At 36.9% G+C, this 267,303-nt stretch overlaps 4 protein-coding genes across 17 annotated transcripts; 3 read left to right on the plus strand and 1 right to left on the minus strand.

The window, feature by feature from the left end:
• Positions 1 to 15,844: 15,844 nt before the first annotated feature.
• Positions 15,845 to 18,755, minus strand: RNaseZ (ribonuclease Z). Its single transcript, XM_067778710.1, has 3 exons — positions 17,993 to 18,755; positions 17,136 to 17,928; positions 15,845 to 17,079 (listed from the first exon to the last, which is right to left on the minus strand). The coding sequence occupies exons 1-3, from the start codon at positions 18,584 to 18,586 to the stop codon at positions 15,947 to 15,949; spliced, it is 2,520 nt and encodes an 839-aa protein (XP_067634811.1). The 5' UTR covers positions 18,587 to 18,755; the 3' UTR covers positions 15,845 to 15,946.
• A 10,162-nt stretch (positions 18,756 to 28,917) lies between these two features.
• csw (corkscrew) lies at positions 28,918 to 212,697 on the plus strand. 14 transcript variants are annotated; one of them, XM_067780948.1, is made up of 12 exons: positions 28,918 to 29,075; positions 34,850 to 35,037; positions 35,116 to 35,242; positions 191,698 to 191,860; positions 197,821 to 198,000; positions 198,188 to 198,305; positions 198,384 to 198,935; positions 199,797 to 200,071; positions 200,148 to 200,238; positions 200,306 to 200,495; positions 209,982 to 210,397; positions 210,457 to 212,697. In XM_067780948.1, exons 1-12 carry the CDS (start codon positions 29,062 to 29,064, stop codon positions 210,552 to 210,554), a joined length of 2,412 nt encoding a protein of 803 aa, XP_067637049.1. In that variant the 5' UTR covers positions 28,918 to 29,061; the 3' UTR covers positions 210,555 to 212,697. The 14 variants fall into 14 exon arrangements, with proteins under 14 accessions (XP_067637049.1, XP_067637048.1, XP_067637038.1 ...); XM_067780947.1 differs by lacking the exon at positions 28,918 to 29,075 and adding an exon at positions 34,440 to 34,766; XM_067780937.1 differs by lacking the exons at positions 28,918 to 29,075; positions 34,850 to 35,037; positions 35,116 to 35,242 and adding exons at positions 154,194 to 155,503; positions 157,262 to 158,051.
• A 9,893-nt stretch (positions 212,698 to 222,590) lies between these two features.
• Positions 222,591 to 227,951, plus strand: Cyp311a1 (Cytochrome P450 311a1). Its single transcript, XM_067780949.1, has 6 exons — positions 222,591 to 223,465; positions 224,668 to 224,862; positions 225,038 to 225,220; positions 225,289 to 225,358; positions 225,425 to 225,749; positions 225,821 to 227,951. The coding sequence occupies exons 1-6, from the start codon at positions 223,312 to 223,314 to the stop codon at positions 226,376 to 226,378; spliced, it is 1,485 nt and encodes a 494-aa protein (XP_067637050.1). The 5' UTR covers positions 222,591 to 223,311; the 3' UTR covers positions 226,379 to 227,951.
• A 1,912-nt stretch (positions 227,952 to 229,863) lies between these two features.
• On the plus strand, positions 229,864 to 233,437 carry LOC137249453 (protein YIPF1). Its single transcript, XM_067780968.1, has 4 exons — positions 229,864 to 230,485; positions 230,548 to 230,748; positions 230,819 to 230,911; positions 232,781 to 233,437. Exons 1-4 carry the CDS (start codon positions 230,018 to 230,020, stop codon positions 233,093 to 233,095), a joined length of 1,077 nt encoding a protein of 358 aa, XP_067637069.1. The 5' UTR covers positions 229,864 to 230,017; the 3' UTR covers positions 233,096 to 233,437.
• The last annotated feature ends 33,866 nt before the right edge of the window (positions 233,438 to 267,303 follow it).

Here is a 267,303-nt window from a genome sequence, read left to right on the forward strand (position 1 = left end):
CTGTTTGTTCATTACTTCATTTCTCTCCTCTATTTGGAGTATTCCTTCTTCACTGTGCAGGTGATGTTCTGGCGACACAACAAGACATCACGTGTAGTTCTGGCCGCGGTGTTTTAACTGGCCTGCAGCCAGAAAGGGCCCGGACGTGCATCCATTGTCGTGAAGACATCTTCGTATAGAATATAGTAACGCCTTTGGGTATGGAAGGCAGCTTCGATATGTAAAATTAAAATTAAAAAAATTGGGGACAGGACAACATCCTGGGCTTATCCTGTTTAACTCTGCTTGATTTTGATGTTACGTTCCTGAACTGTACCGATGCCTGTCGACCACTTTAAAGCTTTACTTTTGATTCAAGATAGGAGAGTAGGCCCTTCAACGGCGAATACTGTGGTCTAGCCCACATTGACAAGAGTGTGACCATCCTCAATAAATTCGTTTCTGGCAAACGCAAAACCACTTTTCCGGACCGAGGTTAGGTTCAACACATAGTAAGATTATGGAACAGTCCTTTCGCTACGGTCTGTTCCGAGGATGACAATTTGTGGAAGGATACAACATGTTATATGGGGTTCCAATGAAATTACAGTCGTTGGTCGGGAAAACTCCCGAGAAGTTCCGGTACATAAAACATGGCTTCAGTAGCGGTACCACCCTCCCGATTTTACATTTTTTACCGATGAAAAAAGTGATCAGGGATAGATTGAAGACAGGCGGCAGGTAGCTAAACCCCTCGTTGCCAAGGTTTTCTAGGAAAGGCATGGCAATCCCGTCCGGGCCTACTTTTTTAGACGGTTTAGCAAGTTTGTTGGCTTCTTCAACATTTTCGGCGCTGATGGTAATGGGAGACGCACTTTGTTTATGTGCGCATCTGTTAGGCTTCCGTCTGGATTTGTCAACAGAGGAATACGTAACGTATTGACGGCAGGAAGCGATATTTTGTCATTGTGCTTTGATTTGAAACACATAGACTTTACGGTTGACCATAGCTTACCAACACCGGCAGAGAGGTCGCAGTTCCTCAGATGTTCCTTCCATTTAACCCACTTGCGTTTATCCACAAAGATGACTGATGAGCAAGTTCATGTCCCTAATTTGAGGGTCACCAGGGTCTTGCTGTCTCACAAGGTTGCGGCCTTCGTCGGAAAACTTGGACGTATTTCCGGAATTTTTGCAGCAGGAATAAAGCTAGCCAACGCGGACTCAACGATATTGCGAAAAATTTATAGTCGGTCCACTTTGCTTTTTTGATGTTGATGAAAGTGCGGCAATCACACGTGATGAATTCGACTGATCACTCCAACGTGAGGAGTATGGACAGGTGGTCGGATGCGAATGTTAGAATCGGCTACCAGTTGACAAGTCCCGCGTTAACGATTGTGATGTCTGCGATAATTTTCTACCACACTTGTGGGGACGTCGTCGTTTACCGTGCAGGACGTTGCGTCGTCTTTTCGATCCACAAACTTCTCATCTTTGTGGAATGCCACAAATCGCCTAAAATAATCCGATTTTCGCCATCTGGGAAGATCAGTTGAAGCGAGAGTAGTCCCCATTAGGCACAGAAACGAAATGCTAAACAAACAGTTCCTGTTGAATACCCAGAAACCTGGGCACGCCAACAGACATATGATTGCAGAGGCCATACCCCCTAGGGCTTAAGAAGTCATCTCCGCGAGCATTATGAAGTTTAATTTAATTTAATTTTAGTTAACTTTAATATATTTATTATTACGGCTGTTTAGGTCTAAAACTTAAATTACTAAGTACAATTCATTATTATAATATCTTATTTCTATTGAATATGCTGTTGGAATGCCATGTGATTCCGATCAGCATATTTACTAGCGTGACAAACGTACGAGTCTGGGAGCCACTCATTTTTGGGAGCCACGCGTTTCCAATCCTCCAGCTGTCTAAGCTGTCGGAATGTATTAGTCTCCGATCAACACTAGAGCAGAGCCGCAGGGATATGCTTGGTGTCTTATTTGTTGTTAAATTAATAAGAGGGTCAATAAATAGTCCATTTTTGCTTGGTGAAATTAAGTTTAACGTTCCTATTAGGCCATCTAGACATTTCCAATCAATTTTTGTAGCTACATGCAGGTCGAATTATGAAATGCACGAACCACTTCGCTGTTTATGTCGTGATTTTAATAAACACGGTAAAAATTTAGACGTCTGCGACTCGTTTCTTGGTATTAAAAAATACCTTTTAACTACATTAAATTTGTAATTCGAAATGAAGCAAAGAACGCTAAACCGTGATAATACTGTTCAACCATCTGTTTCAAATATGAAGTACCAGTTACTTGAAACTTGTTTTCAAAATTGCGTTGTGATCATTATTTTTATATGTATGTAATCAAATTTATTCTGTATAAATTCTAATCTGTATATATTTCATATACTATTAATTTGCTCTATTGTCAATTTCACAAATTATTATTTAATAGCTCCTTCATGAGTACATTTTAACACATTTACAACATTTTAACTTTTGCTTATTTCTAAGTTTTCAATTGAAATTGTCAAGCGTTTAATTAAATACTATTTAAATATTACTTTAGAATTGATGACTGCTTATGTTGTTTATATCGTGTATTACATCTGTGAATTAAGTTGTCGGTATATTTGGTCTGTATAGTTGTTATATTTGTAGACTGATAAATAAATAAATAAAATAAAATAAAACAAGTAAGGAAGGTTAAGTTCGGGTGTAACCGAACATTACATACTCAGCTGAGATCTTTGGAGACAAAATAAGGGAAAATCACTATGTAGGAAAATGAACCTAGGGTAACCCTGGAATGTGTTTGTATGACATGGGCCATAGTTCTAAAGGTGGACCAGGGGTGACTCTAGAATGTGTTTGTACGATATGTGTATCAAATTAAAGGTTTTAATGAGTATTTTAAACGCGAGTTATCCTTTGTTCTATAGGTGGACACCTTTTCGAGATATCGCCATAAATATGGACCAGGGGTGACTCTAAAATATATTTGTACGATATGGGTATCAAATGAAAGGTGTTAATGAGTATTTTAAAAGGGAGTGGGCCTTAGTTCTATAGGTGGACGCCTTTTCGAGATATCGCCATAAAGGTGGACCAGGGGTGACTCTAGAATGTGTTTGTACGATATGGGTATCAAATGAAAGGTGTTAGTGAGCATTTTAAAAGGGAGTGGACCTTAGGTCTATAGGTGGAAGCCTTTTCGAGATATCGCCATAAAGGTGGGCCAGGGGTGACGCTAGAATGTGTTTGTACGATATGGGTATGAAATGAATGGTGTTAATGAGTATTTTAAAAGGGAGTGGGTCTTAGTTCTATATGTGGACGCTTTTTCTAGATATCGCCATATAGGTGGACCAGGGGTGACTCTAGAATGCGTGTGTACGATATAGGTATCAAATGAAAGGTTTTAAAAGGGAGAAGGCCTTAGTTCTATAGGTGTATGCCTTTTCGAGATAACGCCATAAAGGTGGACCAGGGGTGACTCTATAATGTGTTTGTACGATATGGGTATGAAATGAATGGTGTTAATGAGTATTTTAAAAGGGAGTGGGCCTTAGTTCTATATGTGGACGCCTTTTCGAGATATCGCCATAAAGGTGACCCACGGGTGACTCTATAATGTGTTTGTACGTTTTGGTTATCAAATTAAAGGTATTAATGAGGGGTTTAAAAAGGAGTGGCCCTTAGTTGTATATGTGAAGGAGTTTTCGAGATATCGACCAAAATGTGGACCAGGGTGACCCAGAACATCATCTGTCGGGTACCCCATATTTATTTATATATGTAATACCACGAACAGTATTCCTGCCAAGATTCCAAGGGCTTTTGATTTCACCCTGCAGAACTTTTTCATATTCTTCTACTTAATATGGTAGGTGTCACACCCATTTTACAAAGTTTTTTCTAAAGTTATTTTTTGCGTCAATAAACCAATCTAATTACCATCTTTCATCCCTTTTTTCGTATTTGGAATAGAATTATGTCATTTTTCGTAATTTTCGATTTCGAAAAAGTGGGCGCAGTTATAGTCGGATTTCTGCCATTTCTTTTACCAAGATAGAGTGAGTTCAGATAAGTACGTGGACTAAGTTTAGTAAAGATATATCGGTTTTTGCTCAAGTTATCGTGTTAACGGCCGACCGGAAGGACAGACGGCCGACTGTGTATAAAAACTGGGCTTGGCTTCAACGGATTTCGCCCATTTTCACAGAAAACAGTTACCCGTTGTTCGACTTATGGTATTAAAAGTATTCTAAACAAACTAAATTAAAAGGGGCGGAGCCACGCCCATTTTGAAATTCTCTTTTATTTTTGTATTTTATTGCCCCATATCATTACTGGAGTTGAATGTTGGCATAATTTACTTATATACAGTAAAGATATTCAATCTTTTGTTAAAATTTGACTTAAAAAAATTTTTTTTTTAAAAGTGGGCGTGTTCTTCATCCGCTTTTCTAATTTTTATTTAGCACACATATAGTAATAGTGGTAACGTTTCTACCAAATTTCATCATGATATCTTCAATGACTGCCAAATTACAGCTTGCAAAACTTTTAAATTACCTTCTTTTAAAAGTGGGCGGTGCCACGCCCATTGTCCAAAATTTTACTAATTTTCTATTCTGCGTGATAAGGTCAACCCGCCTACCAAGCTTCATCGCTTTATCCGTCTTTGGCAATGAAATATCGCATTTTTTCGGTTTTTCGAAGTTTTCGATATCGAAAAAGTGGGCGTGGTTATAGTCCGATATCGTCCATTTTAATTAGCGATCTGAGATGAGTGCCCAGGAACCTACATACCAAATTTCATCACGATACCTTAAAATTTACTCAAGTTATCGTGTTAACGGACAGACGGACATGGCTCAATCAAATTTTTTTTCGATACTGATGATTTTGATATATGGAAGTCTATATCTATCTCAATTCCTTTATACCTGTATAACCAACCGTTATCCAATCAAAGTTAATATACTCTGTGAGCTCTGCTCAACTGAGTATAAAAACACAGCTAAACATGGCTTTGAATGTTGGAAATTGAAAATAACGTGTATCCAATCACCCCTCAACTTTGTTTAGTAAAGACGATGTCGGAATGCATGAAGATTCCGATCAGCACAGCTCAACATATAATGGGAGGTTGAAAAGGACATGTTTCCAATCCCCCCTGCTCCAACTTTTGTTTGGCCTTATTTTCATTATTTTCGTTACACATCATATAATTTTATTGTTATATTAATGCTGTCGGAATGCGAGTGATTCCGATGAGCAACAGTAAATATCGGCTGAAAATACCGAATTATTCCAGCGAAATTAGTTGTTGGAACTGTCTGGAGTTACAGGCGGCGACCGATTTTCTTTTCCTTAGGGCTGGATGCATTGTATTTTGCTGCTTCCGATATTACCATTCCCTTTTCGCGCTCCAGTATCGGATATATCATGTAAAACATAAAATGAGAAAAACTTTATTTTATTGGAAGGGTTTTACAATGCTCCAATAAACTTTTTTAAAAGTATTGAAGTTATTACTACTTTTAATGTGATTAGGAAGTTCATTGAAATATTTCAGGCCATTATAAAATATATTTTGCTTGTCCACTTCTGTTTTGAAAAGAGGTAATCTAAAAGTATTGTTTTCTCTGATTACGTACGAATGTGCATCATTTACATATATAAGCTTTTCGCTGAGGTATGTTGGTAATTTACCGTGCTTGATATTAAATACAAATTTCAAACTGTGGTAGAATATAAGCTGTTTTATACTCAACCAGTTTAGTGCTTCTATCATGTTATTAATGGGAGTATCATACCTCATGTTTAATATAAATCTCATTGCTTTATTTTGCATAACTTGTAGCTTATCTACCTGAGTTTCATTGGCAATAAAGAATATTGTGGGACAATATATGAAATGCGGCTCTATGATGGATTTATACACTTTCAGTTTGTATTTTCTACTGACAAATTTGCATGACCTCTTCCAAAAACCAATTTTCTTGCCTATTTTGGCAACTATATAATCAATATGATCATAAAATTTTAATTTGTTATCAATCTGAACCCCTAAGTACTTAAAAGTTTTAACTTCGTTAATACTTGAGTTCATTATTTTTAGCACGATATTACAAGATTCCTTGCTCATTTCCCTGGATATGACTATAAAATGGGTTTTATTAACATTAAGTTTAAGCTTATTGTTACAAAGCCACCTGTATAGGGAGTTCAAGTCTTCCTGCATTTTGCTCCTAGCTAACATGATATCCATTTCACTTACTTCGAGCAATGCGTCATCCGTAAACAGCCTTATTTTACTATGTTTTAGCGCCGAAGATATATCGTTTATATATATCTTAAATAGGACCGGTGCCAAAACCGATCCTTGTGGCAATCCAATTCGTGTCAATACCTCATCCGAGACAACCAACTCAATGGCTGTTTTTGTCTTCGGTTACCTAAAAAGCTCTGAAACCACTGCAGCTCGTTGCCCTTAATTCCGAATTTTTCCAATTTTTTAATCATTATATTTCTGTCTATAGTTTCAAATGCTCTCTGTAAGTCGATAAAAACCGCAAGTATACTTTTCTTTTGATTTAGTTCTTCTTTCCAACTCGATATTACCTAATTTAAAGCCGTTTCACAAGAGTGCCCTTCTCTGAAACCGGATTGTTCTTTAATTAGTAGTTAATTTATTTCCAAGTAAAGGATTTGAATTACACACTTTGAAAGCAAATGAAATGGTTTCGTGATCAGAAATTCTGTGATTTTCAAGATTAGTACAGGACAGTACATCAGCATTTGCATATAATAGATCTATTCTCGTTTGGGACCTCTCAGCAATCCTTGTATTGAAATTTACCACTTGCCTCATCGTGCTACGTGAAATTATCTCGTTGAGCTTAGAACTCGTTGCAGTATTAACATTCATGCTAAGGTTAAAATCCCCAATTAACAAGGAGTTTGTACCACTCTTCAGTTCCTCAGAAGGTGTAGCTTCTAAGTGATTTAAAAATTCGATATCACTAGAGCTTGGAGAATGGTACAATACACATATTTGCCATTTAATGTCGAACTTTTTTAATTTAGTTATAGCACACCAAACATTTAAATCAATATATCTATTATACCTGACTTTTTACTCGATACTTTTTTTTTAACTCTAAGACTACACCTCCTGTGTGTCTGCTATGATAATCGCAACGAACCATTGTATTATAAGGAATGTTTATTTCCGCAACACTAACATCCGATGTTATACATGCTTCTGAACATAGAACGATGTCCGGATCTAACTCTTCTATAATTCTTTCGAGTTCAGCTTTGTTGCCTAGAAAACTACAAATATCAGCTAGTTTTGGTGGCTAAAAGCCCATGCTTGTCTTTCCAGCTTACGTTTCCTTAAATAAACTGGACATTCATGACTCATGATGTTGTGCTCTGTATTAATATTTAAACCTAACCGATTATTGGTATCTATGCTATTACCACATTTATTTAGGAGTACACTCTCTGTACAGTCTTCGACTTTATGTTCCCCGCTGCATTTACTACACCTCTGTTTAAGTGTACAAGTAGCCGCTATATGGTTAAACGCTAAGCATTTATAACATCTTTTTACTGTTTGAGCGTCGTAAACTGGACAGCGGTCCCAACCAATATTGATTTTCTTGCATTTTAACACGTCTTCATAGTATTTGTGCTCAATCTCAATGACTGCATTGATATAAGAAGCTCTGTTTTCCTTCCTTCATTTAATAACTCCTCTTATACATTTAATTTTAGCATTTCGCAAAAACCATTTTGGTTGGTGATCTTACCAACAATTTCCTCTTCAGGATGCTCAGTACTAATGTTAGTCACCATGATTTTAGAAAAATATACTTTCGGTTCAGCTATGTTGTATTTACTTTCTTCTAGCCTTTCTGTTAGAGTGTCCTTAATTTTATCCTTATCACTAGCTGACTTCGCACTAATAATTATTGTACCATTGTTTCTATTCTGGACCCTACCTATATTCAAATTGGATGGATCTATTTTATTCAAGTCCGTTTTTGTTTTCTCTAATGCTTGTTTAACCTTGGGTTTAATTACTATTTGAGGAATATTGGCATATGAGTTGACTTCCTTAGTACTAACAGCTTTATTTTGGTTTGCAATCTTTTTAACCTCTCTTATAATTTCCTCCTTTTGCTTCATTTGGGATGTTGATCTTATTAAGCATTTCTTTATTTGCTTTGCAAAGACTCTACATTTTTAATCATTAATCAACTCTAATTTTTCCGAGTTCACCCTGTTTATATTATCCACAATTCTTTTCATTTCTCTTTCGCTGTGCGTTATGGTGCGAGAAGCAGCTTAGAACCAGGAGACGGATATAGGATACTTTTTATCCCGTCTGGATGGTTTTCAGGATCTGTCCGTGATCCCGTCGGGGTCATTTCGGGACTATTTCGAAATAATTTCTGGATGGTTTGCGAGATCCGTCCGGGATCACGTCGGGGTCATTTCGGGAATTTTTTGGGTCTATTTGGAAACCCTTCAGGGGGCATTTCTGGATGGTTTTTGGGATCCGTCCGAGATACCGTCGGGGTCATTTCGTGGCTTTTTCTGGATAATTTCGATTATTTAGGGATCCTATCAGGTTATCAGCTGATTTAGTTATTTTTTTTTATTCTATTACAAAAATGAAATATATTAGACAGACAATTTTTTTTAAACAATTAACTTGATAAGCAGGTTAACGTGAATAGCCCATATATTTTATTTTCTCCTTGCGGACGAGGCCGTGGGTAAAGGCTGGTATAATATATATATAGTAATGATAAACAGTGATGCATACCCCTTGAGGTAAACCCACTTCTTGGGAATGGCCCCTATCCTACGAATAAGAATTGATACAATAACACAAATAAGGGTTGAAAAGGCATAGGAATAGGGAGAGGAAGAGACCGAGGGGAAGGAGAATGACAGGGAGGGAGATAAAAACATAGAGAAGAGGAAGTCCCATAAGAGTGAGGCTAAAGAGATGGTAAATGCCCAAAAAGGAACCAATAATAAATTAGACGAACTAATTGCCAAAATTCTTTAAAAACTTGTTTATTATTTACTAGGAGGTCCACTGACATGGGCTACGGGCTTTCTGACTTCGGACACTCTAGCCTTCGACTTTATCCCTGACAGGACGGACTATTGTATGCCGATAACTGTTCCCTGTGCAACCTTCACTGCAGTCATTCCCCGCGATAGGAATGAGGAAGAGGAATCATCCCGGAAAAGGGAACGGTTTACTTGTTCACGGATGGGTCGAGTATGGACAGAAAGGTTGGTGGGGGTCTTTTGTGAAGAGCTAAATGTAAGCCGTAAATTTAAGTTGGCTGGTCACTGCAGCATTTGACATCCTTTGCTCTGAAAGCAATGGAGAAGATTAGATCAAAGGCTCTCGATGGAACACCACTACATCGAGATCAGCATGAATATAGGACAGGCAGGTCGACAGAAAAACTGCATTGTTTCAGCTGTCCACACAAATCCGAAGTGCGTTCGAATGCGGGGAGGTTGCTCTATGCGCATTTTTGGACATATCGGGGGCATTCGACAACACGGCCAAAGAGTGTGAATGGGACACTCGAGAGAAGAAAGATACAACGCCCAATTCATATGTGGATAAACGCACTACTGCGTACGCGGCTTAACGAAACCACGAGTGGGGACGATACAGTATAGATCAATACAATGAAGGGATGTCCACAAGGGGGCGTCCGGGTGACAGGATGGTGCTGTGGAGCCTGATAGTAGATGAACTTCTACGGAGGCTCACAGAAGACGGAATCCGATGTCAGGGTACGCGGATGATATTGTTATAATTGTAAAAGGCAGATTTGAGAGCACTCCTTGCGACAAAATGCAAAGGGCGTTCAGGTTAACGAAAGAATGCTGTACTGAGGTAGGGCTAAGCATCAACCCTAACCCTAACCCTGGCTGTCTTCCATTGTGCTCTTCACCAGGAGAAGAAAACTGGAAGGGATCAGGCACATCGCAATGGATGGAGTACAGTTGGAGCACACGACCGAGGTGAAATACTTGGGAGTCACGGTCGACTCTAAAATCTTATGGAGGAAGCACGTTGACACCATATCAAAGGCCACAAGAGCAATAATGGTGTGCAGACTTATTGCAGGAAGATCCTGGGGATGCAGCCCAAAGATGGATGTACACTACTATAGTTAGACCTATCCCTAGTGTATGGATCAGTTGCGTGTGCATCCAGGACAACCATGGTGACCGTACAAAAGTCACTCACGAAGCTTCAACGCGTCTGCATTATGGGAGCCATGCGAACATGCCCGACGGCGGCAATAGAGGTGCTGCTTAAGTTAACGCCTCTACACACAATAATTGAGCAGACAGCTGGGAGAACTTTAGTAAACATAGCTAAAGAGCAAAACACAGTCACGGAGCATGGAGAAGCTGGAGGAGCAGATTCCACTCATCCAACTTCCCATTGATGACACGAGGAAGCTAATTAAGTTTGAGAAGCGTTTAAAAATAGAGCTGAGGAAGAAGTGTATGTGGGATACCTCCAGAATTGAAGCGATTCACCAGGAACACACTATAATATGTACACCGATAGCTCGAAGACACCAAAGGACATAGGAGTGAGGACCTTCGTTCCCCGAACCAAATGTTCCTACCACTCGGAAAATATCCCAGCATCTTCCAAGCCGAAGTTTTCGCCATAAGTCGGTGTGTAGAGATACATTTACAGCGGGGATATACAAGCGAGAGAATCGCTATACTCAGCGACAGTCAGGCTGCGCTCAAGGCACTATCTTCAGATGAGTTTAAATTATCAAACGTACTTGAGTGCGTAGAGAGGTTAAACAGTCTAGGGGCCAATAACACCATCCGTTTAGCCTGGGTACCTGGACACAGAGGAGCGGATGGTAACGAGCTTGCCAGGTTGGCGGCGGCAGAAAAGCCAATAGGACCCGAGCCCATCATGCCGATAGGCTCACACACAATAAGAGAAGAGTTCCGGGAAAAAGAAGCGTGCTTCAGAGAACAACACTGGCGCGAAAGTCCAGGATAGGAGGGTGCAACTCAAAGCGATATAAAGCCATGATTAACTTCCCAAAAAGCAGCCTTAGAATTTTAACAGGCATACTCACAGGTCACTGCAGGCTAAAGAGCCACATGTATAAACTAGGTATATCGTCTAGTAGCCTCTGCCGATTCTGTGATCGGAAAGATGAGACTGCAGAACACATCCTGTGGAATGTGATGCAGTCGCGAGAGGAAGACTTAGGATTCTAGGATCACCAAAATTGAGATCGAGAACTATTCTGGATTTTCTCAATGAACATGGACGAGGTGTTGTGAAGAGAATGAGGGCGCTTCCCAAGGCAGTCGGTTCTATGTACCGGAGCGACTCGGGATTTTTCCCGACCAAGGACTGTCATTTCAGTGTGACCCCATTTAATTTGTTTCGTCCCTCCCACAAATTGTCATCCTCCCAGCAGCCCCTTGCAGCAGGACTGCTACATATTCTCTTACTCCGGGAAGGTATCGAACCCAATCCGGGTCCGTCTCCTGACCCCGGTCCTGAGAAATGGTTTTGCTGCATTTGCCAGAAAAGAATATTTTTTGGACGGTCATACTCTGTTCAGTGTGTCTCGTGCAAGGGATGGTTGCATCGGACAGGTTGTTCTGGGCTTGATCCCAAAACCCGACGTCCACGTAACTTTTATAAATCTTTTGTGGCTCCTTGCTGCTCACGCCCAAGGGCGTCCCATAGTCTACGCCTAAGCGCCCCCCCCCCCCCCCCCAACTACCTTCCAGCAGCCTCGCTGCTCAGCAAGCCACAACAAGTACCCGCTGCTGCTCGCGCCCCACGGCGCCAACAACTCTAACAGCTGATACCACTCATAACTACTACCTTCGTAGTAGAGCTGGTAGCAATGCTGGGCATCAGCCCCTGCCCCCGTCTTCTTCTCCCCCCTCTTTTCTGGCAGCAATCGTGCAGGTCAGGGAAACAGACTCTTAGTCCCTACCTCCGTTTGCACCGTCTGCCAGCACAGAATATATAGGTTAGCGACATCCGCTCAATGCAGTTCCTGCCTTGGGTGGTGCCACTTTCCTAGATGTTCTGGTCTCCGCGACGGCAACCCATCGACGGGTTTCATCGCGCCATGTTGCCAGGTCGCAAACCCAAATAATCCGGGTACCCCAATGCTTGCCCAAGGGCGCCCAGTCCCAAGGCCACAACAGCAATTGCGTCCTGGCCTTCCACAACCTAGGCGTAGTCACCCGTCACTTACCCCTAGAGTGGCGGCGTCACCCCTCATGCACTTCAGAATTCTGCAGTTAAACTGTAATGGACTAACTGGGAAGATTACGGAGATAGTCGATTTCATGAAGCGGCACAACATCCGCATTGCTGCGATTCAAGAGACTAAACTCACAGCAAGATCTGCATTGCAGACCTGCTCTGGATATAATGTCCACAGGAAAGACCGCGAGAGCGGAAATGGAGGCGGCCTCGCGTTTATTATACACCACTCTGTGCAACATTATATATTTGATCCTGGCATCGACCGCAGGGACAATGTCTTAGAACGTCAAGGCCTATCTGTCCGGTCAGGCGATGCAAATCTAGAAATCATCAACATCTACATCCCTCCTGTCACCTGTTGCCCCAGTGGATACCACCCTAATATCAGCGCCTTACTCACTGGCAATAATCGCATTATCTTAGGCGATTTCAATGCCCATCACGACCTATGGCATTCAAACTTGCGGGCGGACAGTAGGGGTGAGATGTTGGCGGATCAAATAGAAGAAACGACGTTCTGCACAATAAACGGAGACGCCCCACACGTATGGTAGGAAGCTGTCATAGCTCGCCAGACATCTCAATCGTGAGCGCAGAACTCGTAAACTGCGTCAACTGGCAGCCGATGGTAACATTGGCATCCGACCAGCTGCCCATACTTATTTCGTTCGAGCGTACCGCCGACTTCATCGTCACCGAAAAACGCACTTTCATAAACTTCAAAAAAGGAAAGTGGGAAGAGTATAAATCTGCAACAGACAGCAGCTTTGCTGCCCTCCCTATCCCGACTGATGCCCGCCAAGGGGAGTGTGCCTTCCGTAAGGTCATTGAATCCGCCTCGGCACATTTCATTCCCGCCGGGAGAATTCCCGAAATCTGGCCCCACTTCCCAGCGGAGGCCGCGAGCTTAGCGAGGGATAGCGACCTTATAAGACAGCTTGATCCAGGCGACCCCCAAATAAGGGATATAAACCAACGCATCAGATTGCTTGTGGACGAACACAAGCGGGCGAAATGGGAAGAGCACCTAAGAGGTTGTAACCTCTCTACCGGTGTAGGTAAACTTTGGTCCACCGTAAAGTCCCTATCGAATCCGACTAAGCACAAAGACAAAGTTTCCATCGCCTTTGGCGATAAGGTGCTGTCGGATGCGAAAAAATGCGCGAGCGCTTTCTGCCGACAATATATAATGCATCCTACGGTCGACAAAGATAGACGGAGAGCCAATAGACACGCACATAAACACAAATTCAGCGCGTCACCAATCACCATCACCGCTAGAGAGGTTGAGGACGCCATTTGTCGCGCTAAACATCCAAAGCAGTGGGCCCAGACGGCATAGCCATGCCGATGCTTAACAACCTAGGGAAAGAGTGTTTCAAATATTTAGCGCATGTCTTCAACCTGTCTCTTTCCACCTTTGTCATACCCGAGAAATGGAAAATGGCCAAGGTGGTCCCGCTACTAAAGCCTGGGAAACCAGCTAACGTAGGTGAGTCATATCGTCCGATATCTCTTCTATCGCCAGTGGCAAAGACGCTTGAAGCCATTTTGCTCCCTTATTTTCAAGCACATTTGCAGCTAGCCCCTCATCAGCATGGCTTCAGAAAACTCCATAGCACTACCTCCGCGCTAAATGTCATTGGCACCCAAATAAATTGCGGTTTGAATCAATACCCCCACCATAGAACAGTACTCGTAGCGCTAGACCTATCAAAAGCCTTTGATACGGTCAACCATGGCTCGTTACTGCAAGACCTGGAAGGGAATACCCTTCCCCCATGTCTTAAAAGGTGAACCGCAAATTATCTGGGTGGTCGGCAGGCATCGGTGCAATTCAGAAACGAAACATCAAAACCAAGGAGAATTAAACAAGGGGTGCCACAGGGTGGTGTCCTATCCCCACTTTTGTTTAATTTCTACATATCTAAGCTACATCCACCACCGGAAGGAGTCACAATCGTTTCCTACGCCGATGACTGCGCAATAATGACCACAGGCCCAGGCCCAGAGATCGATGAGCTATGCAATAAAATAAACAGCTATCTCCCTGATCTCTCCAGTTTTTTCGCCTCACGAAACCTGGCATTGTCACCGACTAAATCTTCCGCGACCTTATTTACAACATGGACGCCCCAAATGTCGACCATATTGAACATCCACGTCGATGGCACTACGCTACCGACTGTCCTACACCCCAAAATCTTGGGTGTGACGTTTGATCAGGATCTACATTTTGGTGCGCACGCAACCGCAATTGTTCCGAGAATTCAGAGCCGTAATAAAATCCTCAAATCCCTTGCTGGCAGTACCTGGGGAAAAGATAAAGAAAGGCTCATGACCACATACAAAGCAATTGGCCAGCCGATTACGTGCTACGCGTCACCCATATGGTCGCCAAGCCTAAAAACTACCCACTGGAAGAAACTACAGGCCTGCCAAAATACTGCTCTCAGAATCGCCACGGGCTGTCTTCTTATGTCCCCAGAACACCATCTGCATAATGAGGCGAGAATACTCCCCATCAGGGAGAGAAATGAGATGCTGACCAAACAGTTTCTGTTGAATACCCAGAAACCTGGGCATCCCAACAGACATCTGATTGACGAACCAGCACCGCCTAGGGGCCTAAGGAGTCATCTCCGTAAGCATTTTGAGGAAATACGGCACCTGAGAACACAGCCGTATGAAGCGAAAAAACACAAGCAGGTCCTTGGTGAACTCCATAGACAGGCGTCGGACCTTTATGTCGGGAATTGCCCGGTGAATCCAGTACTTGAAGAAAAATATCCAGAACTCGCGGAAGAGGAACGCATACTCCCCAGGGAAACGCGTGTCACTCTTGCTCAACTTCGTTCTGGATACTGTAACAGGTTAAACTCTTACCTATCCAGAATCAACCCCGACATACAAAATGTATGCCCCGCTTGCAATGTGTCCCCACATGACACCAACCATCTCTTTAATTGTAATGTGGAACCAACGCCTCTAACACCCCTTTCCTTATGGTCCACCCCTGTTGAAACGGCAAGTTTCCTTGGACTCGCGTTAGAGGATATTGATGACAATTTGTGATCGGTCGCGGCTATTAGGTGGGGCGAGCAACAACAACAACAACAAGAGAATGAGGGCACAATAAAAAGAAATCAAAAGGTGAATATTGGGCAATTTCTTCTTTTCTCATTGAAAAGTTGAGAATATTTACTACTTTATTCTGCTCCACTTCCGGAGAAATGACAATTAGGTTGCAGAACCTAAAAATTGTGCTACATAGCCCCTTGAATCTCATTATTATTCTCCCTAAGATAGCCGGTACGAGGTATATCGACATTTAAGATTTTAAGCCGAGCGTCGCAACTTTCATTGTTCCCTTAAAAACTGCGTTTGACGATTTCGATTTTTATTTAAGTATTTTTAGTTTTTGTACTTACTCGTATTTAAGCACATACGATTTTACAATTCTAAAATTAACGAAGAAATTTAAAAAAGCTTGATAAATATTAATTTAACCATATGCCAACCAATTCATAACAAGTACTTTATTAACTTCCATTTTTCCAAATTTTTTACATGAATTTACAACCACTTCCCCAAAATTCAGCTCAGTCTGCATTCAGCAATTTCCGCTTTCTCTCCAATTTGATCTCGCGTTTGAGTGCTTTTTGTTCCAACTCTTCCGCATGCTCAGCAAAGAGGGCATGCAACGCTGGATACATGTAATGAAAATGTTCCAAATCACCCAGCGTCATTTGCATGTTATCAAAAGCTATTGAAACATTACGCATCGTCTCGGTTTCGGGTGCCTTGCCACCCACTAGCTGTTGCATGCGTGGCAATTTGGCATAACGTTGTGAGAAATGTGTGAGTATTATATGTTGTGCTTGCATTTCACGACCCTGTGCTATTGCTTGTGATATGGTGCTATGCATTTTCAGTCTTGCCTCTTCAAGCAAATCATCCTCCATGGTAGCTTCATGTATGAGCACAGTTGAATTGCGCCCAAGAGCGACTAAATCCTCACATGGCATTGAGTCGCCACTGTAGGTGATTTTCACAGGCTCCGTATTACCTGCGCTTGCTGGCAACGTAAGGCTAACACCAAAGGAATGTGGACAATGACGTACCAAACATGTGGAAACAGCATCAATGCCAATATCCGCTCGTGTTGCTCCCAACAACATTGGTTCATGCAACATATCTGCATTACCTATAAAGGTATATGTATTTTCTATATTTTCAATGCGTTCATTATAAAAATTCAACCATGGTTTTATTTGATGTGGAGCAAAAAGTAAAACTTTGTTCTCAGCAGGCGCTGCATCCGTTTGTTGTAACAATGCTCGGCGCTCATTCAGCAAACCAATCAATCCTATATGATGATCTGCATGCAAGTGGGAAATGTAAATTGCTTTAAGATTGCGAATAACCAATGCAGCACGCGCTTTGCCATACAAACGTACAATTTGACCAAACGTACCCTCACCGCAATCGAGTAACATATAAGCATCTGCGGTGGACTGTACCATAATAGCGCTAACATTACGTGTTTTATTTGGTATGCAAGAGCCAGTGCCAAGGAAAGTAATTTTAGGATACTCTGCCGTGCAACTTGGCGGCGGTAGAGCTTCCAGATCGCTCTTTAATTTGCTAAGTAGCTGCGGAAAGTCTGCGAGCACCTGAGTTTCCTCAATATACTCGCTGGGATTCAGCTGCGCTTCTGTGCTTCGATCGAGTCCTGAAAGAAATGAGAAAATAAATTAAAATGAAATAGTGCTTATTAAATCAGCATACCTTTTCGTGGACGCAAATGAAAGCTCGTGAGTGAATTTAAGTTTATCAGCTCAGTCCCTGTGTCATCATCATTTGCGCTCTCTGCATGATTGGTACTGTTTTCAACATCAATTTCATCCGTTTTAGCTGGCTCGCCTAATTTAGTTTTCTTCAATTTGCTGCTAATATTTAAATTTGCATCAAGCGCTTCTGTGAGCAAAGGAAAGGTACGCGCATTTAGTTGATTGAGTTGATATTGGATGCGGTGTGCTGCTATATAACCAGAAAATTGATTACGGGGCGAGTTCAAATAGAGATGCTGTGTACGCGGTGTAAAATTTTTCATAAAAGCGCGATAGCAATTGTTACCCAACATGTGCGCTGGTGTAAAATGTACAACCAAAGCCACTTCGTTTTGGGTTTCTTGTTGCACCGCACGAAAGACTTCAGTTTGCTCTTGCAATGCAGGCAAATAATCTTCAGATGGTATATCCAAAAATACAAACGACAACGCGGTTTCGCTGGGTTCACTTACATCTTTTGAATAAACAATAGTGCCATCGTCTAGTTTTACATCAATACCATTTTTCAATTGACCCAAAAGTGGCCCAGGTGGTACACCACGTTCAACGCATTTCACTAAATTGAGCGCGCCTGGGCGTGGTTTGAGTTTACAAATGTAAGCGACAACCATTTGATTTTGTGCATCAATTTCAAATGGCGCCGAAGGCAACTGTTTATAGAGTGACACATATTTCACGGTCATAACTGAATCTTCGAAGCTCGCCAACTGCGTACAATCACGCGTGTTCACCTGTAGAGGGGAGAAAAATAGTATTTGAAGTTCTTACGGATTTATTTGATCTCATGTACAAAACCTGCATTGTTTTCAACACCACAAAACGTTTCATGCTATGCAATATATTATCTAAATGCGGTGGCCCATGTAATGACATCTCCCGCACGCCTGCATCTTGCACTGTTAGCGCTAAGCCAGGAAAACCTCCTATCGCTGGCCATGTATTTCGCGTAACAAAAATGTGTTCCAATCGCGCCAGCTTAGTTTTGTGTTCGTGCGCCAAGCGTTGCGTACCTTCGCCACAATTAAACAAATAGCGTGATTGATCGGTAAAAAGATATATGGCTGTTGGTGAACCATTTGCGCCTGCTCCCAAAACTTGCAAATTTACAATACCCGGTACATAGGGAGTTGATTTCTTTTTCGCTGCTTGTATCTGCCGCTCTCGTCGCAATTGTGGTGGTGGATCCGGCTTTTGTTTCTGTAGGGGCGTATCAATGGCGGCCTGTGAAAGCACTGATCCAAGTGTGTCTTCCTTTGTATCATTTTGTTCCTTAGTTAAGCTATGCGCACGGGAAGTAGGTGCTTCCATTCCAAGTAAAGTGTTCACGTTCGCGTATAGAATTGTTTTGACACGTGCTATGGAGCGCCTAAATGTTGTGGTGAACAACATTCGCTTTTATATGCAAGGGGTTATTTGTGTTTATTACCTTTTTTGATAAAATACCACTCCAACATTCGCGGTTATTTGGAAGGGGTTTTTTGTGTTTATTACCTCTTTTGATGAAATACCATTCAATGCAGCTGGTTATTTATGAGATGAATACATGAGCCGGCTACTACATAGCACTGCGATTAGAATATCACAGCTGATTTGCATTATTACAGAGTGGCTATGACAATTGCTTTTGAAATTTTCTCTAAAACAAGGTGACTTCATATGTGGGGTATTCTCCAGTACAAATATATAATCTATTTTGTGTTTGTGATGACATTCATCAATTGCGTGATCAAATTTAGTTGCAAGAGAAAAATCTTAATGTATAAAAATCACGTGTCACTATGTTTGGGGCCAATGGACTCCTAAACTACTGAACCGATTTTGAATTTGTTTTGCACCCCCTTTGTGTAGTTTGATCTAACTTGAAATATAGGATAGGTTATATCTCACTTTTCATAGGTGGTACGATATTTAAGCATGGCAACATAACCAAATATACGTGGCAGTCTCCCAACGGCCATACCCTCAACCAAATTGACCATCTATTGATTAGCAGATGATTTCACAACTCCCTCATCGATGCGCGCACACGCAGAGGTGCAGACGTATACAGCTACCACAATCTGGTTGTCGGCGACCTCCGTCTCCGCCCAGAAGGCATTAGAAAACAAGAAGCCCGTAAAAAATTCTTTAATATTGAGAAGCTAAAAAGCCCGGATATTGCTCAACAATAGCAGCAAGAGCTAAGCAACTCTCTCCCTGAAAATGAGACTTTGACTATGAAGCAAATCGCAACTGCATGCTGCCAAGCTGCAGAAAAGACTGTCGGCAAGAAGGAATGCAAGAGAAAGCCTTGGATGAGCGACAGTACCTGGCAGCTGATAGAAGAACGCAAACAACTGAAAGCTCAACTCAACATCTCATCGGTTCCTAAGCGCGATCGCATCCTGCAAACCTATAATGCGGCCCATCGACAAGTCAGAAATGCTTTAAGGAGAGATAAACGAAACTTTGACGAAAGCACAGCAAACAAAGCAGAAATAGCAGCAAACAGCAATAACCTACGCGGTGTGTACACTGCCATTAAGAAGCTAACAAACTCAAAGCCTAACGTACCCCCATCAAAGCAGAAAATGGCACCATTTTAACCTCAGATGAAGGCCAACTGAACCGATGGGAGGAGTTCTTTAAGGACAACTCCCCCGGCGAAGAAGTGGCGTCAAACTCACGAACAATGCAGAGAAGAAACCCAAACAGAAATATTCCAACAGAACCGCCGTCATACGAAGAGATTCTAGAGGCGATAACCAAATTGAAAAACAATAAATCCCCCGGTCCCGATGACCTTCCAGCAGAACATCTCAAGTATGAACATCTCAACATGAAACAACATGCAATTTTTAAGCCGAATTTCAAAAGAAACGAAAATCTGCATTTCGTTTTAATATTGTAGTGAAGTGTGAAAAATAAAAATCTATTTATATAAAAAGAAAGGCTAAAATGTGTGTTAGTTGGTCGCTATATCAACATTCAAGTTGATATTTAAAAAATCTTTTATTTTGATTTTGTTTTTAAAAATTTATATTTTGTTTATTTTTGAGTTTAGATATTTTCTAACTAATTAGATTTTTCTTTTTTTGAAGTTATTCAAAATTTTAAGTTAACACGAAAACTCAATTAAAATTATTTTAAAAATTAAAGTAAAGAGTACAAAGTAGTTAACACTATATTTACTCCCCCTCCAAGAAAATTTGAAACAAACAAATTATTAATTAATATTAAAAGTAACCTTTTTTTGTTTTTTGTTGTTTGATGTATTTGTATTTAAATTAGTGTTAATAAGTATGTTTGCTGGTTTAAGTAAATCAATTGAAATATTTTTAATAGTATTTTTGTATTGAATTGTAAATGTTTTATTTTTCTTAGAGATAACTTTAAAAGGTCCTTCATAAGGTGATTCTAAATTAGATTTACGAAGAACTTTAACAAAAACATACTCACAATTTTCTAATTGTTTAGGAACGAAAAAATTTTCTTTATTATGATGAAACACTTTAGAACGAACAAGCGAAAAATATTCTCTTATTTTATGAAGAGCGTCATTAGAAAAATCATGTTCTTTATTACTATTTGAAATAATTAATTCACCAGGTATTCTAAGTGTTTGGCCATAAACAAGTTCAGCAGATGCACATTTTAAATCTTCTTTAATAGAAGTTCGTAAACCAAGTAGAATGAATGGTAAAATGTCAGACCAATGAACCGAGTCGTTCGATGCTATAATTGCTGCTTTTAAAGTTGGATGAAATCTCTCTATCATGCCATTTGCTTGGGGATGGTAAGGAGATGTATGAATTTTATGAGAACCTAAAAGTTTAGTTAATTCTGTAAAAAATTTTGAGGTGAATTGTGAACCTTGATCTACTGTAATATTTAATGGTATACCAAATCGTGGTATATAATTTTGAATAAAAGTTTTTACTATAGTATTTGTTGAAATATCTTTAAGCGGATAAGCTTCAGGCCAACGTGAAAATCTGTCAATAATTGTTAAAATATAACAATTTCCATTTGAAACTGGAAGAGGTCCAACAATATCCATATGAATATGTTCAAAACGGCCTGATGGTATTTGAATTTTTTGGATAGGAGATTTAGTATGTCTTGAAATTTTGGATTTTTGACAATTGATGCAAGATGAAGTCAAATCGTTAATCTCTTTACGCATGTTAGGCCAATAATATTTATTTTGAATTAATTTTCTAGTTGTTCTTATACTTGGATGAGATAATGAGTGAATTTTGTCAAATATAATTCTTCTCATAGAATGTAGAACATAAGGTCGAAAAGGTTGTAGAGAAACATCACACCATATATTTAAATTAATAACTGGAATATGAATTTCTTTTAAATTATTTTTAGAATTTTGATCAGAAATGGTTTTTTGTAAAAATGTATCAGTTTGCTGTTCTTTATATAAAGTTTCTAAATTTATATCTTGAGTTGAAATTGTATTTATTTCTGGAATACGGGAAAGTGTGTCGGCAACTATGTTGTCTTTTCCACGTATATATTGAATATCATTTGTAAATTGAGCAATATATTCAAGATGACGTAGTTGACGAGGAGATCTATCTACTTTAGAATTTAGAACATGAATTAAAGGTTTATGATCAGTATAAATTGTAAAAGTTCTACCTTCAAGAAAATGTTTAAAATGTTTAATTGAATTATAAATTGCCAAAAGTTCACGATCAAATGTTGAATATTTAGTTTCTGTTGTAGTTAGTTTTCTTGAAAAATAAGCTAAGGGTTCTAGTATATTATTGCTAGTTTGTTGAAGAACTGCTCCAATAGCAACATTTTATGCATCTACTGCTAATGATAAAGTACCATTTTTGTCGAAATGTGTAAGTAAAGTATTTTTAGCAAAAAGTTTTTTAACATTTTCGAAAGCTGTTGTGGTTTCATTTGTCCAATTTAATTGTTTGAGTTTGTTTTTAATTGCATGTGTTAACATTTCATGCAGAGGACTAAGTTCTGTTGCTAACATTTTAATATATCTGTGATAGTAATTTATCATACCTAAACATTTTTGTAATTTATTTATAGAAATTGGTTTTTCAAACTTTGTTATGATTTCAATTCTATCTAAAGATGGTTTAATACCTTCGCCTGAAATTTCGTAACTTAAAAAATTTAATTTATTTACACCGAGAGTACATTTTGAAGGTTTGATATTTAAATTATATTCTTCAAGTCTTTTGAAAACTGATTTTAAATGATTTATATGTTGATCTTCATTATCACTGGCAATAAGAATGTCATCAATGTATGTAAATACAAAATCGAAATCAGAAAATACTTCATTAACAAAGCGTTGGAAAGTTTGAGCACTGTTTCGTAAACCGAAAGGCATTTTTACGAATTCAAACATTCCAAAAGGGGTAGTTATTGCAGTTTTATGAATGTCTTCTTCTGCCATTGGAATTTGGTGGTAAGCACGCACAAGATCAATTTTGGAAAAAAATTGTTTGTTTTTTAAATCAATTGTTAAATCGTGAATATGTGGTAAAGGATACCGATCTGGTGTAGTAATAAAATTAAGTCTTCGATAGTCTCCGCAAGGTCTCCAATCATTTGGTTCTTTTTTAGGAACGAGATGAAGTGGAGATGCAATAGGAGAATTTGAGGGTCTGCATATACCCGTTTTAACTAAAAATTCAAATTCAGCTTTAGCCATTTTAAGTTTGATTGGATCAAGACGTCTGGGTTTCGAAAATGGTAAAATACCTTTTGTTTCTATCCTGTGAATCGTATGGTGTTTAACTTTTTTAGTATAATCTGGTTCACAGGTAATAGATGGAAATTCATTAAGTAATTTTGAAAACTTATTTTCGACAATAGGAATTTTGAGTGAGAAAATATCAGAAAATCCAGAAGATCCAGTAACTTTAATTTTTGTAGTAGAATCCATTATTTCTTTATTTTTAATATTGACAATAATTCCGAATTTTTCTAAAAAGTTTGCTCCTAAAATTGGTGTATCAATATTCGCAATAATGAATGGAAATTCAAAATCTCTTCTTAAACCTAAATCAATTTTAAGTAGTTTTGTACCGAAAGTTTCAATTGAAGAACCGTTTGCTGCGGTCAAAGTAAGATCCGAATTTCTTTTATAAATTTTAAATTTAGAAAAAGGAATAACTGATACAACTGCACCTGTATCGATAAGAAAATTAAGTTTATTGAATTTATCAAATATGAATAGGCGAAGAGTAGGTTTAATAATAGTTCCATTATCCGTCACCGTCATAATGGATCGTTTCAGTTTAAATTTTGTTCGGAATTTGAATTGTGATTTTGATTAAAATTGCATGGGGGTATACATTTAAGAGCGTTATTCTTAAATTTTTTGTGATACCAACAAATATTTGTTTGTGAAGTAAAATTACGATTGTTTGAAAAATTTCTTGATTTTGAAAAATTTCGAGATTTAAATCTATTTCTATCTTTAGATCTTGAACGGATTTGTAATTGATTAATATTATTAGAAATTTTATTTAAATTTTGAAAAATAGCCGTGGTTAATTCAGTTAAATTTTTAACGCATTGTTCTAAAATATTATTATTTATACTTGAGACTACAGGAGATTTGGAAGAATGACGTTTGTTGATTAAATCAAAAAGTTTGTCAGCTAAAATAATTACTTCATCTTTATTTTGATTGTTACTAGAAGTTAAATGGATTTGTATTTCTTGTGGCAATTTACGAATCCATAAATTGAAAAGTAATTCTTGACTTACAATGGAGTCAGTACCTATAAGTGATTTCATAAATCTGAATAATTCAGATGGTGAACGATCACCAAGTTCAGTTTTTGAAAATAATTGTTCTAATCGTTTTTCTTCGCTAAGAGAAAATCTTTCACATATAATTTTTTTGATTGTATCATATTTATTAAAAAGAGGAGGAGGGTTAATAACATCTAAAATTTTAGATATAGTATCTCGTTGAAGAGTAATTAGAACATTTTGAAATTTTAAATTATCATCATTGATATTGTTAATTTCAAATTGTCCTTCAACAAGCAAAAACCAGGCATCAGGACAATCTTGCCAAAATTGTGGTAATTTAATAGATTTAGTAGAAGGAAAATTTGTAAAGTTATCTTGTGTTGAAGTATTTTGTGTTGTATTAGAGATGTTGTTTTGTGTTGTATTAATGTTAGAATTTTGAGTTGTATTGTGAGTCATGATGTTATTTGTATGGTTGATATTTTGATTTTCTGCATTTGTAAATTTACGAGTTCGTATTGGTGAACGTAGAACCATATGAAAAAAAAATAAAAATAAAATAAAATAAAATGAAAAATTTGAAAATTAGGAAATATTTAAGATTTTTTTTGGAAAGGGAGTTAACAATTTAAATAAAATATTTAATTTTATATAAAAAATAAGTAAATTTAAATAATTATTAAAATATAAAAATAATCTTAAAATAAATTTGAAAGTTAAAAGGTTTAAAATTTTAATTTAAATTATAATTTAAAAATTTTAAATTTAATATTAGAATAAAAATTATACTTACATAAAATTAAATTTAATAAAAAAATATTAAAATTAATAAGTAGTTGATTGATGATTGTTTAAAAAATATTTTGAAATTAATATCTGGATTGTTTGATATCGTAATGCTTTTAAAATATGCAATGGCTTTGTTGTTTTATTTGTAAATCTCTTAATTTTCATCGTGATGTCTTCATTTTAAATCTGTTCTTGTGTGTATTGCGTGCAAAATTGTTGTTGTGGTTTGGATAACCCAATCGCTGCTTTTAAGAGTATTAGGTTGTAAATGTTTTAATTTTGTTTACACACACGTTTTTAGAGTTTTTTATGTTTTTAATTTGATTTTCAACATTTATTCTTTGTTTTAATGTTTCGTATATATAATTTACAGCGACTGTTATATGAAATTTGCACAGAATGTTGTTGTATTGCTTCTTGTTCACAAATATATAGGGAACACAAATATAGTTAAATTATATGCACAAGAATTTCAATAGTGCTATTTATTAAATTTTTTATTTAGTTAATTCTTCAGCGCGTAGTATTCAGACACCCAATTCTTTCGGCAGATCGGAAAGTTGATTGCATGACAAATTCAGCAAAGTAAGGCGTGTAAATAGAGATACAAATGCTGGTACTTTAGTTAGTTGATTCTTGACAAACACCAAATCACCAGCACAGTCCTTGAGAAGTTGAAGCAATTCAGGCAATGTACATTATAATGGATTGTTGATAGATATTGTATTGTAATAGTAGAGAATTTAATTTTGTTTTATTTTTGTTCATTATTGTATTAAAAATTTAAAGATTCTTGTTCAATTAATTTAATGATATTGAAGCGAAAATTTTGCACATAAACTATTTTGTAAATAATAGTCTAAATTATTTTAGATGTTTTTACACTATACACATTTTTAGTTTATTTTAGAATATGTTTCTGTTAATCAAATTCCTATATAAAATAGTCTTTGAGTTTTAAACTAATCACTGCCTTAATGATCTGGCTTTTCTTTAATCACATTTCCGTATCATTGTGTAAGCACATGTATGTGATAATTATAGTCACATTAACATCTATAATTCACTAGTTCTACATTTAACAACGTTAATTTAAGTCCAAATTCGTTGTACAAGTATGCACGTTCAAATAATTTTAGGTCCGTTGGTAGGATCGCCAATATATCAACATTCAAGTTGATATTTAAAAAATCTTTTATTTTGATTTTGTTTTTAAAAATTTATATTTTGTTTATTTTTGAGTTTAGATATTTTCTAACTAATTAGAATTTTCTTTTTTTGAAGTTATTCAAAATTTTAAGTTAACACGAAAACTCAATTAAAATTATTTTAAAAATTAAGGTAAAGAGTACAAAGTGGTTAACACTATAGTCGCCAGTGTTTGAAGAGATGTTCGGTCGATTTTGTTCAAACTTTCACACAGGTTGCGTAAACATCACGCGGTGATTACTACATAGGTTTTGTTGCGGTCGACGTACAGGGTTCCGAGATCAGAGCTGTAAAAATATTGAATCAATTGAGTGTGCATTCTCTCAGCATTATTTTAAAAATTTGTGATTTTTTCGTTGCATATTATAAATCTCCATTCCTGAATGGCTTAAAATACTTTAACTCAAAGCTAAAGTGTGTGTGCTATTGAATGGTAAAATATAATTCAATATAGAGTGTGAATGCAGGAACCATTCCCATTCTTTATTGAATGTAAACTTGAAATGAATGCACACTTTTTTACCATTCAGTAGTAATTTTCTTATATCAGAGTTGATATTTTTATACTTCAGTAGCTATACAGGTATGTTAAAGGAATGATTTCTTTAAAAGTTTATAAATCTATGTGGTCGAATATGTAATTTTTTAATCGAAACGGCGTATGTTCCGTCTGGCGTTCCGTCATGTTCGTTTCCATGATGGAATTATAGAAGGTGGCGCATTGCGCATGTAAACATTAGTTCATCTGTTTTTTATGGGAAATTTTTACGTCATTTTCCTACAGCTCTTGTTTTTTTTTTCTCTCTTTCTTTCATTCGCTGAAGCAGTCAAGTGTGACGTAAATGCGCAGAGCGAAGCAATTTTGAACTCGTGAATGCACAATCTTATTTGTGTGATTTGTGGTTCAATTCCGTAACTGTGAAAAATGAAAAATGTACACTCATTGAAAACTCATTTGCACACACAATTTACACTTTAAATTTTCATGCGATTCTGTAAATTATTGTGTACATTGTTTTGCTGAATGAGCGCTGAATGTAAAAGTCTTATTTCAGTGAGAAAATATTCATCAAACGCCATGAAAAAAAAGGCATTCTGCAACAGTGCGTATGAGTTTTGAATGTCAGAATAGTGTACACTGGCTGCCAAGAAAACTCACGAAGCTATCAGTGAGTTTTTTTGTTCACAGTTTTGCTTTACAGAATCAGAATTTCAAAGTTTATACAATCTCTTGTGTACATTTTAAAACTCACAGTTAGCGAATAGGGCTCCAGATAATCAATTTTGTAAATGTTGATTGAGGTATCACAATGAAAACCATTTAATTATGATAAAAAAGAGAAAATCGCCCGACATTTAAAGACGTCATCAAATATTTCATGTGGTAATCAAATGTAATTGCAATTTGAGGTAAATGTAGGGGTATAGAACATTAAAGTTGTTATGACGCTTATAAAAAATTAACAAAGTTTAGAATATATCAACAGCAAAACCATATTAAAAAGAATTAACTTTTATTAAGAGAAACTTTTTCAAAATTTTCGTCAGAAAGGGATCCACGGCGCGGCGCATTCAATATAGTTGCTGCTGAAAACAATCTCTCTACTAATGCTGATGAGGGCAAAGGAGTATTAAATTTCATGTAGCACTTTTTCAGCTGTGGATAATTATAAGGGATTTCTTTACTAGTGCTGGGATCTGCAATATAATTGTAATATTCATTTTCGGCTTTATTGATTATCAAACTTTCGGATGCAACAACTTCATCTATGATTTTTGGAAAACTTTAAAATATGTGATGTGATATATGATTAAACTAAAATTTTAATTACTTCTGTTTCCAAAATCGAGAAATTGGGGTCTATTGTTTAAGGAACTAGTTGCGACAATTTCATTTCGGCACTCCATCGAAAGAATACTTCTGACCCTCTCGCTCAATTCTAAAACCTTTGCGTCTCTATATATAGGATCCAGTGCATGTACCCATTGTAGCTTTACGTCTGGGCATAAAGCTGATGCAGTTATGGCTTCATCAACGTCTTCTTGAAGTGAAATTTTATATTTTACAAGTTTTAAATACATAGAGAAAAATAGAATATTACTATTGCATTTGCAAACCCACAGACCAGTATAGAGATACAGTATTTGACCATATACCGCTAAGAAGAATACATGAAGGAACTTGACTTTTTATAATGAATTGCCTTTTCTTCAACTGTTTAATCACCAATTGAGGACGTTCAAATGTAGCTTAGTACTTTTACGTGCAATTACCTTTTATATGGCATATTGGCAACACTTATTTAGAACGATGACAATTTTCGGAACAGGAATTTTGTAACATTTGTCATTTGCTTTTTTTATTATTAAATTTTTAGAACAATTTTAATAAAAATGCTTTTTCAATTAACTTCTTTGTGCTTTATTACCATTTAAATAACGAAAAAACTGGCCATCACTGTCAATAACTAAATTTTTGTGTTGATATTTTGAAGTGGCTTTAATTAATAATAAATAATTTAAGCTCTCCTAGCACCTGAATGGCTTGTTACCGGAACGTACCGGTTTTATATCCGGAAGAGGTTTGACAAGTTAACTGAATAAGATGGGATCTATTTCTTGAACGCGTTGCTTCGATTTGGCGCTTTGATAGCTCCACAAGTTAACAATATCCCACCTTTTTTATCGCTGCACAATCCAAAAACTTTGTAAACTCATCTATCAGAAGAACCAATGCCACAATGCGTTATATATATGTCCGGTAGTAAGGCGGGCTTAAATAAACGTTTCGGTCGAAACGAAAGCGAAAAAAGCGGCAAAGTTGTTATCGTCAGGCGATAGAAACGCAGTAAAGCAATTATGCAAATCAGCCTTTATATAAATCCGCTCTTTATCCATGAAGTTCTTCGAAGCTGAAAAGAACAAACCTATTGGGTTGTTGTAGATGATGAATTACTAGCTAAAGCAAAGAGAAGAACATGTGTGAAAGCGCTTGGAAAAAGCACCAAGCAATAGAAAAAACTGAACTGAAAAGGGAATCGAAAAGACACAAAAGATAAAAGCTGGAACAAAAAGTAGTGTGTGTTGGGAGAAAAAATTTTCTTCGATATTGAACTAAAATTCAACAAAAAATGTCCTCACGAAGGTAATAAACATTGAAATTATATGAAGATAAAGTAAAGTTGAATATATTTCTGCAAACTTTTCGTAGGGGAAGAAAGAAAAAACGTGTTGAAAATGTGGCTAAAAAGTGAAATTACTAAATTGGCATTGTTCTCTTGTGACACTACGCTATACATATGCGAATACTTTTGTGTGTACAGCCGTGTGTGCGCGATACGGCTATGACCCAGAAGCTAAAAAGCTATATAGCAGTCGCTGCTGAATCGCTAGCTTTATGCCTAGGTTCGGTTGGTTTTTTCTACGCCTGACGTCTGCCTGATTGTCTAGCATATGTAAAGGGGTGGCGAGCTACGACAGTGCTTCATTGCTATGGTCTTTTGCCCTGTTTTTGTTGCTATTTGTGGTGGTGTTGATTGCCATTCGCTCTGACAAGCTGCTGGTGCAAACCCACTGTTGCCGAGTGCATGCTGACAAACTTTTTACCCGTACGCGCTTGTTCCATACATATGTATGTACGCTATGTCTGTGGCTATATATAATCAGCGGGCTTTGTGTATAAAGGTAAAATAACGTCCGCCAGTGCCGCGCGCGCACTTGTATGCTATGATAATCTATTTTAAATATTTGATAAAGATGCATAGCCTTAAACAGCTGTAGAGAGGTCGATCAGCAGAAAAAAGGAAAACAAAAATTGGGAAAGTTGGAAATCAAGGCGCGGAGCTGTGAGACATTGCTTTCCTCACGTCATTCTGTTTATTTTTCTTTGTATTGTTTATGGTGAATCTAGTGAAGGATAGCTTGTTTTAAATAAAGCCAATTGCATTCAGTTGGCAGCATAGTTAACGTGCTGGACACCAAACACCCAACCACCCGCTACTTTTAAGAGGGTACTAACAAAAGTTCAACAGGCGATAATTTCAAGACGTTTAAATACCATAAACATTTAGGCAATTCACAAGGTCTCCTGTTGTCGTTGTTGTTGTTGTAGCGATAAGAACACTTCCCGAAGGTTTTGGGGAGTGTTATCGAATTTGAAGGTATCTTCGCCGTATGTGGTAAGCCTTAATAAAATTCTATATTGGAAACCATGGAAAAACTCAAAATTTTAATGATTAAAACACAGAATTGCCAATTATAAATGGGCTGTAATAGTGGCCTAGACTTGTTTTATTTGCCGGAGAACAGGTCAGATGTTGTTGTAGCAATGTTTCGCCCACCTAATAGCTGCGACCGATCACAAATTGTCATCAATATCGTCTAACGGGAGTCCAAAGAAACTTGCTGTTTCGACAGGGGTGGACCATAATGAAAGGGGTGTTAGAGGCGTTGGTTCCACATTAGAGTTTAACCTATTACAGTATCCAGAACGAAGTTGAGCCAGTCACTCGCGTTTCCCTGGGGAGTATGCGTTCCTCTTCCGCAAGTTTTGGATACTGTTCCCCGAGTACTGGATTCACCGGGCAATTCCCGGCATAAAAGTCCGAAGCCTGTTTGTTGAGTTCACCAAGGACCTGTTTGTGTTTTTTTGCTTCATACGGCTGAGTTCTAAGGTGCCGTATTTCCTCAAAATGTTTACGGAGATGGCTCCTTAAGTCCCTAGGCGGTGCTGGCTCATCAATCAGATGTCTGTTGGGATGCCCAGGTTTCTGGGTATTCAACAGGAACTGTTTGGTTAGCATCTCATTTCTCTCCTTGATGGGGAGTATTCTCGCCTCATTATGTAGATGGTGTTCTGGGGACATAAGAAGACAGCCCGTGGCGGTTCTGAGCGCAGTATTTTGACAGGCCTGTAGCTTCTTCCAGTGGGTAGTTTTTAGGCTTGGCGACCATATAGGGGACGCGTAGCGCGCAAACGGCTGGCCAATTGCTTTGTATGTGGTAATGAGCGTTTCCTTGTCAATTGTTTCAATTGCGGCTGCGTGCTCACTAAAATATAGATCCTGATCAAACGTCACACCCAAGATTTTGGGGTGTAGGACAGTCGAGAATGGTCGAACAGTTACAGTATCCAGAACGAAGTTGAGCCAGAGTGACTCGCGTTTCCCTGGGGAGTATGCGTTCCTCTTCGGCAAGTTTTGGGTACTGTTCCCCGAGTACTGGATTCACCGGCAATTCCCGGCGTAAAGGTCCGACGCCTCTTTGTGGAGTTCACCAAGGACCTGCTTGTGTTTTTTGGCTTCATACGGCTGAGTTCTCAGGTGCCGTATTTCCTCAAAATGCTTACGGAGATGACTCCTTAAGTCCCTAGGCGGTGCTGGCTCATCAATCAGATGTCTGTTGGGATGCCCAGGGTATTCAACAGGGACTGTTTGGTTAGCAGCTCATTTCTCTCCCTGATGGGGAGTATTCTCGCCTCATTATGAAGATGGTGTTCTGGGGACATAAGAAAACAGCCCGTGTCGGTTCTGAGCGCAGTATTTTGGCAGGCCTGTAGCTTCTTCCAGTGGGTAGTTTTTAGGCTTGGGGACCATATAGGGGACGTGAGCGTTTCTTTGTCTTTTCCCCAAGTACTGCCAGCAAGGAATTTGAGGATTTTATTACGGCTCTGGATTTTCGGAACAATTGCGGCTGCGTGCTCACCAAAATGTAGATCCTGATCAAACGTCACACCCAAGATTTTGGGGTGTAGGACAGTCGGTAGCGTAGTGCCATCGACGTGGATGTTCAAAAAGGTCGACATTTGGGACATCCAAGTTGTAAATAGGGTCGCGGATGATTTAGTCAGTGATAATGCCAGGTTTCGCGTTGCGAAAAAACTGGAGAGATCAAGGAGGTAGCCGTTTATTCTGTTGCAAAGCTCATCGATCTTTGGGCCCGGGCCTATGGCCATTATTGTGCAGTCATCGGCGTAAGAAACGATAGTAACTCCTTCTGGTGGCGAAGGTAGTTTTGATATGTAAAAATTAAACAAAAGTGGGGATAGGACACCACCCTGAGGCACCCCTTGTTTAATTCTTCTTGGCTTTGATATTTCGTTCCTGAATTGCACCGATGCCTGCCGACCACCCAGATAATTTGCGGTCCACCTTTTAACACATGGGGGAAGGGTAGACCCTTCCAAGTCTTGCAGTAACGTGCCATGTTTGACCGTATGAAAAGCTTTTGATAGGTCTAGCGCTACGAGTACTGTTCTATGATGGGGCTTCTGATTTAAACCACAATTTATCTGGGTGCTAATGGCCTTTAGCGCGGTGGTGGTGCTATGGAGTTTTCTAAAGCCATGCTGATGACAGGCTAGCTGCAAATTTGCTTTGAAGTGGGGATCACAAAAATTGTCATCAGTGTCCACGTTGGCGTTGGTTCCACATTGCAATTAAAGAGATGGCTGGTGTCACATTGCAAGCAGGACATGCATTATGTAAGTCGGGGTTGATGGCGGTTAGGAAAGAGTTTAACCTGTTACAGTACCCAGATCAGAGTTGAGCTAGAGCGACGCGCGTCTCCATATGGAGGTGTTTTTCTTCTGCGAATTCTGGAATTTTTCTTCAAGAACTGGGTTCGCCGGTAATTACTGGCATAGAGCTCCGACGCCTATTTGTGGATATCACTTAGGTCCCCTTTGTGCTTTTTTTACTTCATACGGTTATTCAGGTGCCGGTTTTTCTCATAATGCTTGCGGAGATGACTTCTTAAGCCCCTGAGAGGTGTGGCATCTTCAATCATATGTCTGTTGGGATGTCCAGCAATGACCCAAATCTTTTATTGATGTCGCCCTTGGGGCTAGGAAAAAATCTATTGCAACAGCAGCAACAACCTACACAGAGAGGCAAGTGCCTGAAGGTTTAATGTGGCCACATAAATCGTTCCCGAGGTGGTCGCTAGCCCTTACCTAATCTTAATGGTGCTATGGCACCGGAGCGTACCGGGTCTATATCCGGCAAAGAACCATCACATCTATAACACTCCCCAAAGCCTTCGGGGAGCAACCTTATCGCTACAACAACAACAACAACAGAGCCAAGTGCAATTTTATATCAGATCTGCGGAAATAACATCTGTCATTATCAGTATACTGCTTTCCTTAATATAAGGAGCATTGAAAACTGCAAATATGTTTTAGTTAACAAATAAAAAAGCTGAGATGAAGCTAGTACCAGAAGTTTCATTCAGGTTCAAATACGCAAACGTTTGGCCATAAATTCACTCTAGGTAAGCTTAAAACGGTAGTTTAAGTAGAGCGTTTAATAGAACGTCGTCTTAAAGCTAAAGAGACCAGTCATGCACATGGAATGTGCGTCTCCTCTTCCACTGAAGGAAACTGCAGGCCTGTCAAAACACCGCGCTTATTACTGCTACGGGATGTCTTATGGTCCAGGACATCATCTACACAGGCCCCAGATCATCATATGCAAATGCTGAACGAACAGTTTCTGCTGAATATCCAGAAACCTCAGCATTCCAACAACCATCTCATTGAAGCGGCTCCGCCTCCCAGGAACTTAAGATGTAATTTTCTTGCATGCTACTCGTCCGGAATATGGTCATCGAGTCTAAAGTATCCAAACTGTAAGAAACTATAGGCCTGTCAAAACACCGCTCTCAGAATAAATGCCTATTGTCTTCTTATGTCCCCAGAACACCAGTAACAACATCAACAATACTAAATACTATAATCGAGAGCCATGAGTAAAAAAAAAACATAAACATAAACAACCATAAAAAAGCATGATATCAAATCCAGAATCCAACCAATTAAAAAAAAAAACAAAATTCTAACTGACCGCCGGGATTGTTTTTATAGCTTCAAAGCTTCAACATCCCATGTGTCAACCCATTCTACTCGAGGCGAATTCTTACAAACATGAATTTGTCATACACACATTTAGCTACTCTGATGACCCAAAGTTTCTGACGGCACTAGGGTCAAATCAAATCAAGATGATCGGGCTAGTAACTAAATATTGTTATTTACTGATATGAAAGGACTGCCAACATCATCGTTGAATACTAAAAAATACCACCCGACATACATGTAGTGTAGACTATGTTGTTCGACGACCAAACTGAAGAGCCCTATTCAAAGCTACGGTATATGTTATAAAATAGCTCCGTCCCCATGGCAAATACTAGAAAACATGTAACTAGAGGGAAAACAACAACCCCATCTCGAGGCGAAAGATGCAGCTTTCCTTCGGCCTCTATGATCAAAGAATGTGCACATACAAACTCGCAGCCCTAATATAATTCTGGATATTCGACTGAAGTAGATGTGTTATACTTTTGCATATCCAAACTAAACAGCAAAAGTAGCAAAAACAAGAGTTACAGAGCGGCAAGTTATCTTTTTAACTCCAAATTAGCTCGTAATGGGGGTTAAACTCATTCATTTATGAAAAAATTTTAAACTGCACTCTTGTATTTGTATTTTGTATTGATGGTCTGAAAGTGAACTTAATTGAACATTTTCTGATGACCCAGTCGAACGTTTGTTGATCCCCACGTATATCAGCAGCTACACACGACCGGCTTTGCCCTCGTATCCTGTGTGCGCACAGCTGACGAGACGAAAATCATTACAAATCAGTATCACAAGCGTACCTACAAAGAAATCAAGCATACAATCTCAGAAAAAAGGAAAATCAGCCTAAAAGCACATCTATAATTAAAGCTGCAAGATTTACGCACCAAAATCAAGCCTATTAAAAATGCAAAATAGTGATTCTCACAACTCTCAGCATACAGAAAACCGCCATGAGCCTTTGCGCCGTAAAAAGTCAATATCTTTTAAAGTTTATTACCATAAATAGCAATTTGATTAATTTTCATTTTTCTTTTCCACTACACACTCGCCTGCAGATGGTTCCACCCAACAATAAGTGGTTTAGAAGCTGAGAAACTACTACGCGAAAAAGGCTTCGACGGTTCATTTTTGGCACGACTCTCATCCTCAAATCCTGGGGCATTCACATTATCCGTGCGTCGTGGTCTGGAAGTCACACATATAAAAATACAAAATAATGGCGACTTTTTCGATTTGTATGGGGGTAAGCACCAAGTAGAGCTGTTTTAATGCCAAATGAAATAATTCATAATTTTTATTTTTGTTCACTTCTTTTTGGTAGGCGAAAAATTTGCTACACTTCCTGAGTTGGTACAATATTACATGGAAAATGGGGAGCTGAAAGAAAAAAATGGTCAAATAATTGAATTGAAGCAACCATTGATCTGTGCCGAGCCAACTACAGAAAGGTGAGTCAGTAGTTGTGATATTCAAAAAGAGCTAGGAGCAGTGAAATATAATTTGAAATGAGTCAAGCAAATAAGAATATGTAAAATATTACACAAAATGTACGAACTGCAAGTTACACACATGTATATACATATGTATACACAGTACATGCATAGATATGCAACTAAGTACAAAATGCATATGACATATATGCATGTACCTAAGTAACGACTAGACTTTTTTATTATAATTATAAACATATGTATTCCAATTAAATATTTGATTCCCTGCAAACGATATCATGTCATATACGCTCGTTCTTCTTTAAAGAAATGCAGCTTAGGTTTTCAAAATAATACTTTTTTGTAAATCGTTAAGTTGATTATGATTTAACCACAATCATACTTAGAATAAGACACTTTTTGCTTGATAAATATATTAGAACTCCGTGGGAGTATTTATAAGTTTAATAAGTATGAGAAAACCTATGGAGAAATGCGAGTCTGGAGTAGAAGAGCCTAGCAGAGTCTCGTACTCGAAATGCTAACCAAACATTTCCTGTTGAATACCCAGAAACCTGGACATCCCAACAGACATGTGATTGATGAGCCTATACCGCCAGGGGCTTAAGCAGTCATTGTAGTAATTGAAACTACGTTTTTATTTTATAACAAAAATTTAAATTATATTTTTTTAAAATGCCTAAATGTATGCGTCAATATTTTTTATTTTTTTACAATAATGAATATTTTTTGAAAATTGAAAATCAATATTGAAACTTAAAACATTGATAATACATTTAAAAATTAAAAAGTTCAAAGTAACTAAAATACAAAGTTAAATAAAGATAATAAGAACCCTACATTACTCCCCCTTCAAGAAAATTTATCATTAAACAAATTGAATGTAACTCTCTTTTTATGTAAATTCTTGGTATTGTTTGTGTCTGTTGTCTCAATTATTGCAGGTTTTAATCTATCAATAGGAATAGTTTTAATAATATTATCTATTTCAAGTTTAAAACATTTCTGGTCTTTTTCCACAATTTTGTAAGGTCCTTCATATGGTTGTTGTAATGAATGTTTATTAATGACTCGAACGAATGCAAATTTACAAGTTTGAAGATCTTTTGGAACATAAATTCCAGTATCAGCATCTTTATGATGACTTAAATTTGATCTAACATTTCGAAAATGTTCACGTAAATTACTTAAAACTTCAGTTGATGAGAAATTTTTAGCTGATGGCACAACAAGTTCCCCTGGCAAACGTAAATTCTGACCGAAAACCATTTCCGCTGGTGTAGCCGAAATATCTTCTTTGTAAATAGATCGCAAACCAAGTAATATGACAGGTAACTCGTCATACACATTATTTGTGTCCTCTCTAGCTATTATAGTAGTCTTTAATTGTCTATGAAACCTTTCAACCATACCATTTCCTTGAGGGTGATATGCGGATGTTGTAATTTGGTGACTACCAAGTAATTTAGTTAACTCTGAAAACAATTTCGATGTAAATTGGCTACCTTGATCAGTTGGTATCTTTAACGGAACTCCAAACCGAGAAATATATTCTCTAAAAAACTTATTTGCAATTGTAGTTGCTGAAATATCTTTTAATGCATATGCCTCAGGCCAGCGTGTAAATCTTTCAATAATCGTTAAAATATAGCGATGTCCTTTTGAAATAGGTAATGGTCCAACTATATCTAAATGGATGTGATCAAATCTATTCTTGGGAATTTGAATTTTGACAACAGAGGATTTTGTATGACGATAAACCTTAGACTTTTGACAATTAAGACACTCTTTTGACCAAATATTAATATCCTTATTCATATTAGGCCAATAATATTTTTTAACTATGAGCCGTCGTGTAGCTCTTGTACCCGGATGTGCTATTCCATGTAAAATATCAAATACTGTCTTTCGCAAATTACTCGGTACAAATGGCCTAGGAGTTTCTCCTGAAATTTCACACCAAATATTAAAATTTAAAATCGAAATATTAATTAACTTTAAATTTAGATATTGAGAATCAGATACAAGTTGATTTAAGTCATCATCTTTTTGTTGTTCAGTTTGTAAAATTTTAAAATTCAGTTCTGTATTATATATTGCATTAACCTCAAGCGTATCTGCTACAACATTGGATTCTCCTTTAATGTATTGTATGTCATCAGTAAATTGTGCTATAAATTCCAAGTGTCTCGTTTGTCTAGGACTTCGTTCTGTTTTTGAATTTAAAGCAGTAGTCAAAGGTTTATGGTCCGTATAAACTGTAAATTGTCGTCCTTCCAAAAGATATCTAAAATGTTTTATATTTAAATAAATCGCCAATAATTCCCTATCAAAAGCACTATACTTAATTTCAGTTGGAGAAAGTTTTTTAGAAAAGAATGCAATGGGCTCAATTTTTTTAATGTAATTTTGTTGTATAACGCCCCCAATCGCTGTGTTAGATGCATCTACTGTTAAAGATAATTTAACATCTTTGTTAAAATGATTTAACACTATCGTAGATGCAAATTTATCTTTAATGCATTCAAAAGCTTCATTCGAATTCTCGTCCCATACCAAAGTTTTGTCACGTTTCTTATTTACTTTGTTAATTAGATCATAAATTTTGTTTGTAAATTCTGCTAGTTTTGGAATGTATCTATGATAATAATTTACCATACCAATAAATTTCTGTGCCTGCTTAATTGATTTTGGACGTTCGAAATTGCGAATAGCTGATACCTTTTCATCAGAAGGTCGAATACCTGTTCCAGAAATGTTATGTCCTAAAAAATCTATATTTGTTACACCAAAAGTACATTTACTTGGTTTAATGTTTAAACCGTACTCTGTAAGGCGTTGAAAAAGGATACGTAAGTATTTTAAATGTTGTTCTTCGTCTTTACTTGCAATAAGTAAGTCGTCGATGTAAGCATATACAAAATCTAAGTCACCTACTACCTCATTTATGAATCGTTGAAAGGTTTGTGCAGAATTTCTAAGTCCGAAAGGCATTCTCATGAATTCAAACATACCGAAAGGAGTTGTGATAGCAGTTTTATAAATATCTTCTTCAGCCATAGGAATTTGGTGATATGCCCTAACTAAATCTAATTTTGAAAATATATTTTTATTATGAAGGTTCATATTAAAATCTTGAATGTGATGTAAGGGATAACGATCGGGAACAGTTACAATATTCAATCTTCTAAAATCACCGCATGGACGCCAATCATTCAACTCTTTTTTAGGTACAAGATGAAGTGGTGATGCTACTGAAGAATTTGAAGGCCGACAAATGCCTGTTTTAACTAAGAAATCAAACTCCGTTTTCGCGACTTTGTATTTTACGGGATCTAAGCGCCTGGGCTTAGAAAATGGAAGACTACCTTCTGTTACAAGTCGATGTACTGTTGTATGTTTAACAGGTTTAGTATAATCTGGTTCTGAAATAAGTGACGGAAACTCTTTTAATAATTTTGTAAATTTATTGTCAACCACAAATAATTTAGGTAATGGAATATCACAAAAGTAGGATACTGTATTAACTGTGAGATTGGTTAATGGATCTACTAAACGTTTATGTTTAATGTCTATAAGAAGACCATATTTACAAAGAAAATCAGCGCCAATTATTGGCTTGGCTATATCCGCAATCAAAAATGTAAAGGGAAATTCACGTCTTAAACCTAAATTTACGTTTAAAAGCTTTTTCCCGTAAGTGGCAATTGTTGAGCCATTAGCTGCAGTGAGAATTATGTCGGAACGTTTCGTATGAGGAAATTTAGACGCGGGTAATACCGAAATTTCTGCTCCACTATCAATTAAAAAGTTTTGTTTGTTTTCTCTATCAAAAATAAATAAGCGACGCGTCGAAAATTCTAAATTTCCGCTGTTCGTCGCTGCAAGAACGGAAGAATTTAGTTTGTTGAATCTTTGTTTTTTGTTATAAGAGCAAGGTTGTTCACAACTTCTAGCATTATTTCCAAATTTGTAGTGAAATTTACACAACCAATTTGGATTATTACGCGAGTTAGAACGACGCCTAAAAGAATTTCTAAAATTGTTCCTAGAATTGGAACGCGACCTAGATTGATTCCGATACATTTCTGTTTTAATTTCACCTAACTCCAAAGAAAGTTTCTGAAAATTTTCACTCACCAAAGAGGTGGTTTTAACCAAGTTTTCAACAACAGAATTTTGTGCTTTTGTATCCGAAAAATTATTAACCGAAAATACTTCATTTTTGTTTATCACTTCCCAAATATTATCTGCTAATTTTGTTAATTCGGTAATATTATTAGAACTCGAACTAGCCAAAATCATACTCAAATTTTTAGGAAGTTTACGCATCCAAATTTTCTTTAAAATATTTTCACTAAAATTTGATCCGGCTAATATAATTAATGAACGATAAAATTCTGATGGCTTACGATCACCCATCTCAGAATCGTTTAAAATTTTATCAAGTTTCGAATTTTCGCTAAGTGAGTGTCTTTCTATCAATACTTTTTTAAGTTCAGTAAATTTGTTATTAATGAGGGGATTTTGGATAAAATCCAAAATAGTTATTATCACTTCCTGCGGAAGTGCTGTAATGATGTGTTCGTATTTAGTGTTTTCTTGTGTAATGTTTTTAGTACTAAATTGTGTTTCGGCATGAATAAACCATGCTTCCGGACAATTAGTCCAAAATTGTAGTAGTTTTACTGAAACTGCCAAAATTTCATTTTGAGTAACATTTGTATATGGATTTGTAATTTGTTGTTGAGGAGTGTCATTTGGTGTATTTATAAATGAATCATTTAGTTTATTAGAAAGTGTAGATGTTTGTGTATTATGTTGTGGTGAACGAAACATTATTGAATTAAATGAAGAGAGTTCACTAGCAAAACAGTAAAATCACCTAGTAATTCTATGAAAAGAGAGCTTACAATAATAATAATAATATATCTATATTTTAGTATACATACATAAAAGATGATATTTTTATTCAAATACTTGCGAATATTTAGTTTGTTGCCGTAACTGATACTTATGCAATGGCTTTTGATGGTGTTGTGTTTGCAGTTGTTCCCGTTGCTACTGCTTCTCCTTTAAGTTATTCGAGGATAATAATTCCTTTGGTTGTTTTTTAAACGTTTGAAGGTTTTGCCTATGAATGATGATGATGTACGGTAGCAATTGTTTGAAATTGGTTTGATGATAATGTTTTGACGCCACTTGAGTACTTTTAAATTGTGTTGGCTGTTGATAATTTCACAGTGGAATTTGTTGATTTTACATTTAGCTTATTGGATCAAAGTAACTGTCAAATAAATCTTCCAACTCCTTATCTTCTGGCTTTAATTCCTCAATATCTTATCACTTCAGTCAAACAATCTCTTTATTTACTTCATATAGTATTCAAGATTTATAAATCATATTTTTGTTTTATATACTTTCAATTTAACCTCTTCTTCCCTTAAAGCTGCTATATTTTGTTCACGCGTCTCTGGATCTTCATCTTTATGTGTAGTTGAGTGTAACCGTAGCTACGAAGCCAAACGAAAGGCTAAGGGACAAAACTTACATCTGTGTATATTATCACCCAGATGTAGACGTAATTGCGGATTCAGTGCACTTTTTTGTAATATTTGCATTTATATTGTTTTTCACCGGTATGAGTACGCATATGCTGGTTTAAGTACGCAGCATATATAAATCGCTTATCACAAAGATCACATTTATTGGCATTTTCTCCGCTATTATATAGTTTATGTCTATTTAAAAACGACTTTGTTTTAAAATTTTTTTTCACAAATATCGCACTGGTATTGGTATTGTTCGTTCTTTTCACGTATTTTTTTGTATCTCATTATCTTGTTGTGATTTGTTAAAATGCAAAAATTTAACTGCACTGCAATGTTTTTGTTTCACAGACTGGCTGATCGCCAATGTAGTAATTGAAACTACGTTTTTATTTTATAACAAAAATTTAAAATATATTTTTTTAAAACGTCTAAATGTATGCGTCAATATTTTTTATTTTTTTACAATAATGAATATTTTTTGAAAATTGAAAATCAATATTGAAACTTAAAATATTGATAATACATTTAAAAATTAAAAAGTTCAAAGTAACTAAAATACAAAGTTAAATAAAGATAATAAGAACCCTACAGTCATATCCGTAAGCATTATGAGGAAATACGGCACCTGAGAACACAGCCGTATGAAGCTAAAAGCCAAAAGCGCGCTAAACCATCCAAAGCAGTGGGCCCAGACGGCATAGCCATGCCGATGCTTAAAAACCTAGGGAAAGAGGGTTTCAAATATTTAGCGCATGTCTTCAACCTGTCTCTTTCCACCTTTGTCATACCCGAGAAATGGAAAATGGCCAAGTTGGTCCCGCTACTAAAGCCTGGGAAACCAGCTAAGATAGGTGAGTCATATCGTCCGATATCTCTCCTATCGCCAGTGGCAAAGACGCTTGAAGCCATTTTGCTCCCTTATTTCCAAGCACATTTGCAGCTAGCCCCTCATCAGCATGGCTTCAGAAAACTCCATAGCACTACCTCCGCGCTAAATGTCATTGGCGCCACGGGCTGTCTTCTTATGTCACCAGAACACCATCTGCATAATGAGGCGAGAATACTCCCCATCAGGGAGAGAAATGAGATGCTGAACAAACAGTTTCTGTTGAATACCCAGAAACCTGGGCATCCCAACAGACATCTGATTGACGAACCAGCACCGCCTAGGGGCCTAAGGAGTCATCTCCGTAAGCATTTTGAGGAAATACGGCACCTGAGAACCCAGCCGTATGAAGCGAAAAAACACAAGCAGGTCCTTGGTGAACTCCATAGACAGGCGTCGGACTTTTATGTCGGGAATTGCCCGGTGAATCCAGTACTTGAAGAAAAATATCCAGAACTCGCGGAATGCATTCTCCCCAGGGAAACGCGTGTCACTCTTGCTCAACTTCGTTCTGGATACTGTAACAGGTTAAACTCTTACCTATCCAGAATCAACCCCGACATACAAAATGTATGCCCCGCTTGCAATGTGTCCCCACATGACACCAACCATCTCTTTAATTGTAATGTGGAACCAACGCCTCTAACACCCCTTTCCTTATGGTCCACCCCTGTTGAAACGGCAAGTTTCCTTGGACTCCCGTTAGAGGATATTGATGACAATTTGTGATCGGTCGCGGCTATTAGGTGGGGCGAGCATTGCTACAACAACAACAACAACAACAACAACAAGCTAAAAGCCACAAGCAGGTCCTCATTGGACTCCACAAACAGGCGTCGGACCTCTATGCCAGGAACTGCCCGGTGAATCCTGTACTCAAAGAATAATAGCCAAAACTAGCAGAAGAGGAACGCACTCTCCCTAGGGAAACGCGAATGACTCTAGCTCAACTTCGATCTGGATACTGTAACAGGTTAAACTCTTACCTATCCAGAATCAACCAGAATCAACTCAATCAAATAATATGTCCTGCTTGTAACGTGTCCCCACCTGACACCAACCATCTCTTCAACTGTAATGTGGAACCAACGCCTCTAACACCCCTCTCATTATGGTCCACCCCTGTTGAAACAGCAAGTTTCCTTGGACTCCCGTTAGAGGGCATTGATGACAATTTGTGATCGGTAGCACCTATTGGATGGGGCGAAGCACTGCTACAACAACAACAACAACATCAGTCGTTGACTGATAACTTCCGGAACGCACTGTTGAATATTTTTGATCCACTCAACGGTTGACATTTTAAGTAAAATTACTGAGCAGAAATTTATTTCGCTACATTCGCTTAACGTGTTTCTTCGGCTGTCTGGCACTTCTTTGACAATTTAAAGTGTTAATTTGAATAAAATTTTGCCTCTTCATATTATGGTGAAGTGTAACAAATAATTTGAGTAGTCCTTTTCCTTTAAATTTGAGGATGTTTATTTCAATTGGCGGTTCACTCAACTCACCGTTTATAAAAAAATTGTCATATCACTTAACTGACGAAAACATGTTTGCAACGTATAGGGTCATTATCATGTATCTACTTTAAATTTATAAAATTATTTTATCATGTACACTTTTGTTCTCTTTCGGGAACTATTTAAATATTTTTGATGGTAATAATTTTATTATACCCAGCTGTACTTGTACATAGGGTATTATAACTTTGATTGGATAACGGTTGGTTGTACAGGTATAAAGGAATCGAGATAGATATAGACTTCCATATATCAAAATCATCAGTATCGAAAAAATTTGATTGAGCCATGTCCGCCCGTCTGTCCGTTAACACGATAACTTGAGTAAATATTGAGATATCTTCACCAAATTTGGTACACGGGCTTATCTGGACCCAGAATAGATTGGTATTGAAAATGAGCGAAGTCGGATGACCACTCCCACTTTTTATATATATAACATTTTGGAAAACACATAAAACCAGATTATTTAGTAAATAATACACCTAGAATGTTGAAATTTGATGTGCGGACTGATATTGAGACACTCCCTTTTAAAAAACTCATTAACACCTTTCATTTGATACCCATATTGTACAAACGCATTCTAGAGTCAGCCGTGGTCCACCTTTATGGCGATATCCCTAAATGGCGTCCACCTATAGAACTAAGCCCACGCCCTTTTAAAATACTCATTAACACCTTTCATTTGATACCCATATCGTACAAACACATTCTAGAGTCACCCCTGGTCCAACCTTTATAACGATATCTCGAAAAGGCGTCCACCTATAGAACTAAGGCCCACTCCCTTTTAAAATACTCTTTAATACATTCCATTTGATACACATGTCATAAAAACACATTTCAGGGTTACCCTAGGTTCATTTTCGTACATGGTGATTTTCCCTTATTTTGTCTCCATAGCTATCAGCTGAGTATGTAATGTTCGGTTACACCCGAACTTAGCCTTCCTAACTTGTTTCCATTAGGCTTTTGAGGTCCTTTTCGACTTCGCCCACCTCTAGCGTGTTAGGATTTTTATCCACGGGACTTCTTTTCCTGAGTCGCATGTAAATTTTGCCAGTGCCAAAGGACATTTTGCCAAGCTGCGTGTACAAAATATTCTCCGCCTGCTTGTTTATTTGGAAGATGTAGAACTGACCTTCTTCGGTAGGCCGAGATACAGTAAGTACCTTCCAATCCTGTGTCGGTATGTTCGGATTCTGATTCTGCAGAAGTCGCAGTGTATCCTCCGACTTCATCAAGCATGGTATCCATACCTTAGCTTTTGGTACCGTGGCACAGTGTTTCGTGTAGAACAAGCTAGCTGGACAAAATTATTTTCTAATATTTTTAGTTTCATATGTAGTCATTTATTACAAGTATAATATTTTTTCAGCCATATGTGCCTTTTTTCTTATTTTTTTTTAAATTTTACTTAGTTTTCTTTTATAATTATGTTACCATTCATTATCGTCACTGTCATTCGATGAGTCACTTGTGGAATAGTCATGAGCATCATTACTGTGAAAGCTTGAAACGACTGGGTTATTTATTGACTCCTCAACATTATCGGAAGACAGTAAATGTAAGACTTCTGAAGTCAGGCTTTTAAATTTTTTCTTGGGTATCTCCCTTAAGCTGTTAACTAAGGGATCCGATGTTATAAGTAAGACACAAGATCTCTATTCGTGGCTACACGCGACTGCTTTTGTGTGTTATCATCCCTGAATCGTCTCAAATCTTTGTTACGGGCTTCTTGTGCTTCTTCTGAAAGTTGACCAATAGGCAAAATTGCTGATTTTATAATATCAGTACTATGCACTAAGATTTTATGAACTGTAGCAGGCATATAAAACCACGGATAGAGATCTATGTATAGTTTTTTAGTCTCACTCGCAGAGTTAGAGTAAATAAATTTAATTGGGCGACAATACATCGTAGAAGAAGGTCGAGGATTCTGCCAAACAATGTTACCCTTTCCGTCCTGTAACTGAAGAGGAACGAAAGAAAATATAAACAAAAACTCATCAGTGTCAGCACTGCATGTGAATTTTTGCTTATATGTACTATGACCAGAACTTCCATCGCAACCCCACTTGCGGATTAAAGTAAATGACACAGATGTAGGTAACAAACTAACAAGAACTTCTTGATTTGCTAAAATTAAACGTTCAACAGTTTTATCTAATACGGCTTGAACTTTAATTTCAGCACTTGTTTCACCCACATCAATCTCATTTGGGTAGCATTCTGCCTTAGCTTTTCTTAAACTATAAAATGATGGACAAACCTTATGGCCTGCCTTGATACTCCACTTCCGAGTCGTTTTGTACCCATGAGTCGTCGACTTGCTGTCTACATAATATGCCAAAGCTTCTACACTGCTCAAGCATCTTGCACCTTGCTCACATGCTACCTTGTTCGTCGTTTTTTGTGTGGTTTTTTGTGAACTTTTTATAATATTAGCAATATTCCTGTTGCCGGACATCCGTGTTGATACTTCTGCCGCATAAACTAATTCATCAGCACTTCTGGATTGCAGTAGGTCGTTCACTCGACGACGTTTGATCTTTTGACTCGAAAGCAGAGTCCTTCTGTGGTCTTCCGGGTCCTGGGTTACCTGAAGACGAAGCTGGTTGTTTTGATGGCAACCTTGAATCCATCGTAATTGTAAACTTGAAATCTGTTCCCGAAAGCCACTCCGAGTTATTATTAGAAAATCGCTCCCGATGTCTTCCAGAGCTGTTCCATTTCTCATCGATGTTGGACGAATATTTTGAAATTTGTTGACTTAAATTTCTTAACGAATGCTCAGCTACTTCTCTTAAATCAGCCTTAAGTAAAATACAACTCAATAACTCCTTATTTCTCGATTCTTTCGAATATTTCAACCAAATTTCAAAAAACTCCATTCTTGGTATGGTTAATACTAAATCTACAAAAAAAAAAAAAAAAAATAGATGTGCAAAGAATTCGCAATGGTTTTTTCTTTCGACTATTAGAAAATACTTGGGACTATAACATATTGTAACGAATTTACTCCAATTCCTCTTATTTCAAATCTTTTACTAAGGTTCGAATCACTAAACTGTTGAATAAATAACTCCACTCTTCAATAATGCAAAATGGCCTTTATTAAAGTACTTCACAATAACGCTTATACTTCGCTTACTGATAGCTTGCTTAACTCAAACTGATTTCTGCGCCTCTAATGTTGTCGCCTTTTATACTGTCTGGTTTCCTCGTTGCATACTTCTAGGCTTTTCCATTCCAGAACTTACTAGTTAGTTATCAGCTACAAAGTCACCAGCCACAACTACGTTTATAGCTTCTCATATGCGCGTGAGTAATACTTGCACAAATTATTGCCCTCTCTTGAGAGCACCTCAGATAAGATATATGCATGTGATGTATATTGGAACGAATTTCCGTCATCCCTTGTCAAATTTGGTTTTGAGACAAACCGGTTTCGGCGTTGTGCCATCATCAGTGTCGGGAGAACGAAAATCGACACTGATGATGGCACAACGCCGAAACCGGTTTGTCTCAAAACCAAATTTGACAAGGGATGACGGAAAATCGTTCCAATATACATCATTTATCCACCCTGTCGGAAAATCAACCAAACAAGATAAGTCATATATGCATGTGTTTGTGCGTTGCTTCTCCGCTGCGTGTACGTACATATGTGTAGACATAATGCTTGATTCGTTTATGTAGATACATAATGATTGATTTATGGATGTGTATACAAGTCACTCTTAGCATCGCTTAGAGATGACAGTACCCCTTAGTGTTGCTAATATTCGTAACACTGCCCTCCACCTAAGTCTGATCGTCCCGATCAGACAAATTTCCTGATCTAAACGCCGCTAGCATCTCAAAATGTACCACTCTTCTACTTCGTGGTTTCCCAATGGTTTGTATGCGGTAGATGGTGTCACTGATCTTCTTCACAACTTTGTACGGGCCTTCCCAACTGCACCGAAATTTGGATGGAACACCTTTCCGCCGGTGAGGGTTGTATAACAGTACCAAATCTCCCTCCAAGAAACCTTCCGAATTATTTTTCTCATCGTACCTGCGTTTCATCTTACTATTCATTATCCTTGATCGTTCCTTCGCACTCTGTTGTTTGGCCAATGAACTACTTTGTAGAGCAAATGTGTGAACTTTGAAATTCTGATTCTGTAAAGCAAAACTGTGAACAAAAAAATTCACTGATAAAAACTTCGTGAGTTTTCTTGGCAGCCAGTGTACACTATTGTGACATCCAAAACTCATACGCACTGTTACAGAATGACTTTTTTGTTTTCATGGCGTTTGATGAATATTTTCTCACTGACATAAGACTTTTACATTCAGCGCTAATTCAGCAAAACAATGTGCACAATAATTTACACAATCGCATGAAAATTTAAAGTGTAAATTATGTGTGCAAATGAGTTTTCAATGAGTGTACATTTTTAATTTTTTCACAGTTAGGGAATTGACCCCCTGGTTCTCATAACGCATCACCCTTCTCTGCATATCGATCTTGATGTCATGGTCAACCCAGAAGTACCCTCCCAATATGACTTCATCAACAATCTCCGCCACAATGAATTTGTGTAGAACCATGACCTTCCCAATTAATACCTCACATACCACTTCTCCTTGGACTTGATTATACTCGCCAGTGACCGTACGCAACCTTGCTCCAGGTAACGGTTTTACTCTCCTGTTGACCAAGTCAGATCGGATTAAGGAATGAGATGCGCCCGTATCTACAGTCAGTACACGCTCCTTGCCATCCAGCTTTCCTTCGACGGCAAGACTGCTCGATTTTCTTCCAATTTGCGACAAATATCACAGGATATTCAACTGGGGCAAGTTTTCGTTCTTTACATCTGACACGCTCTTGCTCATCTCCTCCAGCTTTGCGTTTACGGCCACCCACATTGTTGGAACTATTAGGACTAAGATCGCAATGACGTGCAATGTGACCGGGCTTCCCGCATTTGATAACTCTTCCACTCCGCTTTTGCGATCCTTTCAGCACCTCCAATATTGCGTCTACCCACTCTGGGCTTTCTACTTCCACACGGCGTGCTTTGAAAACTGGCTTACACAGAAGCGACGCTGTTTCCCGAATCAGAGCTTGTGACACCGTTTCTGCGAATGTTGGCTTTGGGTTTGCGTATGTAGCTCGCTTTGTTTCGACGTCCCGTATGCCATTTATAAAGCTCTGAATCTTTACCCTTTCTTTGTATTCCACGGGTGCGTCCGCATTCGCTAAATGTGCCAGCGTTTCAACATCCGACGCAAACTCTTGCAATGTTTCACTAGGCCTCTGGAAGCGGTTCAGTAACTCCATTTGGTATATCTGTCTCCTATGCTCAGTTCCGTATCGTCTCTCTAGAGCACCCATCAATGCTTCATAACAGTTCCGTTCACCCTCTGGAATGGTTTGTAAAATATCAGCTGCAGGCCCTTTCAATGCCATGAACAGTGCAGCAACTTTATCTTCAGAATTCCAGCTGTTCACTGTTGCGGTCTTCTCAAATTGTTGCTTAAAGACCTGGAAACGAACAGAACCGTCAAAGGATGGTGCTTTTACCTTTGGATTACTCGCTGAAACTGTTGGGCTATTGATTTGCAACTCCTGTAAACGACCTCTCAAAGCTTCTGTCTCGGCATCCATTTTGTCCTCGAGCTGTACAATTTTTGTATTCTGTGCTTCTAACTGCGAAGACATTTGTGCCACCTGCAGTGATAAGCGCTCCTCTTGTGCTTCCATCTTGGATGTAATCTGCGTCGACTTTTCTGAGGTACGCGTTTCTTGTGCTTCAATCTTCGATGTTATTTCTGACGACATTTCTGCAATACCTGTCTCCTGTGATTCCATCTTGGATGCCATATATGTCTTCTGTTCTGCCAGTTGAGATGACACTGTCGATGTTTGAGCAGATATTGCAGCTAAAATCATGTTTAAGTCTGTGCTCGTAACTGTCTGCGATGTTTAATTTTTCTCTGCAACTTTTGTTGTCTCGTCAACATCAAGATGAAAGACATACTCTTCCACGTTAATTCCTTCTGCTTCCATTGCCTCTCGTAGTCGTGCCTGAAGTTCGAGTTTAATGCCGGTTGTATTCAATCCACGGCTCTCCAACTCCTTCAGTAGCAGGATCTTCAATTCACTGAACTTTGCCATGTCCTTGTTGTCCTCTCGAATTTATTCAACAATTCCTCTTCTGACACCAATTGTAACGAATTTACTGCAATTCCTCTTATTTCAAATCTTCTACTAAGGTTCGAATCACTAAACTGTTGAATAAATAACTCCACTCTTCAATAATGCAAAATGGCTTTTATTAAAGTACTTCACAATAACGCTTATACTTCGCTTACTGATAGCTTGCTTAACTCTAACAGATTTCTGCGCCTCTACTGTTGTCGCCTTTTATACTGTCTGGTTTCCTCGTTGCATACTTCTAGTCTTTTCTGTTCTAGAATGTACTAGTTGGTTATCTGCTATAAGTTTCTCAACTACAGATGCACAATTGTTATAGCTTCTCTCACAGCTCATGCGCGTGTGTTTGTGAGCGACACTTCCACAATTATATTGCATATCTCAGATAATGCATGTGTTTGTGCGTTGCTTCTCCGCTACGTGTACGTACATATGTGTAGACATAATGCTTGATTCGTTTATGTAGATACATAATGATTGATTTATGGATGTGCATACAAGTAACTCTTAGCATCGCTTAGAGTTGACAGTACCCCTTAGTGTTGCTAATATTCGTAACAATATGTAACATTTGGCGCGGGTACACGCGGGTACATATAACTTTTCCCTTTCCAAAATTAAAAATGTAGGTAAAAGTACCTTTTCTTCCTAATAACGGAATCTTAAATATATTAAAAATATTCTAATTGCGAAAAGATTACTATTAAAAAATTCAACTTACCTTCCAGCTTAGAATCCATCACAAAAATTATGTAAAAGTGTTTGATTAAAAGTATTATGAAAAGTAATATTCAACACTATTTTTGTAAATTAATCAACGCAAATTACGGCCACTCCTGCTTACTTACTTCAATTACTCAAGATATAATAAGCGAAAAAAAAACAAATGTGTGCAAAAATCCCGTTTTTTTGTTGTTTTCTTTCATTTTCCATTACAATATTCTTGGAAAAAAACTTTGCTTTTGTCCAGCTAGCTTGTTCTACACGGAACACTGTGCATGGGGATTTGCGCTTTATCCACCACCTCAAACCGCGCGCTCGTGCCTTGCCTTTGGACGTTTGGAACCACTTCCTCCAGCCACCGCAAGCTCGCGATGTTGTCGCACGCTATCATCTTCACACCATTATACCATCCCCTCGAATCAAAGGTTGGGCTTACTTGCTTGTTCCCGCATCATCTTAAGCATTAAGCTAATATGCTCCCTTTCCACAGATCTCCACCTTTCAGTAGTCATTTGTCCGAAAAGACTGCTACGATCAACCAGCGCCACAGTCAGGGACTGCTTTGCTACATCACTCACCTTCTCGGGAAAAGCCGGAGTCTTAGTGTTATCTCCCTTTGGCACCTCCGAGAAAGCCGGAGTCTTAGCGTTAACTCCCTTTAACACCTCCGAGAAAGCCGGAGTCTTGGCGTTATCTCCCTTTGGCTTATATCCTACTTTCGTAGTTGGAAATTCCCTCTGACTCGCAGCTTTCGAGGTAGTTGCTACCTCGCTATTGGGACCCATCTGTCTTACAGCTTTGGGCCTACCTGTCTTGCCTATGCGACTGCCCTGCCTCGGGGCTCTAGGACTGGGTTCTTTCTGCCTCTTGAAAGCAGGCTTGTCGCCTTCCGCCGAACGTTGCCTCTTCATTCTGCCATTCGACGCTTCTTCCTCCTCGTATCGGTTGTATAACCGAGGGTTTCTCGCAGCAAACCTTTTGAACTGCCCCCTACTACCCTACTTCTACCGCTTCATGGACCCATCTCCACTTCTGTTGGGTCGACCACTGTTCCCAAGCGTTGTACAATTCTTAGTGCTGCACGGTACTGCGAGAGAGCTCTTTTACTTCCTCTGCTCCGTACCCTTCTCCACTCTTCTACTCCGTTTTCATTTGTATGCTTCTCCAACACGGAGTTCATTGAATCAGCACTACTCTCGCTCCCCGAGTCCGACGCATCGCTTAATGCGTATTTATCGTCCTTGGCTTGCGACTCAGTCCTCTTATCATCGTCCTTATTACAATCAGCTAATGAGTCGTTCATCTTGGTCGTGCGACCACCTGCCCGACAAGGCGGGCTCAGCGGTCCCTCACTGTGGTAACGCCATCAATACTTCCCGAGGTGGCCCGGTATCGGGAAGGCTCCGTTCGAAAACAGCCGAATTTATCCCCTGGCCGCAAATCGTCCAATAGGCACGGTCCGCATAACACCCTGGATTAGGGGGTTGGCAGTTCTTGGTACCCGACATCCCGCCGCCCTCCTATGAGGCGAAACGGCGTAGATGTCAGTCCTAAATAGCTCCGCCTCATAGTCGGGCGCTATAGAGTTAGGCTAAGCCCTCACACTAACGACAAGGTGCCTACCCTAGTGAGGGTAACTAACATACACACATACAAACCAGTATTTAACTGCTTGTCAAAATCGTGCTTAGTTGATTTAAAATTTAGTTCACTTAATAGAGCATATTTTTGTGTATTAGAATTTTAGTGATTCCAGTCACGTTTTTATAAACAACTTATGCGCTTACATACAGCTATATATGGGTATTCCATCCCATTTCGACCAATTTTGAACCCGACCCCTTTAGAATTGGCTGAAAGCTTTTCTTCTTTTTCTAGCTTACGAAAGACGTTTTTAAGAATTTTTTCAAATTTTTTCAAATTTATTCATCTAACTCAAAAAAAGTTATGAATTTTTAAAAAAACACCGTTTTTGTTTTCAAAATGCTATAACTTTTTCAAAAATTGACCGTTTGGGATCTTTTTTTTTAAATTTGTTTTTAATGTACTTTTCGGAAAAAATACAAAAAAAATTTTAAAGTTTTAATTTGTAATTTTTAAGTTTTTCGAAATTTTTTGAATTTCGCCATTTTTTTTATTTTTTTTCTCATAAAAAACTTCAATTAAAAAAAAAAACTTAAAACATTTTTTTGTATTTTTTCCGAAAAGTACATTTAAAAACAAATTAAAAAAAAAAGATCCCAAACGGTCAATTTTTGAAAAAGTTATAGCATTTTGAAAAAAACACCGTTTTTTTTTTAAAATCATAACTTATTTTGAGTTGGACACCGTTTTTGTTTTCAGAATGCTATAACTTTTTCAAAAATTGACCGTTTGGGATCTTTTTTTTTTTTAAATTTGTTTTTAAATGTACTTTTCGGAAAAAATACAAAAAAATTTTTAAAAAGTTTTTTTTTTTTCAATTAAATAAAAAAAAAAATCATCGGCCCACTCCGGGATTAGTGGGGATGATTGCAGAATTGATTGAAGTTTTTTATAAGAAAAAAAAATGGCGAAATTCGAAGAATCTCGAAAAACTGAAAAATTACAAAAAAAAACTTTAAACATTTTTTTATATTTTTTCCGAAAAGTACATTTAAAAACAAATTAAAAAAAAAAAGATCCCAAACGGTCAATTTTTGAAAAAGTTATAGCATTTTGAAAACAAAAACGGTGTTTTTTTAAAAATTCTTAACTTTTTTTGAGTTGGATGAAAAAATTTGAAAAAATTCTGAAAAACGTCTTTCGTAAGCTAGAAAACGAAGAAAAACTTTCAGCCAATTCTAAAGGGGTCGGGTTCAAAATTGGTCGAAATGGGATGGAATACCCCATATATATATATACAAATAGCGATGTTATGCATACATAGGGGTGTTTCCGTAAAAGTGTCAACCAAGAGCAAAAAAAGTTAAGTTTTGCCTAGAAAATGTTTCATTTGAAAGACGCATATGTTGTTCTCTAAGGGTACGCTTACACAGCCACCGATAAACCGAAAAATTGCAATCAGCTGATGAAATCGGCCGGGCTGGTGTTGAAATTGCAACCGATTATCGGCCGGCAGTTTTTTTTCTTACATTTTACTTTTTCGCAAAAATACGCTTGCGTTTATGCTTTTATTTGCTTATCCCATAAAGCGCGCCTGTTTTGTACACAATTAATCAATTTTTCAGTCCACCGCACAAGTAATTAATTTTTCATAGTAAATGCACGCAATTTATCGGTTGGTAAAATTGTAGTGAAAAACGACAACGGCCGACAACAATTCGGTGATCGGTTGAAATGTACACACGCTCATCTAAATACATGTGTTTATTTTTATCGGACGGATATTTACGACCGACATCGGGCGATCAAAATCGGTGGCTGTGTAAGCGTACTCTAAGAAACAAAATATAGGTCCAATTATTGGGCTTATATAGAAGATATTAAAGGGTAATCAAATATAAAGTTACTACATATGTATATTTATTTATTTATTTATTTATTTAATTATTTAAAGTCAACTAACAAGAGTGGTCGACTAACAAAATACAAAGGAAAGTAACATAAAAAAAAGATAGCGTAAAAATATATACAAGTATAGAATTAACAATGGAATAAATTAAAAATTTACAATTTCTTTTAACATTGAACAAGAACTAAAATTAAACTATCTTTACAAATTAAACAAATAAACTTTAAGATATCAGTTGAGACTGAAAAGTATACCATTGCGTAAGGCAACAAACGAACAACGATACTAATGCAATTATACAAGTCGTTATAGTACGAGCACCAAACACGTATAGGATCATTTTTGCCAAAATGTCTACGACACAGGGGTAAATGGAAGGGCACGTAGTGTCTGGACGTCCTAGCAGGAACTGCAAAGCTCAATCGACTTAGCAGCTCAGAGGAGTCAACCTCACCTAGAATTAGCTTATGCAGGAACATTACCCCGAGTAATATTCTACGATTTTCCAGAGTTGGCAAATTAAATTAATTTTTTAAAACTGTCTCGGAACAGTTTTTATTTCGAAATAGTCTTGAAATTATCCTCAAATTGTTCCGAAATTATACATGAAATAAACCGCAAACGATCCATAAATTGTTCGGAATTGGCTCCGATAACGTCTGGAAATGATTCTGAAGTGATACCGAAATGCTCACGAAACGGTGCTGTAGTAGTCCCAAAATGGTCTAAGAATATACGATACAATTTCATCCTCTTCAAAATTTTATCGTAGTCCTTCAATCATTTAAGCATTTACAAAGGTGGCACTTAGCTCCATATTAGTTGATATGAACGCGCATCCGCCATCTTATTTCGTTATAAATTTATTTGAAACCGATTTTTTCATATTTTGTGGTGAAGTTGAAAAACAAATTATGAGAAAACTTAAGAATTTAATTTCGTCATATTTTGCTAATTACATTAAATATGAACATGAAATTTGTTATTTGCATTTAAAATTCAGAGTTTACTACAAAAAAAAAAAAAAAAAGAGACTGCAACATCCGAACAGGTTGAAATCTATTTTTGACCAACAAAAAACATCGCTGCAACAAGCGTCTAATGAGAAAATCTTGTTTTGGTGACAAAATATTTCGATCGGCTATCAAACACTTTTCGTAATAGATTTTAGTCACTATTGGAGTTTAAAAAAAAGTTGAAGTTGAACATCAAAGAAATTTGACGGAGCTTACCATTGATAAGGCCATTCTTGAATTGTAAACTAAATTAAAGCATGGCACTAATTTGCTTTATATTAAGTACACTTGCCATTCCCTTAATTTATGTTCAAGTTATTTTGAGAAGCAATACGAGCATATCGACGTACCAAACAAAAAGTGTCCCTCAAAAATTTTACAAAGAAATCCTATTTAAAAATTTGGAAAGTTTGACCTTACTAAACGCTTTGTGTCAAATTATTTCCGATGGAGAGCAGTACCCCAGAAACTTTAATAATAAAATTCTTAGCTTATTTCTCGTACCTAGTTAGATGTGATCAAAATTCCATTACTACACAGTTGAAACTTTGAAGACTTATCAATGGTTAATCTGAGGACTGTGGCTAGCTTCAAAAAATGTGAGTTTTGAAATGTACACTTTTCTCCAAAACAAATTATATGGAAAAAAGTGTACGTTTCAAACCGCGCACTTACTGAATCTAGGCCATAGATGGGAAAATTGAAGCGTAAAAGTGTATTGGTAAACGAAGGACTAAAGAATTAAGTTTACGTATTATTAAAAAAAATTGGTCACCCAGCTATTGGAAACGATTTCTTTAACTTTTAGAAATGATTTTATGATTAAATTGATACAACCGAGCTATGGAGAAATTTTGTATAAAAATAACATTTTTATGTCAATAAAACGCAACACGTGCCGTTTTCCTCTAACGTTTTTCGTTAAAACATATATTTATATAAGACTTTGTTATATGAAAGTGTAGAAACGCCATACCTATTAGAGGTTTACGCCGATCACTTTATCGGCGGCGGCGGCGTAGGCTCTATTATATACCGGCGTACGCCGGTGTTCTTATTTTAAAAGCTTGATTTTTCTATTTAAAAAAATAATATTTAGGAAAGTTTTTGTTTATATGTATTTAAGGAAATCAACGTGTTGGCCATTTCGGAAAGATCCGGGGTTTTTGCATCAAAATCTCGCAAACCGTTCAAAAATTTTCAGGAGTAGCTCCTTGCGAAGGGATTGTCCCTCGTTCGCAAGCTCCAGAGAGGCTTCGAACCTAACCCCGGTCTTTGGAATTGGCACTGCTGCATCTGCTGAAAAGAAATAGAGATACATAAAATAGTCACACTTTTGCCTGTATATCTCGTGCAAAGCGTAGTTTCACCTAGGGTTAACTCCTAATAATCGTCGCGAACACAATTTCTTTTTATTCAATCGGAGGTTGCACTTAAAAGATGTCCACGCTCGTTACTGCCGAAATTTTACTACATTCATGATGGCCGCCTTTTTTCTTTTTTTGCCGACCTCCCCGTTTCCAACTTGTTTCAACACCTGTTTTCCATTCACAATAGACAACAGGGTTGCACCAAGTGGGAAACAGGGTGAGATCGTAAGCTGCTGTTACACCATCCCCCTTTTCGAAAAAAAGGTTGAAGTCGACAAGTTGATCAAGTTTGTCGGCTTCAAGTTTTTTGGGTGGTGTGGTTTTAAATTCATCCCAAATGGAAAATTGAACGAATGTTTGGCTTTTGTGGCAGATATACTTAAGATATCTTAGTTAATCTAATTAATTACATTTAAAATTAGACCCTTTGCGGCAGATATAGCTAGGTAATCTAGTTAATTTAATTAATTACATTTATTTGTACTTATATTTGTTATGCTTAGTTTTCCATTTATTGTAAGCCTACATATTTACATATATGAATATTAATAGTTTATGTAATATTCTCTTTTTGCTGTAAGTTAGCTTAGTTAATTTAATTAATTACATTTATCTGTGCTTTAAGCCTACATATTTACATATATGAATATTAATATGTTTTTATATCTTTTTTTTTTGTTTGTTTTCTTTGTACTTCAAAATTTCATTTACATCGGTTTTGTATAGTTATAGTAACTTATACATACATTTTCTATTTGTTTATTTTACTTACATTATGTATTGTTTTCACCGTTTGACATATTTTATTTAGATTTGCTTTTACTTAAATTAAGTATGTTTTTAAAGTATGATAAATTTGATTTAAATTTGCTTTATTAGCGTAATGAAATAATAAAAAAATTTTTTTTTGACTATCTCAAAATCAAATTGGGTACATCCGATTTTATTTATCTAGGTACTCCTCTTATGCGGGTTTTATGTACCGTTTTGTATTTTTTGTTTTCATTATCAAAAATGGTTACATTTACACCGTCTATATTTGTTACTAAATATGGGCCCTGATATATGTTTTTGTGTTTTTCACGTGGTTCTTTTTGAACTAAAACCATGTCGTTTATGTTTATTACTATGGGTTTTGCATTTTTGTCGTATACATCTTTATTTCTTATTTTGTGTTTTTCTACTAACTCTTTGGCCAAGGCGTGGCATTTTTGCATTCGGTACTTTACTTCTTTTGAATAATTTTCGATATTATAAATGGGTTCGATTGTTTCGTTCTTCAATTCGGATGGCACAATGGCCTTTTTACCAAAAACTAGTTCAAAAGGAGTGAGTTTATTATCGAATACCGTATTTGGCGTTGTGTTATGCCAAAACGTAAAATATCTGAAATATGTATACCAATCATCAAAGGAATCATTTAAGTACGCGCGTAGGTACTCATTGAAAACTCAATGGTTTCTTTCGACAGTTCCTACGGTTTCATGATGATATGATGTAGAAAAGTTGTGATCAATATTTAATAAACTGGTTAAATTTGCAAAAATTTCAGTTTTGAATTCAGTTCCTAAATCCGATTTAATGGATTTCATAGCACCATATATTAAAATCAGTGATCAGTGATTGTATCAATTGGATCCATTAAAATAATTTTTAAAAATTGTAAAAACTTATTTCCTCTTTCTTTAAAATTTGTAGTTGTAATGTATTTGAAAATTAAATCGTTTTTGGCCATTCTATTTCCTTAATATTAAGTTTTCCGGCTTCTTTTTCTAGCCTCGAAAGTAAAGTATCGAAATTCTTTATTTCGTTAGAAAATTCAAAATCAAGTAAAATCGTTCTTTTATGCTTTATATGCGCGCATATTCTTAGAAATTGTTTATTGTTTTTGTCATGAAATATTTCTGATCTAATACGAGGAATTTTTTTTTGAAAAGTTATGAGTGAATTTATCATAAACGTTTAATGTTTGTATTTTTTCACATAAGTCTATATTTTTTCTTACTCATTGCCCTAGTCTGAACTGCAAATATATTTTTGGTTGCTTCTTTTATTTCGCCAATGGTTATACGAGAAAGTGCATCAGCTCCTACATTTGATTTTCCCTTTATGTACTCTATTGTGAAATTGTATTCTGCCAACTCAAGTCTAATTCTAGAAAGTTTTGAAGATGGGTCTTTCATAGTGAATAAATAGACAATAAAGTGATTTCCATAAAAGGTTGGTCTGAATTGTTTAATAGCAAAATAAATGGCTAATAATTCCAACTCAATGATGGCTTTCATTTGTTCTGCCTCATTAAAAGATTTGGACGCATAGCATATGGGTAAATCGCTACCTTGATGTTCTTGGCTGAGTATTGCTCTATATCCCGTCTACTGTAATGGTAAACTGATTGGAAAAATCTGGGTATTGTAATATCTTTGGTGACATTAGGGATGCTCTTAGTGCATCAAAAGCTTTATCGCATGCTTCGTGGCAGTTAAATTCTACTCTTTTTCTATTCAGTCTATTCAGAGGTGCTGCCAGAGATGCAAAGTTTGGAATAAAGCGTCTGTAGTAGTTGGCAAAAGCTACAAACCTTCTTACAGCGTCCTTGTCTGTTTGCTTAGTATAGTTACGAATTGCGTCTATTTTAGATTCGTCTGGTGACAGACCTTCAGCTGAGCATTTGTGTCCTAGGAAGGTTACTTCTGGTCTTAGAAAATTACATTTATTTGGATTGAGTTTAAAGTTGAATGATCTACAAGTATTGAATACTTTAGACAAATTTTTAATGTGATGGGATTCGCTACAGCCGATGACTATAATGGCATCTACATACAGAAAAGCTACATTAGGTGGTATTCCTGAAAATCCGATGGTCATCATTCTTGAAAACGAGTTTAGTGCAATGTTCAAACCAAATGGCAATACCTTCCATCGATACGCTCCGCGATCAGTAGATAATGAGGTTATATCGCGTGAATCTATGTGTAATGGTATTTGGTGAAATCCAGAAAAAAGGTCTAAGGTTGAAAAAAATTTGGCTCTGCCAAGATTGTCTAAAATATCATCGATTCGTGCTAATGGGAATTTGTCGGCTATTAGTTTCTTGTTAACTACGCGAAAATCAACACACATTCGGTATGCTTTTTTGCCATTTATTTTCTTTTTAGGAACTAGGATAAGAGGACTGTTGTAGTTAGAATAGCTTTCTTCTATTAAATCATTTTCTAGTAATTTTGTAACTTGTCTGTTAATTTCTTCCCGCTGCGAATAGGGTAGACGATAGTTCTTTATATACACTGGTTCGTTGTCAGTTAACCGCAATTTCTGCTCATAAAAATTATTTAACGTCATTTTATCGTTGTCAAGCGCGAACATGTCAGCATATTGTATGCATAGATCTAAAAGTTCAGATGGTGCATCTTTTGGAATTTGATCTTTTAAAATCGAAGTTATTTCGTTAATTCGCTTCTCATCTGACTTAGTTTTGTCGATTACATAGACGTGATAATTTGATAAGTTTTCTGCTTTAATAGAATTTTTGTGTACGAATTGTATATCACTTGTGGTATTGATTAATTTTATGACTGGATTATTGGAATTTGTAATGCATCTTGCGGTAAATACGCCTTTTTGTATTTCTTGAGATTCAACGAAAAGTGGAGTTGTTGAGTGACCTAAGTCGAAAATTCGAAAAACTTCGCATCTTGGTGGTATAATACACACTCTTTCCGTTCCGTGTAGGATTGGCATAATGACTTTTTCTTTATTTGCCCAGAATGAGATGCTACTATTTGAATAATTTATTACACATTTGTTATAATGAAGAAAATCTTTACCCAATATACCGTCTGATGGGATATTGAAGTCATCTTTTACCACATGTAAGCTGTGTTCGACTAGATTATTAGAACAATTTAGGTCTATGCTTATTTTGCCTATGGTAGGAACAGAATTTGCTGTAACGCCAGTGATATTAACTATATCGTCAGAGATAATTGGAATTTGCTTATTTAAGCTTGAAATTTTAATCAAAGAAATATCAGCTTGTGTATCTAGTAAAAATGTACGTAATTTGGTAGATCCGGTTATATAAATTTCGATAAAATCTGAGTAATTTAGGTTTAGACAAAAAATATTTTTAATATTTATTCGCTTATTTCCTTATAGGTTTAAAGAGCGAACGTTTGCATTATTTCGCGTATTTGAACTTCCGGCGTTAGTATTGGTTCTGTTTTCTAGCCTATTTTGACTGTTGCTAGTGTTACGCGAGTTACTATTGTTTCGATTGTCGTTGTTTTGCCTATAGTTGTTGTTTTGCCTATTTTGATTGTTATTATTGTATCTACCGTTATTATTGTTGTTGTACCTATTGAAATTATTATTGTTATTGAACCTATTGAAATTACTATTGTTGTTGTTGTAGTAGTTATTACTTCTATTGTTATTGCGTTGGTTTGATTGTTAAACCTTGATCGAAAAGCTAATACCTGTCTTTCTGTAGCCTGATTGTTTTGTTCGACTATCATTTTTGCTACGACGTCTTTTGAGTCACTAAAAGAGGTTGATGCGAGAATTGCTTTGACTAAGTCTGATCGCGTATTTAGCCTACAAACGTTTACTGACTGTTCGACTGCCATCTCGTGCGCTTTGGCTTTTGATATGCCCTCGATAATTAGAGACCTCTCTAAAGCATCAGATAATTCCTCTACTCGTTTAGCAAACTCGGTTAAATTATTGTTTGTAACTTTTAGTGAAGCTATTTTCCCTGCAACGATTTTTGAATTGTCTGGCTTTATTAGACTTTTAAGCGCATCTTTAATAGATGTTATATTTGTCGGAATTGCTTCTCTTGCTTTCCCTCCGAGCTTCGATTTAACAAGTGAAATAAAAGTTGGCATAAGATCTAGATCTATACAGCCTTCTACTTGTTCAATTTTATCTATGAAGGAGTCTAGCGCTAGGGGGTCACCGTTATAGTTTTCCCTAAATAAGGGCGCCCACGACCCAATAAACTGTTTCTTTTGCTCTGGTGTAGCCATTATTGTTGGTTCTAGAAAATTGGTACGAGATTGGTTGGAATTTGAAAAATTTGTTAAAAGCCCTAAAGAATTGTTTGATGTAACGACTGGGTTATTGAAACCACAGAAGTTTTCTTGCAATGAAATATTTTCAGTATGAGGTAAACAACAACTTTGTTCGCCGATACTACTGTCGAGCGTTTCCGGCTTTGATGAGTCAGAGAGTTCTTCTTTTTATGCGTCGAAGGATTCTTTTTCTTCCCGATCAGTATCTGATATAAAAGTGTTATCTTGGACTAAGTCGCTGTAGTTGGTTGGTACTTTAACTGTGCAGTTGAGTTTTGTAAAACATTTAATTAATTCTTCCCTACAACGTGATAAACTTTTATTCACAGCAATTGGCCTATATATGCCTCAATTAAAGAATTTTAATATTCATCTAACTTCTCTTGCCTTGTCGGTAAGGAACGACCTGTATGCAAAACGCGTTTTTTAATTTTAAAGAAATTCTCCTCAATTCTTTGAATTTTGTTTCGAAATTTGACATTAGCAGAAGAAAGACTCTTACACTTGCAGCTTTGTATGCTTGGATATTAAGAAATTTGAATGAAAAAGAAGGTTGAAATGATTTTATAATCTAAATCGAATTGTGAAAAAGTTGGAGCTTTGAGGTATGAATATGAACGAATTTGAATGAAAACGAAATTTTGAATTTTGTATTGAATGTTGAAGTAAAATTAATGAATTAAATAAATTTGTTAGTTAATTGGAAGGTGGAATCACTTGAAAGAGAGTTGAGTTGTATTCCCTGTGAACAATCAGTTAAATTATGGCTTTTAAAAAAAATGTTGTTTATACCAGGTGTGCTACCATATACGGTATACAAGAGAGAATCCTGATCTAGTTTTCCAATTGCCGTAAGACGATATTGATGTTAACCGAAATATATTTATTGCAATTTAATATTTATTACAATTGTTTAACGTGACGACCGCACAAAAAAGTATTAAATTTTACGTGACGGCCGCACCGTTGCACTAAAAAAAGCATTCAGTTTTAGGGTTTTACGGACGCGCCGTTTTCGTCGAAAATATGTTTTATTTATTTAACGTGTCGGCCGCACCGTTTCACAACAAAATTTTTTTTTGTATATATTTTTGTTTGAGAAAATTTTTTTTTTTTTGTATTAAATTTAATTTTGTTTTATCATTTTTTTTTTGTTGATTTTTTTTTTATAATTTAAAGTATTTTCAAAGTATAGAATGTATTAAGAATTTAATAAAGTTTTTAATGTAGTAAATTTTTAAAGTGTTTTAAAAGTATTGAGTGTGTTCAAAAGTAATTAAATTTTCACAAAGTGTGTCAATGTATATGCATAGGTAATTTTAAAATGCAATATATTCTCTTTTAACCACAATTTATGTATTATATGCATATACATACACACTTTATAAAAATTTTTATGATTTCCAAATATAGATTTGCATTACTGCAAATGAAAATACGAGTTTCGGTTGTGTATCACCAATTAAATTTTTTTTTCCAGTTTGTTCAAAAAAATTTTTTTTTGTAAATTTTATTAATAGTTGTTTGACGCGAAAAAAAGTTCAAAATTAGATTCAAATTCAAATGGATACCTAATTGTTTTATATAATGTTTAATATGTTTTGCGGACGCACCGCGTTTAATCAAAAAAATTTTAAAGTGTACATATGTATGTATACGGAAAAATATTGAACACATAAATATATACTTATGGCTTTGCTGCTTCATCTGCTGCCTGCGTCGCTGCTGGTGTTCGCTGGTGGATGAAAAACGGCGAATACTCTGCCGTTATGTAGTGGCGTGATTTCCCTTATATCTTTGGTTTTAGTTGTTTCTATTATTTCATAGATTTTGTGTTATCTCTGTTTAAATTAATCGTCGTATTAGTTTCTTTTATTAAAAATTTTCTTTTCTCCAAGTATTTAGGTTAGGGTTATTTCCGATATATTTAGTTGTAGTTTTTATATATTTTCTATAATTTAAGCGATTATTGTATTATCTCTGTTGTAATTACATGTATTTTTAATTTAATTTATTAGAATTGTGAATTTTTCCTTTTCACGCACTGCCACTTTTCATATGTTCGCGAAAAAATATTCCACACCACCACCTATCTTGGTCACGGTCGCCATGTGAACTCCTCTGTGTTACCCCAAGCCGGCAAATTGATGGCAGCCAGATGTCGACGTGGAGGGCGCCGCCTCCATATATGTGCCTTCGTCTTAGCAATTCCTGTAATGTTTGTTTTACGGGTTTCTAATGTTTATTGACCCGAATTAAAGGAAATTAAAACACTTTACTTCTTTTGAATAAAAAGTACAATTTTCTTTTTATTCAATCGGAGGCTGCACTCAAAAGGATGTCAAGGAAATTATACTACATTCATGATGGCCGCCTTTTTTCTTTTTTTGCCGAACTCCCCGTTTCCAACTTGTTTCAACACCTGTTGTCCATTCACAATAGACAACAGGGTTGCACCAAGTGGGAAACAGGGTGAGATCGTAAAGCTGCTGTTACAAGTTCACGTATTATTAAAAAAAAAATTTGAATACCCAGCTATCGGAAACGATTCCTTTTTTTAACTTTTAGGACTGATTTTATTATGAAATTGATACAACCGAGCTCGGGAGAAATTTTGTATAAAAAGATAACATTTTTATGTCAATAAAACGCAACACGTGCCGTTTTCCTATAACGTTTTTCGTTGAAACATACTTATATTTATATAAGGCCTTTTGTTAAACGAAAGTGTGTGTGCTATTGTACTTTACCAAAGCAGTCTAATCCTAGTGAAAAAACGCAATACCTATTAATACACTTTATTTTTGTTTGTACAACCATTTGATATTTTTAACATATATACATATATTTAGACAATTCACAAAGTCTTCCAATCGCTTAATCAAAATTTTTTGTAGAAAACCATGGAAATAACCTGAAATTAAAGATTTTACAGAGAATTCGACCGTTGTGATACCACAGAAAGACACCATTAGCCCTCCTCTTCGAACCATTTCGAGGACCTGATAAAAGCTACCAAGCCCCTTATATCATGCTCCCAGACCTGGCGGAGATTGCTCAGGAAGGGAGCTCCCAGACAGCGTTGTCTGGGGCCACTTAACGCCGGGCAGTTGCAGATGAGGCGCATCACCGTTTCCTCTTCCTCGTCTTCTCTACAATTTCTGCAGCATCGTCGAAAGGGCGCTCCTAGCCTTTCCGCATGCCGTCCGATGAGGCAGTGCCCAGTCAGAACTCCTACAATTGAGGAGATTTTGTCCCTGCTTAGGGTGTATACGTGACGGGATCTCTTAGTATCCCATTTAGGCCAGGATTGCTTTGATGTTCTACACCCCGGGGTTAGTAGTGGCAAAAGGCATACCTAGGCGTTCTTTGCCAGGAAGAATCTGTCTGGTCGTACCCTGCCTAGCAAGTTCGTCTGCAGCCCAGTTTCCCTCTATGTCCCTGTGTCCTGGGACCCATGTGAGGTGTACACGGTTCTGTTGGGCCATCTCCTGAAGAGATCGGCGACAGTTTAGTGTCAATTCGGAGTTGAATGAATAGGAACCAAGGGATTTTATTGCCGCTTGGCTATCGCTGAAAATAAAGATTTCCTTGCCGGTATTTTGTGTACCTATTCGAGTCGCGACTTCTATGATAGCTGCTACTTCTGCTTGGAAGACGCTGCAATGATCAGGTAGTCTGAAAGAAAGTTGGAGATCTGGGTCCTTTGAAAAGACGCCTCCTCCAATCCTACCGTCCAGCTTAGAACCGTCAGTGAATATGGAAATGCTGCCTGTGGTATCCAGGAACCTGCCCGGCTCCACCCAATCTTCCCTGCTGGGAATTTTTACTATAAAGTTGCTCTCCGCAACTGTTGTGTTCGCACACCGGTCTGTACTTCGAGGAGGGAAGTCGTAATTACACAGTATGCTGCCGTGACCTGTAGGCTTAGTGCTCCAACTGGACGATTCTCTTAACCGCAGTGCTGATATTGCCGTTTAGTTCCGGTAGAGTTAACGGTGGTATTTTGTACCGTTCGGTGTATATAACTAGTTCCACCTTGTCTGAATTGACGCTGAGTCCGCATCTGGACCCTCCCGCATTGCTACTTGCATCAAGTCACACAAGGTTTTTGGGGAATTTGCCCCTATAAGCAAAAACTACGTCGTCCGCATATGCCACAACCTTGCCGCCACCCCAGCGTGTGTCTCGTAATAACGAGTTCACCGTTTGGTTCCATAAGAGCGGGGAAAGAACCCCGCCCTGAGGCGTGCCTCTTGTGACATAGCGTATTCTACCAGACTTCCCCATGGATGAAAGTATTTTCCTTCCCCTGAGTAGTTGATCGATTAGTCCCACGAGGGACCTGGTTACGCCTAGATCCGTCAAAGCGTTATTGACGGCGTCTGGGCTTATATAGTTAAAGGCTCCTTCAATATCAAGGAAGGCCACTAGACAGAAATACTTTTCGATCAAAGATGTTTCTATAGTAGAGACTAGGCTGTGCAGCGCAGTCTCAGTGGATTTGCCCTTGATGTAGGCATGTTGATAGCCAGATATGAGGTTGCTATCAATAGTGGTCGTCATGAAATCACTTATGATCCTCTCTAGGGCCTTTAGCACAAAGGACGAGAGACTAATCGGTCTGTAGTCCTTTGGCTCGTAATGAGAGGCCTTACCAGCCTTGGGAATGAAGATGACCGTAGCGTTTCTCCACGCATGCGGAATATAATTTAAAGCCAAACAGGCAGAATAGATATGACATAAATAAATAATAAATGTAAGGCGCGATAACCTCCGAAGAGATCTAAGGCCGAGCTTCTCTTCCAATTTGCGTCGTGCTCCTCTTGATTTTCCCTACAAATTGGCCGGACGGGACCTACATGTTTTATGCCGACTCCGAACGGCATCTGCAAAGCAGATGAGTTTTCACTGAGAGCTTTTCATGGCAGAAATACACCCGGAGTGCTTGCCAAACACTGCCGAGGGGCGACCCCGCTTAGAAAAATTTTCTACTAATTGAAAAATCTTATTTCTAAAATTTTGATGTTACTTTGCCCGGGAGTTGAACCCAGGGCATACGGTGTGATAGGCGGAGCACGCTACCATCACACCACGGTGGCCGCAATGACATAGCCATCTGGTAATGAGTTGTGCGGGAACGATCCCGTCCGGTCCGGCAGCCTTGAAAGGTTTAAAGCTTTTAACTGCCCACTTGACTCTCTCCTCCGTTATGGGTATATTTACGGCCAGATTTGTTACAGGTACTTCTGGTGGGTAGTTCTGGTTTCCAGGAAAATGTGTGCCCAGGAGCAGCTCTAGAGTCTCCCCTTCTGAGCTGGTCCAGGTACCGCCTCCGCAAAAAGCTCATTGCTGTTTGGGATTTGGAAAGCAAGCATCGCAGCCTTGCTGTATCGTTAACGCTTTCCACTCCTGTGCAGAAGTTTCTCCACGAAGTTCTCTTCGCCTGTCTTAGGGCTTTTTTGTATGCCCTTAAATTGTCTTTGTATAATAGCCATTGTGGCTCATTGTCTAGGCTTTTTGCCCTGTTATACTGTGTCCTGCAAGATTTGCGAAGTAAGTCCAGGTCATGGGACCACCAGTGGGGTTTGCGCTTTCCGCGTGGTTTTGGTTCTGGGTAAGCCTGTTCGAGGGCATTAGAAAGTGCCGTTGTAAAGGTCGCAGATCCTCAAGCTCCTCCATTGAAGAGGGGATTTGTGAGGGCAATTCCTGTTTGTCCCTAGCAGAAAATTGTGGGTTTCCCAGTTCGTATTGCGCAGGTTGCGTTTAACGGTTGTTCTACCAAAAAGTCTATCACAACTGCGATGTAGCGGTGGTCTGAGAAGGAGTGTTCCTCTAGAACACGCCATTTTTTTACACATCCATACATACTTTCACCACAAATGGTGAGGTCTATGACCTCTCTACGATTACAAATTAATAATACAAACCAATTGAATAATACAAGCAGTTGGTCCAATTCTGTGAGACTTGGTCCTTTTTTCGATGAATTTTGATCCCAAATGAAAACATGGTGTGGCAACCGTGTTTATAATAAAAGAAAATTTTCTTATCCAATGTCTACTATAGTTTTTATGCCCAACAAGTGTGTCAGGATAGAACGTCCGTAATGTATGAAAGTCCCATATATTTACATTACAGTGAATGGAGAAAAAGTGTTTAGAATTTCGAACTCACCACCTACAAATATGCGAATAGCGAAAAACCGAATACATACAAAGTCCTAAAAAAGAACAATTTTAAGTGTCCATATTCCTTTACCCTAGAAACATTTACTACCTTTCAAAACAATTTTAGAAATCGATCCACTCCTTAACAACAAGGCTACAGAACCACATAAATATTGTTGCGAACTTTTAAGTGATCTGGATTATTATTTTTCCTTCTTTTATCGTACGAATCGTTGAATTATCGAATAAATAAACTCAGATGTTCTGTATGTAAAATGCTCTTTATTTACAACACTACTACCGTAGTAGAACACCACAATTGAAATTATTGGCGTACTTCACTAACAAAGTTTTAAAATCAAACTGTTTGAATATTACTTTGATTGCGCTGCTTTTATACTCTCAGTTGGCTCGTCATTATTTTCTACCAGGGTCTAGAATTTTCATGAACAGCTTTTTCGAATAATTGCTTAATTATTTCTCGTTTCTGTATCTTATATTGGATTTGGCTATATTCATGTCTATCTGTTGTTTATGTAATGTCATATGCGTTCTTTATTGCTGTGTACATGCGTAGGAATTGTCGCCTGCGCTCTTTGTTCCTGCTTTTATGTGTGCGTAACTGCTTGTGGTCTCGTCTGCTTAGATCAGTGGTCGGCAAAAATTTAAATCTAAGTGTATTAGTGAGAGCGAGAGCATGAGCATCCCAGCAGGCAATTTTAGTTTAAATTACAACAAATTTAATTTTTGATTCAACAAGTAAGGAAGGTTAAGTTCGGGTGTAACCGAACATTACATACTCAGTTGAGAGCTATGGTGACAACATAAGGGAAAATAACCATGTAGGAAAATGAACCGAGGGAAACCCGGGAATGTGTTTGTATGACATGTGTATCAAATGAAAGGCATTGAAGAGTATTTTATGAGTGAGTGGGCTATAGTTCTATAGGTGGACGCCATTTAGGGATATAGCCATAAAGGTGGATCAGGGCTGACTCTAGAATGCGTTTGTACGATATGGGTATCAAATTAAAGGTGTTAATGAGTATTTTAAAAGGGAGTAATCCTTAGTTCGATAGGTGGACGCCGTTTCGAGATATCGCCACAAAGGTGGAACAGGGGTGACCCTAGAATTTGTTTGTACAATATGGGCATCAAACGAATGGTGTTAATGAGTATTTTAAAAGGGAGTGGGCCTTAGTTCTATAGGTGGATGCAGTTTCGAAATATCGCCATAAAGGTGGACCAGGGTTGACTCTAGAATGTGTTTGTACGATATGGGTATCAAATTAAAGGTATTAATGAGGGTTTTAAAAGGGAGTGGTGGTTGTTGTATAGGTGGTCGCTTTTTCGAGTTATCGCCATAAAGGTGGACCAGGGGTGACTCTAGAATGCGTTTGTATGATATGGGTATCAAATGAAAGGTGTTAATGAGTATTTTAAAAGGGAGTAATCCTTAGTTCCATAGGTGGACGCCGTTTCGAGATATCGCCATAAAGGTGGACCAGGGGTGACCCTAGAATTTGTTTGTACAATATGGGCATCAAAAGAAAGGTGTTAATAAGTATTTTAAAAGGAGTAATCCTTAGTCCCATAGGTGGACGCCGTTTCGAGATATCGCCATAAAGGTGGACCAGGGGTGACCCTAGAATTTGTTTGTACAATATGGGCATCAAACGAAAGGTGTTAATGAGTATTTTAAAAGGGAGTGGGCCTTAGATCTATAGGTGGACGCCGTTTCGAAATATCGCCATAAAGGTGGACCGGGGGTGACTCTAGAATGTGTTTGTACGATATGGGTATCAAATTAAAGGTATTAATGAGGGTTTTAAAAGGGAGTAATCCTTAGTTCCATAGGTGGACGCCGTTTCGAGATATCGCCATAAAGGTGGGCCAGGGGTGACTCTAGAATTCGTTTGTGCAATATGGGTATCAAACGAAAGGAGTTAATGAGTATTTTAAAAGGGAGTGGGCCTTAGTTCTATAGGTGGAAGCCTTTTCGAGGTATCGCAATAAAGGTGGACCAGGGGTGACTCTAGACTTTGTTAGTACGATATGGGTATCAAATGAAAGGTGTTAATGAGTATTTTTAAAAGGGAGTGGGCCTTCGTTCTATAGGTGTTCGCCTTTTCGAGATATCGCCATAAAGGTGGACCAGGGGTGGCTTTAGAATATGTTTGTACGATATGGGTATCAAATGAAAGGTGTTAATGAGTATTTTAAAAGGGAGTGGGCCTTAGTTCTATAGGTGGACGCCGTTTCGAAATATCGCCATAAAGGTGAACCAGGGGTGACTCTAGAATGTGTTTGTACGATATGGGTATCAAATTAAAGGTATTAATGAGGGTTTTAAAAGGGAGTGGTGGACGCCGATCGCCATAAAGGTGGGCCAGGGGTGACTCTAGAATTCGTTTGTGCAATATGGGTATCAATATGGGTGGCGGCCACCGTGGTGTGATGGTAGCGTGCTCCGCCTACCACACCGGATGCCCTGGGTTCAAACCCCGGGCAAAGTAACATCAAAAATTTTAGAAATAAAGTTTTTCAATTAGAAGAAAATTTTTCTAAGCGGGGTCGCCCCTCGGCAGTGTTTGGCAAGCGCTTCGGGTGTATTTCTGCCATGAACAGCTCTCAGTGAAAACTCATCTGCCTTGCAGATGCCGTTCGGAGTCGGCATAAAAAAATCATGTAGGTCCCGTCCGGCCAATTTGTAGGGAAAATCAAGAGGAGCACGACGCAAATTGGAAGAGAAGCTCGGCCTTAGATCTCTTCGGAGGTTATCGCGCCTTACATTTATTTTTTTATTTTATTTTAATATGGGTATCAAACGAAAGGAGTTAATGAGTATTTTAAAAGGGAGTGGGCCTTAGTTCTATAGGTGGAAACCGTTTCGAAATATCGCCATAAAAGTGGACCAGGGGTGACTCTATAATGTGTTTGTACGATATGGATATCAAATTAAAGGTATTAATGAGGGTTTTAAAAGCGAGCGGCCCGTAGATGTATATGTGAAGGCGTTCTCACGATATCGACCAAAATGTGGACCAGGTGATCCAGAAAATCATCTGTCGGGTACTGCTAATTTATTTATATATGCAATACCACTAACAGTATTCCTGCCAAGATTCCAAGGGCTGTTGATTTCGCCTTGTAGAACTTTTTCATTTTCTTCTACTTAATATGGTAGGTGTCACACCCGTTTTACAAAGTTTTTTTCTAAAGTTATATTTTGCGTCAATAAACCAATCCAATTACCATGTTTCATCCCTTTTTTCGTATTTGGTATAGAATTATGGCATTTTTTAAATTTTTCGTAATTTTCGATATCGAAAAAGTGGGCGTGGGCGTGGTCATAGTCGGATTTCGTTCATTTTTTATACCAAGATAAAGTGAGTTCAGATAAGTACCTACGTGAACTAAGTTCAGTAAAATTATGTCGATTTTTGCTCAATTTATCGTGTTAACGGCCATGCGGAAGGACAGACGGACGACTGTGTATAAAAACTGGGGTGGCATCAACCGATTTCGCCCATTTTCACAGAAAACAGTTAACGCCATAAAATCTATGCCCCTACCAAATTTCAAAAGGATTGGTTAATTTTTGTTCGACTTATGGCGTTAAAAGTATCCTAGACAAATTAAATGAAAAAGGGCGGAGCCACGCCCATTTTGAAATTTTCTTTTATTTTTGTATTTTGTTGCACTATATCATTACTGGAGTGAATGTTGACATAATTTACTTATATACTGTAAAGATATTAAATTTTTTGTTAAAATTTAACTTTAAAAAAATTTTTTTTTAAAAGTGTGTGTGGTCCTTCTCCGATTTTGCTGTTTTTATTAAGCGTACATATAGTAATAGTAACGTTCCTGCGAAATTTCATCATGATATCTTCAACGACTGCTAAATTACAGCTTGCAAAAGTTTTAAATTACCTTCTTTTAAAAGTGGGCGGTGCCACGCCCATTGTCCAAAATTTTACTAATTTTCTATTCTGCGTCATAAGTTCAATTCATCTACCAAGTTTCGTCGCTTTATCTGTCTTTTGTAATGAATTATCGCAATTTTTCGGTTTTTCGAAATTTTCGATATCGAAAAAGTGGGCGTGGTTATAGTCCGATATCGTTCATTTTAAATAGCGATCTGTGATGAGTGCTCAGGAGCCTACATACCAAATTTCATCAAGATACCTCAAAATTTACTCAAGTTATCGTGTTAACGGACGGACGGACATGGCCCAATCAAATTTTTTTTCGATCCTGATTATTTTGATATATGGAAGTCCATATCTATCTCGATTCCTTTATATATGTACAACCAACCGTTATCCAATCAAACTTAATATACTCTGTGAGCTCTGCTCAACTGAGTATAAAAAGAGTTTGAAATATTACCAAGTTCCCCAGTTAATTACATAAGTTTTATGCGCTTCGAAGTGTAACCGATATTTTTACATGCAAATGGGCATGAAATTGGGTTTGTCAAAACGGCTGGACACGGCAAATATTGCAAAAATAGTGGCGATCACTCGCTAAAAAATCATTTTTCCGAAACAAATGCATTTGCCACAAACAGGCAAATACAAAATGTTTAAAAAATATGTAGCTTACTTAAAAATAAAACATAAAGATACATTAATGTAATTTTTTTTCTATTTTGCTAAGTTGCTTTAATCATTCTATAGTAAGTTTTTGCAATGCAGATGCTAATTTTTTTTCGCTCAGAAAAAAAGGGAGTCCAGAATGAAATCGTGAAAACTTGTGTTGAAATAATTTAAAAGAAATCATATTGTATTGGAAAAGTAAAAACCCAGGCCTAAACATGTTTGGAAGATGAGCTACATATGGAAAGGATGTCTAACCAGTTTCTTTTCCCCATCGTTATTTTGTAAATTTGTGCGAAAGCCGTGCGCAATGTTTATTCGTTGCTGTCTCGCTAACGACTGACGATGGAGAGTAAGAATATATGTACAAATGTGAAGCAAGTCTGGCTCAATTGAGGTATGGCGCGTCGACCACTGGCTTAAATTGATGTTGTAGTTGTGTAGCGTTTATTTACTAGCGGCATATTGATGTCGCTAATATTCGCCCCATATATAATATAAATAATTCATTGTGTATACACAAAAAAATTCTCCAAATCAATATGAAGTCGATAGCGTTTTGAAACTTGGAACGTCGTTAAAGCTAAATTGAATGAGCTACAAAACAAAAACAAAACAATACAAAACAAAATAAAAAGCTAAACTTAATGCACATGATTGATATCTTGGCACCTCTTCTATTTCATAACTTTATTATTATTTGAAAATTTTTTTTAAGTTAAAATCACAACCTGTAGACGTAATTGATAACAAGTGAAAGGTAATTCTCCTACAATTATGAATTAGGGTGAACCAAAGAAATGCATGAATTCGCCCTTTCAATCAACACATTTTGCACATACAAATTTAAGGGCTATTCCAATATTTTTGGGTGGTGAGATCGATAATCGGAACACTTTGGAGAATAAGAGCCACCCTAATGTACGTATGTGTATAGCATACATATATGTACATTTGTAATTACTTAGGCCTTAAAGCCGCACAAAACAAGTAGAGCTTACTCGCAACTTGTAAAAAAAGGGTATTTACTTATTTCTATGTATGATTGGAAGAAAAAGGTGTGTTGATGCTGCTCATGCGCTAAAATTTGTAATAAACTTAATTATAAACTACAATTAAATTTATTTATTGTTTATAAGAACCAAAAAAACTGAATACGGAACGAGAATGTAAATTGGTTGATGTCGTGATAGCGATCACCTCATACTTTTCTCAGTAGGCAAAATGTTTACTTTGGCGTGATATTGAATTTCATTTGTTTTCGATTTCCTTCTATGAACGCGTACCCATTTTTGTTTGCTATGGGATGCCTATGGAACTTTGTTTTCACACAGAAACTTAATCGAATCACAATTCTGTTTAATGAAATAATTAAGTTTCCCTTTTCATACAGGGCCTTTTGCTTCATTAAGCGAACATCTGCCAGCAGTCCCAAAAATATATTTCGTTTTTACAAAAAAATAGTTAAAATGGAAAGTAGCCATAATTTTTTCGTGTTTTTCTATTTTTTGTAAATTGTTGAAAATAATTTATTTTTGAATGTCATTTGTTACATTGACAATGAAATTGGAAGCACCAAGCAAAACCGACTGGATTTTTCACTCGATTGGGCATTCAATAAAGCAATAATGAGATAATTAAGAACTTTTTGTATGGAGGATTGAGTTCAATTAGGGCTTTAATGTAGAAAACTTGACTAATTATTTCATTAAGCCTCTGTGTGAAATTGGCATAACATTAGCTCGTTGCTGTAAATGAAAAGCTAATTATACATTTTAGAGTCTAAATAACAAAGTGTGGGGCTCGCACACTTTGCTATAATTTGATAAAAATATTAAACATGTATATCTTTTATACCATTTAAATATTTGAGAAGCCTTTCATTCCTGGAAGTGGATTAAGGCCGACCTATTCTCAATATATGTATATATGGTGCGATTTGCTTGAAATTCAGCACAGGGGTACCATCTTGACAGGATCATTATTTAATATACATTTCTTTCCCGAAAGTAGAACAAGGACCGATCTACATATGTTTGCCAAAAAATCTAATGTATGCGACTTGCTTGAAATTCCGTCCAGGTGTACCATTTTTGACCAAGCTAACATTTGAGAGGAAGAGAGAGTGGTAGTGGGAGTGGCAGTGGGTGTGGGAGTAGGAATGGGAGTAGAAGTAGAAGCGGGAGAGCATGTGGGAGCGGTAGAAGGTAAAGTAGAAGAGAAAGGGATATAGAGTGAAGAGGGGAAGCGAGGCTCACTTTTTAACTGTAGGTTAATCAATTGTCGGGAAGAAGAAAATCTGCCTGATACTCTAAAAAAAATAAAGTTTTACACACTTTCTGCGCAAGGGTCAGTATGTCTAGCATATATCTCAACTGTTTTAGCAAATTACTTTAATCTTTGCAATAAATATGTACTTAAACACAACCAGTCTGGTTAACAAAATAAAAAACAGTAATTAAAATCAATTTAAGTGTCGAAATAAAATCATTTAATCATTGTGTTATGAACACATTTAAAATTAAATTTTCTTGTTTAATTGTTTGAAGTTGTAGTCATTGCATGAAAAAAATGGGATTTATCTTAAATTTATATGTGAATTTCATTCCCAAGAAGTGCTGAAAAAACTATTCTAAAAGTAGATTGAAAATTGTAATAATAATAATAAAAAAAATGTGGATGTTGTTTCGGCTGGGACCCAGGACGCTTGGTGTGAAAGGCGGATCACGCTACCACCACACGATTTCGGCTTGCTGTTCATTTTTGCCATTAATAAATAAAACGAGCAACAGCATTGACTCCTAAATTAGTTTTGATATCACTCCGAAAACTGGTAGCACTCTCACGTTTTGTTTTTTTTTTTTGTGTGTGAGAGAAGTAAGAGTCGAGTTGGCAAAAATAACTAACGTACACTGTCCCTTGTTCAAAGCCCACATATTCCTTCCGTGCTCCCTTTGATTCTACTAATCAGTTGTTAATGGGAAAACGTTTGTAAAATATAGCCAAGAGACCAAGCTCAAACAGGAAAAGCTATTTCGGCCCTGTATTAAGACTTCTTACCTCTTACCTCAGTAGTAGGTTCGTTATTAAGCCAACTTTTTATAATCCTTTTTTTCCTCGTCGCCGACAAAAACTCTTCCCAAATATACGTACTTTTGAAGCGCATCGGACTCCCCGGTAGAGAGTGACTTTATAGTGGCACTACTGCCAACGGATTAGCGCAATGTAGTTTCATCTTCTGAAATTTGGCCAGTAAACAAATTCAGTAATACCTAAATGCACTGCTCACGGTGATATTTTTGGTACATAAACAGAAAAACGTTCATTTCTAAAGGCCAAAAAAGAGGATACGCAACCAATGAAGGATTCGAAGAAAAAAGAATCCATTAATGGTTACTGAATCTTTATTTGCAGTTAACCGGAAGTGGTAAACCGTTTAAGTTAAGATCCTAATTTAAATTGCTCGATCACTCTATTGCTTTACAAATGGAAGTAACATCTAAACTTAGAATCGTTTTTCTGAGCGGTGTCGCCCCTCGTAAGGTGAATCTTTATTTGCAATTAACCGGAAGTGGTAAGCCGTTTAAGTTAAGCTCCTAATTTAAATTGTTCGATCACTCTATTGCTTTACAAATGGAAGTAACATATAAATTTAGAATAGTTTTTCCGAGCAGTGTCGCCCCTCGGAAGCGGTTTGGCAAACTCTCCTAGCGTATTTCTGGCATGAAAAGCTTCTCAGTGAAAGCTCATCTTCCTTGCAGCTGCTATTCGACGTTCCGCCAATTTGTAGGAAAAATTAAAAAGGAGCGCGACACAAATTCGAAGAGAAGCTCGGCCTAAATATCCTCAGATTATTTATTTATTATATAACCATCAATTCTTGTATAATGAAAAGTTCATCTCTGGTTTGGGATTGTGTTTGGTTGCTTAGCTTAGACACTTAACACAAATAGCTGACAATCTTTCATTTGTTCCGTGAGTTAGAGCTGGATTCGATTCGATTTTTAGAAAAATCGAGTTTTTGGAGTCGATTCTCAAAAAAATCGATTAAATCGATAAAAAAATTGATTGATGCTTAATTGTTTACACCAGGGATGGAAAATTATTTGTTTTTTCGGAGTCGACAAAGTCCTGGTCAAAAAATTGTCCTAGGTGAAAATGTTTAAGTTTCCAGGTATCCCTATAGCAATATCATTTCGAATCATGCATCCTTTTTATTTTTCGAACTTTTTCCATAAAAGTCCACATATAAAAGTAAAATCAGTATTTTTATTTTTTAAGGCCGAAATAAAAGTCCCGCTTGTAAACAAAGAAACGGCTTATCCGAATTAAAAAAAAAAATTTATTTCGGAAAAGCTGTTTCTTGGTTATCAAGCGGGACTTTTATTTCGGCCTTAAAAAATAAAAGTCTTGATTTAACTTTTATTTCGGGACTTTTATTTTTAAAAGTATGAGTTTAACTAGTTCTATCGGACTCAAAAAATAAAAATCCGAAAATAATTTTTATATTGATCCAAATATATTTAAAGTCCAAAATTAATAGTTTTGCAAGGAATTATATTATAAAAGGAATAACAGTTTCAGCCCCTGGTTTACACGATTTTGACCATTTAAAACAGCTCGCAAGTTTCCTCCTCGTTCCATTAATAGGCGCCAATTTTCAAATGAAGGGTACCACATGGCTCTTCACTTGGTCCTCCCATTTGGAGTGTGATTGGGAGTGTATTCGATACTGACATATATTTTTTTTGAGTTATTTAAAGTTTATTTATAGCAGTAGTAAAGAAATCGACCACGGGTACCAAGGAGCATGAACAATTTTTGTTAAAGATATTAAAATTTTGTGCGCAGAAATTCCTTCAGTAAGTTCTGCCTTCTCTGCAATGTTAGTCTAGAAATCAAACAGCGAGTAACTCTTGTCAATAACGCTCTTTAAATCTCTCATCATACCTCTTTTTATGTATGGGTCGAAATGGTGGACCGTGTCGAGAAATAGTGGAATCGCCCAGTGTACGAGAGAAAAGTCCTGCCGACGATTTATGGTCCTGGTGGTGGTGGATGCCAACACCTAGGTCATATTATGGGTATGCTCCAAGACGCTCAGGCACAGATAGTATTCTTATCTGCACCCGTATTTGGAAGCAGGCGAAGGGGGAAAGAAGAGAACTTGATCTCCCTTGGTGTCAGTTATGTTGAAACCTTATTGGCTGGCGTGATTTGTTATGCCACGACAAAATCCCTTAGGCAGTTAATCGCAAATCGATGGTTCTGATAAAATTTCTTCATCTTTCTCGTTTCACACGAAACTAGCATCACAATGGCTCATAGTCATATTGTATGGTTATTAGACTGGGTCGATTTATTAACCGATATCGCGCCATCGCTGATGATGACGCATACCCAAAAAAATTATTTTCGAGCCTGCGAAATTTCATTTTTTTGACTTTTTTCGACTTTGATTTTTAAGGATTTTTCATGACCTACTAAAAAAATGTTTGATTGTAAAATTTCATGTTTATTTTTTTCAAAAAACTGTTATCGACAACGTTTTTAGCGGACATTTTTGGGTCGGACAGGGTATACATATGGAAATTTTTTTAGTAGGTCATGAATCAAAATAAATTAAAAATGAAAGTCGAAAAAAGTTAAAAAATTAAATTTCGCAGGCTCGAAAATAATTTTTTTTGGGTATGCGTAGTGGAACTTTTCCTGAGCCCAAATCCTATTGAAAAATCGATGGCGCGATATCGGTTAAATTTCGTCCATACAAAACGACCCACCCTAATGGTTATAAATTAAGTCGAAATTTAATTAAAGATAACAATAAATATTAAATTGTACCTACTGAAACTGTAAGATTATAAAAACTTCTAACAAAGCTTAAAAAAAATCGATTTCTCATTCTATAAAAATATAGATTAAAAATAGAATCGAAGTCCAGCTCTACCCTGAGTTTATTACTTTATATTTTTCACTTCATACTTTTCCCCAAGAAGTCGCCTAAATTATTTTCTACAAGCTCGAAAAAACAATTTTTGTTAAACGTTTTCCCACGAACTGTATTCGAAAAATTTGCTAAAACCCCTCATCATTGTGATCACGTTTACAATTGCCTGCGTATACCCAGTTAAGGTATATAGTATTTCTTTTCGATGTCGTCGTAATTATAGTAATCTCATTGTGTTGTTTTCTTATTATCGTTTGAAGCAGTCAATTTGCGGTTGCGTATCGTGCTCTGATTCTTAAATTGCTTGAACGTTTTCTTCTTGTTTTGTATGTAATATTTTATGTCAGTACGCATGCGTAATATAATTGGAGATTTTTGTACAGTCTTGGTTCAACGCTCTTCTCCTCTTACTATCCCCCTCCTTTCTTTCAGGGTTTTTTAAACATATTTCACTAAATCACGGCTTCATTTCAATGCCTCTAATTAAGTTTTTTTTTTTTAATTTTTGGCCATCAAAACTTGAGGTTCGATTTTACTGCGTGTGTGCTGTCTTCATTTACTAGCAGCAACCAATCTTAAGTCTCTTATAAGGATCGACAACTTATGGGCTACTGTTTGGATGTTAAAGACTGTTAATTTTTGTTTTCCACTGCTGCCAATTATTGCGTGATGGGCTGTGCTTATTTTTAACATATGTGACCCGGCCTATGAAAAGGTGGCTTATGACTCAAAAAAGAAATTGCGAGAAACTGCTGTTAGAGATAAACAATGCATTTCTTCAGTTTCTTAGTAGTAGTAGTTTTTTTGAGTCATAAGCCACCTTTTCATAGGCCGGGTCACATATGGCGTATTTACGGATTTTATAAGTTGCATTTATGGTTTAAGTTATATTTCTTAAAAAGCGGACCAATGCCACCCAAAAGCGCTCGTAAGGCAGATTTGCATAAACGCTTTAGTTGCTTCAAAGCGAAGAAAGTGGCAAGGCATTTCAGTTTTATCTTATCGCGTCGTCATTTCCTCGACATTGAGGATGCCTTCAAACACGTTCAAACGGATGCCATCTGCAGGGCACTTATACGACATGAAACCCAATACTCTATAGTTGCATGGATCGATTCTATGCTCAGGCGCCTGGTGGTCAGCGCAACTTTAGGAGCTAGCTTAGTTTGTAAAATATCTACCAGAGGTATAGGCAGCGTGCTATCGCCTCTTCTATGGTTACTGGTAGTTGATAAAATTCTAGAAATTTTCAGGGACGGAAGGTTGTCACGTATGCGACTTAGTCATTCGCAATGAGCAGGGCAAAGCGGGCTGGCGGTAAACCCAAAAAAAACAAGTAAGAACGGGACTGTCTTCGGCTCTGCCGAAGACTTCATACCTTTCATGAATGGGGCTGAACAATAATCTTATCCCGCTCGTAATCTCCGAATAATCGGATGTATAAGATAAGAAATATATAGTGGAACAGATCTACATACCTTAACGATTTTTAAGATAAATATAAAATAAAAAAATAGGTAGGTACTTTGTGAGAGGATCCAAAGTTTCAGGTTTTTTGTGGTCTGCGTGTAAAAACTATGACTACGAATCACGTATTTCAACAATATATGACGTAAGCGTAACTATTTGATGAAATTTGATAAATTTTGAAGCTTCTAGCCGTAAAAAGGGGGCAAAAATTAGAGTTTATACGGGGTATATAATATATATACCACAGATCTCTATGATTTTTTCAGACAACAATATATGCTATATACGTAAGCATATGGTGAAATTTGAAGCGTCTAGCTGTTAAAAAGGGGCAGAAATTGCGCACAGTTTCTTATCTGAACAATCGGTTGTATGAGATATATACTATATATACCACCGATCTCAATGATTTTTTCAGACAACAATATATGCTATACACGTAAGCATTTGGTGAAATTTGAACATATCTAAACGATTTTTAAGATAAATATAAAATAAAAAATAGGTAGGTAATCTGTGTGAGGATGCAAAGCTTCACGTTTTTTGTGGTCTGCATGTAAAAACTATGAGTACGAATCACGTCTTTCAAAAATATATGACGTAAACGTAACTATTTGATGAAATTTGATGAATTTTGAAGCTTCTAGCCGTAAAAAAGGGGCAAAAATGACAGTTTATATGAAGTATATAATATATATACCACCGATCTCTATGATTTTTTCAGACAACAATATATGCTATATACGTAAGCATTTTGTGAAATTTGAAGCTTGCAGCTGTTAAAACGGGGCAGAAATTGTGCAAAGTTTCTTATCTGAACAATCGGTTGTATGAGATATATACTATATATACAACCGATCTCTATGATTTTTTCAGACAACAGTATATGCTATATACGTAAGCAATCGGTGAAATTTGAAGCTTATAGCTGTTAAAATGGGGTAGAAATTGCGTAAAGTTTCTTATCTGAACAATCGGTTGTATGAGATATATACTATATATACAACCGATCTATATGATTTTTTCAGACAACAATATATGCTATATACGTAAGCAATCGGTGAAATTTGAAGCTTATAGCTGTTAAAATGGGGTAGAAATTGCGAAAAGTTTCTTATCTGAACAATCGGTTGTATGAGATATATACTATATATACAACCGATCTCTATGATTTTTGCAGACAACAATACATGCTATATACGTAAGCAATCGGTGAAATTTGAAGCTTATAGCTGTTAAAATGGGGTAGAAATTGCGAAAAGTTTCTTATCTGAACAATCGGTTGTATGAGATATATACTATATATACAACCGATCTCTATGATTTTTTCAGACAACAATATATGCTATATTCGTAAGTATTCGGTGAAATTTGAAGCTTCTAGCTGTTAAAATGGGGCTAAAATTTGCGAAAAAATATATATATATATATACTATATATATATACTATATATACCACCATATATATACTATATATACCACCGATCTTTATGATTTTTTCAGACAACAATATATGCTATATACGTAAGCATTCGTTGAAATTTGAAGCCTCTAGCTCTTAAAATAGGGCAGTAATTACGAAAAGTTACTTATCTGAACAATCGGTTGTGGGGGATATATACTATATATACGACCGATCTCATCAATTTTTTCAGGCAACAATACGTGTAATATATGAAAGTATATGGTGAAGTTTGAAGCTTCAATCTGTTAAATTGGGTAAGATATTACAAAAATCCTCTTTTTCTGAAAAATCGGTTGTATGGAGGATATATGCTATAGTGGTCCGATCCGGTCGGTTCCGACAAATGTCTAATCGGACACCCAAATACACCCGCTCACCAAATTTTATCAAGATATCTCAAAAATTGAGGGACTAGTTTGCATACAAACAGACAGACGGACATGGCTAAATCAACTCAGCTCTTCAACCTGATTATTTCGGTATACTTAATGGTGGGTCTATCTATTTTCCTTTAAGGGCTTACAATTTTCGGTTTCGTGACGAAATTAATATACCATTTCATTTTCATGAAAGGTATAAATATATATACTATATATATATACTATATATACTATCATATATATATTATATATATCACCGATATCTATGATTTTTTGACACAACAATGCATACTACATATGTAAGCAATCGGTGAAATTTGAAGATTATAGCTGTTAAAATGGGGTACAAATTGCGAAAAGTTTCTTATCTGAACAATCGGTTGTATGAGATATATATACTATATATACAACGGATCTCTATGATTTTTTCAGACAACAATATATGCTATATACGTAAGCAATCGGTGAAATTTGAAGCTTATAGCTGTTAAAATGGGGTAGAAATTGCGAAAAGTTTCTTATCTGAACAATCGGTTGTGTGAGATATATACTATATATACAACCGATCTCTATGATTTTTTCAGACAACAATATATGCTATATACGTAAGCAATCGGTGAAATTTGAAGCTTATAGCTGTTAAAATGGGGTAGAAATTGCGAAAAGTTTCTTATCTGAACAATCGGTTGTATGAGATATATACTATATATACAACCGATCTCTATGATTTTTTCAGACAACAATATATGCTATATACGTAAGCATTCGGTGAAATTTGAAGCTCATAGCTGTTAAAATGGGGTAGAAATTGCGAAAAGTTTCTTATCTGAACAATCGGTTGTATGAGATATATACTATATATACAACCGATCTCTATGATTTTTTCAGACAACAATATATGCTATATACGTAAGTATTCGGTGAAATTTGAAGCTTCTTGCTGTTAAAATGGGGCTAAAATTTGCGAAAATATATATATATATGCTATATATATATACTATATATACCACCGATCTTTATGATCTTTTCAGACAACAATATATGCTATATACGTAAGCATTCGTTCAAATTTGAAGCCTCTCGCTCTTAAAATAGGGCAGTAATTACGAAAAGTTCCTTATCTGAACAATCGGTTGTGGGGGATATATACTATATATACGACCGATCTCATCAATTTTTTCAGGCAACAATATGTGCAATATACGAAAGTATATGGTGAAGTTTGAAGCTTCAATCTGTTAAATTGGGTAAGCTATTACAAAAATCCTCTTTTTCTGAAAAATCGGTTGTATGGAGGATATATGCTATAGTGGTCCGATCCGGTCGGTTCCGACAAATGTCTAATCGGACACCCAAATACACCCGCTCACCAAATTTTATCAAGATATCTCAAAAATTGAGGGACTAGTTTGCATACAAACAGACAGACGGACAGACGGACATGGCTAAATCAACTCAGCTCTTCAACCTGATTATTTCGGTATACTTAATGGTGGGTCTATCTATTTTCCTTTAAGGACTTACAATTTTCGGTTTCGTGACGAAATTAATATACCATTTCATTTTCATGAAAGGTATAAAAATAGGTAGGTTCTTTGTGTGAGGATGCAAAGCTTCACGTTTTTTGTGGTCTGCATGTAAAAACTATGACTACGAATCACGTATTTCAAAAATATATGACGTAAACGTAACTATTTGATGAAATTTGATGAATTTTGAAGCTTCTAGCCGTAAAAAGGGGCAAAAATGACAGTTTATATGAAGTATATAATATATATACCACCGATCTCTATGATTTTTTTCAGACAATAATATATGCTATATACGTAAGCATTTGGTGAAATTTGAAGCTTATAGCTGTTAAAATGGGGTAGAAATTGCGAAAAGTTTCTTATCTGAACAATCGGTTGTATGAGATATATACTATATATACAACCGATCTCTATGATTTTTTCAGACAACAATATATGCTATATACGTAAGTATTCGGTGAAATTTGAAGCTTCTTGCTGTTAAAATGGGGCTAAAATTTGCGAAAATATATATATATATGCTATATATATATACTATATATACCACCATATATATACTATATATACCACCGATCTTTATGATTTCTTCAGACAACAATATATGCTATATACGTAAGCATTCGTTGAAATTTGAAGCCTCTAGCTCTTAAAATAGGGCAGTAATTACGAAAAGTTCCTTATCTGAACAATCGGTTGTGGGGGATATATACTATATATACGACCGATCTCATCAATTTTTTCAGGCAACAATATGTGCAATATACGAAAGTATATGGTGAAGTTTGAAGCTTCAATCTGTTAAATTGGGTAAGATATTACAAAAATCCTCTTTTTCTGAAAAATCGGTTGTATGGAGGATATATGCTGTAGTGGTCCGATCCGGTCGGTTCCGACAAATGTCTAATCGGACACCCAAATACACCCGCTCACCAAATTTTATCAAGATATCTCAAAAATTGAGGGACTAGTTTGCATACAAACAGACAGACGGACAGACGGACATGGCTAAATCAACTCAGCTCTTCAACCTGATTATTTCGGTATACTTAATGGTGGGTCTATCTATTTTCCTTTAAGGACTTACAATTTTCGATTTCGTGACGAAATTAATATACCATTTCATTTTCATGAAAGGTATAAAAACGGAACTTGTCCTGCTCACAAGAACAACAAAAGTCCCCTCCTTTAAGTTACCAAGTCTTATATATCTTGGCATGATACTTGACTCCAAATAAAGCTAGAAAAGACATATTGAGGTGAGGTCAAAGAAAGCTCCGGAAGCATACTAGCCCTGCAAAAGGGCTTTCAGGAGGAAATGGGGACTGTCACCGCATATCATCCATGGCGTGTATAACAACTGTAATTCGACCGATACTAACGTATGAATCTCTTGTCTGGTGGAAGGCGCTAGACAAAAAGAGAAATCAACATAGCGCTGGGAAGGTGCAAGGCTAGCATGTCTGGGCATATCAGGCGGAGTGAGCAGCGCATCTCAGGTAGGGTTAGACGTAACTTTTCATACTCTACAAGTGGGCAGCTCTATGCCATAGAAAGAGCAGCCAGATTGTTCCAAGATAGTATGTTGCCAAACATATAAATATCAACGTAACGATATTTGTCGACAGCAAGGCCGCCTTAAGGAGGTGTCGAGCCTCGCTGGCGTCCATAAGGCACCTAAATGTCTCCCTTTGCTGAGTTCCCGGGCACAGCGATAATGAAGGAAATAAATTTTCAGATGGGAAGGCAAGGAAAGATTTCGAAATGGACATAAGCGAGGCGGATAGCTCCGTACGACCACTGCTGGGCTATCTTCTGAGGAAAATCGAGGAATAGGAGATTAGGGCAACGGATTTGCTGTGGAACAACCGAGAATTGCGAGATCTCAAGGTCCCTATGCGCATGTTTTACTATGAAATGAACAAGCTTACTTCTCGAGTTAAATAAATAATTGCGCTATTGCAAGCTGCGACGTTAACAATAAGCAGAAGCTCTCAAGATGAGGAAGACGAGAAGTCGATTTATCACTTTCTCTGCCGGTGTATAGCACTGCAAACAAAACGACGCAGATTTCTGGGCACATTATTCTTTGACAGTCCTCCCCCAAACTTTGTCAGGGAAGGTGGATCTTTCACTGCTACTTAAGTTCATCAGAGAAAGCAAGCAATTCGTTGAGGATCACTAGAAACTAATCTGGTTAGACGAATGTGCCGCCACACGGCACTCACTGAGTGCACTCACAATGGACAAAACTGACGCCAAGTGATGTGTAGGAAATTGCCACGCACGCCCTCTTAACCTATCCCAACCTAACCTAACCTATCGCGCTGTCAAAGCGAAGCAACGCAACCAAAGCGTTTATATATGTAAACCCGCCTTTACTCGCTGAAGTAATAAATGCTCTAATAAAATAAAAATTTGCTTCACACGAAATGCACCATTCAGCTCTCCGAGTTCGAAACTGATTATAATTATAAGTTAATGTATAAAGTTCTTGGTTTGCAAAAATAGATCTCACTACACTAACTTACTATGACTTTATAAGACGCTAATAATCTACGTCGTTCCTGTCGATTATTGTGGAATAAACCACATTCATTCTCTAGCTTTATTACATCTTAGCTCTTGTCTTTCTTTTTCTATTCATCTTTGCAGTCACGGTTCCCACTTGGGTCCATTTGCACCAATAATTGTCCTTTCCAACCCCATTTGGTCCGCTGGTCCCTTTTTTAAATTCTGGTCCTTTTTAGGCTGTGACCAAGATTTTGGTACTTCTGTTTCTTTTTCACTGAGTCAAAAAAATGTATAACACTGCCCACAAAATTTTCCACACCTTCATTAACCCTTTATAATTTTCCACTTACCTCAATGAATTTCTTACTAAAAAATTGCTGTCATTAAAATGTAACAGAACAATGGCATTTCACCTAGCAGATAATTTAGAAAAGTTTTGGATCTTGAAGCAAACCAATTTACGTTAATTGTTGTTGAAACAAGCGTCTAATCAGAAAATCTTATTTTGGTAGCAAAATATTTCGATCGGCTATCAAACACTTTTCGTAATAGATTTTAGTCACTATTGGAGTTTAAAAAAAAGTTGAAGTTGAACATCAAAGAAATTTGACGGAGCTTACGATTGATGAGGCCATTCTTGAATTGGAAACTAAATTAAAACATGAGATTAATTTGCTTTATATTAAGTGCACTTGCCACTCCCTTAATTTATGTTCACGTTATTTTGAGGAGCAATACGAGTATATCGACCAAAGAAAAAGTGACCCTCAAAAAATTTTACAAAGAAATCCTATTTAAAAATTTGGAAAGTTTGACTTTTCGTTTGGGATGTGGGTATTTAAATTTCTCTTACCAGTCCAAAGCAAATTACGGTTAGCCACGCAAGATTTGTACTAGTAATTTATTTTACTCGTTAGCTCACTCTGGAAACTATCTTCTAGCGTACACCTCACGCGATGAGGTTATATTTTCTATCCTTGTTCCAGGAAGTTGATGGCGTTTCTGCTATACAACTATCGAATCTAATATCAGTTACAGAGTAAAGAGTTCAATCAGAAAAAGTTTTTTTGCCGGTATTATGCCATCAATATGAAGCCCATTTTGAGTAATTTTACGTACAATGATTATATCAAAATATTGCATGTCTAAAAAGTTTCAGTAAGTAAGTATCTTGACCCAACTAATATTTTTATTGGAAATAAGTCTGAAATATTTCTTGAAAGCGTTAACTTTACATATGCTCAACGTAGAACTGATATAAACGCTTTGTGTCAAATTATTTCCGATGGAGAGCAGAACCCCAGAAACTTTAATAATAAAATTCTTAGCTTATTTCTCGTACCTAGTTAGATGTGATCAAAATTCCTTTACTACAGAGTTGAAACTTTAAAGACTTATCAATGGTTAATCTGAGGACTGTGGCTAGCTTCAATAAATGTGAGTTTTGAAATGTACACTTTTCTCTAAAACAAATTATATGGAAAAAAGTGTACGTTTCAAAACCCGCACTTACTAAATCTAGGCCATAGATGGGAAAATTGAAGCGTAAAATTGTATTGGTAAACAAAAGACTAAAGAATTAAGTTTACGTATTATTAAAAAAAATTGGTACACCCAGCTATTGGAAACGATTTCTTTAACTTTTAGAACTGATTTTATGATTAAATTGATACAACCGAGCTATGGAGAAATTTTGTATAAAAATAACATTTTTATGTCAATAAAACGCAACACGTGCCGTTTTCCTCTAGCGTTTTTCGTTAAAAAAACATATATTTATATAAGACTTTGTTATATGAAAGTGTAGAAACGCCATACCTATTAATACACTTTATTTTTGTTTGTGCAACTATTTGATATTTTTAACATATGTATATATATTTAGGCAATTCACAAAGTCTTCCGATCGTTTAATCAAATTTTTTTGTAGAAAACCATGAAAATAACCTGAAATTAAAGATTTTATAACGAATTCGACTAATTTTTGAATTTGAGACTTGGTCCTTTTTTCGTTTAGTTTTGGTCTCAAATGAAAACATGGTGTGGCAACCGTGTTTGCAATACCGCACCGATCCCACCCATGTACAAACTTGCTTTTTATTCTCTTTGGCGTATGTGACTTGCAGCACGCTGTCTTCGAATATTAATTTACGATTTTTTGTATGAGATATATACATTGGTTCTTAACTGCCACATATTACGTGTAAGTTTTAGATATTTGTGACAATTTGTTGTTGATGTCATAGCTAGTTATCTCCGATATTTGATTTGATGATTGACTGCTATATATTTTATTGCGCCTTTGACGTACGAGAGGTAAGTATATTTATAATATAAGCACTATTGGCCTGATTACATTCACGATGGCGGCTACAAAGCGTCATCTGTCAAATTATCGGTACACAAGTTGTTATGAGCAGCGGTGTTTGCAAAAAATGTGATTATTCCGATATACCCGAACGGGAACGACAGGACCAATCCACTTTCTAACCATATGGAAACGAATGAAGATTAATCCCTTCTCTCGAAAAAAAGTGCTAGTTTTCGTATGCCACGAGGTTATGTACATTTTAAACACAATATTAAAACTTGCAAAAGATTGTTAAGTACATACATCTAAGTGAAAAAAATTATTAATTCGCCAACTCATTTCAAGAGATATGGAACACATGGTCCAAGTCATTTACGTTCAATTTGGGCTCCGCATTTTTCTTAAATAATTCGAATCAATCACCTGTAATTTTTTTTTATTTCACTCATTTCGTTGCCGTTTTTTTTTTTTTGAATGTTTCTTAAATTGGGCTACATAGATTTTAAACTGACTAATCTCAACTGTACCCAAAAGGGACTTAAGGGGAGCAATTATGCCCCAATGTAGACAAAAGAATTCAACCGGAGACCACTCTCTTTAAGGACTGATCCCACAATTTGTTGCTGGGTATGAGCAGCGATGGGCACCACTACATATACACGGTTACCAAATTTAGAATAGTAACGTTCCATTGAATCATCGAGAGTTGGCAGCACTCAACGAATGTGTCGATGTGTATGGACGAAAGTTAACCTATATCGCGCCATCGATTTTTCGATAGGATTTGGGCTCAGGAAAAAAAGTTCCACTACGCATACCCAAGAAAATAATTTTCGAGCCTGCAAAAAAAATGCAATTTTTCGACCAAAACACTCCCCAAAACCCAAAAAATATTTTTTTTTTCATATTTTTTTTTGTTATCGCCAACGTTTTTATAACGGTTTTTTGAAAAAAAAAAACTATTTCTGTTCATCTAAGGACAGCTCCCGATCGTTTTTCGTTATATAGTGGCCACATGCTCTTGGAAACTCTACAGGTACGCAGCCGATTCCACCTATTGTTGGCCTCCCCCAACCATTGCTGGGAGATGCGACCCTTGATGAGTCCCATGGGTGCAAGGACCTCCTTCGCTCCTGAGACATCAAGAGCCGCTCCACGCCGTGCCAGCTCATCCGCCATCTCGTTACCCTGTATGTTTCGATGCCCCGACACCCATATCAGGGTAACGATCTGCCGGCTCGCCAGAATCATGGCGCTCTCCCTACACTCCCCAACCAGGTCTGATGATATCGTCTCTGACCCGAGTGCCCCAAGAGCCGCCTGGCTATCGGAGAAAATGGCTACCCTGTTACCGTTATCTTTGATATCTATTAACGCTTTGCACGCCTCTCGGATAGCGAAAATCTCAGCTTGAAACACACTTGCCGAGTCGGAAAGCCGCATACATAAGGACGTGGGCGGGACAGTCGCAAATACTCCCGCTCCCACTCCGTAAGCCATTTTGGATCCGTCTGTGAAAACCGAGATGTCGAATCTCTGAGTGATCCCCCCATCTTTCCAATCTTTCCTTGTGAGGAAGAGAATTGTGTAGTTTGTGGCGAAGACTTTCTTTGGACATATGTAGTCCGTTTTTGCCAAGATTCGGGAGTCGTTAATATTGAGCAGGATACGGCCGTGCCCGTATGTACGCTCCCTCCAAAGGCCCAACTCCCCAAGCCTTAGGGCCCCTTGAGATATAGATCCTTGATAAATAGATCTAACGGTGGAACATTGCAAATCACGTCTAAACCTCCCGAGGGACACGACCTAATTGCCCCCGTAATCGCTCCGCAGGCAGAACTTTCCCTAGCATGTTAGTTATGTATTTCACCTCTATCGCCTTCCACCATACGAGTGCCCCATATGTCAGAATTGGTCGAATAACTGCCTTATACATCCAGACCATGAGGTCTGGCCTCAGACCCCACTTTTTACCTAGCATTCCTTTGCAGGCATACATAGCAGAGCATAGGCTCGTTTGACTTTGTGCTCTGTGTTAAGCCTCCAGTTCAGCTTTGGTGTTAAAAAGACTCCTAGATATTTGGCCCTATCAGAAAGACTTAACTCCTGGCCATCAAGAGTGGGAAGGTTAAAACTTGGGATTGTCGTCTTAGTGGTGAAGAGCACTAGTTCCGTCTTTGAGGGGTTAACGCTTAGTCCGGCGGTCTCCTCCCAACTGCTCAGCTTCCTCAGTGATCCCTGCATGATCCCACTAGTCACATTGGGACACAGACCAGATACGTCATCCGCGTAGGCTACAACTTTAACCCCATCCTTGTTGAGTTGACGAAGTATGTTGTCTATAACGCAAAGCCAGAGCAGTGGTGACAAAACCCCGCCCTGAGGGGTCCCTTTCCACGGATATGCCGTGACCTCACTAACCCCCATTTTAGCGCAGAGCCGTCCCTATCCAGTTTACGATAGGGTCCTCTATTCCGAGTACATGAAGGGCGCGTTCTATTGCTTCCAGCCGGACATTATTGAAAGCTCCCTCTACGTCCAAGAATGCAGCCAGGGTAAATTGTTTGTTTTCGAAGGACGACTCTACCTTGTGGACCACTTCATGTAGAGCGGTGTCTATTGAGCGGCCCCTGAGATAGGCGTGCTGGGCTGTTGACAGCCCCGAAGTATCCAACCTACCGCGAATGTGGACGTCCAGTAGTCTTTCGAACGTTTTTAGAACAAACGACGAAAGACTGATGGGTCTGAAGTCCTTAGGCTTTTCATGTCCCCTCTTATTGACCTTTAGGATGAAGGCCACCCTGATCCCTCTCCAATTCAGGGGCACATGATTAAGTTGAATGCAGGCTTTAAAGATGCGTTCCATCCAGGGAATCACCAGACAGCTATTTTTTTGTAGCATCGCTGGGAAAATACCATCCGGTCCTGGGGATTTGTATGGTGAAAAACTGTTGATAGCCCATTCTATCTTTTTTTCCGTTATAAGTTCATTTATTAACCGGAGGGAGGGTATTACCCCTGTATACTCCCTCGGTTCCATTTGGCTGGAACTACAGCCTGGAAAGTGTGTTTTTACCAGCAGCTCCACTGTTTCAGCGGAGCTCCTTGTCCATGATCCATCTTCTTTCCTCAAGAAGGATGGGCAGGATTTTTCCTTCGAGAGAATCTTACCAATTCTCAAAGATTCTCTAGTTGACTCGATACAAGAGCAAAATTCTTTCCAGCATTCCGTCTTTGCCTTCTGAACAGCTTTTTTGTAGCACCTGAGACTATCCTTATATGGTTCCCAGTTTCCATTTAACCGGCTCAGTTTGAATAGTTTGCTAGTCTCTTTCCTGAGCGTAAAAAGGTTGGAATTCCACCAGCGGGGTATTCCTTTTTACTAAAACTAGTTGGACAAGCTATCCGGAGGGCAGACCCTAAGGCCTCCTCCAGCTTGCTACTGTTAGCATCAAGGTCCTCCACTGATGGAATTTCCTGTGCCGAATGCCTACTTATTTCCTACGACTTTGACGAACTTTCGCCAATTGGTCCTCTTTGGATTACGATAGGGAATAGGAATTTCTACATTAAGGCATATATTGAAAACGACTGACTATCTGATACCCTCCAGCTGTCTACCCGAATATTGCTGTTTCCTCCCACCCGTTGAATGTGCCCATGGTTGGAAATACAAAGGTGGGTGTGTTTCCCCGATTGCATACTACTAGGTCAGTATTAATGATAAAATCGAAAAGTGACTCACCCCGAGCGTTGATTTCCTTACTTGCCCATATGGAATGCCTGGAATTGGCATCACATCCCAGCACAATGTTTGCAGATCTCCAGTCCTGCATCAAGGCTCGGACCTCCTCCGGTGGAGCGTCCTTGTCATGCGGCATGTAGCAAGAAGCATTAGTATGCTGACTCCGTCAGCTGTCTCTAGCGAAATCGTTGTCAGATACGAAGAACTGTGAGAAGAAACAAGAAAAACATTGTAGTTAGATTTTACCAAAACGCATGTCCCAGGCTTACCGTCCTCGCGCTTGTAAAACGTAGAGTATCCCTTTATTGAGAGCCCTTTCACCTGGGTGTTCCACACCCACGGCTCCTGAACAAGGGCTATATCAACGTCTTCCTCCAGTAGAAAGACGGCAAGGTTGTCCGAGGCCAGCCTAGAGTGCTGGAGGTTAATTTGGAAAACCTTTAAACCCTCTGGAACTATTAGGGTCCAGGTTCTTGTTCGGCGAGCTGCAAGCCCTCCAGGCACTTGTTAGCATCGTCGACCTCATCCGGTTCTTCCTCCTCCTGAGGGGACCGGAGGATTTTCACCTTGGCGCGCCGCACGCCGAAACGGAGGGTGAAGTTCGCTTTTTCAAGCGGAATAATGCTGTCCTCTCATATGAGGAGCACGAAAGAGAGACTGTTCCGTGGCGATTCCTCTGCCTTGATGACTACCCAGTCCTCCATGGGCACATCACGGTTGTGAGCCCGCAAATACTTCAAACAGCATCCCGCTGTCTATTTTCATTCTCGGGATCCATACCCGAGCTCGGGGTCTTTTTGGTATATCGGCGGCCGGGATGAGCTTAATCCTTAAGCCCTCCCAGACCTCTCCTAGGGCCAGCACGCACTTCTCCAAGAAGTCCTTGGACTGCTGGTCCTCACATTTGACCACCCGGTACCCGCGAACAACCTCCGCCGAGTCGAAGGAGGGGAGATTACCCTCCGGGTTGGCCATGACAAAGTCAATGACCATCTGAGACAGCCTTGCCTCTAGCTCCCGCCACTTCTTCATGGCGGGCTTGCCGCTGTTGGTGGTCGCATCCACTAGCGCAACTTGAAGGTTACTCCGAACCATTTCTGAAAATAGTAGACGTACAAAGAGATATAAATAATAAGGTGAGATGGCAACCCTAATATCTCATGTAATTTTTTTTTAATTCCAAATAGGTGGCAACCTTGTGAAAACATCCTCAGTGACAACACCTAGATAGAAAGTCTAAGGATGTGGCACACTATCTATGTACGAAATTTCATTCAAATGGGTTAAGCCGTTTCCGAGATCGTTCCGGAAATACAAAAAATGTTTACTCGTTTAAAGTAATAAGATTATCACTTTGGAAACAGAAAGAAATTAATGAGAGAAGTCTGTGTACTTTTCTGTATTTAATCATTAATAAAATAATAAATAAATTTTTTTAAGTTAAACGGTTTTATTAAAAACAATACGGATAAAGCGATGAAACTTGTTAGGTGGGTTAACCTTATGACGCAGAATAGAAAATTAGTTAAATTTTGGACAATGGGCGGGGCACCGCCCACTTTTAAAAGAAGGTAATTTAAAAGTTTTGCAAGCTGTAATTTGGCAGCCGTTGAAGATATCATGATGAAATTTGGTAGGCACGTTACTCCTATTACTATATGTGTGCTAAATAAAAATTAGCGAAATCGGATGACGAACACGCCCACTTTTAAAAAAATTTTTTTTCAAAGTCAAATTTTAACAAAAAATTGAACATCTTTACAGTATATAAGTAAATTATGTCAACATTCAACTCCAGTAATGGTATGGTGCAACAAAAAACAAAAATAAAATAAAATTTCAAAATGGGCGTGGCTCCGCCCTTTTTCATTTAATTTGTCTAGAATACTTTCAATGCCATAAGTCGAACAAAAATTGACCAATCCTTGTGAAATTTGGTAAGGGCATAGCTTCTATGACGATAACTGTTTTCTGTGAAAATGGGCGAAATCGTTTGAAGCCACGCCCAGTTTTTATACACAGTCGACCGTCTGTCCTTCCGCTCGGCCGTTAACACGATAACTTGAGCAAAAATCGATATATCTTTACTAAACTTAGTTCGCGTACTTATCTGCACTCACTTTATCTTGGTATTAAAAATGGGCGAAATCCGTCTATGACCACGCCCACTTTTTCGATATCGAAAATTTCGAAAAATAAAAAAAATGCCATAATTCCATACGAAATACGAAAAAAGGGATGAAACATGGTGATTGGATTGGTTTTTTGAAAATGAAAAAGTTCTGCAGGGCGAAATCAAAAGCCCTTGGAATCATGGCAGGAATACTCTTCCTGATATTACATATATAAATAAATTAGCGGTACGCGACAGTTGATATCTCGAAAACGCCTTAACATATACAACTAAGGGCCACTCCCTTTTAAAACCCTCTTTAATACCTTCGATTTGATACCCATATCGTACAAACACATTCTAGAGTCACCCCTGGTTCACCTTTATGGCGATTTCTCGAAAAGGCGTCCACCTATAGAACTAAGACCCACTCCGTTTACAAATACTCATTAACACCTTTTATTTGATACCCATGTCATACAAACACATTCCAGGGTTACCCTAGTCTCGGAAACACAAATGATATCAACACTAGATTGTTCAAATATCGCTCTGACTACATCCATTATTTTTTCCGACTCTAATCTATTTTGTTCATTTTAAGTCCTGTCTTTAAAACAATCTCTATGAATACACAATTTATTTATAAAAGGTGTGAAGAGTTAAGGTTACAGTGCCACAGTTCGGCCATCCTGATTTGCAATCGCCCCGATTGCTTCCAAGTCTTTATTTACCAACTATGATTTCAGATTCGCCGCTTCCCACACACCCTCGTACGGTATCTGACTAACCTGGAACCCTTCAACATGAGTTACCAAATATCGGTCATTGGGCAAAACTTTGGATACTCGATACGGCCTTTTATATTTAGAAATAATTTGCTTACAGGCCAAATAACAACTTACTTGGTGTTGTATTAATACTACGATGATGTGTATTATTCAAGGCAAATTCTATATTCGGCAAAATTTTGTCTAAACTATTCACATTTTAGCAATCATTGTCGTCGTAGTTCGAATAATTCTTTCTACTTGTCCATTTGCTTGCGGAGACGCCGTAGCTTTTTTTTAAAGTGTTTGACATTACTTGAGTTTAAAAAGGTTTGAAATTCATTTGAAGTAAATGCACTACCACTATCAGAAATTAGAACTTTAGGACGACTGTTCTTAAAATATAACTTAAGGTAATTTATAATTTCACCTGATCCAGCAGATCTTGTCGAGCTTTACAAATTTTGTGAAACCGTCTACAACTATAAACACATCCTTTTTCTTAAAATTTTTTAGTGATATCGGCCCAAAAAGATCTATGTGAACAGTATCAAAAGGTACATTACCTTTTGGAATATCCTGCAAAAATCCCTCATGTCGTCCATGTTTTGGAGAAAACGCTATACATTTCAAGCAATTATCAATATGCAACTTTATTTTCTTTCTGACTTCTGGAAACCAATAAGGTTTCAGGCAATAGCCTGTATTTCATCATGATATAAACGTAAAACATTTTCTTCCATTTCTTTTGGCACATAAAATACAATTTCTTTTCCTATTTTCCGGTACACCAATCCATTTCTCATTTCAAATTATTTCGACTCTGTCTTTTCTAGTTCTTCTCGAATTCGTGAAATTTCTTTATCCCTGTTCTGACAAACTGATAGATTTTGCTCAAACGTATGCTTTCTAAAACCAGCAGATTTGAAATCCCACCATCACGATGTTCTAAACTGTAATCAAAATTTTCCAATTACAATGCCCACCTAGCAATTTTCGGATTGATCTCTCGCTTGTTTAATGTTAACGTTCGCAATGTAATTCGGTCTCACCCTTGGGGTTGTATATCGCTAGCATTGGTGCCGCTGTCAACTTAGCTTTTAGTTTTTCAAAACAATCCATCTCAACTTTATCAAATTTAAATTTATCATCTTTCTTAATTAAACGATATAATGGTTCGGCTTCCACAGAAAATCCGGTAATAAACCTACCAAAGTATGAGCAAAGTCCTAAAAAACTATGAACATCCTTAATACTTCGCGGAATTGGGAAATTCACAACAGCATTTACATTACTATTATTAGGTCTAATACCATCTTTCGTGATCCAATATCCTAAATACCTAATTTTCGACTTCATAAAATGACACTTGTCAATTCTTAATTCCAACTTATTTTCAACTATTCTATCAAAAATATCCTTCAATATTTCCAAATGCTCATCTTCGCTTTTAGTTGCAACCATTATATCATCTAAATAAATTGGAACTTTACCTGCTCGCACTAAATCATCCAAAACATAATTAACAAAACGCTGAAACGTAGATGTAGCACTCTTAAGTCCAAATGGCATTTTGAAAAACTCATATTGCCCTAAAGGAGTTACAAAAGATGTGTACTTAATAGAATCTTCATCCATTCCCACATGATAGAAAGCACTTTTTAAGTCCAAAAGCGAAGATATAGAGTTATTAACTAATCTGTCTAAAAGGTCATCGATTAATGGTATTGGATAATTCTCCTTCAAAGTGTTTTTATTTAATGTTCGATAATCTATACAAAAGCGTATATCTCCTGTCTTTTTCCGTACTAATATTATTGGAGAAGAGTATTCGGATCTACTTGGCCTGATTACATTCTTTTATAATAATTCATCTAAAATCTCCTTAACTTTTTCTCTCTCATTATATGCTATTCTAACACTTCTGAAGTTGTAGTAGCTTTTGGCATAATAAATAACGCAATATATTTATATCTTTCTACGCGAACTCTTTATTTTTTCCGACTCAATCTATTTTTTTTTTTTTTTCATTTTAAATCCTGTCTTAAAACAATCTCTATATACTTACTTACTTACTTAATTGGCGCTTAACCGTCTAAACGGTTATGGCCGTCCAACAAGGCGGGCCAGTCGCTCCTTCGCTCCGCCAACCGGCGCCAATTGGTCACACCAAGGGAGTTTAAATCGTTTTCCACCTGGTCCTTCCAACGGAGTGGGGGCCGCCCTCTACCTCTGCTTCAATAGGCGGGTTCCGATAGAAACACTTTCTTGGCCGGAGCATCATCTTTCATTCGCATAACATGGCCTAGCCAGCGCAGCCGCTGCGTTTTAATTCGCTGGACTATATTGATGTCTGCGTATAGCTCGTACAGCTCATCATTAAATCTTCTTCGGTACTCGCCATCGCCAACGCGTAGAGGTCCATAAATCTTTCGAAGAACTTTTCTCTCGAACACTCCCAAAGCCGCTTCATCTGCTGTTGTCATGGTCCATGCTTCTGCCCCATATAGCAGTCACGATAAGTGACTTGTAGAGTATGATTTTCGTTCGCCGAGAGAGGACTTTACTTTTCAATTGCCTACCTAGTCCAAAGTAGCATTTATTGGCAAGATTGATTCTTCGCTGGATTTCAGTGCTGATGTTGTTGCTAGTGTTGATGCTGGATCCCAAATAAACGAAGTCTTTTACTATTTCGAAATTATGGCTGCCAACTGTAGCGTCGTTGCCAAGGCGCGTATGCGCTGACTCTTTGCTGGATGACAGCAGGTACTTCGTTTTGTCCTCATTCACCATCAAACCCATCTTTACCGCTTCTTTTTCCAGTTTGGAGTAAGCAGAACTAACAGCGCGGGTGTTTAGGCCGATGATATCAATGTCATCAGCATATGCCAGTAATTGCACAATCTCTATATATACACAATTTATTTATAAAAGGTGTGAAGAGTTAAAGTTACCCTGCCACAGCTGTGTGGATGTATCAATTCCATGCCTAACATAGACGCAGCCTCGGAGCGTGAATGCAGCCTGCAGCTTTCCCTGTCGCCTTAGTTGGATAGCCGCTTGTAGCAAAAGCCTATTTTCCTTGGTGAGGCTCTCGTATAGGTGGAAGTTTCCCTGGATACCAAGGGATTCCAGGAAAATAGCGCTTTTCGTACGCCTACGGTACTCTCCAAACGCACGAAGAGTACGATTCGATCCAGCGGCGAATGGAACTTGATCACCATCGCACCGTTGATGCCTGCACGTGAGGTTCTCGTGCTTATATTAAGTAATAATACTAAAAGCTTGAAAATAATTTGGTAGGTCCTAGGTACTAGTCATCACACTCCTCATCAATCTAGGGCGTTGTTCAGACAGTTAAATAAAAGCGTTGTGCGCGTGCAATAAAATAAACAATAACAAGATACTTAATTTTTATTTTGAAAAAGAATAAGTAAATATTTTGGCAAACTTGCGGTAATTTTCTTTCGCTGGAACACACTTATTTATCTTGAATTTGTTAGTTTGGTAGAACAAAAGCTGTTTACAAAAGCTGAAATTTTAGCCGATACTTTAAAAAATTATCTAAAGCAATATTTCCTTAAATAAAGCCAACAAGAGTTTTCTTCCGTTAATTTATACCTAATATTCGGCAGTAAAAGACACAAGTTAGAATGAATTTGCGCAACTATTTCACGCTCCTTTTTGCCGTTCATGGCTGCATTTTGAGCTATGCGAACTCCCGGTTTCGCATTATTACGGGCTCAGTATCGGATATAAAGTGTAGTCCATATATTGTCGCAATATATTATGAAAAAAAATATGAATGCACTGGTTCACTAGTTAGTTTGGAAAAAGTTATTACATCTGCGAATTGCCTGAAAGGCAAAAGCGCAAAATCAATCGTGGTTGAAGCTGGTGTAACGAATAGAGTACTCGAAACTGCACAGAGTCGAAATGGAAAGAAGAAATGGATTGCACCTGGTTATAAAGCCACAACACATAATATGGATATAGGGGCTATTAAAGTGAGTGAACCCTTCATCAAGGGTCTTACAGTAAACATAATTCCAATTTGCAGTTCTGAATTAACAGAAGACACAGCAATGCATGTTAGTGGATGGGGTTCAAAAACTGTAGCGAGTAGCGATCATGAAGATGAACTCCGAACTACTATCGTGCACATATCAGGGATGCGATTTTGTGCGACTGCTTATATGACGCGAGGAATAACTTTAACAGAATCAATGCTTTGTGCTGGACTTAGTGGATGTGATGCATTTGATGGTGATTCTGGAGCACCAGGCGTTGTGGAAGGAGAACTTTGTGCCGTGGTGTCATTTTGGGAGCGTCCTGAAACCCCCCTATTTCCAGTTGTATATACAAATATAACTAATGAAAAAGTTCTGGAGTTTATAGAAGATGTGATGAAGGCGAATTGGTAATGTGCTGTTATAAATCGATTGCTAACTGGAATATCATCCCATCTTCACCATCTCACGTCAAAGCATATTGAATTTATGCTCAGGTAGGGCGTAATCGAAATGGCAACTGAGATAGGGTGATATTCCACTCAGCAATCGTAATGACAATATTCATTTTTGTATTATCTATTAATAAATGCTTATTTTTGCTTGCGATTTAATTTTGGTTATTTGTACAAATTTTTTAGGTTGTGGGACAAAACGTTAATCTTAAAGTATGGACTTGTTCTCACATGTATGAATAGGCGAGGCGAGCAGATACAATTTTTTTTTTTTGCAGAAGCTTTAATATGACAAATTCCTCTGTAAAATGCGAGGGTAGTAACATCGCAAGAAGGAAAATTATTGGACATTAAACGTCTACATACAAATTAATGTGATTTTAAAAATTGCGTTATTTTCTCTACGAAGTTTATACAAACAAAAATATTGAAATTGTTCGGTCAGGTGAAGCAGTCATTGGTATAGAGATTCCATATATAAGAAAATTTAGTTGTAAGAGAATGCAAGTGGGGGTTGTAGTCAGAGATCGGTAGTGATATTTACTTTATCGTTCATTCGCTATTACAAGTACTTGGGGTAAGTAATCAATTCCTTTCCTCCACAGCGTTTTTTCGCGGTCATTTCATCACTAGACCACTTACTGTTTCCTAATAATATATCAGGACGGTTTGGATGTGCTACTTAAAATATTTCTAATAGAATCAGGTAAATAAAATCGCGCGAGAAGTCATCTTATCCAAAACTTGGACTCGAATGGCTCAGAAAAATGTCTTTCAAGTTAAGTGACCGAAATAAAAAAAATTCAGTTAGAAAATTTTCGTTCATCCATCCGTCAACTTAGTCCGCTACCCCCATTTTGACTCTTAGTTTTACCAATCAGCTGATATCCTTTAATTCGCCATGCCCTGAACCGGATGAAGCTACTAGGCGTACAGGTAGGACTAAAAGGGCGTTAGTTCAAGAATTCGAATTTCTAAGTATAAGGGGTTTCCTCCACATCTACGTCTGCCTCGACGTACATTACAAGCAACATATTGGTATTAAATTTTTAGTGAAATCTGACGAATAACCTCAGAAGTAATCACTGGAGATGAGACTTGGATGTTTGGGTGTGGGTGAGTGTGACCCTGAGATGCGTAAACAAAGTCAACAGTGGAGGGAAAAGGGTGAGGCGCGGCCAACGAAAGCGGGGATGTCAAAGTCACATCTGAAGGCAAAGTTGATTGTTTTTTTCTATATCCACGGCATAATTCAGCGCGAGTACGTTCCTGCTGGACAGACAGTGACTGGAAAATTCTATGTAAGCGACCCGAATTCGCCAAGAATGGCTGGACCTTGTATCACGAAAAAGCACCGCCTCATCACTCTTTCGTTGTGTGAGAGTATTTGCAAAAAAAGGCATCCCAATATTATTGCTCTCTGCTACTTTTTCCTATTCTCCAAGATGAAGTCGCACCCCAAATGAACTCATCATGGCGACGTACAAGAGGTCCAAGAAGCTGTAACCGTGGTGTTAAACTGGCGAACTTCGGAGGACTACCGAGAGTGCTTCCCATCATTGGAAAAGATTTGGAATCGTTGTGTCGAGGGTTGATAGTAAAATTTTTCCTAAAACTTTATTTTCTTGTTTTTTATAAACAAAGCACGGTGACAGCTGATTTGTACTTTTTTAATTTGATTTGATACATCAACTTCAAGTCCATCGATTTACAAAAACAAAGTACATTATTTATGTTTGTAGGTATGTCACCATGCTGCCACCTTGTATGGTCCGCCATGGTATATGGATGCCGCAATACATCATCCGTAAAATACTAGTACTTTTACAAAATAACCGCCGTGAAAAGCGCAGATATGTGCGAACAAAAAACCAAATCAACAGAGCCATCCTGTTGATCCGAAACTGATCCAGATAGATATCGGGATCACAGCGTTGTTGTTTCATTTGCATGTTAAATTTCTATCCGTATTTGGATCTTGCTTCATTGGAACGCAACTAATGTGTTAGTATACGCGAACGTGTAGCGAGTACGAAAGCAAAATCAATTATTAGTCGTGGTGCTAAGCTCACGCCCACCCCTGTCTTATGAGGACCGCTATTTTCAGCGCGAGGGGGCAGCACGGCTATCAAGAATGCCGTTGTAGCCAGATTAAACCTAATTATCTTTTTGGGTAACGATAGTGAGTTGCATCCTTTTTATTTTGCCAATAAATACTAAATGGAAGTAAATAACAGATAGTAAAAGCAAACATAATTATAATTTTTTCTAAATTTTTCGCTACAATTTTCTATATTTTATATTACTGGCTGCCGTGTTCAAAGTAATCAACTGGCCAATGCTTGGCTACGGTTATCGTTAAGCTTTGCTTTATTGTGGTTCTGGTCTGTTGCCGCCGTGTTCAATGTAATCAGGCTTTATATATATCGAATATTATATAACGTACAAACTTTAGTTTCTTTTTTTGTTTCTATTGATTTTTATTTGTTATAAGTAGGTACATATGTACATATGCGCGCCGCAATTACCCTTCGGGAACTGTAAACGTTCGCCTGTGGTGCGTGCCTGGACTTCCTGATGCTTTGGGCAGTAAATAAATAAAATAAAAAGAAAAAAATGTTGCAAACATTCATCAGTACGCTGAATTCGAGTAGCGTCAGCAAATTGCTAAGACTGATCGAAGGTTTTGGATCAGAATTAGACGTTGGATCGTATAAGTCCTTTTTTATTTTATTTACAACTGTATCAAGTGTTTTACACTGCTTATTGTTCCATTCCAAATGATGTAATGTTTAAGCGATTTTTTTATAAATTATTTTAATGGGATTTTGCACTGTTCTGGAAGATTCAACTCAAAGTTTAGGTATTCAAGTCTAGTGCAGTGGAGTTGTTTGGGATAAAAAAAATTCAAATAATAAAATTTATGTTATTCTTTCGTCTCTCACGACATTCAGTATGTTTTACATTAAGATGATTAGATAATGATTATTTTTGTATTAGTGACATATTTAAGGTCACTTGATGATTTGTCAGCTTTTGTAAAGAAAGTCAAATTCAGACATAGCGGTTTCATAATAAATGGAAAGTTCAAAATGCCATATAAGTATGAAGTTACAATATTATTTAAAGTATACCTGGATCCAGCCATGCCTAACCAACGAACCGATATCATTTCGTTACGATAATTAACGTTAATAAACGAAACAAAGTAATTTCGTTTCGTTTATTAACGTTAAGAACGTCAAATTAACGAAATGATTTTGTTTCGTTTTCTGCCATATCAAAACGAAATCAAATCGTTTATGTGCTGATATTTATTGAGCTTTACGGACGATTTCAAATTATAAGGCAGAACGCTAAGTTATCCTTTTTCTCCTATGCATTTCGGTGCTATTTTGCACCTTCTTCAGGGAGCCTAGTTTATTTGACAAAACATAAAACAATTACAAAATATTCGACAATTTCACATTAAAATTTCACTTACATATATATAACATTAAATTATAACATCTAAACAAACATTGAAAACAATTCACAATTTATTAATAAGTACTTCCGACTATTTCCGTGCGCATACATGTTTACTCTCTGAAATCGCTGTTGAATAAGCGCAATTTATGTTGTCCACATCTTCTTTAAAATTGACAGCATCTTTTATTCGTTGTTGTATCCTCAGTCCTTCCAGTGTCAGTCGGGTTTTTGTTCTTCTTTCTACGTCTAGTATTCGTACATTTGTAAAGTCCGCTGAATGTTTGTTGTTTGTAAGGTGGTCAGCTAAAGCTGTATTTGTTTTGTTATTTCTCGCGTCTGCTTTGTGCTCATTGACTCGAATTCCCAATGCACGTTTTGTTGTGCCAATGTATATTTTGTTGCAGTTTTCACCAACTTTACCATTGCATTTTATTTCGTATATGACATTGTGTTGTCGTTCTTTGTCTATTTTGTCTTTTGTTTGTGTAAATATTTTATTTAGGGTACAGTGCGGTTTGTATGCAAAGCTTGTGTTGTTGTTGTTGTTGTTCATAATTTTGTTTAATGTTTTGTTGTCCGTTAAGCCAGGTATATATGTGACTCCTGTGTACACTTTATTTTCCCGTTCTTGGTTTTTTTCCATAGTTCTGTGTTCCTGTTCTAATCTATTAATTGTTGTTTGTATAAGCATTTCAATCACTGTATTTAGGGTATCCATTTTTGAATAGGATATTTTTTATTTTCCTCTCGTTGTCTATTCTGAACTCCTGGTCGCTTAGGGTGAACATTTTGCTAATGAGGTTTACGGCGGTATTTTTCTTCTGGGTCCATGGGTGGTTGGAATGGTAATTTATCATTCTGGAGGAAGCAATGGATTTACAGTACCAGTTCGTTTTGATTTTGTTGTTTTCTCTTATAATTTCGATGTCTAGGAAGGTTAATTTTTGGTTCTTTTCTTTTTCTGTCGTGAACTGGATTTTTTTATGTTGTGCGTTCAGTGTTTTGAGAATGTCTTCCACGTCTTGGATTTTTACAATAGCTAATATATCGTCTACATATTTGTCTATGTATTTGATATATATGTCACGGGATTTCAGTTCAGTAATGCTGTCGTCTATAATTTTATCTAACACGATATCTGTCACCGTGGGTGATAAGGGATTTCCCATTGGCATACCAAAAACTTGTTGATAAAGGGTTCCATCGTACATAAAGTAATTGTTGTCGCGTAGGCAAAAATCTAAAATTTTTTGAAACTGAGGTCTGGTTAGTGTTGTGTGTTCCTCTAATGTTTTCCATTGCGCCATAATGGTGTGGATTGCTAATTGTGTGGGTATATTGGTAAAGAGAGATATCACATCAAACGATACCAGGATTTCGTCATCTTCTATCTCTATATGTTTTAATTTTTCTTTCACTTGGAACGCGTTTTGGACGTTATACCTTTTTGATACGATTTCTTTCAGTGTGTGGCCTATGTATTTCGAAAGGTTGTAACAAGGTACATTGACGGACGACGATATCGGACGAAGGGGCGTATTTTCTTTACGTATCTTTGGGAGGCCATACAGTCTAGGTGCTACTGCCGCAGTGCACGCGAGTTGTGTCTTCTGTTTTAGGTTTATGTTCTTTTGGTTATAGATATCGTTCACGATGTTATTATTCTTCCTTTGTAAATGATGTGTTGGATCCATCCGTATGGTTTTGTAAGTTGTCTTATCGTTTAGTAGCTCTTTCATTTTTTGTTTGTAGTCTGTCTTGTACATCATTACTGTTTTGCTTCCTTTATCAGCATTGGTAACTACTATAGAGTCTTTGTGTTGTTTCAGAAATTCTTTTGTGTTCTTAAACCATTTTATTATATTTTTCTCCTTTGGGCCGTTCCTTATTTTATTTTTGAAGGTGTTGATCTTGGTAGCAAACTTACATCTGATGGTGTCCTTTTGTCTATCATCTTCCATCGTCGGTATTGCTTGTTCAAGGTCTGCAATTAAATGTATCGGAGAAAATGTGTCTCTAGTAACAGGTAGGGCGAATTTTTTCCCCATCGATAGTATCCACCGGCACTCGTCGGGTACGTCAATATTTGTTAGATTTATAAACCATTCTTCGTTGGCTCTTAGCCCATATTTTTCTACACATCTACTGATTTGGGATTTTAGTTTTTTTCCCGTGGCAGTTATCGTGGTTTTGTAAAAAATTTTTTGGTGTTCTATTATTTGCTTAAGTTCGTATTCTTCAAGTTTTTTAAATAAGGTATTTTTAATGTGTGTGATGGCGTTTTTTTGGAGCTTAAGTTGTATGTTGGCTTCTTTTATCTCTAAGTTCAAGATTTTTGTAAAGAATTGGAGTTCTAACTTACCCAACTCATTTTTGGTGGTGTCTAGTTTGAAGCAATGTATTAATTTACTTGTTTTACCATTTAGATGTGGGGGTGTAATACCATAATCTTTGCAGTTCAGTAAAAACTTGAGTCGTTGTTGTTGCTTTGCAAGTTTTTTGTGGAAGTTATTGTATTGTTTTATCATGTAGCAGGTCTCCTTGTCATATTTTAAAGTGATATGTCTAAAGAAATGTTTCATTGTGTATCGCTTATGTTGTTTTTTGTCAAAGTATTTTGTTTCGGTTTAGCTCTCCGATGTTGTAATTTTTCTTGATTTTTTTGTTGTTGGGCCAATATTTTAAATTTATGTGCTGATATTTATTGACCTTTACGGCCGATTTCAAATTATAAGGCAAAACGCTAAGTTTTCCTTTTTTCCTATGCATTTCGGTGCTATTTTGCACCTTCTTCAGGGAGCCTAGTTTATTTGACAAAACATAAAACAATTACAAAATATTCGACAATTTCACATTAAAATTTCACTTACATACATATAACATTAAATTATACCATCTAAACAAACATTGAAAACAATTCAAAATTTATTAATAAGTACTTCCGACTATTTCCGTGCGCATACATGTTTACTCTCTGAAATCGCTGTTAAATAAGCGCAATTTATGTTGTCCACATCTTCTTTAAAATTGACAGCATCTTTTATTCGTTGTTGTATCCTCAGTCCTTCCAGTGTCAGTCGGGTTTTTGTTCTTCTTTCTACGTCTAGTATTCGTACATTTGTAAAGTCCGCTGAATGTTTGTTGTTTGTAAGGTGGTCAGCTAAAGCTGTATTCGTTTTGTTATTTCTCGCGTCTGCTTTGTGCTCATTGACTCGAATTCCCAATGCACGTGTTGTTGTGCCAATGTATATTTTGTTGCAGTTTTCACCAACTTTACCATTGCATTTTATTTCGTATATGACATTGTGTTGTTGTTCTTTGTCTATTTTGTCTTTTGATTGTGTAAATATTTTATTTAGGGTACAGTGCGGTTTGTATGCAAAGCTTGTGTTGTTGTTGTTGTTCATAATTTTGTTTAATGTTTTGTTGTCCGTTAAGCCAGGTATATATGTGACTCGTGTGTACCTACACTTTATTTTCCCGTTCTTGGTTTTTTTCCATAGTTCTGTGTTCCTGTTCTAATCTATTAATTGTTGTTTGTATAAGCATTTCAATCACTGTATTAGGGTATCCATTTTTGAATAGGATATTTTTTATTTTCCTCTCGTTGTCTATTCTGAACTCCTGGTCGCTTAGGGTGAAAATTTTGCTAATGAGGTTTACGGCGGTATTTTTCTTCTGGGTCCATGGGTGGTTGGAATGGTAATTTATCATTCTGGAGGAAGCTATGGATTTACAGTACCAGTTCGTTTTGATTTTGTTGTTTTATCTTATAATTTCGATGTCTAGGAAGGTTTATTTTTGGTTCTTTTCTTTTTCTGTCGTGAACTGGATTTTTTTATGTTGTGCGTTCAGTGTTTTGAGAATGTCTTCCACGTCTTGGATTTTTACAATAGCTAATATATCGTCTGGCGGCCACCGTGGTGTGATGGTAGCGTGCTCCGCCTATCACACCGTATGCCCTGGGTTCAACTCCCGGACAAAGCAACATCAAAATTTTAGAAATAAGATTTTTCAATTAGAAGAAAATTTTTCTAAGCGGGGTCGCCCCTCGGCAGTGTTTGGCAAGCACTCCGGGTGTATTTCTGCCATGAAAAGCTCTCAGTGAAAACTCATCTGCTTTGCAGATGCCGTTCGGAGTCGGCATAAAACATGTAGGTCCCGTCCGGCCAATTTGTAGGGAAAATCAAGAGGAGCACGACGCAAATTGGAAGAGAAGCTCGGCCTTAGATCTCTTCGGAGGTTATCGCGCCTTACATTTATTTTTTTTTTTTAATATATCGTCTACATATTTGTATAATAAAAAAAAAAAATAAATGTAAGGCGCGATAACCTCCGAAGAGATCTAAGGCCGAGCTTCTCTTCCAATTTGCGTCGTGCTCCTCTTGATTTTCCCTACAAATTGGCCGGACGGGACCTACATGTTTTATGCCGACTCCGAACGGCATCTGCAAGGCAGATGAGTTTTCACTAAGAGCTTTTCATGGCAGAAATACACCCGGAGCGCTTGCCAAACACTGCCGAGGGGCGACCCCGCTTAGAAAAACTTTCTTCTAATTGAAAAACCTTATTTCTAAAATTTTGATGTTGCTTTGCCCGGGGTGCGAACCCAGGGAATACGGTGTGATAGGCGGAGCACGCTACCATCACACCACGGTGGCCGCCGTATACGTATTTGATATATATGTCACGGGATTTCAGTTCAGTAATGCTTTCGTCTATAATTTTATCTAACACGATATCTGCCACCGTGGGTGATAAGGGATTTCCCATTGGCATACCAAAAATCTAAAATTTTTTGAAACTGAGGTCTGGTTAGTGTTGTGTGTTCCTCTAATGTTTTCCATTGCTGCATAATGGTGTGGATTGCTAATTGTGTAGGTATATTGGTAAAGAGAGATATCACATCAAACGATACCAGGATTTCGTCATCTTCTATCTCTATATGTTTTAATTTTTCTTTCACTTGGAACGCATTTTGGATGTTATACCTTTTTGATACGATTTCTTTCAGCGTGTGGCCTATGTATTTCGAAAGGTTGTAACAAGGTACATTGACGGACGACGATATCGGACGAAGGGGCGTATTTTCTTTATGTATTTTTGGGAGGCCATACAGTCTAGGTGCTACTGCCGCAGTGCACGCGAGTTGTGTCTTCTGTTTTAGGTTTATGTTCTTTTGGTTATAGATATCGTTCACGATGTTATTATTCTTCCTTTGTAACTGATGTGTTGGATCCATCCGTATGGTTTTGTAAGTTATCTTATCGTTTAGTAGCTCTTTCATTTTTTGTTTGTAGTCTGTCTTGTACATCATTACTGTTTTGCTTCCTTTATCAGCATTGGTAACTACTATAGAGTCTTTGTGTTGTTTCAGAAATTCTTTTGTGTTCTTAAACCATTTTATTATAATTTTCTCCTTTGGGCCGTTCCTTATTTTATTTTTGAAGGTGTTGATCTTGGTAGCAAACTTACATCTGATGGTGTCCTTAAAAATATCAGCACATAAATTTAAAATATTGGCCCAACAACAAAAAAATCAACTCAAATCGTTTATGTTGATTATTAATTTCAAACTATGCTGGCAAAGCTGATTGATGGCGGAGTCATTAAAGATGAAAGTATTAGCCAAGCTGATTGCATCTTTTCTCATGAATTTTGACAGTACGACCATTTCTCATTTTGACATTACCACCAACGAATTACACAAACAAATTACATGGAGTTTGTGTGTGTATGTCCGCTCGCTGTTGCCACCTTAGGGCTTCACCATGGCTATCACGTTTTTGTTAACGTTTTTAACGTCAACGAAAGCTTTTCGTTTCGGTTAAAAACGAGATACAATTTATCTTGATAATTTCTTTATCGATAATATTTCGAAGTGTTTCAACGGAAACGGTGGAAATTTTTTGATAAATTATTAGCTTAACGTTAAGGTGCATCCCTGCCTGGATCCAAGCTTTCTATGGCACAACATCCGTACATGAAGGGCAGGTCTGCCGAAAGTGCCCTCCATTAGCTCATAGGTATTATAGAGGGATCCTTACACAACAAAGAGTACATTCTTGCTACCTCTTTAGATAAAGAGGGAGCCTTTAACAATGAATAAATCATGTTACCAACGCCCTGTACAGCTTTGGTATTAACAGCCTTATCTGGTAGAGAAAGAGGCAACACTAGGCGCGCTAAGACTTCAAAATATTTCGGAGTTGAAGCTTGGACACATGATAGGGCATATAAAAGTAATAAAAAAAATTCATAGGAAATCCCACATTACAATTGCGTGAGGTAATGTCCCCTAAGCTCAGAGTCTCATGGAACTTTGAATTGTCCATTGTGGACAGAACCCACTGGGAAACAGGGAGTCGTTATAATAACCCTGACTCAGAGGTCTGGTTCACGGATAGATCGAAATTCGATAACGGAAGAACAGGAGCTGGCATCTATGGGCCGAGCTTCAAGAAATCGATACCAATGGGATACTACCCTACCATATTTCAGGCAGAAATCCATGCAATAGAAGTTTGCGGAGAGAATGTCTACGGAGAGGCTCATCCTCGAAGAACATCTATATTATGTCGGACAACCAGCCGGCCCTGCGTGCCTTGTAATCATACACAGTTCCATCTAAGCTGGTGAATGACTGCATTGAAAACCTTAATGACCTGGAAGCCAAAACACGGTTTCGTTAAGATGGGTTCCCGGCCATCAGGGACATGAAGGTAATGAACATGCAGATTACCTAGCAAAGCAGGGTGCTATAGCAGCATTGTATGGTCCAGAGCCCTTTTGTGGACTTACAAAAGCACACACCAGGGAAATTTTAAGTAACTGGGAAACTAAAAAATTCAGACGGCACTGGATTGACTGCCCAGGGCAAAGACAGGCCAAACTGTTTATACTTTCGGCAACTAAAGTATTAGCTAAACTCATTAATCTAAGCAGTTAGGACGTACGAACTCTCAGTGGGTGCTATACGGGACAGTGTGGTCTACGATATCACCCAAGTAAGTTAAATCTATCCGATACTCAACTTTGTCGTTTCTGTGAGCTGGAGGATGAAACGCGGGTTCACATTCTCTGGGAATGCGTCGCTCTGGCAAGGCAGAAACTCTGCCATCTAGGTGGTGTGACTCTTAATCCCTATGTGATATGGAGTAAAAAGCCTGAAGAGGTACTTAGATACATCAGAAGCCTCCACATACAAAATTATGCTGAAAGGTCATGCACAATGATCTACACAAATGCCTAATAATAGTAATAACAGCCTTATCTGCCTATGGACGAAATAAATGCTAGAGAATAGGGTAATACAAGTCAACAAGAGTTCGGTTACAACTACCCGCCTTGTGAGCAGAGGAACTCGCCAGAAAGAGTCCTTTCACCGCTTGTGTGGAAGAAAGGGCTGAACACGAGGTTCTAGCGGAGCTCAATAAAAATGGAGTGAAGGTAGTCGCATATACAGACGATGTCGTAATCGCGGTATCAGATGTACTCCCCTCGACTTTAAGTGAAATACTAAAAGGGGCGCTTCGAAGGTTTGACGTAAACCCCAGCAAGATGGAGCTAATACTGTTTACTAACAAGAACAAAATACAACAGTTTCGACTGCTCTCTTTAAACGGAACTGCTTTCACTCTACATGAGGAAAATATTTGGGTGTCGAGATAGACAGCGATCTTAGCTGGAAATCTAATATCGAACCTAGGGTCGAAAAAACTTAAACAACCTTTTAGTCGTGTAAAAGAACCGTCAGTAGAATTTGGGATCTAGAACCCAAACTTTTGATGTGTCTATATACGTACGTCGTCAGACCCATTCTAACATACATAGCATGGTGGCCGTCCAGGAAAACACAGTACAATTTTAAAAAGATGAATAGGAAACAGCGGACAGCCTTCGAAGAGGTAACAGGTGCATTAAGGTCGTGTTCAACTGAAGCACTAAATGTGCTCCTAAACTCCTAAGCTACCTCTGAACCTTAACATACGTGAAACTGCAACTTGTTCGGCAGTAAGACTTCGTGAATCTTAGTTATGACAGGAGTCATAAGGTTAAGTTCCTCTCAAGAGGGGGATGAAGGGTGACGGGCCACAAAGGAAGGGTGCAATTTCACTCTACACCGACGGTTCCAAAATTAACTGCAGTGTGGGAGCGTGTATATTTTGTGACCATCGTAAGATGCTGTTGTCTGTCCGGCTTCCCAAATCTGCTAGTATCTTCAAAGCGAAAGTGCTAAGAATAGATAGCGTGTATACTGCTATCGGTGGACTCGGTGAGGGGGGTGCAAGGTGTACATATACTGATATAGCCAAACATTGCTCATGGCGCGTAACTCCTTCATCACTCCGTCTAAGTTTGTCAGCAGCTGCAAGACGTCGCTTCGAGCCGCAGCTAGCTTCGCAACGAAAACTCTCATATAGGTACCTGGTCACAGGAACGTCGAGGTCAACCAGAAGGCAGACGATATTACAGAGGCAGGGGCTCTGCTGGACGCTGCGGAGGCAGTTGAGATACTTCATCCATTTATGTACATCAATCAAAAGAAACATACATAGCAGATTTATGGAGTTAGCGGTCTCCAACTAGTACTTCTCGGACACCTGTAAGATAACTAAGCAAACCTTGCCGAATTACGTTAGTAGGTGAAGATAGGACCTACTAAATAAGTAGAGAAAGAAATAATAAAGATCACTAGCACAGTCACGGGACACTGGCCTGAAATCTGAGAGAGTGGGGATCCCTTTAAACATCATTTTCAGGAGCTGTGGCAGGAAGGGAAGCAAATAAACAGTCGTGCACTGTGTGTGTGTGTATGCTCAGCTCTGGCACAATCTAGAATTCTACCTATGGGCAGGTATATGCTGCCGGAACATCAAGCAGTAGCTAAAAGATATCAGCAGTTTCATTACCCGCACGAAATGGTTTCAACGGAGCACTGATTAGCCATACTAAAACAGCAGCGATTTGTACCAGGAACCTGTGCATTAAAATAGCGCCAAGTGCCGCTACTTGGACTCGGATCTTTGGTAACCGGGCGGCACAGCAACCAATCAACCATATCTGGCTGATAAGCCTTAGCTTAAACTGGCCGGTCCGTAACGACCTAACATTGCCTGAATGCGTGCGCAGTGTTACCAGAAGTTTTTTGAATAACCAAAATGAAAAACCCTATCAAAAACCAGTACTTATGTTGTAAAATAAATCCGTCCCTTTGGCAAATACTAGAAGCTTTCTAGAAATTATGCCACTTGCTGCCTCTAGATCTGATAGCTGTATTACCGTTAATAGCTTGAGTCTTATCCTGGCAAGCGCAGGGCACGAGCACCAAACGTGCTCTATCTTCACTGTCCAGTCAGAATACACGTTATGAGCTTTTTATTGATAGGAGTAACATTCATAACTTTCTTTACCTAAAAACTGGAATAAATCATAAGTCTAGTTCTGCTTCAAATATTGTGTCACAGACCTCAATGATTCATCTTTCCGTCATATGTATTCCATGAATTCTTTTTGCATATGTCAATTTGTAATATCGCACCTTTGGATAGCCACTCCGTTTTATGTAAAAATCCATTTTATCATGCGACAACGCCACGAGTTACCTGCCATGTTACCTCAGCCACTTGTTTGACACACTCATTGGGTGCAATTAGTCACCAATTTTTTTCTGGATTTGTTGTTGTCAACAGTTTGCTAGTGCGATGACCATTGTCATGCGAAAAGGCGGAAATAATAACAACCCTATTGTCATTACCGCATTGGATTTACGCCGTAGGAAGAGACAACAAAATTACAATGATGACAAGTATGGAAACGGCAAAATCTTGTTACTTTATTAGTTGACTATACAAAATTGCTTGATATGTTTCGCTTTATATTCAAGCTAATCAATATTTTTTTTTAAGTTTCATGTTTTGAAAATTAAATTTAGTAGCTCTATTACGGTCAAGTCGAATTTAGTACCAAGTGCTGTTATCCCAACAGCTGATTGCTTCTTCTTGATTATTTTCCATACAGTGCCTTGAACTTTAATATGTCAGTTAATTGAAATCAATTAAAATTTTTTTTTGACTTGGCATTCTTCTGCACGGGGATTGGTTGAATTTGCTTTGCCACGAAGTCGCCGCGAAGGTAGTGTTATCCTATCAGCTGGTTGCTGCTTCTTGATCATTTCTAAGGCGAATCTATACAAGGTGATGGCAAAGCGAGTTCAACCCAATTCACTGTGCAGAAGAATGTCAAGTCAAGAGAAAATTTGCATTAACTGACATATTGCTGAACCTAAGCGTTTCTTGGAAATTATAAAGAAGTAGCAATCAGCTAATGGGATAACACCGCCTTGTACTGAATTCGCCTTCATAATTTCCAAGCAACGCACCAAGGCGAATTCAGTACAGGTGGTGTTATCCCATCGGCTGATTGGTTCTTCTTGATAATTTTCCATACAAAGCCTTGTACAACAAAATGTCAGTTAATCGAAATCTATGAAAATTTTCTTTTGACTTGACATTCTTTTAGCATGGTGAATTGGTTGAATTCGCTTTGCCACCATCTGCTATGAATTCGCCTTGGCAACGCACGGTGAATCGGGTTGAATTCGGTTAGCCATCACTTCTATAGGTTCGCCTAACGGTACCCTTCACATAATATAAAGGTAGTTTTATTTCTATATATCTCGATAAAAGCTTAAACAGCAAAAGCCAATTTCGAAAATGTTCTCATTGGTTTTCTGGTCTGGTCAAATTTTCAATTTAGGCTCACAATAATTTCGGAATAAATGGCTTATTCATACATATTTGGAAACGCGCGTTACGTGCTTTTTGGTGAGCTTGGAATGCCGGCTTTTAAATTACAAATGAATAATTACAATAACTTATATCTACAGCTAAAAAAAAATTGCAAAAAAAATATGTCATAGCCATTTTGTCAATGTGCGTTTGTTGAGATCCCAACAAAAATGTAAAAAGTGTTAAGAATTTTAATTGCTTTTCAAGCGCTATTTTTGTCAAAGCACTTTTTTTCGTATTCACCAATGTTGTCGGCGCTTTTGTGCGCAATGCGTCAGCTCATTCATTCTATTTCAACAAATGATTTAGCAGCTGCGAAGAAAATGTAAACTTATAACACAAAAGTAGTCAAAAATTTGCCGTTGTATGACAATAATTGATTTAGGTTCCGCATTTCTACGAGATGTATTTCGTTATTACAGTTGCCACTCAATATCGAACAATAATGTATTTGGGTCATCTTTTAGCTCGACTAATTTAAGAGAAGTTATAATTGCTGGCCTGTACACATATCCCATGAGTTTAAGGATAGACTAACTATAGGCTAAGAAATTTCTTACATATGTTTTATTGAAAAACCACTTCTCAATCGCCTGAGAGGTGTATTGTAGAGCATATTGCGGAGTATGTTTCAATAACAGATCTTAGTTCTTGCAGAATGTGCTATATCATATTGTGGTGAATGTAAGCAACACTATGCTGTTAGTAAACAAGCACGACAACAAAAACAGCAAGCAGCCGCACTTATGTACATGCATACATTAGAGCATGTAGCCACACTTATGTACCAGCCAACGAAACATATTCCATGCATATAACCAGCAGTTTGAAGCAGAGAGATTATTTCACATACATATATGTAGCCGGCAGCTAAGAGCAGAAGTTGTTACTCACACATCCACACGCATATGGCTAGAAGAAAAACATAAACTACAGATATACATGTATATAGCTAAATAAGCAAGTATGAGATACACCTGTTCTAGAAGGCATGTTCGTGAAGCGTCTAGACCTTAGGAGAAATGGGCGAACGAGATAACCGAGAGTATAAAAGCAGTGCAAGCTGAGAAATCAGTAATCAGTTTGATTTAAATACGCTACTAGCGAAGACCACGCAAAGAACAGCAATAGCAAAATTAAGCAAACTGCATCAACTAGTTTGCATTGACATATCTCGTGCGATGAGAACGTACCTTGCTGATGCACTTAGTGCCTTAGTGGGAATACCTCCCTACCCTATTCTAGTAGAAAAAGAGGCAACACTTGCTGCACTAAGACTTAAAATATTTTTAAATTGAAGATCAGAAACAAGACAGGGCATAAGAAGGTTATAGGAAAACTCATAGGAAATCCCATATCGCAACAACGTGATGCAAATGCCACTTAGCTCAGAATCTCACGTAACTTTAAGGTGTTCAGTGTGGACAGAACTCTTTGGAAAACAGGGAATCCATATACTGACCCTAATTCAGATATCTGGTGCAGGAATGGATCCAAGTTTGATGACGCAAAAACGGGAGCAGGTAGCTATGGGCCGAACTTCAAGAAATCGATAGCAATGGGATGCTGCTTCACCCTTTTTCAGGCAGATATCTATGCAAAAGAAGTTTGCGATACAAAACGTCTATGAAGATGCTTATCCTCGTGGTGTATCCTCAAACCTTAAAGCAGTCAGGCACACTTGCGTGCCTTGCAGTCCTACACAATTACTTTAAAGCTAGTTGATGAATGCATTGAAGTTTTAAATGATTTGGGAGCTTGAAACTAATGATCAGGCAGACTACCTAGCAAAGCAAGAAGGGCGGCATTCTTTGGTGCAGAGCCCTGCTGTGGACTCACAAAGGCACACATTACGGAAACCATTAGTAACTGGAAAACAGAACAGTTTAGACAACAAGGGTTTGAATGCCCATAACAAAGACAGGTCAAACTGTTTATACTCCAAGCAACGAGAGTATTGGACAAGCTCATTAAGATAAGCAGAGGGGACCTACTGGACTCTCACTGGGTACTATACGCACACTGTAGTCTAGGATATTATCTTAAGTTATTTAAATCTAGCTAATAGGCAAATCTGAATGGCTTGGCGCTACGGAATGATAAAAATTGAATGTATAATATGCAACTTATAGAAATTGGCAAGCGATGTGGCTTGTATGTCTGAACAATGCATCAATTCCTGCGAAATGACTTTGATATATCTTCTTAAATTTTTTCCTGCCTACCCGCCAGTTATCTCGTCGCTCACTGTTCAACCACACCACATTTTGTGCCATGATATTTCCGATTGCATAGTAACGTGCCTTAGTAACGTTCATTAATTAACTTTATTTCTTCTCATTTGTCATTTTTTATCTGCAACGCTGACATCTATTAAGTATTCAGAATATTATTCATTGAAAGAAACAAAGCGCCTTTTTCTACATTAAGTTTCTTTTCTACCTCACCGAAAAACCATTGACTTTTGATAATGAAGTTATTTTGTGCTACTGTGTTCAATGTTAACCTTGAGTTATTAATTTATATTTGCGGTTTAAATATTTAATTTTCATATTTACGATTATTATTATGCCCCAATGCGACAGGAGCGTCGATTTATTGGTGCGTCTAGGATGATTTTAATGCCATAAGTCGAACAAAAATTTACCAATCCTTGTGAAATTTGGTAGAGGCTTAGATTCTAGGACGATAACTGTTTTCTGTGAAAAAGGGCAAAATCGGTTGAAGCCACGCCCAGTTTTTATACACAGTCGACCGTCTGTCCTTCCGCTCTACCGTTAACACGATAACTTGAGCACAAATCGATATATCTTTACTAAACTCAGTTCGCGTACTTATCTGAACTCACTTTGTATTGGTGTAAAAAATGGCCGAAATCCGACTATGACCACGCCCACTTTTTCGATATCGAAAATTACGAAAAATGAAAAAAATGCCATAATTATATACCAAATACGAAAAAAGGGATGAAACATGGTAATTGTATTGGTCTATTGACGCAAAATATAACTTTAGAAAAAAACTTGGTAAAATGGGTGTGACACCTACCATATTAAGTAGAAGAAAATGAAAAAGCTTTGCAGGGCGAAATCAAAAGCCCTTGTAATCTTGGAAGGAATACTGTTCGTGGTATTACATATATAAATAAATTAGCGGTACCCGAAAGATGATGTTCTGGATCACCCTGGTCCACATTTTGGTCGATATCTCGAAAATGCCTTCACATATACAACTAAGGGCCACTCCCTTTTAAAACCCTCATTAATACCTTTAATTTGATACCCATATCGTACAAACACATTCTAGAGTCACCCCTGGCCACGTTTATGGCGATATCTCGAAAAGGCATCCTCCTATAGAACTAAGGCCCACTCCCTTTTAAAATACTCATTAACACCTTTCATTTGATACCCATATCGTACAAACAAATTCTAGAGTCACCCCTGGTCCACCTTTATGGCGATATCTCGAAAAGGCATCCTCCTATAGAACTAAGGCCCACTCCCTTTTAAAATACTCATTAACACCTTTCATTTGATACCCATATCGTACAAACAAATTCTAGAGTCACCCCTGATCCACCTTTATGGCGATATCTCGAAAAGGCTTCCACATATAGAACTAAGGCCCATGCCCTCTTGAAATACTCACTAACACCTTTCATTTGATACCCATATCGTACAAACAAATTCTAGAGTCACCCCTGGTCCACCTGTATGGCGATATCTCGAAAAGGCGTCCACCTATAGAACTAAGACCCACGCCCTTTTAAAATACTCATTAACACCTTTCATATGATACCCATATCGCACAAACAAATTCTAGAGTCACCCCTGGTCCACCTTTATGGTGATATCTCGAAAAGGCGTCCACCTATAGAACTAAGGCCCACGCCCTTTTAAAATACTCATTAACACCTTTCATTTGATACCCATATTATACAAACGCATTCTAGAGTCACCCCTGGTCCACGTTTATGGCGATATCCCGAAAAGGCGTTCACCCATAGAACTAAGGCCCTCCCTTTTAAAACACTTATTAACACTTTTCGTTTGATACCCATATTGTACAAACAAATTCTAGAGTCACCCCTGGTCCACCTTTATGGCAATATCTCGAAAAGGCTTCCACATATAGAACTAAGGCCCATGCCCTCTTGAAATACTCACTAACACCTTTCATTTGATACTCATATCGTACAAACAAATTCTAGAGTCACCCCTGGTCCATCTTTATGGCGATATCTCGAAAAGGCGTTCATCTATAGAACTTAGGCCCACGCCCTTTTAAAATACTCATTAACACATTTCATTTGATACCCATATCGTACAAAATAAATTCTAGAGTCACCCCTGGTCCACCTTTATGGCGATATCTCGAAAAGGCATCCACCTATAGAACTAAGGCCCACGCCCTTTTAAAATACTCATTAACACCTTTCGTTTGATACCCATTTTGTATAAACTCATTTTAGAGTCATCCCTGGTCCACCTATATGGCGCTATCTCGAAAAGGCGTCCACCTATAGAACTTAGGCCCATGCCCTCTTAAAATACTCACTAACACCTTTCATTTGATACTCATATCGTACAAACAAATTCTAGAGTCATCCCTGGTCCACCTTTATGGCGATATCTCGAACTATAGAACTAAGGCCCACGCCCTTTTAAAATACTCATTAACACCTTTCATTTGATACCCATATTGTACAAACGCATTCTAGAGCCACCCCTGGTCCACGTTTATGGCGATATCACGAAAAGGCGTCCACCCATAGAAATAAGGCCCACTCCCTTTTAAAACGCTTATTAATACCTTTCGTTTGATACCCATATTGTACAAACAAATTCTAGAGTTACCCCTGGTCCACCTTTATGGCAATATCTCGAAAAGGCGTCCACATATAGAACTAAGGCCCACGCCCTCTTAAAATACTCATTAACACCTTTCATTTGATACTCATATCGTACAAACAAATTCTAGAGTCACCCCTGGTCCATCTTTATGGCGATATCTCGAAAAGGCGTCCATCTATAGAACTTAGGCCCACGCCCTTTTAAAATACTCATTAATACCTTTCATTTGATACCCATATCGTACAAAATAAATTCTAGAGTCACCCCTGGTCCACCTTTATGGCGATATCTCGAAAAGGCGTCCACCTATAGAACTTAGGCCCACTCCCTTTTAAAATTATCATTAACACATTTCATTTGATACCCATATCGTACAAACAAATTCTAGAGTCAGGTCTGGTCCACCTTTATGGCGATATCTCTAAATGGCATCCATCCATAGAACTATGGCCCACTTCCTCTTAAAATACTCTTTAATACCTTCCATTTGAAACGCATGTTATACAAACACATTCCAGGGTTACCCTAGGTTCTTTTTACAACATGGTGATTTTCCCTTACTTTGTCTCCACAACTCTCAACTGAGTATGTAATGTTCGGTTACACCCGAACTTAGCCTTCCTTACTTGTTTTTAATATGTTTTTAATTCAAAACGCTTAAGTTTAATTCGTTCATATACATACATACATATATAAAAACTAACATACTTTATGTGGAACTAAAAAAATTTAAAATTTTCGTTTGTGTTGTGCAAGCTCGCTTGTTCAGTATTACCCTGCTTCTAAGTCTTTTGAGCGTCATAATATCGTCTAAAGATGCGTTATTTTGATCAGCCCATTTTAAGCAAATATTGTATGCTGATATAGTCTCTTCCGGTGTAACTTTCTTCGTATTTACTACCACGTTGTTTGGTTCTACACCATCGGTAAGATCACAATCGATCAAGAGATCTTCATTTTGTTCAAAAGACTCCAAAAAAATAGGTTCAGCAGTCCATTGCTGCAATGGTTCTATTTCTTGTTGCAAATTTGAAATTGTTTGAACATTGGATGTATCTTCAACAAGCTGTATACGTAACTCTGAAAGAGGGATGACATCTTCACTATCCCATTCGGATGTTACCTCGAACAATTTTTGAAATGATGACTGAATTGAAGACACATTAACAGCATTCTTTCGCAGAGATTCGGCTATTGTTTTTCCACGGCGAACGATGTGACTTAAAAGGTTTGTTTTATAGTTAAATTTCGTAAGTCCATGGTTCATGGGCTGTATAAGAGCAGTACAGTTTGGAGGAAAACACATTACAGATATTTGACACTATTCATAAACTCGCCTTCTTTGGGATGGCATGGAGCATTATCAATAAGCAATAGAGCCTTTTCGGGAAGACTTTCGGCACGAAGGAACTCTTTTACCTGCAATTTTAGGAAATTTTAAATTACTAAACGGAATTTTGTACAACCAAAGATGACCATATGTACCTCTGGAATAAATTTTTTGTGAAACCATTCTTCAAACAAGGTCATCCAAGCACTTTTATTTCCTTTATAGACAACTGGAATATCAGTAAAATTTTTAAATGAAATATCAGTAAAATATTCAATGATTTCCCAATAACCATTAATTTTACTCTGTGATTTCCAGATGCATTCGTGCAAGCAAGAAAAGTTATTCTTTCTCTACTGATTTTATGTCCTGGAGCGGAAGTTTCTTTTGAGCGCACAAGAGTTCTATACGGCAAAAGCTTCCAAGAGGGACCAGACTCATCGGCATTGTATATCTGGTCCTTGCTTAACTGAATGAGTCTTATTGGAAAGTTTTTCCCCACATATTTTGAGTCTTTGTATTCCATATCTTTTTTTAAAGTTTGTAACCCATCCATTGCTAGCATGGAAGTCTCCCGATTTTTTCTGGATTTTGGCATGCAAAAAACTTGGCCTTTTGCTTAAGCATATCAGAAGTGATTGGTAAATTCTCGGCTCGTTGATTTGCAAACCATTTGATCGATGCTCTTTCCATTTTAGGAAGCTCTGAAGGTTTAAACGTTTTTCTCTTCCCAGAACCAGATTCAGCATGCGCCAGAAACTTCCTTATGGTGTTCTCCTGGTCCTTAATACGGTTTATTGTTGATCTATGCACGTGAAAACTTTTGGCTAAGGTATTGACCGAAACTCCTTCACTTGGCTTCCTTAAAATATCAGCTTTTTGTTTTATTGTAAGCAACGTAAATTTTTTCCCTGCCATTATGATACCGCACTCAATAAAACGTCAGTTAAAACTGATTCAAATGTCCCAAAATACACGTGCTAGCCAATCACAGCAATTCATTAGCGAAATAAATCGGGACTTGCCCAAATTTTATTTAATCTAAGGAACCGTTACCAAAAGAAGCAAGGCAATGTCGCAAGTATCGAGTTCAAATTTTTTGGATGTCGCAAGTACTGAGTATGTAATGGAAATATTTTCTTTGTTGCAAGAATCCAGGTGTGCAAGGACCGAGTATGTGCACGAATCGAGTTACTACTGTATTTTTAATACAGCATCAAAGCGAGAATTTCATCATGAATTTTTATAAATAAACGTCTAAGTAATGAAAGACATAAAAACTAGTTTTAAATATTTACCAATAATTGAACGACATACATAAATATTTCGCCAGCTGTAGCGTTTACAAATAATGCAATTAATTTTACAGTAAAATTAACTAATCGCCAATATGGCTTTGTTGTTGTTGTGTTTTAGTTTATCATTCCTCTGAAGAATTTTTATAAGAAATATATGGGGTATCCATCCCATTTCGACCAATTTTGAACCCGACCCCTTTAGAATTGGCTGAAAGTTTTTCTTCTTTTTCTAGCTTACGAAAGAGGTTTTTCAGAATTTTTTCAAATTTTTTCATCTAACTCAAAAAAAGTTATGAATTTTTAAAAAAACACCGCTTTTGTTTTCAAAATGCTATAACTTTTTCAAAAATTGACCGTTTGGGATCTTTTTTTTTTTAATTTGTTTTTAAATGTATTTTTCGGAAAAAATACAAAAAAATGTTTAAAGTTTTTTTTTAAATTTTTCGGTTTTTCGAGATTTTTCGAATTTCGCCATTTTTTTTTTCTCATAAAAAACTTCAATCAATTCTGCAATCATCCCCACTAATCCCTGAGTGGGCCGATTTTTTTTATATATATATTTTTTTTTATTTAAAAAAAAAATTTTTATTTTTGAAATTTTTTTTTTATCAATTTTATTTATATAACAAAAAAATGTAAGAAAATGATTTTTAAGTATTCTTTTCTTTATATATTATGGTAATTTACGATTAAAATAACCAGGATTAATGACTGACACAGTAAACATGTAAGTTTTCTAAAAATAATGTAACATATATAAAGAAAAGAATACTTAAAAATCATTTTCTTACATTTTTTTGTTATATAAATAAAATTGATAAATAAATTTTTATTTTTGAAAATTTTTTTTCAATTAAATAAAAAAAATATAAAAAAAAAATCGGCCCACTCTGGGATTAGTGGGGATGATTGCAGCATTGTCTGAAGTTTTTTATGAGAAAAAAACAAAAAAAAAACAAAAAATAGCGAAATTCGAAAAATCTCGAAAAACTGAAAAATTAAAAAAAAAACTTTAAAAATTGTTTTGTATTTTTTCCGAAAAGTACATTTAAAAACAAATTAAAAAAAAAGATCCCAAACGGTCAATTTTTGAAAAAGTTATAGCATTTTGAAAACAAAAACGGTGTTTGTTTAAAAATTCATAACTTTTTTTGAGTTAGATGAAAAAATTCTGAAAAACGTCTTTCGTAAGCTAGAAAAAGAAGAAACACTTTCAGCCAATTCTAAAGGGGTCGGGTTCAAAATTGGTCGAAATGGGATGGAATACCCCATATTTGTTTAGTAATTGCCACTTTTTAAAATACATATTTTATGATAATTATATTTACATATATAAAACCTACATATTAGCTGTGTTTTTTTATATCTATATACATATACACTTAAACCTTATATGGACTGCTAAGCGTTAAACTTTATCTACACTTCTGAAATTGCTGCGCAGAAAATTAGTACTCCTAAATTTCAATACGCATTATACTCAGATGCAACTGAAATGTGTGTCTATGTTTTACCTCTACACTACATCTATGTATTACTTCTACAAATGGTGTGTGTCCACTATTCACCGCAACCGATTCTGCTATAGGTTATACACTATGGCCAACAGAGATGTGTGTCTCCCCTTTTCGATACAACCCCTTTCTGTAGCTAGTTATTTAACCACTGCCGCTAGAGGGGTCTCCTAAACATTATCTAGGATAAACGTTTTTTTACCCGATAATGTAGATGTATATACGTGTAAAAAAACACGGCTATTATGCTTATTTATGATTTTAAGTGGCATACATCATAAATTGAAAGAAAATCCCACTTGATCATACAATTGAGGAAATTAAAAAATAACTTGTAGCTACTTAGCTAAAAAACAAAGTGTCAAGATAATTCACTTGGCAGGCGGTGAACTTTCTAATCCATTTGTTGGCATTTGGCGGCAAATGCAACGCCAGTAAAATTGTGTTGTATGTAATAGCAGGTGTTAGAAGTTACCAGTAAATACTTATAGACGACAATAACAACAAAAAACTGTCTTGACAGATACAACCAAGTTTGACTTAATCATTAATACTTTGACCAAATGAAAGTTTAATTATTTGTATAACATTCACATTCTCTGTGCTTTTTCTTTCAATCACTTCTTAATAATTTCCAGCTGTCATTGATTTCAATGAATTTGCTATTTATATGATTTTAAAAACCGTCATCATCAGCGGCTTAAGAATTTCGCTATTTAAATTGTTTGCATTCCATGACAATACTCGCGTTTGCATGTACCGTTACGCCACTCGCACTTCTTTGTATAATAGGCCGGGACGATTTGTGGGGAGTCAAAAAAATCGCCCATAGCTCTGTGGAAATTATATTCTAGGGATCAAAATAAGAAACTTTGCCGAAGGAACCATACCTCTAAAACGAATTCTGGTGTCCCCCCTTTGAAATGCCTATGTTTTTTTCTTTTTAGAGTTTATTTTTCTCTTTAGAAATTTATTTAGTCAGAACATACATATGTACATAAATGAAAAATGAATTTAACTTCGTAATAGAAAAGAAATAAAAAAAAAAATTATTAGAAAATAGCGTTTTTACAACCCCCTTTTAAACCCAAGGCATCACTGTGATGCATTTGCATGTCGTAAACATAGTTGTGTGGGTTTTTTATTCAACCGTTTTAAAAAATGAAGGTATCACTGGGACACAATTGCAGATCGTAAAATTGCTTGTGTTGTTTTTTTTTAAGCCACCACAAGACACAGCAGGTAGAATTGAAATTGCCCCTACCCAAAAGTTCGACCCAAAGGGGGGGACATCAGAATTCGTTTTAGAGGTATGGTTCCTTCGGCAAAGTTTCTTATTTTGATCCCTAGAATACGATTTTCACAGAGCAATGAGCGATTTTTAAATCGACCCGCCCTATTGTATAATCATACCTTTCATGAACATGAAGTGGTATATTAACTTTGGTCCGATGTTTGTAACGTTGAGAAATATAGAAGATAGACTCCCCATTAAGTATACCGAATTGATCAGGGCGACGAACTGAGTTTATATAGCCATGTCCGTCTGTCCGTCCGTCCGTCTGTCCGTCTGTCTGTTTGAACGCAAACTAGTCCCTCAAATTTTTAGATATCCCAATGAAAATTGGGACAAGGATGTATTTTTGTATTATATTAGACATTTGTCGGATACGGTAGGATCGAACCACTATAACATATATCTCCCATACAACCGATCATTCAGATAAGACGATTTTGGTCATTCCTGCCGCAATTTAAAAAGTATAAACGTGAAACTCGGTGATATATATTCTAATATATCATATAAGATATCCTGAAAAAATCAATTTGGTCGGAGCTATATATAGTATATATCCCATACAACCGATCGTTCAGATAAGGGGGTTTTTTGCCATTTTTTATTTTATATTTATCTTAAAAATCGTTTAGGTATGTACATCTATATATTTCTTGTCTTATACATCCGATTATTTGGAGATTACGAACGGGATAAGATTATTGTTCAGCCTCATTCATGAAAGGAATGAAGTCCTCGGCATAGCCAAAGACAGTCCCGTCCTTACTTGTTTTTTTTTTTAATTTTATGTTTGTCTCAATCGAAAAAATAAAAAACATTTTCTTCGGAGAAGTGTAGGGTATATTCACATTCCCTGGCGAAAAGGCTTTGATAGATTTAGAAGGCTGCTTAACCAAAGCAACAACACAAAACCCTTGTGCACAGAGTACCACATAGAATCAGAATGATTCAGCTCTACTGCATCAAGCAAATAAAATGAAATAAGTCTAACAAAAACAACGAACGGGAAAACTGAAGTTAAGCCACATACAAACAGACGCAGTGACAGCCTAATGGTGGGCCTGCGCTATTAGAAATTTGGCGACTCGAGTTCGAATCTCACTCGGGAAGAATATAATTTCTAATTTAAATATACAAAGATATCTGAAGAGATTTTTGGCAGGGTCGATATAGTTATGTTGTTGTTGTTGTTGTTGTTGTTGTTGTAGCGATTAGGTTACTCCCCGAAGGCTTTGGGGAGTGTTATCGATGTGATGGTCCTTTGTCGGATGCAGACCCGATACGCTCCGGTAACACAGCACCATTAAGGTGCTGGCCCGACCATCTCGGGATCGATTTATATGGCCACATTGAACCTTCAGGCCATCCCTCCCTCCCCACCCCCAAGTCCCATGAGGAGCTTGGGGTCGCCAGAGTCTCGTCTGTTAGTGAAACGGGATTCGCCGCTCGAAGGTGAGGTTGACAATTGGGTTGGAGAAGCTATATATTGCGCTACACAACCCCTTGAATCCCTCGATATAGTTATAATATCATGCAGTATATTTAATTCCTTTCAGTTTTAGTAAGTATATTTAATTCCTTTCAGTTTTTCCATCATAATAAAATTACAGTAATTTAATACGAGAAATTATTGTGAATACGTCGCAAACTCATTTAATTTACGAAAAAACTATTTAATAAATTAAAAATTGAAAAATCAATCAACATTGCCTTCAGATGTGACTTTGACATCCCCGCTTTCGTTGGCTGCGCCCCACCCTTTTCCCTCCACTGTTGACTTTGTTTACGTATCTCAGGGTCATACTCACCCACAGCCAAATATCCAAGTCTCATCTCCAGACGTTCTCTGAGGTTCTTCGCCAGATTTCACTAAAAGTTTAATACCAATACGTTGCTTGTAATGTACGTCACACATTTTCACTACGCCACTAGAAAAGTTACTTACACAAAACGTGCTATGTACTTCAACTTTGAACTCTAACTAAAAGGAAGATCCCCTTTTTAGACAGATGGCCTTAGAACTGATTAGGAGGATGGGTGGCAACAACTGCTGTTGAAGTAGGTGCACAATTATTTTAGAAACTAGCCCCCTTATGCTTCGAAATTATTGAACTAACGCCGTTTTAGTCCTACTTGTACGCCCAGTAGCTTCATCCGGTTAAGGGCATGGCGAATTAAAAGATATCAGCTGATTGGTGAAACTAAGAGTCAAAATAGAGGTAGCGGACTAAGCTGACGGATGGATGGACGAAAATTTTCTAACTGACTTTGTTTTATTTCGGTCACCGTCTAAGAACCTAACTTGAAAGACATTTTTCTGAGCCATTCGGGTCCAAGCTAAGTTTTGGATACGATGACTTCTCGTGCGATTTTATTTACCTGATTCTGTAAGAAATACTTTAAGCAGCACATCCAAACCGTCCTGATATATTATTAGGAAACAGTAAGTGGTCTAGTGATGAAATGAACGCGAAAGAACGCTGTGGAGGAAAGGAATTGATTACTTACCCTAAGTACTTGTAACAGCGAATGAAAGATAAAGTAAATATTACTACCGTGCTCTGACTAAAACCCCCACTTGCATTCTCTTCCACCTCAATTTTCTTATATATAGAATCTCTATACCAAATATCGAATTACTGCTTCACCTGACCGAACAATTTCAATATTTTTGTTTGTATAAACTTCGTAGAGAAAATAACGCAATTTTTAAAATCACATTAATTTGTATGTAGACGTTTTAATGCCCAATAATTTTCCTTCTTGCGATGTTACTACCCTCCCATTATACAGAGGAATTTGTCATATTAAAGCTTCTGCAAAAAAAAAAAAAAATTTTACTGCTCGCCTCTCCCTCTTCTGCAATTTTCTTTTGTTCTAATGATCTATTCATACATGTGGGAACAAGTCAAGACTTTAGGATTAACGTTTTGTCCAACAACCTAAGACATTTGTACAAATCACAAAAAATTAAATCGCAAGCAAAAATAAGCATTTATTAATAGATAATACAAAAATGAATATTGTCATTGCGATTGCTGAGTGGAATATCACCCTATCTCAGTTGCCATTTCGATTACCCCCTACCTGAGCATAAATTCAATATGCTTTGACGTGAGGTGGTGAAGATGGGATGATATTCCAGTTAGCAATCGATTTATAACAGCACATTACCAATTCACCTTCATCACTTTTTTTATAAACTTTAGAACTTTTTCATTAGTTATATTTGTATATACAACTGGAAATAGGGGGTTTTCAGGACGCTCCCAAAATGACACCACTGCACAAAGTTCTCCTTCCACAACGCCTGGTGCTCCAGAATCACCATCAAATGCATCACATCCACTAAGTCCAGCACAAACCATTGATTCTGTTAAAGTTATTCCTCGCGTCACATAAGCATTCGCACAAAATCGCAACGGTGATATGTGCACGATAGTAGTTCGGAGTACAGCTTCATGATACGTACTGTGTACATTTGTTGAACCCCATCCACTGACATGCATTGCTGTGTCTGCTGTTAATTCAGAACTGCAAATTGGAATTGGGTTTACTTTAAGATCCTGGATGAAGGGTTCACTCACTTTAATAGCCCCTATATCCATATTATGTGTTGTGGCTTTATAACCAGGTGCAATCAATTTCTTCTTCCCTTTTCGACTCTGTCCAGTTTCGAGTGCTCTATTCGTTACACCAGCTTCAACCACGATTGATTTTGCGTTTTTGTCTTTCAGGCAATTCGCGGATGTAATAACTTTTTCCAAACTAACTAGTGAACCAGCGCATTCATGTTTTTCTTCATAATATATTGCGACAATATATGGACTACACTCTATATCCGATACTGAGCCCGTAATAATGCGAAACCGCGAGTTCGCATAGCTCAAAATGCAGCCATGAACGGCAAAAAGGAGCGTGAAATAGTTGCGCAAATTCATTCTAACTTGTCACTTTTACTGCCGAATGTTAGGTATAAATTAAAGGAAGAAAACTATTGTTGGCTTTATTTAAAGAAATATAGCGTAAGGAAATTTTTTTGAAGTATCGGCTAAAATTTCAAAAGCAGGTAAACAGCTTTTGTTCTACCAAACTAGCAAATTCAAGATAATTAAGTGTATTGAAATTGGCGCAAGTTTGGCAAAATATTTACTTATTCTTTTTATATACCCAGCTGCACTTGTACACAGGGTATTATAACTTTGATTGGATAATGGTTGGTTGTACAGGTATAAAGGAATCGAGGTAGATATATACCTCCATATATCAAAATCATATTTGATTGAGCCATGTCCGTCCGTCCGTCCGTATGTCCGTTAACTCGGTAACTTGAGTAAATATTGAGATATCTTCACCAAATTTGGTACACAAGCTTATCTGGACCCAGAATAGATTGGTATTGAAAATTAGCGAAATCGGATGATAACCACGCCCACTTTTTATATATATAACATTTTAGAAAACACAAAAAACCTGATTATTTAGTAAATAATACACCTAGAATGTTGAAATTTGACGTGCGGACTCATATTGAGACTCTTAATAAAAAATTGAAAACGTTTTTTAAAATGGGCGGGGCACCACCCACTTGTGATAAAATGAATTTTACAAATATTAATCATAAATCAAAAATCGTTAAACCTATCGTAACAAAATTCGGCAGAGAGGTTGCCTTTACTATAAGGAATGCTTTGAAGAAAAACTTACGAAATCGGTTAAGGACCACGCCCACATTGATATAAATGATTTTTAAAAGGGTCGTGGACGAATAAAATAAGCCATATCTTTGCAAAAAAGAGCTTTCTATCAATCGTATTTCATTTCCCAAGTGGATTTATTACAAAAAATGGGAAAAACTTAAAATTAAAAAAATGGGCGGGGCATCGCCCCTTTTATGATTAAGCAATTTTCTATGTTTCGGGAGTAATAACTCGAAGAAAACTTAGTTCAGAATAGAACCAAATGAATATGTATTATTGCGCAGCCTTGTAACACTATTAAGCACACAAAACAAACCACAACAGCATTTCAAGTGTACAGCTGGGTATGTAAGGGCCGGTTTCAGCCCAACTTAGACTTCCTTACTTGTTCAAAATAAAAACCATCTTGTTATTGTTTGTTTTATTGCACGCGCACAACACTTTTATTTAATTTTCTGATCAACGCCCTAGATTGATGGGGAGTGTGATGACTAGTACCTAGGACCTATCTAATTATTTTCTGGCTTTTAGTATTATTACTTAATGTAAGCACGAGACCCTCACGTGCAGGCAAAAACGGTGCGATTATGATCAAGTTCCATTCGCCGCTGGATCTCAATCGTACTCTTCGTGCGTTTGGGGAGCACCTATACGAGAGCCTCACCAAGGAAAATAGGCTTTTGCTACAAGTGGCTATCCAACTATGGCGCAAACATTTTATTATTTTTTTCTTTTTCTTCGGCTTTGTGTATACCTTACTTTAAAGCTGCTTTTAATTCGATTGTATTCAGTGTTTGGAGATAGTAGAACGCGAGTATTAGCCTAACCTTGCTTAATGTCCTATGCAGGCGCCATAAAGGTTTCAACGTGGTGCACTTTGATGCTCGTAGTTTAAAAGGTGAAAAGAGGGATGTAGTCAGAGCGATATTTGAACAATCTAGTGTTGATATCTTTGTCAAATAAGGTAAAATCGCCATGTAGGAAAATGAACCTAGACTATTTTAACAGGGAGTGGGCCTTAGTTCTATAGCTGGACGCCTTTTCGAGATATCGCCATAAAAGTGGTCCAGGGGTGACTCTAGAATGTGTTTGTACGATATGGGTATCAAGTTAAAGGTATTAATGATGGTTTTAAAATTGAGTGACCCCTAGTTGTATATGTGAAGGCGTTTTCGAGATGTCGACCAAAATGTGGACCAGGGTGACCCAGAACATCATCTGTCGGGTACCGCTAATCTAGATATATAAAAGAAAGTGGTGTTAGTTACACTATTTATAACTCAAGAACGCATGAACCGATTTGGCTAAAAATTGCACCGCGTTACACACATTCTGTCCTATGAACCAAATATACTTTTTCGGAAAGGGGAGAAAAAATAAAAATACACGTGTATCGGTGATTTTCATGTACACGTCAGAATTTTTTAATGTATAAAGTATAAAGCTCGTAGTGCCCGTCTGTCCGCCTGCGTGAAAGGCTTTGGATCGATTTTTTGCAGGCAGACTCGTGGAAATGTCTGTATCACGTCAAATTAAAAAAAAATAGATTTTTATCAATTCTCAGATTTTCATGAATGTTTTTTTTTTTGAATTTTTATTCGCTATTTTCGGCATAACTTGAAGGGACTCCAAATTTTTAAACTACTAAAACGTTCCGAAAAAAAAATTGTTTTTCGACCCATCCTACTCCATATATTTGTAGTTTATCAATAGTAACATTCTAACACTAAACTGTTTATGGCAGACAGACGGACACTACGAGATTAATACTTTATACATAAAAAAAATTCTGACGTGTACATGAAAATCACCGATACACGCGTATTTTTATTTTTTCTCCCCTTTCCGAAAAAGTATATTTGGGTCATAGGACAGAACCAAAGCTCGTTTTTGTAACGCAGTGTTGGTGGAGAGTTAGCTTAGAACCAGGAGATGGACATAGGATAATTTTTAGCCCGTTCTGGCTAGGGTCTTGAGATCAAAACGTGGACCTGGTTAATCCTCGGATGTGGTTGTACATAATGGGTATCAAATGGAAGCTGTTTATGAGTACTTTGATACGGGATATTTTTCGTACCGCTGGGTGACTAGGGTCTCGAGATATATGCCAAAACGTGGACCCGGATACCCCTAGAATGTGTGTGTAATATGGATATCAAATGAAAGCTGTTGCTGAGAGCTTTAAAGTAATTTTCGTTGTCATATTCGATTTAATCGCATCAACCTGGCAAAACTGAAAAATATGCATGCGAAGGGACTGAGACTCTGAATGGGACTGGAACAAAATACATACCACCCTCTGGGACTGGCAATAAGGGATGAAGAAGAATGAGAAGAGAAGAGAGTGAAGGAGAAAGAGACTGAGAAACAGATAGAGTGAGACGAAGATAGAGATAGATGAAGTGAAAATGCGGAGGGAGGAGTGAATAAAAGGATTAAGAAAAAGTGAAGAGGGGCGAGGGCAGAGTTAGACGGAACAAGCTTATTAAAATGTATGCAGATAGACCAAATTAAGGCCAGAACAACGTCTGCCGGGTCTGCTATTTTATTTATATATGTAATACCACGAACAGTATTCCTGCCATGATTCCAAGGGCTTTTGATTTCGCATTGCAGGGCTTTTTCATTTTCTTCTACTTAATATGGTAGGTGTCACCCCCGTTTTACAAAGTTTTTTTTTCCGTTATATTTTGCGCCAAAAAACCAATCTAATCGCCATATTTCATCCCTTTTTTCGTATTTGTTATAGAATTATGGCATTTTTTTCATTTTTCGTAATTTTCGATATCGAAAAAGTGGGCGTGGCCATAGTCCGATTTCGGCCATTTTTTATACCAAGATAAAGTGAGCTCAGATAAGTACGTGAACTAAGTTTAGTAAAGGTATATAGATTTTTGCTCAAGTTATCTTGTTAACGGCCGAGGGGAAGGACAGACGGTCGACTGTGTATAAAAACTGGGCGTGGCTTCAACCGATTTCGCCCATTTTCACAGAAAACAGTTATCGTCATATAAGCGATACCCTTACCAAATTTCACAAGGATTGGTAAATTTTCGTTCGACTTTTGGCATTAAAAGTATTCTAGACAAATTAAATGAAAAAGGGCGGAGCCACGCCCATTTTGAAATGTTCTCTTATTTTTGTATTTTGTTGCACCATATCATTACTGGAGTTGAATACTGACATAATTTTCTTATATACTGTAAAGATATTAAATTTTTTGTTAAAATTTGACTTTTAAAATTTTTTTTTTTTTAAGTGGGCGTGCTCACATCCGATTTTGCTAATTTTTACTTAGCACATATATAGTAATAGTTGTAACGTTCCTGCCAAATTTCATCATGCTATCTTCAACGACTGCCAAATTACAGCTTGCAAAACTTTTAAATTATCTTCTTTTAAAAGTGGGCGGTGCCATTGTCCAACATTTTACTAATTTTCTATTCTGCGTCATAAGGTCAACCCACCTACCAAGTTTGATCGCTTCATCCGTCTTTGCTAATGAATTATCGCACTTTTTCAGTTTTTCGAAATTTTCGATATCGAAAAAGTGGGCGTGGTTATAGTCCGATTTCGTTCATTTTAAATAGCGATCTGAGATGAGTGCCCAGGAACTCACATAGCAAATTTCATTAAGATACCTCAAAATTTACGCCAGTTATCGTGTTCACGGACAGACGGATGGACGGACTTGGTTAAATGAATTTCTTTTTTCGCCCAGATCATTTTGATAAATATAAGTCTATATCTATCTCGAGTAGTTTATGCCGTTACGGGGTACCGTTATGCGAACAAAATTAATATACTCTGTGAACTCTGCTTAGCTGAGTATAAAAATAAAAAAAATAAAACACAAATATAAAAAAAATAGGAAACAAAAAATTAAAAAAAAAAAAAATAATAATAATAATAAGAAAAAAGATAAATAAAAAATAAAATAAAAATAGAAAAAAGTCAGCGAAAGTAAAAAACACCAATTCATTTATAACTTGAATGAAATTAAAAATTAGTAAAAAACAATAAGCAAGTACATATTTCCAATAATTTATTCAAATTAATAAAAAATTTGTTGTGAAAAATGTTGTGAAAATATTAAAATTATCATTGCCTCATTTAGTTTGCGAGTAACTGTATATTCGCGTTCTTACACTCAATTTATTGCAAATGAAACAAGGAAAGTAAAATTGACATTAATATTTTAAGCTGGAATAAATTAGTGAATTGCATTTTAATGTCGTCGATGTTTTCGCAATCAAACCGTGTGCGAAGGTTGAACATTTTAGTTTTACTTTTTATTTATTCTTATTGTAATTATTCTACGGGTGCATTATAAGTAAGACACATCTACATATGGGGTATTCCATCCCATTTCGACCAATTTTGAACCCGACCCCTTTAGAATTGAAAGTTTTTCTTCTTTTTCTAGCTTACGAAAGACGTTTTTCAGAATTTTTTCAAATTTTTTCATCCAACTCAAAAAAAGTTATGCATTTTTAAAAAAAACACCGTTTTTGTTTTCAAAATGATATAACGTTTTCAAAAATTGACCGTTTGGGATATTTTTTTAAAAAAAAAATTTGTTTTTAAATGTACTTTTCGGAAAAAATACAAAAAAATGTTTAAAGTTTTTTTTTTCAGTTAAATAAAAAAAAAAAAAAAAATATTAAAAAAAACTTTAAAAATTTGTTTGTATTTTTTCCGATAAGTACATTTAAAAATAAATTAAAAAAAAAAGATATATTTTTTGTTATTGTTTTTGTTCTACACCCTATTTTGATTCGCTTGAATAGAAACGTTGCAATATAATTTGCATTTGAATAATTTAAAGGAAAACTTCCATGATAATCAATTATTTATGAAAATATTAAAGCTGCGAATTTGATAAATACCGTTATTGAGGATAGAATTGTTGAGGTACATATTAGGTATATAGATTTTTTTATGAAATTAATGCAACACCTTTTTGAAAAGCTCAACGGAAGTACGTGCTTCTTATGCTTAAAAAATTGTTTAGAAAGAAAACTTTAATTAGATTGAAAAGATAAAGTCATTATTTCCGTTAATTATTATCAAGGACGTAGCCACTATTGCTAATTGCTAAGGCAAAAAATGTATCAAAATAGCCCAAATATTTATAAAATTAAATTTAAAAATATTATTAAACAAAAAATAAGAAAAATAAAAATTTAAAATGAGTGAAAAATGAAGTTAAAAAGGGGCAAAGAAAACAAAAAAGGGGAAAAGGATATGTAAATAAAAAAATATATATATATATTTGACGCTCCTGGAGCAAGGACCACTTAGTAAAAAAACACTTTTTTAACGATTTATTACAAATGAAAGTTCGTTCTCGAAATTGGTAAAAACCGAAAATCGATATCTTTATTACTTTTTGAGTTTAGAGCAGTCGAAGTAGACAGTAATTGTACCGCATACGTCACATTTAATAGAGCTAACGGCAGACTTTATTCTTCCCCAAAATTGGTTTGACATTTGAAAATTTTGCCCCGCTTCTCTTCACTATCTATCACATTCTTTTCTTCTGTTTGTTCCGTTTTTCTTATTATTCTTGTCCATCCCTTATTTCATTTGTGTCCCTGCTACTCGCAAACCCATTCCCTGTTCCACTATTACTCCTATTCGCATCGCCACTCCTACTCGCAATCCCACTTTCACTGCCATTCCGACTAACGCACCACCTTCTGCTCCCACTTAAGTTTCCCACTCCAACTACAACTCCTTTCTTTCCCATTCACTCTCTCTCCCTCACCTCAATCTCTATACCAAATATCGAATACCTGCTTAACCTGACTGGCCGATTTAAATATCTTTGTTTCTTTGAACCGTTGCGAAACTCTATGGAATTAACGCAATTTTTAAAATCGCATTCATTTTCATATGTACGATATAGATAGATAGTTGAGACCTTCCCATACCAGATGATATTCCTCTCTGCGATGACTCTACACTCCCAGTAAACATAGGCGTTTATCATATTGCAGCTTCTGCAAAAAGCAAAATGTTTGGATCTTTTTGGCATTCCATATTTGATCCCTGTCTCTCTTCCGTATCTTCCCCCTTTCACTTTCTCAGTTCTCACTCCTATGATCCCACTTCCTAAAACTATCTTTTTTTCTTCTCCTTCCCTACTCTTCTATCTTCTTCATATCTTCTCCTCGTGTTTTCCCCATTTTAATCCCCCATTCTTACTCTCACTTTCTTCTTCCTCAGAAAAGGTCCCACATATTAAGTTTGTTAAAAAGGAACCCCTGTACCAAATATCTGACAATTCGCACCATAAATACGATTATTTAGAATACGTCGGCCAGTGATCTACTTCCACCGGAATACAAATTTTTCGCTTCAATCAGACTTTTTTGGAAGAGGTCGGTCTCTAGTCCATTTTCTGAAAAAAGCGTGTTTCAAGGGATTCAAGGGGTTGATAAGCGCACTACAAAGCTTTATAACCTAGAAGGTTTAATGTGATCATATTAATCGTTCCCGAAATGGTGGGGCTAGTACATCAATGGTGCTTGTTACCGGATCGTACCGTATCTACATCCGACAAAGGCCCATCAACATCGATTACACTTTGCAAATCCTTCGGGGAGTGTCTTTATTGTTAATGTAACAACAACAAAAAGCGTGTTTCAAATAATAAGCTTGTCTAGGAAGTATCCCTATACCCGATTTCAAGGAAATCGCATCACAAATTATTATTTTTTTTAGAATTGGTTGGCTCCTGGCACTCTTGCCGCAAGGATAAGAAAGAAAACGGATCAAATTGCGAATCTAAAGCATCCTCAAATCCACTTGAACATCCACACAAAATTACATCACAGTCGTTCTAGTCTAGAAACATACACAGAATAAAGATATACCAAAGTGTGCAAAAAACGAATATCAACAAAAAGGCAAAGGTTAAAAACAAATTACAAAGCATTCTAAAGGCTGAGTGGATAAAGGCGTGAAATTCAGAAACTTGTCCAAGTAACCATCGCCTTATGAAAATGTGATTTTTCTGTTATATAAATAATAAAAAACAGACAAAAAAATAAAAAAACGATATCAGCTTAAAAAATGGATAAAAATATAAGAAAAACAATACAAATAAAAAGTATTATAAATAAAATAAAAAATTACAAAAAAAATTTTATAAAAGCAAATGCACAAATTTCTAAAATAAAAATATACGTCAATTTCAACATTTATTGTTTTTTTAGTAAATTTTTCGTTTTCCCTCCTCAAGCTTTGTTTTATCTGACTTTCTATCGAAATGTGAACACGCCCAACGAGCTTAATTGATATAACTGTACGCTTGTTTCACCATAAATTCTTAAATTTATAATGCTGTAATAAAAGTCTTTAAAACCGCATATATGTAAGCATTTAAAAATAAATTTCGCTTTCTTTTACCTTCTCATCGAAGCATCTAAGTTAAGTATTTCTTTTAATGAATTGTTGAAATAAAGAATAAAACGGACATTCTTTGTTTGTACGCCATTTAATTTTTTTCAAGCTTACTCAGTCACGCCCCATTTTCGGCATATATCGTAAATTTGCTGACTTAATTGCTTGTGCGCAGAGTAGAGTCGTTAAAGCGAAAATTAAGAGTTCTTAAATGAATATGTGAGAACCTTTACTTTACTTTTTTATTTTTTATTTTAGTGATGACTTAAGATTTTTTTGTGTATGGTTCTACCTACTTCACTTTTGAAATTACATAAGTCTGTATTGAATATAATTTTTCGTTATGTGAGATGGAGATTTAATTTATCGTCACACATATAAGGAAGTTGGCATCTTCGCCAAAGCATCCTAAATATGTCCCAAAGGTAAATTGCTTATTATTCAGTATTAATGAGATTGTGCTTACCATATATGTATGTATGTGCATTCAGAGTAATAAGATTGTAGAGATTTCGCTCAGGCCGGGCCATAAATATATACTGGGCTCCCGCTCTTAAAGGTATAAAAGGTAACGAAAATTTCGTTAGGTTGGTAAAGATGAGGGTGCAGTACTCGATGAATCGACGGTAGACGTCCGAATCCGTTTGGAAGATATTAAAAAGAGACAGCAGTTTCATATGATCCATCAAGCTGGAGAGGTGTGAACAACAGCGCGGTGCTGCAAAATTTCTAAGATCATGTGCAAATCCAACGACGTTAGACGCAGATAGTTGCTCATGTCTCTACAGAGAGAAGACGTAAGGCTCACAATATGCATACTAACCCCACACTGCCTTCTGGCGCCACATGCATATAAGTTGGACCTCGTCAATAACAGCAGCTGTAGAAAGTGCGAGCTGCAGAAAGAAACGGTTGAACACGTTCTGTGTTCGTATCCTGCGCTCACGAGGTCAAGGCTCCAGCTACTAGGAGCGGCAGAGTCGCCAGATCTCGTGAGAGCAATTAAGCTCTTTCCTAAAAAACTTCTAGTATTTGCCAAGAAGACGGAGTTACATATTGTAACGAATTTACTTGCAAATCCTCTTATTTGCAACCTTCTGCTAAGTTCGAATCACTAAACTGTTGAATAAATAACTCCGATACTTAATAATGCAAAATGGCCTTTATTAAAGTACTTCACAATAAGTAACTCTACTATTGCCCGACAGATTGCGTGCATAATCAAAACTGACTGATAGCTTCAATGAAACTGAACTCTCGCGCCACTACTGTCGCCTTTTTATACTGTCTGATTTCCTCGTTGCATACTTCTAGGCTTTTCCATTCCAGAACATACTAGTTAGTTATCAGCTACAAAATCACCAGCACAACTATGTTTATTGCTTCTCATAATACTTGCACAAATTATTGCCCTCTCTTGTGAGCGCCTTAGATAAGATATATGCATGTGTTTGTGCGTTGCTTCTCCGCTGCTCGTATGGACATGTGTGTAGACATAATGATTGAATTATTGATGTGCATACAAATCACTGTTTAGCATCGGCTTAGAGATGGCAATACCCCTTAGTGTTGCTAATATTCGTAACAATATTCTATAACATAAGTCCTGGTACCTGATTGGCGTTCTTCCGTTTGGTCGTCAAACAAATTCTGGTAATACTATAGACACATGCAGTCTATATGAGGTCTTTATTGACCGACCTGTTCAACCTATTTACCCTCCAAAATTAATTTCCAGCCTAAAAAAGGTTTATGTGTTTACTTTTTCGTAAGTACTGATTAGTTACTTATTCTATGTCCTTTCGCCTTTTTATTTTCGATTCCTGCTTTCAATGTTTCTCAAAAGTGTTATTGAATTGGCGCGTCGAAGCTCGTTGTTAAGTCAAGTGCCACTAGAATTGAAATTGGGCGCAAGTCTTTGAGAGCTGTTGCCATGCTTCTAAGAGCCATGCATCGATACCATTTTCCATGTAAGCAACTTATCGATTTTCCGGGAATTTTGTATTTCAGCTTACCAAAATAGATTCTTAGTTGATACAATTTACACTGACTTCTTGAAGCATACGACAAGGCTTGAAGCTATGGGATTCACATCACGTTCTTGGAGTGGATGAAGTCTTACTTGCCCAACAGTTCAAGGCTAGCGTACGCAGCTATCCCAATTGGACTGTCCAAACGTCTTGGGCGTGTTTAGAAAGTTTTATACGGTTTGCTCTCCGATATTTAAGCTTTTTAGAGGCATTTCCTTCGTATCAATCTCCATGCATTTTGATTGATCTAAACGCGCTCGAAAGTAGCCGATCCATTCTATCTTGCTCATTCATTATTGGTATCATTTATGGGACTGTAGACTGTGACTAAAATTCTATTTAATGTCCCATCAGAAACCTCCAACAGTTTGAAACCTTAAAAGTTGGGTTTTCCAGAACCACTTAAGGTTTGAAAGCTCCTGTTCCTAGGTCATGCGTCGATCTCAATTCGTTTTCTAACTCCATTCATTTGCCTTATATTTCCCTAATTAATCTTTTAAGACCCTAATTCTCTTAGCCATTAATTAATGTCAAAATAAGCATAACATCATAGTCTGTAAGAAACTCTAATATCAAAAGCTTTCGTAAATAAACAAATACTTCGAAAGTAATATTGGTCTCCAGTGAAACGGGTGTAGGCCTATCATTTTGGTCTCCCGGATGATATCGTCAAGCTTGCGCTGCCATTAGTGTTACATAGCATTTACTACAGCGATACTTAGAAATTATATTGATGAATTTCTTTGTTCATATTTAAGCAATCCCTGTCCCTGTGCATATCGCTATTCCTATACCTATACCTCTCTCTATCCCTATCTCTATACCTATTCTATCCCTATCACTACACTTATCCCTAGCCCTATCGCTATCCCTATCACTACCTAATCTCTATTTCTATCCCTGTCCCTATCCGTATCCTTATCCATATCCATATCCGTATCCGTACACCTATCCCTATACATTCATGATTCATATTTATGTACACAAATGGATGAAAACATGTGCTGCTCTAATGTTATATGCACAACATTCATGTCTTTAACCAGATATATATACATTAGACTGGGTCGATTTATTAACCGATATCACGTCATCGATTTTTCGATAGGATTTGGGCTCAGGAAAAAAATTCCACAACGCATACCCAAAAAAATAATTTTCGAGCCTGTGAAATTTCATTTCTTTGACTTTTTTTTACTTTAATTTTTAAGGTTTTTTTCATGACCTATTAAAAAAAATTTTATTTGATTGTAAAATTTTCATGTGTACCCTGTCCGACCCAACGTTTTAAGCGGACATTTTTGGGTCGGACGGGGTATACATATGAAAATTCTTTTACTAGGTCATGAAAAAAACCTTAAAAATCAAAGTCGAAAAAAGTCAATAAAATGAAATTTCGCAGGCTCCAAAATTATTTTTTTGGGTATGCGTGTTGGAACTTTCTTTCCTGAGCTCAAATCGAAGGCGCGATATCGGTTAACTTTCATCCATACAAATCGACTCACCCTAATATACATACATACTTATATCAATTACTTATTTTAATTACTATTATTTTACTACCGTATGATTTTTGAGCACCGCATGACAGCGACGATAAAATTAGTAGTTAATTGCCCTAAAGTAAACATAAAAAAACTGTAACATTTAAGTGGCTTCTGAATGAAAAAAAAAATTGTAAAATTCGAGTTGTACTTGTATTTATGTATGTTCTCGTTAGTTTAAGCTATAATTTCAAAGATGTTTGTTCGTATTCTATCCGCCAAAATTGCAACCACAAGATTATGAAAAAAACGATGATTCATGTAGTAGTATACCACGTAAATGGCGGGAAGACCAAGCTAAGCTGGCCAAAAAAGAAATTTGCAATATACAACTTTTGTAGTACAAAAAAAAAACATCAAATAAAAGCCGCATTAGCAATGAGCGCATATAAAATTGTACGCATGATACGCCGCTCTAACCCACGACCGGTCAATTTGATAATAAAATAATTAAAAAAAAACATGTTAAGTTAAATGGTTTTATTGAATATAATACTTACATTAAAAAAAAATATATATATAAGGCGCGATAACCTCCTCAGAGATCTAAGGCCGAGCTTCTCTTCCAATTTGCGTCGTGCTCCTCTTGCTTTTCCCTACAAATTGGCGGGACGGGACCTACATGTTTTATGCCGACTCCGAACGGCATCTGCAAGGCATATGGGTCTTCACTGAGAGCTTTTCATGGCAGAAATACACCCGGAGCGGTTGCCAAACACTGCCGAGGGGCGACCCCGCTTAGAAAAATTTTCTTCCAATTGAAAAACCTTATTTATAAAATTTTTATGTTGCTTTGCCCAGGGTGTGAACCCAGGGCATACGGTGTGGTAGGTGGAGCACGCACCGCCACCGCGCCCAACGCTTTTACTTATTTGTCTGATCAACGCCCTAGATTGATAAGGAGTGTGATGACTAGTACCTAGGACCTACCTAATTATTTTCTAGCTTTTAGTATTATTATTACTTAATGTAAGTATTCTTTTCAATAAAACCATTTAACTTAATATTTTTTTTTAAATTATTTTATTATCAAATTCACCGGTTGTTGTTGTTGTTGTTGTAGCGATAAGGTTGCTCCCCGAAGGCTTTGGGAAGTGTTATCGATGTGATGGTCCTTTGCCGGATACAGATCCGGTACGCTCCGGTACCACAGCACCATTAAGGTGCTAGCCCGACGATCTCGGGAACGAGGGTCGTGGGTTAGAGCGGCGTATCATGCGTACAATTTTATATGCGCTCATTGCTAATGCGGCTTTTGATGTTTTTTTTTTTGTACTACAAAAGTTTTATATTGCACATTTCTTTTTTCGCTAGCTTAGTTTGGTCTTCCGCCATTTGATGAGGAGTGTGATGACTAGTTACTCGACTCAGCGCCACGTATGCTTGTCTCTCCTCGAACTCCAAAGTATTTTGATGACACTTATACCGGACTGTATGTAATATTTATTCCAAATATGAGCGAAATCGGATCACAAATACGAGTTTTTTGAATATCTCGATCCCTGCGGCACCTAGCGTGAATTTTTTGCATAAAGAGATTTCTATTTATGTATGTAATATGTGTTCCAAATATTAGCGAAATCGAACCACAAATACAATTTTTTTGAATATATCGATTTTTGCGGCACCTAGCGGAGTTTCTTCTTTTATTGCATTGTCATCGTGTTCTGAACTACATACATATATTCCAAGTTTCAAGATTGTAGCTTATCGGGAAGATACTTAAATTACATTAGATACAAAATTCGTAAACAACGCTCGCTACACAGAGTCGAAGCTAAATAAAACCCATGGTGGAATAACCAGGTGAAGTAAGCCGTCAATTGTCTCGCCCTAAATTCTTTTTTTTTCTGTCATTCGGCTATCTGAAATATTTTCACCAATGTTGCCCCCGAAAAAGTGTTGCTTTTTGCATTTTTCAGGAGTAAAATATGACACTTTTAGTACTTTTTTCACATAAACTATTGGGTGAATATCTATGGACCTTTACTGAATTTAATTACAGAAATTCATCATTTGGGTATCTTTGGTGTTGGCTTCCATAAGTAAGGCCGTGCTAAACTAATACGTCCACATTTTTGATATTATCATTATATATGTTTAATTTGTTCCCAAACAAGTAAGGAAGGCTAAGTTGGGTGTAACCGAACATTACATACTCAGTTGAGAGCTATGGAGACAAAATAAGGAAAATCACCATGTAGGAAAATGAACCTAGGGTAACCCTGGAATGTGGTTGTATGACATGTGTATCAAATGGAAGGTATTAAAGAGTATTTTAAGAGAGAGTAGGCCATAGTTCTATGGATTGACGCCATTTAGGGATATCGCCATAAAGGTGAACCAGGGCTGACTCTAGAATTTGTTTGTACGATATGGGTATCAAATGAAAGGTGTTACTGAGCATTTTAAGAGGGAGTGGGCCTTAGGTCTATCGGTGGACGCCTTTTCGAGATATCGCCATTAAGGTGGACCAGGGGTGACTCTAGAATGTGTTTGTACGATATGGGTATCAAATGAAAGGTGGTAATGAGTATTTTAAAAGGGAATGGGCTTTAGTTCTATAGGTGAACGCCTTTTCGAGAAATCGCCATAAAGGTGGACCAGGGGTGACTCTAGAATATGTTTGTACGATATGGGTATCAAATGAAAGCTGTTAATGAGTATTTTGAAAAGGAGTGATCCTTAGTTCCATAGGTGGACGCCGTTTCGAGATATCGCCATAAAGGTGGACCAGGGGTGTCTCTAGAATATGTTTGTACGATATGGGAATCAAATGAAAGATGTTACTGAGCATTTTAAGAGGGAGTGGGCATTAGGTCTATAGGTGGACGCCTTTTCAAAATATCGCCATTAGGGTGGGCCAGGGGTGACTCTAGAATGTTTGTACGATATGGGTATCAAACGAAAAGTGTTACTGAGCATTTTAAGAGGGAGTGGGCATTAGGTCTATAGGTGGACGCCTTTTCGAGATATCGCCATTAGGGTGGGCCAGGGGTGACTCTAGAATGTGTTTGTACGATATGGGTATCAAATGAAAGGTGGTAATGAGTATTTTAAAATGGAGTAATCCTTAGTTCTATAGGTGGACGCCTTTTCGAGATATCGCCATAAAGGTGGACCGAGGGTGACTCTAGAATGTTTGTACGATATGGGTATCAAACGAAAGGTGTTACTGATCATTTTAAGAGGGAGTGGGCATTAGGTCTATAGGTGGACGCCTTTTCGAGAAATCGCCATAAAGGTGGACCAGGGGTGACTCTAGAATATGTTTGTACGATATGGGTATCAAATGAAAGCTGTTAATGAGTATTTTGAAAAGGAGTGATCCTTAGTTCCATAGGTGGACGCCGTTTCGAGATATCGCCATAAAGGTGGACCAGGGGTGTCTCTAGAATATGTTTGTACGATATGGGAATCAAATGAAAGGTGTTACTGAGCATTTTAAGAGGGAGTGGGCATTAGGTCTATAGGTGGACGCCTTATCGAAATGTCGCCATTAGGGTGGGCCAGGGGTGACTCTAGAATGTGTTTGTATGATATGGGTATCAAATGAAAGATGGTAATGAGTATTTTAAAAGGGAGTAATCCTTAGTTCTATAGGTGGACGCCTTTTCGAGATATCGCCATAAAGGTGGACCAGGGGTGTCTCTAGAATATGTTTGTACGATATGGGAATCAAATGAAAGGTGTTACTGAGCATTTTAAGAGGGAGTGGGCATTAGGTCTATAGGTGGACGCCTTTTCGAGAAATCGCCATAAAGGTGGACCAGGGGTGACTCTAGAATATGTTTGTACGATATGGGTATCAAATGAAAGCTGTTAATGAGTATTTTGAAAAGGAGTGATCCTTAGTTCCATAGGTGGACGCCGTTTCGAGATATCGCCATAAAGGTGGACCAGGGGTGTCTCTAGAATATGTTTGTACGATATGGGAATCAAATGAAAGGTGTTACTGAGTATTTTAAGAGGGAGTGGGCATTAGGTCTATAGGTGGACGCCTTATCGAAATGTCGCCATTAGGGTGGGCCAGGGGTGACTCTAGAATGTGTTTGTATGATATGGGTATCAAATGAAAGATGGTAATGAGTATTTTAAAAGGGAGTAATCCTTAGTTCTATAGGTGGACGCCTTTTCGAGATATCGCCATAAAGGTGGACCAAGGGTGACTCTAGAATGTTTGTACGATATGGGTATCAAACGAAAGGTGTTACTGAGCATTTTAATAGGGAGTGGGCATGAGGTCTATAGGTGGACGCCTTTTCGAGATATCGTCATTAGAGTGGGCCAGGGGTGACTCTATAATGTGTTTGTACGATATGGGTATCAAACGAAAGGTGTTACTGAGCATTTTAAGAGGGAGTGGGCATTAGGTCTATAGGTGGACGCCTTTTCGAGATATCGCCATTAGGGTGGGCCAGGCGTGACTCTAGAATGTTTGTACGATATGGGTAAACGAAAGGTGTTACTGAGCATTTTAAGAGGGAGTGGGCATTAGGTCTATAGGTGGACGCCTTTTCGAGATATCGCCATTAGGGTGGGCCAGGGGTGACTCTAGAATGCGTTTGTACGATATGGGTATCAAATGAAAGGTGGTAATGAGTATTTTAAAAGGGAGTAATCCTTAGTTCTATAGGTGGACGCCTTTTCGAGATATCGCCATAAAGGTGGACCGAGGGTGACTAAAATGTTTGTACGATATGGGTATCAAACGAAAGGAGTTACTGAGCATTTTAAGAGGGAGTGGGCATTAGGTCTATAGGTGGACGCCTTTTCGAGATATCGCCATTAGGGTGGGCCAGGGTGACTCTAGAATGTGTTTGTACGATATGGGTATCAAATGAAAGGTGGTAATGAGTATTTTAAAAGGGAGTAATCCTTAGTTCTATAGGTGGACGCCTTTTCGAGATATCGCCGTAAACGTGGACCAAGGGTGACTCTAGAATGTTTGTACGATATGGGTATCAAACGAAAGGTGTTACTGAGAATTTTAAGAGGGAGTGGTCATTAGGTCTATAGGTGGACGCCTTTTCGAGATATCGCCATTAGGGTGGGCCAGGGGTGACTCTAGAATGTTTGTACGATATGGGTATCAAACGAAAGGTGTTACTGAGAATTTTAAGAGGGAGTGAGCATTAGGTCTATAGGTGGACGCCTTTTCGAGATATCGCCATTAGGGCGGGCCAGGGGTGACTCTAGAATGCTTGTACGATATGGGTATCAAACGAAAGGTGTTACTGAGCATTTTAAGAGGGAGTGGACATTAGGTCTATAGGTGGACGCCTTTTCGAGATATCGCCATTAGGGTGGGCCAGGGGTGACTCTAGAATGTTTGTACGATATGGGTATCAAACGAAAGGTGTTACTGAGCATTTTAAGAGGGAGTGGGCATTAGGTCTATAGGTGGACGCCTTTTCGAGATATCGCCATTAGGGTGGGCCAGGGGTGACTCTAGAATGTGTTTGTACGATATGGATATCAAATTAAAGGTATTAATGAAGGTTTTAAAAGCGAGTGGCCCTTAGATGTATATGTGAAGGCGTTCTCGCGATATCGACCAAAATGTGGACCAGGTGATCCAGAAAATCATCTGTCGGGTACTGCTAATTTATTTATATATGCAATACCACTAACAGTATTCCTGCCAACATTCCAAGGGCTGTTGATTTCGCCTTGTAGAACTTTTTCATTTTCTTCTACTTAATATGGTAGGTGTCACACCCATTTTACAAAGTTTTTTCCAAAGTTATATTTTGCGTCAATAAACCAATTTAGTTACCATGTTTCATCCCTTTTTTCGTATTTGGTATAGAATTATTGCATTTTTTTCATTTTTCGTAATTTTCGATATCGATTAAGTGGGCGTGGTTATGGTCGGATTTCGGCCATTTTTTATACAAGATAAAGTGAGTTCAGATAAGTACGTGGGCTAAGTTTAGTAAAGATATATCGGTTTTTGCTCAAGTTATTGTGTTAACGGCCGAGCGGAAGGACAGACGGTAGACTGTGTATAAAAACTGGGCGTGGCTTCCACCGATTTCGCCCATTTTCACAGAGAACAGTTACCGTCATAGAATCTATGCCCCTACCAAATTTGAGAAGGATTGGTAAATTTTTGTTCGACTTATGGCATTAAAAGTATTCTAGACAAACTAAATGAAAATGGGCGGAGCCACGCCCATTTTGAAATTTTCTTTTATTTTTGTATTTTGTTGCATGATATCATTACTGGAGTTGAATTTTGACTTAATTTACTTACATATATACAGTAAAGATATTAAATTTTTTGTTAAAATTTTAATTAAAAAAAATTTTTTTTTAAAAAGTGGGCGTGTTCTTCATCCAATTTTGCTAATTTTTATTTAGCACATATATAGTAATAGTAGTAACGTTCCTGCCAAATTTCATCATGATATCTTCAACGACTGCCAAATTACAGCTTGCAAAACTTTTAAATTACCTTCTTGTAAAAGTGGGCGGTGCCACGCCCATTGTCCAAAATCTTACTAATTTTCTATTCTGCGTCATAACGTCAACCCATCTACCAAGTTTCATCGCTTTAACCGCCTTTGGCAATGAATTATCGCATTTTTTCGGTTTTCCGAAATTTTCGATATCGAAAAAGTGGGCGTGGTTATAGTCCAATATCGTTCATTTTAAATAGCGATCTGAGATGAGTGCCCAGGAATCTACATACCAAATTTCATCAAGATACCTCAAAATTTACTCAAGTTATCGTGTTAACGGACAGACGGACGGACGGACGGACATGGCTCAATCGAATTTTTTTTCGATACTGATGATTTTGATATATGGAAGTCTATATCTATCTCGATTCCTTTATACCTGTACAACCAACCGTTATCCAATCAAAGTTAATATACTCTGTGAGCTCTGCTCAACTGAGTATAAAAAATTGAAACAGGTCTTTGATAAAATAAACTATTTGCATTCACGTCATATTCAACCAATGATCTTTCCCTGTACAGTGCTACTCAAAACTTTCGAAAAATGTTTTTCTCATTCCTATAAGAACACCAAAATTGTCGTATTATTCCTTATTTTGAAAAAAAAAAAACTTCGCCTAAACAGTGGTATTCTAACGGCGTTATTATGTATAACGCAAAGCGACGCAAGGAGTCACTTTCACCCAAGTGAAACCAAATTCGTATCATATAAGAGCATACATTCACTTCAGTGACTCTCGGTGAATATCGGTGACTGCAGGTGATTGTCTTACGTTTTTTCGTATTATATAGCGACGCAAAGTGTCACGAACACTCATTTTTGCTGTCAAAACCTTCACTTGCTACTGGGTCGCGTTTGCTTCATTCACTTCGCTTTTTTATGGTCGTTTTTTTTTATCATTTTTGAGTAAAAACTGAAGAATCTTAACATTTCGTGAGAAAAATTATTCAAATATTCCATAGACAGCCGATAAAGCTTATATGCAGAGCTTCGTTCAATGTGAATGCATATTTCGTCAAATTTTACAGGAATAAAAAAACCTATAAAAATTATAGCCAGGGACTCAAACTGGTATTCCTTTTGTAATAAAAGTCCTTCAGTAAAATTTATTGGTGGTATGGCCTAGAAGGTTCAATGTGGTCATATTAAATCATTCCCGAGATGGTCGAGCTTGTACCTTAATGGTGCTTGTTACCGGAACATACCGGATATATATCCGGTAAAGGACCATCAACATCAATAACACTCCCCGAAACCTTCGGCGAGTTTCTTTATCGCTACAACAACAACAACAATGAAATGAAATGCTAACCAAACTGTTTCTGTTGAATACCCAGAAACCTGGCCATCCCAACAGACATCTGATTGATGAGGCTCCACCGCGCAGGGGCTTCAGGGGTAATCTCCGTAAACGTTATGAGGAAATACGGCACTTGAGAACACACCCGTATGAAGCAAAAAAGCACAAAGAGATCTTTAGTGATATCCACAAATAAGCGTCAAACCTCTAAGCCAGGAATTGCCCGACAAATCCGGTACTCAAAGAAAAATTCCCAGAACTAGCAGAGGAGGAACTCACTTTCCCTAGGAAAATTTCGCGTCACTCTAGCTAAACTTCGATCTGGGTACTGTAACAGGTTAAACTACCTATCCGGAATCAACCCCGAAAACAAAAAAAATTTGAAATTTGGTAATACTCTAGAACAGGGGTCGACTACTAATACGCGTCCAAAAATATCGTGAGAGGTGTCAAACGAAAATAAAAATATTAACTCGTTCAAAATTTATTAACGAAAAACCGAAAAATTACCCCGGGATGCCGGGGGTGGCATCCATAGTATTTTTGCGCAGAACACCTTTCTGCGTTGGCGGTCTTCGGCCGCGCTTGCAAAAATTACTCTGGCCGATCCACCAATGGGATGGGATCAAAATTAAATGCGTGCAAAATCCCTTTTTACACAAAACTTTTTTCAGTCCACAACATTACAACAACCACATAAAATGCCAACTTCAACTGCAATTATCTACGGACAGAGATACAAATTTTTTTTCCGCCTTCGGATTACTGTTATCGAGGTCAATACGGGTTTTTTGACACCTCTCTCTATATTTTTGGACGCGTATTAACAGTCGACCCCTGTTCTGGCCTTTTACCAGAAATTTTGTTTGTCGTGAAAAATGTCAGCTTTTATATTATGAGAAAGAACAGGTCAACATTACAGTGTAGCGTTAACAACTGCAACGAGGCTGTGTCTAGGGAAGCTTGAGCGCAGCCCATACGGCCATAGTGGTATGAACTTCAAGGCGCATGGTACCAAAATTGCAGTTGTAGTGCAAGGCCGCAACAAAATCTTCAGATCGATTGCCGGCAGTACTTGGGAAAAAATTAAAGAAACATACAAAATTCATCCGCAATTGAAAAGTAAAGAAGCAACTGCTTTTAAAAATATTAACAATAAATCAATATTGCAATTTACACTATTTTCTTTTTTTGCAATTGTCAGGTGTTTCGCTGCAATATTGCCAGCTCGTTGCACTGCAAAATTTTCCGAAATAACAAAAGTAATAAGTGACTATACTGGTTACGTATTGGGTTTGACAGTCTCAGTGAATATGTAGTGACTACATAAGAGGGCAAACGCGAATACGTAAGAAGTTATAAAATACGAATTCTGGGTGAATGTGAATGTGAGTGAATGCGACGCAAACATTCACGGTGACATACATAATACGGGCCTAAATATACCAAAAATTGTAACTAACTGTTGCTGACCACTAAGATGAGAGGATTGTCACAGTTAAGGATTGTAATTTAGAATATATGAATCTAGCTCGGTTCGGATCAGCATCTTCTGATTCTAGGCCGACTGCCGCTGCGCTAGTCTATCCCCTGATATATTTTGGTAAATAATAACTTGGTAACATTAGTAATACATCATGAATTCAACTGTGAACAGTTTTTGGGGATCTTCTGATTAAGTTTGTTATTATATATTAGAAGAAAATATGTTATATTCCCGACTCTCAACGACAAATCTCAAAGCAGATCAATATGTCAATGAATTTTAAAGGACGGAAACACATTTAAGGTATCACGATCACTTCCAAGTGTGACTGTAAAACTTTTCATCGAACCTGAAACCCATTTAAGTTCTTCAAAAGACAGAATAGTTCACCGAAATAACAGACGTACATACATGTGTACTTTATATAAATAACACATGTTTCCTTTAAGTCCGATTTTTCAATGAATGTTTCAGCTGCAGTTTAAATTGGGGTCAGTTTAAGTGGCCAAATTGATTTTTTTATTTTTATTCGATCCTAAAAGTAATGTAAACTCGCACTGGTCCTTTGTATTCAATTTTGCATTGGCGTTAAGTGATATGCGGAAAAAACAGTTTCTGTAAGGGCCTTCGTAGCAAGGTATTTATTTTTCTACTCCTATTTTTTCAAAGTGGGTAAAAATGTTACCATCTTCTGACCGTTTAAAATACTTCCCTACCTTTCTGTTTTTTTGTTTATTTACTTCACCTGATGATTCCATTATGAATAAAACCGTTTAAAAATGACTCAAGCGAGTGAGTGACAGAATTAAGACGAGTCGCGCTCAATGAGTAACAACAAAGTTCGAGTGATATGAAACGCCTTCTCTTTCACGCTTCACGTTGCTTGACGTGTTGACAGCTTCGCATTGAAACAGATCAGTTTCGCGCGTTTTTCTCATTTCCATGGCTTTGCTTGCTTATGGCGGTCGTTGTTATTTCATCACGATTGTTTGTTTGACTGTTGGTCAACTCTGCTTGTTTTTTTGTTCTTAATAAATTTTTTTATTTATCTTTTAAGCTTTCTGCGTTTTGTTAGCTTGAATTCTGTAAAGAAGAGAGGTCTTTGTCGCTTATCCTAAAGTGTTTTGTTCATTCCATTCTCTTGTTTTTGTTTTTATATTTACTCTATTTTGATCTGTTGATCTACGGCCTTTTTAAATATTCTTAAATAAACACATTAAATACTTACATAAATGGTTATTAATAACAAGATAATAATAAATATTATTTTGTTTATCTTATGAGCTTCATAATAGTAACCAATTGTTGTGAAAATATATTGTCACAATGTAATAGGAAAATAATTTTTTTTATTCATCTACAGTGGATCAAATCTTCTAGATCCAGTTAGATACAATGCCATATTATACAAAACAAAGTCAATACTTTTGTCATTGTTATTCTTCAGTAAATCTAGTTTCCAAGTCGTTAGAAAAGTGTCTAGATTACTTTCATTGTTATCAAGTATGTAGATGCTTGACTTAAAAGTCCAGTAACATAGTTGGTTCTAAATCTGGTGAGCCTTAATATGTTGTTACTTCCCCCAACTTCAACCTAAATAGTTGGTGAAGTAATGAAACGTATTAAGAAGGTTGGTTCTATAGACCTGAGATTATACCTTTATATACCTATTTATTACTAATCAGTTCAGCTTGAATATTCTACGTCATAGTATCCACATCAGTTTTTCTTAGAATTTCAAAATAATTTATTTAACAACTTTTGAAACACACTGTATACTTTGCGTTCAGCAGCGTGCTCTGCTCGTACTAATTTGAATTTTTTATTTTGTCAATCTCAACGTTTCACCTTTCTGCGAACACTTTAGGAACCACCCACATTTCGGTTTCATCCTCCGCATTTTTAATTCATTCATGGTTGTGTAGCAGGTTTCTTTGTTGTTTTTATGTTCTTGACTTTTACGTTGCTCAGAATTTATACGACGTCGTCAGCTTCCACTTCTTGGAATTACGTTAAGTAAACAATATTCATTATATGTGTAACTATATTTTACGTCTAATAATATGAAAAATTTACTATGTTTAGTAATAACGATGTATTATACAGTTGTTCTGATCACCTTTTAAGAATGTTACAATTTCATTCTATGGTGTACGCAATAACTTCAATTGAATGTTTGAGAATTCGAGTCTTACTGGATGCAAATCTTGTTGCCTTTTGACGTCTGTTTTTCATTTCGTTTTGCAACCTTTTTATTTATAGGGATAAACCATTTGTCTCCAACTGGGCATCTGTTGATCCGTTTGGCGGCTACTTCTTGACTTGTTGAACACTAAGTCACCTTCCTTGAAATACAAAACCGTTCTGAGGGCCGTGTCATACAATGATTTTATGAGTCTCGGCAACTTTTTGTAACTAAAATTTGGATTATTCGTCCAAATGCACAATTTTTTTTACGTAGCTCTTCGTTCTTGTTGATTTTTCTCGCTGTTGAAGGTTTAACCGCAGAAGGTAATATATTTTTAAAAATGTCATGAAACACCAATTCAAAAAGAATTAGTTTAAAGCGTACTATGTCATTAATAAGAAACTTATAAGGATTTCTAAATTTGCAGAACTTTCTGTACCAGTGCTTATACTTTACTTTATGGGTTTACGCCAAAAGTCTGCCAACTTTTTCCAAGGTTCAACTCATATCGAGTTTTAAGCTTAATCCGCTTGAGCCATACTCTAAATGCTGCTTCCTTAATTTAACTAAACCTTTTTGTCCATATCTAAAAGTAGTTTTTACATTGCGATAAGGCATGAAAATTAGACAAGACATGACAGTGGTGCGCTCCTGCGAAAAATATATTTACATACAAACGTTCTTAGTGAATTTTATTGCACTTAATTTTTTTTAAAATCTTACATTTTTAACACTGTTAGTTGAATTCAACATTGTTTTGTATGTTCATTAATTTTGCATATACACTTGTGAATTTTGAGACTTTTTCCATTAAATTGTTTTTGTTTTACTGAAGTCTTTGTTAACGGTAAATTGCCCATTTTGTATACCTTTCATGAAAATGAAATGGTATATTAACTCCCTCACGAATCTCAAAATTGTAAGTGCTTAAAGGAAATAAGTATACCGAAATGATCAGGATGAATAGATGAGTTGATTTAGCCATGTCCGTCTGTATGTTTGTATGAAAACTAGTCCCTCAATTTTTGAGATATCTTATTTAGGTGTCCAACTAGACATTTGTAGAATAGGCCGTATCGGACCACTATAGCATATATCCCCCATACAACCAATTTTTCAAGAAAGATGATTTTTGTCATATCTTCCTTAATTTATCAGATTGAAGCTTCAAACTTCACCATATGCTTTCGTATATTGCACATATTGTTGTCTGGAAAAATGGATAAGATCGGTCGTATATATATCATAAATTCATCAAACGAATACTGTAGAAGGTAATTCTACCGACAGAACTAAACCGTGATGATACAACCTATAATAAATACATACAATTACTGGCATATGATGATGACATCGACGTTATAGACCTAAACAAATGCGCCATGAGTTCTGCCTTCTACGGATTAGATAAAGAGACCTTACGGTAAATGACAAAATGTCAAAGTACTTGCTGTCATCCAAGAAAGAATCGGCGCATTACCAGGAACGTCACTGTTGGGAGATATAAATTCGATACTGCGAAGGACTTAGTCTATCGGTAATCAGCATTATCAGGGAAATCAATGCCAGATGGGAAATAAAACCGAGTAATACTTGTACAGAGCAGGCAACTGAAAAGTAAAGACCTCTCTCTACAAAAAAAAAACACCCCTTACAAGTCGCTTATCCTACCTGTCCGGATGTATAGCTCGGAATGATGGACGGTGTCGAGAGAAGATAAGATAGCTTTTGGAGTGTTCGAGAGGCAAGTTCTCCGGAAGATTTCAGGTACTATCCGTGAGACTGGGTCGATTTATTAACCGATATCGCGCCATCGATTCTTCGATTGGATTTTGGGTTCAGGAAAAAAAGTTCCATTGCGCATACCCAAAAAAATAATTTTCGAGCCTGCGCAAAAAAACCAAAACACTCTCCAAAACCCAAAAAAAAAAATATTTTTTTAAACTGTTATCGCCAGCGTTTTTACACCAGTTTTTTTTTTGGAAAAAAAAAACTTTTTTGGGCTTTGGAGAGTGTTTTTGTCGAAAAATTTACCATTTCGCCATTTTTTTTCGCAGGCTCGAAAATTATTTTTTTGGGTATGCGTAGTGGAACTTTTTTTCCTGAACCCAAATCCTATCGATGGCGCGATAACTTCGCTGGCTAGGTCATGTTATGCGAATGGGCGAAGACGCTCCGGACTAAAAAGTATTCCAGTCGACAGCGCAGTTTTGAAGCAAGGAAGGGGGAGACCTCCACTAAGTTGGACCTGCTTCTCCCAACTGAGTCGAGGTTTCCCCATTCCTCTGCTTCAAAACTGTGAGAATTCCCGACGTCAATTCTGTGGTGTGACTTCTTTTATACTTATGTTCATGCTACAATACAGGTCCACATACGTATTAAAATTAAGAGTTAAAACGTTGTTATTGTCATGTCATTAAAATGGGCGAACGCATGCGTATAATAAACTCGGGGGCAGTTAATTGTAACACGTCATTCAATTCAAAACAAAATGTGACCACAAAGGTAGAAAGGTAGCAATACATACATATACAGGAAAGCTACGTACATACATATACCCAAATTGGTGCTATCACCTGGTTTGTAAACAAACCGACCACGCAATTATTTCAAGAAAAATAAACAACTTATGAGTAAGTTAGTTAATATGACTATATTCTCTTACTTTTGTGGTCAATTAAATATGTAATCTGCAGATGAAACGATCATGATGTCCGATCACTGATCATGACCGCCCACTCCGCTTATAATGCGATTAGGATGCAACTTGTTTGTTAATTTGTACAGGTTCTTTTAATTTTCCAAATTTCTGAAGTTTCGTTATTTCTTTAAAATAGATGTTTCGAATATTTAACAGTTTTTAGAAAGTAAAAAGGCCTTTTTTAATGGTTTAAGGCAAGTGGAGACTTTGGCAAATTTGAAAAACATGCCTCAACCATGCGTTTAGAACGTAAAGCAGTGTATGAATTCAAATTATTTGTTTATTTTTTGTGTAAGTAGATTTAGGAGAAATTTGTAAAACGCTGCATACGTAGGCGAATAGCGATAAAAACAAATGCAAACTTGAATTTTTATTTCTAAAAAAGAGCTTGGAACTTTTAAGTTTTTTTTTAGGTTTAATCAGCTCTTAGAATATAATAAAAACCGCTTTTGAATGATCTAAGCCTAGTGGAGAGTTTGGAGACTTTTATCGGAAAGTTTGGAGATTTTAGATAAACTGCTTGAAACCATGCGTTTATAGTATAAGACACATTTTTTATGTACGTACAGTTCAATACATTTGAAAACACGCTGTAAAATGAGCAATTTAACATTTAATAAAAATGTAGATCATAATTATTGACTGCTCGCTTTCTACAAAACTCAAAAGTTTTGGAGAGTTTTGAAAAAAAAGGCTTTAAAGTACAGTAAAGTCTTTAAAGTACATTTTTTGTATACGTTTTCTCGTTTTAATGCTTGGTTTGAAAGTGTAGACTTTGGAGAGTTTTACAAAAAACATTTGGTCTCCAAACCCACGCTTTCCAAACGCTGTGTGAACCTTATTTTATAAGAAACATAAAAAAATTGTGGGTGTATATAACGAGTGTAATACTTAAATACAGAGAATTTAATATGAGTTTGCGATCGTGTTAAAATTCTTTTCAAAATGTCTCCCTTTACAACTATGTCACTGCCATACTGACTCACTCTATGTGTCAAGCGTACTCACTCATTTGTTGAGCCTTTTTTATGCTTTGCTAACCACAACAAAATGAGTTACTTTTATTTAAGCCGGCAAGCGCTTGCAAAAACAAAAAAAAAAAACAAATATCACAACAGTGCAAACAAAACAATTATGTCGCCCGCCTTCTAGGCCTGGCACTCTTTACCTCCAACACGAACAGCGTCGATCATACCTGCCGTCTGCGTATCAAGAACGGCACGCTGTCAACACATCGCGAGTACCTTGCATGGCCTATTGATTGTTGTTTTTGTTTGCTTTGCTTAAAAAGTATAAGAGTACAACTGCGTTCGTTTCATTTGTGTTAAGACAGCGCGTTCGTTCAGAACAATTCAGTTCATATAACCCAAATACGTTCTGTATAAACAGTAAACATAAAACGAGATCGCATCGTTCAAGCTTAATAACGTATGTGCATAATCGTTGATTGTTAGTTTGCGGTTTTGATAAATCTTGTTTTATTTTATGCCTTCAAAAAGTATTAAAAAAAAAAAATTTATTAAAAATTGAAAAACTGAACGCAACGTAAGTTTTGCTAAAAAAGGTACGAACCGTAAAAAGATCGATCGAAGATCATTTGTCATTAATAAAACAAAAAACAACGTACGACGAGTTTGCGAGACAAACGTCAAGTGTTTATGTGATCGGAATTGCAAATTGGATTTTTTCAACTTTGAATTTAATCGATGAAAAACCAAAAACGACAACAACGTTGAACAGGTTAAAAACAAGAAAAACATATACGCACCGAATGACTTGATAAACAAAAAAAAATCAATTAAAAATCACAGATAATATTGTAAATTGTAATTTCGTGTATACTTATGTACAGTACATATGAAAAATGCATTCACTATATCTTAACGAGCATTTATTCGCTGCTAAAATGAGTCTTGACCACAACTGTGATCATAGCGAACATAGTAGCGCACCAGTGTCCGTTGAGCCGGCAAAGAATACGCACCTCTGCGTGAAATCGCATAAACCAATTGAAAATAAATTATTAATTATTTTGAAAAAAATTATTAAGTGAAGGCACACTAGAACGCGACAGACTAGCGAACAACCATACAAAACAAGCGCACGAATGAGCAAGCGGTCTAACGATAAAGCGCGGTCTAGAACAAAGAACGACACTGAAAAGTGAAAGTTAAGGAAGAAGGAAGTGAAAAGTGTGATTGGCAGTTTGTTAGCAAAGTGTTTCAGAAGTGCACTGAAGCGTTGGTAGTAAAAATAGCGATAAAAAATTATTTGCTGAATACTAAAGTGTGCATATAATTGAAGAACAAAAAAAAAAAAAAAAAAATAATAATAATTTAAATATTATATGGTAAGGTAACATAAACATCGACTTTGTGATATACGTTTCTTAAGCGCAAGTTTGGATTTTTATAAAATTTTACGGCATAAAGGTTTAAGTTTCTAACGTGTTGTTACAAAAGACTTGGTCGCAATAAAGTGCTTATTATTTGAGTACATAAGGAAAAAAGAATTCCAAATTACAAAAAAGGCTAAAAGGTAATATAATAGAAGATATTAAAAAAAAAACAAAAAAAAAAATAAACAAATAAAACAATAAGAATGAATGAATAAAATATTAATAATATACATAAACCAAAAATAAACAACTATATAAGCAACTAATAAGTTATAAAGAAAATAAAAAATAAGAAAATAAAAAAATTTAAGAAATAAAGAAAATTTAAGAAAAAAAACACTAAAAAAGTAAAATATAAAAAAAAATTTAAATTAAGATAAAAAGAAATAAAAAATAAAATCAAAAAGTAAAAGCAAAAAAAAAAAAAAAAAACAAAAAAAACAAGATGTCAAAGGTAAAAGTTTTCATTTCATTTGATAGTTAGAACTAGTAAAAAATAAAATAAATGAATAATTTAAAATAGGAAAAATAAAAAATCAAGTTTAGAGAAATAAAAACATTTCATGTTGGAAAAATAAAAAAATAATTTGAAATTTAAAAGATTCAATCAAAACTACAAAATACAAAAAAAAGAAAAAAATTAAACAATAAAAAAAATTTGCAAAAAATTATAAAAATAAAACAAGAAATTAAAAAAAAAGGGAAATAAAAAAAGTGAAAAACGAAAATTTTATATAAAATCATGATATTATTAACCAAAAACAGAAAATCACTAACAAGTTATTAAGAGAAGAACACAAAAAAAATTAAAATAAATAAAATTTAACAATTCTTTTGTTGTTAGATCAGCCTACTGATTTGTAAGATTGCGGGTTCGAATCGAGCTCAGGGCCTAACAATAATAATTTTATCATTATTATTGTTATGATAATTTTTTTCTTAATTGACAAAATTATTAAATTAGAATAGAAGAAAGAAAAAATTTAGACAACTGCCAAAGCTCGTTGTATAGATCCATTTCGGGAACTGAAGGAATTTAGCAGTTCCCGAAATTGATCTATACAACGAGCTTTGGCAGTTGTCTAAATTTTTTCTTTCTTCTATTTTAATTTAATAATTTTTTCAATTAAGAAAATATTTATCATAACAAAAATAATGATAAAATAATTATTGTTAGGCCTTGAGCTCGATTCGAACCCGCGATCTTATAAAAAAAAATAAAAAAAAAAAAACAATAAAAGAAAAATTAAAAAAAAATGTGGTAATTTAAAATATTCAATTAAAACTAGAAAATACAAAAAGAAAAAAACTGTAGAAATTAAAAAAATCCATATAAGTTAAAAAAAGTTGTGGAAATAAAAAAAGTTAAAAAAAATTACAAATAAAAAATATTAAAAAGAAATGCCTTTTAAAATTATAAACAATCTAAGATATCTAAAAAATACGTAAATGTAATTTTTCACGCCCATACAGAAAGTGATTGAGCAATTCACAAGAGTATTGTATTCATGTAAAATTTTAAGATTTGCGTTGTTTCCATGGTTTTCAATTTAAAATTTGACTAAAGCATAGCAGTGTTTGGCAAGCGCTCCGAGTGTATTTCTGCCATGAAAAGCTCTCAGTGAAAACTCATCTGCCTTGCAGATGCCGTTTGGAAACGACATAAAACTTGTCCCGTCCGGCGAATTTGTAGGGAAAATACAGAGGAGCACGACGCAAAACGGAAGAGAAGCTCGGCCTTAGATCTCTTCGGAGGTTGTCGCGCCTTACATTTATTTATTATTTATAGCACATACGACGAAAAGAAGACCTTGTGAATTGCTTTAATATCTCTCAAGGCATCATTCGAAAATTTACACGAACATTTCATTTTTTACGAAAGTCCAAAAATCGTGCAGTGTAAAGCATCAAAATGATATTTAATAAATACATCGAAAAACTATCAAACTCTTTTGGCACATCAGCCAAACATCATCAGCACAAACATTTAAATAATGATCCAAAACAATATGAACAACAAAAAGAGCAGCAACTACAACAACATGCCAATGACTATAACAATACGCGTAATGTAGAGTATGAGAAAGCGATGGCAGCAATTTATCTCAATAGTGGACATTATCATCATTATGGACAAAATCATGTTGAACCAAAAAAGAAGAAACCAAATAAAAATCAACATCACCATCATCATAATCAACAACAACAACAACAACAGAGACACTTTCTAAGTCCAGATGAATTGGCAACAATAAATAATGACAGCAGTAACAATAAAAGCAACAATAAAATCAATGATAATACAATAAGCCATAATAGTATTAATAATACAAAAGTGCAACAACATTACATTACCAAAAATATTCGTATACCCGCTCTACGCATTACCCCAGATACTACAACTGTGCATGTGAATGCTACAGATGATGATGGAAACTTTGGACATTATTATGAAGGTGACATTTATCGTACGCCACTTTCTTCGCTAAATCCCTCACCCGCCTCGTCGTATACCAATTCGCTTTCTACAGAATCGTTGGTAGGTGCATGTAGTGCGAGCAGCTCGCTATCTGCAGCCTCGACGCCAACATCACTGTCGAATTCACCGCCACGTTTTGACAGTCGCCCACTATCATTGTCGTTGTCCAAGGAGTTGTTGGAAATATATTGCCGATTGTTATACTTTCCGTGGGTATTTTTTGCATTTTTAATTGATAATCGTAATGCAATTACTTTAAGTTAATATAAGATCCTCGAAAAAGTGCACTAAATAGTGTGAAATAGTTTTTATAGTGCAACGAAAGAGATCATACAAGTAAAATCAACAAATCAGGTTTTTTTGTTTTTGAATTAACAGACATTCAGTAAAATTGATCGCATTATAGTTAATTCAACCGAGTGTTACTTTTTTTTGTCAAGAAAACAAATTTGTTTAGTAAATTCAACAGATGAAAAACTGTTGCTCTCAAGTTAACAATATTCTGTAAAAATTACAGATTCGCACTCAATTTAACTGATTTTTGTTAAAAGAACTCACTTCGTTAGTCATTTCAAGAGAGAACAACTGTCAATATTATGCAAAGGCATCAACTAATTTTAAGGAGACTATCGTGCTAGAGATATCTTTGCGGGGGGGCTGAAAAATGCCTAATGCACCACAATTGCTGCCGTCGCTGCAACCATGTGTCCGTAAACTAAAAAACAGCCCCGTTTTGGAACCGTCGCCCACCCCGGTACCACTTTCGCATTACTTCAGGATGGCGTTCCATATTTCTCATTTTTTAAGAGCCTACTGTTGTCCCTGCGTCCAGGTTCCCGCTATTTGCTCTGAGTGTCGATTTAATCGCCACTGCTTCGCATCCGCATTTCTCCGCGCTCCCTCTCAGCATCCATCAGGCGTGTCATTACTATAAATGCCATTTTCCTCACTGCAGTCCAGCACTCTTTCCTGTTGCACATTTGTGATACTAAATTTCTCATGGTAGTCTCATGGTTCCTCCCCAAGGGCTCTGTGCAAGGCGAGTCTTTCCTCGTGGAAACGGGGGCAGTGGAACATGACGTGTTCTGCGTTTTCTAACTCCGTGGTACACATTGGGCAATGAGGATCTTCCTCTATCCTACGCTTCCATAAATACTCTTTGAAACCGCCATGTCTACTCATTATCTGCGTGAGATGGTAGTTCAGTTCGCCGTGCTTCCGCTCATTCCATTGAGCTACGTTTTAAACTAGCGTGAAGGTCCAGCGCCCTTTACTCGAGGCCTCCCACCGTACTTGCCACTTAACTATTGTTTGTATCCTTGCTCTCTTCTTGGCTTCTTCAGATGGTCGCTCGATATTAGTGTTATACAGATCGGCCATTTCGCTTGCCAGTAAGTCCACTGGGATTTTCCGGGTTAGAACCAGGATTGCGTCGTCTGACACCGTCCGATAAGCATTTGCTATTCTTAAAGCAGCAAGTCGGTACGCTGCTAATATATATTTTTGATGGGTCCGTTTAGATCCATACCACACTGGTGCTGCGTATACTATTATTGAGCTGGTTAGCTGACGTGTAGCTTCGCTCGGACCACCAATGTTAGGCATTATTCGCATAAGTGATCCATTAACTTTGGTAACTACAGATATCTCTGTTATATCAACAGTAACTGGTATACTAATGTTGACGGAAATCTGTTATTTTAACAGTTTTCATTGGTATTTTCAGGTTGACGTTAATAATAGTTAATAGAGCAGGGCTAGGCGATCATCGTAGTGTGAAGGTAGCGTGCTACGCAGACCTCACAGAAAATCCTGGGTTCAGAGCCTAGAAAAAGCAACATCAAAATCTTTAGATACAAGTGTTTTCAATTAAACACACTTTAACAGAGCTGTGGCTTACATTTGATGAACTTTTTCACACTCAATTGAAAATCAACAATTAGTGCGAAGTTGCTTCAACAGCTGTTTGCGATGGATAAAAATAGACAAAAATATCTGTTGAATTGGCCCGAAATACAGTTGATTTTACCAGCTTTTTTCTTTCAGTGTATATTGTGTAGAATTTTTAAACCTTTTTTTATTGAACTTAGTTTTTAAAATAATTTGGAAAGTTTTTGCGTAAAGTTTCGCTTAGGTTTTGGTTGACTGTAGACTTTGGAGACTGTTCTTACTTGTGTTGAATCACATTACTTACTTACTTACTTAATTGGCCCTTAACCGTCTAAACGGTTATGGCCGTCCAACAAGGCGCGCCAGTCGCTCCGCCAACCGGCGCAAATTGGTCACACCAAGGGAGTTTAAATCGTTTTCCACCTGGTCCTTCCAACGGAGTGGGGGCCGCCCTCTACCCCTGCTTCCATAGGCGGGTTCCGATAGAAACACTTTCTTGACCGGAGCATCATCTTTCATTCGCATAACATGGCCTAGCCAGCGCAGTCGCTGCGTTTTAATTCGCTGGACTATGTTGATGTCTGCGTATAGCTCGTACAGCTCATCATTAAATCTTCTTCGGTACTCGCCATCGCCAACGCGTAGAGGTCCATAAATCTTTCGAAGGACTTTTCTCTCGAACACTCCCAAAGCCGCTTCATCTGCTGTTGTCATGGTCCATGCTTCTGCCCCATATAGCAGGACGGGTACGATAAGTGACTTGTAGAGTATGATTTTCGTTCGCCGAGAGAGGACTTTACTTTTCAATTGCCTACCTAGTCCAAAGTATGAATCACATTAGATTTATGCAAATATCCAAAGAGTGTAGAGTTTGGAAACCACGCTTGTTGAGTATGACTTTTCAAATTAATTCCTTTAAAATGCAAATGCAACGCTTTTTTGTAATGAATCTAGGCTTTGGAGACTTTTTGAAGTTGTGCTGCAGTTATTGAAATTCGCTTAACTTTATGCGCATTTAGTTTCTATAGTAAAGCATGAAAATATTTTTATAGAGATATGAAGTCTTCTTTTTTGAGCTTCTTAACCTATCACCAAAGATAGGCGAATCACTGCTACAAAAACAACAACCAAATTATCTGTTTCCGTTTGAACGAGTTTACAATTAGGTGTAACGCCTTGATATGGTTTTGAATTCAAAAAGGAAAGAATGAGTCTTGCAGCGTTTTAGGCTCCATTATCGGGATGTAGAGTTTGGAGACTTTTTACAAATTTGCTTAATTTCTTAAAAATACAAGAATATCTATAAAAATACACACACACATCATTCAGCTGTCATTCACTCTCTGAAATGACATTCTAAATATATAAATATATCAAAACCTTCGTCACATTCTTTGCTACGTCTTCATGTTGTTGCAGTCTAATTTTACCTCACAAAGTGCATCAATGTTGCTCTAACCGCATTTGTGGGTATGATGCACTCAGTAATTGTGTAGCCTTTTTGAACAAACAGTTCTCACAATGGTAAACCTAAATTTAATCTCTTCATCACATATTGACGTAAGTGATTTACCTTCAATGCAGCTTAGCAAGTGTTACAGTTAGAGATAAACTTTAATAATTTATTTTTACGTCATTAGCATTAATATGAAAGTAATCGAGGTGCAGCGACTAAGTTCGGAATAGAGATATACGCCGTCGATAAACGCCGCCGCCGAATGTCAAAAATATCAAAAGACTAATAGAGAACAATGAATTTAAATAAAACTATCCAAGGCGTACATGTTTTCAAATCGTCCTCAAATTGTTACAAAAGCAAGTTACGCGAAAAAGGTGCTGATTTTTTTCAAAAATTCCCGATTGGCTGAAAAAATAACCAAAGTCAGTGATAGAAAATCCTTTAGTAGGCTCCAGAGGTTTAAATACTACTTTGAAATGATCATACTTAAGTTGAAGAGAAGGGTTTGAAAAATCACTTTATTTGTTTATCTATAAAATAACGTCTGAAATGTTAATTTTGATTTTTACACTTCATAATTCAACACAGAAGACTACGGGTTTGACATTTGCTAAAGTTGACGGCCAGAAAGTCTTCGGAGCTACACCTAGAGCTTCTAGGAAAGTTGCAGTCCTATAGCTTATGTGCTGCCGGTATAAGGGCCAGGATACGTGGTAGCAACTAGTGGTTTGGATTGTTACTGTTCGCACGTCGGGAATTGTAGTTCTTAGAAACAGACGAAAAAACTAAAGGAGCCCTTTTGCGCGATCAACAACAAGCCAGCATTGATGCTAATCGTTAAAACTGTGCCACGAGAGTTATTACTATTAGTAGATAATTGATAGCAACCGTAAGTCGCCTTTGTGCGTGACCAGCATCAAGCCACAAATGGTTTAAAGAAATCCTGCCGACGACGAGTTACAGAACATGTGAAACTACGCTACAAAAGTGTGACAATTTGAAGTATTTTTCCCTCCCTCTGCAAGCAGGAAAGGCGTGGACAAAAGCGCGGGGCTGCAAAATTTCTAAGATCACGTGCAAAGCCTCACAAAGTGGCTCATATCTCTGAAGAGAGAAGACTTAAGGCTCACGATAGGCATACTGACTGGACGCTGCCTTCTGGCGTCACATGCTTATAAGTTAGACCTCGTCAGTAACAGTAAGTGTAGGAAGTGTGAGCTGCAGGAAGAAACGGTTGAGCACGTTCTGTGTTCGTGTCCGAGGTCATGGCTCCAGCTATTAGGAGCGGCAGAGTTGCCAGATCTCGAGGCAGCAATTAAGCTGAGTCCTAGAAAACTGCAAGTATTTGCCAAGAGGACGGAGTTGGTATATGTCCTGCACCGGATTGGGGTTCTTCCGTTTGGTCGTCAAACAAATTCTGGTAACACTATGGCCAACTTCAGTCTATGTGAGGTCTTTATTGACCGGCCAGTTCAACCTGATCTAGCCTCCCTCCGCAAAGAGCTACTCCTGAATTTTTTTGAACGAACCTCGAGATTTTGAGACAAAAACCCCGGACCTTTCTGAAATCGCCGAAACGTCGATTTCCTTAAATACATATAAGCAAAACCTTTCCAAATTTTATTTTTTTTTTCGTATTACAAGCCTCCCAGATACTTATCCGCAACTTTATTATTGACGTCAAACATGCCATTGACGTCAGCAGTATGCTTCCATATTCATTAGTTGTGGACAATGTGATACTCTGAAGTCCATCCCGTCAGTTTAGAGGTTTACGCCGATAACTTTGTTGGCGCACCGGCCCCCGCCGCCGGTATATAATGGAGCCTACGCCGCCGCTGCCGCCGACAAAATGATCGGCGTAAACCTCTAGTTCGGAACAGGTTTTGCTTGTTGCTTGCGAAATTTTGCGATATACTTTATATGCAATTTTTATAATAAATTGTTGGCGTTCAAGCTTTACCATTTATAAGATTCAATGCGAAAAAAGTGGGCCTTAAAATCGAGTTAAATTGAAAAAAAAATCCACATCAACCAAAGCTACAACAAAAGGAGCACTTGTTTTGGGCACTAGTTGAGGTTTATTGGTTTTTATTTTGCATCTTAATAAATTCACTGATTGAAAATGCGTGCTTTTAGCATGTGTACAATGGTAATTAGCACTTTGACCAATTTTTCACATGATATTTGCTTATTATTTAACGAAATAAATTTGGGTGTTTTATTTGTTTTGCTCTTTTTATGGCTAAACCAAAAGAAATGAAGCTTGTAAAATTAACAAATCCGGTTTGTTGTTCTCGAATTAACAGATTTCGTAAAATTGATCGCATAATAGTTCTTTCAAATGAGTTTTTTTTATATCAAGAAAATAAATTTGTTTAGTCATTTCAATAGAACAAAATTGTTGGTGTCAAGTTTACAGTATTATCCTGTAAAAATTACAGATTCTCTATCAAACTTACTGATTTTACTGTTAAAAGAATTGATTTCATTGGTCATTTGAATATTATGCAAATGCGTCAGCTAATTTGAAAGTGAAACTTGCGTTCACGACGCTCACAACTTTATTTTTATGATTATCGCGCCATAGAAATCTCTGTAATATCAACAGCCACTGTTATTCTAAAGTCGACGGAAATCTGTTATTTTAACAGTTTTCATTGATACTCTCAGGGCGACATTAATAACACTGTGCTACACTTATTTTGAACTTTAATATCAACCTAGTGTCCGTTGTAGGTCTTGATGAGTAGATCAAGATGTCGTGTTTCAAAATTTTCTAACACCCAGAAATTTTCAAGTTATTGTTGAAAAACTGTTTTTCTTGTACCTCGCGCATTCAAAAATTCGTTATTCCGTCATTTTTCCATCAATTTTTGATTACTCAACAGTTTTGGAAAGCTGAAAGATAGGGCTTTAAAAATATATATATTTGTCTACACTTTTTATAGCAAATTTTTGAGATTTTTTAAAAGTTATCTAAAATTTTCTCGTTTTTTTTTAATTTTTCAAAGTTTGACTGCTTTTTAATGTATCATTTCTGTAATGAATTTTTTTTTTTCTTAAAAAGGTTAAGAGAACATTCTATTTCGAGTAAAAAAAGTACTGGTTGATCAAATTCGGTTGAGAATTGTTGAAATGACAACACTTTTTGTGAACAAGAAAATTCTGCTCTCATCGTAGAATCGATATCGCGCCATGTCAGGATTGAATGTATGATTTCAGTATATCGTCGCCGTTGTTTTGAGCATTCTCTATGCTCCGTTTAACCTTTTTTTATGATTTAATTATGAAACAAAGATAAACAAAATTATTTACTTTTATCATCAAATCATGTGTTAGGAAAAATTGATATAACCACGGTTTTGACAACGGTTTTTCTTGTTTGTGGAAATGAGATACACAGTTATTTAATTGCTCTCCGAGACATTTGCCTCTTTGCCTCTGTAAGATAAATGACAAGACGAAAGTTAGGATACTGTCATTTTGGTAGAATCAAATCAGTCAGTGGTTGTACGTGTTGCTACAAGGTACTTTTTTAAAAATGTGTGATAAGCGTAATAGGTTTTGTTACGTCTGCGGGTTATTCGTTGATACGAAACATCGTATACAATTAAAATCCAATGCAGCTCTCACAGAAGCTTTCACATCTATCTTTAATCGCGTGTATAGTGAATATGTTTGGTATGAACCAGAGTATGCTTGTGTGAAGTGCTGCAGCGCACTCGAAAAATGGAAAACTGGGAAATGCAACAAACAACCTTTACCATTCTCAATTCCAATGATATGGCATCGTCAACTTTTCCATAAGCCAGAAGATTGCTACTTTTGCAAAAAAATACTGTTGGTCATCACTACAAAACCCGTGACCGTATACAATATGCTAATGTGTTAACTGTATATCATCCAATCAAGGGAGAAATATCGACTATTCGTGATGCAATTTCCGAACTGCAAAATTCATTAGAAGCTGATGATGAAGAAAACTCTGACGGCCTAGAAATCAACGACACAAAGTCCATTTTCTGCATTCACATTTGGATTTCTTCCCTGAAAATCTTGGACAATTCAGTGACGAACAGGGAGAGAACGGTTCCATCAGGAACTATTAGAGAACGAAAAACGCTTTGTCGGAAAAAGTCAGATCAGAATGCTGGCAAATTATTGCTGGTCTCTAAAACGCGATACTGACGATGTGGCTTATAAACGTAGAATATCTAGCAAACATTTTTAACAGCTATCGAAATTCGAAGTTTTTTTTTGTAGTAAGTACATAATATAAAACAAAATTTTATGTAAATATATTTGCAACTATTTATTTCTTTATTTTTTCTCTCCAACATAGGAGCGAAATAAAATTACTCGAGAGATGATATATGTAGATAAATAAAAAATATCGAAATTGTTTAAATAATTAAAGTCAATAATTGAAATTTTGTTATAACAAAAAATAATGGGTGGAATAAAAGAAACGATAAGAATGTTCAATACGATGGCAGCGATATACTGTAATCATACATTCAATCCTGACATGGCGCGATATCGATTCTACGATGAGAGCAAAATTTTCTTGTTCACAAAAAGTGTTGTCATTTCAACAATTCTCAACCGAATTTGATCAACCAGTACTTTTTTTACTCTCAACCTCTTTAAGAAAAAAAATAATTCATTACAGAAATGCTACATTAAAAAGCCGTCAAACTTTGAAAAATTAAAAAAAAACGAGAAAATTTTAGATAACTTTTAAAAAATCTCAAAAATTTGCTATAAAAAGTGTAGAGAAATATATATATTTTTAAAGCCCTATCTTTCAGCTTTCCAAAACTGTTAAGTAATTAAAAATTGATGGAAAAATGACGGAGTAACGAATTTTTGAATGCGCGAGGTACAAGAAAAACAGTTTTTCAACAATAACTTGAAAATTTCGGGGTGGTAGAAAATTTTGAAACACGGCATCTTGATCTACTCATCAAGACCTACAACGGACACTAGGTAGCTACAAAAGTTCTTGAGATATTTTTTTTTGTAGCACTGTGTAATTGTCAGTTAACAGAACTGTGATGGTAGCGTGCTACGCCTACCACACCGAAAATCCTGGATTCAACTCCTGAAAAAAAAATAACATCAAAGCCTTTAGAAAAATGCTTTTCTATGTACTTTAAGCTGGACTTAGTGTTTTTTAACAGAGTGTTGAAACACTCAATTCAGAATCAACAAATTGTGCGAAATTAATTAACAGCTATTTGCGATTGAATTGATTTGTAAATTGGTTGGTTTTACAAGCCATTTTCCGCCCGGGTTTATCCCAGCCACTATCTCCCAGACAGTAAATAAAAATCAACAGACGCTCGCAATTGCCAAACGCGTTTCCAAATATTCTTGTTAAAAAAAAAGATTATAATATAAAAAAAGGAATCATTAAAGCAATATGGGTCTTTCTCGCTAATTAAATACATATAGAAGAGAACAGCGAATGCATTGCTAATGACGCACTGCTAAAAATCCAATGTTACTAAGTTCTGTTGAACGCGTCTGCAAATATTCCACACAATATGCAATAAAAAAACATATAGTACACATATGTATGTACCCATTTGTGTATAAAAGGAATAGCAACAAAAAATGCAATACTTATGAGACTATTTACTAAGCGTGCAGCGTGGCATTCATATGGCTGAGCGGATAGAGGCATCTGCCTTAAATACCAGTAGTGTAAATGTTGGAGATTTCGTGCACAAAATTCAGTTTCCGAAAAGCTAGCTGAAGAAGAAGTGAAATTCAGAAACATGTCGTGAAAACACACAAAAAAATGCTTTCATATATTACGAGCGATTAATAATTCAAATAAACATTCTTTGGTTAATTCTTTGTATTTCTTTAAATAGAACAACTCGTAGTTCATAACCTTAACTTGCCAACAACAAAGCAAAGCGTTGGTACAAGCAAACATACAAATGTATGGACTGTCCAAAGCATAAACTATGCAAAGAAGGCGTTTGGAGAAAAACAACAACATAGCTTTGGCTGAGTGGATTCGTAAGCGTTCAACCATCGCAGAAGTGCGGGTTCGAATCACACGTCCGAGAAGCAAGCCTTCAAAAAGTTGTGCAAGCTATGTAAAACCGAAACAGCTGCAGCCTTATCTGTTCTGATGCCACGTAGTTTCAATTTTTCCCAAACTAAATAAGTTTTTGATTTTATTAACAACTTAGGCTAATCGTAGCATACATATTCAGTAGATTTAGACGAATTTCGTGATATTTCGTGATATCAACTACTTCGGTCGAAGTCACTTTATCTACATATATGGGAAATCGTGTAGAGTTTGTAAGCTTAAAAAAAATTGCAGTAACGGCAAATTTGCAAAAAAAAAAAATACAACAATTTGACATAATTTTAGATTGCTAATAGCATACTTCAAATCATGTAAAGGAGAAAATTCTTAATAATAAAATAGTTGTTTCATATTGCATGACATTATACAATTTACTACGCTGTCGGTAAAAATGTCGTCTTAATTGGAATCGCTCTTTTTCCCAGTCGCATGTATGATTTCTTATGAAACTACGTCCGTGCTCAATTGTGCTGTATTAAATTCACAAAGTTTCAAATACGTTTTTCTCTTCGACTCTGAACCACACGCCTTTTCCGTAATAAAAATTAATTTTGTCATGCATAGCCTTGTCAAAGAAAAAAAAAAAAAAAATCATAAAAGGCATATTTGTGTGGCTGAACGCACGTGCGTTCACCTGACGTACTGCACTAGATGCAAAAGCTTAGTGTTTGTCTTGAAGTAGGCGTGTACGAGTTAAGAGGCTGATTATCGTTCATCATCTTGCGCACTTAGAAAATTATAGCAATTTCATTATTGATGATTATAAATAATTGTGATTTTGATTTAATGATAATTTATTTGCTTCTTACTTACTTAATTGGCGCTTAACCGTCTAAACGGTTATGGCCGTCCAACAAGGCGCGCCAGTCGCTCCTTCGCTCCGCCAACCGGCGCCAATTGGTCACACCAAGGGAGTTTAAATCGTTTTCCACCTGGTCCTTCCAACGGAGTGGGGGCCGCCCTCTACCTCTGCTTCCATAGGCGGGTTCCGATAGAAACACTTTCTTGGCCGGAGCATCATCTTTCATTCGCATAACATGGCCTAGCCAGCGCAGCCGCTGCGTTTTAATTCGCTGGACTATGTTGATGTCTGCGTATAGCTCGTACAGCTCATCATTAAATCTTCTGCGGTACTCGCCATCGCCAACGCGTAGAGGTCCATAAATCTTTCGAAGAACTTTTCTCTCGAACACTCCCAAAGCCGCTTCATCTGCTGTTGTCATGGTCCATGCTTCTGCCCCATATAGCAGGACGGGTACGATAAGTGACTTGTAGAGTATGATTTTCGTTCGCCGAGAGAGGACTTTACTTTTCAATTGCCTACCTAGTCCAAAGTAGCATTTATTGGCAAGATTGATTCTTCGCTGGATTTCAGTGCTGATGTTGTTGCTAATGTTGATGCTGGTTCCCAAATAAACGAAGTCTTTTACTATTTCGAAATTATGGCTGCCAACAGTAGCGTGGTTGCCAAGGCGCATATGCGCTGACTCTTTGCTCGATGACAGCAGGTACTTCGTTTTGTCCTCATTCACCATCAAACCCATCTTTACCGCTTCTTTTTCCAGCTTGGAGTAAGCAGAACTAACAGCTTATTTGCTTCTACTTCCTTTAAATGGTTAAGTAAAATTTTAATGTTTACATCACAAACTATAAATTATTGTTTTCGTGATCTTCAAAATTAATAAATCATTATTAAGTACTTTGTGCGCACATCGTCACAACTGCCCTTTGTTTTTATTTTCGTATTTTTCTATTTATTTAATAGAATCAATATACTTTTTTGTTGTTGTTATTGTCGATTTACACAAGTGTGAAATGATTTCTGTAATTGTAGCAATTTTTTATGCGAACCGCAAATGCTTGTACTTACCATATAATTACGTTGTTTCTCATAGTGTGCGTTTAGGCGATCAATTGAGATATTAGTGCGGTTAAATAGTTCCGCTGGAAATTTTCAAGCAATTACATGATGTAATATTTGAGAAACTTAAGAAAAAGTTATTATAAAGCAATGCTCTACTACTTAAAGAAAACTGCGACTTGTCAGTGTTTTTATAGTTTTTAAAGACGAAATTCTTTGATCTCTATCTCTATTTGGAAACATGTCGCTGAGTTCACAGCATGCTCTTCAAAAAAATATTGGGAAAATGTAGTCTTTGAAGACTTTCTAAATCGGCAAAAAAAAAACGCATTTATTTACTTTCATAAATTTTGCTTAGTGCATATGGGATGTAGGGGCAGTGGAGAGTTTGTAGACTTTTTCAAATTAGTGCATTTTGCTTTGTAAACTATCTAGATGTGCACATATTAAGAGTAAACAGGAAATATAAGCGCTTATTGGAATTTAAAGAAGTGGAGAGTTTGTAGACTTTTTCAAGTTAGTGTGTTTGATTTGTAAACCATCTAGATGTGCACATATTAAGATTAAACACGAAATATAAGAGCGCTTATTACAATTTAAAGAAAGTGGAGAGTTTGTAGACTTTTTCAAATTAGTGCCTTTTGATTTGTAAACCATCTAAACGTGCATATGTCCAGAAAAAACATGAACTATACGCATTTAATGCAATTTAAAAAAGTGGAGAGTTTGCAGACTTTTGGAAATTTATGTTAGAGAGATTTATATTGAGATCTGTTAAAAAAATTAAGAAAATATGAGTACTTAGCAATGAAATGAATCAGACTAAGCTTTGATTTTTTTTTAGAAAAATCTGAACACATAGCTTTAAAGCTAATTTTAATCAAATTTTATTGCTATTTCGAAAGCATAAAAAACTTGGGCTATGACAAAAAGAAGTTGATAACTCGTAAAAATAAAAATAAAATAAAAACTTGAGCACCAAATAACACTGGTTTACAGCCAAAATGCACCAGAGACGCCATTATGAAATTCCTATGTAAAATCACTCCCTGATTCCGAAAATTGAGGTTATTTTTAATTCTATGGTAACGTGTTTGAATATTTAAGAATAACCGTTTTTCAAACAAACAAACAAAAATTGGGTACACTTAATCATATATATCTCAAGAACGAATTGAGCAATTCCAAAACGGTTTGAAGCTTTTAAAAGGTAGTAAATTTGCTATAAACTGTGCATACAACACTTTTTGCTAGGCTCTGCATATTCAAAGATGACGAACAATCATTACGGATTTTTTCAATTTTTTTTTGTAAAAATATAAAAAAATTTGTATATACTTTGCGAGGAAGGATCTCGAAAACCTTTTATTTTTTTGCAGATTTTTTTTCTCTGTAAGCTCTGTTTTATTACAAAAAAAATAAGCTTTCATTCAACAAAATCGATGAACTAATACAAAAGTTATAAGCATTCAAATAAATATATCCATATAGTAAAACTTAAGTACCCTATAAATAATTGAATATGTACATATGATTCTGTCTTAACTCTATGATCTTATTTTATAATTTGAAAAGTTATGTGTCTTGTCACCCATCATAGCGACATCCCAGAATCCTAGATGTCAACTTTCAATAATTTTCAAAGGATTAATATAAATCTTATTTTTTTAAGAAAAAAATCTTTATTGGTGTTAGAGAAAATTGCAAAGTTTACAAACGGCGATGGTTACTAGGACATGTTCCTGAATTTCACTTCTTCATCAGCTAGCTTCTCGGGAGCTGAGTATTGAACTCGAAATCTTCAACATTCATACTTTATACTAGTTTGACTACTCAGCCATTTGAATGCCCCGCTGCTCGCTTTACAATTGGTCTCTAAGTATTGCCTTTTTGATGCTATTCCTTTTATTCACGTTTTAGGTACATACGAATTATATATGTTATTTAATCCTAATTGTGTGGAATATTTTAATAAATAAATAAAAAATATAATATAAAGTTGACAATTCGTAAAATGACAAGAGTGTAGAGTTTGGAAACTTTTGCCAAAATAAAAAACAATCTTTTTTCATTTTTGGAAAAGTATGAGTTTGGGGACTTCCGTTTTTCAAATTTTCTGATATTTCTCTTATTGTTTTTTTAATATTTGACTATATATAAAAAAATACTCCTTGTTAATATGGTACAAATTATTTTGCCAAGTGGTACTAAAAAATTATTGCTTCGAACATAAATTTGAAGAGTGTAGACTTTGACAAGTCGTAAAATGCCAAAAATATTATCTTGATTTGGTTTTTTTCAGCCATTAATATTTGGCGCGTGTAGAGTTTGGAGACTTTTGCCAAAATAACAAAAAAATCAAAAATAATATTGTTATTTTATGAAACCGCCTTACAAACATGCATAACTTCAACACATAACTACATACGAAGTATATGATGTGTGGAAGATAATATATGCGAAAGAAGGCAATTGGGAAAAACTTTACAACAACTAAGGCATGACGTAGTGCGTTTGTAACCATTTGAACTATCGTAGGAGTGCGGGTTCGACTCCCACTCCCGGGAGAAAAGGCTTTGAAGAGATTTACAAGGTATAATCGAAACAGCTGTCGCCTTGTCCGTCCTGATGTCATGTTGTTTAAGTTTTTCCCAAATTATTAAATAAATTATAAAATTAAAAATTGCTTGAAATAAATGTTCATACATTTAAAGCAATACGGGCAATCCCCGATTAATTCATATAATATTTTTTTCATTTTTGGAATTTTAGAGTTTGAAGACTCTTTTTTTTATTTTATAATGAGTATTATAAAGTATGTGAACGATTCGTAAAGTTTTTTGAAATGAAGATTTCTTTTTTTAGAAGTTTTATTTTAAACCTTTTGATTAAATATGTCAAGTTCACCATGTAAATATGGAAAAATTATTTTTTCGAGTGTCAGTTAAAAACTGTTTTGTTTTCAATTGCTTTTCGTTCTCTTGCCTCTTGTTTCAAGTTCATACAGCGCTTCTGTGGTATTGTCATGGATATGAGCTGACACTCGAATGCATTAACAAAAATCTCTTTTTTATAATTTAAACATATACATATTTGCATTTTAGCTTACTTTTGTTGCATTAAAGCTGATTGAATAAATAGAATACAACTGAAACTGCAAAAACTCAGTTGAACGATTAAAAATATTTTATTGAATGAATGTAATAATGCAATATAATAATGTGCCGATGCTGAAACACTGAAACATAAATTTTTGGAAATATTCCTAGTTTTCTAGGCGTAAAAATTTTGCATACTTTGATGAATCTCTTTCAAATGTTGGAGATATTGATTTTATTTTCAAATAAATTGTTTTCAAGCTTTCACTTGGTAGTGAAGAGTTTGGAGACTTTTTCTAATTCGTTTAAAGCCTATTTTTCGTGTTATCTAAATCTCAATGCTGTTCAAATTATACATTTTGAAAATTTTGTAGGTTGTGGAGAGTTTGTAGACTTTATATTTCCGTAAAAAATTCATATTTCACGAACTGAGGTTGTTGTACTAAACTTTTCTACTCACCAAATATCACTTAACACCTCTCAAATACCGAGCTGCACATTTTTTAGTCATTGAACTTTGCATTGTAGATTAATTAAGTGCCGCTAACGAGATATGTCACGCATTTTAAGTCTAATGAATTTATTTATTTTTAATTTGGTTAAATGGCTTTTATATTCAAAATATTACCAATTTACTTAAAGAATACAAATTGCGCGTGAAAAATAAATTTAATTAAAAAAGAGCAATCAAATTGAACCAAATACATTTCCTTCGTATCAAGCAAATTTTTATAGTACAAAACAAAAGGTCATTGACTAATACTTTACATATACATAGTTTGTATGTTTGTTTGTAAACTTTTTTGTTTGGCGGTTAAATGCTTGAACTGGTTTTATAGCGCATACGATTCAATTTAATTTGCCTCTGATAGTCAGTGAGAAAAACTTTTAATCGAACACAAGTAGCACGTAGCGAATTGTTAAAATCAGCTTACTGAATTGTTAAGGTGATTTTCTTATTTTTACATTTACTCATTAAATAATGTAATGAAAAATATGTACATGTGTGTGTGCTTTGCTTTTTACTATGCTTTGCATTTAAATAAAATTACAATAAATTGTTTATAAAAAAGTAAGGAAGTTGGTATACAACTTACATAGGTTGTGTGAAAAACCGCAGTTGAATGCGATATTTTTTTTTAGACCTTTAGGAAGTACGCCGTACTGGTGTCGTGACTTTAGTCACGTGCTATGTGTAAAATTTTTACACTCTTTTGTATGTATTTTTCAATTTGATTAGTGCTTGATGATAATTGGGGAGTGATAAGTATACTTCACTCTATTGTTTCGTACTAATTCTTTTAAATGCCATAAAAAAAAAACCAAAACAAAGCCTCTTAATTTCCTCATATGTATGTAAAGTTTGCATACTTCTCGTAAAAAATTGGTTACAATTTGGATTACGCATTAAATCACTAAAATGAGAGCTTGTAAAATTTTTGAAAACTCGTATTTTGTCACGTTCCCACAAAGTAGCGATAAGAGCAGCGCTTGTATTTACGCACACATGCGTAGAAAATAAATGCTCATGCACGTGATCAGAGTATTAATGCAAATATTAGAACATACAACACATGTGTGAGCGGTTTGAAGTGAAGCTCATGCACATGTGCGTACTATTTGCTACAAAATGTTGATGCTCATTTATGGGTTGCTACTTTAGAACACATTCACACATAAATGTGCTCTGTGTAGTGAAATCCATGCACGTGAGCTTGCGTATATCCGTTAGAAAGAATAAAATCCTTAGCTCAGGCTCAGCGCATATGTGAAATAGTTCGAATAATAGTTAAATTTGTAGGCAACAAAAATTTAGTAGAAAGGCTTTCGAGAGGGTATGTGCTGAATTATTTGACATGTGAGAACTTGAGCTCTCTGAAGATGGTTGTTCTAGCAGTGGCTAGTTACCCTATTCGACAAGCACTTTCTCATAGCCGTATCAGCATGCCCATTATCTAGCTTCTTGGTTGAGAAAAAGGAATGTGAATGTGCGCTACTTCAAAAAGCACACACATGAGCTGAGAGCTACCAAAATTTCTAATAACACATTACTCCTGTGCATTAGCGAATAATATTAAAACTTACGAACCCTGCGAGTTTAAAGTTTTTGGAGGTAATAAATAAATATAAACACCCTTTTTATGCCAAAAATACAATTTAGCCTGAAGATTTTTGTGTATCTTGCGCAGAACACGATTTTTAAGATTTTTTTTTTTCAAAATAGCTTAAAACATATAACTTTTTCTTTAAACAGTTTTTTGGAAAATTTATAGATTTTAGAAAATCTTAATTTTTGTTAAAAAAGGAGCACTTTTGCAGCGTATGGAGAAGTTTGAGACGCTTTGTGAAACACTCACATGAAAGTCATTACCTATGTACATACATAGTTGTATTGTCACATTGGAGAGTTAGTAGAATTGCTTGAATACTGGTATTTTATTACATTACATTATTACATTTCATTAAAATCGGGCTGAAAACCCCCACTTATTGTTTGTTTGTTTTAAGTTTTTGTAGAGTTTGTAGACTTTTTGAAAAAGAGATTATCTTTTAGCACAATTAAACTGTGCAAATATATAAACAAATCACAAGGAAATTTTCTTTTGAAAACAGCCAAATATTTGATTTGTGCCCATTTCTTGAAATCTAGAAGTTTCTATTTATTTTTTATTCACACAATCCACTAATGTATAAATAACGCGCACAAAACCGTCTAGATTTTTGACTCCATTAGACACTCAATAAAGCAATAATGAGATAATTAAGAAATTGTATTTTGTATGGAACATTGGGTTTATTAAGGGCTTTAATGTAGAAAACTTTGCTAATTATTTCATTAACCCTCTGTGTGAAATTGCTATAGAAATCACTACGAATATGGGAAGGATGAACAGAGTTTTAAGTCCACAACCAATTAACGTCTCATTAACAATTAAGACAGGATCTTGATTATGTCAGCTCACTTCGAGCAATGTTGCTGCTCAAAACTTGGTGAAATGCTTCCAACTCTGGTTTTGTGGCGGTATAAAATAGAAAAATTAGCAGTTTAACAGATAAAACTAATTAGTGTTTATTCATTAACAGTACAAACAGATAAAACTAATTAGTGTTTATTCATTAAAAATACAAACAGATAAAACTAATTAGTGTTTATTCATTAAAAATACAAACAGATAAAACTAATTAGTGTCTATTCATTAAAAATACAAACAGATAAAAGTAGTTAGTGTTTATTCATTAAAAATACAAACAAATAAAACTAATTAGTGTTTATTAATTAAAAATACAAACAGATAAAACTAATAAGTGTTTATTCATTAAAAATACAAACAGATAAAAGTACTTAATTAGTGTACCTTTTATACTTTTCTGTGTTTATTCATTAAAAATACTGTTACGAATTTACTGCAAATCCTCTTATTTGCAACCTTCTGCTAAGTTCGAATCACTAAACTGTTGAATAAATAACTCCAATATTGAATAATGGAAAAATGGCCTTTATTAAAGTACTTCACAATAACACTTACACTATGCAACTAGCTTGCTTAATAACCAAACTGACTGATAGCTTAAATGAAACTGATCTCTCGCCTCCACTGTTGTCGCCCTTTTATACTGTCCGACCTCCTCGTTGCATATTTCTAGGCTTTTCTAATTAAAGAACTTACACGTTAGTTATACATTTCTCAGCTACAACTACATATGTATAATTTTTATAGCTTCTCTCATACCCCGTGCGCTTGTATGTGTGAGCAACACTTCCACAATCACAATTGCATACCTTTAGGAGCATCTCAGATAAGATATCTGCATGTGTTTGTGCATCTCTTCTCCGCTGCGTGTACGTACATAGGTGTAGACAAAATGATTAAATTATTGATGTGCATTCACGTCACTGCTTAGCATCGGCATAGAGATGGCAGTACCCCTTAGTGTTGCTAACATTCGTAACAATACAAACAGATAAAACTACTTAATTAGTGTACCTTTTATACTTTTCTGTGTTTATTCATTAAAAATACAAACAGATAAAACTACTTAATTAGTGTAGCTTTTATATTTTTCTGTGTTTATTCATTAAAAATACAAGCATTATATCACATAGCCTTTCTCAATTCAATAGCACAATTAAACTGTGCAAATATATAAACAAATCATATGGATATTTTCTTTTGAAAACAGCAAAATATTTGATTTGTGCCCATTTCCTGAAATCTAGAAGTTTCTACTTATTTTTTATTCACACAATCCACTAATGTATAAATAACGCACACAAAACTTATCTTGATTTACTTAATATTTAACAAGTTTCTGAAAAAGGTTTAGCTAAAATGAATTTAAGAAATTATTTCGTGCTGCTGCTGGTCGCGCTTATCTTCCCTTTGACCTACGCGAATGCGGACTTTCGCGATGGAGGTGGCAGTTCTAGCAGTTCTGTGAACACAGAGGATAAATCATATGTGGTGGCAATATTTCAAGGCAAAAAATATGTTTGTATAGGTTCGTTGATCACTATGGACTTCGTGGTTACAGCTTTAGAATGCGTGAGGGGAGAAGAAACGAAAAGGATCACAGTTAAAGCTGGTGCAAACAGGCAACGGCAAGTTCGCAATGAGGTATATTCCGTTTATTATAACACAGCCACGGGAAGAAACGAAATGGATATAGGTATAATTAAAGTGAAGCCCCCCTTTAACAAAGATTCTACAGTAGGAACAATAGAACTTTGTAAAACTGTATTACAACCGGGCATGGAAATGCAAGTTAGTGGATGGTATTCACGAATTGGATTTAGTTATAAAATCCGTTCTACTGTCGTAACTATAGGAGAAATTATCTGTGATCGTTATTTCTGTGGGGAGAGGGAAAGTTTTAAAAGAACAACGATTTGCGGATTTCGTTCAACACGTGAAGTAGATACTGGAGCGCCGGGCGTTGTGAACGGAGCTCTTTGTGCTGTGGCAGGATCTAATTTCGATGGTTCGTCAAAGTTATATACAGATTTATCTGTTCAAAGTTTTGCTCTATTTTATATAAAAAAAATTACGGAATGTTCATAAGTGTTGGTATAAATCAAATTATGTAATACTTCTAAATAAATAGTACAGGGAGGGTAGACTCGCAAACATCCGAGTGGTGATATATTTCTGTTAAAATGTTTTCGTTTTTATGTATAGTTTTTTATTGTAAAACTTCAACTGCTACAATCAAAATACTTCGTGGATTAAAAACTCATTGCGCACATATTGTTGTAGCAATAACGGAGTATTGCATATATGACTGCTGAGTGGAACATCGGCCTATCTCGGCTGAAAGCCCCATTACAGAATTTTTTGTATAAATGCCCGTTTTCGAAATGGTGGCTGAGATAGGATGAAATTCCACTCAGCCGACGAAACGACGATATTTTTATGGATTTATCTACAAATAAATGTTGATGAATGCGATTTAATAAAAAGTTTTGGTCATATTCTTTGAAAGTGTGATAAATTTAGTTGTTACTTTTTTTACTGACTTCAACCAAACTCATAAATTTATTTCTATTTCACCAAATATGAGTTGGCAAAAAATTAATACTCGTCTTTTAAAACATTGAAATACTCAATGCTTTTTATAATATTAAACAGGGTAAAACTGGCATCTCTCCAGCCTCCTAATCCAGGGTGGTAGGCATGGTCTCTATTGAATGAATTGCTGCCAGGGGTATTTTGGGAACGGCGCCTTCCCCATACCGGACCGCTTCGTGAAATAATGATGGCCTTACCACAGCAAGGGGCGCTGTTGTAGCGGACGGTTTTTATCCCTACTTTTAACATTAGACCGCTGAGGCCGCCTTGTTGGACAGATGGTCATATGACCAAGATGAACTTAAAAACTTCTAAAGTAAATAAGGATGAGAAGTAAAAAGCGATGGCGTCGCAAGCCCGGGAGGAAGAAATTGCTATCAGTGATGATTAAAATGCAGATAGCGATGATAGTATGCAGTCAGTGCGCTCAGTAGAGGAGCAGTCTACCAGCCCGCACATAGAACTAACGTTAACCCAACCTACGGCGAGAGCGATCGCTTGGCATGGGTCAGAGAGACAGTGCCCCGAGAGGCAAAAGACGACAATCGGCTGAACCTGACAAGTCTGCTTTTAAGATGCAGGAGGTGGACGGCCCTAACCTCAAATTCTGCTGAGCGGAGAAAAGAGGGAAGTTCTAGAAAGCCACGTAATAAAAACGTAAATGATAATAAGCTAAAGGGAGGTAATGACCGGACTCCAGCGTATTCGGTATTACTAAAGGGAGGTAACGATGAGAAGAAGATGAACAAAGTTGCAAAGCAGGCCTTGTCTGTAGCACTGCTAGATTGCAACAACACCAATAGGTTGGGGTCAACCGAAAGGCAGGGGTGTTGGAATTGGGCAAAAAGCTCAATAATGCTGTGAGTCTAGCAAAGGCTCTTCGAGCAGAGGAGGGAGAACTGTACGTACGGACCCCGGAAACAGCGAAAAAAATGTATTGCGTGAGTGCAGTGGCGGAGAATTTGGAAAGAGACAAACAGCTCAATGGTGTTGTGAGTCTTACAGATAAAAATCCAACACAGTAAAGTGGCGTCGAGCGAGCTCCTCCTGGCACTTGAGGAGGGTTCGTTTGATGTGGCGCTGATAAAGGAGCCATGGGTCTCATCTGGAGGAAAGGTTTCTGGACTCAGCGCTCGCGTATTCAGCGTTTATTACACAAAGACGAACAGCAGGGTAAGAGCTGCAGTCATGGGGTTCAAGGGGTTGTGTAGCGCAATATATAGCTTCTCCAACCCAATTGTCAACCTCACCTTCGAGCGGCGAATCCCGTTTCACTAACAGACGAGGCTCTGGCGACCCCAAGCTCCTCATGGAACTTGGGGGTAGGGAGGGAGGGATGGCCTGAAGGTTCAATGTGGCAATATAAATCGTTCCCGAGATGGTCGGGCCAGCACCTTAATGGTGATGTGTTACCGGAGCGTATCGGATCTGTATCCGACAAAGGACCATCACATCGATAACACTCCCCAAAGCCTTCGGGGAGTAACCTAATCGCTACAAAAACAACAACAGCTGCAGTCATGGTTAGAAAACACCTATACTCGTGTATTCTATCTAACTTCAGCACCGTACACCTAGCAACGGTAGAAATAGTGGGGAAAAAAGAACCGTCCCTTATTCAAACATCCCGCTACATGGCCCATAATGTTTAAGCCCAACAACCAGAAGAGTTCAAGAAGGGTGCAGAGGACGGCTTGTCATAGGTGCGGATGCGAATACGCATCACAGGGTATGGGGAGGGGATGATATAACGGTAGAGGTGAGTTCCTTTTTTGTTATATACTACAGAGTAGTCTACAGGTTGCGTTTCTACATATGTTGGCCCAACGTCAAGCAATATGATTGATAACACATTGAGTTTTGAGCATTATATATCGGGGTATGAACGGAGGATCCTTGACAGGGCATCCTTCTCAGACCATACATTATCAGCTTCAGCACAGAGAAGGGGAAAACCTTTAGAAACCCTAAGGCAACGAAATTGTACAAATTTCAGAAATGGAATACTTGGGCAGCCAAAAGAGGTCACTGCCGTTGGGGACTTCGACGAGTGCAACATCTCTGAGAGAAGATTTAAGGGAAAGTAAAGCCACCATGGCTGAGTAAGGAGTTGATTCTTCTTACAGGGCATGGTAAAGAGATTCTTAAGTTGGCAGAAGTTGCGGAAAATGAAGAGTGCTGGGACGAATATAGAGATCTGTTGTGGATATTTTAACGTGAAATCAACAAGTCGAAGGAAAAATGTCTCTGCGAACATAGAGTACTATAGCGAAACTGCCAGACTGAGGAAAGTCGTATCCAAAGAAAATTCGGTCCAGGCACTGATAAAAAAGATCGGCGGGAAGTGGTCACCCAGTAGTGAAGAGTCCCTTGAGGCATTACTTAGCACACACTTCCCATCAGGAGTAGTCTTCATAGATTAAAAGATGTGTATATAGAATAAAATATAAATGAGGAGTTCAGCACAACATACATACTTTCACCAAAGCCAAGTCAATCGATACTGCATTGCACAGGGTGGTCATAAATATAGAGAAAGCCTTTGAACACCATAAATATGCTCTAGGTGTTTTTCTGGAGCTTTCTCGAAACGAGTAAACATGAACAGTCTCAACTCAATTAAAGTTCATCCCGCCATAACAAAAGGAATCGGCTCGAAGTTAAGCTGCAGAGTGATCCCGTCGCAATGGGGTCTATGTGAGGCAACAAAATCTGTAAACAGTGGAGCGCCGCAAGGTGGGGTTTTAGGGGTGTCCACAGAATTAGCGACGCTGCTTATCAATAAATTGCTTCGGCGGTTCGACGGAGGACCAGTCAAACTGCATATCAGATGACGTTTCAGTCATAATAAGCGGCAGATGCTAACAACAATCAGCTCTTGATGGATCAGGCACTTCGGGATGTACTGGCCTGGGCATATGGCGTGGAGTTAACTACCAACGCGGAAAAATCGATCTAGTATTATTTATTACGAAATATAAGGCACCTAATTGGACCAAGCCTAAGCTTGCAGGTGTAACGCTGCAAGAACAATATAGCCCCAATATATCTAGGAGTCATCCCAAATAATAAGTTGTCTGTAAAAGAAGGAGCGAAGAGAGCCTACGCGACATTGTATGCATGCAAGAGGATGCTAGGAAGCACGTGGGGCCTATCACCCAAACTCCCTTACGGCAATTGTCAAACCCATACTTTACTATGGGGTCCTTGTTTGGTGGCCTGCCACACAAAAAGGTACGAATACCAAAAAACTTGAGGGACATGCAGATTATCAAAGATTAGCATAACGGGAGCCCTAAAAGGTACTCCGACAGTAGCATTGCTTCCCATTCTACACGTCCCGCCTGCAGATCTAATGGCCAAAAATGTAGCGTTAGCCACTGCAACAAGATTCAAGGCCTCGGGCAGCTTGAGTGCAGGCCGTCTTCATCAGCGATAAGCAGCTAAGCGAAACTTTGGGTCATAATAGGATTCTCTTGCACTGGATCACCTCACTGGTCAAAAAACTAGCCTTATTTCTATAAAAAAAAATACAACAGATGTACTCTGACCTGTAATCAACAAGTTACACCATTTTTACCTTACTCGGAGCTTTTGAGGAATTTGTAGGGATTTTGAAACTCAGAATTTTTCGAAAAAGGGATCTAATACGGAAAACATCTAAAGTTTTCGCTTACTTAAATGCGTATTTTTAAATAGTTTGATGAGGTGCGATCTGTATTCAAAGTTCAATATACATATTTATGTTCATTTTATGCAGCTGTTTAAACAAATAGATATTCTCATCTGTTCCATTTAAATATTCTTTCATTATAAGAGCACATTTACATAAAAAAATACTTGCTAATTATTTAAGAAATTATAGTTACATTGCTAATGAACTTTTGCTAAGTAAGTAAACTAATGCGCCAAGGTTGTTATGCCATCTTTACTAGTACTTACATACTATCGCCCACGAACTATACTGAAAAAGGGTTTGTGGTTGAATAGCGATTGTGTGGGGGGTGATTGGGGTATGCTTTCGGTGTTAAGCGCAACAATTGGCTCTGTAAAATTCTATTTATTGCGCCTTTTTTTATTACTTGCTCATAATGCACGGTAGTATAAGTATATACGCATGTATGTTTATATGTAAATAATTATTATTTGCTATACTCATTGAAGTTAACGACTTTATAATATTATAATGTAGGTAACTAAGACGTGGTCATCGGCACCGGAGCAATATTTATCTACCTATTTGCGTATTGTGCTTATGTTGTTTGTAGACAGTCATGCATGATAAAAATTTATATAAAAAAAAAAAAAAAAACAAAAAATTAATAGTGAATTTGTATTTCCATCTTTGGTTATTTTCAACTCTCCGGTATAAACAATACTATATCTTAAAAATATTTAGGTTAATATTTTCATTCATCCCAAATGTTGTGTTTACTATAACTTTGTATTTATGAATGAACCATTGTATTCTCTTTTATTTTACATTCGAAAACAACGGAATATTTTCTTATTTACATAAATTTGTTATTATATCGCTTAACGAGTTTTGTAAACATCTTTTGCGTGCCATAGCGGCACGTGGTAAAATTTTTTCCAACTAACTCTAGCTACAAAAAAATAAATAAATGTAAGGCACGACAAGCTCCGAAGAGATTTTAGGCCGAGCTTCTCTTCCAATTTACGTCGTGCTCCTTTTTAATTTTTCATACAAATTGGCGGGACGGGACCTACATGTTTTATGCCGACTCCGAACGGCATCTGCGAGGCAGATGAGCTTTCACTCAGCGCTTTTCATGGAAGAAATACACTCGGAGCGCTTTCTTCTAATTGAAAACCCTTATTTCTAAAATTTTGATGTTGCTTTGCCCGGGTGTGAACCCAGGGCATTCGGTGTGGTTGGCGGAGCACGCTACCATCACACCACGGTGGCCGCATCTACTCTAGCTACAAGCTGCTGCTTTTATTATACTTAAAAAAACATACGTTTGTGCTTACGTATGTATGTCTACACCCAGAGAAAAAAAGCATGAAATTCTAAATATTTTCACTTAGATTTAACTATTTTTACCAATGGTTTTGCATTTAATTTTCCAAGACGGGTTTTCTCTGTGTGTATTCAACTCTAGCCAGACTTCTCATAAAAAATTCCTTCAAAAAAGCATACAGTGTTGTTAACAACTGTAAAACATTTAAAATAAGCGTAGCTATTGCATTCATGATATTTTAAACAGAATTGCACAAATTTAAGAGAGTGGAGAGTTTGGAGACTTTTTGAAATAAAATCAAAAATCTTTATACTACTGAAATAGCTCTAAAAATAATTTAAATTCATATAAAACGCCATCGCAAATTTTCGGTCCCGAACTCTAGGCAAATATGTATGTGTTTCCGGACTTAAGGGCGGTGTCAAACTGCCGCATCAAGGCTACCAGTAGGTTTATTGTTTTAACCAAGTGTTTTGAGTTAAAACAATACGCAGGGTACCATCAGCCAAAATATAATTGGCTCCAGGAAAAAGTGCATCAAATGGCGCCTAGAGCGCTACTTCGGCCCGGCTCCATAGCCGGGCAGCACAGCAACCAACCAACCATATAAAACGCCTTATTTAAAAAATTGTAGTTTGGAGACTTTTTAAAATAACATCAAATATCTTTATATTACTAGAAATATCCCTAAATATTAGTTTAATTCATATACAACGCCTTATTTTAAAAGTGTAGAGTTTGGAGACTTGCTCAAAATAACCAAAAAACTAAACTGAACCTACACACATGCATATAAACGTAAGCGAAAAGTGCCTAAACTCAAAATGTTAAAACTAAAGAGAGTTGGAACCTTTTTAATAACAGCAGCAGAAACCGAAAATCCTTTATCTACTTCGATTTTTTTTTCAGTGTAATTAAAGCACTTAACTACACGTGCATAATAATAACATGATTAAATAATTATGGTACCTTATTGATTATGTATGTATTTCAATTAAATACAAAGAGCGATTTATATAGTAGCTAACAATTTTAAGGGCGACAATTAGTAGGTACTTAAAACTATTCCCTTTAAATAGTGATAATTGTGCATATTTGATTGAAATTGTTATGGATTTTAAATAGATCATCATTACTTTGAATTATTACAACATTTAAAGAAAAATTAAATGAAATTAGTTACATATTAACTTACATATGTAAGTATTGCAAATGTAATATCTTATATAGATCGAAAGTTTTTAACCTTTGCCTAAAGGACAATCACTATGAAATCACTGCTCACTTTTGAAGTTAGCGGAGAGTTTGGAAACTTCTGAAATATGGCTGAATAAATTTTGACCTATACCTCTCTCACCTCAATTTCCCCATACATATATGGAATCTCTTTACCAAACATTGCTTCACCTGGCCGACTGATTTCAATAAGGGATTTTAGGATTTTGTGCAAATGGTCTAGCACCATTGCATTGCATATTTGCGTAGCATATTTTTTACAATGCACTAACAAAATATACGTATATGCATTTGCTACGCCATTGCAAACACGCAACATGAAAAAACGCAGTTTATTTTTGAATATTGAATAGCAAATCAGCAACTTGTCACTACAAAACAAAATGTGGAGATGAAGAATTAAAAAAAAAAAGTTGTTCACGATCCGTAGCTTATGTTTGCTATAGCACCTCTTCCAACGTCAAATGCACAAAATTCTGAACTCCCTCAATATGAAACTAAGGGAGGAAAATTTTTGAAAACGCATTCATTTTTATTTTAAAGATATAGTTAGATAATTGAGACGTTCTCCTGCCCTAAAGTATTCATCCCTGCGATGTACCTACTCTCAAAGTAAACAGAGGCAGTTGTCATATTGTAACCTTTGCAAATTTTTTTTTTTTGTATATTTCTGCCTCCCTCCTCCGCCAAATCCTTGTCTCTCCTTCGTATCTTTTCTCTTACGCTTTCTCATCGAGTTTTCTCTCTTATATTCCCACTTTCTTTCCTTTGCCTCAACCTCCCTATGTTTGTCTTTATATCTTGCCCTACTCCTGCTTCCACTCCTTCCTATTACCCCACTCGAAGTTCTTCCATTGTTATCTCCATTTCATACTACCACTTTCTTTCCTCTTCCTCACTATCTCTCAATGTTCACCCTCTCCTCTTTCTCCCCTTCCCCAGCTCCCACTCATATATTTTATATTCTCCTCTCTCTTTTTCTAACCTTGGCTTTTAGTATATGTAACTCTTCCTTTCCCTCTCGCTCTTATTGTGAAAAGATATCTCAGAAGTGGGTTCACATATGCAACTAAAATTTACAAACCATCTGCGAAACTATGCGAAATCAACGGAGCTAGAATTTTTAAAATTTATTCATCTGATCTTGAGATATACTATACCAACAGATTTTGTATTCGTATACCCGTATATAAAAGTACCCCTGTACCAAATATCAAGGAAATCGTATCATAAATACGATTTTTTCGAATAGGTTGGCCACTGGCATACTCCCTGAAAAGAAAAATTCTCAAACATTAAGCTAGGCAAAGATAGATTGGGCCCTATCCGGAGAGAAAAGTTTCTCAAATATCAACTTGGTCAAAGATGTAGCCCTCGAAAGGAACGTTTCTCAAATAATAAGCTAGTTAAAGAATTACCCCTGTACCAAATATCAAGGGGATCGAGCCATGAATTCTTTTTTTAGAAGAGGTCGGCCCCAGATTCACTTACCTAAAAGATAACAATGAAAACGGACCCAATTGTGAATCTAAAGCATCCTCAAATCGCCATGAACACACACACACGAAATTTCAGCAAAATCGGTCCAGTCGTTTGGGATGAGTTCGGTCACAAACTTACGTATAGAAGAAGTATATATTAAAATAAATTGGCAATCGTAAAAAACAGAGGCTAAACTCATACATAAGATACTCTACGCAGGCGACCTGTGCCATCTCCAAATACAATGCCCTTACCTATGTTTTTGGCATGACTCAGCACTGGCTAACATACGTAATGGGTATTGATTTGGTAATTAAAAGCCATGGCTCAATCAGCAAGTAAGCCATCACTTCAGGTTTCCTTGAATTTGTTGCCACATAAAAAATTATATAAACTCAACAACAACAATAGCAATAAAAACGAACAGCAATCCTTTCGTTATGGATTTCATTGTTATATTTTTGTGAAATTGTATAACGTTTATAGGAAGCAGTAATCATAAGGTCAACTTAAACCCCCTAACATTATAATAACAACAAAACGCAAACATTTAAACAATGATACAACAGCACCTCATCGTGTGCAGAGAATGCGCGTGAGAGTAAAAGAGAGAGAGAGAACACAAAAATGTTCTCACACAGTTACTCTGGGCTAAATGCAAGTTCCCTTTTTTGTTAACAAAAATTGCATTAACAACAATGCCGTTTAAGCCATAAAACAAGAAACTTGCGAGCTTGCTGCTTTGTTAGTGTGTGTGTGAATTGCTGTGTCTGTGCTGTAGTTGTTGTTGTAATAACGCTTGTTGCTGCTTTGCTCTACTCTTGCTTGAATGTTGCTCTTACCATATTTGTGTGCATTGTGTTGTTCACATAAAAAGCAAATGGGGTAGACGTCTCAGACAAGTATGGAGTAGTCGTGCGTTTGGCTGACAGGCAAAAGCATACTAACTGAAGTGACAGTGGTTCAAAATTGGAATGAAAGCTTCTGAAAGTTTTAAGAGTTTATTGCAGGCATGCTTAACGAACGAAACGATATCATTTCGTTACGATAATCAACGTTAATAAACGAAACGAAGTCATTTCGTTTCGTTTATTAACGTTAAGAACGCCAAATTAACGTTAATTTGACGATCTTAACGTTAATAAACGAAACGAAGTGACTTCGTTTCGTTTATTAACGTTGATTATCGTAACGAAATGATATCGTTTCGTTCGTTAAGCATGCCTGGTTTATTGTGTGGAATAATTATAAGTAGTTTGTAAAAAAAGAATAATAGTTTAAAATGTTAAGAATTTAGATATTTCGAAGAAAGGTGTTACTCTTTTAATGATCCTAACTTTTACATTTCAACTTCCATTCTACGGTTTATTGAGCTATAATAGCAGATTTTTTAAAATTATAGTACGTCGAAAAAACTTTAACAACTTCGTGTAATGTGACGACTAAACAAACGAACTTAGTGACGACATCCGCCAGTGTCTTTATTATAACCACGCTATTTGCGCGTTACGGATGTGGCACTTGACGGGTGTGACATTATGTACATTTCGGACGACCACCACAATTTAACGGAAAATGACTGTCTACTTCCCCAACACTCCCCTAGACCTTCGGGGTAGTTTATGTATGTGATTTTCTAAAAAATGTACTTTTATAAGTATGTGCGTAACAAATTTTACTTCGTTTTTCGATGTGCAGAAATATAGGTTCAAACAAGAAGCGCAAAATAAGCTATATTGGTTCCAAACTTCAAATAAGCCATTATTTTCCTTATCAGATCATTTTTGAAATATTTGCGGTAGTGAATTTTCATATCCTTTAAAAAAAAAAGTTATCAAAAAGTCCTAATTTGTAGGTACGTTAAAAATCAATGAAGGTTTTAAATAACTAGAAATAAAAAAGAAACAAAATTATTAAAAAAATACAAAAAATATTTAATAAAAATATTAAAAAAAAAAAAAATATTTTAAAATTTTAATGAGCTCAAGGCCGGTTTTAAATAAAACAAATGAAACAAAACAAAAACATATTCATTTGTTTTATTTTATTAAAACCGGCCTTGAGCTCATTAAAATTTTAGAATAGTTTATATTAACGGCCAAAAACATTCTACATTAAAAAAAATAAATAAATAAAAATGTATTTAGGATTTTAATTGTATGTTCATCATTCGTAAAATTAAAGGAGTTCTGGACGCTGTGCACTCCTTTTCCTTTTTTTTTCGTGATAAACTATTGTATTTTTTTATTATGATAGAATGAACTAAAATAATTAATAGTAAGCTGATATTACAGCTATTTCGATCCTGCCAAAGATTTCGTCAGATATCTTTGTATTTTAATATCGTCCCCGATTTGTTGTTCGTACTCGAAATAGTAATTTAATAGGGAAACAAATCGTTGTGTAAAAATTGACTAAAATATTAAAAAAAAAATTTTAATAAAAAAATATTGAAAAAAATTTAAAAAAAGTATAAAAGAAATTATTGTGTGAAAAGTGACTAAAATATTAAAAAAAATTCAAATAAATAACTAAGTATTACAAAAAAAATACAGAAAAAATAATAAAAAGAAAAATAAAGAGAAAAAATAAAAATAAGAAAAAAATGTTTAAAAACGAGAAAAGAAAAAAGTAGGTAGGTTGAACTGGCCGGTCCATGAGGACCTCACATAGACTGATTGAGTCCGTAGTGTTACCAGAAATTTTTTTTAACGACCAAACTGAAAAACCCTATCAAAAACCAGGACCTATGTTATAAAATAACTCCGTCCTCTTGACAAATACTAGAAGCTTCCTAGGACTTAAGCCACTTGCTGCTTCTAGATCTGACAGCTGTATCACTCCTAATAGCTGAAGTCTTAGCCTGGCAAGTGCAGGGCACGAGCACAGAACGTGCTCGATCGTTTCCTCCTCCAACCCGCACTTCCTACACCTGCTATCACTGACCAAGCCTAATTTAAAGGCATGTGACCCCAGAAGACAGTGTCCAGTCAGAATACCCGTCATGAGTCTACAGTCCTCTCTTTTTAATGATAGAAGCAACTGTGTTAGTCTAAGGTTGTAAGACCTACACATAATCTTCGACACTTTACAGCCCCGCGCTTGAACCCACGCCTTTCCTGCTTGGTCGATCATGTGCACCTCTCGCCTTCGCTTAATCTCGCCCAATCTAATTGGGACGTCTACGGAGCAAGCTTCAAGGGATGCGCTCTTTTTAGCTAATTCGTCCGCTTTTTCATTCCCATCTATTCCCATATGCCCTGGGACCTAATATAGATGTATGCTTCTCCCTCTCCCGATTCTCCCCAGAGACTGCTTACACTCCAACACGCATTTAGATGCTGTGCTATGCGAGATTATTGCATTAATTGCTGCTTGACTGTCAATATAAAAGTTAACACGGTTGCAGCTTAAGCTATTCTCTTCCAGGGTTTCTACTGCTTTGGTTACGGCTAATATTTCCGCTTGGAAAACGCTACAGTAATCCGGCAGCATGTAGGATCTGCTTATTTCCGGATCAGCGCAGTATACCGCAGACCCTACTCCTTCCACTATTTTGGAACCATCGGTGTACACATGTATCGCCTCGTCCGCCATTTGCGCACCCTTGCGCCAACCGTCCACCTCTATTGTGGCCTTAAGATCTCCCTCAAAGTGCAGGTAGGGAATCATGTAGTCTGTTCGTCTTGTGACTGATGACGCTATACTACTATGGCCATAAGGTCGGCGCTCAAGCTGCCCCGAAGCATCGAGCCTGGTTGTGGTCGATAACGCTTTGTTCTTTGCTACCAGGTCTACAGGTGGAATGTGCAGAATGGCATACAGTGCAGCCGTCGGGGTTGTTTTTAGGGCTCCCGTAATGCAAAGCATCGATAGTCTGCATACCCCCTCTAATTTTTTGAGGTATGTTGTTTTTTGTGTAGCTTTCCACCAAACAAGAACTCCATAGTATAGAATAGGGCTTACAATCGCTGTAAAAACCCAATGAGAAAGAGAGGGCGATAGGCCCCACGTACACCCCAGCATTCTTTTACATGCATAGAGTGCCGTTGAGGCATTCTTGACCCTCTCCTCCACGTTGAGCTTCCATGACAGCTTACTGTCTAGTATGATTCCTAGATATTTTGTGCAAGGTTTCTCCTGTAAGGTCACCGCTCCTAACTTAGGCCTGGTCCAATTTGGGACCTTGTACCTCTTTGTAAACAAGACCATATCCGTCTTCTCCGCATTGACTTTCAGCCCGACATTAGATGCCCAGGTATGAATATCCCGAAGCGTCCGATCCATCAAAGAACTAATCGTTGGAAGGAATTTTCCACTTAAGACAATTGCAACGTCATCTGCGTAAGCCGTAAGTTTTACGGGTCCCTCATCGAATTGCCTGAGCAGTTGGTTGATGACCAGTGTCCACAGCAGATGTGATAGCACCCCTCCCTGCGGCGTGCCCCTGTCCACTGATTTCGTGGCCTCGTACAATCCCCATTGTGATGTAATCTTTCTGCAATTTAACATGCCGCCGATCCATCTGATTAAGGCAGGATGTACTTTAATGTAATTAAGACCATCCATAATCGCCCATTTTGCAACATTATTGAAAGCCCCGGCAATGTCCAAGAAGACTCCTAGAGCATACTCCTTATATTCCAGGGATTTCTCTATGCTTATTACCACCCTATGCAATGCGGTGTCTACCGACTTGCCTTTGGTGTACGCATGCTGTGTTGTGGAGAGCAGCTTTTCATCCACGTTGGACTTTATGTACACATCTATCAGCCTCTCAAAGGTTTTGAGCAGAAATGATGTTAAGCTAATGGGTCTATAGTCTTTGGGATACACGTGACCGATCTTCCCCGCCTGTGGTAGAAAAGCTACACGAGCAAACTAGAAAAAAAGAGAGAAAAAAGGAGATACAAAAAGCAACAGGAAAATAATATTGAAAAAGGAAAAGTATCACTAAAATTGTATTAAAAAGAAAAAATATAATTTTGTTCGCTAAAAAAAAACAATTAAAAAATGGGAACTAATAAGTTTTTCAATTTTTTATTATTTCCAGTTGGAATACGTTTATTAACAATAAAAATATAATCGATTATCTTCAGAGTGTTTCATATGAATTAAAAATTTAAATCTGGTGACAGTTAAGTACCACTGTGTGACATTAGCTGTATTCGCCGCTCATAAGTAGCACACTCTTTTAGTTGTAGATTTAAGTTTGTATTTAGTGTTAACGCATTCTCTGGTTTTGTTTGCTTTCTCAGCACAAGTTTGGGGGTTTTATGGGTTGACTCGACTTAAGTCGTCTGTTCTAGAATGATGTTGAGTGTAGGCACTATTGTGGTTCAGAAATGTGTGTTTGTATGTGTATATTCTACACCTATTTTTAAGTATAACTTAATATGAACGTTTGAACGGGCGTTTGTGTATTGCACTATTTTTGCCGCTTTATAGTACGCAATTGCATTGCGAAGCGAAACCGTGTCATTTACTCGTGTGACGAGCAGTGTGCTTTGTATATAAAAAAAAAATTTTATTCGTATATAAATTTCACCTTCAGACGAGTTAAATTATTTGTGCAACGATATATTACGTATTTTTTGGCAGCATTTTTTATGTAATTAAATGTTTAAGTTTTCTGGCTATTTTTGACATACAAAAAATTAAGCTGATTTCAAACAAAAAAAAAATTGTATAAGAAATTAAAAACAGAAAAGAAAATGTAAAAGAATTGTATAGAAATTTCTAAAATTGGAAAACTGTAAAACAAGCAAAATTTTAAACAATTTATAAGTGCGGCATTTTAAAGTGACGTGAAACGTGATGTTTGCAATTTTAGCAGCCAAATATTTTTTTCCAATTTAATAAAAAAATAGTTTATCATTTACAATCTCCATTAATGCTTTAACTACAAGCCTTGTGACATTTCTGTATACTTTTTACAATATTGAGTCCATTAAAGCAGTTTAACTACGATATTAAAATTTATGCACAGTCTGGTATATAGAATGACATCGAAAACAAAATAAAAAAAATCCAACATAATATGTACAGAGTTTTCTAGTTGATAAGCTACAGCTGTATTATAAATATTAAAAAAAATTTTTTTTTTTTTTGATTTTTCATTCTTTTATTTTTAATAACCACTCCTTGCATATCTACTTACAGATGGTTCCATGGCAATATTACAGGGAAAGAAGCAGAAAAATTAATATTGGAACGTGGAAAGAATGGTTCATTTCTGGTGCGCGAATCTCAAAGTAAACCTGGTGATTTTGTGCTTTCAGTGCGCACCGATGATAAAGTGACGCACGTCATGATCCGATGGCAGGTGAGTTTCAAATGAGAAAACAAAAAAGTTTAAAAAAAGGAAGTAAAAACGAAAGACTGCTAAAACAGCTTATAAAAAAATGCAATAAAAATAATATTAAAAATATAAAAGAACTCAAAAACTTCAAAAAATAAAAAAATAAAATTAAGAGCAAGAAAATTAAAAAAAATATATATATATATATAAATTAGGGCGGGTCAAATTGTATGGGAAAAAAAGGGGGGGAAAACTTCAGGTGCACATCCAGTTTCTGAATCTATGGGTCATACTGTGTAATATTGTCCATGGGACTATAGGTCTGAAATGAATTTCGAGCCTTCTAATTTTGTTAGAAAATTTTATATCCCAATCCGAATCAGAATTTGACATTTATTTTCATGTATTTTATTTGTGAGAGCCGCTATTTGGATTGGGATATAAAATTTTCTAACAAAATTAGGGACGCTCGAAATTCATTTCAGACCTATGGTCCCATGGACAATATTACTCAGTATAATCCATAGATTCAGAAACTGGATGTGCATTTTCAACAATAAATTTGACCCACCCTAATATACATATGTGACCCGGTCTATGAAAAGGTGGCTTAAGACTCAAAAAAGAAATTGCGAGAAACAGCTGTTAAAGATAAACAATGCATTTCTTCAGTTTCTTAGTAGTAGTAATTTTTTTTGAGTCATAAGCCACCTTTTCATAGACCGGGTCACATATTTATATACATGAAATTAGAAAAATTATTAAAAAAAAAAACAAAATCAAAATAAAATTTAAAAACGAAAACTTCAAAAAAAAAAATAAATAAATTTTTAATAAGAGAATCGAGAATAGAAAATATAAAAATAAATTTTTTGTATAAGAAACATTTTATGCAGAGAATTAGAAAAAAAGAAATAAAACAAAATATAAATAATATTTAAAGAAAAAAATTGAGAACAAAATATGTATGTATAATAATAAAAGTTGAAAAAAAAATGTAAAACAAGAAAAATCTAAAAAATAGTAAACAAACAAATGAAATCTAAAAGCTTAAAATCATAACAATGCAACAAAAAGTAAAATGACAAAAAAACAAACTAACGGAAAAAAATTTAATTAAGTAAAATAAAAAACCAATTTATTAAAAAAAATGTAAAAATAAACTCATTAAAATTTACAAATGTATAAAAATGAATAGACGATTAAAATTCAAGATAATAAGACTTAAATTTTAATAACATTAGCCACTTGCTTAAGAAAACTTACACTGAAAAAAAATCTAGTTTAACAGTCAAATCAATAAGAAAAAAGTCAAGTTAAAAAAAGTACAACATTTGCTCGCTCATATTTTTTTTTCTAAAACGCCAAATGTCACCCTTAGAATACCAGTGAAAACTGTTAAAATAACTTATTTCTGACATTAGATAAACAGTGCGTGTTGATATTTATTTATTTATTAGTATACAATTTAAAAATTTATACAGACTAAAATGTTCAATTTACTTAAAATATATAGTATGTGCGATATAAATAACATATTTATTCTACAAATTTATAAGAAGGATATATTGTTGTGCATCAATTCTTATACCTACGCCCAAGCAGGCAGCCGTCGTGAGGATCTCTGAAAGAAGATAATTGCTCAGAAAGGAGCTGTGTGTCCATTAGGGAGCCGACGTGAAGCGCTCATAAAGGAGCCAACGCGAAATGCTCATGAGGGAGCTGTTTGCCCAGTAGGGGGCTCTCGTAAGATGTAATGTATGTTGTAGATGACGCAGTGACCAGTACGTTTTTGTAATGTATTTATTAGGCGTATGATCTTATCACACTTTTATGTGTTTTGATTTGCCTGTGCTTGCATTAGATAAGCATTTTCTAATTCAGGTTAAATAGTATACTTTTCTTTATTAAGAAAGGCGAGTCTGAAATATCGAAATTGATGTAGTTCTTGTTGAAATCCAGACACAAACAACGAAAAGCTTCGAGCATTTCAAAATTAGATCTGCATGCACTCAGGAAGAGTGGTTGGAGATGTCTTGATGGCCTCATAGGGACATTAATCTTTATCTCACTAAGTAAAAATGGGCTATTCACAATCCCTCCCAATAATTTCACCATGAACAATACACCGAACATTTCCCTGCGGCTCTCAAGGGAAGGAAGGTTAATAAGCTTCAACCGGCTATTATAGGATGGAAGATTCCTTGTTGGATCCCACGATAAGTGACTTAACGCAAAAAGCAGGTACTGTTTTTGAACCGATTCCAGCTTGTCACGATGAATCTGATACCGTGGGTTCCAAACAATTGGCGCGTATTCTAGTATCGGTCGAACTAAGGCAGTAAAGAGTGCTTTTGTGACGTAAGGGTCCATACATTCTTTTGACCATCGTTTAATGAAAGCTAACGCACCTCTAGATCGAGTCACACAAGTTTCAATATGATATTTGAAGTCTAGTTTGGGGTCCATTGTGACACCGAGATCGATGAAGCCAGTAACTTGCTCAAGCTGGTAGTCACCTATCGAATAATTATGTACCTGATATGATTTTCTAGTAAAACTCATGAATTTGCATTTGTTTAGGTTGAGGGTCATTTCATTGGTATTACATCATTGAACTAAGCTATCTAAATCGTTCTGAAGAAGTAGTCAGGGCTTTATATGGGTCTAAAGAACTTCACATCATTGGCGTTCATTAAAATCTCGGAGCTAGTTAACATACTTGAAACATCATTGATAAATAATAAAAACAATAGCGGCCCAAGATGGCTTCTTTGAGGTACGCCAGATGTAAATTTGATGAATTGCAGTGAGGCGTCTTTAAAGATCACTTTTTGCTTCCTTCCTGTTAAGTAAGTGGAGATCCATCCTAGAAACGTCGATGAGAACCCCATACAGTCAAGTTTGTTAATAAGAATTAACAAAAAGAATAAGAATATGATTGCGGCACATTAGTCAGAAGAACAAAGTAGTGAGCGCCGTGAGCGCAAGCTTCTCTTTAAAATTAGTGGATTTAGATGCATCAAATCAGTTCTTTTAACAGAAAAATCAGTTAGACTGATTGAGAGTCTGCCATTTTTACAGAATATTGCTAACACTAATTTCATTGAATGTCTGTTTATTCAAGAACAACAAAACTGATTCGTTGATTTTAATAGCTTTATTTCTTTCAGTGTACGAACGATATATTTAAAACTTATTTAAATTCTTTTTCCACCACTCTCTTCAACAATTCTTCGCCGCTCTATAAAAATGCAATGAATTTCCGTGAATTGATTATTTACATTCTTAAATGACTCATCCACGCAAAAAATTTGCTTCAACAAAAATCAAAAAATATAAAATAAGACATATATCACAGTAACAAAAAGATTCAATATTCAATGTTTTTCCTTAAAGCTCTTGACCTTGAAATTTTCGTACAGAGTAAAATAGCTTATTTATATGTACATATGTAGCTAACTATGTAAATGAATAGTAATAACAACAATAGCATTACAAATATTACAGCATTGTAGTCATTTTCAGCTGAGTAAATGACTTGCGCAAAACTCGACAGCAAAAACCATCAAATAACAAATACAAAGACATATATTTTTTGTTGTTGAAATAACGTATGTATGTAAAGTGAGAAAATGTCAACACTAACAAAACATTATTTATAAATAAACTTAAATGTCAATAACATAAATAAATAAAAAAAAAACTTAAAGTAACAATGCCAAAAAGATAAATAGAAACAAAGATAAATTAGCGATTAAGCAAAGCACAGTTAAATTCAATAAATTATTTTCAAGTGACATTGCTACAACAACTAATAAAGATATATTGAGGGTTGCTATTTAAACAATAACAAATGCAAATTTACTTGTGATCAAAATAAATAACGAAGAGTAAACAAAATGCGAAGCTTCGAAAGGAAAGCAGTTTTGTTTTTAAAACTTCGTTTAAAAAAAAATATAAATAAAAAACAAAAATGGAAAAATCAAAAAATTGTTAAATGTTTTAAGAAAATAAATAATAGAAAATATCTATTAACAGCAAAAGCATGGTTCAACTATACGGTTGGCTCATCTGTACAATAACAAAATATGACTGTTCTAATTGTCAAAATCTGTGTATTGGTGTTGGTGCGAATGGTATGGAATGGAAACATAAAACTTAACAGTTTTTGTATGTGTAAGAAAATGTTGCCAATATGTTGGTTTCATTTTGAGTTTGCCATCTCCTTTTGACTATCCCATCGACCATGCAATGAAATAAATAAAATCAGCTGATGAGATGAGCCAACCATATAATTGAGCCATGCAGCAAAAGCAAAAGAATTAAAGAACAAAAAATAACAAGAAAAAAATAAATATCAAAAAATTTAAATGCAGGGCTGCCAACCCCTATACACTTATAGCACTTTTGTTTTTGTTTTGCCCTGCAGACACAAATTCACATGGCACAGACACAAATTCACACTTTGAATATAAAAGAAAAATCATAGCCTCAAATATGCCCTCACATATAAATTCGACTAATATGAAAGTGCCTGAATTTGATATGACAGTGCATAGAAAAAGCACTTCCATATGAAGCCAAGGCACTTCAGTATAATAGTCAAATTTAAACTAACAAATTGACTACAACAAATTTTTCAAAAATATTGTAGCTCTGAGAAAAATTTAAATAATAAGAAATAACCACGTTAAAAATACCTACAGGTATAGTTTTTGGCATTATTGACGTTTTTCCGCAATACAAATTTTTCTTTATCTCTCAATTGCACACTAAGGTTATGTTCGGTTGAACTGGCCAGTCCGTGAGGACCTCACATAGACTGAATGTACATATGTTTTAAAATAACTCCGTCCTCTTGGCAAATACTAGAAACTTTCTAGGAGTCTTAGCCTGGTGAGCACATGGCATGAGAACAAAATGTGCTCTATCGTTGCAAACCTCACATTCTACACATCTGCCATCACTGGCAAGGCCTAATTTGAAAGCATGTGACGCCAGATGACAGGGTTCAAACAGAATACCCATCATGAGCCTACAATCCCCTCATTTCAATGATAAATATAACTTTGTTAGTGTAAGGTTGTAAGAAATGCACATGATTTTTGACACATTGCAGCCTCAAACATGCTTTGAGGGATGCGCCTGCAGATAACGCGATTGTAGTTTAAGCGATTTTTCTTCACTGTATCTACTGCTTTAGTCCTTGCTATTACTTCCGAATGTGAAACACTACAGTAATCTGGCAGCTACTAGGATCCGTTTATTTCAGGATCAGCGCAGTATACCGCAGACCCTACGCCTTCCATTATTTGGAACCAACAGTGTACACAAGTATCGCCTCGTCCGCATTTTCAGCTGCCTTGTGCAAACCTCCCACCCGTATTGTGGCTCTAAGAGACCCATCAAAGCACAGGTAGGGAACAAGGTAGTCTGTTCGTCCAGTAATCGCTATACTACTACGGACATATGGTCTGCGGCTAAGCTACCCGAGCCACTGAGTCTCGTTGCAGTTGATGACGCTGTGTTCCTTACTACCAGGTGGACAGGTGGAATATGCAGAATGACAAACATTACAGCCGTTGGGGTTCTTTGCAGTGCTCCCGTAATGCCAAGTATTGATAGTCTGCATACACGCTCGAATTTTTTGAGGTAGGTTCTTTTGTGTGTGGCTGTCCACCAAACAAGGACTCCATAGTATAGAATAGGCTTTACAATCGATGTAAATACCCAATGAAAGAGAGAGAGGACGAGAGACCCCACGTACATCCCAGCATTGTTTTAGATGCGTAAAGTGCCGTCGAGACCATCTTCACTCTCTGCTCCACGTTGAGCTTCCTCGGCAACTTACTGTCTAGAACGATTCCAAGATATTTTGTACATGTTTCCTACTGCAGGGTCACGCCTCGTCCCTTTAAAAAATTTAAAAATATCTTTTCAACTATTCAACAGCTCAAATTCTTGTTTTTTTTTCTTTTTAGGAGAAAAAGTACGACGTCGGTGGTGGTGAACGCTTCGACACATTAGCAGAACTCATCGAACATTACAAACGGAATCCGATGGTGGAGACGTGCGGTACAGTTGTGCATCTTCGACACCCATTCAATGCTACGCGCATCACTGCAGCGGGCATAAATGAGAGAGTGGAGCAATTGGCTAAGGTGAGTGCAATTACGGTGATTGTGATACCGTATGACATACATATATATAACATAGCAGTACAGCATAACAACACAATATCGCATGACATAAGAACATAATTAGATAAGGCACATATAGCCGTCTCTGAAGCAAATACCTCCGCAATTTTTTTTTTATAAACTTCTTTTATATTTCTTATTCTTTTAGGGTGGCTTCTGGGAGGAGTTTGAGTCTCTACAGCAAGATAATCGCAATATATTTTCGCGCACTGAAGGCTACAAACTGGAGAACCGTGCCAAAAATCGCTATCGCAATATACTGCCGTGTAAGTTAAATATCTGCAAAGCTTAGAAGTTGAAAGTCTCAAAAAAATTGTAATCTTCATATTCCCCCACATCTATAGATGATCATACCCGCGTTAAATTAATGGATGTCGATAAAACCGTACCCGGTTCTGAATATATAAATGCAAATTATATACGCTTACCCACCGACAGTGAAAGTGCGACAGCATCTTCGGAGAGCTTAAATGTCTCTGGTACAGTGACTTCTTGTCCAGCTTGTACCGCCTTTCAAATGCAAAAAAGTTGTACCAGTTGTCAGTTGCTGAATAAGACATGTGTACAATGTGCTGTGAAATCAGCCATATTGCCTTTGAGCAATTGTGTGACCTGCAACAAAAGATCGGATGTGAACAAACATAAACGTCTCGATATGTCCGCTTCAACGACATCGAATTTAAGTTCGGTGGCTAGTGGATCGCGTACGGCGCTACCTAGTATAAGTAGTGGTGCATTGAAGAAGACCAGTTGCAATGAGATGTCAGAACGTGATATGTTCAAGGTGTATATAGCGACGCAGGGTTGTTTACCGGCAACGGTAATTGATTTTTGGAATATGATCTGGCAGGAGAATACGCGTGTTATAGTGATGACAACCAAAGAGTTTGAGAGAAGTAAGTAGCTTAGTAAGTGTTAATAGAAATTAACATTACATCGCAATTAACTGAAGAGTAATTGAATTCAGCGCTAGACTGAGTGGCTTCTAAACCTCGCTGCTCTAATATAAGTATTGTGCCTTTTTTTTCAATTCAGCAGTAATTCAGCTAGTTGAAATTGGAAGGTGATAATTGTCTGTTTGAAAACCCGTAAAAAAAGTAGCACGAAAGTAAATGCTCAATCATGTGAAACTTTGAAATTTTCCTTTAAATTCGATCTAGCTATATTTAGTTAATTAACCAAACTTTCGCTGAAGCGAATAGCGCAAATCGGCCCTGAGTCATACTGCTAGGTTATTCAGCTTAGTACTATCTCAAAAGAAACTTATTCAGCAAACAATAATTGTGCAGCTATTGGCGAAAGCCCTGAGGATTAGAACGGCTTTTACACCTTTCACTGGACTTTAGCGGAGTTAAGCTGAAAATGTTTTCATGTATTAAACATTACTTCACAAAGTAATTCAGCAAAGCTGAATACTTTCCAACGGATTTTATTAAATCAGATTTCAATGTAATTCGAAGCTTAAACAATTTCTCATATCTATCATTTAAAATAAAGTTTTGAATTTTTATTCAGCGCACAAATGGGCATGCAAATAGCGTTTGTTACTATTTCTGAAGCTATTACAAAATATGATTTGCATTAAATTTGCATAAAAATGGGTTTTTTTAATTCAACCTAGAATTTATACATAACATTAGCACCGCCTATAGAAAAACAACAAAAGTACTCAATTCAGCGCGCTTTTTTTATGTTCATATGTACACAATTTTTTTTCGGATTTCACATTTTATTTTATTATTTTAAATTTTTTATAGATCGCAGTAAATGTGCCAAATATTGGCCGGATGCAGGCCAATGCAAACAATTTGGTCCAGCTAAAGTTCAAAGTATCTCCGAAAGTAGAACTAATGATTATACGCTGCGTGAATTCTTTTTTTCTTGGCGCGATAAGCCCAATCGTCGCATCTATCATTATCACTTTCAAGCGTGGCCGGATCATGGTGTGCCACAAGATCCAGGCTGTGTGCTGAATTTTCTGCAGGATGTAAATACAAAGCAGGGTCAGTTGACACAGGCTGGTGAGAAGCCGGTAAGTGGATTAGAAAATTTCTAAAGAATATGGAAATATTCGGTTTCTATGAGTTTTTTTTAATACTTTTTTTCAGGGTCCCATATGCGTACATTGTTCAGCTGGCATTGGACGCACGGGTACTTTTATTGTGATTGACATGATACTGGATCAAATCGATAGAAATGGTAAATGCGATTTTGTGCAGTGCAAGTTAAGTTTAACCGAACTCTTCTTCTTTATTTCTAATTGCAGGTCTGGATACAGAAATCGATATTCAGCGCACAATACAAATGTTACGCTCCCAACGTTCTGGTTTAGTACAAACTGAAGCACAATACAAATTTGTTTATTATGCTGTACAGCATTATATAGAAACGGTGATACAACGCAAACGTGCCGAAGAGCAAAGCTTACAAGTTGGACGTGAATATACAAATATCAAGTGAGTGAACTCCTGAAATTGATCTCATTTTTATTTACTTTTCTTAAAGAAATTACGAGCTGCTAATTAATGGTTTCATTTGAATTGGTGATGTGTCAGTTCCCTATCCGTTCAAAAATTATTTTAAGTATTCTGCAATCTTGAATTGTAAGGCAAAGCTTTAAAACTTTCTGCTTATTAAGCTGTGTTGATTATCATTCAGCGGCGCTGAATAAACTCATTTCATAACAGAGTGTAGTAGATATGTGTTTGTGACTGTAACTATTCAACTCTGCTTAATAAATGAGTATATTTGTTACTGTGTAGTTGAAGAATCAAAGCTTTGGATATGTTGCTATAAAAACCTTTCGCTGAATGAACTTGTCTAGTTAGTTTTTCGTTCGAGACTCATAAAAACTCCGTGCTGAATTAGTTTCGTTTCGATCTGTTTTTTTGTTTGTATTAAAATAGCGCTAGATGAAGAAAAGTTATTTTGTAGCTTCGTATGTGTAATTGTTTTTTTAGTAACGAAGAATTTGCGTGTTTAGCTATGAAAATATGTTTTGCCGAATAAAACTTTTGATAGCAAATCTCGTCCTCTATTTAGATGACTTCTTATATTACAGAAACACTTCAGAAGCACAAGAAAATCGATGAAGTCGTCCCATAGCTTGCATATGTTAAAAGTATATGCGCTGAATCAAATGTTATAGCTCTGAATAAGAAATCAAATGGCATAAAATGTACAGATCCCCTCTCGCCAATTTGTTGGGAAAATTAAAGCGTGGCACGACGCGAAGAAGAAACTACACGCCTGCCAAAATACTGCCATCAGAACCACCACGGGTTGTCTTCTTATGTCCCCACAACACCATCTACATAATGAGGCGAGAATACTCCCCATCAGGGAGAGAAATGAAATGCTAACCAAACAGCTCCTGTTGAATACCCAGAAACCTGGGATTCAAACGGACATCTGATTGATGAGCCAACACCGCCTAGGGGCTTAAGGAGTCATCTCCGTAAGCATTATGAGGAAATAAGGCACCTGAGAACACAGCCGTATGAAGCCAAAAAGCACAAGCAGGTTTTCAGTGAACTCCACAAACAGGCGTCGGACCTCTACTTCAGGAATTGCCCGGTGAATCCTGTACTCAAAGAACAATATCCTAAACTTGTAGAAGAGGAACGCACACTCCCTAGGGAGACGCGAGTCACTGGGATTCAAGGGGTTGTGTAGCGCAACATATAGCTTCTCCAACCCAATTGTCAACCTCACCTTCGAGCGGCGAATCCCGTTTCACTCCTCATGGAACTTGGGGGTGGGGAGGGAGGGATGGCCTGAAGGGTCAATTTGGCCATATAAATCGTTCCCGAGATGGTCGGGCCAGCACCTTAATGGTGCTGTGTTACCGGAGCGTATCGGATCTGTATCCGACAAAGGACCATCACATTGATAACACTCCCCAAAGCCTTCGGGGAGTAACCTAATCGCTACAACAACAACAACAACAATAACGCGAGTCACTCTAGCTCAACTTCGATCTGGATAATTTAACAGGTTAAACTCTTACCTATCCAGAATCAACCCCGACATACAAAATGTATGCCCTGCTTGCAATGTGTCCCCACATGACACATACCATCTCCTCCACTGTAATGTGGAACCAAGGCCTCTAACACCCCTCTCATTATGGTCCACCTCTGTTGAAACAGCAAGTTTCCTTGGGCTCCCGTTTGAGGATATTGATGACAATTTGTGATCGGCCACACCTATTGGATGGGGCGAAGCACTGCTACAACAACAACAACAACGCGAATTGAAAGAGAAGCTAGGCCTAAATATCCTTTGAGGTATATCGCGCCAAGTATTTCTTTTTTTGATTTGATATATTAATGGCAACTGTGATTTAAAAAGGAAATTAAATACTTGGTTCTAGCTGCTTACTTTAAACCAGACATGTTAAATAATGATTACTAATGGAAATGATTAGCCGTTCCATTGATTATTTTCTTGAAACGCAATTTGAATGATTACTTGCCATTATTTTCTATTTTTAATGATTACTTTTCAATTGATTAAAAAAATAATCAAAAAAAAAAAATCATGATTTTATCCGATTATTGAAAAAAATCAGAAATAATCAAAAATCAGAAAAAAATCAAAAATAATCAAAAGTAATGATTAGTTTTGATTAGTTTTGATTTTTTTGATTTTTTTTAATTTTTTTTGATTATTTTTCGCCATGTTGAAAGAAAAATTTTCGTTTGTTGCATGCATACAAGTACATTTTAGGATGCAATAGTAAATCGTAAGCGCTTATCGAGGCGAATATATACATGCAACATATAGGGCGAATAGTATATGAGCGTTGATTCAAACATATTCTCAGGTAAGTATATACACATGCGCATTATTACATTCATTATATAAAATAATAATGGTTTCATCCTTAAGTCAAGCTAATTTTGTTTTGTGTCTAAAATTAATATATCCGCTATTTTGGATTAAGTTATGGCTATGCACTAATTGTTTTGTAATCAAAGTTTATCATATTGTTCGCTCTATTTTAGTAATATTGGTTTCATATCATCGCCACTATGTGAGTGTTCTTCGTCCCATTTAGAGAGCTTTATCATATATAAGCATTTTTCTTCGTTAATATATTTTGAACGACTAAACATTTTTGTTTTCCGCCTTCGGATTATTAATACTGAGGTCAATATAAGTATTTTAGGGCACGTATTAGCAGCCAAACGCTGTTATAGACTTTTAAAATGTATATATATACATATATATTCTTGGAAAATATCCAACCATGTCGAAAAAAATAATGTATGATAGGCAAACAAATATGTTTGGAATTTCCATTGTTAGTATTAACAAGTAAGGAAGGCTAAGTTCGGGTGTAACCGAACATTACATACTCAGTTGAGAGCTGTGGATACAAAGTAAGGGAAATCACCATGTTGTAAAAGGAACCTAGGGTAACCCTGGAATGTGTTTGTATGACATGTGTATCAAATCGAAGGTATTAAAGAGTATTTTAAGAGGAAGTGGGCCATAGATCTATAGATGGACGCCATTTAGGGATATCGCCATAAAGGTGGACCAGGCCTGACTCGAGAATTTGTTTGTACGATATGGGTATCAAATGAAATGTGTTAATGATAATTTTAAAAGGGAGTGGGCCTAAGTACTATAGATGGACGTCTTTTCGAGATATCGCCATAAAGGTGGACCAGGGGTGACTCTAGAATTTATTTTGTACGATATGGGTATCAAATAAAAGGTATTAATGAGTATTTTAAAAGAGCGTGGGCCTAAGTACTATAGATGGACGCCTTTTCGAGATATCGCCATAAAGATGGACCAGGAGTGACTCTAGAATTTGTTTGTACGATATGAGTATCAAATGAAAGGTGTTAATGAGTATTTTAAGAGGGCGTGGGCCTTAGTTCTATATGTGGACGCCTTTTCGAGATATCGCTATAAACGTGGACCAGGGGTGACTCTAGAATTTGTTTGTACTATATGGGTATCAAATGAAAGGTGTTAATGAGTATTTTAAAAGGGAGTGGGCCTTAGTTCTATAGGTGGACGCCTTTTCGGAATATCGTTATAAAAGTGGACCTGGGTTGACTCTAGAATGCGTTTGTACAATATGGGTGTCAAACGAAAAGTGTAATAAGTTTTTTAAAAGGGAGTGGGCCTTTGTTCTATGGATGGACGCCTTTTCGGGATATCGCCATAAACGTGGACCAGGGGTGATTCTAGAATGCGTTTGTACAATATGGGTATCAAATGAAAGGTGCTAATGAGTATTTTAAAGGGGTGTGGGCCTTAGTTCTATAGGTGGACGCCTTTTCGAGATATCGCCATAAAGGTGGACCAGGGGTGACTAGAATTTGTTTGTACGATATGGGTATCAAATGAAAGGTGTTAATGACTATTTTAAAAGGGCGTGGGTCTTAGTTCTATAGGTGGACGCCTTTTCGAGATATCTCCATAAAGATAGACCAGGGGTGACTCTAGAATTTGTTTGTACGATATGGGTATCAAATGAAAGGTGTTAATGAGTATTTTAAAAGGGTGTGGGCCTTAGTTCTATAGGTGGACGCCTTTTCGAGATATCGCCATAAAGGTGGACCAGGGGTGACTAGAATTTGTTTGTACGATATGGGTATCAAATGAAAGGTGTTAATGAGTATTTTAAAAGGGCGTGGCCCTTAGTTCTATAGGTGGATGCCTTTTCGAGATATCGACATAAAGGTGGACCAGGGGTGACTCTAGAATTTGTTTATACGATATGGGTATCAAATGAAAGGTGTTAATGAGTATTTTAAAAGGGCGTGGGCCTTAGTTCTATAGGTGGATGCCTTTTCGAGATATCGACATAAAGGTGGACCAGGGGTGACTCTAGAATTTGTTTATATGATATGGGTATCAAATGAAAGGTGTTAATGAGTATTTTAAAAGGGAGTGGGCCTTAGTTCTATAGGTGGATGCCTTTCGAGATATCGCCATAAAGGTGGGCCAGGGGTGACTCTAGAATTTTTTTGTACGATATGAGTATCAAATGAAAGGTGTTAATGAGTATTTTAAAAGGGCGTGGCCCTTAGTTCTATAGGTGGATGCCTTTTCGAGGTATCGACATAAAGGTGGACCAGGGGTGACTCTAGAATTTGTTTATACGATATGGGTATCAAATGAAAGGTGTTAATGAGTATTTTAAAAGGGCGTGGCCCTTAGTTCTATAGGTGGATGCCTTTTCGAGATATCGACATAAAGGTGGACCAGGGGTGACTCTAGAATTTGTTTATACGATATGGGTATCAAATGAAAGGTGTTAATGAGTATTTTAAAAGGGCGTGGGCCTTAGTTCTATAGGTGGATGCCTTTTCGAGATATCGACATAAAGGTGGACCAGGGGTGACTCTAGAATTTGTTTATACGATATGGGTATCAAATGAAAGGTGTTAATGAGTATTTTAAAAGGGAGTGGGCCTTAGTTCTATAGGTGGATGCCTTTCGAGATATCGCCATAAAGGTGGGCCAGGGGTGACTCTAGAATTTTTTTGTACGATATGAGTATCAAATGAAAGGTGTTAATGAGTATTTTAAAAGGGCGTGGCCCTTAGTTCTATAGGTGGATGCCTTTTCGAGATATCGACATAAAGGTGGACCAGGGGTGACTCTAGAATTTGTTTATACGATATGGGTATCAAATGAAAGGTGTTAATGAGTATTTTAAAAGGGCGTGGCCCTTAGTTCTATAGGTGGATGCCTTTTCGAGATATCGACATAAAGGTGGACCAGGGGTGACTCTAGAATTTGTTTATACGATATGGGTATCAAATGAAAGGTGTTAATGAGTATTTTAAAAGGGCGTGGGCTTAGTTCTATAGGTGGATGCCTTTTCGAGATATCGACATAAAGGTGGACCAGGGGTGACTCTAGAATTTGTTTGTACGATATGGGTATCAAATGAAAGGTGTTAATGAGTATTTTAAAAGGGCGTGGGCCTTAGTTCTATAGGTGGATGCCTTTTCGAGATATCGACATAAAGGTGGACCAGGGGTGACTCTAGAATTTGTTTACACGATATGGGTATCAAATGAAAGGTGTTAATGAGTATTTTAAAAGGGCGTGGGCCTTAGTTCTATAGGTGGATGCCTTTTCGAGATATCGCCATAAAGGTGGGCCAGGGGTGACTCTAGAATTTTTTTGTACGATATAGTATCAAATGATAGGTGTTAATGAGTATTTTAAAAAGGCGTGGGCCTTAGTTCTATAGGTGGACGCCTTTTCGAGATATCGACATGAAGGTGGACCAGGGGTGACTCTAGAATTTGTTTGTACGATATGGGTATCGAATGAAAGGTGTTAATGAGTATTTTAAAAAGGAGTGGGCCTTAGTTCTATATGTGAACGCCTTTTCGAGATATCGCCATAAACGTGGACCAGGGGTGACTCTAGAATGTGTTTGTACGATATGGGTATCAAATTAAAGGTATTAATGAGGGTTTTAAAAGGGAGTGGCCCTTAGTTGTATATGTGAAGGCGTTTTCGAGATATCTACCAAAATGTGGACCAGGGTGATCCAGAACATCATCTGTCGGTTACCGCTAGTTTATTTATATATGTAATACCACGTACAGTATTCCTTCCAAGATTCCAAGGGCTTTTGATTTCGCCCTGCAAAACTTTTTCATTTTCTTCTACTTAATATGGTAGGTGTCACACCCATTTTACCAAGTTTTTTTCTAAAGTTATATTTTGAGTCAATAGACCAATACAATTACCATGTTTCATCCATTTTTTCGTATTTGGTATATAATTATAGCATTTTTTTCATTTTTCGTAATATTCGATATCGAAAAAGTGGGCGTGGTCATAGTCGGATTTCGGCCATTTTTTATACCAATACAAAGTGAGTTCAGATAAGTACGTGAACTGAGTTTAGTAAAGATATATCGATTTTTGCTCAAGTTATCGTGTTAACGGCCGATCGGAAGGACAGACGGTCGACTGTGTATAAAAACTGGGCGTGGCTTCAACCGATTTCGCCCTTTTTCACAGAAAACAGTTATCGTCCTAGAAGCTAAGCCTCTACTAAATTTCACAAGGATTGGTTAATTTTTGTTCGACTTATGGCATTACAAGCATCCTAGACAAATTAAATGAAAAAGGGCGAAGCCACGCCCATTTTGAAATTTTCTTTTATTTTTGTATTTTTTTGCACCATATTATTACTGGAGTTGAATGTTGGCATAATTTACTTATATGCTGTAAAGATATTAACTTTTCTTTTAAAATTTGAATTTAAAAAAAAAATTTTTAAAAAGTGGGCGTGGTCGTTCTCCGATTTTGCTAATTTTTATTAAGCAGACATAAAGTAATAAGAGTAACTTTCCTGCCAAATTTCATCATGATATCTTCAACGACTGCCAAATTACAGCTTGCAAAACTTCTAAATTACCTTCATTTAAAAGTGGGCGGTGCCACGCCCATTGTCCAAAATTTTACGAGCTCTGCTCAACTGAGTATAAAAATATGGCTCACTATGCAAAACTTAAAATTTTATAGGAAATATCCTAGACGTAATCATAAGGTAATAAAAGAAGTTTCAATCTAATGTGCATGGACATATGTTAATAAATTTACTTGGGATATAACAACCTTTGGTTAGACAACTGATCATGATGATGAATGACAACTTAGCGGATCGCTCCAGTTGGAAGTGAAGCTATCAGCCTAAGTAGTGTTACTCATACATATTGTTTGAGCATATTGTTTTGTTGTAAAACAATACGCATTCCCCGCAAGGTATTCGCCGGATATATCTATAGACACGATAATTTGTAGGTTGGTATGTATGTACCCATATGCCTAGATAAGCGCTCACGATATACCGTTACATTCAGCAATGTACTTGTATGTACAAAATAATCAGTGCATAGCCATAACGTTATCCAAACTAGTGGATACATTTATTTTGGATATAACAAAATTGGCTAGACTTAAGGATGAAACCATAAAGAATCGTTGCTAAATGAAAGCTTTTGGATGCCAACCTATGAATCCAACATTTTTTTACATATTGTCTGGGCAATTAGAAAAACCGCCGTTTTCGATCCCACATCTATCTATAAATCTTATAAAATAAAGTCGCTAAATGCCATGTGTGCACATAACTTCACACAGAATGCTCCGATTTTAAAACGGTTTTTTGCATTTGAAAGCTTAGCTACGTGAGATGGTACAGTTAATATAATTTGAAGATATATATTATAGGGGCGTGGCAAATTGCCAAAATGTAGCAAAAAATCATAAAATTTTTGTTTACACAGCTATAACTCATAAACGGTTGGATGGATTTCAAAAATTCTACTTTTCAGTAAAACTTTGAAATATTTACCTTCGATCTGCATCAAAAAAATACTTGATTCCTTTCTTATATCAGCCAAATTGTTTAAACAAAAGTAACATTTTTATCAAAAAATGCGTATGTGTGTTTGTTCGCTGTGAACTGTCCGCGCTAATTGCTTTTGAGTGAAGCTTGATGCGACACATACATACGTACATATATAGCATTCGCTGCGTTATTTAACTTCGGGCGTAGGTTTATAGGTATGTATGGATGTACATCACTACATAGTATAAAACAAAGTCGCTTTTTCTGTCCCTATATCCCTTTGAATGCTTAAACCTTTAAAAATACGCAACGGATTTTGATGCGCTTTTTTTAATAGATAAAGAGTGATTGAAGAGGAAGTAACGGATGAACATATTTGGCTGAAAATTGGTGGAGGGGTAGCTTAGAACCAGGAGAAAGGCATAGGCTAATTTTTATCCCGTTCTGGATAGGGTCTTGAGATCAAAACGTGGACGTGGGTGATCCTGGGATATGTTTGTACAATATGGGTATCGAATGAGTACTTTGATACGGGGTATATTTCGTACCCGCGGGTAACTAGGGTCTCGAGATATAAGCGAAAACGTGGACGCGGGTACCCCCCTAGAATGTGTTTATACAATATGGATAACAAATGAAAGCTGTTAATGAGTGATTTAGTATTTGTGAAGGGTCTCGAGATATAGGCCAAAACGTGCATCAGGGCAACACTAGGATGTGTTTTTACATTATGGGTATCAAATTGAAGCTGTTGATGAGTGCTTTAGTACAGAGTAATTTGTATACCGCTGGGTGACTAGGGTCTCAAGATATGGGCAAAACGTGGACCCGGATACCCCTAGAATGTGTGTGTAATATGGATATCAAATGAAAGTTGTTGCTGAGAGCTTTAAAGTAATTTTCAGAGATAGACAGAAAAAGCTTATTAAAATGTATGGAGATAGACCAAATTTAGGGCAGAACAACGTCTGACGGGTCTGCTAGTTATTTTATATAATGAGTGTAGTAAAATATGCACATGCGTGTATACTTACCGGATAATATGTTTAGATCAACGCTCATATACCATTCGCCCTATATGATGCATGTATATATTCGCCTCGATAAGCGCTTACGATTTACTATTGCATCTTAAAATGTACTTCTATGTAGAAATTATCCCGTGCATGCAACAAAGGACAATTTTCTTTCAACAAAGCGGAAAAATAATCAAAAAAAAATTTTTTTAAAAATCAAAAAAAATCTAAAATTATTTAAAAAAATCAAAAGTAATCGAAAAAATCAAAAAAAATCAAAAGTAATAATTTTGATTATTTTTTGATTTTTTTCAATAATCGGAAAAAATCATGATTTTTTTTTATTTTATTCTAATGGTAATCAATTAGTAACTGCTTTTTTCGGAAAACAATTGAAATAATCATTGGCCATTAAAAAATGTATCTAAGTAATTGATTACTAATGCTAATTCAAATTTAACAGTTCTGCTTTAAACTCATTTTTATAACTTAAAAAAGGTGTTTGTGCAAACTGTATAATAAATATTTGTACGCCATATAGTATAAACTAAAATTTTCATTCTCCTTTGCAGATATACCGGTGAAATCGGCAGTGATTCACAAAGATCTCCGCTACCACCAGCAGTTTCTAGCATAAGTTTAGCAAGTAAAAATCAAACAAACAGCAACAACACCAGCCCAAGCATGCATCACAATAATGGTGAAGGCATTAACCATTATGCAAGTGGCAACGTTGCGTTAGGTGTTAGTGGCATCGGCAACTCATCACCCTCGGCTGTTAAACAGCAACTACCGCCATTGGCTAGCAAAAAACAACCGCCTTTACCACCATCTCCGGCCAGTGTCATTGCCAATATTTCCACAACAACAACGCCAAAAGCGGTAAGCGATAATATAATGTATCCGCAGCAGCAGCAGCAAACTGCGCCTTTCAATGGGACAACGTTGGCAACTGCTGCCGGCGGTGGTGCTGCTGCGGCGGCGGCAGGTAAGCAGGTATTCACTCGGCCTGGTATATTCAAATTGTTGACTCCCATCATTTTACAGCCAACAAAAACATTCCCAAAGACATGAGCATGCGCACCGTCAGCGGTCACAAATATCAGCAACAGCCACCGCCACCGCCACGCCCTAGATATACGTGACAGTTAAAATTTTAAGGAAGCTGGTGGCGTTCCCTAAATAAATAATGAATTCTTTCACACGTGAACGTTCAATCTTTTCCGGCGGTTTGGAGGCTGTAGTGCAGAGTGTGAGAGCTAACCGAAAAAGAAACCTAAATAATGCAGCCTGCAATAGAAGATCGAAACCTCTTACGCCAAAATAATCTCCATAACCTAGTTATTTTCCAATATATGTCTGAATACCATTTATGTTTCTTATATAGTATTGCGTTCACGTATGTCTCAATATTAAGTTCTGTTAAAAGCAAAGTAATATTGCTTTAGTTTTCATTTCTTACCTTCCTTGCACTGAAAAAAAGTTTTGTTTTTAATGTTATACTATCCTCAATTTTTTTTATTTAATTTTTACCCCATCATTAAAATAATATGCAAAACTTTTAAATTTTTAGAAAACTCCTCAATTGCCAAGAAAAAATATATAAATCAAAAAACAGTTTATCGAAAGCATTGAATGTGATTTTCTAAACTTGCCCCCTTGAAATTCTTTCTCAAGCACTTTTTTTTAAACATTTTTCCTACAAATGCTACTTTTGCTCCTATTTCTTTTGTTTCTTAATCTTTCCTCTACCCAAACTTTTTTGTTGGTCTTTTACCAAAATTTAATCTCCAAAGATTATTACGGTTATGATAATGATGATGATAGTTGTTGTTGTTATTGTACTAGAGTAGTTTGTTGCTACTGTGGCTGTTGCTGTATTATGTTTCTTGTAGTTGTAGTTGTGTATTAATAGTAACTTAGCGTTAAAATAAAAAAAGTTTAAAACATTAAAAAACATTATGAATAATAAAGCGTTGATTGTGATCTGTATTAATGCAGTAAATATTATAAAAAAGTAAATTAAAAAAAAAAAAGTTATCAAATAATTTTATAAAATAAAGAATGCACTCAAGTAAAATAATTGTGAAAATTGCAAACATTTGGCAAACAAAACAAAAATTATTTTATGTTCGAGTTTAAAAATTTAAAAATTGTTAAAATATAGATACTAAGTGGCGAATAATTGAAATCAATAAGTCTTGTTTTTTTAAATGTAAAACACGTAAAAAATATTTCAAAATTAACAAGTGGGTACATTTATTAAAAAAAAAGCATTGGAAAGGTTTGAATCAAACTTTTGAAAAATATTAATAAAAAAACTTAAAAAAAAATAAAAAAAAAAAACTATTTAAAAAACTCCATTTTTTAACACCAACATTTTTTTATATCTTTTACATTTTTTGACTTAAAACAATTAAAATATTTTCAAATTAGTTTTTGGGAACTTTTTTGTAACGATTTCAAACATTTTTAACAAAATGTGTTCCAATACTTGTTTTTAATTTTTAAAAATTTCCATTTTCAAAAGCTTTTAAGTTTTTTTTTTTAATAACAAATTAAATAATTTAATGCTTCATCCAAGCGTAATTTAAAAAAAAATATTTTTTAAGTTTGAAGTTTGGTTTCAAATAGTTTTCATAGCTTTAAAATAATACAGTTAAAAAATCCATATTTGAGAAAATGCTATATTCAAGCTGAAAAAAAAACGTTTCTAAAATTCATGCACAAATATGCTGCGCTTTACTCCTTGTTATTTTTGCTAAAAAAAACACACGCACCAAATATTTTTTTATTTTTAAACACATAAAAATACATATGCCACGCTGCTGCTTTTTTGTCAACAGTTAAAAAATAAAATTTTGTTTGCATAATATATGAAATATATATTAATTCTATTTACCATACATACATACATACACATAAATAGAATTTTTTACTTTATTTTATACCATTTTGTTTTTGTACTTTGTAAATGTTAAAATTTGCTAAATTTATTGTTGTAAATTTTTTTAATTTAAAACAATTACTGCTGTGTGTAATTGTGTTATGTAAGTTTATATATTAAATTTATTTTTACTAAAATAATGTGTACTAATTCCTTATGAAAATTTTAAATTGTTTTAAATTTTAAATTTTTTGTACGATTTTTACTTTCAGTTATATTGTGTTAGTTTTATATATATAAGTTAAGCCTAAAATAAATGTAAAATGTTTAAGTAAAAACGCTACGCTTGGTGTGCAAAAAATATATTGAGAAAAAATTGCAAATAAATACTTTAAATTTAATTTAATGTGTTTGATTTTTTTGAAAAAATGTGTTCTAGCGTTTATGCACATGTTTTCATTCAATTGAGTTTTTTATTTCTACTGTAAAATTTTGTTGATGGATTTTACTGCGTCTTCGACGATATACTCTCTTTATTTTATATTTTTGAGCTCAAGGCCGGATTAAATAAAACACTTTTATTTTTTTAATTTGATTTGTTTTATTTTAATTATTTGTCAATATTTCGCCTTCACTCGGAAGTCATCATCAGGACTGACTGCAAAAAACAATACGTAATTTTAATAATAAAATAAAAACATTCATTTATGCATCGACACCACATACATCTTCAAATGCGCTTTCAAGACTAACATTTAACATAACAATAACAACAACAAATTGTTAGACGGCGAATAGTACATCGATACATATATATATATTTGGCATTACAGTGTTGTTGTGAAACGAGGACGAAAACTGTTTATGTTTGTGCGGGTCTGTGAAAACGCATCACACGCTTTTGTTGTTTTTTATAAGGTTGCGGTAGACGTGAGAACAATTCGCGATGTCCGTTTTGAAATTCATCCTCTTATTATTAGGGGTGTCCACTATATGAAGCATTTCTAATGTGAAGCGTTTGTTATAATTTTTCTCTACTTCTAAAATGGTTACATTGTTAAAGTCTGGATAATGTCCTGTTTCTTGGCAGTGGGATGTTAAAGCCGTTTTGTTGTCTGAAAAATTGTTCCTTAATTTTATATTAGATCTATGTGCGGATATCCTTGTCTTCAATTTTGTTTTTGTAGTCTCCACATATACTTTCTCGCATACGTGGAACCCGTCGCCATTGCAAGGAATCTTGTAAACTACATCCGATTTTTCATGTGTTGAAATTTTATCTTTAAGGTTGGTAAAAATTTTCCGTAGGGTGTTGTCATATGTGAAAGCTAACCGCACGTTCACTTTATCGTACATGTTTGAATATTTTATTCTCTCCGATAATTTCGGGACATACGTTGCAGACTTGTAAATTTTGGCATCTCTAGTCTCTTTATTACCTACATCACTGGGTCGGGAATAATAATCACGAATTATTTTCGATGGTAACTTTATGGGAAAGTTGTTGTTTTCTAGAATATTTTTGATAGTTTTTATGTTATTATCATGATAAATATTGTCGCTGATGGATAGAACTCGTCTGACGAAGTTGTTGGCCGTGTTCAAAATTGTTCTCTTTCCATGTTGTGAGTGAAAGTTTATAAGCCTCCCCGAGGCTGTTGGTTTTTGCTACCAATATAGTTAAGAAATTATTTCTTTTGATTACCAATGTATCTAAAAATGGTATTTCCCCGTCTTTTTCTATCTCAATTGTAAATTTGATGGATCTGTGATATCCGTTCAGTATGTTAAGCAATTTGTTTGTATCTTCTGTTTTTACTATAGCGAATATATGTATCATCCACGTACTTTGTAAGTAATCGTGTTTTGTTAACCGATTCAGTCTCAAATCTGGTTAATAGTTCTTCCATAACGATATCCGCTATTACCGGTGACGCTGGTGATCCCATTGGCATCCCTGATCGTTGCTGGTATATTTTGTCTCTGTATTTAAAATAACGATTTTCTTTGATACAAAACTTAACAACACTTAAGAAAAGCTTGTCATGGATGTGTACTCTTTTATCTGGTTCCAATTATAATCTATGATCTCAAGGGCCAAATCAACTGGGATACTGGTAAACAAGGAAACAACATCGAACGACACTAGACTCTCATCATCATACACATAAGTATCTTTTTATCTTTTTCTTGAAATCTATCGCGTCTATTACATTAAATTTGGATGTCATTGTTAGTTTTTTTAATATTTGACAACGAATTTACATAGACTGTAGGACGGAGTATTAATAGACGAACAAATAGGTCTCAGCGGAATCCCTGCCTTATGGATTTTTGGCAGACCATAAATTCTGGGTGGGTTCGCTGTTTTACAGGTAAGACGGTACTTTTCTTTAAGGTCGATGGATTTGTTATTGTACAGTTTTTCCACTATTTCATTATTTTTCTGTTGTAGTCTACTAGTGGGGTCACGCTTCAATACTTTGTACATAGAAATATCATTTACCCTTGTCCGCATCTTTTTTTCATATTCGATTTTATCCATCACTACTGTAGCATTTCCTTTATCTGCGTTGAGAATTAGAAGCTGTTCGTTGTTCTTTAAAACTTGTTTAGTGGAGCGCAGGGTGTCTTTTGTAAATTTATCTCTAACGGAAGTTTTCGTCATATCTAGGTGATTTTTCAGAAGTGTCGTCAAGTTGTTCCTTTCTATCTCTTGTTTCTCTTTTTCTTTAATCGTCTGTATGTAATTCTCTCCGTCCGATATCAATTTAAAAAGAGGAAAGCACTTACTTCCGTCGGTAGGGCATGTTTAGGGCCTAGGGAAAGAAGCCACTGAATATTTGTAGGTATCTGTACGTCTGTCGTATTACAAATCCATTCCGGTATCACCCTAGTGTTCAACAGTTCTCGTTTCTGTTTTAGCTCTTCATATTGACTTGTGTAGTTTTCATGTTCGTTTTAATTTCTTTGTCAGTAGTTCTTCACTTATGAAAAATACCGTAGAGTCTTTTGTGGTGAGATCTTGTGTTATTTGTGTCTTTAATCTATTTACCTCTTTTCCTTTTTTACGTAGAAGTTCGTGTTTTATTGCGATGATTATATTTAAAAGTTTAGCTTTGATCCTTTCTATGTATGTACTCACGATGTTTGACAGTTTTGTTGGTAGTTTGTGGTTGTTGCTGTTGTTGTTGATGATATAAAGAATGTTTTTAGTAGCATCATTGATGAATTTTGGTGTTATTCCATTTCTCCTACACCTCTCTAGAAACAACGTCGACCCTGAAAGCCTCGTGGACTGATGTGTATAGAGTTGGTATTGCTTTATTTGATTTCGGGTTTTGCTGTCATAACTTCTCTTTATGTTCTTGTAGACGTTGGTAGCGTCTTCAACTTCTCGGTGTGCTCTCCGTTTTTTGCATGATTTATTTTCTCTTTTGGCCGTCAGTATAAACTGTTATTTTATATTTTTGAGCTCAAGGCCGGATTAAAAAACTTTTAATTTTTTAATTTGAAAACAAATCATACTGTCTTTATAATTTCTCATTTATATTTTTTATTGTTTCTATTCGTCTGCAAATTTTTGTACTATAAACTGCGTATATTTAATTTTTATTTCCGATTTTTGCTGTTTTTTTTTTTTTTAATTTTATTTTGTTACAAGTTTTGGTATTTGTTGTTAATTAATTTTTTGTGTATTTAAAATTTTTGACGTTTTTAATAAATTTTAAAATATTTTTTTATCTTGATATTTTATCAATTGTTTTTGTGTTTATCGGCCTATTGATAAATGATTCAAGGTTCGATTCGAGCTCAAGGCCAGAACAATAAGTTTTTTTTTTTCTAATGATAATTATTGTTATTTTTTAATTTTTCTAAATTTGAAAAATTGTATTTTGTTTTTTGGAAGTATCAGATGGCGCAACACTGAATAAATATAGTTGGTAAGAAGGAATATAAGTAGCAATTTGTCAGTCAAATAAACCACCGCTGGATATCTAAATGGTTAGCGCAGCGTGCCTAAAGCGTACTGATGATGAAGGCTTAGCACCATTCGAAATTGATCTATCTGCGCAGCAATGGCAGGTTGTCTGAACAATTTTCTATTTACTATTCCAAAAACAAGACACAATTTTTCAAATTCGCCACTTGTATGAATTTACAATGGCCAGACCTACAAAACTGTCAAATAAGAACGGCTGTAGCGAATGGCAGAAAATTTGTTTGTTTGCTCGTGGGAAAAAATTTGACTTGCCATAAATTACGCAGAAATTGAGACACAAACCAACCTTTCTTTTAGATGTGTGTATAGATTACATATTAATATTCAGTTTTAAAATTTAAGCCAAATATTTTAAAACTTATGACTAATGAAATATATAAGTAGTTTACAAAAATGTTTGGAAAATACTATTGAGTTATTTTTTATTATTTATTTATTATTTAAAGTCTACGACAAACTATGGTCGACTGCATAATATAAAAGATATATAAACATACAACTCAAAAGTTAAAACTTAAGATATATCGAGATTTCAACAATGTTATATTACAAACAAAGATATATTATTGAACATTACTCTTTAATTTCAGAATATAATAATAAGAAATATGAGCAAAAATATGATCTTATACCGAGATCTTATACTGGCGGAATGCATCAGATTCCGCTCAGCATGATTTCAGAATGCAGTGGATTCCAATCTTGCTGTTGGAATGCAACAAGATTCACATCAGCATGTCATGGGAATCCGGCAGTGCTAAGAGTAGTGTAATGAGGATACGCCATCACAAGGCATAAAAAAGTAACATGACCTGTGTTGTTGGAATGCACCGGATTCCAATCAGCTCGATGCCTGACCCATAAGATTATACTGCTAGAATGCATACCATTCCGGTCAATGACTCATGAAAAAGCATGTTTTTTAACGTTGTTGGAATGCACCAGATTCCAATCAACACAGTACTGTCTTGTTCCTTCTTAATGATACATGTTGATAAATGTTCTTCCATCCTTATACGAGATAGTGCCTGTTTTTTACGGAAGAAATAAATGCCGGAAAATTAAAATAGCTTGTATCTCTTAAATTAGATAGGCAAGTATTGCATTACGTATAGCGGCAAAAGTACATTCAAGATTGATACAGCTATACAAGTCATTGTATTGCGCGCACCAGATAAGAAGAGGATTATTTTTTAGCAAAGTTTCATCGACAAAGGGGTAAATAAAAAGGAACGTAGTGTTTTGATACTCTAGGGGGAACCGCAAAAAACAAGCGGCTGAGAAGGTCCGCAGAATCAATTTCTCCAATAATGAGCTTATGAATGAACAATACCGCCAGTAATATTCTCCGATTTTCCAGAGTGGGTAAGTTAATAAGAAGAAGTCTACTTCTGTAGGAAGGTGGAGACTTGAGTCCCAATTAAGGCCGCGCAATGCGAATATCAAAAATTGCTTTTGAACTGACTCAAGACGCTTTATATGCTTTTGAGAAACAGGGGGCCAAACGCATGAGCAATACTCGAGTATTGGACGAACCAGCGATGTGTAAAGAACCTTAGTGAGGTACGGATCATCGAACTCTTTAGCCCATCTTTTAACAAATCCAAGTACACCCAACCGAATGGTTTAAGTAATCGAGCAGCGAATTGACAGCTGATTCAGGCTGTTTGCTAATTCACAAAATTATCTCTTACTTTTTATTTTATTTTGTGCAGAAGAATGTAAAGTCAAAAGAAAATGTTAATTGATTTCGATTAACTGTACGGGAAATAATCAAGAAGAAGCAATCAGTTGTGGGGATAACAACACCTGGTACTGAATTCGCCTTGGATAACCAGGAGAAAGTGAGCTGAAAGAGGGAATTTGAAAAATTGAGAGAGATGAAGAGAAAGCTGGATTGCAACATCCGTCAATGATAGAAATGAACTTAAGTGAGAAACAGAGGGACACATATGAATCATATTTAAACCTAAGAAATTGATTATAAAAGAAGAATAAAATGAACGAAAAATAAAACGAAATCAAATTTTATTAGTATGGACATCTACGAAAACCAACGAGCAGATATATGAATTATTGTTATTATTGAAATAACCAAAATAAGATAAGAACCAATTGTGTCATCGCAAAATGGAGTAAATATGTACACTAAACATTTATTAAATAATAGATAAAAAAAATATATAAAAAAAAGTATTTTTGAATAAATATCATATAACATATAAAATTATATCAGTGGAAACTATGTAGCTATAGAAATAAATTTATGAAAATAAATAGTGATAAAAAAGAGATATATACATATAGTTATGTAAAAGAGAAGGTGAGGAAGAGAGAAAAAAGAGATAGGGGAAAGGGGATAGGAAGAAAACTTATAAATAAAAATAAAAGGAGTTATAGTAACAGAAAACAAGAAATAAAAAAGAAATGGAATGTAAAAACGGGGAAAGATTACTTATTTGATATAACAAAAAACGGCGATTAAAGAATACAAAAAAAGCGATAAAGATATATAAATTATAAATTTATTTTTCAGAATTATGGAATGTGTGATAAATTCTTTTACGAATGATAAATTGAGCATATTGCCTTTTGACAGCTGAAGGTGCTGCAGAAAAGGCTTAGCTCATTTTTATACAATGTGACAAAAATATACTTTATGAAAAAATAATATTATAATATTATGCAAAATAAAAAGTCAGGCGAAAGAGCAGTTCAAATATATATTCGTTGGTAAAGTATTTTAAATGTGAGTTAAGCCCTTTCTCCGATACGGATTTGTTTATCATGTTTTATATGATGTTGGTAATAAAAACTATTAAATAAAATAAATAAAAAACTCACCAGTGATGACTGACTAGTGACAACTGACTAATGAAAACTGCGGTGGAATTCATCAACTTATAACGATGCGATTTGACGAGATTTTAATTAACGTTTTTTCGCTTACGATAACCATTGTGCTAGTTTGAATTGCAGTATAATGGAAATTTAGCTAATGTCTTTGACAATCTTAAATTATCATTTAAATGTGGTTACTGAATACCAAAATCGACCAATTCTCCAATATATCAACCACGAAACTCGTTAAAAAAGTAAGCGAATTCCACTACTGTCAAATATTTTGTCAATGTTTGCTGTTATTGAGTAAATGCGACTGGTTTCACGGCTGTTGCAGTAGATCGAGGAACATGCTGTCATTTAAGATGAAATCGGTATTAAAGGAGTTAGGTTAACATAGCAATGTCAAGTGACAACCCCTTCTCTACTTTCTTAATTAGCACTTAACAGCTTAGGCGATTTTGGTCTATATCAATATTATCACAAGTTAAAGAAATTAGTGAGCATCAGCTCTTCAGTGGAATTAACTTACTTATTTTGTTGCGATAACGATTGCGCTATTTGCCAAGGCTTGGTTTTTATTAGGTGAAAATTAAATTTAGGGGAAAATTATGTATAACGCAACGAGTAATTTTTTTAGTGCGAACCAAACATCCGATCATATAAGAACATTCAATCACTTCAGTGAGTGACAGTAAACCTGAATGCCTTAATATATTTTTTAGTATTAGATAGTGGTGACTATGAATGTGAATGACTGCGACAGACGGCGTCACGGCGTCACACATAATCTGGCCCTTAAAATCAAATTTGCCATACCGTTGGGTAATAGTCGTTTTCACTTATTGGTAAATTTAATTGTCCTTTGTAGTTAAAATGGATGATAAACGCATTTGATGTTGTATGACAAGCCGTTTTCATGATATGGCCATGTCTCTCGTAAAATTTGACTTAGTGCAAACCAAGCATAAGTTCTTTTTAGTTTAAATGTAAGAAAATTGACTTTAAAGCGACAATATCTGTATTGGAATTTTTTAATTTTTTTAACGATATTCGCTATCGCTATACACTGAGTCATAAACATTACGATTTTTTCATGATATGGCCACGTCTGTCGTCAAATTTGACCTATTTCCGATTTCCCCTTTCAATAACAATTTTTTTATCGATACTCGTTAATCTTTGATCAGTATTAGGATTCACTAACTTCTTTTACAATGATCGATAGATTAGTAAATCGATAAAAATAAAGATTTTGGTATTTGGTAACTACTTTTTATAGATATTCGGTTTACTTTGATCAGCTATTGGCGCTTAATTCTAGAAGATAATTTTAAGACTAGCAGCGGCATTAGCTGGAGTTCCATTATTCTTCTATTCAAACTTATAATGGTCACCTCGTTAGCCATATTAAAACTGAGTTGGTTATCGTTATCGTAAGCGAGAAATCGTTAGTTAAAATCACGACAAATTGTATAGTTAAAAATTAGGGAGTTCTACCACTCATCATTTTATAAGAATGTTTTCTTGGAAATTTGATTTGTAATTAGACGCAATCTCCAAAAGTCCTGCTAAAAAATGTCGAAAAAAATATATAAGGCAAGTAGTATATCATGGCTCAATTATATGGTTGGCTCATCTCATCAGCTGATTTTATTTTTCTCATTTCACTGACATAGGGATTGTCAAATCCCTCCCTTCGTATAACACCGACACGCAGATTTTGACAATCTGAACAAAGGTATGTTGTTGCTGTAGAGATGAGCCAACCATATAGTTAAACCATGGTAGTATATTTAACTGTTATAGAATATTTTTCAAATTCAAAATGCTGGTTAAAAAAAACAACAAAAAATAAAAATATGACAATTGTTGAACATGTGATTGTTGTCACTTGACACAGGACAACAAAGAACTGTAGCATTTATTTGTACGCTTTAAATGTGCTCTAGTTAGTACACTGTGTGTATTTACTTGCTTTAAAATTATAAATATGTAGTATTATAAAAATACATGAAATGATGAAATTCATCTAAGCGTGTAAATGGAATGTAAACAGCATGAGTGGCAAAAACCTTGTAAAGGTGTATGGTGCCATTTACGCATTTAGATGAATAACGTGATAATGTATTTGTAAAAAAAATGTAATGTCATAAAGATAAACGTTAACAAAGAGCCAAACAAATTATTAAAACAAAATTTGTCAATGATGATTTGCTGAAATATATATGTATGTATTTGTAACGAGGCGAATAAAGATTACCATAAAGGTAAGTAATTAGGCAGAGCTCGCTTTACTGTCCCTGCAAAAAATTTGACTACCTCAGAACCAAAGCTCTACCATTTGGCGGCAGTGCCAGTTCTCTCTCAGTTCCCAGCCAATTGGTTTATCTATTTACTTTTACAAGGCAATGTCAACTGCGGTGACAAACGTCAACTATGCATTATTTACTTCCCAACTCATTATCAACCAGTTCTATGGCAAAGGGGTCTTTATGACGCATGAGTGTCATTTTTGGTACAGGTTCATAATTTTACCGCATGGTGCTACATCGGTTGGGTATACAAAATCAGCCGCGTTTGTACTATGACCCCGCTACATTTCTTTTGTGAAATTTCTTTGCTCTCACATTGTTTATGACAATCGATAACAATGCAAGAGATTGTAACAGCTTTATTGAATGTTTCGCTGTCTATAAATAAATATGGATTGATTAAGAATTGCATTTGTTTTGTATGTAATTGGCTTTCGATTTTGATTAATCTGCACGCAAATCGAAAGGAACTGATCTAGGCTTAATTGCCTTAATTGATTGATTGGTCGTCATAAAAATCGTAAAAAATGTAAGAATATAAATTATTAAAAAAAAAATGGTACACAAAATTTAAAATAAAAATAAAAAAATAAAGCAACGAAAATTTATAGAACAAAAAAAAAAAAAAAAAATAAAATAATGTTAAATGTAAAATGAAAAATAAAAAAGTATAATAAAAATATATATAAAATTAAATTATAAAAGAAAACAATGAAATAATGTCCTACAAATAAAAGAAAAATAATAGTAAAATGACAAAAGTAAAAAAATTTAATAAAAAAATCAAAACAGGCAACAAAAATTTTTAGAAAAAAAGCAAATATAAAATGAAACGACTAATAAAAATACATATAAATAAAATTACTTTAGTAATTATAAAAATAATTAAAAATGATCGGATCGAATAAAAAAAAAAAAAAAAAACGTTATGAGATATTATAATATAAAATACAATTACGAAATTTTAAAGAACAGAATTAAATGAAAAAAAAAGAATATAATAAAAATATAAAAGTAAATTATAAAAACAAACAAATTATGCCTTACAAATAAAGGAAAAACAAACAATACAAAAATAATAGTTACATGACAAAAGTATAAAAATTAAAATGGTCAAATAAAAAATAATGAAAAGTGTATTTAAATAAAAAAAAAAAAAATTAACACAAAAAAAAAACATAAAAATTGGAACAGGCAAAAAAATTTAAGAAAATAAAGCAAATATAAAATGAAACGACCAGTAAAAATACATATAAATAAAATTACTTTAATAATTATAAAAAATAATTAAAACAGAGAAAAATAAAATAAAAATAAGCGGATCGAATAAAAAATTAAATAAGTTACAAAAAAAAACTTTATGAGACATAATAATGAAAAATACAATTACATTTATGGGAAAATAAAAGCAACAATAGGAAAATAAAGACATGCATTTTATCATTAATCAATTTCAAAAACTATGTTCAACGAGACTATCTCCTTGCTTTAGGAATTTTAGCCCCTCTGTTCTTATTCACATTTTTTAGCGCCTATTGTCAAAATGCCTTTCTTAATGTAGAAAACGCTAAATACTTAGTTTTTCGCTCCGTCCTAGTAAATATATATCAGCTAGAATTTCTTGTTTTAACTCGTTTCCAATTCTACAGCCATTCAGTCGCACAAAGATATCCGTTTGCAAAGCAGGCAAATTTTAATTGAGAAAATTATTTCTATAATTAAACTAAACAATTCCCCCAATAAAAACAAACAAGTCAGCATACAGAAATAAAATAGTTTGAAAAAAAATTGTTTAAAAAAATTATTTTAAAAAAATTATAAACAAGTGTTATTCAAAGAAATATAAATCACACTGAATGTCGCTAGTCTTGATTTTAATTTTAACCTGTGTTATTTGTCATTTCATACGCACCAAATGCAAGATTTTTACTATTGGCCGTCGTATACCAGGCCCACGGGCCTTGCCACTTATTGGAAATGCTCGGATGATAACAAAATTGAAACCAGAAAGTGAGTGTTAAAAAAACGTTGAAAAATATACATGGAAGGCATTGAGAACACCTCATTGTATTTACTAGTTATTGTTTTCAACTATGGTTGAACCGTATTGAGGTTGTGCCCAGAAGAATTTGTTTTGCTGGAGAATTGAATAGATGATTTCAGGGATGTGCATTAGAGGGTATCGCTAAAAAAGTTGAAAGCGTGCACTGGGTTCGAATATTTTCAAAAATTAAAAAAAATCGAAAATAAGATATAGAAAACATGAAGCAAAGCACAAGCTCGCTGCTTTGACAAGGTGCCCAATAGTTTTTTTTTTATATTATTTAAACTCCTCATTAGTTAAGTGTTAAAACCTGAGGGACACATTTTTAACGAGTTTTTACACAATAACCTTTAATTTACATTCAAAAGAAATTTTTCAGCTTAGTTTGAACAGGAGATCCTGTTGTTGTTGCAGCAGTGCTTCGCCCCGAGCTGTTTATATGGATTTTCAGAAGATGATGTTTTATCCTGACCTTGGACAAACTACGAGTGCTTCTTCTTTCCATAGATTTTGAGAAAAATTTGTCGGAGCTCAGAAGGATTCAACATTTTTCATGTTATTGAAAGTGAAACCTTTGGTATCGATGCTGCGGACCAGAAGTGAGTGCTTCCTGATTCATTAGTTTTATCGCTGGATACCGATAAGAAAACTGTCTGACCCTAGTCAATGTAATTTCTGGGTTAAAAAATTCGGAATTATAACAATATCTGTGTAAATCTCATTAAATATTTCTCTTGGCTAAAGCGTAGAGATCCATATATGTATCGAAGATCTTCTCTCCCGAATACTAATATCCCGTTCAATGTTTTCAGCTTATAGGATATTTGTGTTGTTGTTGTAACTACAAAACTACTCCCCGAAGGTTTAGCATGTGGGATTCTTTACTTATGCCTGTTGTTTCAGCCTGTAACCTTTTACTCGCAACCTTATACTTTAGGATGGCTTGAAGGGTTCCCTGAAAACTGCCTGAACATCGGATTTGAAGTGGACATATCGTCCCATTCGTGCCTTTCCTCCAGACCTTTATAATCGTCGTTTCTGTTAAGGGGGATTTGGTGCATATGTAACCGTAACGTTATTGATATCTGCATGTTCTTATAACCGGTAATATTTTATACCACTTCTGATATTAAGCTTGATCAAAAAATGCTATAACCTTAATTCTCAGCGTTATTTAAAACTGTGTGTGGCTATCGCGCAAGATTTGGTGAGACTTATCGTTTGTGGCTCGGACCGGAGTTATGGGTATTCCTGCATAGCCCAGAAGAGACGCGGGAAGCCTTAAACGACTCGACACTAACGAGGCCAGCGACTTTCCAACAACTAAGCGTATTGATTGGCAATGGACTGCTGATAAGTCAAGGTAAACTGAATAAAATTGTAATAAAAGTCTGCATAAAACGAAGAGTCAATGAAAAAAGTTGAATTCATCTTCAGAAATAATAGGATAATGATTTTATCTCATCTATATCCTCAAAGAAATCTTCACATTTCGTTTTAGCAATACCTATTTTAAACTATCTTTTTTGTTTTTCCAGGCAAACACTGGGAAACACATCGACGAGTTTTGAACCCCGCCTTTCATCCGCTCGTGCTAAACAGCTTTGCGTCTACTATTGCTATGCATGGGGATGAGCTTGTTGTAGCTTTGCGCGCTACTGAAGGAAAACCACTAGATGTAAGCCATTTTCTTTTTGCCTGCATACTTGATGTGATTATAAGTGTGGGGATCTCGAACGTGGGAAACGTTTACTTAGTTTTATTAACTTTTTTTCTTTCTCACTCACAGAAACTTCAATGGGCAAGCATTTGAACTCGCTTACTGATCCACACAATCAATATACACAAGCTTTTCACAAGTCAGTAAAATGTTTTATTACGTGACCGCTTACATTCATACTTGAATGGTCTTAAATTTCTTATAGGAACAGTGAGTTGCTCTTTAAACGCATGACGAATCCATTATTGGGTTTAGATTTCGTATTTAAGTGCACGAATATGTATCGTGAACTACACGCCTCACTCGCTGTAATACATGACCTCATGAATTCTGTGGTTGATACCCGCATTCAAGCCCTGCAAGTGCAAGGAGATTTAGAGTTAACGTCTCCATCAGCAGCTGCAGCAGACGATAAGGGCATACGAAAGCAGCGGCGCACATTGTTAGACACATTGTTAACCGTTGAAATCGATGGACAGAAGTTGAGCCGCAACGATATATGTGACGAAGTTAATACCTTTGTGTTTGCGGTGAGTAGTTGTTGCAGCTGGGAGAAGGCGGGCGATGGAGGTTTTATTAAATTCAATCGATTATCTTACAGGGTGTAGATACTACTACAGCTGCAATGTGCTTCGTACTCTACAGCCTTGGTAATTATCCCGTGGAACAGCACAAGCTAATAAAAGAGCTCGAAAAGCACTCAATTATACGCGCCATTCTTACTAGCGATACGCTTAAACATCTAGAGTATTTAGACTTGTTCATCAAAGAGGTGCTGCGTTATTACACTATCGTGCCTCTCACAGGACGACAGACGTACACGGACTCGGTGATTGGTGGACGTCACTACTGTGCTGGAATAACTCTTTGGATCAATATATACGGTCTCGCACATGATGATTGCTATTTTGAAGCACCAGAAGAGTTTCGACCAGAGCGTTTTACTAAAACACAAAGCCAACTCTTACCGCCTAACGTATTTATACCTTTCTCGTCTGGACCGCATATTTGCATAGGACGAAAATATGCATTGCTTATTATGAAAATTTTGACCGTAAAGATATTACTCAATTTCGAGGTGGAGCTACGTGATCCAAATGAAGAGTTGGTTTTACAGGCGCAAATGGTTTTGAAAGCGTTACAAGGGTTTAATTTTTAAGCCAAGAATAAAGGAGGGCTGAGTAGAGTGTAGATATTAGAATAAATGTTTTAAAAAACTATTTCAAAAAGAACTGGGGGTTTGGTTCATTACCATGTCTATCTTGTTTTTGATTGGGGTATGTCAGATCATCAAAGGGTCTCTCCTTTATATCGGAAAGCGCTAGCGTCTCAAAATCTAGATCGGTGGAAAGAAAAAGAACATTAATTTCGATTGTAGTTGTAGCATTTAATTCATTTCGATTCTATTCCTCCTATGGGTTTGTTTTGGGTACATGATCCCACGGCAGGTTTTATTCTTAACCGAACTCAATGTAAGCTGGAATTGTTTTTTAACAGTAGTAGTTTGTCTTCACTGTACATAGCGTAGGAAAAAAGTAAAGGAAAGCTAGTGTGCTAACCCGACCAAAAACTAGGAGACCTATAATCAGCCCATTTCTAAATATCCCTCGGAAGTTTGTTCTCGCGGTTAAAAAAAAAAAAAAACAGTAAAACCAGTAATAAAAAGGTACTAGCAATTTTAATCTTTTTGCCCCATCCCCTTCAACCAATGCAAAAATCGACGCCACCGTCTTTGCTACCTAGGGCCTTTTTTGTAAATTCTTGATCTAGCTGCTCGAGGCAGCTTAAAAAAATGTTCACCAAGAAAAACGACATACATATGTATGAAAAAAATCTCGAATAAAATCATAAAATGATAAGAAAAACGAACCAAAATACTGAGTATCACTCACCCTTAAATTGTGCAGCCTCTTGAAAATATTGCGAGAAATGATTCCTTGATTTTATACCATCACTAAAAGCACAGAAAATTACCAAGAAAAAATTACACAATTTTTCGCAAAGAAAAAAATGAACAATAGCTCCCGATCGATCCACACTCGCTCAAAGCACAAATCCGAATTATGATACTTGATACTAAAGTTTTTTTAAATAAAAGCACCGAATATTTTCACAATAGTTTTTCCCACCGCAATTCGGACCAAAGTTTTCGAGTGAGTTATCAAGACGCACTTTCACATCTAGGTTAAAAAAAAACGGAAGCGGAAGTTAATCTTTTTTACCCGTTATACGCGAAAAACTGATTCATTGGTTGCATTTTCTTCCGGCACAATTACGTTATTTTAACTGCATAAAGAACTTCTTTTTTGCTATTTGGTACATTAATATAATCTTATTTACACGATTTAATGAAAATATAATTATAAATTTCACTGATTTACTCTTATTAAAGAAACAGAAATACCGCAAAGAACGCCTGTCGGTTGTTTTTTTTTGTGGATTTGTGCGTATTCATATGAATACAGCTGATTGGTTAAGATGTTTGTGATCGCATCTTATACACTATGTGACAAGATTGTTGTAGAGTTGCTTATGGTGCCAAAACCCCAACGGTGGATGTTTTGCAGTGGATTTACATTAAATTTTTCTTTTAATTACATTTTTACTATTGCTTAATCTATTGATATTAATTATGACTTACATACTATGCTTAAATTACATTTGGATGATTGTATATATTTACATTGTGTATTTATATTTTATATTTCTGTGATTTAATACTAGCTGTGTTTTTTTTCATCTATATACGTTTTCGCTTAAACTTTATATGAACTGCTAAGCGACAAACTTTAAATACACCTCTGAAATTGCTACGCATAAAATTAGTACCACTAAATTTCAATACGCATTATACTTAGATGTAACTGAAATATATTGTTATGGTTTCGCATCTTTAATGGAGCAGTAAGGAAGGCAGTCGGCATGATCTATTGGTGCTCTGTAGCTAGTCATGTCGGCTGGGCGGGGTTCTTGCCAACCTTACCGTCCTGCGCCATAAACAGAAAAAAAGTTCCTATCATGCCTTTGAAATGGTCACAAAGCGCAGAACGCATTCAAAACGATTGAAATTCAAATAAAAACGACATCGGGTCGAACCGGATGCCACGAACAGACCTTAACATTCAAATTCACAATTCAAAAAAATTCAAAAATAAAATAAATCTAACGCATCATTTCAAAATATTGCGGGATATAATAATACATCAATATTCCAGATTTTTGCATTCACCGGTTCTGGTTCTGGTTCTTTTTTTTTTTATGCTTTTATTACACTATTATTATTCCGTAACTGTGTATTTAACTTAGGTTCTAATAGTTTTGTTGGTGCACACCTACGTGACAGGCGTTGTCTTGAACCAACGGCTGAGGTGGTAGGACTGCAGGGCTTATCAACACTCATTACAAAATATATATGGTTTTCAGTGCCTATATAATATAATAATAAAATCGTACTGCGCCCGAAGTTGATGTATCAAATCAAATAAAAAAATTTATTTCAGCTGTCCCATGCTGCACCTTGTATCGTTCCGCCATCGGTAAAGCAAAGAAAACCAATTTTTAAATTTTACCACAGGCACTGGTGAGTTCTTCGGTGATGACAGCGTTAGCACTTTGGCCAGAATCGCGAATAAAAGAACTGTTAACGATTTTCGGTTACATAATGTTCTGGGTACTATTTTACCGGTAACGCTTAGAATCGCACCGTTAACGAACAAAACAAAAAACTGAAAAAATTCGATTTAGAATTGGCTTCCATGTGTATTAAATGAAGTTCGCTGTGGTTGATGAAAAAATAAAATTTTTTGTGGTATGGCTGGCAATGCGAAGCCTTGTCTTACATAGCGATTGTAAAAAGTGAAAAAGTTCTGATACGTCCACACACAAAACACACTCAGAAGATTTTGCATTCACGAGTTAAAAATTGCTTCGTTGTATGCATCTACGTCACACTTGACTTCTTTAGCGAATGAAAGAAGGAGAGAAAAAAAAAAGAGCTAAAGGAAAATGGCTTAAAATTGCCCATAAAAAACAGCTGAAGTAATGTTTACATGCGCAACGCGCCATCTTCTATATTTCTATCATGCATCGCCAAATCACACACACAAGATTGCGCATTGCACATTTAAACAAAAGATCAGCTGTTTTTATGGGCAATTTTTACGTCATTTTCCTTTAGCTCTTGTTTTTTCTCCCTTACAGTCAAGTGTGACGTTGTTCCGCAGAACGAAGCAATTTTGAACTCGTGAATGCGCAATCTTCTGTTTTGATGTGTGCATACGTCGAACCGATATTTGCAACCTTGCACATGATAGATATTTGCCGTCTTCCAGTGAGTTTTACAGCTCCGGCTCACGCTCAGTTTTCACGGGAATGCTCTGGATCATTGAGGGACTTGAAAAGCAAATGTGAAATTTTCGCACATGTGAAATGTGATAGGCAGATGTCGCCGCTGTTTTTCATTTATCTCATACGGCGAAGGGCTAAGCAGCGACATCTATTTTTGAAAAAGTAGGTTTATTAAAGGCCGCGTTGCCAACCTAAAAAGAAGTAATTAACAAATTATCTGGCTCACAAATTGAACCAGACTTCTATCTGGATTTATCTGGCTCAAATCGTTGTTGCATTTACATGCAAAATTATTTATCTGGCTCAAGATTTTGCCACCGGATGACGGCAATTATCACTGATTTGTCAACGCCAAAAACCGAAAAGCAGCCGTTTGAAATTTACGTGCCGTGGAAAAAATAAAGTTTTTACGCATATTAACAAGTTTTGTATAATTCTTTAAATATAAAATATGCAGTCAAGTGGGTCCGATGATTTACTCCAATTTCGCGATTACAACAGTGCCAATAGTGTAAGCAGTCCACCAGCACAAATAAATGTAAATTCTCCAAGCCATTCGTCTGGCGCTGCAAGTGGTGGAGGCTTTGGTAATAATGCGCTCAACGATTTAATTTATGATATGTCCAACTCCGCTGGTATATTGGGTGATGTTGGTGTGGGTAGATATGCCGGTAAGGCTGATGCTGGTGCTGTAAGCGGTGGAGGCGGTGTAGATAACGGCGTTGATGGACCTGCAAGCAACAAAGTATCCTTCCTTACGATGGAATATTATCAGCAATTCTTTAATGTAGACACTTTTGTTGTATTGGAACGTATTGTGAATTCAATGATACCGAAACGTGCTAGTGCAAATTATTTGCGTTCAAATATTGGACAAAATCCTGATTTGTATGGCCCCTTCTGGATTACTGTAACGTTGGTAAGTAGCTTATTGTAAATGTATGTTCTAAGTCTTAGTTAAATTATGTATCTTGATGGCAGATCTTCTCGATTGCTATAAGTGGTAATATAGCAAGCTATTTGCAGCACGCCAATGATAACTACCATTGGCGTTATAATTTTCATTTGGTATCTTATGCTGCTACTTGTATTTTCATCTATGCCAATCTTTTTCCAATGGCGCTTTGGGCTGTATTCAAGTATAGCTTGAAACCAATTACTGATGATGTGGAAACTGAAAGTGTTAGTATGACATTTGATATACTATTTAAAACCAAACAATCTCAATATTTGATATTTTACTATTCCGCAGGCCGACTACTCCCCTTCTTTATTATCCCTAATGTGCATCTATGGTTATTCACTCTTTATATATATACCCGTATCCGTGCTTTGGGTCATACAGGTTAGTCACATATGTATAAATCAGCAGCTGGCAACAGTTTTGGCTGCACCAAATTATCTGAATGGAATATTCCAACTGTCTGCAGTCAAGTGGTTTTTTTAAGTGATAAATTTGCTAGGCATTTGAAAGAGACTGTTATTCTTAGGTCTCGATGCTCTGCGATCTTTATTTAGATCTATAGCGATTGACCTTTCAGTCTATTACTGTATGTCACATTCCTACACGGTTTGGACTCATTCTAAAGGGTCATAAAAACTCTTTTCAGATATGTTGAGCCTTGAGCGGGCGGCCGTCGTGATGTGATGGTGCCGCGGGTACTACACGTAGTGTCTTGGGTTGAATTCTCGGAAAAAGCAACACCAAAAACTTTAAAATAGGTTTTCTAAGCAGGGTTTGACAAGCATTCAAGGTATTTCTGTCATAATATGCTTCTCGGCAAAATATCTGTCTTGAGGATGCCATTCGAGTTCTGCATATAACATGTAGGTCCCGCCCGCAAATTTGTAAAAAAAAATAATAGCAGCACGACGTAAGTTGAAAGAGAAGCTCGGCCTAAATCTCCTCGGATGCATATCGCGCCTTGTATTTTTTGTTTTGTTTGAGTATTGAGCATTCAGTATCACTTTTAGCTACACAACTGACACCAACTCAGTTGAATTCAACTGGTGAAACTCTAGCGACCACAAGTTCAAGAAATTACCTTTCTCAAACTACCAACAACAAGGTGGTCATACTAAATCGTGTCCGAGATGGCAGGTCTTGTGCCTGTTCTTATTGTGTTTTTGGCAGTGTTTCGCTCCATGCAATATGTGCGACCACTCATAAATTGCCATCAAAATCCTCTAACGGGAGTCCAAGGAAACTTGCTGTTTCAACAGGGTAGTTAGAGGCGTTGGTTCCCCCAGCGGGTTCGGGGATCAGAATATATCCGCGGTAGGTATGCCTATCGTAACAGGCGACTAAAATACCAGATTCAAGGGGCTGTGTAGCGCAACCCTTCAGGTTGCCAGCGCAATATATAGCTTCTCCAAACCCAATTGTCAACCTCACCTATCCGCGGCGAATCCTGTTTCACTAACAGACGAGGCTCTGGCTACCCCAAGCTCCTCATGGAACTTGGGGGTGGGGAGGGAGGGAATGACCTGAAGGTTTAATGTGCCCATATAAATCGTTCCGGAGATAGTCGGGCTAGCACCTTAATGGCGCTGTGTTACCGGAGCTTACCGGATCTGTATCCGGCAAAGGACCTTTTTGTGATCTTTTTCTTATACGGCTGAGCTCCCAGGTGCAGTATATCCTTATAATTCTTGTGGAGATGATTTCATAAGTCCCCAGGAGGCGGGGTATTTTCAATCAGATGCCTGTTGGGATGCCCAGGTTTCTGGGTTTTGTTCAGCATTTCATTTCCCTCCCTTATGGGGAGTATTCTCGCCTCACTGTATAAATGGTGTTCTAGTGACATAAGAAGACAACCGTAGCAGCTCTGAAAGGGGTGGTTTGACATGCTTATATTCCTCATGAAACTTGGGGGTGGGGAGGGAGGGGCCAATTAAGTAAGTGAGGCAATTATTAGACAATCCGGCTACTACCAGAATGTGTACCAGACTTAATCCGACACAGGACTCCCATATGCATTACACTCCCCAAGCCTATGGCACTCACCGAAAAACCAGGGCTAAAAAACCGATCACTTTTTAAGCACGAAGTATACTCAAACTACACGTAGGAACCGCCTGACTGTCAGAGGTGGATCTTTTGTTACATTTTTTGATATACAACGTTATCAAAAATGTTGTCAACGCTTAGAATGACCTTATTCCTACAACATGAAACATAATTCATTGTTTTTTTTTTTTGCCATTATTACAGATAAGTTTACTACAATGGCTACTTGTTATTACCGCGGCTCTACTCTCTGGCTCTGTGTTAATTATCGTACTTACACCTGCTCTGCGTAATTCTAAATTATCTTTATTTCTCATAATTGGCATACTTAGCGCTCATTTTCTCTTGGCTGCCGGTTTTATGTTGTACTTCTTTCATGTACCGAGTAATTCGTTATCCAGTGCTCCGATTACTGCTGCATTACAAGCAGCTGTGACAAGCGCGGCTGCGGGCGTGGTAAAACATGTAACACCCCTTGCTGTTGTGGGAAATATTGTGCAGGGTAATGGTACGCAATAGAATAGCATATAGAGGAGTACTATATAAATTTATTTACAAAAACACATACATACATATAAGCGTATGTATGAAGTGCATAATTGTTTATTCATTATATTATTTGTTGATTTGCAATTTGTTGCTTTTGTTATAAATAAATATTATGTACTTTCTGCTATTCTAGTAAATTGAGAGTAGCAGCAAATACTTACATATGAGTGCAATATACATATGCCACAATATCTGATAATACCAAATGTTTCATTCCAAATGTATATTATTTAATTGCCATTTTTATATAGAAAATGAGCTCTTCTAAGTTATGGATTATGAAAATAAAGAGTATAACTATACTTAAAATAATTCCGTTTTGTGACTGATTTTTAAATTTAAGTAAAGCAATATTTTGATTAGTTTTTACTTGCTCGTGCAACGCACATACGACTTTTATCTAATTAACCTAATTCCCATTTATATTTGTACGTCTGTTCCTATATTCTGCAGCTTGTGTTAACAATTTTTTTGTTCACTACAAAGGTTCGTGCAGTCCATGTCCATTTTAAACTTATGTTAGGACAAAAATAAAAAAAAAGTTTTCCACATAACTCTCCTTCACGCATTTGTCGTTGACAGCGCATTGCCATTTAGTGCAGATAATTCAATTTGAATATTAAACACTTTGTCCAAATGCTATGTAAGTAAGTTGCCTGCGTTTTGTATTTGAAATCTTTTTTTTTTAATTTATCATCGTCGAATTAAAGCGCAACACAATAAAAGCCAACAAAAATCAACCCCAAATCCTTTTGAACTTACCAAATCAGATTAAGTTTTATATAAATAAATATATTTTGAAAATTCGAAGCAATTTTCGTTTGTGACCTGCTTTTCCAACCCTTCCGTAGTGTTGTGCTACGCATGCGCGCCGTTATTGTTTTGAGGGTTTTCTTTTTCTGTTTTCCACTATCAAACTTTCTATTTTGTGCTTTACCTCAATAGCTTTCTTTAATACTTTTTTGAATATTGACGGAAATTTCCATTTTAACAAACAATCACCAAAAGCATTTACTCGCAGGAAAATCGCTTTGTTTATGTCGTAAGGGGTTGTAACATGTTTCCACTTCGTTGATTAAAATTTGGTGTGAAAGTTGATTTAATTGGTTTGTGCCAGCAAGCACAGTGGATCGGTTTTGTTAAAACAGGAAACAAATTGCATAACATATTCAAGAGATTCAAGGTGGTTGTTAAGTAGAATACACAGTTTTATAGCTTCGGAGCTTCCGCGACCCAATTATGAACCTCACGTACGCGAGGGGAATCCTGTTACAAATATGAGTGTATCATAGACATATTTAATAGGCGAGGCTCGGGCGACCCCAAGTTCCTCATGGAACCAGGGGGGGGGGGCGTCATGGCCTAGAAGGTTTAATGTGGTCAAATTAATCGTTCCCGAGATGGTGGTGTTACCTAATGTAACGAATTTATCAGGGGGCCTACTCTGTATTGCGGTGCGAAAGAACAAATACGCGAAATCGCAAAATCGGTACTCTGTATCTTGACATTCGCAAAGATATTTTGACATTCGCATTCACATTTTGCCCATTCGCAATTTTTCTCCCTTTTCGCACTGCCGGCACTCTGTATAGCGAAAGCGAATGTCAAACAGCATTGATTTTCGCATTTTTCTTGCTACAACTAATAGGCATTCGCATTGTTCAAATATTTAAGTATTAATTGATGATTTTATAAATTGATATCTTTATATTCATTGTACATTCTTTTAAAAATATAGGGCAACTCCAAAGACTAAACAAACACAAAAGTAACAATTTGAAATCCTAGTGGACTTCATGGCAACACACCCAGATTTGGCCAAAGGGTTACTTAAAACGCCCAACGCAAAGACAACCGCCAATAATTTATGGAAGAGAGTAACTTCCCAACTAAATGCAACTCAACCAAAGCAACTCAATAAAAGTCCTAAACGAGATGAATAACAATTTGAAGAATATTTCCAAAACCATGGGAATTACATTTCAAAATAGAAAAAAAGCCAAGGAACAATTTGTCCATAATCAAAGAATGGACCGTGAGAATTTAAGAATAAAATTAACGGTCACTTCTTCCGGTTCAATATCTGAACTGGGAGGATTTTCGACATTGAACATTATACAAATATTAACAACAATAAGCATTTGCACCACTTTTGTTGGAGCATAATGCAACTGTGTTGAAGCCAAAAGGCAGCGAAAACGACCTTTTAAAACACGAAAAACTCTCAATTAGTAATGCAGAAGTGGAGCGAATTTTCAGCACCATGAACAATGTTAAAACAAAGCAACGTAACAGGTTACACTCTCAGCTCTCAGGGACTTAAGAAGTTAACTCCGCAAGCATTATGAGGAAAAAACGACACCTGAGAACTCAGCCGTATGTAGAAAAAAAAAATCACAAAGGGGTCCTCAGAGATATCCACCAAAACGCGTCGGACTTCTGTGCCTGGAGAACTCTAATTTTACAGTCAAATGCTCTAAACTCACAGTAGGGGAAAGCAACCACCCCAGGGAGATGCGCGCCACTCTAGCTCAACTTATATCTGGATACTGTAACATGTTAAACTCGTACCTATCCAGAATCAACCCTGACAAACATGACACCAACTATCTTTTCAATTGCAATGTGGAACTAACGCCTCTAAAACCCCTTTCTTTATGGTCCACCCCTGATGAAACTGCAAGTTTCCTCGAAGTACTCCACAAAAAAATAACACTCAGAGGAGTGTCTTTATCGCTATTCCAACAACAACGTCTTAGGTGGTCATATGACAAACAATTATATATATGTATGGTCTTATGCTGGAAAAGCGACTTCCGTGCCAAGTACTGTTGCTGTGAAGGAGCGTCTTGTTCATACGCACCAACAGCTGATCCAGGGGACAAGTATAGGGCCTCCTATGAGAAATTAGATAGGACATACGACTACTGCCCCCAACATGATATCAAAATACCGCCTAGATACGTCAATTTCAGGGTGTGGAAGGAAGGGGTTTGGTCCCACAGTCTCCCTACGGGTACACTGAATAAAGTGCTCGTAGTGGCACAAGGAAGTTTGCCTTCGAGAAGCTAACACCACTCGGCTTTCACATCTGCTCATTAAGATAAATTTTCCACCTGACCATATCGGCGAGCAGTGAGAGTAAATAAAGGACACTGCTTATATGGCCACGCTGCCTACGGGTTCAACACCTCGCAGTATATTGTAGCGAAATCGCAATACGAGGAAGGAAGAGATACCCCTACTTAGAAATAAAAACTTAAGGTAGAACGGTGTCAGTGGGAGGAGCTTCAAATGATGCTGATAGGAATAATGCACGAAAATTTTATTAAAAAATCTGGCGGCTGACGAATGGTTTCAAGAGTGTGCTAAAGGTTTCGAGGGAGCACTTCTCATTTCTAAATAGCGAGGGAGAAGACGAACTCAATACCCCAATCGGCTTCCCACCCGACTGTGATGAAGTGAAGTGAAAATGGCAACATGCGGGCTAAAGAATAGCATGGTGCCGGATAACGACGGACTACCCGGTAAGATATTCAAACAGGGAGGTGAAGAGCTTTTAAAACTTTTAAAAGAGCAAGCATATATTCCTAAATAAGGTCGGACGAGTGAATGCTTCCAGATTGCGATTTATGTTTGCTCTACCCAATCCTAAAATAAAGGCGATATCGCAAACTGCGCTAACTGAAACGGAATAGTTTTGCTTGATGTCGCGGGTAAGGTGCTATCTAGCGCATTGGATTGGATTGAAGCCCATTTCGATGAAATGAAGCTCAAAGTAAAGGAACTGATTGCACCTTAGCAGCGTGACTTCAGATCTGGTAAATTTACTATTGACCCCAACTTCACTGTACGTCACCACCAGCTCAGTTAGGATGTTGAGGGACCTATTCGCGCTATTCGCAACCAATCGAGGCAGCATAAAAGGCGCTCCCTCTTAGGTGATTTCTTCAATCAAACGCAGAAAAAGATAATTCTAGCAGCAGATCTATTCCGATATCGTACAATACATTAAAATAGCCTATAATTGCTGGCGCATGCTGACGATACTAACATCATTCGCTTTTAGAAACGCGCCGTAAGTTCTGCTAATCTGGATTGCATAAAGAGTTAAAAAAATGGGTCTTGCGGTGAGTGAGGACAAAACGAAGTACTTGTGCTGTTGTCCAAGAAAGAATTGCTCCACTCTTGTCTTGGAAGCCATGTGTCACTACAACAGTTTCGAATGACCAACTTTATTGAATTTAGTTTAACGAATGACTTCATTTACATTTCATAAAATGATATAACTTAAGCTCGAAATAATATTTCAGTACAAATTAAAGAGAGAATGAATATAAAGAATGAATGAGTAGATAATAATAGAAGTGAGAGGACAGGGCTGCCAATTAACATGAAAGTGCACGATGACAGCTCGGCCTCTCCTGACATTAACTCGTCCCGAGTTACCCTGGTTCGTAATCATCTTCAGGGTCACCATCCTCATCAATTTCCGGAAACAGGGCACACCAGGGCTTCATCTTATCTGATGTGGCAATGGTACTGTATTTTCGTTGAGAACGCTGCATGCCCTCCAAATCTTCGATAACATATCGGTCGAATTGCAACACTTTCTTTACGACATACGGACCCTTATACTTAGGTTGCAATTTTCGAGATTCGCCTGTACTCTCTGGCGGTGCTTCAATGAGGACTAAAGATCCCTCCTCATAGGGCACAGGCTTTTTATGCTTTGCATCGAATTTCTCTTTCCACTTAACTCTTACTTTTTCGATATTGCGAATTGCTTCATCACGTCGCCCTTGCATATGTAGTTCATGATCGTCTGCTTGTAATGCTGCCAATATCTTATTTCCGCTCAGGTCACGCAAAGGGAAATCGTAAACCAGGTCAATGGGTGCAAATTTCGTTGTTGCATTCACCTTTGTGTTTAGTGACCACTGAAGCATCCGGATGTGTGTGTCCCAGTCCCTTGCATCACTGCTCGATGTTCTCAAATACGCCAAGACTGCTTGATTGACACGCTCTGCGAGGCCATTTGACCGTGGCGTTCGCTCTGCCACCTGAATGTGTTGAATATTGTTTGCCTGACAAAATGTACTGAATGTAGCTGACGTAAACGCAGTACCTCGATCAGACACAATTCGTTGTGGTAAACCAAAATAAAGAGTCAGCTGATTTAATGCGTCCACTACCGGTTTCGTCTTCGTCGAACGTGTTGGGCAAACTGCAGTTTACCTCGTTAGTGCATCGACAACAACAAGCACATACTCGTAGCCACGTCGGCTTTTCACGAACGGTTCTAAATGGTCTACATGGAGTGTCTGGAATGGCAATTGCGGTATATCCATCGCATATAATTCACACTCCTTACGCCGTGGCTCACGTTAGTAGCAACATTCGATGCATGATTTTATAAACCCCTTGACAAAATTCCGCATCCTCGGAAACCAAAAATTTTGAGCAATTCTCTTAATAGTTCCGTCAACACCAGAATGTCCAACGTCATCATGGCACATCTTCAGTATACGCCACCGCATCCCCTTTGGAACGACCAGTAATAAGCACTCGTGTTCACCCTTTCGATACAGTCGATTTTCTTTCAAACAGAAACTTGTAGCCATGTCACCTCGTCGGCCATCAACATCATTCTGCAAACTATTAACAATTTCGCTTAACTTGACATCTTGCCTTTGCATCGTACAAACCCAGTCACTGGTGGTTAATGTTAAAACCTTAGCACCAAAATCTCCTACTTGCTGAGCTCCATCAACGGGCGAACGACTCATGGCATCGACATGGCACATCGATGACCCATCGCAATGTACGATCGTACACTCATATTCTAAAAGTCTCAAGAGCCAACGCGCTACCCTTGGTTTCATTGGTGTGGACGATTTCGCCGTTGTGATTGCCTGACAATCCGTAACAATGGTAAAATCTTTTCCCAATAAAAACGTTCTAAATCTATCGCAAGCTTCTACAACTGCCAATACCTCCAATTCATACGCATGGTAATTCGCTTCTTGTAGAGTACATGCTCGACTATAATACGCTACTGGCTTAAAATCGTTACCCTCTCTCTGTAGTAGTATAGCTGCGATGCCAATACTCGATGCATCGGTATGAAGTTCGTGCTCTTTCGTAATATTATAGATTGTTAGCACTGGTGCTCTGGCAATTAAGTTGATTAACAATCGAAATGCTTCTTCACAGTCTGTACTCCATTCGAATTCGACGGTCTTCTTCGTAAGATGGGTGAGGGGCCTAGCGATGTGCGCATATCCAGGGACAAACTTCCGGAAAAACCCAGTCAATCCCAAGAACCTACGAACTTCTAATTGATTGCGTGGAGTTGAGTACTCCTCTATGGCAGACGTTTTCAAAATTCTTGGCCTAATGCCACTCACATCGATTTGATGCCCTAAGAACGTTACTTCGTTTTTCAAGAAAGAACACTTTGATAACCTTAATGTCAAACCCTCATTCTGAATAATTTTCAAAAATTCTTCTAAATAGAGTAAATTTTCTTCTTCAGTATCTGTGGCGATTATTACTTCTTCTACGTAACTGACAACTGCTTTCTTTAAAGGTTCAATTAACTGTGACATCATTCTCTGGAAAGCGCACGGAGCATTTCGTAAGCCGAATGGGATCCTGTTAAATTCAAAATGTCCACTGGGCGTTACGAATGCTGTAAACTGTTTAGAATTTTCCTCTACCTCAATTTGGTAATATCCAGACATAAGGTCTAATGTGGTATAAAACTTCTTTCCAGACAATGTTGCCAGAACCCCATCCACTGTAGGCATCAACCACGGCTGCTTTTCAGTCACTGCATTCAGCCCACGGAAGTCTACGCAGAGTCTGTCTTTACCATTCTGCTTTCGAACCAAAACGATTGGTGATGCATACAGTGAATTTGATTTTCTAATGATTCCCAAATCCAACAACTCTCCGACTATATTTTCAACGACACGCTGTTTAGGGATTGGAATGCCGTATGGTTTTCTAACTACCGGCCTCTCCGACGTCAACTTAATGTCCATCTTAAACGTTTTGGACCTCCCTAGCTCATGCAACTTTTCGCCGAAACAATGCGCATATGCATTAACTAAATGTACCAATTCATTACCCACGTTCGTTAACCTTTAATGATTTACCAGTATCTAAAACATCACTACTAATTGCCATAACTCTACACGCTCCATTTTCAATTACAACCTTTCCCTTAGCTAGCACGTCGATTCCAATAAGTGCATCATGCATCATCACTGAATCATTGATAACAAGAAATTCGACCATACGTATGACGTCATCAAACTTAACGCGTACTATTATTTTTCCGTGGCATACAACTTCACCACCGGCAAAACCCATCAATTTTTCATTACACGGAATAACACATGAACCGCACTTTTCGGCAATCGACTGCTTCACCAAGGTTTTGCTGCTACCCGAATCAATGAGCGCTTTACACTTCACCTCTAATTTGCCTATAATTAAAATATCTTTACACAATTCCATACACATCTTTTCGTTATCGATTTTATTTATTATTGTCTCACTTTCTACACTTTGCTTACCAACCTCCTGCTCTTCACCTGCTATACAATGTACTCGATCAGTTTGTTTTGCTACACTCTTCGCTCTTTGCTTCGCACAATTCTTAGCTATGTGCTCTCTTTCCATGCAGTTGTAACATATCGGTCCAACTACGTTTGTTTTGTTAATATCATCCAAAATATGCGCATTAAAATTCTTTCATTTCGACCTTCTACATTAGCAGATAAATTTAAAAGAGATTGCAACAAATCTGCACATTTTGAAAACTTCATTACATTCAATGTTTTACGCAAATTGTTATCGGCTAATCCGTTTATAATATATCTACTTATTGAGCAGTCATCAATGTTCCCTCTACGACCTATAGCGAGCATATTATAATAATACTCAATCAATGTTTCACTCTCTTTCATTGTTGTATTCATCATGCGAATATGGGTATCAGCCGAATTACTTACGTATGGGAAATCTGTCAAAAATGCTGACACAAACTCCATTTCCTAAATGCTGGTTGAGCATCTGCCCATCGCTTTGCAACACCACTCAACCTACTGAGAACCGCAAGAATTACGAATGTATCGTCCCAGTGATACATTTCTCTCAACTGCTCAACTCTCTCAATGAACTGAATTGACGAATATGTATTGTCAGTAGGGTTGAAAATTGGCAGAATCGCTGCTATTTCACTCGGCTTATGTGTATATGTGTTTGTGATCGCATGCGAGCAGCTATCTCTCGCTGTCGAATTTGAAATTACCGGCTGTATGGCGTCATGCACAAAATGCGATCCATTTGACCCGTTTGTACCTGAATACGATGAAATTAGCTGCTGCGCTGTTGGATACGCTGACTGCGCAGTTGAATACGGCGACTGCGTTATTGCATATGGCAAAGTTGAGTACGAAAAGTATGGTTGCTGTGACGTTTGTGGCATATACGAGTATTGCGGTGCAAGTGGAAAATTCCGTTCAATTGGCGCCGAAAACGACGTAGGCAATGCTGTCGACGCTGGCGTTGTCACCGATGCTACTTGTGGCACGAACGCTACTGGCGCCTGTATGACTACGAGCGGCGCTGAAACACACGTTGCCCTATACAAATCACTGCAGTTACCTGTATTTGGTTCAAGAACACTTGATCCTCCTGGACGTATGGCCTGCAACTGTGCACTAAGCGTATATATCGCTCCACGTAGTGCGCTAACTTGCACCTCCAGCTGCGTCATGACCACAGCGTCGTCCCTGGACTGCTGCTCACTCTGCTTCAGATTTGCGTTACTTGCCTGTGTTACCGCTGCACCCACTTGCATATAAGGCTCCAGCATTGGCGTCAATAATGTTTCGTCTACTTCTTGTAATCTGCTGACCAACTCGGTTTTTGTGTCACTTGTCTTAATTTGCAGTTTATGCAGTATTTCTTTTAGGTCTACAACCGTCAACCGATTTAGGTCCATAACCACTTCTGAGAACTGTCACTACAACAGTTTTGAATGACCAACTTTATTGAATTTAGTTTAACGAATGACTTCATTTACATTTCATAAAATGATATAACTTAAGCTCGAAATAATATTTCAGTACAAAGTAAAGAGAGAATGAATATAAAGAATGAATGAGTAGATAATAATAGAAGTGAGAGGACAGGGCTGCCAATGAACATGAAAGTGCACGATGACACATGTTACTGTTGCCAGATACAAATTCGAGACAAGAAAGGACTTGTATATCTGGGAAGCTGCATTAACCGGGAGTACAATGCCAGATGAGAAAAAAACGGATAATTACTCTTCCTAGCAAGTGGTTCGTTGGACTGAGTAGGCAATTGAAAATCAAATCTTCTCTAGACGAACATAAACGACGATCTATAAGTTTTCACAGAGCTAGGAGTAATAGATGCAGGAAGACTTGATAACTCTTGGTGCTCTGAATTGGCGTCACTTATCCCGAAACACGTATATTAAGGGTCATGCGTCAAGCACATAAAATCATAGGAAGCTTCTTAGCTGCCCTTTCCACACTAATAAAGCGTTATGCGTAAACTTCTAGAAATGTTCGATACTCACATGTTGTTGTAGCAGTTACACTGGAATGACAGCCCTTGGTCGGGAAAAAAAACTCTAGTCGCTCCGGTACATAGAACCGGCTGCCTTGGGGTGTACGATAGCGGTTGTTATTGTTAAAGACCCACAAAAGAGAATATACATTTGGCAGATTTGTAGATATCTCAAAATGTCGTTCAGAACTCCCACTAGATCACTCTTTACGATACTGGACTACACTCTTGCAGTGCAGAGCAAATGGCGGCCAGAGTTAAAGTTCACAAAAATTATCTTAAGAAGCAGTCCCCGGTTTGTTGTCACTTTTCTGGACACTTGCTTGAAGTAAAGCCGCCTCCGACGCGCGATACGATTCATCAGTAAACTAACTGGCATATGGTGTGCGGGTGAGACGCCGAACAATTAGTGGGAATCACTTCCCTTGTCAACGAATGTCCGTCGAATGTCGTAATTGGAGTCCAACCATCACCTATGGCAGATAATGCACGTATCGAGTGTAAATCGTTTTCCACCTGTTCCTCTTCCTCTGCTTCCATAGGCAGGTTCCGATAGAAACACTTTCTTAGCCGGAGCGTCATCATCCATTCGCATAACATGACCTCGCCAGCACATCCGCTGCGTTTTAATTCGCTAGACGATGTTGATATCTGCGTAAAGCTCGTACAGCTCATTAAATCTTCTTCGGTACTCGCCATCGCCAACCCGTAGAGCTCCATAAATCTTCCGAAGAACTTTTCTCTCGAACACTCCCAGAGCCGCTTTATCTGATGTTGCCATGGTACATGCTTCTGCACCATATAGCAGGACGGGTACGATAAGTGACTTGTAGAGTATGATTTTCGTTTGCCGACAGAGGACTTTAGTAAAGTCAGTTTACTTTTCAATTGCCTACCTAGTCCAAAGTAGCATTTATTGGCAAAAGTTATTCTTCGTTGCATTTAAGAGCTGATGTTGTTGTTAGTGTTAATGATGGTTCCCAAATAAACGAAGCCTTGATGTGACCAACTGGCGTCAGTTGGCAGAGAGAAGAAGCGACTGGCGCGCATTGTTGGACGGTCATAACCGCTTAAACGGTTAATCCCCAATTAAATAAGTAATTAAAGCTAGAAGTCATGGATCCGTAAAAACACTCCCCGAAAGCTAATGCGAGTGCTACGGATATGGACAGGAAATAACTTGAATCATATGGGAATGATATTTGACTCCTCCAACCAGTAAAAATAGCCCAGGTGGTTAAGCACCAATTACTGAATGAGGGAATAATACCAGACAGCCGCTAGGCCAAGGACCGTTACTGGCTCGAAAAATGCTAAGCAGAGAAGTCTCTTCGCTCACCTGATTTTAACCTTATCTTGTCCACAACCAAAATGCGTTTAGCAATTAATGCAAGATAGAAGCTACATAAACCTTAACACATTCAACAAAACTTGTCCAACAACAATAATGCTCTACTTAACTCTTTAATACATTTCTCAAACTTACTTAAAATATTCAAAGCACAATCGCATCAATGTCGCCGGCACAAGCGTTGACCACAGCCTGCCATAACCAGACAACCTTTCCCATTTAATATTTATGAGCTCAACTTTTTTATGTTCACTAGTTTTTGGGTGGTCGACGACCACAACTTAACCGAACTGAAATTATTCAAATTACAATTTCTACCAGGCGCGCAGTAAATGCAGCACGGCTAATAACCAAGAATACCGAAAAACGAAAGGCTGATTGCCGTCAGAAGGTGCAAAGAGATGGAGGGAGTCAAAGAAAAGAGCTCAAAGTTATAAGCTGCTCACTCGCATGTCAGCAAGGATGGGTGCGGTCGCCTTAGTCAATGCCAAGCCAACTAAATTTGGTTTTGTGATAAAAGCGCTGCAACTTTGGAATATTTTAAAAGTTGATAAATGAATAAAAGTAACCGCACTAAGTAGCAGCAACCCTGCCGCTTGTAGCGAGCGCGCTTACCACTGATGGACCGTTGACGTGTCAGAAGCTGACACGGGTGCGCTGGATATGGAAGTTAATTCCGTTTGTATTATGGGTTGTAGAATTGTTGTACGCGTTGTTGTTGCTATTTTTGGTGGTGGTTGGGTTTGATTTGGGTACTGGCGAACATTTTATGTGCCAGCGCCTTTTTAGCTGCTGCTGCCCTCCGTGCAACTCAACTGCTTTGCATATGCAAATGCGTTGCAGCTCTAACTGTTTAACTGTTTCTTTCGTCATTCCCTGTTCCTGTTTTTGTTTGCTGCTTTCAAAGCTATGACAATGCTGCACATACAGACATCCAACTCGCTCGTGCGCTAATACTTTGCCACCCTCCAAATTGGAATGCAAATGATACGCGCGCCAAGTGCTCGCTCATCCCCCTTTTTTGCTTGACAAAGAAAAATAGTATAAGACATGCTTATCATGCATAATGAAACTTTGACTATCAACAGCATATACACGCACGTGCCGTTCTTTTGGGTTGGGTATAGTTGCAGTGCTTCCTTTACAAAGTTGAGCTATTGTGCTTTTTTATGGGTTATGTGGAAGCTCATTTCGCTCTATCAGTCCCCCAAAGTTTGGTTATGAAAAAAAGAATAGCACATGCCAAAGGAATGCCGATGGGAGCAGTATTGGATTTGTTCGCTTTCAAAAGACAAATTTTCGTCATATAGCCTCCTTCTCAAATTCGCAAGAAAGGGTTCCTAACTCTCGTTCTCAAAGAACATGGTTCGTTTGTATCGCTTTACAAGGCAAAAAAGTATCTCAGTAGTCTCTTTTAGTAGTCAAAGGCGGAAGGATTCTTTGGCTATACATTAGGAAAGTTTCAAGCAAGACCAGGTTGCTAAGCTGCGGGAAAAGGATGAACGTTGTCCACAGAGTCAAGCTGCTTTCGGTTGCAGCAATGTATGTGGGCGATGCGCAAAGGGAAGAAAGACGCCTGTTGAAAGTACGTAACGTCAGGCCGAAAGGCACGAGGATTAGACTGTAGGCGACAAATAATTCCAAACGGAAATGTCAATGATATTGGGAGGTTTCAAGACCCGGCATTATTTTATTCAGGAACAATAATGGTGGGCTGTTAGCCGTTGCCGCATTACCAAATATTAAGGAAGACTTTGATCTCGATGTTCCAACTCCCGCATGCATCTTAAAAATTTCTTTGGGCTAACCGTTTAAACGATTTTAGTCTTCTAACAAATCGCGTCAGCTACTTCTGGGTGCTTGTTCTGTAACTCGGATCAAAAAAAATGCAATTAAAGCTGTCAGCTTTTGTCTGTAGCTGTCTTTGGAGTCGAGTTACGGGAAAAGGTAAATTTTTAGACCTCGATGCAATGCGACCTTTATTTATATCTATTTTGCTTGAACTTTCAGCTTTGAGGCTTTTAATGTATTACAGTTTTCTACAGGGGTTTACTCCATATGACGAAGGAATTAAAAGTCACACCAGCTAGAAAGAGTCTCTGCCTTGCCAGAGCGACCCATTCGCAAACAATGTGAACCGGCATTTCATCCTCCAGCTCACAAAAGCAGCAGATTTGTGTATCGGATAGATTCAACTTACTTAGGTGATATCGTAGACTACAGTGTCCCGTATAGTGCCCAGTGAGTATCTTTAGGTCCTGTCCGTTAACACGATAACTTGAGTAAGTATTGAGATATCTTCACCAAATTTGGTACACGAGCTTATGTGGACCCAGAATAGATTGCTATTGAAAATGAGCGAAATCGGATGATAACCACGCCCACTTTTTATATATATAATATTTTGAAAAACACAAAAAACCTGATTATTTAGTAAATAATACACCTAGAATGTTGAAATTTGATGTGGGCTGATATTGAGACTCTTGATAAAAATTTGAAAAAATTGTTTAAAATGGGGGTGGCACCGCCCACTTGTGATAAAATCAATTTTACAAATATTATTAATCACAAATCAAAAATCGTTAAACCTATCGTAACAAAATTCGGCAGAGAGGTTGCCTTTACTATAAGGAATGCTTTCAATTAAAATTAACAGCCACGCCCACTTTTATATAAAAGATTTTTAAAAGGGTCGTGGATGAATAAAATAAGCTATATGTTTGCAAAGAAGAGCTTTGTATCAATGGTATTTCATTTCCCAAGTGGATTTATAACAATAAAAAGGAAAAATTCAAATTAAAAAAATGGGCGTGGCACCGCCTCTTCTATGACTGAGCAATTTTCTGTTTCAGGAGCCATAACGAAGAAAAATTAACATATCGTAACGAAATTGTGTACACAAATTTTCCCTATAGCAGGAAATATTTCTAGAAAAAATGGACGAGATCTGTTAAAGACCACGCCCACTTTTATATAAAATTTTTTTAAAAGGGTCGTCGACGAAAATAATAACCTATATCTTAGCGAAAAAGAGCTTTGTATCAATAGAATTTTACTTTCTAAATTGAATTAAAAATGGGTGTGGCACCGCCCCTTTTATGACTAAGCAATTTTCTATGTTTCGGGAGCCATAACTCGAAGAAAAATTAACATATCGTAATGAAATTCGAAAATAGCAGAAAATATTTCTAGTAAAAATGGACGGGATCGGTTAAAGACCACGGCAATTTAGATATAAAACAAGTTTAAAAGGGTCGTAGACTAGAATAATAAGCTATAACTTAGCAAAAAATAGTTTTGAATCAATGATATTTCACTTATCAAGTTTTATTGTAAGAGGAAATGGGGAGACATTTTTTTAAACGGGCGGTGCCACGTGTTATGTAGAAAAGTAATTTATCTGAAATGAAATGTACAATTAAAGTTCACGCTGAGTATATAATCACCCCTACTCTGCATTTCGATTGCGTTCCCGTTCTACGCTCCGCTTTAATTGAAGTTGGGTATCCTGCATTACGACGGAATCGCAACGAGAAGAGGAAGAGCAAATTTTTTTTTCGAAATCAGCTGTTTGGACGGAATGTGTGAACATTGGAACAAAATAAATTAAAGAAAATTTGTAAAAAAACACTGAAAAACTTTTATATTTTATTATCCACGCCATTTTGTAAAAAAAAAGCAATAGAAAATATTTCCGCAGTGTTATATTTTTTTGAGTGAAGTGCTTTCATAATTGTGTGTTTTTGTCGTTCTTTTGGCCAATTCCCTGCCGTGGCCACCAAGTTTTATTAAAACGGATTCCTGCGCGAATATAGTTGACATTTTCTGAATTTTATGGATGCTAATTTCATTGCACTGGCCTAAAATACTATATAAATATTTATTTATTCTTTCCGCAAGGATTGTTTACGTTTTCGCTTCACCTTCCTCTACTCCGGCAGCTTGCTTTGGCATATAACTGGACCCAACGAACAGACACAAATTATAGCTGTCTTTTATAATGGAATCAATAGGCATTATTTGTGGAGTTCGAAAGCAACGCATACGAAAATGGCCAGGCGAGAATGGAAAGGCATATATTGCGAGATCTGTGTAATCCATTTGAGATGGGTGACGAATTGTAAGAAATTGAACTTAAAAGTGGTAAAGTTTAATGACTTATTTTCTTATTTAGTTTCAAAAAAAACTTTCGACTTAATAAGGATGCTTTCAAGTATGTGTTAGATACTTTTGCGGGGCAAATACGACCAAGGACTTCGACACCGACATGTTGTTTTTGACCTGGAAACATATAAAAACAATTATCATCAAACCTTCTACGTTTCTTAACAAGTTTTACTTACAGAAACAGGAAAATGAGTTGCAAAGTTAGTTTATTCCTGTTTTTTTAATTTATTCCACTTCTGTTTTCATATTTATACATTTGTTTATTATTGTTATCACCAGCCATTTGCATTTGCATTTGTTATTTGCCTGCAGTCTTGTTATTTGTGTGACCACCACTACAACCATATATGGCTGTTTTTAATTTCGAATTTGTTGCTGCAGGCGGTTTCCGGTTTCCGTTTTCCGCGCACAACCCAACCAATGCGTGCCACTTGCGGCTGACGCTCTTGCCTTTGTGATTTGGGTATATCGTTCGTCCGTCGTTTAGATTGGTCATGCTATTGTTTAGCTTTTTTTCCTTTTATCTAATGTATGTATGTAGGTATATATGAATGTTTTTGTTTTCTTTTCATATTTGCTTGCGTTTTGAATTGTGCCTCATTTTGTTTTGCTAGCAATTAAAATATGAAAATGCGTGCTTTGAAAAAATTACGCCTGCCAGCTGTCCAAGCATTGCAAGTGTCAAAAATGTGTAAACAATGCATGTGGTGTAGTGTCGCCAGATGTTTATTAGCACATACTTTCTAATATGAATTGCGAGTGCAAGAATCTCTCATTCGCACTTCCATTTCACAGCATACACACATGCTTCATAGTCAGTAAAGGAAAAATGTTTTTTTTTTTGTTTAAAAATTAATTGGAAAAGTTGTATTGAATTCGTTTTCACCTCACATACTTTTCAGACAAACTTTTACACAGGCATGCACACACATTATGAATGCGTTATGAAAATGTCCTACCACCCATAATTAAGTACTCAATTTAGCACTCTCTTATGTGTGCTGTAAATCATTTAACTTGAAGCTCTCAAGTTAAATACGCATTTACACCCCGTTTTTCCTGCTGCCAGGTAAATTATTGAAGTTAACACGTGTGCTACTGTGTGCAGCGCATATTTGATTTGCATATAATTTTCTTAAGGGCATAAATTTATGTGTACATATTTCAACTTTGGCATTCACTTATGTATCTATGCATGCATGGAAAAAAAATCTTCCAACAAGCTATAACTTAATCAGAATGCGGTGATGCATTTGGTGTTGGTTGGGGCATACAGGGTTAAGGGGGAAATTACAACATGCTTTCAAAGTCAATGATATAACAAGTTAGGCTAAGTAAACTGTATTGCCCTTTGAAGTTATTATTCGGATGTAGAAGGGACACTGAGAAAACCCGAACCCACTTCCATCACTGCATATAAGTGGTAGCCATGCTAACAGGAGTTTTTGGTCCAGCAGCCGAGATAGGGTGATATTACACTCAGCAGTCGATATACTTTGCAAGCACTCATATTACCGTTCTTATAGCTAGTAATAGTTCAAATGGGAACTGTAGACCTCACCAACTACCTACACATACTCGTCTCACTTGAGCGAATTCATCAAATCTGAGAAACGCAGATAATCTTTTCGCTGCCTTCCCACTCCCAACTGTTTACCGTCAGTGGAAGAATTCTGGAAATCCGATCAAACTCCCCAGCGAAGCCCGGAACTTTGGCGAGGGAGCGTGACTTCGTAAGACAGCAAGACACACAAGTAAATTGCGGACTGAACCTAACCACAGACAGTACTCGTAGCTGCACAGCACGTTACTGCTAGACTTTCAAAGCTTCTTTCAGTCTCAAAAGGTGGAAAATATCTGTGCGGTCGGCAAGCATCTGTGCAGTTCGGGAACGAAACATCAAAACCCAGAAGGAATAAAAAAGGTGTACTCCAGGGTGGTGTCTTATCCCCAGTTTCGTTTAACTTTTACATAGCGAAGCTCCCTTCCCCATCAGAAGGAGTTACCATTTTGTCCTACGCCGATGACTGCATGATAATGGCTACAGGTCCTGGCCCATACATTGATGAGCTTGCCAGTTTTCTAAACTCACGTAATATGGCACTCTCACCGAAAAAATCCTCGCCGACCTTGTTTCCAACGTAGAAGGAGTCATATCCGTAAGCTCCATGAAGAAATTTAGGCCTAGAAATTCTAAAAAAGGCGCGCTTAAGATACTGTCGCTTCAATATATGTATGTATATATGGCCGTCCAACAAGACGCGCCAGTCGCTTCTTCGCCGGGCTAACTGGCGCCAATTGGTCACACCAAGGTAATTTTTCCACCTGGTCTTTACACCGGAGTGGGGACCGCCCTCTTCCTCTGCTTCCATAGGCGGGTTCCAATAAAAATATTTTCTTAGTCGTCACCTTTCGCATAACATGGTCCAGCCAGCGTAGCCGCTGTGTTTTATTTCGCTAGACTTTGTTGAAGGCTGCGTAAAGCTCGTCATTACTTAAATCTACTTCCGTAATAGCCGTCGCCTACGCGTAGAGGTCCATAAATCTTTCGAAGGACTTCTCTCGAACACTCCCAAAGCCGCTTCATCTGCTGTTGTCATGTTCCATGCTTCTGCCCCATATAGCAGGACGGTTACGATAAGTGACTTGTAGAGCATGATTTTCGTTTGCCGAGAGATGTCTTTAATTTTCAATTGTCTACCTAGTCCAAAGAGTGGTTCTGCTGGGTTTCAGAGCTGCTGTTTTTGTCGGGGCCGAAGAGTTGGCAAAGGAAGGTGTAGCACTTCTTAAATCGGCCGTATACGTCCCAATATCAAAAGCAGACAGGAGTTGCATATCATACATCAATAATAAAACGCGTGTATAGAAGCGTGGAGCAGGAAATTTATAAGACGTGCAAATCCTACGAAAATAGGCTGACACAGTCATGACGGGCATCGTAACTGGATACTACCTTTTAACGACACATGCTTAATAGGCCTTGTCAGTAATAGCAGATGAATAGAGGTTTGCCAGGTCCTGGAATACTTCTAGTATTTGCCAAGAAAACGGAGTTATTCAACAACATAAGTCCTGATTTCTACTTAGGAGTATTTCCTTTTGGTCGCCATCCACTATGTATGTGAGCTCTTTGTTTACCAGCCATTTCAACCTATCTAACTCAGTCGCATCCGAGAGTACTAAAAAAAAAAAGGCGTGATAACCTCCGAAGAGATTTAAGGCCGAACTTCTCTTCCAATTTGCGTCGTGCTCCTTTTAATTTTTCCTACAAATTGGCGGCCGACTCGCTAAAGCTCAAAAACGGCTTAACCGATTTCGGTAGTTTTAATTATTCAGTTCGTTATGATTCAAGGATGGTTTAGATACAAATTTATTGGAAAAGTAGGCTATGCCACGATCCTATAAGGAAACATTTAAAGTCGCTTTATCTCCGCAATTAATCGAGGAAGGTATCCAGTATTATAGAGATTCCATATTGGAGTGGGAGTGAGAATTGGAGTGGGGTGGGAATCAGAATGAGAGCGGATATGGTAGTGATAGTTCGAGTGGCGAGGAAAAGGGGTGAGAGCGGGAGCTAGAGTTGGAGGGGAAATGGAAGTGGGAGTGAGAGTTGGAGTTACAGTGGGAGTGGGAGTGGAAGTAGGGGTTTGAGGGAGGTAAATGGAATTAGGGATAGACAAAAATAAGAAGAAAAATTGAGGATAAGGTAGACGAAAATTAAATAGAGAGAGAAGACGGGAAGTGAGGCTCACGTTTTGAATATAGGCAAACCAATTTTCGGTCTGGGCAAAGTCTGCCGGGTACAATAGTACATTAACATATTGTCACGGATATTAGCATCACTAAGCTATACCATCACTAAGGCGATGCTAAGGCCATGCCAAGCAGTATTTACGTCAATAATCAAATCATGTATACACATATATAAGGCAGCCGAAAGAGATGTCACACACAGATGCATTTACTTATACGCCTATGTGTACTCGAGAGACTGTAAACTACAAACATTCTCATCAATAATTCAATCATTATGTATCTACATAAACGAATAAATAATTGCGTCTACACATATGTACGTATACGAGCAGTGGAGCGGCAATGCACAAACACATGCATATATCTTATCTGAGTTGTCACAAGAGAGGGCAATAATTTGTGCACGTAGTTGTGGCTGGCGATTTTGTAGCCGAAACTAACTAGTAAGTTCTGGAAATAGAAGAGCCTAGATGTATGCAGCGTAAACTATAAAAGTGGCGCAAGCGAGTAAGAAGTACTTCAGTTTGAGTTGAGCTATCAATCAGTTTGATTAAGCACGCGATCTGGCGGCCAATAGTAGAGTTTCATTTGAGTTATCAAAAAGTTTGGTTATTAAGCCAGCGAGTAACAAAGTATAAGTGTTATTGTGAAGTACTTTAATAAAGGCCATTTTTCCATTGTTCAATATTGGAGTTATTTATTCAACAGTTTAGTGATTCGAACTTAGCGGTGGATTGCAAATAAGAGGATTTGCAGCAAATTCGTTACAATTGGCGTCAGAAGTGGGATTGTTGAATAAGTTCCGAAGACTTCGAATAAACTTGGACATGCCAAAGTTGAGTGAATTGACTATCCAGCAACTGAAGGAGGAGTTGGAAGTCCGTGGAGTGGCCACTTTTGGCGATAAATCCCAGCTACAAAAACGACTAAGTGTAGCTATGGTATTTGAAGGAATCTACAATGCTGAGGAGTATGACTTTCATTATGATAGCGACAAAACAACAACAAAAATGGAAGAAAAAAACGAAACACCGCAGACAGTGACGAACACAGTATCTGTACAAACATCGACAATGGCATCTCAGCTGGAGTCACAGGAGGCACGCATTTCCGAAATGGCGTCGCAAATCTCATCTCAATTGGAAGAACAGAAGACATATATGTCATCTCAATTGGAAGCGCAAGAGGCACGTATATCTGGAATGTCGACAAACATTTCGGAACAGGTATCATCGCAGCTCTTTGCGAAACTGGACGAGCAGGATGCAAAAATCTTACAACTCGAGGACAAAATTGATGCCGAGATAGAAGCGTTGAAAGGTCTTATGCAACAGTTACAACTAAATCGCTCAGCTGGTCCAGCGAGCAATCCGAAGATAAAAACTCCATCTTTTGACGGCTCTGTTCCTTTCGAGGTATTTAAGCTTCAATTTGAGAAGACGTCAGCAGTGAACAACTAGAATGCTGAAGATAAAGTGGCTGCTCTATTCGTAGCATTGAAGGGGCCAGCAGCCGAAATCCTACAGACGATTCCCGAAGGAGAGCGGAACAACTATGAAGCATTGATGGCCGCTGTCGAGAGACGTTATGGAGGCGAGCATAGAAAACAGTTATACCAAATTGAGTTGCAAAACCGTTACCAAAAAGCAAACGAGACGTTACAGGAGTTTGCTTCGGATGTTGAAAGATTGGCTCATCTTGCAAATGCGGACGCACCCGTGGAATACACAGAAAGGGTAAAGATTCAGAGCTTTATTAACGGCATACGGGACGTCGAAACGAAGCGAGCCACATACGCGAACCCAAAGTCAATATTTGCTGAAACGGTATCCCATGCACTGACTCAGGAAACAGCGTCACTTTTGAGTAAGCCCGCATACAAAGCTCATCGCGTGCAAGTGGAAAGGCCCGATTGGGTAGACACAATTTTGGAAGCATTGAAGGGATTACAACAAAATAATGCCTGAGTTATGAAGTATTTCAAGTTCGGTAACCCAAGTCACATTGCACGTCATTGCAGAACCGGTCATGGTAGTTCCAACTTGGCTGGTCGTAAACGCAAAGCTGGAGGAGATAAACAAGAGCGAGTCAAATGTAAAAATCGAGGACTTGCCCCAGCTATGGAATGTCGTGCGATACCTATCTCGCAAACTGGAAGGAAATGGAGCAGTCTTACCGTCAAAGGAAATGTGGATGGCAAGGAGCGTGTACTGACAGTAGATACGGGCGCATCTCATTCATTGATCCGATCTGATGTGGTCAACAGGAAAGTAAAGCCATTACCTGGAGCAAGATTGCGTACGATTACTGGCGAGTATAACCAAGTCCAGGGAGAAGTGGTATGTGAGGTCTTAATTGGGGAGGTCATGGTTCTACACAAATTCGTTGTGGCAGAAATCGTTGATGAAGTCATATTGGGAGTGGATTTCCTAGTTGACTATGACATCAGGATCGACATGAAGAAAAGGATTATGCATTATAAGAACCAGGATGTGCCAATTAACTTCAGTTTGGAAAAAGGTTTCAGCAGTAATCGAGTTCTGGTGGAGAAAAGTCGACAAAGGCCACGAAAGTCAAAGGTAAAGGTTGATGAAACGAATGGGCCAAACAAAGCGAAATCAAAAGTACCTGCGAGAAAAACACCGGCATTGACAAACCCTAATGGACGCACTAAAACGACTGCAAGAATTTTGCAGGAAGCATGCAAGGGTGGTTTCAAGCCATCGCGCACTTCTGTTGGGAAACGGCGGAACGATACTGTCAAGCCAATCCGTCAAGCGCAAACTCTGCGAAGTAGTTCATTGGTCAAACAACAGAGTGCGAGGGAACGACTAAGGATAATGAGTAGTAAGATCAAACGCAGGTACAATGAGAACAATAATTCGGAAGGGTTCTTGGAGGGAGATTTGGTACTGTTAAACAACCCTCACCGGCGGAAAGGTGTTCCAGCCAAATTTCGGTGCATTTGGGAAGGCCCGTACAAGGTTGTGAAGAAGATCAGTAATTCCATCTACCGCATACAAACCATTGGGAAACCACGAAATAGAAAGGTGGTTCATTTGGAGATGCTAGCGGCGTTTAGATCGAGAGATTTGTCTGATCGGGACGATAAACTACAAACATTCACATCAATAATTCAATCATTATGTATCTACATAAACGAATAAATAATTGCGTCTACACATATGTATGTACGTATACGAGCAGCGGAGCGGCAATGCACAAACACATGCATATATCTTATCACAGTTGTCACAAGAGAGGGCAATAATTTGTGCACGTAGTTGTGGCTGGCGATTTTGTAGCCAAAACTAACTTGTAAGTTCTGGAAATAGAAGAGCCTAGATGTATGCAGCGTAAACTATAAAAGTGGCGCAAGCGAGTAAGAAGTAATTCAGTTTGAGTTGAGCTATCAATCAGTTTGATTAAGCACGCGATCTGGCGGCCAATAGTAGAGTTTCATTTGAGTTATCAATCAGTTTGGTTATTAAGCCAGCGAGTAGCAAAGTATAAGTGTTATTGTGAAGTACTTTAATAAAGGCCATTTTTCCATTGTTCAATATTGGAGTTATTTATTCAACAGTTTAGTGATTCGAACTTAGCGGTGGATTGCAAATAAGAGGATTGGCAGCAAATTCGTTACAATATTTATTAAGTAAAAACAAAGAGTCCTAAAGTCTATTACATTTACGAACACTATTTCAACTTAATGAAAAAAATAAAAGGCTACTGCTAGCGTGACCTAAAAAAAAAATCTCCTTTGCAAATATTCCTCATATTGGGATTTGAGTCCTAATTTATTTTTTATTTTTCAATCTGGGCCAATGTTATCTATGCATGTATGATTCTTAATTTCCGCCTATCTACTTCTAAAAGTCTTACTCTTCTTTATGTTTTTACATTTTTTTTCTTAATTTCATAACTTTCCACATACGAAATTTCGACATTTTTTTTCTGCTTTTACGACACTCGCAGCAAACAACCGGAAATGGAAAGCACTTTTATACCCAAAACACACACAGCTTTCGAGTACACTCAAGATCGGAAATTTGCACAAAGCTTTGTGCCTTTTTCACATGCTCAAAATTAGCTTATGCCAAAAGCATTCAAAGAAATTATACCGAATATTTTGTTTGGCAGGGTTGATTGAAGTGCACTTTCTATATAACGTATATTTTGTGCAGATAGAGAAATTTTGTTATTTAAAGAAGTTGGAGTGAGAGGCGAAGCAATTAATTTGGAAAAAGCAAAAAAAAAAAAAAACCGAAAAAAGGTAATTCAGAGCAACGAGTGTTTTTTTTTTAGAAATTTTGTGTATGTTTTATAAGCGAATATGTGTGCACCACTTTTTTATGTGCCCTGGGCATATTTGTGTAATTAGGCAACTCAAAGTGACATTCCAGTGGGTACTTGTTGGAAAAGTGGGAAATAAATACTCATATTTAGGTATGCATTTTAAAGAAATATATTTTTAGTAAACAAAGGGTGGTGGGCGCCGTGGTATGATGGTAGTGTGCTCCGCCTATCACACCGAAGATCATGGGTTCACGCCTCGGGCAAAGAAACATCAAAATTTAGAAATACATTTTTTCAATTAGAAGAAAACTTTTATAGGCGGGGTCGCCCCTCGGCAGTGTATGGCCGAGTGTATTTCTGCCATGAAAAGCTCTCAGTGAAAACTCATATGCCAGCAGATGCCGTTCAGAGTCGGCATAAAACAAGTAGGTCCCGTCCCGCCAATTTGTAGGAAAAATTAAAAGGAGCACGACGCAAATTGGAAGAGAAGCTCGGCCTAAAATCACTTCGGAGGTTATCGCGCCTTGCATTTATTTTTTTGAAAGAAAATAAAAATGGATAGAAATTGCAATTTTTTTTTAATACAATAAATTGCAACACAGATTGTAGCAAAAATAAGTTTTCCGTGGGACCGATACCTAAGAAATCGTTAGCAGAGAATCCTTCTTAAAAAAAAGTTAGCTTTCTTCCACCCTGCAGCGCCTGTGGTAAATTAGGACAAAAGCATTCTGAACTTCATAAGAGAGATCATTTGATCGGCTGGAAAAATTAGTCTCAGCACTCATCGTATTTCACGGCTTTTGCTTACTTCAACATATTCCCCACCTGCCGTCAAAGAACGCTGTTTACTCCACTATGCGGCTTTGCTTTTTCTCTTTATTTCGTAGAAGACAGTTTGAGGCTGTGCAGTTCTGTGCGGCTTGAAGTGCTTTTCGGGACAGAGCTATAGAGTAGGTGGGGCGTGGTATTCTGTGGTCATTTCGGGATCATTTTGGTCACTCTCCAAAGGTTTTGGGGACTATTTGTAGGTTATCTTGGGAGAATTATATAGCTATTTTGGGATCACTGGATCATTTTTAGCTTCTACCTGGGTCATTTAGGTATCACTTTGGGGGAATTTCGGGATGGTTTTGTGCGCTATTTAGGGGTAGATTTAATATTATTTTGAGCTATTCCGGGATAATTGGTGGACTACTTTGTGGCCCTTGTGGGTATTTTGGAGGCATTTCCTGATGATCTTGGGACCTGTTTCAAGGCTCTCCTGAGGTCATTTGGGCTTCACTTCGGGGTATTATTAGGATGATTTTGCAGACTATTTTGGGGTATTTTCGAGATCAATTTGCGGTCATTTCGTGGGGATCCCAAATATCCTAATCTATTTCAGTGTTCAGGTCGTTTCGAGATTATTCGAGCATAATGTTGGGGATCTCTTCGTGGTCTCTTTTTGGTACTTTTTAGAATGTCCTTTTTGTTTAATAAAATTTCTAAAGGCTTTAGCTTCCTCTACCCTCTTTAGGGGGAAGCTAATTTATGCATGGATAAGGGAATACTGCTTACCAAGATCCATGAAGGCCTACCTAGGAATACTACCTCTCCTCCGGAGAGCCAAATACTTTAGTTTACCTCGTCGTCATACTTACGCATTGACTCCGGTTGGGTAGTGCTTTGTTAACATTCTGAAAACCATGGACCAAAAAGATCTTGACACATGGCACTCGACCTGATGCTCACCTGTTCATAAGCAGAGGGCAACCTAATGAAAGACAATGTAAAAATTCCTGACAACCCACGGCCCGAGCTCCTACTCACGAATCACAGAATCATCATTGTATTTAGTGCCAATGCATGTGTATACAAATACATACTATTGGCCGCGGAAGAAGCGGCTTGTGCTGACCACACCAGAACTCACTTAATTAATTTAGCACCCTTTTTGAGAGCCGCCAGCGTTTGCCAATTGTCCCCCGACTGCAATACAAGACAACCGCAGTTTTCATAGCCCGGTCCTTCAAATTTACCTTCAGAGAAGGCTTGCTGTCAGAAATAATCTCAAGATACTTAACCCTCTCAGACAGCACCGGCAGCACTACCCCAGCCAAATTAAGAAATCTTGTACCTCAGCGTTAAGTACCTCCTCCGGCCTTTTACTCCATACCACAAGCGGATTAATAGTCAAGCCACTATCGGATATCCGCTGTCTTGCTAAAGTAATGGTTTCGCTAAGCATATGAACCGGCAACTATTCGTTCAGTTCACAAACGCGACAAGCTTGTGTCTCGTATCGATTTAACTTACTTAGGCGATATCGTAGACTGCAAGGTTCCGTAGAGTAACCAGTTCGTAAGTTATCTGTTATCAAGTTAATGAGTTTGGCCGATACTCTCTTTGAAGGGAGTATAAACAATTTGGCTTGACTTTGCCCTAGGCAGTGTTGCTGTTTTGTTTCTCAGAACACTCTGTCCACTTTTCCCCACAGGGATCATTGCACCACGCAGTTGTAATAAAGAATTATCTATGCGTTTTCTTATAACCTTCATATGCCCTGTCATGTTTTCGAGTTTTAGCCTAGATATGGTTTTATGGCTGGTGGTCTCTTTTCCTATCAGAATAGGCAAGGGAGGTATTCCCATTAAGAAATTTAGGGAACTTTTTCATTACCTTCTGTTTTGAAAGTTGCCCAGAGAAGACCATTAAAATCTATTACCACGACGGACCGTTGTACGTATCGGAATAATACGGACTTACCCATGCAAGATTTGTTATTTGAGTATAATAATGAATGGATATGCCAACTAAGCAAAGCCAAACACTGCTACAACAACAGCAAGCAAAGCATCTCGCAACCCGCTTAACTTAAGAGCGGACCTTCTCACTTTGTTGGGCTGCCAACTTCTCAGTTTATCCCTACCCTTTGTTCGTAACAACGCCCAACTGCTGAGCTGTGTTTGCAAAGTTCGAATGTACACAGTTCTGCCCCAGTAGTGTAGTTAATAAAACTTGCATTCAATCGATTGCCACTTTATCCAATTCGTTCGGAATACATTTTTTACCTTTGCGACTCAAATCTCCAATTTTCATCCCATTCGAAATATTTTCTTTAAATCACAAATTTATACATGCGATTTGCGGTTCTCGTCGATTTAGCAATTGGCACAGTTAAATTGTACGCTGAGGGCTCCATTAAACGCACACAGAAACCTGAAAATCCTTATGCGGCTTATCCTTTTGGTAACGAACCGAGAAACGCACAAACGTAAATAGACATCTATGTAAATATGCGCCCACATACATATCGCGTGAATGTGTACTCGAGACCGTAAACCGCCCATTTTCAACTTCATTATATACGAGTACACTTTTCCAATTGCTCGTTGAAACGCATTTGCTCCATATTTTTTTCTGCAGATTTCCGTTGGCATTAACAGTTGTGCTTTTTCTTGTTTTTGTTTTTTGTTTCTTGTGTTTAATTTTCCGCCATCATATTCTCTCTCTCACTAATGTCTGATTTGTTTTTGTTTACACCATTGAAACTATATAGTATGTAGTTCAAGATGGGGGCGACATCGCGGAAGCTGCAAAGCTAACGCAAAGTCCATGTCTTCATCTATTTTTACTATGTATAGGAGAGCAATGGTTGTTGTTATTGTAAGTATGCAAGCATGCAGTTTGTTGTTGTACTATATAGTATACTAAGTAGTTGTAGGCGTTGGCGCGTGTACTCTCCCATGCAACAAATTTAGCTCTTCTGTATACATGCTCTCTTTTGGTTTGGTTTAACCCTTTAGCGCCTGTGTTTTTTTTTGTTAAAGGAAGTTGTTCATACTAGCTGATTGATAGCCAAATCTTGTAACAAATTCCTCCCGGAAACCGAAACTTACTGCTGGTATTCATGAGGGCATTTGAATTTCTATGATTCCATAACTTAAGTACCCTTGGATTCCTCACGTAATCTTATGTTAATACGCATTATTGTTTAGATACTTCTTCGGGGGAGGACCTAAATGCTTATAGCATTAAGATGTACTGATTATGTTTACCCAACTTATTTTGTAGTTATATTTTCCGTGCCGAATGGCCTAGGATGGCAAGTTTACTAGATGTCGGGGCTAAAGTAAGTGAAGCATGCAAGTTTTCTCGTCGGTATGTGAAATGAATTGCGTATACTCTTCAGCTAATGCCAGTCCACAGAAAATCTATAAGAATAGCTTCGAATCTATCAATAATGTCGTGCGGCGGACGAATGCCTTATATGCTTTAGCTCTTCTGCTGAATCAATCAAAGACTTTTCAAGGGCAGGCAAACGTAGCGCAAAACAGAAACTTACGATCCACAACTCTTTATGCTGCATCCAGTACCTCCTGCTCTGTTATTTCTGGGATTTCCATACCTTGGAGGTCCTCCCTTTGATAGGTCCAGTAATCTTGTGTCGGCAAAAGAGTTTCTAGGATTCTTTTCATTAGTATCTGACAAGTAGACTGCTCTGATTTCCGCCCTTTAATTTTCGCTATCATCGTTCTGTAAGCCAATCGCCAAGGATCAAGATCGGCACTATCCATCAGTGTCTTGAAACACGCCCTCTTACTCTTTTCCTATAGCATTTTTAAGCGCCATTCTTTAGGCTATGTAGGTATTGTGTAGGTCATCATATCGTGGCGACGAGCGTGTCCTGTGTGCCTTTCGTCGTGTCTTGTGACATTTTCTACGCTCCTCCGGTATTTCCTCGTATTCATCCAATATACCGGAGTCCGATTTAATTTTGCGCGACTTCTGGGCATGGCAGCATCACACGCCATGCTTAATGACTTAGATATATGAACCGAGAGATCTTCTGCATGTGTCCTTCGTATTATGGCATCATTCCATACAACATCAAATGCTTCTGGTTCAAAAAGGTGTTGTTTCTTCTCCTTTGCAGTTGGTTGGCAGCTGTCTTTGGTGAAGTTTCTACTTACTTACTTAATTGGCGCTTAACCTTCTAAACGGTTATGGCAGTACAAAAAGGCGCGCCAGTCGCTCTTTCGCTCCGCCAACCGGCGCCAATTGGTCACACCAAGGGAGTTTAAATCGTTTTCCAGCTGGTCCTTCTAAAGGAGTGGGGGTCGCCCTCTACCTCAGCTTCCATAGGCGGGTTCCTACAGAAACACTTTCTTGGCCGGAGCATCATCTTTCATTCGCATAACATGGCCTAGCCAGCGCAGCCGCTGTGTTTTAATTCGATGGACTATGTGGATGTCTGCGTATAGCTCGTACAGCTCATCATTAAATCTCCTTGGGTACTCGACATCGCCAACGCGTAGAGGTCCATAAATCTTTCGAAGAACTTTTCTTTCGAACACTCCCAAAGCCGCTTGTCATGGTCCATGCTTCTGCCCCATATAGCAGGACAGGTACGATAAGTGACTTGTAGAGTATGATTTTCGTTCGCCGAGAGAGGACTTTACTTTTCAATTGCCTACCTAGTCCAAAGTAGCATTTATTGGCAAGATTGATTCTTCGCTGGATTTCAGTGCTGATGTTGTTGCTAATGTTAATGCTGGTTCCCAAATAAACGAAGTCTTACTATTTCGAAATTATGGCTGCCAACGGTAGCGTGGTTGTCATGGCGCGTACGCGCTGACTCTTTGCTCGATGACAGGAGGTACTTCGTTTTGCCCTCATTCACCATCAAACCGATCTTTACCGCTTCTTTTTCCAGTTTGGAGTAAACAGAACTAACAGCGCGGGTGTTTAGGCCGATGATATCAATGTCATCAGCATATGCTAGTAATTGCACGCTTTTATAGAAGTTTTCACTTGCTCTAGGCTAATAGCTTAGTGGCCGATGTGTGTGTAGACGTTACTGATGGACCATTTTGTTCGTCTCGCTATTTCGCTACTAGCAAACGTGAGATCTATAACGGAGCGTCTATAGCCAGTGTCGAATATATATTTCCCTGGCTCATTTAGACGTTCTAGCCTGAGAGGTGTAAGGCTTTCGAGAAGAACTCTACCTCTATCGTTAGTTCTACTACTACCCCATACAGTTGACCATACATTGAAGTCTCCGCATATTATAAGCGGGTGTTTACCATGTGTTTCTATGGTCATCACAAGAATCATAGCATAGCAACTAAAAATTTATATTCCTTCGATTTTTGCCAACGTGAATCCTGCCACTGTCGGTGCCATTTTTTCCTGGTATCCAAATTGAGGCTTTCCCAGCGGAGTCCGTGAGCCAGCCTTGCTCCTCTTTCAAATATTGTTTGGGATAAGAGGTCTTGGGCCGCTTCACAGTGGTTTGAATTGAGTTGCAACAATCTCATAGGGCAATTTGGTTGCTTTCCTTCCGTTGTGGGCATCTAAAACTGCCTGCCGAATGTTGTCCCCCACATAACACACAGTACGTTGGAGCAGTTGAAACCTTATATCCTTCCTGACCGCATTTCCTGCATAGTTTTGAACTATCTATAGTCTGCACTTCTGGGCTATATGTCCATAGGCCCAGCACCTATAACAATATCTCTCCGGTTTCACCTCTCTAATTCGACAAGATACCCACCCCACGCTTATTCTTTGCGACTTTAGAACAACTTTAGCATCCGCCGCTGTAAGGCTGAAAAGTGCCGATATTGTACCGCTGTACCCTGAACGTATACTTGTTATGGCAGCTGAATTAGGCCGTTCTATCCTGCATTGCTGATGGATCACATCACAAATCTCATCGGGCGTAGTAATCTCATCGAGGTCTCTGAGCTGTAGTCTGATCATTTGAGAAGTTGCTGTGACCTTCGCTGACTCCTTTAGGACTGCTTCAATCTGTGCTTGGTATGTGCTTATTTTCCCTTCTTTTTAGCTGCAGCAACAAATCTTCTTTTGCCGTTCTTCTAATAGTTTTGAAGTCACCCCCTAGGGCTTTTAGTTTATCGCAACTCCTTACTTTTCGCAGTATGTCAGCATACGTAGCATCTCAAGCCTTCGAAATTATGATTGCATCCGGCCTGGCTTTAATCATTTTCTTCCTATTTGGGTTTGGCTATCTGCCACTCTCCCGACTTTTGAGCTGTGTCGTCTTCTTTCCTTTGACCTTTTCTGGTTCAGTGGCGCTTGCCATTTTACTCGCTTGTGACTCTCCTCATGTCTTGGCGTAATTTCCTTGGATGAGATCGTGGGCTTGGCTACTTGATTTTCCCTTGTCGAATTCTTCCTCGGTCTCTTTCCTGGGGGTGACGAGCTGCCATCCTTCCCATAGCTGTACTTTAATACCAAACATACCTTCATGGGTTAATACCTGCTAGCTTATTTCCTATTATACAGCAGATATATTGGGTTTGCTCTCTCTCTCTATCGCTCTCTCTTAACTTTGCGCATTATGTGAGTGCAAAATCGATAATATAGGTTCATTATGCACTCTAACGGCATTTTCCCCGAAAGGAATTACGTTTTCATTGTATTCGTAATAAATGGAACAGGATTTTTTTGTAAATAAATATTTACATACATACATCGTACATAGTATATGTATTTATATAGTATACAAAGAAGCTTGGTGAACACAGGATACTACTAAATTGTTCCATATCTGCCTCTCCACCCTCTCACCACACTGCAAAATGATGTTTAGGCGATGATTTCGTTAATAATATGGAGGATTTTGATATTAAGCGATATTTACCGTTACTTAACATAAGACTTTAGACAGGAATCATAGATAAGTATATAACAACGTAGTAAACCCCGTAAGCAGAAATAAGCTAAATAAGATGAGCATCGCGGCGCATGTAAGGATGTAATGAGAGGAAGAGCAAGGAAGAAATTAAGTAGTAGATGCTTTTAGATAGCACTAAGCGTATCGCTAGAATATGTAACGGCAGTAATGTTGTACTGTCTGTTTGTTGTAGTTAGTTGATTTGAACTGGTGATTTATTGCAATCACTTTAAGTGTCTTACAAGTAAAAGAAAGAGAGAGGTGGTGGGTTGGTTGATAATGGAGTAAGTGAGATTATGTAAGTTGTCTCGATACTTATAGGTGCTTATGTATAGACATATGGATAGACTACCTAATGTAATATTAAGCAGCATCAAATGCAATTACTTTGAGATAAAGACTATTTTGTATGGTAGCTGAATCAAACAATTATGTATAATTAACATATTTGATTGACGCAAATTGCTTGGCATTTGCTTATTGCCTCATTCTCCTCACAGCACCTCATCCAAGCAAATCTCCCTAGCAAAAGCCAGAATGGTACTATGCTTAAGTAAGTGTATGTGCTTACTTCCTAGCTTTAACGATCCAAAGATCCGCGGTCTGTTACCTGCGCCGACATCGCATTCGAGGGGGATGTGTTTTGCAGTCTCACCCGCGCTGTCGCAGAGACTATGACACAATCATTTGTGTATGTGGTTGTTAGTCCCAAGTGACCTCTGCGTATGCCACTTAAAATTATAAAGCTAGTTTTTAGGAGGTTACTCATGGCTTAGAAGAAAATTTTTCTAAGCGGGGTCGCCCCTCGTCAGTGTTTGGCAAGCACTCCGAGTGTATTTCTGCCATGAAAAGCTCAGTGAAAACTCATCTGCCTTGCAGATGCCGTTCGGAGTCGGCATAAAACAAGTAGGTCCCGTCCCGCCAATGTGTAGGAAAAATTAAAAGGAGCACGACGTAAATTGGAAGAGAAGCTCTGCCCTAAATTTCTTCGGAGGTTATTGTGTCTTTTTTTCATTTTACCCATGGCTTTATATAGATTCCTATAAGTGCCTTTTCCTGCTGGAGTCCTGAAATTCCATGGTAGTGTCATTCTCTGAGGCGTACCTCCTCCTGCCTCTCTTCATGCTACTGATCTTTTTTTGGCTCCCACATTTAGGACTCAATTGCATTCTTTCACTTAGAAGCTTAGAAGTAATTCTTTGAGAATTCAAGGCACGTAAGGTTGTCTGACATAATGAGGATACTCCTTGAGGATAAGCCTAATCGTAGACATTCGCTATAGCAAACTTCTATTGCTTGGATTTCTGTCTGGAGTTTAGTGGAGTAACATCCCTTTGTTATATTTTTCTTGAAGTTCGACCGATGGATGCCAGTTTTTCCGTCACCAAATTTTGATCCATCCGTGCACCAGACCTCTGAGTCAGGGTCAGTATATGATTTTACTGTTTCCCAAAGAGTTTTGTCATAATGTACACGCGAGATACTGATCGTAGGGGCTATTGCATCACCTAGTCGCAATACGGAATTTACTACCAGTTTTCTTATTACTTTCATATACCCTGCCATGTTTCCGCCCTTATATTGTGAAGGGTTAGTGCGGCAGGTGTTGACTCTTTCTCTATAAGAATGGGGAAGGCAGGTATTCACACTAAGACACTAATTGCATCAGGCAGAGGCTTTCCCATCGCTCCCGTTTTGCAAACACAAACTAGTCGATAAAGCTTGCTGTTCTCTGCGTAAGTAAGGAAGCATAGACAACTATTGTAGGTCTTTATTGACCGATCAGTTTAACCTAACTATTGCCTTCACAAAAGTTTTAAATGTCCAGTATACCATTTAAGCAGGCGAAGAAAGCTCGTGTTGCTTTGTTTAAGATAGCATCTAGATGAGCATTCCACGTGGGGATTCCGTCCAATGTAACCCCAGACATTTTTCTTCCATTGAAAATCGGATTTTGGAGCCACACATGGATGGGTTTGGCATGAATAGTTTTATTCTCCGGGTAAAAAGCACTAGAGCAGTTTTTTTTAGGATTGATAGATAGTGGTTTGGTATCACACCACCTTTCTTATGATGCGCAGATTATTAAGTCACTTGCATACCATTGTAGGTCTAATCCATTGGATTTCAGTAACTGATGGAAGTCATCTCTGGCTCGGGCTCACAAGAGGCGAGAGACTACACAACCTTGAGGGCATTCCCTAGTGGTCACAATTGACTCAGCTGGCCCTGAAGCATGGATAACACCCAGCGAATGATCATTGGGCTTATATCCTTGCCAATCATAGCTTGTGCGCTAGACTGATGTGCCATGTTATGGAAAACCCCTTAGATGTCAATAAAAGCGCATAGGGCTTATACTAAAAAGCCTTTTCAATTTTTCCCGTGAGGCTATGAATAGTTGGCTCTGTGAATTCTCCCGACTCATATGCAAATTTAGTACTACACGGACCGAGTTTGTTTAGGTTGGCCTCCTTAAGGTACTGATCCAAAATTTCATACATACTCCTTAGTAGAAACAAAATGAGGCTAGCTGGTTGATACGATGAGGATGGCTGCTCGGGTTTCCCTGGAGCAGTAAAGATGCCTTATATAGGTTGCATAAGGCTGAGACTATACAGTTTATTCCCTGCTTTAATAGGGATAGATTCCATACGGTGCTGGTGACTTGAGTAAGCTAAAAGTAGGCAAAGCCGTACTCGCTTTACAGTGGTGAGCTTTGTTGCTTGGCTTTTATTTCTACCACTATCTAATGGTGGGCAAGCCTTCCATCGCTTGTGACTGTTGATTGCCTGGTATACAGTCCGGAAAGTGAGTTTTAAGTAAGAGCTAACACGTTTCTTCGGGCTCTTCCAATATTCAATCAAGGCTAAGATTAGTTTTAATTAAGTTTCTATATTCTAAAATTGTTGACAAGATTTATTTAATTAAGCTTAAAATCCAGATTAATTAATTTCCAATTCAAACTTCCGCTATAAACTCATTGTTGTATTTATGTGGTGAAAACATGTTCCCGTTATACATAATCAGAGTATAGAGAAAAGTATGTATATATGTATATAGAACTCCTCCTCCACGAAAATTTTCTTGAGCAAAACAACATTTCGTGTGCAGCCCGGCCGGCCGGTCCCAATTGCTGCACCAGTGACCTGGCAATGCATTTCCCTACTGCTCTGACTGCGAATGTAGTATTGTTCAGCTGACAAACTACCTGGCCGGCTTGCTAACCAGCTGTCTGCTACTACATGTATGGAAAGGAGCTTTTGAGCTTTTGCGTGCTTTCCCCTAATTTTGAGCGCTTTC

This window comes from Eurosta solidaginis, chromosome 4, assembly GCF_040869045.1.
Source record: "Eurosta solidaginis isolate ZX-2024a chromosome 4, ASM4086904v1, whole genome shotgun sequence".
NCBI lineage: Eukaryota > Metazoa > Arthropoda > Insecta > Diptera > Tephritidae > Eurosta > Eurosta solidaginis.

Bases quoted from the DNA above. Each gene is read 5' to 3' on its own strand.
- RNaseZ (XM_067778710.1), bottom strand. From the start codon at position 18,586: ATGTTGTTCACCACAACATTTAGGCGCTCCATAGCACGTGTCAAAACA. The intron at 17,929-17,992 runs GTTTTGTACATG...TCCCCTCTACAG, and splicing joins TGGTGTTGAAAACAATGCAG to GTGAACACGCGTGATTGTAC. The intron at 17,080-17,135 runs GTATGCTGATTT...CATTTCTTTCAG, and splicing joins TCATTTGCGTCCACGAAAAG to GACTCGATCGAAGCACAGAA.
- csw (XM_067780937.1), top strand. From the start codon at position 157,276: ATGATATTTAATAAATACATCGAAAAACTATCAAACTCTTTTGGCACA. The intron at 198,306-198,383 runs GTAAGTTAAATA...CCACATCTATAG, and splicing joins CTATCGCAATATACTGCCGT to ATGATCATACCCGCGTTAAA. The intron at 210,398-210,456 runs GTAAGCAGGTAT...ATCATTTTACAG, and splicing joins TGCTGCTGCGGCGGCGGCAG to CCAACAAAAACATTCCCAAA.
- Cyp311a1 (XM_067780949.1), top strand. From the start codon at position 223,312: ATGTCGCTAGTCTTGATTTTAATTTTAACCTGTGTTATTTGTCATTTC. The intron at 225,221-225,288 runs GTGTGGGGATCT...TCTCACTCACAG, and splicing joins CATACTTGATGTGATTATAA to AAACTTCAATGGGCAAGCAT. The intron at 225,359-225,424 runs GTCAGTAAAATG...AATTTCTTATAG, and splicing joins TATACACAAGCTTTTCACAA to GAACAGTGAGTTGCTCTTTA.
- LOC137249453 (XM_067780968.1), top strand. From the start codon at position 230,018: ATGCAGTCAAGTGGGTCCGATGATTTACTCCAATTTCGCGATTACAAC. The intron at 230,749-230,818 runs GTTAGTATGACA...ACTATTCCGCAG, and splicing joins ATGATGTGGAAACTGAAAGT to GCCGACTACTCCCCTTCTTT. The intron at 230,912-232,780 runs GTTAGTCACATA...CCATTATTACAG, and splicing joins CCGTGCTTTGGGTCATACAG to ATAAGTTTACTACAATGGCT.